The 288,358-nt window shown below is 42.0% G+C and overlaps 1 protein-coding gene and 1 pseudogene across 3 annotated transcripts; both read left to right on the top strand.

The window, feature by feature from the left end:
* The first annotated feature begins 138,726 nt into the window (after positions 1-138,726).
* On the top strand, positions 138,727-139,217 carry LOC309540225 (E3 ubiquitin-protein ligase RBX1 pseudogene; annotated as a pseudogene). Its single transcript has one exon. The product of its transcript is annotated as an E3 ubiquitin-protein ligase RBX1 pseudogene (transcript).
* Positions 139,218-151,339: 12,122 nt separating this feature from the next.
* Positions 151,340-283,748, top strand: SPOCK3 (SPARC (osteonectin), cwcv and kazal like domains proteoglycan 3). Of its 2 annotated transcripts, XM_082237245.1 has the most exons (11): positions 151,340-151,485; positions 151,691-151,885; positions 195,596-195,641; positions 207,627-207,741; positions 239,570-239,696; positions 252,242-252,356; positions 269,523-269,639; positions 277,636-277,857; positions 280,215-280,277; positions 281,556-281,693; positions 282,457-283,748. In XM_082237245.1, the coding sequence occupies exons 2-11, from the start codon at positions 151,691-151,693 to the stop codon at positions 282,615-282,617; spliced, it is 1,299 nt and encodes a 432-aa protein (XP_082093371.1). In that variant the 5' UTR covers positions 151,340-151,485; the 3' UTR covers positions 282,618-283,748. The 2 variants fall into 2 exon arrangements, with proteins under 2 accessions (XP_082093371.1, XP_082093372.1); XM_082237246.1 differs by lacking the exons at positions 151,340-151,485; positions 151,691-151,885; positions 207,627-207,741 and having other exon boundaries at positions 195,620-195,641.
* Positions 283,749-288,358: the final 4,610 nt, after the last annotated feature.

Here is a 288,358-nt window from a genome sequence, read left to right as displayed (position 1 = left end):
GTTATCATTATATACATCTCCAGCAATTACATGCTGGGAAAGGTAGAGTTTCCCTGTTAAATAACACCCAGGCAGAACTCAGTTCTGCATTTTCCTCTGCAAACAGAGTTTATTACATTTTACAAGCACTAGACTGCTAGAAACATTTTATTAAACATTTCAAAAAGTTTGAAACTGGCTTATGAGCATTAGGAAAATCAGTTTTATTAGAAAACAAGGCTTCAGCTATGGCTTCATCACTCAGTTTTTCATACACAAACTCTGGAGTCTTTACTTTGAGAATACTAAAGCTGCTTGATGTATGGTGTGATAAAGCCTTATCTGTAGGGCACCACAGACCTTTTTATCAAATAACGATCCAAGTGAGCAAAGAAAATCTGAGCAACTTTGGAAAAATCTGGTGTTGCCAAGAAGGTCTTCGAAACCTTCAAATGAAAAGAGCAGGAGATAATCACTTTGCAAAAGAAGAGCTATTGCATTATGAAAGATATGTGCATTAAATGTCTGCTTCATGAATGTCTCCCCCCTCCCCGAATTATGGCACAGCTTGCTAGAAGATGTGTGTTAGCTGTCACCATAGTGCCAGATGGAGGTATAAGGTGGTGTGGGAGCAAATAACAACAAAATGGGCTGGAGTAGGATTCAGTGGCCACCCACAGAGTTTGGTGCAGCATAGAGCAAGAATAAAGTCAGTGGGCAACCTTCCTGCTGGCCAATGCCACCATCCCAGTTTGACTGATGGGCAGAATTGATGGGAGTTGCATGTATTTCAGATCCACCGTGACATGGTGAACAAATTCTGGTTTTTCCTGCACCCACTTCTAATGGAACCAACAGTATCTCCAGTAAGCACAAACCCAAAGTTTGAAGGTGGGTGCAAATAAAGTATGTATTTTAAAAGACAATATTTAGCCTTAAGTTCTTTTTAAGGGACATATGCTGAGAGCTGCAGCCAATTAATACACTTCTCGCAATGTATCAATTCCCTTCCCCTTCAGTGAGGGCAATAAGGATAGAGGTAGCTGTATAATTATCCTGCAATTTAACTGCAGTCAAACTAGTCTGTCTATCATCAACTCATGATCTCATCCTTGTGCCTTTGGCTAAGACTAAATGTTATGACAAAATTTGACTATATATCAACAATGGGTTGACTCCCCTCTCTTAAGTGTCAGGCAAGTCTGGAAGCACTTATTATTTTATTTTATTTTATTTTATTTTATTTTATTTTATTTGAGACCCAGAATAAGAGAATTGAACTCTTTGTTGAATCAGACAGTTGGTAGAGCAAGAGATCCTTAATTTCAGGGCCATGGGTCGAGCCCCAAATTGGACAAAGATTCCTGTACTGCAGGAGTGTCAGGAGTGCATGCAGGAACCAGGCCCTGTGACTGGTAGGGCCTCGCAGGACTGGAGCCTTCCTGAGTTTGGCCTGGAAGGGCAAGGCGCGGCCACACAGGTGAGGCTTGACAGAAGACTCGTAGCACCTGGTGCCAAGGGCCAGGAGGGGTATATAAGACCAGCATTTCCCTCTGGCTCTTTGCCACAGCAACACACTACCCACCTAGCTGTGCTTCGGCTTCCTGACTCCTGGTTTCCTGACTCTTGGACCCTTGGCTTCCTGACTCCTGATTTCCTAACTCTTGGACCCTTGGCTTCCTGACTCCTGGTTTCCTGACCCTCAGACTCTTTGCTTCCTGACTCCTGGTTTCCTGATTTGTGGACTCTTGGCTTCCTGACCCCTAGACTGCTGATTCCTGCTTCCTGACCTCTACCCCAGTCCTGACGTACCAAGCTGGGACTCGGACTGCCTGTAACCTGGACCATGACAAGGAGGTTAACCTAGATGTCACCCATAGTCCTTTCCAACTCTACAGTTCTATTATTCTAAGAACATATGAATAGCTTGATGAGTTGGGCCAATGGCCTATCTAGTCCAGCATCCTGTTCTCACAGTGACAATCCAGATGACTGTAGGAAACTTGAAAGCAGAACCCAGGCCGAAGAGCTCCCTCCCAATGCTTTCCAGACACTAACATTAAGAAGCATTACTGCCTCTGACTGTGAAGGCAAAGCATGACCATTGTCATAGGAGCAGGCAGTAAATCGCACCATTCACAATTTGAGTTAACTATTAGCAAAAACAGAATCTCCACAGACTTGATTGAGCGCCAGGTGTAATGAGCAGAGTAGCTCATCCCTGCTAGGTCTGGTCTCATGATTAAATTGTTGAGATTAAAACTCCCTGCCTCCTCACGGCCCTTTAAGTCCCTTCCTCTCCAGGGAAGCCAACCTCTCTGTTGCCCTTTTCATGCCTCTGGTTCTGGGATACCAGAGGAGAGGGGAGCTTCTTGCAGCAGGAAGGGGAGACACCCATGACATTTCACCAGCCTGACTCATCTCTGCTTCTTGGTCTCCCTCCTCCCCTGCTTCATCTTCTACCCCTGTTTGTGGACTTCTCTCTGCCACAGATTCTCCCAGCTCACTAAGCCCTGCTACCTCTTCAGTTTCCAACACCTCCTCTTCCTAGTCTTCTCCCTCTGACCACTCAGGGTTGTTCTCACCACCACTCCTTGGGCCCTGAGCCTTCTTCCTTTGGGGGTTTCCCAGCTAGTTCCTCCACCATTCCTCTCAGTTCAACCAGTCCATGGCAGCCATCATAGCTAGTAGCCATTGATAGCTTTATTCTCCATGAATTCACCCAATTCTCCTTTAAAGACATCCTGGTTATGTTTGAGGCATCCCTTTGAAATGCCTTTGTTCAAATATGGCCACCTTATAATAAGTAATTGACCTTCTGGTAACATGAAATGTGGTTTCTAAAGAGTGCTGTTGATGAAAGCAATTGTTTGTCCTATGTAGAATGCAGGTGGGCATTTTGATAGCATATATCACATTGGAAGGTGAGCAGGTGAATGAATATTTGATTATGTTGAAACATAATTATACCTCAAGTAGAAATAGGGATTTTGTTGGCACCTGGACTGTTGCAATTGAATCTGATTCCCATGTTTATGCCATTACAGTTAATTTTCAGCTCTTTTTGTGTGAATAAGAATAAGTGGGCATGTTCCCTGAATTATTATGATAAAGAACAAACTGTTCAGTATTTTGGTGACCCTCAAAGTGGAAACAGGTATGAGTCAGAAATATACACACATCATATAGCAGCAAACTGATACTTTATCCCAGCTGGGAAGGCAGCAAATACACTCGCAGAATGCTGTCATTCAAGAAATAAACAACATGCTGGAACTGAATACAGTTCAAAGGTAATCACCATTTCACTTGACAAAGAGAACATTTTGTACCAAACATCATTCCCGACCCCGACTCAAAGAGATGTATCTGTCACTTTTGACAGAAACAAATCACAGAGCTAGGGAATAGCAATGTATTTTTTACGGTCAGCAGAAATGAATGTGAGTTAGTTTATATATTTAATACTTTACAGAAGAGTGAATTGTTAATTGTTTTAAAATGTGATGACCACAATCAAAGTCTTATTTACAAATCTGCATAGTAATGCATGACACAAGGCCTTATAGCTTCACAGAATCACAGCAGGAGACAAATGGGGAGGGGCTTGAAGAGCACACACACCCCAAACACCCTTTTGGCATCATAGCCAAAGGACCAGTCAGTAGTCATCCTTATATCAGGGCTGGAGGACCTTTTGTCCTCCAGAAGTTGTTGGGCTATTGCTACCATCATTTCTGAATATTGGCCATGCCTGCTGGGGCCAGTGGCGTAGCGTGGGGGGTGCAGGGGGGGCCGGCCACACCGGGCGCAACATCTGGGGGGGGCGCACGCTCGCACTCGCAGCTCTCTGCCCCTACCTGGCTCACTCACTCTCTCTCACTGCAGTGCTGGCTGTGCAAATCCGATCCAAGTCGCTGGGTCGCCGCCCACTGTGGAGGAGGTGGGTGCCAGGCGTGCGGTGCGGAAAGAGAGTGGGGGACTATCTGGGGGAGGGACAGTGCAGCGGCCACCCAGCGCAGCGCTGAGCGTGGGAGAGAACCACACCAGACCAGACCAGGCAGCAGCAAGAAGAAGCTGGCAGTGGCGGCAGGTTAGGGGTTAGGGGGCGCAAATTACTTGCCTTGCCCCGGGTGCTGACAACCCACGCTACGCCGCTGGCTGGGGCTGATGGGAGGTGGATCCTGGCTGAAGGGTCACAGGTTCAATCCCTGCTTCAAATCCTAGGTAATATAACTGGCAGCATGTTTAACGTTTGTGGGCTGGTTGGTCTGCTTGCTTGAAACTAGTTAAAGACATGTGGTAGGATGCAATCTTCACTTTGAGGAAACTATTCAATTCATAATTTGTGTGCAGAAGCAGACATATGAACCTGAACTAAGCTATCAATGTCACTATTATTCATTTAATGCATAAATAGGTAAAATTAAAAGAAGCATTCTCAAGAAGAAATCATACCAGGGGTGAGAAAAATATGGCCCTCCAGATGGGGTGGGCTCCCATCCTCCCTGAATATTGGTGGCCTTAGCTGCAACCAGAGGACTACAGATTCTTTATCCTTGCCTTATACCAGGCATGGCCAAACTTGGCCCTCCAGTTGTTTTGGGACTACAACTCCCATCATCCCTAGCTAACAGCACCAGTGGTCAGGGATGATGGGAATTGTAGTCCCAAAACACATGGAGGGCCAAGTTTGGCCATGCCTGCCTTATACCATTAGAAAGTGCATAGAAATCACCTTGTAATGACACTGACAAATCCAAAATGGTTCTTAAAGATGAAAAAGGATGAAGAAGCCCAAAAGTTGTAGAACACTTGATCCTTCAAAGTTCAACATTCACTTTATCCCAACTCATTAACGTTACAAGGATAAAAAAAATTACTAGATGAAAAAGAGAGATTATTTGGTTAATAGAAGGCACCATGCTACATCTGCTGTAACACTCAGGACTGAAAAGCTGGTGTTTGTAATCTGGTGTCTCCTGCCAGGATTCCAGATGGCAATCTCACAGCAGACTCAGATCGCTGCTGTGAATGTAACAACAGCCACAGAGAGCTTTAGATAGTAATCAGGATTCCAGCACTTACTACAGTCAATGGATTGATAATCAGCTTGGAAAAAGCCAAGGACAACATATTTGTGTGTGATCTGCAGGTTCATCAAATCCTTACTGTTTTTTGGAAAATGAAGTTTTGCTGGGAAGTGGGGAAGTGATGATGGAGAAGGGACAGGACAAAAATGTGGTTTCTGTATGTCCTAAAACAGGGGAACCATCCTGATGTTGCTGGACTACAACTCACAAAAACCTTGTTCAGTGACCACCGGGACTACCCAGAGACCCAGAGCTTGCTGCAGCTCCCTCCAAAGCAAGGGATCCCCTCTGCATAATTCTGTGTGAAGCAAAATCATGCTTAGATGATTGAATCACTGGTGCACACAGAGCTTGAATTATTTTTACTTCTTTGGCCAAACTTACAATGTAAAATGTAACATGGAGAGGCTGGAAGGGAAGTGCCTGCTAATTAGCTAGGCCTGCATAACTGTAGAATAGCCTGCCTAAAAAGCAATAGGTAAGGCAAAATCTCTATTTATGTCTGGGTAGCAACAGAGATAAAATTGGCCATAGGTAATTTTATGAGTCACCAGGGCCAAGTAGCTCTGGGCACAGGGATTGTTACAAATTTCTGTGGTAGTTACCATAGGGAAAGGCCCAGGAGTGGCGTGAAGCCAGTTAATAATAATAATAATAATAATAATAATAATAATAATAATAATAATTTATTTATACCCCGCCCATCTGGCTGGGTTTCCCCAGCCACTCTGGGCGGCTTCCAAAAGAATATTAAAATACTATAATACATCAAACATTAAAAGCTTCCCGAAACAGGGCTGCCTTCAGATGTCTTCTAAAAGCCTGGTAGTTGTTGTTCTCTTTGACATCTGGTGGGAGGGTGGGAGGGTGTTCCACAGGGAAGGCACCACTACTGAGAAGGCCCTCTGCCTGGTTCCCTGTAACTTGGCTTCTCGCAGTGAGGGAACCACCAGAAGGCCCTCGGTGCTGGACCTCAGTGTCCGGGTAGAACGATGGGGGTGGAGACGCTCCTTCAGATATACTGGACCAAGGCCGTTTAGGGCTTTAAAGGTCAGCACCAACACTTTGAATTGTGCTCGGAAACGTACTGGGAGCCAATGTAGGTCTTTCAAGACCGGTGTTATGTGGTCTCTGCAGCCGCTCCCAGTCACCAGTCTAGCTGACGCGTTCTGGATTAGTTGTAGTTTCTGGGTCACCTTCAAAGGTAGCCCCACGTAGAGCACATTGCAGTAATCCAAGTGGGAGATAACCAGAGCATGCACCACTCTGGCGAGGCAGTCCGCAGGCAGATAGGGTCTCAGCCTGCGTACCAGATGGAGCCGGTAAACAGCTGCCCTGGACACAGATTTGACCTGTGCCTCCATGGACAGCTGTGAGTCCAAAATGACTCCCAGGCTGCGCACCTGGTCTTTCAGGGGCACAGTTACCCCATTCAGGACCAGGGAATCCTCCACACCTGCCCGCCTCCTGTCCCCCAGAAACAGTACTTCTGTCTTGTCAGGATTCAACCTCAATCTGTTAGCCGCCATCCAATCCAACTTTGCAAAGTCATTGCAGGAGATCATGTGGCCCCTACTGGGCCCTGATGGAGCAGGTGGTTCCGCTAAATTGTGAACCACCTGAAAGAGTCTCCTGCTGCTGTTTTCCGCAGATGCAATAGAGGCGGTGAAGAAAGTCTTCTTCGCCGTCGCTATCGCCACTTGGTAGGCTTGACATTGAGCTCTAACCCGTGTCTGGTCAGATTCAGAATGGGTTATCCGCCACTGGCGCTCTAGCAGTCTCAATGATTGTTTCATTGCCCTCAGATCCGTGAAAAACCATGGGGCTGTCCGGACTCCATGCAATCGGAGAGGGCGCTTTGGAGCCAAACAGTCAATAGCCCTGGTTAACTCCACATTCCAGCGGGCCACCAGGGAATCAGCTGAAAGGCCATCAACATGGGATAAAACATCCCCTACCACTCTCTGGAAACCATTTGGATCCATTAAGTGGCGGGGGCGGACCATCTGAATCGGTCCCGCCTCCCTGCAGAGGGGAAGGGTCACGGAGAAGTCCAGTTGCACCAGGAAGTGATCTGACCATGGCACTTCTTTGGTTTCACTTTTACTTAGTGTCAGATCACCAACATCCATAGAGGTGAACACCAGGTCTAAGGCATGCTCATGGCTATGAGTTGGGCCAGACTTATTCAGGGACAGCCCCATGGAGGCCATGCTTTCCACGAAGTCCCGAGCAGCCCCTTGTAAGGTCGTGTCGGCATGGATGTTAAAATCCCCTAGGACAACCAAACTAGGTGTCTCCAGGAGGACATCCGCCACGACCTGAAGCAGCTCGGACAGGGAATCCTTGGTGCAGCGGGGAGGTCGGTACACCAATAGGAATCCTGTACTGCCCCTATTGCCCAACTTCCAGAACATGCACTCAGAGAACTGGGTCTTTCCAATAGGACGCCTGGTGCAAACTAATGACTTCCTAAAAATCACTGCAACCCCCCCTCCCCGCCCACAAGGCCACAAGTTTGGATGCGTTGTGAAAGCCAATAAAAGAGTTGGAAACAGAAAAGGTGATGAAGCAAGTGGTACATTGCTTGCAGGACATAAGGAATGTTCAGATAATAAAAGTGTCACAAAGGACATTGTACTAGACAAATTTGAAAATGGTGGTGCAAGGTGAAGTTGATATAGCATCAGATGAGGCATAAGGGACAAAGCATCTGGTTTCCGGATATGTTCCTGAGTTTCAAAAAATAATATCTAATGATCCAGCCATCCAGAGATATATTCATATGTCGAAATAAGACTGAATTGTGTCCATGGGCCCACCACCCAAACCTGCAAGCTTCCCTCTGATTCCTTCAAATGCTCATTCTATACCTATTTTCTTCAAGACTCTGCCTAATGGTTAGAGGGTGAGAAAAGGGATAGGATCATTTGGAGCCATGAGACAGCTTTCCTTACTCTTCTGTTTTCCGTGCTGTGTTTTCTGAGGTATGAACAAATGATGATGAGTTTGTTGGGTAGTTTGTTAAACTATGAAGAGGGGAAGAGGCTCATCACATATTCCAAAAGGACAGAAACTCTAGCAGTTACGGATTTGTTTTGAAGGGATACATGAGTGTTCCATATATAGCCAGTAAATTAAGAGTATGAACTCCAAATCAAATAATAATTAACCAACTGTGAAAATAAGCAGACTCCTCAAACGTATGAGGAGAGTTTCACAATCATAGCATAATTTATCTACTGCTGTATGATTGTTCCATATGTCAAGTTCTTCATGGTGAGCAGAGCTGGTGCAAACTCCCATGCTGAGTTCAGTACTGTGCTGGATTTTGTTTTAAATGTTCACACAGTGAGGAGTGACTGGAGTTAATTGCACATGTTTTTCTCTATAGCTACGTCTGAGGATCATATTAATGTTGCATAAAATCATTGTGTACACATGTTTTATAGCTCCAACAATGAAAAGAGGTGTAAAAGGCCTCAGCTTTCCAAAGCTGAATGAGAAGTGAGTATTCTGGGTCCAGTTTCTTCAAAAAATTGAATAGAGTTGGCTGATATTTCCTGACAAGTAGAAGCTACAGTGGTACCTCAGGTTACATACGCTTCAGGTTATAGACTCCACTAGCGCAGAAATAGTACCTCGGGTTAAGAACTTTGCTTCAGGATGAGAACAGAAACCGTGCTCCGGTGGTGCGGCGCCAGCAGGAGGCCCCATTAGCTAAAGTAGTGCTTCAGGTTAAGAACAGTTTCAGGTTAAGAATGGACCTCCGGAACAAATTAAGTTCTTAACCTGAGGTACCACTGTAGTGAGGCAGGAGAAGGTTCTAGAACACACATTATTTGCTGCACCTCTGCATGGATATTATCTATCTCTAGGCTACAACTGGAATCATCCAAGAAACCACAATGAAGAGTTCCTGGGCGCTTCTAAAAAGGTTAATCCTACTGTAAGTACAGTTGAGAAGGGAAATTTTTTAAGAAATTTGGCCTCCAAAATGATGAGCAAAAAATTCAGTAGGGGTGTATCAACTGTTCAGGCATTTTGTGGGATCATGACTGAAGGAGACTCCACACTGATTGGAGAAATTCTGCTGAATGGCACTGCACAGACACAATGGTGGTGAAAGTAGTAAGAATGCTTTGCATATCTCTATTTCCTCACATTCAGAAATGCAAGAAGGGCTTTTACTCTTGCTAGAAGCTCAGCCTTGCCCTCACCAGTTCTGGAAGGCTCCTATGGAAGAGTCCCATACGCACAGAGACTTTGCATCTGCCCATTAGGGGAAATAGGAAGCCCCGAACATATGTTTTTTAGATGCCCTTTTTATGCTGAGATTCGAAGAGACACCATTGACCCTTTGCTGAAGAGGCTTGCAGATCTTCCAGACAAGTCTAAACTTAATTCTCTCCTCTTAAGCAAAGATCACAAGACGACCTGGCTGGTAGCCAGATACTGTGCCCAGATTTGTAGGCACAGATCATCCTCTAGAATAAAATAGCTTACTAGGGAAAAGCTGAAGTCTCCCTTTGGGGCGCCACAGGATCAATTTCTATGGTAGCCCAAATCTCAGTTGTATGGGTGTATGTATATATCTCAATTTTAACTCATGAGCTATTGATGCAATCTGCTCTAATTGTATATTTTATCTTTATGAATGCTGTCACTATTGTGTTATGCAAGCATAGCTCAGTTCTGTGTCCAGGACAGCTATCTACCAGCTCCATCTGGTATGCAGGCTGAGACCCTATCACAGATTGTCTCGCCAGAGTGCTACATGCCCTGGTTATCTCCCCCTTGGACTATTGCAATGTACTCTAGGTGGGGCTACCTTTGACAGTGACTCGGAAATTAATCCAGAATGCGGCAGCTAGACTGGTGACTGGGAGTGGCTGCCCAGACCATATAACACCAGTTGTAAAGGATCTTCACTGGCTTCCAGTACATTTCTGAGCACAATTCAAAGTGCTGGTGCTGACCTTTAAAGCCCTAAATGGCCTTTGCTCAGTATACCTGAAGGAGCTTCTCCACCCACCATCAGTCAGCCTGAGGTCTTCCTCTGAGGGTCTTCTGCTTGTTCCCTCACTGTGAAAAGTGAAGTTACAGGGAACCAGACAGAGGTCCTTCTCGGTAGTGGCACCCTTCCGGTGGAACACCCTCCCTTCAGATGTCAAGGAAATAAACAACTCCCTGACTTTTAGAAGACATCTGAAGGCAGCCCTATTTAGGGACTTTTTTAAGGATTGATGTTTTTATTATGTTTTTAGATATGTTGTAAGCCAACCAGCCTGGCTGGGAAAACCCAGCCAGATGGGCGGAGTATAAATAATAAAATTTATTATTATTATTATTATTATTATTATTATTATTATTATTATTATGGTTTACATCACAGCAGCACTTGAACAGAACCATAAGTTCGAGCTGTGTGAAAAGAAGCTAGTACATAGATTAATTTTATGGAAAGTGGAGACATTTACTACAGGGAAGGAGAGGCGTTTTGCATAGGTTTCTGTTTCAATAATATTATGCTCTGATATTTAAAGTTTTTAGACCCATTATGCCTTCATAAGGAATGCTAAATTCAGCTGAACCGCAATGGCAGGTGTAATTTTGCATTACAATAGAACGAGTAGAGAAATTTCTTCCACTATGGTCATCAGTAATGCTGCTGCAATTACCATCAGCGCCGTTACTGTAGTTCTGGAATATCTTCAGAGTACGTGATTTGTAGTTATAGAGGCTATTAACAGCAGCTATTGATTCTGTTCATCATTTTTAAAACAATGATTTCAGTCTGAATACAGCCCATGTAGCTGCAGATTTGCATTACCAGTAAATGCACCTCCTTCTCACTTTTCAAAGGTGCACACTGAATAGTAATTCACTTCTCCCCTACCTTCACATTCATTAGCAGGGCTGTAAGAAAAGAAGGCTTGTTCAAAGTAAACATACCCCCTGAGAAGAGAATAATGTTTCTCTACACAGCACACACAGTTTGAACCATCCTCCCCTTTATCACTCTCACTTTATTTCCTTTTCTCATCAACGCCCAGGATTTCTGCTTTGTTTGCTTGCTCCTACCTCTAACCAAACTCCCTTCTATGATGACTCAGATAATGACTCTGTTGTCAATAAGAGAGTGTGGGCTTCCTTAACACGGTGTGCACTTGCAGCAATCTCTAATGCAACACTTTCCGGTTGTGCTTCTTTCCCACCCTTAATGTAGGCTGCAAATTTCAGAGTGGGCATTGCATCTCTCCTGCACTATGTGTACTTTGTAGCACAAATTCTCACATCCTCCAGTCATAGAATCATAGAATCATAGAGTTGGAAGAGACCACAAGGGCCATCAAGTCCAACCCCCTGCCAAGCAGGAAACACCATCAGAGCACTCCTGACATATGGTTGTCAAGCCTCTGCTTAAAGACCTCCAAAGTAGGAGACTCCACCACACTCCTTGGCAGCAAATTCCACTGTCGAACAGCTCTTACTGTCAGGAAGTTCTTCCTAATCTTTAGGTGGAATCTTCTTTCTTGTAGTTTGGATCCATTGCTCCGTGTCCGCTTCTCTGGAGCAGCAGAAAACAACCTTTCTCCCTCCTCTATGTGACATCCTTTTATATATTTGAACATGGCTATCATATCACCCCTTAACCTCCTCTTCTCCAGGCTAAACATGCCCAGCTCCCTTAGCCGTTCCTCATAAGGCATCGTTTCCAGGCCTTTGACCATTTTGGTTGCCCTCCTCTGGACACGTTCCAGTTTGTCAGTGTCCTTCTGGACACAGTACTCCAGGTGAAGTCTGACCAGAGCAGAATACAGTGGCACTATTACTTCCCTTGATCTAGATGCTATACTCCTATTGATGCAGCCCAGAATTGCATTAGCTTTTTTAGCTGCCGCGTCACACTGTTGGCTCATGTCAAGTTTGTGGTCAACCAAGACTCCTAGATCCTTTTCACATGTACTGCTCTCAAGCCAGGTGTCCCCCATCTTGTATTTGTGCCTCTCATTTTTTTTGCCCAAGTGCAATACTTTACATTTCTCCCTGTTAAAATTCATCTTGTTTGTTTTTGCCCAGTTCTCTAATCTGTCAAGGTTGTTTTCAAGTGTGATCCTGTCCTCTGGGGTGTTAGCCACCCCTCCCAGTTTGGTGTCATCTGCAAATTTGATCAGGATGCCCTTGAGTCCATCATCCAAGTCGTTGATAAAGATGTTGAATAAGACCGGGCCCAAGACAGAACCCTGTGGCACCCCTCTCACTGCCTCTCTTCTCAGACCACCTCTTTCAACAGTGTTTTTGCATGGCTGGAATATGCCTTTTGCCTATCTGGATGGAGGATAGAGAGGGGTGTACGAGTGTGTAGAAGGGAGCCTAATGGTCACTTAAAATTAGCAAGTGTTGCTGTGCGTCCACTTTTGCGTCTATCCTCACTAGGCTTGCCAAGCCAGAAGCAACCCAGACCTCAAGATTTCAGGGCCCAAACCTGAGATCTGGAGGCAGCCCCTGGTGATATCACAGAGGGCAGCCCTTGCTGCAGGTGTGCATGTGCACTCAAGTCTTCCACTTGTGTCCAGCCAGGCTCTTTTTCTTCCTCTGCACTTGCATTCACCACTAAGCACAGGAGAGGGAAGTTAATTGGGAAGAGGGAGGCGGACAGAACTCCCCCACTTGTGAGTCTATGCTAAAATTTGCAGCTGGCTCCTGACGCTGGAAGGTTGACCAGAAGGGAATATGGCTTTCAGGCAAATAAATAAATAAAAAGGTTTCCTGTACCTGTTCTACACACTACACTACACTTGATCTTAGCCAAAAGGCCGAGACCTTTTACCTTTACAAAGGTAAAAGGCAAAGGACCCCTGGACGGTTAAGTCCAGTCAAAGGCGACTGTGGGATAGTGGTGCTCATTTCACTTTTCAGGCCGAGGGAGCCGGCCTTTCCAGGTCATGTGGCCAGCATGGCTAAAATGCTTCTGGTGCAACGGGACACCGTGACAAGTGCCAGAGCGCGTGGAAATGTTTACTTTCCCTACTCACACTGGTATGCTTTCAAACCTTTACACATCAATGCAGCAAGGTTTTAAAGACTGTTGGCCATTCAGGACTCAGGATGGCCATCTTTCTCTTCCTGCAAATTTAATAGCTGTTTGACGACCAAAAATTAAGCAGATGAAAAAAAATATCTATTGCTACATTTCTATGTTTGAATATATAGTTCTAATGGCTTGGTGCTCTTAATCTTAGTGGCCATCAAATGAGAAAATCTGGTTTTAGTGTGTGTTTTTACCGCATTTATTTTTCCATTCCAGGCCTTTATGTAAAACAGAACATGAATGGCTTACCCCCTAAGCCTGCAATATGGGATAGCTCTGATCAGCTCAATCATGGCATTTTTGAAAGCTTTTCTCACTTTCCCTCTTCACGGTGCTTATTGATTTCGATGTTGCAAGCCAATCCCCAAGCATTGTCACTTTTTCTTCGTTGCACATAAAATGTTTACAGCTTCTTCCCGGAAGCACAAGGCATCTATATTTGAAGTCTGAATTGTATCTCAAGTGAACAATAATTCTCTGTGGTTAACGCTGCACAGAATAAAAAGTCAGTTTCAATTTTGGGGGGAGGAGGAAAATGTGCATCCACAATCAGAGTATCACCACATTCATTTTGCCATTCAAAGCAGTTTCTCATCTTCTCTAAAGTAATAAAACCTGTCAGGTTAGGGGGATCACAAATCTGACAGCCACATGCAATATATTTTTCTTAGCTGCTTTTCCTCTTTGATGTAATGATGGTGCATCACATTGTTCTTAGGGTACTAAGACTGTTCCTTGATTCCTGGATAAGAAATGCTCATTCTTTCTAATAATGGATTATGCTACACATTTAAGGATGGAATGTATAGCAGTTGTTGCAACACTACCGGAACACAGTTTTATAAAAGACCCTCTAGTATTCACTTAACAGTTTTATAGTTACAAAATTTTGATGTAGCCCTGAAAATTGGACTCATTACTTGTTTGTTTATTGTTCTATCTTGGTCTTTCACCTGCCAGGACATGAGACACCTAACAACAACAAAACCAATATAATAAAACAGCAATTCAAATTATCAATTTAAACATAATAGCCTTTAATATAAATGTAGCAGACAATAAGCACTCCCTGACAGATCTTAATGCATGAGACAGGAAGGTATCAGGGGAGACACTCCTTCAAGTCCTTGGGCCATAAATTGTATAGGGCCTCATACACTAGTAGAAACATCTTGAATTGGGCTTAGTAACTAACAGACAGCCAACTCAGTGTTCTAAGGAACCATATAATATGATTTATTATCACTGCCCCATGCAACTTGACAAAGGTCAGCCTTGGAGTTGTCTTCTAGGGCATCCCCGAGTAGAATGCACCACAGTAGTCCAGCTAAAAAGTTATTAGAGTACTCAACATTACTGAAGCCAGCTTCAAATTGAGAAGCACTTCCAAGCAATACATCAGCTTCATTGGAGGAGTTCTACTTAATGCAGAACAGGCAATTGCCTTAATTTGCTCATCTATCCACCCCCCCATCTTATCAGAATTAAGCTTCAGTTTGTGAACCGTCAGACAGCCCACCATTGCTGCAACCAGACAGTTGGAAAAACAGAGTGGACAGGAGGGAAATGGTATGCCATATGGGAAAGAAGTAAACAAAATGGAGGGCAGAACTTTATTACTTTGATATTAGGGCTGGGGGATGAATTCATTTGGTCTGCTTTTTGCAATTGACTCACTTGCTTTAGCGCTCCCCAACTTGCTTGTGGATCAGAAAGCAACTCCTAGTTGGGTTACAACACTTCTAGATTTTGCCATGCAAAAAAACAGGCATAAAAATATGCATGTTTGCATAAAAGATGACTACAAAATGCCTATTCTACTGGTGAACACATTGCAAAGGTGTTTGTTTTATATAAAAGTGGCACAGAATGTATATAAAATGCATATAACAAGATGGAACAGCACACAATGGGACATAATGTGATGGAATGACATGAAAAGGAACAGACCTATGGTTGAATGCCAAGCCAAGATGAAATTAGCTACTTTGCAATATTCATATCTAGGGATTGCTAATTTGTCAGTTTCTTTATTCTTCCAATCATTTTCAAATTCAGTTCTCCACAGTTTGCAGGGTTGTCATTTTTTAAAAAAGAAAGCCACTGTGAAAATTATTCAGCATTTTATGAATATATGTTTGTATGCAATTTTGCCTAATGTACATTTTTTGCAAATATGCAGTTTTCTATTTTATTTTTCACTAACATATGCATTTATATGTACACTTTGCAGCAGTATAGGCATATTAGTACATGTTGCATTGCAAATTTGGAGCAATGCAAAATTTTAAATGTTTCAGTTCATGTGTTGCTTTCAAAAGTGTGAATTAGGCAGGTTCACCTTTAAATGCTAACTGACTAGTATTTTTACAGCATTCCTATTTATATCAGATCCTCATAAAAATGTATCTTTTATTAAATGGCAAGACAAAAAGAAAAGATCAGGTGGTGGAGGATTTGTTCCAAGAGGCACTGGCTCCTGACACTTACTGCAAAATCAATACATGCTCCCTGTAAACATGAAACATTTAAGTAAGAGTAGAAAATGGTTTTTGGCCTCTAACAACATTCCTCTCTCAAAAGTGCTGTTATTTGTAAAAGATGCTCCCACACTATTCAAAGGGATCAGATTTATGCTTTAATTTGAGCTCCCTTTCTCAGGAGAATAAAAGCATTCATGACAACTTATGGTTCCAACATACTCAATAACAGGACTGAGTGGCATTAGTTCTATGCCTCCACCATATCCCTTCCCAATGCATTCTTTCTGCTTTCACCAGGTTGCATGCCATGCCTTGGGAAACAGTGCTGGTGATGCTCAGAACGTACGTCCTATCAATTATTTTATGCCCCTAGCAGAAAAATAATGAACGATGCTGCCATTTTGAGGGTGTGATCCTAGGCTTGCTTACTTAGATATGAATTGTATCACAAACATGTATGAAACATGAGCCAAATTGAATACCTGAGTGATTCCAACCAGAGATATTTCAGCACACATGTTCATCTCAGCATTATCTTGGGATTTTAGGTAGTTATTTTGACAAAGGGGTCAATTCGCCCTTCAGAGCTATTGCTTCAATTATTCAGTAAATGTAAACAAGATGAAATGCTAAAATTGAACCAATTTCATAGCCTTTAAGGGATAAAACCAGGTATTTGGTATGTCAAAAAATGAAGTAGAAAATTAGTTATGTTCCATTGACAGTTTTCTCCAAAACGAACTGAAGATATAGATGATGGTGTTGAAATAATAAGCTATCTCTCCCTGTGAACCCCAGAACCAAGGTCTTGTTATGGCAGGCCCTCCATTTCCTTCATCAACCACTCCCTCTTTGTGGTAGTCCACCTGTTGGCTTTCATTGGCACCCAGAATCTGCAGGCTCCGCTGCTGGCAAATAGGGCAATCAGCTTGGGGGGTGGGCTAATGTTTATGTTAACAAACCTTTAGGCAGAAAATTAAGGATGTGAGGGAGTTATGAGCCTAGTAGTAGCTGTGCCATTTCCTGTTTTAGCTGGGGCCTATGTAATTGAATACTCCCCCATCTTTAAAGGTTCAGTCTCTGATAGGGATGAGAGAGTCTCCTGTCTGATACCCTGGAGAGCCATTGCCAGTCAGTGTGGACAGTAAGGTAAAGGGACCCCTGCCCATTAGGCCCAGTCATGACCGACTCTGGGGTTGCGGTGCTCATCTCACTTTATTGGCCAAGGGAGCCGGCATACAGCTTCCGGGTCATGTGGCCAGCATGACTAAGCCGCTTCTGGCGAACCAGAGCAGTGCACGGAAACACCATTTACCTTCCCGCCAGAGCGGTACCTATTTATCTATTTGCACTTTGACGTGCTTTTGAACTGCTAGGTTTGCAGGAGCAGGGACCAAGCAATAGGAGCTCACCCCGTCACAGGGATTCGAACCGCTGACCTTCTGATCAGCAAGTCCTAGGCTCTGTGGTTTAACCCACAGCGCCACCCGCGAGTGTGGACACTACTGAGCTAGATAACCTAATGGTCTAACTTGATATAAGGCAGCTTCCTCTCTTCCTATTTGCATATAGAATGGTAGATGTCAGAGAGATGTCATTTAGCCTAGTCTTTTCCTGATAATTTCAGCTATCTAATGTGTATTACATCTACACTTCCCTAAAAAAGAGCATTCTGTTTTGCAATCCTCGGCCTGCAGCATAAAGTGATAGTCCATGAACCATTGACTACACAACCTGCTGTTTCTGTTATTCTGCTTGAACAGCGTTCTGATTGGAACTTTAGATTAACTTTCCACTCTGAAATCTTCTTCCCTTTTTGTACATGTTCCTCTTTTCTCCTTTTCTTGTGCTCAATAAAATGCTCCAATAATACTCTTCCCCCTGAGCATGGACTGTAGGATATCAACAACCCAAAGGTCAACTGCTTTGAGCTGCTTTTCCCCATATTGGCATGAATCTACTCTAAACCCTACATGATTGCTTTGTTTGCCACATGAGCCATTGCTTTAGATAAATACATGCATTGTCTGAGAGATCCTGTTCTAATATTGGTTGCTTTTCTGCCAAGCCAGAAGGGTGTATTAACCTTTACACTATTGTTCCTTTTGTTCAAAAATGCTTTTGTAAAATTTGGCATTCCAGCGAGGGGAACAGTTTGAAACACGAATAGTGTACAACAGGCGATGTACTAATCAACTGCTCCAATTGGCCATTCTGCCATCTCATCCAATGATTTATTTTCCCCTTCCTTTCTCTTGAGAATATAGATAACCACCAGTAACACTCTTTTACTGCTTGGGAACAGTGATGGACTGAGACTCAATTCAGACACGGCAGAGGTTCTGTGGGTTGGCAGAATGATGCCTAAGAGATCAGACGTGCAGCCTGGGGGTACTTGTTGATCCAGCACTCTCTTTAGAGGCTTAATGTGGCTCCACACATCCCTTATCAGCTTAAGTTGTGACCTTAACTGGAAACAACTGGGCTGCAATTACTCCTGCTCTAGAAATCTCCCATTTAAACTATTGCAGAGTGTAATAAGACAGGTCTGGAAATTGCAGTTAGTGCAGAATATGTATTGCCACAATATTATTAGCTGGTACTGAGCAGTTTGATCATTTTATTAATACCTGGCATCTCCAGGTAGGCCTGGGATTGTCTCCTTCCTGAAACCCTGTAAAACTTCTGTTCGTTAGTGTTTGTCAGGAGCCCAGGCTGCCATTTTGATAACACAGCAAGCAAGTCATAATTAGTTGGAAGATTTATTGCAATACAAACAATTAGCCTCGGATGCCTAACCGCACGTCTAATGCTTATGAATCAGTTGACCCCTCTGAGGAGTGCTTCCGGGTCCGGCAGAATATCCTGAACCTATGACCCTTCCGTTTCCAGCTTTGTTTTCTATCTAAGACGTTTCCCATACGTCTGCTCCTTTGGTTAATTAACTCCCCTTCCGGTGAGGAACTGCTTTCCCTTCCGCCTTCCAAAACTGCCTGTGTTTCCTCTGGCATGCTGTCTGCATTCCCGTCATTCTCAAAGTGAGGGGGAGTTGATATACAACTGTTTGCAGCTGCCTGGGAAGAATGAGAGTCTCTCTCTTGTTGGCTGCTTCTTAACTCTTATTGTGCTCTTATACCTTGGGCAGAAGTGTTCATAACAGTGTTGATAATACTGAGCTAGGTAAGAGATTTTTTTCCTGTTTAGGATGACTACAAAAGCGATTTTTTAATATATACTTCATTGATATTTCTTCATGCCTGAATGTGCATTTCTCTGGTCAAAAAAGTCAATGAGATTCTTCAAGATATATTGTCTATTGAAACGATAGTAAGGCTAGCTAGCTAGCTATTTATTTATTTACACACACACACATACACACACATCAATATGCTACCCAATAACATAAAGTTTTCTGTGCCACCTACAATAATGAAGTACTGTATAAAAAACTATTTAAATGCAAGATAAAAAACATAAAGCCATAAAATCAAAAGCAACATAAATACAACAAGCCAACAAAACTTACCATAACCCCAAAGTTAAAACAATGTTTTCAGAACTGTGAGGACCAGATTACATGGAAAATGTCTGGATGAACAGAATGGTCTTCACAAGGTGCTGGAAAAGACACAAGATGATGGCATCAGCTGAAGCTGTCTGGGAACACTAGTTCTCTTGCATAACCAGGGTGCCACTACTGAAAAGTCCATCTTTCTGGTAGTGACTCTCTTATCGCTTGGTCTCTGAATAGGAAGTTAGAGTCCTAGTAGATTCACTCAGGAGAAGGCCATTTCTTCAGGTAACCTGGTCCCAAGCAGTTTAAGGCTTTAAAGGTTTAAAAAATATTTGGTTCTGGAAATGGGCCAAGAGTTCATGCAGCTTACTTGGTTTTAATTGTCAAGAATCCAGGGGATAGTAGCTATCCAAGGTACCTGAACACAATTATCAGCACTTTCCCGAAGCTGCTGTCCTTAGGAATCCAGAGGGAAAAGTCAGACCAGTTTAACATGCTTTAGAAAACAGTTTAAGGTGGTTAGGTTGATAGTTTCTTAGAAAACAATTACCAGTAAATGGCTCAGTAGTTTGCTTAGTAAAAAAATTCCTTCGCATGCACACGAAAGCATACCAATAACAAACTTAGTTGGTCTCTAAGGAGCTACTGGAAGGAATGTTTTTATTTTGTTTCAACTACAGCAGACCAAATTTTAGACTTTGGTCCGAATGGTTTTATGTTCCCTTTTATATAGTAATGTGTTCAAAATATGGTGAGTTAACTCTGCTCTGTCTGGGGCCCTATTGAATGGGGCCCATAACTTCTGCTCCAAAGTCCTGCTTTGGCTGCATTACTGGAGCAGTTTGCCCAATTTATTCAGATTGACCTTGAGTCTTTCCTCTTTGTATGGGTAATTCAAATTCTACATTCATGGTAGAAGAACTATACAGCACTACAGACTTTTGAACCAGAAGAGACTTAAGAAAATTCATTGTTATCTGTAACTTAAATGGCTTCCTGGGATATTTTTATATTGCATGGCTGCTTTTGAGCACATGGGGAGATAAGCCTCTATTATAAATCATTTGTAATATTTCAAATATTCATATGATACATGTAAAATATTTATGTTATCTCAGTCATTTTCCCTTCCTTTCTTTTTTTATGAAGCTTGCAGCCATTTAATAACCCCCATTTCTGTCAAATAATTAATATATTCTATAAGTCTCAGGAAAAAATGTCTGTATCTGAGCTTTGAAGTTAGAAAGGAATTTATGGAAAATAATAATCTTAACATTGCAATCTTGTGCACATTTGCTTAGAATTAAATCCCATTGAACACAGAGGACCTTCCTTCTGAGTAAACATGCATAGGATAGGGCTGTAAGAAATTCAGTATTATTTTATTTGCACATGCCCCATGGAGATGAATGGAAGCTTCTCCAGTGCCCTTGCACACCTCTTATCCCTTTCAGTTGGAATTATGCCAGATAATTTCTCTGTGGATTGTGTCCTCCCAGTTTAAGTGTTATAAATATGAATGAATATCCGCTGAGTAGCATCTTGAATGGAATATATATAGACATCTCCTAGGAATGCTGGCTTTTATTTAACAAACACTGATAGACCTGACAGTTCTGGCTGTATTTATGGACATTGTTCACACAGTTCTGTTTTCCTATCATTCAGCTTCTATAAAACTTCCTTAATCAGTTAAATTGGACAAGTGCCTTAGCTGCCATAAATATGGTGAAGCAGTAAGTTAAACGAGACACTTCTCAGACTTGTCAGTACATTTGAAGGGCCTCTCAAGAGTGAGAAAGAATTAAAATGGATAGCACTGCCAATATATTGTTGATATGCCAGTCAGGTAAGAAGGGGCCGATGAAAGGTGCAAGAAAGGCTGCCCACTGATGGCAGGACAGGAAGGGTGGGGAACCTCAAGCCCAGGGTCAAATGCAGCCCCCTCTTTGGTCTTTCAGACTCTACTCATGCCACACACCCTACCCAGTCACATCCTCTCACTGCGGGCCATGCGCCAGGCTCCTCATTGACCTTGCTTCACACCTTCCTTGAGTATTCATCCCTGGCTGGAATGTTTCTTTGTGACTTTTGCTTATCTGTTTGGAGAATAGGGATGTGTACAGAAAGTAGTCTTCTGTTCACAGGTAAAATTTAGATTCATTGCTGTTCTGACTGTTGTTTCTGGCTCCACCCACCACTGGCATGTGGCCCTCAGAAGTTTGCCTAGAAAGAAACGTGGCCCTTGGTCTGAAAGGGGTTCAGGAGCCCTAGTCAGGGAATAGTCTTCTCCTGTGTTAAATGAGCATGCAAGAGAGGAGCGTTGAGGTGAGCACTGTCTCCACACTGCCTCACCATCAAGAATTTGATGAGTGAATTTTATTTTATTTCCCAGTGAAGAGAAAAGAATAATTTTCTTTATGAAGGAAATTGCAATAATCTGAAGGAAATTCAGATGCAATAAAAGCATCCTTATTTTCCAACTAAAAATGCATTTGTTTATTAATACACAGTTTGCATCACTGATAATCAGGATCAAAACAATCATTTACACCATATGATGGAAAAAAAATAAATCAAGCAATAAATAGAGAAAAGGGAAAACTGAGATATTTCTGATGATTTCTGCATCAGTTCCAGGAATCAACAAATCTCCGTTCAAAACAGTTGCTGCTAATGCATTTCTAATCTATAGCCAGCTTGTTGAATTTGTTAGCTCTGCCTCCGATATATTCCAAAATTGCCATAGAACTACTTTTTTGTTCAGAGATCTGATGTTTCCCATCTTGCCACAGTCTCTCTTTGCTGTTGTTATTATGCTTATCATTAATTCAGTGTTTTCTTCAGCTGTGAATTACTTCACATAATCCAGCAAAAGAACCGAAAGGTGATAGCCGATGCTGTGCAAGCAGACTTCCTCTTTATCCTGTTCCCCAATTCTCCCAGCCTTGCTCCAGAGGATCCCTCAAACATCTAGAACAGATTTTGCAAGTGGACATTGAGCTGTACTGGGAGAAGTCATGCCACTTAAGTCCTGGGGCAATGCCATTCAACCCTGGGTCCCCTGGTGTCAGGCTACAATTCCCAGCATCTGTCACTACCGGCTAAGTTAACATGGAATGAAGGGAGTTGCAGTACAACAATATCTAGGGACCAAGGTTGAAGAACACTGCTCTGGTAAATGGACACCACTGGACTTCACCCAAAGGATCCAACTGCATATTTTATTCTGTGTTTTCTTTTACTTCCATTGCATTTGTCGATTTAGATTAGATGGTTGTGACAGAGCTGATGCCAGTGCATTAAGTGAGCATAACTGTTTGTGATCAGGGAAGGATGACTATCACAAAGCAGCTTGGAAGTGGGAGGAGAATGTATTTTTAAAATGACAACCTGCTCTGTGGGAATCCATGCATATGCATTTTTGATGCATATTAACATATCGGGAGCAAGACTATTACTAGGTTATGTGTTAATCTACAAGCAGTTTTATTTTGTTGCACATCAAACAGCTCTGTCAAATTGGGGGGGAGGACCCCCTATACAGCACTGAACCACCTTCCATCAAATGAGATAAAAGATATACTCATGCTTGTCTCAGGCAAGCATAAAAACACATGGCAGCAAACTGCCATTTTATGTGATGGACAGTGCTGCTTTTGTTTCATTTGTGTCAGCAAATGTATTTCTTCCCAAGTCACATAATTCGAAACAGAGATGAATTTACCTGGTAGTAGCTGAACTCAAAATCCAATATGCACATATGGTAGCTGTAGTTGCATTCTTTAGATTGAGCCAAATAAGCATGACCCTCAGGCAACAGCATACTAGAGGTAAGCAGTTGACAGAATGAGAACAACCGTGAACGTAGGAAACATAGAGTTCCTTAAAAAAAATAAAAAAATAAAAATAGGGAAACTACAAACCTATGTTCAGCTAACTGGGAGCTAGTCCAATGAAACTGAATAGTTTCAAAGTAAAACAGGACTTGGGTTAGGTTTAGGAGAGAGTAAATTCTCCTTGAATTAACTTGGAAATTATTCACACACTCCATTTAATAACAACATTTGTATACCGCCCAATAACTGGCACTCCCTTCCAGGCAACCTTCTGTTGACCACATGTCAGCAGTGGGTGGGGTTAGAGGGGAAAGGGGGGTGGATCAACAAATTGTACCTCTGTACAGTATACGGTCCTGGGATGCGGGTGGCACTGTGGTCTAAACCACAGAGCCTAGGGCTTGCCGATCGGAAGGTTGGCGGTTCGAATCCCCATGACGCGGTGAGCTCCCGTTGCTTGGTCCCAGCTCCTGCCAAGCTAGTGCAAGTAGTGCAAGTAGATAAATAGTGCAAGTAGGAAAAAAGTGCAAGTGGATAAATAGGTACCACTCCGGCAGGAAGGTAAACGGCATTTCCGGGTGCTGCTCTGGTTTCGCCAGAAGTGGCTTAGTCATGCTGGCCACATGATCTGGAAAAACTGTCTGTGGACAAACATCGGCTCCTTCAGCCAGTAAAGCGAGATGAGTGCCTCAACCCCAGAGTCGTTCGCGACTGGACTTAACTGTCAGGGGTCCTTTACCTTTACCTTTTTACAGTATACTAGTTTTAACACACATTTTCACACTTCTCTCTACCCAGACACAAAGGTGGATTATAAAAGTTCAAGGACAGGCAAAAAAAGAGGGGGGGGGAAGAGAAATTGGAATAAATAAGTTTTAAAACTATAAAAATGATGGGCAAAAAAATTCTGGATGTGGAGTGAGACCAGTGAAGGGTTTTGCCTGGGCAGGGTTCCAAGGGCCAAGTGGAGAGGTCTGCAGGGTTGCATTTTGCCCCTGGACCTGAGGTTTCCCAGGCCAATCTAAAGAGAACTTAATCAGAACATTAAATTCAGAGTCTAAAGTTATGTGATTGTACTGCTGGGTCTCTGGAATGAGCCAGAGTTCCAGCCCTGTTCTTTCTGAATAGGGATGTGCTTTTCAGCATAGAAGAACCTGCCTGCAATTATAACCTCAACATGTACAGAAGGACATTTATGACTTCATAGGTTTCATTTTCATTTTCATTTACTTCATAGGTTTCAGTCTTGGTTCTGGTCCCTGTGAGTTGTATTGCAGCCACTATACAGTTACTGGAGTTTTAATTACGGATCTCCTGTACAGTAAGAGGAGCAGAACTATAGTGCAATTATAGGACAGCATGAGCTGAGTGATGCCTATATTCGAAACTGCATCTCTGCACATGTCACAGCAGAGAAAAGATTGTATTAATATGGATCAGAGAGATGTAGTGACCCAGATTATGTTTCGGTGTAAGGCTCTCATGCCCTTTAATCGAACTTTCTAATAACGACTCATAGAGGTATGATCTTGTGCAAATAATAAGGTGCTTGCTCTGTCTTTGGTCTTAATCCAGCTTTATTAAAACAAATGGGAGTTTGCTATTAGCTTTGAGACACTTGTTAGCAATATGAGCATAAGGTATTTTGAACATTCAGAGAAAAGGACACTCTACATGTATGTTAATGAGAAAGCCCAATAGGGAATGACTTAAAATTAAATATGAGAAAACCCAATAACATCATTCAGAAACTACATGTAGTGAAATATCAAAAGCCATTACAAACTCTCCCCCAATGCTAGATGCAATCTTAGCAAAACAAGCCACTGTTTTAGGAACATAAGGATCACTTGTTCTTGCCAGGCAGTGGCAATTGTGGCAGGGAATGGACCACTGCTGGGCCAGGGCAGCATTCTGGGCCTTGCAAGGCTGGCTGGGGATATCATTTCCTCCTCTGCTGTAGCTTCAGCCAATCACAGGTGGGTTGAGGGGGCGTGGTCAAGGAAGCAGACCAGAGGGGAGACTTCCCCTTCTCTTTTTTCACTCTGGTCCGCTCCCTGGGCATAAAAGGGGCCACCCCCAGTGTTGGCAGCTCAAATGGAGCTGGATCCCCCATGCTGTGTGGCATATCTTGACTCTGTCCAAATATGAGTGTGCAGATCATGCTTAAGGACTTGCTATGTGAATATTGCGTCACCATATTCAGGGCCAGGCAGGAATTGTCCACTAGGCAAATTGGACCTACGTCATGGCAATTGTTATAGCTTGTTGGATGATAAGGTATTGGGATGGATCCTTAGTCAAGGTGGATTGGTGTGGGTTGAAAGCCCCACCTCTTTCTAAAGAATTTGGGGTACCCTGCTAAATGAATCCAGAGGGGAAATGCTTCTGTCTGGATTCCCAGATGGGGGCCAATAGGCCATAGCACTCCTCCAAGGTGGCGATCTTGTGGGGATTGCCCCAATTTGATGCACATCATAGGGTGATCCTTAACCCAGGATTGACCCTGCCAACCAATCAACCATCAGACAGACTGGTTAATGCTGGACAATGCCTATGCCAAAACCTATGGACACCTGTAATCAATAAAGTTGTGGCCTATTTTAATTGCAAATTTTTGTCACGTCTTTATTGCTTCTCTCATACCTCTGCCCTTCCCTGCACCAGACTCACTGAGCCTGTACCTGTAACAATAATGCCAAATCAGATCCCAGCCTCACAAAGCGGTGCAGGGGGTATGAGCAGTATGTGCGCTCCAGGAAAATGCTCCTGGGACAATTGCTCTGGCAGCCCCCCCCCCAATGTTATGCTACTGCTCTGTAAGGATATTTCTAAAAATTCCTCAGAGCTTCCCTAATCCTCTCTTCACTGATTAATATGGCATGTTAGTTCATGTTCTTGGCCTACATCATATAACATGACACAATGCTTCCAGTCAGTACTCTGAGGATTAGCCTACTTTAAAAATCATTTGCACAGTGTGTCATTGCATTGTGGAAAAGAAAAAGGAATGCTCTGATGGAAGTTTACTAATCAATGAAACCTTCCCTGATACTGGATAGGTTGGAGATTGTGCTGGTATAGTCTATTCTTTGAATTACCATGTGACATTATCTGAAAGGACACAAAGAATACGGTGGTGATGATATGATGTGTCTATTATATATGATGATTTTCAGAGTCACATAGCCGAAACAGTCATTTTTCATACCGTTTGATGCACAACACCCAGCCATTAAGTTCTTGAACCACCACTGCTCTGGAGAACCATCCATAGCTAATCTTTGATTATGATTCTATTCACCTTGAACTCTGTGGGTCAGATTCCACCTTTCTGTTTTCACTTCCTTTTGAGTTTCTGTCTGGGATTGAATCTATAGGTTCAGTTTTTGTTCAATTTCAAATGTAACCTGAATATTTATTGCCCAACATTTTATGAGGTGAACAAGATTGCCAGGGAAGAAGCAGCTTGCTAGCTGGGGCAGAGTCACTACATTCGCTTTCTGGCAGGTGGGTTGCTGTTGTTTACTGGGAGGGAGAAGGCAAGGCAATGGAGAGGTGGGCATAGTGCAAAAACACTTGCAGAGCCAATGCAATGCTCCTGCTAGTATCTTTGGTTGCACCAAGCTTGCCACTGCCTCACCCTCTTGGTAAGCAACAGAAGCCCACCTGCCAGAAAACTAGCATAGAGATTTTGCCCCCACCTGCAGCCCTCTTCTGTGTGTGGGCAATTTCAAGCCCTCAGATTATTTCCTAGAACATTTACCTGTAATAATGTCAGACCAAAATGGATTCTATTACAAAGCCATGCTCTGAACTATATTTGGTATTCCCTCTACTCTTCACTCAAAGGAGGAATAAATGATTACAAAAAGTCCAAGCAGCAAAGGGTGGCATCTTCAAAGGAACTGTCCGCTGTGAAAAGCAAGCAGTAGTCTCAGAAAGAAAGAAGAGGGACAGTGACTGCCCCTGAAAATATATAATATTTGTCATAGAGCAATTCAACTGTGAATTGACCAAAGTCAGAATGTGCATAAATTATAAACTAACTTTGAAGTTGAGCTATTTCATCATTTCAAGAGGAAAGTTCTTACATACCACTGGAAGGCATTCTGGAGGGGTAGGCTCTAAACTAAAAATAAATAACACAGAAATATTCAGCACACAAAGATAATGTGAAACGAGTGAGAACAGCACCTGTCTTTAGTGAAATGGTATAGATTTAAGCTGATTCCAGGAGCCAATGTGGAGTAGTGGTTAAGAGCAATAGACTTGTAATCTGGTGAACCGGGTTCACTTCCCCGCTCCTCCACATGCAGCTGCTGGGTGACCTTGGGCTAGTCACACTTCTTTGAAGTCTCTCAGCCTCACTTACCTCACAGAGTGTTTGTTGTAGGGGATGAAGGGAAAGGAGATTGTCAGCAACCTTGAGACTCCTTTGGGTAGTGATAAAGTGGGATATCAAATCCAAACTCTTCTTCAGGGCCAAGCCAGATAGGATGCAAGGAGATTTTTTGTTGGGTCTTCCATGGATTTGTTTTTTTTTAAAAAAAAACAACAACAACCCAGTAGCTGCTGCTGTTTCCCACAAAGACTGCTGTGGGTGTAGAAGCCACCCAAAACCTCCAGCTTGATCAGACAGGATACAGCAATACTATTCATCACAGTAATATGACTCACCATCAGAGTCAAAGCATTCACTTTCATTTTTTGGGATTCAGTTTGAATCTATTCACTCTCATTGACTTCACCACAGCTTCCAGATACTGCTACAGAATGGAGAAAGCAAGCAGAGAAGCAGAGATATCAGTTTGCTATGTATTTATTTGTTAGTTTCTTTACAAAAGCCCTCACAGGAATTGATCAGCTTTTTAGTGTACACTTCTCCTAATATTTCTTTCCATGCATTATAATTTTTGTAACTTTATTTCATCAATATATGCATTTTAATGCACACTTTCCCTTATGATATGCATATTTCTTCACAGTATTTGGCTAGACAACATATCACCACATTCTAAGAGGTTAAACGTTTGGTGGATAACTGTATTTTTGTTCCCATATCATTTCAGGAAGTGCTTATTAGGCAGTTGTGCATTACAGTGCAAACAGGAACATATTTCTCACACATCACAACTGCAAACTTCCTGACACCAATTCCTCTGGGGCTGGTTTAGCATCCTTCAGATGTACAGTCACTCCCAACACTCCCACCATGTTCCTGAAAGATGCAGGAGGAAGGTTTGACCCTTGGAGTCAAAAGGTATCATGAGGTCTAACAGAATCAATGTGCAAATTATTTGGCCGGCTAATATGTATACAAAGACTGGACTGGACAATAACCACAATAGCCAATGTGTGCTCAGCATGAGAGGAGAGGGGCGGAGAGAAACACACACAACTAGAAAATACAAAGGCAGTGGTAAAATTGCAGAGATGCCTACAATGTGAGAGGCATGCCATTGCTAGAACATGATTTGTGCTGAATCCTGAATTTCTCAGCCAGTGGACCTTGAGTATAAGATTGCTCTCCGAATTCCTATGTTTACACCGGATCCACTTCTTTCAGCCTGCCAGATATTGGTAATATGAACCCAGTCTGTCTTCTTTTTTAACTATCAAATTATGGAGGAGAATTTTTATTATTGACCAATCCAGCCTTAAGAATCTTAAAGACAGTTTGCAGAGGATGGAAGGCAGGGACCTCACATATATTGGGATGGGGTAGCAATTAGGGCGGTCAGACTTCTTATGCCTTGTTGCTCGTCTCTAAACACTTGTCTTCTCACACTGACATATCTCTCTTACACATGCACTTTCTAAACATGACAATCACCAGTTCTTACTAGACACATATTGTTCACAGTCCATTGCCCCAACATTTTACAAAGACCCAGTCCTTCCCTTCCATCCTTTAACCTAATATCCACTCCAGAGGGCCATGCTCATATGACAAATAGTCTGGAAATGAAATATAGTTACTCTACACTAAGTCAAGGTAGTATCATAAACATTTAGTTTACTCTTATGATTGTTTTATATTCCTGAATGTATATTGAGTACCTTGTCTTATGGTGCTTACACTGGATATTCTCAATTACAGAAACCTATTTCCCAAGTGAAGGTCATAGTATTAATCTAAGCTAAGTATGCAGGAGATTAGAGCTGTCAGTGATTTAAACAAAGGCAACAGCCAAGAGCGCCTTATTAAGCCAGTTGCCAAGAGGGCCCATCATTGTTATGAATTTAAACAATAAATGCAATGAGATATTAGGGTAATTAATTAAACAGATGAGAGGCACTCCCAGAATGTACAGCTACATCCTTATAAAACGGGGGAATTGATGAAATCATAAAACTGGAGGCAAAGTTGTTGGGCTGGTAACTATAATAGGATTTTCCCATACAGAACCATTTGATATGCCTAGCAGTAGACACATTACATTAAACTTCATTCATAAATCATTAGCCCCTCACAGAACGATATTTATGAATGCATTACCCAGTCATTCGCACACTTTGCTGATATATCCGATCATTTACTTTACTTATTTTGCTTTCAAAGTGAAATGTTTTAAATAATTTGCTTAAAGTTCATAGCCATTTATGATGCTCAAGTCAAATAACAGGATTGTGAGACTGGGGTAAAATTGGAGGTCGCTGGTTGATCTGATCCTCTCTTCCACTCACCCTTTCCCCACCTGTTATACAGGAGGAGAAATGGTTTGTTCAATGCATTCTACTACACATATCTGATGTTTTTAAAGCAATGGTCCATGCAACATTGAACCCCACAATGTAAGATAAGTTTTCCTTGCCATGAATACAGAGGAACTTCCACATCTTCCTGGCAAAGAATACCTGAGGGTTGTTGTTGTTGTTTAGTCGTTTAGTCGTGTCCGACTCTTCGTGACCCCATGGACCAGAGCACGCCAGGCACTTCTGTCCTCCACTGCCTCCCGCAGTTTGATCAAACTCATGCTAGTAGCTTCAAGAACACCATCCAACCATCTCATTCTTTGTCGTCCCCTTCTCCTTGTGCCCTCCATCTTTCCCAACATCAGGGTCTTTTCCAGGGAGTCTTCTCTTCTCATGAGGTGGCCAAAGTATTGGAGCCTCAGCTTCACGATCTGTCCTTCCAGTGAGCGCTCAGGGCTGATTTCCTTCAGAATGGAGAGGTTTGATCTTCTTGCAGTCCATGGGACTCTCAAGAGTCTCCTCCAGCACCATAATTCAAAAGCATCAATTCTTCGGCGATCAGCCTTCTTTATGGTCCAGCTCTCACTTCCATACATCACTACTGGGAAAACCATGGCTTTTACTATACGGACCTTTGTTGGCAAGGTGATGTCTCTGCTTTTTAAGATGTTGTCTAGGTTTGCCATCACCTTTCTCCCAAGGAGCAGGCGTCTTTTAATTTCGTGACTGCTGTCACCATCTGCACTGATCATGGAGCCCAAGAAAGTAAAATCTCTCACTGCCTCCATTTCTTCCCCATCTATTTGCCAGAAGGTGATGGGCCCAGTGGCCATGATCTTCGTTTTTTTGATGTTGAGCTTCAGACCATATTTTGCGCTCTCCTCTTTCACCCTCATTAAAAGGTTCTTTAATTCCTCTTCACTTTCTGCCATCAAGGTTGTGTCATCTGCATATCTGAGGTTGTTGATGTTTCTTCCGGCAATCTTAATTCCGGCTTGGGATTCATCCAGCCCAGCCTTTCGCATGATGAATTCTGCATATAAGTTAAATAAGCAGGGAGACAATATACAGCCTTGCCGTACTCCTTTCCCAATTTGGAACCAATCAGTTGTTCCATATCCAGTTCTAACTGTAGCTTCTTGTCCCACATAGAGATTTCGTAGGAGGCAGATGAGGTGATCAGGCACTCCCATTTCTTTAAGAACTTGCCATAGTTTGCTGTGGTCAACACAGTCAAAGGCTTTTGCATAGTCAATGAAGCAGAAGTAGATGTCTTTCTGGAACTCTCTAGCTTTCTCCATAATCCAGCGCATGTTTGCAATTTGGTCTCTGGTTCCTCTGCCTCTTCTAAATCCAGCTTGCACTTCTGGGAGTTCTCGGTCCACATACTGCTTGAGCCTTCCTTGTAGAATTTTAAGCATAACCTTGCTAGCATGTGAAATGAGTGAAATTGTGCGGTAGTTGGAGCATTCTTTGGCACTGCCTTTCTTTGGGATTGGGATGTAGACTGATCTTCTCCAATCCTCTGGCCACTGCTGAGTTTTCCAAACTTGCTGGCATATTGAGTGTAGCACCTTAACAGCATCATCTTTTAAAATTTTAAACAGTTCAGCTGGAATACCATCACTTCCACTGGCCTTGTTATTTGCAGTGCTTTCTAAGGCCCATTTGACTTCACTCTCCAGGATGTCTGGCTCAAGGTCAGCAACCACACTACCTGGGGTGTACGAGACATCCATATCTTTCTGGTATAATTCCTCTGTGTATTCTTGCCACCTCTTCTTGATGTCTTCTGCTTCAGTTAGATCTTTACCACTTTTGTCCTTTATTATGGTAATCTTTGTACGAAATGTTCCTTTCATATTTCCGATTTTCTTGAACAGATCTCTGGTTCTTCCCATTCTGTTGCTTTCCTCTATTTCTTTGCATTGCTCGTTTAAGAAGGCCTTCTTGTCTCTCCTTGCTATTCTTTGGAAATCTGCATTCAATTTCCTGTATCTTTCACTATCTCCCTCGCATTTTGCTTGCCTTCTCTCCCCCGCTATTTGTAAGGCCTCGTTGGACAGCCACTTTGCTTTCTTGCATTTCTTTTTCATTGGGATGGTTTTAGTTGCTGCCTCCTGTATAATGTTGCGAGCCTCCACCCATAGTTCTTCAGGCACTCTGTCCAGCAAATCTAAATCCTTAAACCTGTTCCTCACTTCCACTGTGTATTCATAAGGGATTTGGTTTAGATTGTATCTTACCTGTCCAGTGGTTTTTCCTACTTTCTTCAGTTTAAGCTTGAATTTTGCTATAAGGAGCTGATGATCTGAGCCACAGTCAGCTCCAGGTCTTGTTTTTGCTGACTATATAGAGCTTCTCCATCTTTGGCTGCAGAGAATATAATCAATCTGATTTCGATGTTGCCCATCTGGGGATGTCCATGTGTAGAGTCGTCTCTTGTGTTGTTGGAAAAGCATGTTTGTGATGACCAGCTTGTTCTCTTGACAGAACTCTATTAGCCTTTGCCCTGCTTCGTTTTGATCTCCAAGGCCAAACTTGCCAGTTGTTCCTTTTATCTCTTGATTCCCTACTTTAGCATTCCAATCCCCTATAATGAGCAGAACATCCTTCTTTGGTGTCACTTCTATAAGGTCTTGTAAGTCTTCATAGAATTGGTCAATTTCAGTTTCTTCAGCACCAGTAAAAAGGTAAAGGTAAAGGTACCCCTGCCCGAACGGGCCAGTCTTGACAGACTCTGGGGTTTGTGCGCCCATCTCACATCTATTGGCCGGGGGCCAGCGCTTTCCGGAGACACTTCCGGGTCACGTGGCCAGCGTGACAACGCTGCTCTGGTGAGCCAGAGCCGCACACGGAACGCCGTTTACCTTCCCGCTGGTAAGCGGTACCTATTTATCTACTTGCCCCCGGGGGTGCTTTCGAACTGCTAGGTTGGCAGGCGCTGGGACCGAGCAGCGGGAGCGCACCCCGCCGCGGGGATTCGAACCGCCGACCTTTCGACCGGCAAGCCCTAGGCGCTGAGGCTTTAGCCCACAGCGCCACCCGCGTCCCTCAGCACCAGTAGTTGGTGCATAAACTTGGATTACTGTAATGTTAAAAGGTCTGCCTTGGATTCGTATCGAGATCATTCTATCATTTTTGAGACTGCATCCCAGTACAGCTTTCGCCACTCTTTTGTTGATTATGAGGGCCACTCCATTTCTCTTACGGGTTTCTTGCCCACAGTAGTAGATATGATAGTCATCCGAACTGAATTCGCCCATTCCCGTCCATTTTAGCTCACTGATGCCCAGGATGTCAATATTTATTCTTGCCATCTCATTTTTGACCACATCCAACTTACCCAGGTTCATGGTTCTTACATTCCAGGTTCCTATGCAATATTTTTCTTTACAGCATTGGACTTTCCTTTCGCTTCCATGCATATCCACAACTGAGCGTCCTTTCGGCTTTGGCCCAGCCGCTTCATCAGCTCTGGATCTACTTGTACTTGTCCTCCGCTCTTCCCCAGTAGCATGTTGGACACCTTCCGACCTGAGGGGCTCATCTTCCAGCGTCATAACTTTTATATGCCTGTTGTCTTTGTCCATGGAGTTTTCTTGGCAGGGATACTGGAGTGGCTTGCCGGTTCCTACTCCAGGTGGATCACGTTTGGTCAAAACTCTCCACTATGACCTGTTCATCTTGGGTGCCCTGCTCGGCGTAGTTCATAGCTTCTCTGAGTTCTTCAAGCCCCTTCGCCACGGCAAGGCAGTGATCCATGAAGGGGTCAGTGATCCATGAAGGATCACTCTACCTGAGGGTAAAGGTAAAGGTAAAGGTACCCCTGCCCGAACGGGCCAGTCTTGACAGACTCTGGGGTTTGTGCGCCCATCTCACATCTAGAGGCCGGGGGCCAGCGCTGTCCGGAGACACTTCCGGGTCACGTGGCCAGCGTGACAACGCTGCTCTGGCGAGCCAGAGCCGCACACGGAACGCCGTTTACCTTCCCGCTGGTAAGCGGTACCTATTTATCTACTTGCCCCCGGGGGTGCTTTCGAACTGCTAGGTGGGCAGGCGCTGGGACCGAGCAGCGGGAGCGCACCCCGCCGCGGGGATTCGAACCGCCGACCTTTCGATCGGCAAGCCCTAGGCGCTGAGGCTTTAGCCCACAGCGCCACCTGAGGGTAGAGAGGTACTAATCCACATTCCAGCTTCTGAGGAAATAGAAACTTCTAAAGCAAGATGGAGATGTATCTCTAATTGGAACTATGCATAACAAGATGCAAATGATTGTATTAAAATCTCAACAGCTGCTTCTGTTAGGAAAACGCAGCTTCAGGAGGAGATGATTTGGAGCTGCGGGTACCTAACCCTACTTCACCTGCTCTGTAACTCATCCAAACTGCTTCCCCCTTTGCCAGGGGCTTCCAGATATGTTCACCCACACCTGGAGTGGGAGAGCAGCAGGAGGAAAGTGATAGATGTGGGAAGAGTCCACCTTCTTGTAGCTTTCCCAAGCACCCTCTTCTGTAGCTGTCTGGTACATGAACACATCTTCATTGTATAACTTTTCTCAAATACTTGTTTTTCCTTCTCCCTTGCACTTTTATCTTTTGGCTTAGACCCTCTCCACCAGCAACTTCTCTACCTCTGGCTCTGCTCCAGGGCTATCTGCCTGTAGTCCCTGAATCTGCCAGATGAGGACTGAGGTTGAACTCCCTACCTAAAGGCCTTCCCCAAGACAACATTACCAGAAGGCACAGACTCTGAATTGGCCAGCCACCAAGCAAAGAACCTTATTCTTTGAGTAGTCTTCAACAGAGATGACAATAGGGACTTTCTGAGCCCATTCAATGGTTCCACAATGTGAACCTGCAAGCCATAACTCCACTCTTTAAGATTCCCTATAGCTTTGCTTTAGGGACAGTGCTCTGACTCCTATCATCCCTGATCACTGGTCAGGCTGGTTGGAGCTGACAGGAGTTGTTGTCCAAAACATCTGGAGAGCAGAAGGCTCATTGCAGAAGGCAGCTCAAATAGGACATGTGCTGATTTTAGCATGCACATTGTGTACGTGTGTACCAAAATTATAATGTATCCAAAGGCAGAAGCATCTGTTTCTAAAGATGTCTGCAAAAGAGCATAAGATAAAAACTATAGTGTGTCCTAATAAGAGAACAATAGGAACAAATGTACACCATGCCAGAGGTGTCTAAAAAACATGCAATGTGTGTAATAAAATGACTGCAAAAGTGAAGTAAGTGTCTGTAACACACTTGTTTTCATTAAAGTGAAGATGATTTCCTGGCTTTTTCCAGACAATTTCCCTTTTCCCCTTGACTGACATTTTCTTCTTATTAAAAGAAAACAGAAAGAGAACAATACATCTCCAGCAAATGTTTACATACAAAGCAATACACAAGCACAGGCTTAGACATGATTCCTTCCAAGATAGCTCTCAATGGTAGATTTTAAAGCCCTCCACATTTCTCTCCAATGCTGTGTTTTAAATAGCTGGGAACATTTCCCCCCATATAAATGTAAATTGGAATGGATGATTTGAGAAACGCATGGCTTATCTATTTTTTGTGGAGGGAACTGGAAGAGAAAAACAATAAAAATACCACGCTTACCCTTAAAATAAAGAATAGAGCCTCCAAAATACACAACAATCCAAGGGTGCATGGAGAAGAGAGGATTGAAATCTCCAAATGATTGTTACAAGACTCAGGATGTGAAATTCTGCGGCCTCAGTCTGGGAAAAGACACTAATATCAATTGCTTTGAACATGCTTAACTGTGCTATGGATCATAATCTGAGAGTTGGTTGAAAAATATTTGAAATGTATTGCTTTATGTTTTTAATTGCATTTGACATATAGTAGTTTTTCTTTTTTTCTTTTTAAGAAGTATTAATGAACAGGATTTTTGATGCTGATGCTTGACTGGCATTTTCCATCATGTCCTGTTTTCAGATTCTTCAGGACCTGGGAGAGCTCCCAGGATCGGTAGATTCAGCAGGATACTTCATAGGCGCCTTCACCAACATGTCACCCCCCAGATGTTTTGGACTGCAACTCCCATCAGCCAATGGGAGCTGTAATCCAAAACATCTGGACGACTTGCGTTCCGTAAGTTGAATTCTTTCAGGAAAGCATTAATAAAAGCCTTATGGTTGATTTCATTCTGGTTTTCCTGCTAATTCTTGTAGTTTGACTTGCTGAAATCTTTTTATTAGCTTTGTTAGCCAACTTGGAATCATTTTAAAGGCAAAACAGCAGGATATAACAAAGATTCCTTTTGGTGGGGGTGCCATTTAGGGAGGACAAAGGAGATGCTTCCTCCCCCCATTTGCCAGACTGCATGCAAGGTGTTTCTCCAGCACCCATATCTGGTTAAATATTACAATTGTTTGCAAGGAACACTGGTGGTTTTTATTTTGCTATTTAACAAATACTCCCAAGATTAGATCTATAACCCTACTTGTAAACCCTTGAAATCCTTTCCCCCCCTGCTGAAATGGCACCCTGATTTTAGACAAAATTAAGTGGTAATTCTAGGCTAATGAATGGATTAACAATTCTTAGAATCTAGGTGGATGACAGTGCAAATCTGGGCATGTCTATTCAAAAGTAAGTGCCACTAAGTTTATTGGGTCTTACTCCCAGATAAGTGTACAGAGGATAGAAGCCTGCATATATTTTCTATCCACTTCCTTGAAGAGAGGTTTTGCCAGTATAGCTCTTTTTAATAATGGTGGTAGGCAGAAGCAGCTTGTCATTTTTGAGCTTCAAGTAATATACAGGTTTTGGTTAATAGTTGTAACGATGCTGATTCACATTAGTGAACTGGTTTTCTATAATTTAATTGTGACATTCAGCTAAGGATGTTTCTTTTGAAGGTGTAAATTTTTGATGATATGTGAATAAACCTTTCAAATTGCAAATATGAAATAATGGATGTTTCCTTCTGACAAAAAATTGTCATCCAATAAATCCTTTTTGTTTGTTGTCATTAATCATTGATCATTGCTTTACTTGTATAAGATGACATGCCATATTTTATACATTTGTTAAAAGTTTTCATTAAAGAAAAACAGCCTGCCTTCCAAAGCAATGCATGTGGTTTTTTTTTTCATTCCCCTTTGTATATATGCCCATATTTACAGCTTCTTGAAATCTCAGTGGTTTTTCCCACCAGCAAGGTTGGTGGAAAGTGAGTGAAGAACTATTGTTGTTTTCTGAGTACTTGCCTTTGAGAATACTCCTGCCACCCTCCTAGCCATGCTTGTGGAGACTTTGACATCCGCCCAGAAAATAGGAGGAGAGAAGAAGAACTGGGAGTTTGATTTTTGCCCTGACTAAAAACAAGGTAACCCCTTCTGGGGATATTCAGAAACTGCTTGAGTTATTTTTATAAAATAAACCTGCAAACTACAGTGTAACTATTTCTTGTTCAGTGAGTTCACCCAACATCACAGTATTGATATTTTATAAGTAAATGAAAATACAATACTGGTAACAGAAAGACATGGATGTGTGATGACACTGGAATGGTACTTCATTGGACTCTTGTGCCTCCCAATACAGATGGGTTACTCTAGAGTTTCTCTTCCGTGTACACAAAGTCAAACCCTTCATAATGTCAATGGCATAAATAGTCTGTTAGGAACAAAAGTGTGTTCTGCTCACATCAACAGTCTAGCTGTCTATCAAAGTGGAAACTCAAATGTTTCCGTCCACATCTCCACAGTGGAGATGTAGTGGAAATAAGGAGGCAGTGTCTTCAGAACAGTGGTGCAATCAAGGCTGGCCTTTGGGGCAGGGCTCCTGGTCCCTACTCAAACAGGAGGTCTCCCACTTGCAGCAGGATTGGCTTACCACAATCTGAAATAGTTGAGGTCTAATTGTCATCTAAAAAAGCAAGGTACTGAAAGGCCATTACATTCAGAGCCTAAAATTATGTCTTACTTACTTACTTAGCCAAACCTTTATCAGACATTACAAGTATAAAGGTAATTCACCATTAGATCCAGTCGCGGACGACTCAGGGTTGCAGTGCTCATCTCGCTTTACTGGCTGAGGGAGCCAGCGTACAGCTTCCAGGTCATGTGGCCAGCATGACTAAGCTGCTTCTGGCGAACCAGAGCAGAGCACGGAAATGCCGTTTACTTTCTTGCTGGAGCGGTACCTTTTTATCTACTTGCACTTCATGCTTTCGAACCGCTAGGTTGGCAGGAACATTACAAGTATAGGCCGTCATAAAAGATCCATATATAAAATTTAAAAATATATACAAATAAACAGTCATGAAAAATATGTAATAACAAGGATTTTCATTGGGATTCCTCCCCCCACCGCTAAATACTGCCATTTGCCACTTTAAGAGATACTATTGACAAAAACCTCGGCACCCTTGCCGTTACGTCTGGGTTAATGTCTGACAAAAAATGTCTACCCAAAAATGGGGATAGCACATGTTTGCATAGCTGGTTTTACAATGTACAGTAGAAAAGAATACAGTGGTACCTCTGGTTATGAATTTAATTTGTTTCGGAGGTCTGTTCTTAACCTGAAACTGTTCTTAACTAGAGGCATGCTTTCGCTAATGGGGCCTCTTGCTGCCACTGTGCTGCCAGCGCACGATTTCTGTTCTCATCCTGGGGCAAAGTTCTCAACTCGAGGTAACTCTTCCAGGTTAGCGGAGTTTGTAACCTGAAGCGTTTGTAACCTGAGGCATTTGTAACTCAAGGTACCACTGTATGTTCTACAGTGTCCAGTACATTCAAAGAACATCCACAATGTCTATCTTTTCTGGGGATGCCCTTGACAGAAGCTGATGGAAAAACATTCAGTCAGGCTAATGTAAAGATCTTGCATTGAACTAGAATTACAGTGGTGCCTCGCAAGACGAAATTAATTCGTTACGCGAGTTTTTTCGTCTTGCAGTTTTTTTCGTCTTGTGAAGCATGGTGTCGGAAAAGTTTTGGAAAAGCTTCAAAAATCACCAAAGTCTTCAAAAACCTCAAAAAACTTCCGGGTTAGCGCGATCGGCTAATGACGGATTCCCTCCGAGCTCCGGAGGGAATCGGCTCCATGGAAGACGGGTCCTGCCGCGGGGACCCTTAGAAACCACAGGCGCGGAAGCCTGTGGACTTGGTGACTCGGTGGGCACCATTTGCGCCCTCCCCGACCCGCGAAGAAGCCTTTTTGAAGGCTTCGGAGCGGGTGACGGAGAGTGGCGTGGTGCTGTGAGTAAACCGCTTCTTCTATGGAGTGAAGCCGCGAGCCATGGCCGGAGAGCGCTGACTTCTTCCTTTGAACATTTGGACTGTAAAAGTAACAACCCGTGAGTAGTACGGAAATTGGACTTAAAAATCCTATTTTTTAAATTCGGCACGACCGGGGAATGCGTTAAAAGGAAGTCCGCCCCCCGTCTTATAGACAACTTAAAGCAAGAATTGATAACTAAGGTCGAAAGACCACCTTTCTCTTTGTGAGACAAAAGTTTTTAATTCCACGATTTGGCACTATAAGTATTCTGCTGGAGGAAAAAATCTGATTTTAAGGAGCTGTTGTGCAACCCCCCGGGATCCGGGAGCGATCCGTGAGAGAGCCTGTTGAGGAGATATAAAGACTTTGACAGCTGTCAAACGAGCTGTCAAAGTTAGAAAAACTTGCTTTTTGTTATTTCTGCTGGTTATTTTTGATACATTTGACTTAAAGTCGCTTGAAAATAAAGAAAAATAAAAACAAAGTAATCAGACTGTTGGAGAAAGAACACTAAGTAACCAGAACCCCTCTAGAGGGGGTTCTGAGACATTACAATGGCTGCGGATGGAAAATTACAGGCTGAGCTGGATAGAATGTTCTTTCTCTTGGGAAAATTGCAAGACCAGAGTGAAGCTCTGGCCACAGATGTTATGACCTTGAATTCTGAAGTAAATAATCTTGTTGATGGTGCTAAGGACTTGACTCAAGAAAATCTTGCAGCTGAACAAGAAGAGATTTGGGTAGACTCAGAGGAGTGGGAAGGAGGAGCTGAAATGTTGCAGGTGAAAAAAGACAACCAGAGGCCTGAAAAAATGGATTACAAAGGAAACAAGACCTGGATGAGGAAAATTTGGCTTGAATTTGAGAATGAAGATTGGAGAGATCTCCCTATGGGGAGATCGGAAGACCTATGGATTACAAATTTGATTAAGGTGAAAGTTGGAGCTTTTGGGACATTTGGGACATTTGGACTTAAAAGGAATAAGAAACATGATTTAGGCTCCACTTTTGAATACGGAGGTCTAGTTGGAAGAAACGTAGACCCCATTGGGACAGAACTTCTCCGAGATTTGATGTTTACTATAAAGGACTACCAACAAAACCGGCAGAGAGGGACTGAAAGAGGTTTAAGGGCCTCGGACGTGTGGGATCTGGGCTGAGAGCTGATGGATTGATGGATATTCTTTGGGGATCGAAACCGGGAAAGGGGGGGGCGAGAGTTTTGGAACCCAAAGGGTTTATAATTATATGTTGTTTTTTGTTATTTTGTTTTGTAAATATTACAAAAACTGGGAAATTTGTGGAAGGGAAACTGGGTCGACCTTAGAAAAGCATGTTTTTGGTTTAATTGAGGTTTATAAGCTAAATTTGATTAATTAAGAAGAAGTAAGTAAAATATTAATAAGGTTAAAGTTGGAGATAAGAACTTGCTGAGTTAATCATTGGAGTTGGGATGCAGGAAGGGGAGGTGTGGGGAAGTCAGGGAAAGTGGTTAAGAAACTAGGGACTTGAAATTATACGTGTTTGTTTTTGTGTTTGTATGTCTGTGTAGTGTATTGTTTGTGTTTGTGTAAATTTCGAAAACCCAATAAAATTTTTATAAAAAAACAAAAACAAAAAAGGCTACCACACCGCGTGCTATGAGTTGCTCCTCGAAGTCAAGTCGCAACTGTATTAACGGTTTTAAGAAAAAGGAAACAAACTTGCAAGACGTTTCCGTCTTGCGAAGCAAGCCCATAGGGAAAATCGTCTTGCGAAGCAACTAAAAAAACCAAAAACCCTTTCGTTTTGCGAGTTTTCCGTCTTGCGAGGTACCACTGTATTAATTTTGAGATATAGGTGACCCTGTTATCTGTTGTATTTAAACCTTAGAATTTGGGGGAGCAAATTTTATTTACAGCTGACTCGATGTTTTGTTTTTCAATGTCCCTTAATCTGGTTTGAATATTGTGATAAATATATTGTTCACTTGAATTACACAAGATTTCCAATTATCTACCTCTACCACTATTTTAGTTCAAGTAGAAATAGTGAGCTGCTGTTATTCCCTCCCATTCCCCCACTTTTCTTTGTTTCAATAATCAATATGCAATAAGTGTCCGCTTCCATGTAGGGCTAGCCAGATGTTTCAAGGAAACCAAGAAATAAAGCATGAAGTCAACAGCCCACTACTATTTCTTCTCTCTCTGAAACTGATACAGAGGCATTTTTCATTATAGCCATGGAGAATCTGCTTAGCTATGAGAGTTCCATTCATTGATTTCTGAATGATCTTGAGTTCTAGTTGTATGAGAGAAGAAGAAAAGATCTACATACCAAATGTAATTGTATCAACTCCTATCTTTTCATTGCTGCTGAGCTTGATGTGTTCAGCCAGAGATCTGGAAGGACCTACAGCACACTTACAATTGCTTGCATATTGGCACTTCCTGCAGTTGTGAACTTGGTGAAATAAGAGATACTAACCACATGTACAAATATCAAAGGGCCATTTCATATCTTTCACTGGGTATGTAGTGGGGCCGGCATGTGTGATCCCATTCTCTCTTCTCTGCATATTTGGGATATATTTGTGGAGAATATCTGAGAAGAGCTAAATTGGAAGGGATTATGTGTATATGCAATCTGAAAAATACATTTATTGGCGTATTTTCAATTCCACACTAGGCACAACAAATACACCCAGCATTATTGTGCCGAAAACCAGGTTGGATTTGAGGAGGATAAAATCAAACAAAATTCATGGTCTTGCCAGCCCCACAGTCAAAGGAACTTTAGTACACACATGAACTTGCCCCTCCCCTAGTAAGAGCTTGTTCTATCCATTGAGCTCCTCAATGCTTGAAATAAAGCAAGGATATTAGATTAAAGATCTGGTCCAGCGTTTAGCTTGGAAGACCATTCAACTATCCACAGCTGTGGGTTGCTGTCCAAACTTGCCAGATGCTACCACCATCCCTACGTCTCAGAGCTAGAAGACTTCCCAGGCTTCCTTATTGTGCTTTACAGAGCTCTACCGATAACGATGGAACATGTTTTCTGGGTGCACCCCTATAAGCATAATTTTGGTCAAGCAGTTTTGAGGTTACTTTTAATTTTTCAGAGTGGAAGGCTCATTGGGACTGTGGCTTGCGCTGGGCTTGCCAGACAAGAAATATACATACTGTGTAATTGGTGGCAATTAATGTAAAGTGCTATTATGTTAAATTACATCATGCAATTTTCTGCACATTATTTGATTGTATTAAGCATTATGAACTAAAAGTGCACCGCACTGGAAATTTTGATTCACTTTCTTGCCTGCTCCCCCAAGACGGGCTTGATGGAAAGTCACAAACGATGAAGAATTTCTTTTGAAAATTGGCAGATTAATATTTGTTACTCTTGGAAAAATGGGTTGTTATAATATTGCAGTAGATTGTACAGCTGAGCAGGGGATAAGGCTAAAACAAATGCTGTTGCAGGATAATATTTTGACAAATCTGTTCAAACATGTACTGATGACAAGGGGATTTTCTAGTATTTTTTCTGGTTTAGTTAAATGTCATCATACCAGTATGTTTCTATCTCTTGGAAGAATAACAAAGAATAACTTCATTCATTGTAAATTGTGCTACCCATTATCTTCCCTGTGAGTGTAAAAACAGAAGAAGAGTTTGGATTTGATATCCCACTTTATCACTACCCAAAGGAGTCTTAAAGCAGCTAACATTCTCCTTTCCCTTCCTCCCCCACAACAAACACTCTGTGAGGTGAATGGGGCTGAGAGACTTCAAAGAAGTGTGACTGGCCCAAGGTCACCCAGCAGCTGCATGTGGAGGAGCGGACACGCAAACCTGGTTCACCAGATTACGAGACTACCGCTCTTAACCACTACACCACACTGGCTCTCAGCAAACAGCAAAAGGAATCCAGATTCGACTGCCCAGTGAGCAAATGCCTACCAAGTTAACATAAGCATAAGACTGTACAATGGGACATTTGTTTTCTACAGAATTCTCTGCCCTAATTTGAGGGAATTGATGGATGTTCTCACTGAATTTCTTCAAGAGGAAGTAAAGTTCTCCATCCATTTCTCAGATGTAGGTCTCACCATCCTTTTTTACTCTAGCTTTTGTTTTCTTTGGGGTGTTATTGCAGATATCAGCAGCAATGGTATTGGTAGCAGGGATACAATTTTGCATCCTCTACAATGCTCAAGATCTAGCATTCTAGGTGTGTGTGTGTGTGTGTGTGTGTGTGCAGACAGCAGACACCACAAAACATGGCAGAGAATATTTTGAGGGAATTCTGCAAAATAGGGATTTTTTTAAAAAGGATAAGAAAAGGAAAGATCTCAGAAAATGCCGTCCAAGAAATTTTTATCTCTAATTAGAAGGTGGAATCTTGCCCTGTCTCCCCCACCTGTAAGAATACAGCATGAAGAGCTTCCGTCTCCCTTATCATTAAACATTGGCCTTTGCTTTAGAAGAGGAGGATTTCAAACTCATTCCTTTTTCTTAACTGCAGGTTAATTGGCCATCACTCGCTTCTGTGACTCTTCTTTCTCATTGCTCTGATAGAGCAACACATTCAAATTTCCTTTTTTTGTGCACCCACTTTACCCATGGATATTTTAACACTTCTGTCAGTTTTGTGCTTTATTATGCAGATTTGGCTCTCCTTTACTTGGAAAATAAATGTGAACAATATTCATTAGCACTGATGATTAATGACTTGTGATGTGTCTCTTTCATTTGAAACTAATGGCCCTAAATAGTTTCAGCAAATTTTCGGAATTGAGTTTTGTGTGGCTACTTTTTATTACCATAGTGTGAGGAGAATATTGCTGATAAGCAGGGACCAGGCAGGGGATGGTGGAACTGGAAGTTAATGACTGCAACCTCCAATCTCAATATGCTGCTTATATAGGGACAGAGGAGATTTTCATTCGGTTCACAATTTAAAGTGAATTAATTAACAGTTCATAGATATATATGCAGGCTGGAATGAGGTTGACAATCAGATTGTGCCCCACACCAAATTTTACAATGCAGTTTTGATTTTAAAAATGCACAGGGGGAATGCATTGAAAATGTATGCATAATGTGTGTTTTAGGGAAATACACACACACACACACACACACACAAACATATGTACAATTTAAATGTGATTTTATTAGGAGGGTGTTAAAAAAAGATCTACAGAAAATGAGAGAAAACAAACTTATGATTGTGGATCTGACATAGAATGGAAGCTAGGCTGTCCATCTCTAGCTGCTTATACTTCTTTCTGTATCACACTTTATTCAATCGATCTGTGATGCTCCAATGATGTCGTTCAGAATTGCTGTTGTGTTGTGATTATAACTCTGTTGTAGAAATATAGAGTTTGCCTTTAAGTGGAAAGTTAAGGCATAAATGCCTCAACATATATAAGCAAAACTGAGCTGTTTTTGCCCTTGCAAGAGAGTCGTATTTGCCTGCATTTATCTGCAAAGTTAGAGAAAAATGCAGAGGAAGCACCAGCTAGATAAGTAAAGGAGTGGACAGTGAAAAGAAAAGATGAAGCAGCATTCAAGGCAATAAAGATCTGACACCAGTGCATTTGGGTAAGCAATATCCTCTTGGTTTCCTTATCATACATGGTGGAAATGATCCACCTTAACTTATTGCTCATTGCTGCAACCTGTCAGCAAAATTATTTATGGCACCTCAGACACAATTTATTTCAATTTCCAAAGAGAGATAATGCTGATATGACAACTGAGAACAGAACAGAGATAACTATAAGGGTGGTTCTACTCCACTGAAGGATGGAGTCCATGACCAATCATATTAAAGAGGAGATCGATATAGTTAAAGACAACTGTACCACCAAATATTCTCCAAACTATTCTTCAGTTTGGTGAAAAATAGCCACCAAACTCATCTTCAGTTTCAATGCAGGGTGGGAGAAAAATTGCAATGCGCTGTTGCATTCAGACATGGGGACTGTTCTGATTCTCCTCACAGACTGTTGCATTAGTTTTCCTGGTTATAAAGCTGTCACTTCTGTCTCAGTTTCTAATGGTGCTTTGCGCTGAATTACCTGCTGCATTATGAAATGGTGGCTTTTTGACCGATATGCTGCCACATCGCACAAAATTTCATTCACACCAGTGGGTGTGGTGTAACACAACAGTGGCCACCATTGGACATATTGTCAACCTTTATGTGCATACGTACTTCTGTCTCCTCTTGATTCACACATGGAAATGGTGGGGGAAAACTGTATGTTAGAATATTACTCCAAACTTCACCCCAAATACACAGTAGTGGTGATTAGGTCTATATCTTGCTGCCCAGTGATTGTTTCTGTGTATCCTTTTCATGCATGGAAGTGGTTGTGTGAATCCACTCTGAAGACTGGCTATTATTACTACATGGTGAAGGGTATTCGGTACATGGCCAGAAATTGTTACCTCAAGTTTCCAGGATTGAGCAGTGGCATCAATATACAGTGGTGCCTCGCAAGACGAAAAGAATCCGTTCTGTGATTCTCTTCGTCTAGCGGTTTTTTCGTCTTGCGAAGCAAGCCCATTGACGGATTAGCGGATTAGCGGATTAGCGCTATTAGCGCTATTAGCGGCTTTTAGCGGCTTTTAGCGGCTTTTAGCGGCTTATAGGCTTATTGGATCAGCTGATAAGCGGCTTAGCGGCTTAGAAAAAGGGAGGGGAAGGAAAAAAACCCTGCAGGAACTCGCAAGACATTTTCGTCTTGCGAAGCAAGCCCATAGGAGATTCGTTTTGCGAAGCACCTCCAAAACGGAAAACTCTTTCGTCTAGCGAGTTTTCCATCTTGCGATGCATTCGTCTTCCTGGGCACCACTGTATGCTGGATCAAGCTAAACCCATATCTTTATCCATGTTGCCCATTTAGTTTTTGATGTAATTTTAAAGAAAAAAGTGGTTAGTATCTTGAGTGGCTGAATGAGGTTGTCACTCTTTATGCGTTCAAGTTGTAAACTTGCACAGAACTGGAAGAAAAAATTCTCTGACAACCTAAGAAAAAAACCCCCTGACATTGTAACTACCTATAATAATACCTTGCAGTGGTATTATCCTTCTAGAATCAAGTAACTTTGGAGAAATACACATTCTTGAAGTCCTCCCAGTCAGGACCTTGAAACGTTTCTGAGGTGTTATCATCTGAGGAAGAGCTTCGAAACAGGACCTTACCATTAGCATGTCTGTTGTCAGATGCTTAGAGCATTCTTCAATATAATAATAATTTGGTACGACATGCTTCTTTGTAATCCTTGCTGAAATGTACATTTTGCAATTGTAATGCTATTTTGTCTACTTTATTGCAAACTTCTTCCCATTATCAATATATTGTTGTTACAGTTATGTGCCTTTCAGCACTTTTTGTGGTGGTTATTGTAAAAGTATTGACACATCTGTTATTTTGATTTTTAAGAATGGCCCTCCATGTGCTCTTCTAAGAAGTGTATTGATTCAAGAATGTGTGGCAAGTGGTGTAGCTTATTTTATAAATAAGATCTATTTGTGCCCAAGTTGCCTTGAGCTCAAGTTTATGCGCTGTTCTTCCTGTTAATGTGTGACTGGTTAATAGTTTATGTTTTTCACTCGGAAGGCTATAGTTTGGGTTGAAAGGATCTGTTGCATTAACAAAAGTCACTCCTCTCCTGCTACTCAACTATGCAACATCCTCTGCCATTCCAGAAGTTTCCCAAGGGAACTGAATTAGGAGAGAAGAGAGGAGAAGAGACAGTCCCATTGTACAAATAGGTTTCTGTTCACATTTACTGGAATCTTTTAGTATTCTGCACATGTTTACACTCCCTTCATTATCACCACTGTACAGGTCCTAGAAAAGAGAAGGGAGTGTTTTTTTTTTTGGGGGGGGGTTCTTTTAATTACAGCTCCATCAACTAATCTCCAATTATCGCCAATACTGATATATGATGGGCTTGAGGCAATAAAACAGAGTAGAAATTACTAAATTTAAATCCATTGTTACAACCTGTGTTGATTTATTTTGATTTATTAATCATGAACAACCAAGGAAAGTGCCCCAAGGCCATTCTGCAACAGCCAAAGATCACATCTAAAATGTGTAATAAAACCTCTGGCTATTTAGACAGAATCGTGAATCAGTGTGTGTCATCTGAGTAGTGGCACAGAGGATGCAAATTTATATTCCCTTCAGAAATGTGACTATGAAGCATTGCATTGTGACATGTTGCTTGCTTGCATTATCAATGACCTCCCCATTCATAATGTGCCCCAAACTGTCAAGTCATTTATATATGCACAAAGTGACTTGCCCTAGAGCAGCATAGCCCTGCGGTGTTAATAAGTTAAATTCCCAGCTCATATTCTGCAAATCCAGCTGATGAGAGCACAGCGAAGGGGGTTTATTGGTGATCACTGGAGCTACAGACAAGCGATCTGTTGGCTTCAGGACCAAACTAGGTATTTCCCAGAGACATGCTAACTTTATCCAAACATCGCAAAGCCACTGTGGAGGAAGTCAGGAGTGAGGCTATAGGGTAGAGAATGCTTAGCCTTTCCCTGCCTGCTATTCACCCCAAATCATGATCCTCTCCAATCATTCACTGCCCACCTCCTCCATGTAGTTCCAAATGCTCATTTTGGTATGGGGAGAAGTGGCTTGGCTTGGGGTTGATTTGGAGTGAGGAAATGGTTACCAAATAAAGGGTTAGGTCTCTCCCTCATCCCTCGTCTAATCCCAGACAAAATAAGGTGACTTTTGGGGAAATTAGAGTTTGGATGTGAGAAGGCTGTGTTACTTGTTGCACAGTCCACTGCAGCAAATAATGTTTTTATTCGCTGGATTGATTTCTGTTCTGGACACGGGATGAATAAGATAACATTGGCAATTTCTGCTTCCATTTCTGTTTTTGTCAGAATCCTCCAGCGTTCCTAATTTGGAGCAAAGCTTAATGTGAGACAGAGGGTTTTAGGTCTGCCTGGAACTGCTTCTGTCTCCATGTTAGAAACCCTAGCCCCTCAGGTGTAGACAGCTGTGGAGGAAGCCGCTTGGGCGCCTGGGGTGGCATGCCCAGGGGCGGGGCGAGCCTCCCATGGGGGGGGGGGTTAAGTGAGCCACCCACAGGGGTAGGGCGCACCACAGGGCCTCCTGTGTCTGCCTGCCTCCTCCCACTCAGTCGCCCTACAGCTGGGGCGGGGGGAGGCAGCAGGTGGAACATTTGGGCAGTGTGGAGCCTGTGCATGCCCAAGCCACCGCGTCTATCCCAGGAGAGACGTGTGGATCGGGCACACTGCAGGCCCCACAGTGAATGCCACCTGGCATTTTGTCACCCCCCTCAGCGGTGACACCCGGGGCCACCCGCACCCACCACACCCCTGTTCCTCCGCCCCTGGGTGTAAAGCTGGTTATAGTTATTCTGAAACGAAGGAGAGACTTGGGTGCTATTCAACTAAGTTTTACTCAGAGTAGACCTATTAAATTTAATGGCCAGAATGTAGTCATATTCATCAATTTTTCAGTGGATTTATTCTGGAAAAAAACACCCACTCTGCACATGTTCAAGAGCAGCTCCTATTCAAAACCAGGTCCTGGAAACAAAAATGGATTTGGGGTTTAAGTCTTAAACTATAAGCTCTGAAACGGTATTTCCCTTCCCCTCCCATACTAAGCCTGATATGGCCTTTCATAGGGAAGGGGGTGTGGTTAGTTCAAAAGAAGAAAGTCATTCTTCAATCTTTCCCCTCATGAGAGCTCTGCGGAATGACTCAAAAAGATTATAGGTTGTGAGGAAAAGCTTTCTTAAATTGAATTATTAAAAGGCCATCCTGCAAGAAGCCAGTTATGAAGAATGTCTCAAGTGTATGCCTAGAGAAAATATATCTAGGCGAATCCAATGGGAATAGCCACACACATGTGATCCCCATTAAGTTAAAGGGAGATGGGCGAGGGCTCAGAGGTACCTGTGTAAATATTAAAATAAAATAAAAAACATGATTTGTGTGGCAACTATACACATCTAAGTTCTTCATTTATTCATCAATGTTAGTATTGTTTAAACAATTTTAGCATGCATGTGGTCAGGAAACTCAATTTTGATAGTCAGGGACCTTGTGTCAAACAATTATTTTGCATGATATAACTTCTCTCTTGTGATTTTGAAATTCTTTCCCTCAAGAGACCAGCATTAAATGTGCCGAGAAATAGTGGTAAAGGAGTCCCCAGCAGTAATCATTATTATGCATTCTCTTTTTACAGGAAACGGGGGGGGGGGGAGAGAGAGAGAGAGAGAGAGAAGAGAGAGAGAGAGCAATTTTCCCCTTTGTAGTTTGCAATTTGCACAAATGTTTTTGGTTTTGGTTTTTCCTTGAGTGAACCTCGCTCTTGTCAGCGTCTGTGCAAAAAGCTCAGCTAAAGTTTAGCTAATTAGGCTTTGCTTTGGTGTGTGGGGGGTGGTGTGCTTTGAGTAGCAGACGGAACTTGAGCATTCAGATCAGGAATGTATAAAATTTCTGTTATCCTTATTAATGAGCTAATCACAAATGTCTCCAGTTCCTGCTTCTTCTATGTGCTCGATTAATCAGTGACAAAATGTTAAGATGTAATGTTGTTATTGTAATTGGTTTTCCTTCATGCGATTTTGCTGCTGTGAGAAGGCCAGCTCCAGAGATGGTCCATATTAATACAGTTAAACTGAAACAAACAAGCATTACTCATTTTGCACCATTTGGCACGCCAAGTACCTCTGTCTCCATGTTGCTGGCTACATTTCAGAAAGCATCATGTCATATTGCATTATGCTAAAGGATATGTTTGAACTGATGTATTGCTGGTTTGTTCGGAGACACCTGGCTGATGAAGTAGAGTCATTTAAATGAATACTTAGAGGCATTTATGTTCATTATCTGCTATTAATCCAGACAGACAGTACTATACCAGTCTGATTACAATGTGTGCAGACAGACTTGCTGTGTGCTTTTGAATCAAGCATTCCATGTACTTTTGACTGAAATCTACAGGTTTTTCATTGCATCTCTAACCAGCTGAAATGAGTGTTGCATCTCTATGGACCTAAAGGGTTAGGGTTAGGGTTGAGCAGAAATTTACATACTCAGCTCCATGGGGCTTTACAGATTTGCGCATCCAGGCTCCTAGAAGCCCCAGTTACATGGCAAAGGTGGTCCTTCTGGTCTAGCTGTGAAAAGGCCTTGGTTATGCATTTCTAGGCAGAATATATATATATAGCAATTTCTACCACCACAACCACCCCATGAATGGTCTAGCCCGAGAGATGCATAGATTTATTTGGATATAATAATATAATAATATTTTTATGAAATAGGTGAAGTAGAGTCTGGAAAATATAACAGGAAAGACTGAGAAATGGTGGTTGGTCTTTTTTTTAAGAGAGCGGAAGAGAAAGAATGGTACGTCAAGGATGTTCACTCTGAGCTATTTAGGCATCAGGCATGTGAATGGTGATAGTTTGGTTAGGCTCTCTCTTTCGTTTTCTTACCACAAGGCAGTTGGTTCACAATAGGGTGACCATGGTGTGGGTTTGAATAACTCATATTGCATTGTGCTTCACGCCCCAAAACCCATCCCGAATGGAAATAAAGACACAGTGGAGACAGAATTTAGTTTAAATGTTAATGGGCAAATTTTGGCCACAACTTTATTAAAATACACAAATGTGACTGGTATTGGCTTAGGCATTGGTATCAAACTATATCTGGCTCCTGCCCCACCATGCAGGAAGCCTGGAAGGGTAAACAACCAGCAGGGGGATCTCCATCAGTGTATATTGACTGGTGCTCACCCCTGGGGTTCCTGGGGGTCCTGGCATGGCCCGAGCCCCTCTCCGGGCTTCGGACGAGATCCAGACCCCTGGATTCCTTTAACTGAATACCCTATTCATTGGAGGGGCAGGTGATGGCCGCACCTCCCTTCCCCACATTCCCCTCAACCAATGCCTAACCACCAAACCTTACAAAGTTGTGATGATTGCTAAGACATAAGCAAAAACCAAGTGGCCAAAGCCAATCTGCCACATTGGAAAAAATTCCTACCTGACCCCTATTCCAAAACAGGTGACCAACCGAAGTCCAAAACAAGACCAAACACGACCTAATTAATGGGTGGGCGGGCGGTTGTTTGGCAGTGCGAAGCAAAAGGAGGTCCCTACGTTGCGCTGCCAAATAGATACCCCGAACCCCCAACCTTGGCACGCTGCTGATTGGCTAAAGGCCATTGGCATAACTGTGGCACCACCGGCTTAGAGTAGGGCAAGCCCTGCCCACAAGCCAGTTAGGGAAGAGTTTCAGGGCTGAGCACAACATGGACCCTCTGTTAGGAGGATCCAACTTGTGAACCTTTGGCCTAACTCTTCATCAGTTAAATATGGTATCAGAGTTTAAAGAATGAAGTGGAGTAGAGACATAATATGTTACTTTTGTGCAACTGGAAAAAATATATGCCAGAAAGGAATGAACTAAAAAGTCAAAGCGGCCCACTCCCCAAAACAAAGAATAACCCAGGCTTCTTGGGAGACCCTATGGTTATGGATCAGGGAGATGAAAGATGAAATGAATATACTATTTCCCACTTCCCCTGATGTCAGTAAGTTATTCATAAAATGCTCTTTTTAAAAAATACAATTCATGCTGTTAGTAGCCTTTTACCATTGCAATGAAGAATAAGAAAGTGAGAGCCTTTTATCATTCATATTGAAAAAGCTTAAACTTTAATCTACTCAGAGCCAGTAACTGTTATTTGATGTTAAAGGATGAGACTCATAAACTACAGAATGACAGTTCCATATTAAAACAGAAGATAAAGCATACTATTTGATGTAAATGTTACAGTACATCTCATATTTACCAAAGGGACCATCATTACACAGATTCATTACGGTAGATCTTAGTATCAAGCAGTGTAATTTAATCCTAGATTAACCTCTTCAAGGCTGATGGTTTGCCACCTCAGAGCTGTTTCCTCCTTTCCTCCTCTCAATTGAATCAGCCCATTTTAGATACCAGTGGCTGGGAATCACAGGTGAGGAGAGCTCAGGGCTTCCCATGGTCATCTGGTTGACCACTGTGAGAATAAAGTGATGGACTAGATAGGAAGGGGTGTGTCAGAAGTAGCACTCTCAAAGTTGGAACATTTTACTCATCCCAGCAGTGGCGTAGCGTGGGTTGTCAGCACCCGGGGCAAGGCAAATAATTTGCACCCCCTAACCCGTGGATTTGCGCCCCCTAACCCTAACCCCCAGATGTTGCGCCCGGTGCGGCCGACCCCCCCTGCACCCCCACGCTACGCCACTGAATCCCAGTAGAGTAGCTAAGCATAGCAAGTCTGCACGGTTACTGTTTATCAGCCTTATTGACAGAAATGACACCTTTTATCAATCCCACATGACCCACACTATGCACTGGGGGGATATCTCTTGGTGAACTATTTTTAATATTGATCTCAGAATTGCATATGCTGCAATTTCCATTTTTATCAAAGCTGGTAATCTTGATCAGAGTGCTCCATCAGTGAGCTGCCATGCGCGATGGAATGTTTTCGTTTGGTTTTCTGAATGTTTCAAAGAAACAATAAAACTTTTTTTGAAACCCTCTCTATCTCATAGATAAAAACTGTCATTACCCCTAAAAATGAGTCCGTATTGGTTAAGAAATTAAGGCTGCAATCCTATGCACATCTGCCTGAGAATAAGTCCCATGGAACTCAGTAGGATGTATAAATAGACATAGGTAGTATTTCATTGTAAGATTGCAATCCTAAACACATTTACTAAGTTGGAGGCCCTATTGGAGACAATGGGATTTGCTTGTGAGTTAACATGAATTAGACTGCAACATAAGTATACACCCTGACCCTATCAAGTTAACTCAAACATAGGTCTAATTTTTTTTTATTGAAGTTGCTCCCAGGATTCAACTCTAAAGTTGTCTTTAGAGTTTAAGCCTTAGGTACACTTAAAGGTAAAGGTAAAGGGACCCCTGACCATTAGGTCCAGCTGTGGACGACTCTGGGGTTGCAGCTCTCATCTCGCTTTACTGGCCGAGGAAGCCGGCGTACAGCTTCCGGGTCAAGTGTCCAGCATGACGAAGCTGCTTCTGGCGAACCAGAGCAGCACACGGAAACGCCGTTAACCTTCCTGCCGAAGCGGTACCTATTTATCTACTTGCACTTTGACGTGCTTTTGAACTGCTAGATTGGCAGGAGCGGGGACCGAACAACAGGAGTTCACCCTGTCGCCAGGATTGGAACCACCGACCTTCTGATCGGCAAGCCCTAGACTCAGTGGTTTAGACCACAGCGCCATCTGCTTACATGGGATTAATGCTGACTAAACACAGTGCATCTTCCTTCTGAGTAATTGTGCATAAGATTCAGCTGTTAGATTAAATCCAATAAAGCTTTGCAGGCCTGGCCCTGAAGTCTTGTAGCCTTAATATTGATACAACAGAGAGGTAGGAGGCAACCTTCAAATATTTCTGCAACCTTCAAGTATTATATGCATTGACTACTACTTATTACAGAAAACTTTTATTATATCAGAACCCAACACAGAATTAAATGTGCTGAAAAACACTGGCATCAGTAGGCATCAGCCTGCACAATCCTATGTTAGATTTTGTTTTTTCACCTAAAATACAAGGAAAGCTAAATATTTGCACAGCAAACTATGTGGTCCAGGAATTAGTTAAAAGTATCTGTTTGATAATAATGTTGCGAAAAAGCTTTCTGCAGTCTTGGCAAGAGAGAGAGAAGTGGCGTTTTCAAGATGATCTTTCCAATAAATATTGAAACGAAAAACCATGTGTACCTAAGCTACCTACTCAGCTCTTATTTCCTTGATGGTCCTGCTTTAATTGGCTCTACCATTTTATAATTTATAAATGCAAAGAGGGAGACTCCCTTTGCTCTTTGGCTACAGGCAATGTTTTGATTTTGCAAGCTCCTGGTCTGGTTTTTTTGGGGTGTGTGTGTGTGCAGAGAGTGGATAAAAGCTTTTGAAGCTGGAAAATAAGCAAACACACCAAAATAGCCCTGCTTCAGCATGCTCGGCTTGGAGGTAGTCTCCAAGGCATCTCACATTTTCTTGGTTTACAAACGGATAGGAACAAATGACCTCCAAAAATGTTGTCAGCTTCAGCATCGAAGAATATCTCATCTCCATGGCACCCACCACCGATGACCAGCTTTAATTTAGGGGTTATTGAAGGAAAGCAAAGGAAAGCAGTGGGTTCTGCAGTAATTTGAGAAAACAGAGCTGGTGTGCTAAGCAGAGGGCTGCCTGCAACTCGAAGCATCACAAGACTACAGTGGGATCAAGTTAATCAGCTGTGGCAGGTAAGGGAAGAAGAAAATTGCAGCACTCAGCAGAGTAAGACAAGACCATTTAAAATGGTAATACAATCGGTTTTCTTCCCACTTCACCACTGGCACCCCTTTGGCATTTGTTCGTGTCAGTCATTTTGGGGAAGATTGTCAGCTGAATATCAAAACAAGCATGACAAGCAAATAAATAGAAGAGGCTGAGCAAATATTCTCCAGCAGGAATTGCAACTGAGTGTGACTGACAGGAATTCAGTGATACTGATGATTGAGGTTGTCCTCGCTTTTCTTTATTTGCCCTGTGTGACTACTTTTCTGAAGTTCAACTCCACCAGACTGTGCATTTTGGATGTTGCTTACAAAAATCCCCAGATGGAAGGAGTGGTTAGGATAAGCTTTCCAATTCCTTGTATCAATACTCTGAAAAAAACACACCCCAAAATGGTTGCCTCAAATACAACAATACACAACAGCTTAAACTGATGACTTACTTAAGAGATATGGAGGATTGGGAACAAAATGTTGTGCGGAGGACAGGGTAAGAGGGTATGACTCCCCATCCCCAATGACCTAAAAAAAAAAAAAAAGTAACGTAAATGTGGGGAAACCCTGGACAATGAAATATTTTACTTTTTGGAATGGGTGAACAGTTTTTTCAGACAAGGTTTTATTCACTCAAAATGCATAATATGATTTTTACATGAGGCAGTCTGAAGCATTGTTGTTGTTTAGTCATGTCCGACTCTTCGTGACCCCATGGACCAGAGCACGCCAGGCACTCCTGTCTTCCACTGCTTCCCGCAGTTTGGTCAGACTCATGCTGGTAGCTTCGAGAACACTGTCCAACCATCTCGTCCTCTGTTGTCCCCTTCTCCTTGTGCCCTCCATCTTTCCCAACATCAGGGTCTGAACCATTAGATAATAATAATTCTGGTGCCCTACAAATGTTTTTCACTATAATTCCCATCAACCCCGCAGGGAACCACATTTTAAGAAGGATATTGACCAGCTGAAACGTGTGCAGAGGGCAACCAAGATGATCAAGGGTCTGGCAACCCAGCCTTATGAAGAATGGTTGAGAAAGCTGGGTATGTTTGGCCTCAATAAGAGAAGACTGAAAGGAGATGTGATAGCCGTCTTCAAATATCTAAAGGGCTGTTTTCTCCTGCTGTAAAGGGTAGGGCCCAATGGAGTCAACCAATGGATTCAAGTTACAAGAAAAGAGATTCTGACAGTAAGAGCTATTTGACAATGGAACGGATTCCCTCGGGAAAGTAGTGGACTCTGCTTCATTGGAGGTTTTATAGCAGAGGTTGGATCACCATCTGTCATGGATGCTTTCGCTGACTTTCCTGCATAGCAGGGGGTTGGACCTGATGACCCTTGGGGTCCCTTCCAATTCTACAATTCTATGATTCTATTATCATATTCCTCACCCAGCTCATAGAAACTTGTCTAAATACACTGGTGAAATGTGCATTCCTTTGTGCTCTATTACCTGTGCTAAATCCCCAGAGTGTGAGAAATGATGCGTCAGTGAGCAGTACTCAGACACACAAACAGTGGTTTATGGACAGTCACACTGACAGATATGAGTACTTTTTTCTACTGGGATACATTACGAAGGCCCAAAGCACTTGACACATTCATTTCTCCAAGAGCTTTAGTGACCTATGTTTTATGTGTTAAAAATCTAACTAAAAATAAGATTGCAAGAAATGTAGCTTGAATATTTATGCTGGAAGCACAATATTTGTCATTTTGGATTTGTCTTGCTTTTGCTCACTAAATGCCATCTGCCTCATCTGCAAGTCACACATACACATATAATGTGTGAAATATGCCAGCGTTTCTCTGAAATAAAAATTCAAATGTTACCATTTTTCTGTGGCTCCTGCCTGTTGTTTAGCAATGAAGAATGAAGAACCAGCACCAAAATTATGCATAGTTAGAGCTGGGGTAGCCAACATGGTGCCCTCCATTTGTTCCTGATCACAGTTCTTGGTAGAACATATTTGTGAAATAACTGGCTCACTATCTATGATATCCTATATCTATATCTATATCTATATCTATATCTATATCTATATCTATATCTATATCTATATCTATATCTATATCTATATCTATATCTATATCTATATCTATATCTATATCATCTATTTTGTGGACTGCCAAATGTTTATTAATCCACTGCAATCCACTTCTGCTTTGATGATGATGATGGTTGTTGTTGTTGTTGTTAATAATAATAATAATAATAATAATAATAATACCCCACCCATCTGATTGGGTTTCCCAGCCACTATGGGTGGCTTCCAGCACATATAAAAATATAATAAAATATCAGATATTAAAATCTTCCCTATACAGGGCTGCCTTCAGATGTTTTCTAAAAGCTGTGTGGTTCTTTATCTCCATGACATCTGATGGGAGGGTGTTCCACAGGCAAGGTGCCACTATCGAGAAGGCCCTCTGCCTGATTCCCTGTAACCTCACTTCTCACAGTGGGAGAACCGCCAGAAGGCCAACAGAGGTGGAGATGCTGCTTCAGATGGCTTCTTTAGAGACTTCCAATTATATTAGACACTTTGGAGACTTCCAATTACAACTTTGCTGCTGTACATATTTGCTCAAAATGGTCTTTCTGCAGGAATCTGGGGTCATTATATTGCAAGCTATGGAGAAGGGTAGCTTTGGGAATTATCTGCCATCTAATGTGAAGCAATTCTGGCAGTTATCAGCAACCATGTTCAAAGATTCCTGTTGGACATTCCTACCAAAGATGAAAATATGAACCATTCTTGGTCACACCACTTCCAACAATACTGATTATCATTTGTACACAGTACAATGATACCTTGCAGGGGTGATGAACCACCTACAGACAACTTTGCACTGTGCTTCCTTTATATTAGTTTTGGTTGACAAAGTTTTACTAGAGCTCTAGATTTTTTATTTTATTTTTTTTAAGAACTGTCATTTGAATCAACAGTTCTGAATTTTGGGTCTCTGTTATGTGGCTAGTGGCCAGCCATTACAATCATCACCTGTTTATTTGTACAGCATGCCACTTTCCCCACAAAAATGACTCAAAACGTATCAAAACATGTCCAAAGTGGCTCAGAGCGTATCAAATAAACAAGTAGAACAACTCAAAAACATTGTCCGTCTTCTTTCTACACATGTGGAACCGAAAACAATCTGTTTTAATTTGTTTGGGATTCTTTCACTTCGACTTTCAATTTTTGGGTGAATATACAGGCACCCAGAATTCGCCTCCTTTCTATGCATATTGACCCACAAACCCTTTTTGGCTGTGTATGGGCTAATTTCACTTTGTTTTGTGATTTTTGGTTGAATATGCATGCGTACCCATATTAACACGAAATCATGTGAAATAAAAAAAACAAATTAAAAAAGCATTAGAAATCATTAGAAATTATAATATCAATGTATATCAAAATGACAAAGAAAAAAAGACTGCAGGTGGCAGGCAGAGACTTTTTCTGTACCCTCCCAATGACCAGGAGCACCCTCCATGCAGTTTATAAGCTTTCTTAATATGATTTGCTTCTTTCTCTTGTGCACACTGACTGGGTTTTCTTTCTGCTGCAAGAATAATGTGTCTTTTGTGCATCTGAGCAACCTTTAAAGGAAAAGCAGAAAAACCTCTTCAAGTGATTGCTCTGCTGTTTAATATGAAGCCATCAGAAATGACTGTGTCTGATTAAAGCCAAACATTCACACATAACCTCCTGAGCAATATCCAGATCAATGCCCGTCCTGATGCTGAGATGGATGGTTTAGTTACTTGACAATTCCATTACAATGGAGAACACCAATCAATTTATATCTACTTTTTAATATAACGTTACTGCAACCCTGCTTCTTGCTGTCATTTGAAAGGACTCCATGTCAACTGTCTGGCAAAAGCCAATAACACACAGTGGAAACAGATTTTAAATACTTTCAAGGAAATCTTTGAACTCCTGAAACATTATATATCTGTTCAAAGCAATATTTTTCTTCTGATAGATATGTAAAAAACTTGAGGTATGCCTAACAAAGAACCTGTGTGCTTAGCATGAGGCTGGAGACAGAGCCAAGTAACCACTGGATTTTATATTTTCAAAAATGGGAGATTGGCCACTGTGTGTTTCTTTGTCACAGCAGTCTTAGATGTAACCTAAAACTAGCACAGCGCCTGATAGGGCCTAATCCAGTTATGTCTGCTATGTCCTTTCATGCTACAGCTTATGACTGTGACTAAATGCAGACTTTGTAGCTTCAACATCAAGACTTTTCACAACATATGAGGCTCCCAGTGTGGTGTAGTGGTTAAGAGTGGTAGTCTTGTAATCTGGGGAACCGGGTTTGCGTCTCCGCTCCTCCACATGCAGCTGCTGGGTGACCTTGGGCCAGTCACACTTCTCTCAAGTCTCTCAGCCCCACTTACCTCACAGGGCGCCTGTTGTGGGGGAGGAAGGGAAAGGAGAATGTTAGCCGCTTTGAGACTCCTTAGGGTAGTGATAAAGCGGGATATCAAATCCAAACTCTTCTTCTTCTTCTTCCCCATTTCAGACTGCTGCCTGCCAAAAATGGAGGGCGATCAGAATGGTGATGGGGGATGGTATTCATCCCTGTGCTTCCCCTTTACTTATATATATTATACATAGGGCTGTGTCTTTACTTGCTTCTATTGCAACTACTCCTACTCCCACCTCGCCAAAACCAGCCCTATGCTGTACACCTCCCTCCCTCCCTTTGCACCTCATCAAAATCACCCCCTTCCTCAGAACTCACACATTCCCTCCCCTTAGACCTCACCAAACCTCAGCGGCTCACCTGGGCAACCTGCTTGTCTCTGTTGCCATCTCCCTCCTCCGATTATCTCCTCTTTGCCCTCCAACACTGCTATGATGGTCCAGTAGTGTGAGACTGCAGCCTGTGAACGTATAGTAATTTGTAGCACCACCTGCTGGCGACCAAGTGAAGTGCTGTGTGACGACACTCTTAAATGTTTATTAAGTGCAGTATTAGTCATGTTCATCAGTTACAATGGGTCTACTCTGAGTAAGCCTAACACTGGTCTTAGACTCTGGGGGGCATTGTTTTGGCTACCCCTGTCCTAGATATATCAGTATTGCTGGAGGCAAAATTCCTGATGGTTTCAGGACTTGCTGAATTCCACTTTGTGGTGCAGGCTTACATAACCGATTTAAATTTTGCATGAGATATTCCAGACACAAGAGACATTTGACAGACATTTATATATTTTTTATTCTGGTTCTTCCGAAATCATTTGCAAATGTAGACGGGTGAGTGTTGTCGCTTTGGCCCCATTTCCAGCATCCTCTTCTATATCTACTAGCGGAATAGGAATTCATAATTTATGAAGCCTCTAGATTTCTCTAGTATGGAGGCAATCAAAATATAAAATATATGATTCTGTCATTTTCTTCAAACTTGGTTGCATTACTTTTATCACATATTCTAGGAGCGGTCCAGGCCATAAATATTAGACATCCTCCATGAGATAAGAACAAAGGTAGTAAAACCTAGTCTACTGAGAATGGCCTTTATGAGTCAGCCCTACCCTGTGCTTCCAATTTCCACAGCAAATGCTTAATAATGCATTATTTTCTGCTTGGCATGGCTATAATATCGGTTTAGCCTGCCGAGGGAAATATCTTAGTTTTTAAAAACTATAATTTGCTTATACAGTGACTCAGAGACTGCAGCATGTGCTTTTGCACTGCAATGACAGGACTCCCTTCCCCATTTCATATTGGCAGGGCTGAGTTGCTCAGTGCGGTTGCAAACTTAACACAGGGTGCAGATGCCCTGAATTCATATTCTCAGGCTGCAATCCTAAATTTGCTAGAGAGTCAGCCCCAGTAGGACATGCTTATGATTGTATTGTTAGGCATCTCCCTCCATTTTTTAAAAAAGGATAAAGGTAAAGGGACCCCTGACCATTAGGTCGAGTTGTGGCCAACTCTGGGGTTGCGGCGCTCATATTGCTTTATTGACCGAGGGAGCCCGCGTACAGCTTCCAGGTCATGTGGCCAGCATGACTAAGCCGCTTCTGGCAAACCAGAGCAGTGCACGGAAACGCCGTTTACCTTCCCGCCAGAGCGGTACCTATTTATCTACTTGCACTTTGATGTGCTTTGGAACTGCTAGGTTGGCAGGAGCAGGGACAGAGCAACGGGAGCTCACCCCATCACAGGGATTCGAACCACCGACCTTCTAATCGGCAAGCCCTAGGCTCTGTGGTTTAACCCATAGTGCCACCCGTGTCCCTTTAAAAGGATAGTATGCTTTAAAATTATTCCACATAGATTAGTTGCTGTTCAACATATTGAGTAGCTACTTACTCCATGCTGCTTGAGGTGAGGTGGGCAGCAACCAGAGAGACGGGACTTTTTAGTGCTAGATAGCACCCCATTCATGGCACTTGCTCCCCAGACTGGCTGTTTTGCTATTTTTCAGGCAGCTCCAACACATCCTACCCATGAGGTGGGGTGAAGCAGCCAACCCGGCCACCTTCACCACGGGCATCAGCGCTGATTTCCAAGAAGATCTCATGAGATTTTGGCAAGATCTCAATGGAAATCAGCACCAATGCCAACACTATTTCTTTGCCAGCTGTGGTGGCAGCACAGCAGCAGGGCAGGGCAGCATTTCCTATTTCTCCTCAAGTGGCAAACAGACTGTGCTGGCCCTTTAGAATATGCAAATAGCAGCTGCTGGGGGCAGGGGAGGAATGGGCTAAGAATAATCAGGATTGCAACTGGCAGGATCTTAACCATTTCCTCCCCTGATGGAAGTCACTCTTTCAAAGTTGCTGTTTGCATTAAGAGGAATCCCCCCCCCATACAACCGGCACCAGTGTAGATTTCTCTTCCATAGCAAATGGCAGCAAATGTCTTACTGGTTTTGTCTCCTTTCATTCCAATTTTTGTATAGATAAAGTAAGCATTTATCTAGCTTACTGCCTTGATTATAGAGCAGTATGCAGTATTGCAAGAGAACAGTTTAATTTAAGAACATGGTACTTAGATCTGAATGGAGTGGGTTCAAGTCTTCCCTGCTGACTTTCTCAGATTAGGAAGTGGGATCTTGCCGAGAAGATTCAATGCTAACTCAGTAGATAGATATAAATTTCTCTAATGTAATAGGAATGTGTTTGATATTTAAATTTCATGCACCTTAAGAGCAACTGAATTACACAAGAAAGCTAGCAATGAATGGATTTTCCCTGAAACTGTTGTTTCAGCTATAGTAAAGTGAGAGATGCTTTGATTTCTGTGTTTGTTGGATGTCGGCAGATTCCATGGGAAAATTATCCTTGGAAAAGTAATATTGTGAAAGAATGCCTGAAACATCTTCAATTCCTTAAGGTAGGAGTCAGGTAGGAAGGAAAAACGGGAGTGTGGAGTGGTTAGGAGAAGAGAACACATTAAAACAGATTAAAAACCAAAGCTAGAAGGAAAGTGATTCTCTTCTGCTTTCATCCCATGCACAAACTGTAAAATTTCTCTCAAAAGAATAATGAAAATTAACTGGTAGATATCTTGCCTCAATAAAAAGAAAAAACTAAGTTGTTTGAGTGCTGTGGAATTGATTATGCAATGAAATTTTGTTCTTAATTGAGTAATATGTGGACTTTCTGAGATTGGTTTACTCTTTCATGTTTGCTCTAAAATAGATGAAATTAAAATGGATCTTTGGATTTGGAAGAAAACTCCATTATTTAACACAAGAGATCCAGCTATTATAATAGATTGAGCCATGAATGCAAATACTGTCCCTGCACTGAAGAAAGATCAAATGTCTGGGATTCTCATATCCTGAACTGTCACCAATTGACAGTGTCTGAGAAACAATGATATTTATAGCAGGAGGAAATCGTTCAGTGTAACTCAGATCCTAGGTGACCTTTAAAATGATCTCTTGAAAGAAAATAACAATTAAAGCAAGACACATACAGCCCACTTCTCCACTGCTACCTGCCCTCCCTATGAGATTATGATGGAAAGCAAATACCTCTTGCAAAAAAAGCCCCTGGATCTATTGGTCTGCAATTTGGCAGGCTTCATTTACTCCAGTGGGGCTCCTGTGCCTATAAATTTCACCCACTTTGACCAACATGCGAAGAATCATAGCAATTTTTGAATTTCACATTATAGTGAATGAAGACCACATAATAGAGAGCAGCTTGGAACCTGAATTATGGGTTGAAGCAGACAGAGCACAGAGAAACTCAGAACCAGACTGGATTTTTTTTACTGTCCAGAAATCAACACAAGGTGAATCTTGGGCCTGTTCACACCTTTAGTATATAAGGGTATAGAACATTTGTTTATTAATTACAACACACAACTATAGCTACTGCTTTGAAAAACAAATGAAAGTAATTCCTTTCTGACTTTAACGGGACACATGTGCAAGCAAGGTAGATGCATAATAGTTCTTACAGACTTTGGGGAAATTATTTTCCCAAAGCCACACAACTGAGGGTAGGGGAAGAAACTATGTTAGTTTCAGAAAAATAGAATGCTACCCCTTCCATTATTCTGAAACTACACAGAAAGAGTTGGAAATGTGGGTGCTGAAAGAAAAAGAGAATTGAAGAGCTAAAGCTTTCTCTCTCTTTTTTGTAGATGAGCTTACACTATTTTATTCTGCAGGATCGCTATGGCTTCCATTCTGTGGCTCTGATGCAAAGAGAGAGAAATATGGGATGACACATCTGAATGTTGATGTGGGTGCCAGCTGGGCAAGTGGTGTTTAGACCACCATGAGTTGGCCTCTGGCAATTTTTGTTTCTGAGGACAGCATATAGATTGTCAGTTAAAGCTGGAACCTAAAACCTTTTGAATTTGTAAGATGAAACCGTTTTTGAGAAAAACAAATTAAGCTAACAATGGCTTGAATAAGTTCTGCAGTGTGTTCTGAGCAATAGACAAGCTTTAAATGGAAAGCAAAACTGCACAAACCTATGGCTTTTGGGGAATGTTCATAAAATCAGTCACCGGGCCAAATGCATTCATTAAAATGAATGAATGCTGTGGACTATGGAGCCAAAGAAAATTTAAGGAGCAGATTGGTATGACTAAACCCAGTATAAAGAATTAGGATGATACAGACTTTCATTTGGAAAGCAACCACCTTCCATTTTCAGAAATGGGAGTCCATTAAATGTTGATTCACTTGTAATTCTTTTACAATGGCATATAAACCAGCTGATCAATACCCATTTTAAAGTCACTGGGGCTACCTAACTGCACCAGCTCTAGGGATTCATTATGACTTTTTGGTTGTTGTAATACTATGTTATAGTGGTCATACAGTTGATAATGGTTAGCATAAAGGTCTCACCATGCTCCACCTAAATTATTGAAGCTGTCAATGCAAAGCCACAGTGAGCGGATCTCCAACTTGTTCAGAATAAGTACAGAAATGACTTTTTATATATATAAAAAAGTTCTATATACATATTCAATGACAGAGCAAACTTAATGGAGGAAGCATACGGCAGATCTACTACCACATCCTTGCATTGGCCAATGCAAAAACTGGAGAGGGCGTTCTGTCTTTAATTTTTGTATGCTCTGGTATAGCAGAGGCCCCCAATACTAGGTTTCTCATGGGATTTGCAATGTCTCATTCTGAAATGCAATCTTTTGGCGTTTTCTGATTGCTGCTGCTGGCGACAGAACCACGGGCATTAAAATTCTTCCCTTCTACTCAAAGTTGGAGCCTCCATCATGGTACAGCCCTCCAACTGACAGGCCAGTCATTTCCTATCAGCCTACTCTACCTCACAGGGTTACTCAGTGAGGGAAGAACCTTGTAAACTACTCAGAGTTTCTCAGAGAAAGAGCACACAATAACTGTGTAACAAATAACCATAACTAGACCAATACAGTGCAGATACCATGAAATAAGTGCATGAGTATTCATTCAGTGAGCCAATAAGGTCTGATGACTTGAGAGTTGCTCTTGGACTTCCCTACCTCAAATCCTACCTTGTCAACCGTGGAAATGTTGGGTGGTCTTTAAAGATAGGAAACATATGGTTCTATATATTTTGGGGGGGAAGGCTAAACCCTATAAACTAATAAAAGGTAGAATTTTGATTATTTGAGATGTGAAGGGACACATACAAGCTGCAAAGGAACTCTTTAGCTAGCCTATGCAAAGCAGCCTGGCCAAGCTAGGGCCACTAAGAAACAAGACAGGGTCATTGAGTGCCTCTGGCAATGCAAGAGAACTGTTCTTCCCCTTGCCCTGAAGTTTGAACACAGATTGGGGGTTGGAAAGTTGCCATGGTAACTGGGTGTGAGGTAACAGGAAAAGAGAGTTTTTAGCAGAGTGTTCTGAAAAGAAGAAGAAAGACTTGGATCTATATTTGGCAGGCTGACTGAGAATGATGTCTTGGACTCCATGGATGCACAGGAGGGAGACAAGCCCCTCTTGAAATGAGCGTGCTGTAAGATCTGGACTCCCTCCATGCAGATAGAAGGTGAATAAACTATATTTCTTAAAAGCTATGGTAGTCTCGGCCTGTCTCAATTATCAAAAGGAACACAGACCCTGGGTAAGTGCCTGGAACCCCCGGAGATCTTGCTTTTGCTTGGCAGAGAGGAGTGTGTGGCACCAAACTTTTGTAACAATATGTATCAGTGCCATACAGTTTCCCATCCTCAAACTAGGAATAATGCCAATTGATCCTGACCCTTCTGTTGTAAAGCTATGATCCTAAACACACTAGAAAGTAAGTTCCATCCGTATTAGTGACACTTGCGTCTAGTAAACATGCTCAGGCTATGACGCGTGACTGAAAACCACTATAAATGCAAAAGTCCTTCCTGCAACTGTAAGCGCTGCCCTAGCCAACTTACATAGGAGGATAATTACTAGATTCAGTTTGTTAACTCATAGTTTCATTTGAATTAGAAACAATTATGAATGAGGCAAACATGAAATGCACATCTCCAGGAAATCTGAAGAAATTCCCAACAGTACGCAGGCATACATTTCCTTGAAATGCCTACTTCTGTACAGAGGGAGTCGTGAATTCCCTTGTGCTCAGATCAGAAGCTTTACTCTTGGCTTGTTTGTATTGCCCATTCACTATTGTCTTTTGTGACTGTTGTAAGAACCAACAGCAGTGGGAAAAGAAACACGTAAATAAAATAAAATCCATGTTTCTCAGCCCCTTTCTCTTCTGAGGCAAATTCTAAGTCTGTCCTGAAGGAAAGGTGCTACGCAGTTACAAATATTGTTTAACAACAAAGGGAATAGTAAATATGTTATACAGTCCACCAAGCATTTATCTCAGGATTTATAGACTTGGAGGCCAATAACAGAGCTGTGAGCAATACAAAATACCCACTTCATATAAGAAAAATGGTTGTTTTTCAGTCACCCCCACCAAACTTCCCAGAAGTCCCCTAAATAAATAAAATAAAATAAATTGAGTGGGGAAGGGAGCCTTTAGAAGTGTGAAGAGGTGCTGTGGGGCCCATGACCACCATCTTGGAGACCCCAGTCCTAGGTCATTTGGGGTTTATGTTTTTCAGTAGCTTGCCATGCTATGTGACCAACGACTTTAAAACAGAAAAGTTTCAAAAGCAATTTGAACTAATGCATACGTGTCCACTCAGTTGGGGAAGAGGGAAGGAGGGAGGAAAATATTACCCTGAACATGTTGATGGCTTTGGGAGCACCTGAAATGGCTTTGTGAACCTTTGGCATCAGAGGCTGAAAATAGCTTTGCTTGAGAGATTCTGACACGATCACACTTCCAGTGAAATACGGAGTAGCTGTTATGTGTATTATCACTTTGGATGGAGGTTGCCAACTTCTTTGGACCAGGAGGCACATTTTTATTTTTGAGAGGGCTGGAGGGCACCGACCACAAAATGGCTACCAGAATGTGTCATAACCCAAAAATGGTTGCCATGGGGGACATGGCAGAACACAAAATTAGGGGGGATACAATCGTGGTAAAGCTCTTCCCATTACTGTATTTGCATATGAGAAAAGGTTTAACCTGTTGAATTTCTGCCTGTAAAATAAGACAGAAGCAGGAAAAAGTGCATTAAAGGGGAGAGGGAAATGGTAGCACTTTCGCTTCCAGGGATTCCTGTTGCCTGGTGTCCAAACAACTTATCAGTTGCAGCTCTGACTTGACTCATTGGCTAAAAGCACTGACAGGCAGGAGAGTCTAGCTTGCTTTTTAACTTTATTTCTAGGAGAACTATGGACTTACTTTAATAATAAAAAAGAAGGCCAAGAGATCCTCTTGGCTGCAAGTACCGGAAGTACCTGCTCCCTGCCTTGCAGGCCTTTTCCCACCTGACCTGGACAGACTCCAGCTATAAAAGCTGAGACTGCTGAACAATCTCTTGGGTCAGGGTTTTGTTTAAGGGGCATTGTTGTTGCTATTTGTATTTTTTAAAAAAATTGTAACTTTATTTTATATCTGGTTCAATTTGGTTGTGTGCTTTTTGGCGTTTTATTTATTATCACTGCTTTTGTTACGTTTGTAGTTACGTAATTTTACTATATTGTAAGCTGTCTTGAGCATGGCTTTTAGCTTTGCAATGGCGGCATACAAATAAAATGATTGATTGACCTGGAACCCCTGCTGCTGGGGGGAGGCACCAATAAAGGTGTTTGTTGGCATCATAGCTCTGATGGGCACTGGGTTGGTGGCCCCCTGACTTTGAGTGTGTCAGTGGAGCAAACTTTTAAATTTTTCACAGGTGTGCATATAACAGAGGCGCAGACCAGTCATGATCATTTGCACTAATATATGGCACAATCCATCGCAAAGTTTTTCTTTGCAAGCTATGCTGATGTAAACAGAAGTTGCACTTTATGCTTGCACAATTTCCTTCCTATTTCAGGGATTTTGGGAAAGGGCTGTTTTCAGTGGATTTTGTCCATATATGGTTGTGCTATGAAACATCATTGCAATGTCACCAGCAAATCATAAACCAAATCTGCAATAAGTGCAGGAAAATGGCACTGGCACGAACCTCCAGTGCAAACTCAGCATCTGTATGACAAGTGTGATTTCATCACTATGTACACTTGTATCATATGTGCTGTCTTTATGCATCAAAATTGGGGAGATGAGAAAGCATGTTCTCCCTCATGGAGAGCACGTGTTGCGGTGGGGGATGACAAGACACCTCACTGTTGCTGGGCAAAAGAGTTTGGCCATCTTTAAGCAGGAGTGGGCTGTTACTGGGGAGGTTTATATGTTGCCATTTATTGATTGACAGCCCTGTTTGTTAAATACACTGCACGCAGTGACGAGCTTCCTCTTTCGCTTCAAATCACCCTCCCTCCCTCCCTAATGTTAGGCTGTTTGCTTGACCTTGCTATGCCTGTCATGGGGTCGTCTGCTATTGGGGCAGGGGCCTGGTAGGAATTTGTCCATTTGGCTGATGCCATTTGGTTTTTGCCTACTGCGTAGCAAATCATCACAACTTGTAAGGTTGCGGTTAGGCATTGGTTTGGGAATTGATTGGTGGAGGTGTATGGATTTGGCTGTGCCTGCTGCACCAAAATGCTGCTGCTGCAAGGGTTTTCTGTTAAAGGAACCCAGGGGCTTGCCATGCTTTTGTATGAACCCCCTGGCAAGGGGCTAGGGCCATGCAAGCCCCTGGGAGCATTCTGGGGAGAGGTGAGGCATGGTTCCCAGTCCCGTCTCTCTCCCCAGGTGACTTACCCTTTCTGACTTCGCGGGGGGTGCGAATGTCAGAGCTGTCCCTGTGCGGGGTCAGTTAGTCGCTACCAATGCCTAAGCAACCACTCACATTGCTGTATTTTTAATAAAGTTGTGGTCAAAATTATGCCAAAAACTTTAAACAAAAATCAAGTGTCATTGTGTTCTTATTTGGGGTGTCTTGGGGACGTCAACGCGCAATAAATATCACGGGTACAGGATGTATACAAGTTGGAACAGAAATATGTTCACCACAGTTAGATGCTCTGTCAAATGTGCAGAGGCATGTTTAGCGTGATGTGCTAAGTTGCTGAATGTGTGAACATGCTTTGATAGGTTTAAAAATGCTTCTCCAAAACACATTGGCACTGGTGTGGCAACAATGGATCAGGCTGCTAATATGTAGCAATTACTTTAGGAAGTCATAGTCAACTGGTGGCTTATTCCTTGCAAAACACCCTTTCCATTCTGAAAAACTAAAGTTAAAAAATCACTTAGCATACATTGTTTTTTGTTTGGCTTTCTGCCATTTGCTCTCTAGCAGAACATTTTAAAGTTTAGCAAGTAAGTATGTAATCGTGGGCCTAGCAGTTAATGTGTCCCCTGCAGGCAGACTCCGTATAAATTAGAAAGAAATTCAATTACTGAACTCCTGATAACTTATCTTGACTGAATGCAAATGGATGAAGATGGTTAAATGTTCATTCTCTGAAAATGTGCCATTTTACTCAAAATCATGTCTCCCCCCCACCAAAGAAAAATAAATAAAGAATATTCAGATAGTTTAAGCATTTAGACTTTATATGCATTTAATCTCAGGTTATTTACAAAGTTAACAGAAGATGGTCCTTGCTAAAGTAAATTGAAATGGAAAAAAACCAATTTGAGCAAATGTGTCCAGCAAATTTGTTGGGTTTTTGCCACAAATGATTCAATGCAAATTATTCCCTTGCTGCTCAAATGGATAGAGCAAGAAGATAAACAAATGTAGATGTGTCAGAAATGTGTGGTAAATGCAAATGCCAGCACTGACTGGGCTGGTTCAGACATAATACTAAGCTATAGTTGAGCATTATTTCTTGATTTGTTAATATGAGCATTATTTCTTGATTTGTTTGTATGATGGCTCATGATGTTTACTGGTAAACATCATGAGCCATCATACAAACAAAGAAGAACCTCCCTGTTCCTTCTCCGGAAAAGTCACAAAACATTTTTGCTTCCATTTGACATAGGTCTGGGCAACATGGCAAGGCCTGGCAGACTGTAAATCGTAGGTTAGTTCCAGCCCTGCAAGGCAAAGGAGAGTTGTGTTACGATATAGAAGCAATGCGGCCGCGAGCTGGTAGCTTGAAAGCAAAACATAATGGGAATGTTTGGACTGTTCCGTGGGAAACAGAGGGACAGTCTATTCACAGTGCGAAGCACCGGAATTAGCTCAGAGTGTAATATGAGCTGTACAGGAAGTACAGGAGGACTTTGTCTCTCGGCTGTTGGAGCTTGAAGAGAGTAGTCATGTTTTTCTGCAAAGACAGAGAGCAGTCATGTATTTCTGCAAAGACAGAAATAAAGGCATGTAAATACGTTTCTGTCTATCTCTTTCCCCTGCCCGGGGGGGGGGGGCAGGAAAGAGGGTGTGTGTTCTTCTCACGCTGAGAAGGATCGCCTATTGCGACCTAGCCTGTATCCTGCCCGGGGAATGCAGACAGGGAGGTCAACCGGAGATCAAGCCGGGTGCCTGAAGAGTGGCCAGTTTCTCCTGATAAAGGCTTAATTCCCAACAAGTTGTGCAGCCACCATAAGGCCAAAGGCTGAACAGGATAGGGAATAGGCTAGGGAATTTTTTAATAACAGCAGTTACATCAGCATCTTCTAGAAAGCAATTGAGAGTTCAAGGAATCATTCCTGGCTGTCCCACCTTTCCTCTGAAGTACTAGTAGGGACCTGCTGTTGTAGATACTTACTGTCATAGCTCATCCAAGAAAGAGTCTGTCATGGAGTACTTCAACTTTGCTGCACTGATGGGCTAAGTTTAAACTTGAGCTCACTATTGTTGCTATTCTTGAGGACCTGATGGTGATTGTGGGGAATCCAGAGTCAGGGGTGTGTCCAGCTGGATCATATTAGGTCCCCTGAGTTCACAAGTAGAGTATTGTTTTTGGGTATGATCTCTAGCCTTCCTGTCTTCCCTGACCCTGATTCATACATGGTGGGGTCCTTTGTACGAGCTATGATATAGGACCTTGCAGGTCCTGAAACAACTCTAGATAAAAAATTATTCCTGCTGAATATGAGAAGGGTGTATACAAATTATTTTTCCTGAAAGAGTTTGTTTGTAGCTTTTAAGTCTGCCCCCTCCTTTTCTTTCACTTCCTTGTTGAAAATTTACAGTAAAGTATAAATATTTTTAATAAGTCAGGTTTGTGGAACCTTTTTCAGCATAATGCTTGCATTCCCTCAAGAGGATCCTTTCGGGGAGAGCTTCATGCCAGTGGTGGGTGGGGCTAGAGGCAAAAGTGGGTGGAAAAATAGACTACACTCCAGCCATACAAACACCAGAAATTTCTACACTCCTACATACTCATGTTTCACCCAGGCAGAAGCATTTGATGAGGGTATAGAGAAGGGCCAGTAAAGGTTGTGGTCTGAGAAGGAGTGAATCCCAGGGCTCCAATGGGTTTAGTGGATGCCATTCAGACTTAAGACCTGAGTTTCTAAATGAAGAGCCTCGATCTCCTTAAGCGGTTCTGCTCAGCGGAACAGTTTGTCTAAACTTTGGGAGTTGCATTGTTATCAACATTCCCAGCAGGCCAAACTGTAACAAAGGTGACTGCTCCAAAGGTGACTTGATGGAGCATGGCAACATGGAGAGAGAACTGGGAAAGATGTGGCATTTATTTTGAATAATGATACCCTGCTGCGAAGATAAAATCCAAACCATGCCAAGCTCAGTTCAATTTGCTTCAGCAGGATCTTCTGAAAACCATCCAAGTGGGTGCATCAACCTCAACTGCCAAGGATGATAAACCTGGCACATTCAATAGCCAAGCAAAGGAATCCATGGATATCATTCCAAAACATGATGTGCTGCTAATTACGGGGGATTTCAAGCATTCCAATTCAGGGAGGGTTTTTGAACAAATTAAAATGGTAAATGTGAACTGGAAGAAATCAATGAACAAGGACAGTGACTCATTGAGTTTTGCTCTGAGAACCAGGTCTCCCTTGACAACCACTAATTTCAGCTTCACGGTAGGAAAAAGTAAAGGACCCTTGAAATTTTCTAGATCAGCTCCGTAAATATTTAGTCAACAACATTGTACAGAAAGAAGTTTCAAGCTTGGTGTCAAAGATTTCAGCTGACAAAGATATTTACTTAAGTAATGCACAAAAGTCATGGCAAGTGGTGAAATGTGATGAATTGTAGAGAATGGAGTTTCACAATCAGTTATGACAGTCTGAGGACTTAATGGAAATTAAAGTGTAAGGGCATTGAAACAATTCTAAATCTATGTGAATTCATATAATATTACACAACTTGTCAACACAAGGAATTGTACGCATATCAGCACACACATATAGATTTTATTTCTTCTTTCCATGTGAACTGGTTATTCTGACAAATTGTGAGTTTGGGATAAATTAAGTAAATGAACCAAGAGCACAAGTTCATTAGAAATATGCAATGGTAGAATATCTTTTTTCCAAGTTTAGAGTCTTTCCCTTCTCTCAGATGTGAGAGTCCATAGAAATTTAGTTTATACCAAGCCAGATCACTGATTTATGTAGTTTGTTCAGATTTGCCACTCACTCTCCAGGGTTTCAGATACAAGTTATTGCCCCCAAAGCTCAACCTGGAGGTTCCAGGGATTTAAAATTGGATCTTTTGCATGTAAATCTCTATCACTGAGCTATGCTCATTCAAAGCCCTTCTTCCCATTCCTTGTTGCTAGGCAAATAATTTGTGGCTCAAGGGATGAAATCATCTAGCCCATCAGAAAAATTGCATGTCTTCAGGTAGTATTGCAGGAAGTTACCCTGAACTATGGTGTGGAAAGGTATGGAATCAGGATAGCTTTTCAGGGAGAACCAAGTAGAAAACATTTTCAGATGACTAATAGTAAATAGTTTTAATTTGGTGTAGAGTGGTACCCTGGGTTAAGTACTTAATTTGTTCCGGAGGTCCGTTCTTAACCTGAAACTGTTCTTCACCTGAAGCACCACTTTAGCTAATGGGGCCTCCTGCTGCTGCCGTGCCGCCGGAGCACAATTTCTGTTCTCATCCTGAAGCAAAGTTCTTAACCCGAGGTACTATTTCTGGGTTAGTGGAGTCTGTAACCTTAAGCATATGTAACCTGAAGCATATGTAACCTGAGATACCACTGTATTTCTTTTTAGCCTTGGTCTTTATCAGGAATAATAAATATTGAGCAAGCCATTCTGTTACATCTGAAATAATGCAAAGGTTGGTCAAATTAGGCTCTTTGCTTGTGTGGGTAGTCATGGGGGTATGTTTGACGCATCTTTGTTCATCAGTTCCCTTAACTAATTTCAGAGACAGCAAGAAAGAAAGCAGTAACCCATTAAATTCCACAACAAACCCTCTTTATTAGAAGTAAGTTATGGCATGCACTTTTAAGAGTCTTTCAGGTACAGACTCCGCTAACCCAGAAATAGTACCTCAGGTTAAGAACTTTGCTTCAGGATGAGAACAGAAATTGTGCAGTGGTGGTGTGGCAGCAGCAGGAGGCCCCATTAGCTAAAGTGGAACCTCAGGTTAAGAACAGTTTCAGGTTAAGAACGGACCTCCGAAATGAATTAAGTTCTTAACCCAAGGTACCACTGTATAGTCATAGATCTCACAGAGAAGGAGCAATCATAGCATCATAGAACTGTAGAGCTGGAAGGGACCATAAGGATCATCTAGTCCAACCCTCTGCAATACAGCAATCTTTTAGGAGAGCACGGACCTTGAACTTGCCCATCAACACTTAGCATATGGACAAAAAATGAGGAAGCACTCATAGCAGCTAGTCACAGTTCCCCCTCTATGGAGTTGTAGCTCTAGTTAAGCTACAGTATTTATTTCTAAATTTCCCTCTGGGAATATAAATCAGTGCATTGACATTTGATGCAAATGTGTCTTCTTTCTTTGGTGATACATTTTCTCCTTTTTAGTGATGTGTAAGTGGTCACCCCATATTTGAAGGTAATGAATTGGGTAAATCTGTGTGTAACAACCAGTGTGGTGTAGTGGTTAAGAGCAATAGACTCATAATCTGGGGAACTGGGTTCGCATCTCCGCTCCTCCACATGCAGCTGCTGGGTGACCTTGGGCCAGTCACACTTCTCTGAAGTCTCTCAGCCCCACTCACCTCACAGAGTGTTTGTTGTGGGGGAGGAAGGGAAAGGAGAATGTTAGCCGCTTTGAGACTCCCTAGGATAGTGATAAAGCGGGATAACAAATCCAAACTCTTAGGGGTCTCCACAGGGAATACCATTACTTTAAGGGTGGGGTGCGAGAGATGCACACACCCTCTCCTCCAACACTAACCAGGGACCTGATAAGACTGTCCTCTCTCAATAGGCGTCTGAAGCAGATCAAAGAGTTATAGCTTGAGAAAAATGCAACCATTTCATCAAAATAAGACTTTGTGACAAAGGCTGCAATCCTACACAGTGTTAAAACCTATTGAAGCCAGTGGGACTTAAGCAAGATTTCAGCCATAAACCAGGTCCAAGACTGTATAGCAATTTGTACTAAGTAGAATTGCAAAGAGTGAACCCTAGGTATATACAGCTTGTGAGTGGCACAACCCATTAATGTTGATTCTCCAAAATGCAGCTACCAAATGGGATCCCACTTATCTCTGTTTTTAAAAAATGGTTCTGTGGTGTCCTACAGTGATATCCTTTTGCAAATAATTGAGAGTGAAGCTAGAAAAGTTGCTCTGTAGGCCAACAAATAATTGGCAAATATCCCTTACTGATTTCCTAAAATTGCAAAATGAGTTACCAGGTGAAACTCCTACTTGGAGCCACAAATCACACACATTTAGAAGACTTTCAGAGAAGGAAGAATCAACACAACACTATGACCCTTGCACATTTTTCGTTTATTTTTGAAGCAATTTGGCTTCTGGGTTGCAATTCATTTTTCGGAGAAACTACAAGATGAAAAATTGATACTTTTTTTTAAAAAAAACCAAACCCTTCCGTTTGGGGAATGATTTTATTTGGCACAAGAAGAATAAAAGCCTAACACTGTACGAGCAAATGTAACCCTTTTACTAATGTTGATGTCCACATTACTTCAAGGCAATTTAAAGGTCAATAAAGGGTTCTGGAAATAAATTGCTGGAGTGGATTATATTTGGAAGCCATTTAAATTAAGACAAAGGGCTATACCTAATGTAAATAAATAATGCATTTCTCCTTTATCTGGAGGCAACAAGCTGAATTTAATTAAGGCTGAGTGTACTTTTTTATAGAAATGCTGATATATCCAAGGAAATGTTCAGGAACAGACCCCTTTTTTGCTCACTAAAGTGTGTTTCTCAGATGCCTTTTGCTAATTACTACTCAAACCCGACAATGGGAGCAGGAGGGCTCCACCGTATTAGCAATAGCAGCCCTATAGATTTCCTGTCTTATTAGCCCACTTTATTCACCCCACACCATTAGATCTGCTGCAGCAGCAGCACCATAGGATTCCTCACTGCTGGCTGCACTGCAACAATAGATTGCAAGGCAGAAGCAGGAAAAGTTTGTGCAGGCTTTGTAGGAAGGAAGTCTATGATGTTCCTTTTACAGGACATTTGTAATGGAGACAAAGCAGCCAATTGGAAGAGCTGCTTTGACCTCTTTACACAATTCTGCTCTAGAGGAACAGCAACAGTTGTTGCGGAAGTGAGGCAAAACTGAAAATCACACTCCATCCCTCATGAGCAAGCAAGGCTGTATACTTCAAACGGCTTTGGAGGCAAGGGGGGGGAGGTGTCCCACGACAGCACATCACCTATAACCATGAATTAACAACTGTTGCATCCATAACGATCCTGGTTCTCCACAAGGATACATCCCTGTGCTTAGAACAGCACTGCAAAAAGACAAAATTTGTCATGGCAAATGGCCCTGAGAAGTTTTATAATCTGTACAAAAGGGACCAGATCCTCCAAGTGTCCCTATTTTCCAGGAATGTGTCTGATTTAGAGAAGCCATCCCAGTTTCTGATTTGATCACGGAATGTCCCGCTTTTTCTTAAGATGTCCTTCCTTTCATTGGAGAAATATTGGAGGGTGTGGAGTTATCTGACCCCTGGGCTGTCTCAAGGCAAATCCTGTAAAGGGAAGATTTTTTAAATGTTTAATGTTTTATTATGTTTTTATATATGTTGGAAGCTGTCTACAGTGGCTGGGGCAACCCAATAAGATGTGTGGGGTATGAATAGTAAAATTATCATTATGGAATGGGACATCCCTATTTTCATCGGACAAATGTTGGAGGGTCTGAGGGACCAGTCTTCCTACTTTAAGGGCCCTTTTGTGAGGCACATCTGACATGTAATTAAAGGGAAGGTTGGGATTTATTCTAATAAATGTTTGACTGATAAATAGCTGTTTGTTTGCTTCCATTTACCTATCTTCAGTTGGAGTTTTTTTACCTCAATTGGTCCAGATTCCACATTCATACATGCTGCCTCTACCACTTCCTCCAAAAGTACCGGAGGTTAAATTTTGCTCATGTTCTCTTCAACAGGAGTGTTTTGTTTAAAAATATATGCAACTGACAACCCTTCAGAATAATGAGAATCATGTATTTTGTGCTTCTCCCAACTGGGCTGAGGTGCAATATTCACTACACCTAGCAGAAGATCCAACTCCTGCTGATAGCATTAATCCATAGTCTGTCATCTATTGGCGACAGTGAAAAGAGAGAAATTCCCACTGCTTTTACACTGTTCACATCACTTAGCTTTTGTTTTGGGGGTTATTAGATATTGTTGAAAACCTTATAAGTAACACAGAGTTGGAAATAATTCCAAAGGCAGGTAGTTAAACCTCTTACAAGCAGGAGAGAGAGAGAGAGAGAGAGAGAGAGAGAGAACTAATAGCCAGGTATAGTGAAATGTGTTAGGGGAGTCCAAGTTAAACATGATTTCTTAAAATGGAGGCAAGGGCAGCAAGCGTGAACATAAATCAAAACACTAGCCAAAACAAGGAAAAATGCTCCCCATATTCTAATGATTTTCAGTCCTAATGTACTATAAAGTGTCAGTTGAAATCATATAGGAAATAATTAGCATTGGGTTCTTAAGCTGTGGGCTTTTGCTAATGTACATGTCGGAACACAGGAAGAATTTTGATTACTTGCTTTTCAAAAAAGAGGCAAAAGCTTCTTAAAAAGTGGGGGGGTAGATAACCTTTAATGCAGAAAACTAATTCTGTGATTTATAAGATGCTAATGCTTGTAAATTAGATGTACTGATCAGGGCACACTTTGAAGTGTGACTTTATCCCAGTATGGGTACCAGGAGCGTGTAGTTTGCTTTGTTGCCGTCACCCACAATGGTTGACAGATGACATGCCTATTGCTTGTAATTTAAGGGTTAGAGGTGTGTGGGCAGCTAAAGTAGTTTAAAGACCATGCATTTACCAACCCATGACCACATTGCTAATTGCTGTGTTTATCAAGTACTTTCTTTAGAGGCTACTTCCTGTAGAAAGTTCTTTCTCATGTCTGGATTATATTTACAGGCATTGTGAATTATATCCAGCAATATCTGATAGTGAAAGTCTAAATCCCTGACACCTAAGAGAAGCCTTGAGAGAGAGCTTTTAAACAAGGAGAAAATTGTACAGGTATTGCATTTGGTGACTGTAGTGGGCTTTGAGGGGGAAGTTCCAGAAAGGTTTCCCTCAGGTGGCAAAACTGGATGTGCTGCCCCTCCTACGTGATGTTCTGCTGCAGTATTGACTATATTACTTTAAAATGGCTTTAGTGTGGTAGAAAAGCAGTTGGGGGGATTAAACAGGTGATGTCACAGGTCATGTACACAGGGTATAGCTTGGACAATGCAGTGCAGTTTGTTAAGGGTGCTGAGAGTTACTAGGAAGCCCCTATTCCCCTCACACGTAGGTGGCGCTGTGGGTTAAACCACAGAGCCTAGGGCTTGCTGATCAGAAGGTCAGCGCTTCGAATCCCCGCGACAGGGTGAGCTCCCATTGCTCGGTCCCTGCTCTTGCCAACCTAGCAGTTCGAAAGCACGTCAAAGTGCAGGTGGATAAATAGGTACCGCTCTGGCGGGAAGGTACGGTAAATGGCGTTTCTGTGCACTGCTCTGGTTCGCCAGAAGCGGCTTAGTCATGCTGGCCACATGACCCAGAAGCTGTACACCGGCTCCCTCGGTGAGATGAGCACCACAACCCCAGAGTTGGTCATGACTGGACCTAGTGGTCAGGGGTTCCCTTTACCTTTACCTTATTCCCCTCACAGAGCTGCAATTCCCACATTTACTTGTGAAGAGGGATTGACTGTTAAATTAGTGTAAGAATTATAGCTCCAGGAGGGAAAAGAGTGCCCCAACAACTCTCAGCACTTAACAAACGGCAGCTCCCAGAATTCTTTTGCTGGGAGCTTTCATAGTGCAGTGCTTTAAATATATGGTGTGAATGTGGTCTAAGTTACTGAATAAATTTGCCAAGATGTGCTATTGCCACTGTCTAAATTTCCTCATTCACAAGACTCATAGAACATTAGCATGTGAAACTGGCGTCTCCTAGGGAGGTTCGGTAAACTGAGGACCTGCGTCAGCGGTGGGTGGCCCTCTGGGTGCTACCACAGAGCTTGTCTTGCAGCTCCTCTGCCTCCATCACCATCTTGTAACAGCAACCAGGCATCAAGTTGTCCTAACCCACAGTGCAGTGACTGCTCAATGAATGTAACACAATCTCCCCAAGGGTGCGATCTCCCCAGCCACCAGTGTTTGAAGGAAATTGAATATAAGTTTTGTGTTAGCAATCCAGACATTTCCCCATTGCCAAGAAGTGGTTTCATAAAAAACAGTCTATGCTCCAAAAAGATCCATGCAACTTCCCAATGACATAATTAAAGTGCTTGTACTTCTGGCTTTTTAATAATAAAGAAATGCAAGCCCTGAAGCACTGAGCCTATTTCCTATGCCCAAGGAATCTAACAGTATCTATTGAAGCATTCGCTTTTCTGTTGTTGCACATAGATGGAATGAAGGTATTGCTGTTGCTGTTCAGATCAGCAAATGTCACCCGCTTATGTTATTTTCCTTTTTTGTGGGTCAGTAATAAATGGTGCAAGAGAAGAAAATGATTGCAATCTTCAATAATATTTCAAGACGAAATGGCATTTAGATCTTCCATTTATCAAATATTTGTTTCTAACAAAGGGGAGGGGAGCCAATTCCTTTTTATTCATTATGCTGTGAATTGATGTGGGCATATTCTGCATCGCAAACCCTGAACTAAGCCTTAGAGTAAAAAGAGACCTACAGTGGTACCTTGGGTTAAGAACTTAATTCGTTGTGGAGGTCCGTTTTTAACCTGAAACTGTTCTTAACCTGAGGCACCACTTTAGCTAATGGGGCCTCCCGCTGCCGCTGTGGCCGCCGTGCGATTTCTGTTCTCATCCTGAAGCAAAGTTCTTAACCCGGGGTACTATTTCTGGGTTAGCGGAGTCTGTAACCTGAAGCATCTGTAACATGAGGTACCACTGTATTTTTTAAGGTTCAGTTGTCTTTGTACAGACTCCCTATCCTATCCCCCAAGTTCTGGATATTTAAGCATGTGGCGAGTGGTGGGGAGGTCTAAGGCAGAAAGAAGATGCCTAGGCTGGGAAAAGCGATTGATGCCAGTGGGTCAATGACTGGCAGTGATTATGTAGGGGCACTGTAAAACACCTAAGACATGTTGTTTAGACTGGGTTTTGTGATGGGAGTTAATCTTGATACACCTTTAATATGTTTGGCAGCTTACAGATGTTTATGAATTTTAATAAAAGTAGATACCAAATCAAGGAGTCATCCTAACCCAATTCTGTGCATGCAATTTCTTATATAAAATATTTGTTTATCTATCAATCAGATTTTATACTGCTCCTCAATGTACAATTATCAGGACAGTTTGCAAAGAAGTAAAAGGAAATAAAATGAAAACACAATAAACATCACATTATGAAACCTTAGATGTGAAGGATAAAAGGCGTCTAGCTTTAATTTAGGTGTGTTCATTTAGGTGAGACCATAGCTCTTGGCTCTCAAACTTAATCTGTTCTGGAAGTCTTTTCCAAAACCAAAGCATTCCAAAACCAAGGCATGGTTTCCGATAGAAAGTAATGCAAAATGAAGTAATCCATTACAGACTTTTAAAAACAACCCCTAAAAAGCAATTTAACATGAATTTTACTATGTACGAGACTACTGATCCATAAAATGAAAGCAATAATCATGTACTGTACTATAAAATAAATGACAGTATTGTAGTTGATAAAAATTGGGGGGGGGGATTCTTCCCTGCACTGATGATAGTCATTGTTTGGGTGGGAGGCTTTTCTTCATTTCCGCAGTCACACAATCAATCAATCAATCAATCAATCAGTAGCTGAACTGGGTTCCACACAGTCACAGTCACAAAAACACAAAATAAATAGCAAAAACAAAAGCGCCAAACTTAATCTGTTCTGGAAGTCCATTTGACTTCAAAAATGTTTGAAAACGAAGGCACAGCTTCTGATTGGTGCAGGCACCCCGGAAACAGTAGCCGACAACCACATCGGATGTTCGGCTTCCAAAAATCATTCGAAAACCGGAGCACTTACTTCCGGGTTTTTGGAGTTTGTGAACCAAAGCGTTTGAGAACCAAGGTGTTTGAGAATCAAGGTACCACTGTATTAGAATCAAATGAGGAGTTGAGAGAAATCCTGGGCTTTTTAGCTCCACCCTTTATGTCACATTCCTATCGTCTGGCTCCTCTTCCTTCCATGTGCTGGATGGAGAAGAATTTCTGAAGTGAAGAACTACCATAAGTCTACAAATGTAGATTCCCTACATGACTTAGAACCCTGTGGAGAGCCTATGAATGTAGAGGAGGCTCCCCTCTTCAGACTGTGTGGAGGACAGCACCCAAGCAGAACTCAAGTTAGCATCTTAATAGCATCTTAGCAGTGACCAGCTTTAAAAGAAAACCATTCTGATGAGTGTTCCCACTCTTCTAGGTCTTCTCACACAAGACTCGCTCACCCAATAGCTAGAGGCCTAAATTTTTGGCCTCTGATGTTTTTACACAGTGAGTTAAAATAGTCACATGTGGGATAAACTTTAACTAAAAGAAGCTGCTGAGTCACTAAATTAAAATGCATCCCATAATAGCATCCATAACTATATCCAGTTTTAACACCTATATTATGTTCTTTGTTCCCCCTACTGTTCTAGGGAGAGTCTTCCTGAATCTTAAACTTTTGCCATTTCAGTGATGTAGTATAAAAGATTACAGGCAAAATATTGCGTGTCTTTATAGCAATAAATGAGGGACCTATTCAATATTTCATTCTTAATCTGTTCAGTCAGCAGCCCTACGACTTACTATACACTAGTCTCTGCTTGTCAGGATCTGTCCATCATCTTATGCCTATAAATCTTCCATCATGAAACTCAAACTTACATCCAATTTGTGTCCAGGGGTGAAATTTTCATTTCCCCTCACCCTTTTCAAGAATATACAATACCTTGTGATCAGTGCTTTTTTCTAGGGGGACACAGGGGGACACATACATCTAAACATTTTGTGAATCTAAGTTTGGCCTCATTGAGGGGAAGTATTTCAATATGAGTAGGAAAATGAGAGTACCCCTAAACATTTTTTAAAAGAAAAAAAGCACTGTTTGTGATAAGTCAGATCACATTGATATTTGGACATTTTCTTTCATAGGTAGATTTCAAAGAAAATGCAGAATGTCCACATTTGGCAATATTATTAATTAGTAGTAGTAGTAGTACTAGTAGTAGCATAAGAAGAAGAAGTAGTATTAAAATAGAAATACACCCTACTTTTTAATTCATCTTTTGATACCATCCAGCTGTCACTGGCTGCAAACAATTTCTAAGACCTTCATAAGGCCTTCAGCAAATTTATATGGCAGGAGTGCAGCAGACCATGAATCCATCTCTCAGTCCTCTTGATCTCTTAGGAAAAGGGTGATTTACCCTGCCTAATATACAATGCTGCAGAATGATTGAGCTTCACGTTTGCTGTTTCTAACAGCTATTCCAAGGCATAAGCTATTTATGGTTTCCTTCTTGTTGGGGGACGGTTAGCCCCATTCTCCCCGCTAATACTTTGCTCCCATTTGGCATTCAAAGGTAGTATTTGAGTATGATTTGAATTTCAAAGGTGTTTTGTACCATTTTAAAACTAGGGCAGAAGTGCTTCTGTGTGTCATTTAATTATTTGCTGCTAGAAGGACTGTTGTAAAGCCAGTCAGAAAATTTCATGAATGAGGTGGCCACCTGTGCTCAGGCTTTCAAAGTTTTACATGGTATTTCACTGTCAAAAAATAAATAAATCCCCAAGGGTATGCACCTGAGAATCTATATGCAACTTACCATTTCTGCTATATGCCATGGGCCAAATTAATTTTCCGTTTAGAAAACTGAAAGACAAGATGGGAGGGATGGAAGGAAGGAAGGTGATATATAAAGGAGCAAAGGATAGTTTGGGGGAAAGGTGTTAGTATTTCTGGAATGTTGGTAATCTTATTGCCAGCCAAAACCAAACACCAAAAATGAGAGGAAATTGTATATCCAACCAGGGTATTAAAATGCCAAAAGAAACAAACGTTTTGGCTTTCCCAAACTATAGAACAGAGCTGCATGAGACTACCAGCTAATGGTCTAAAAATGTTGCCTAAAGATACTGTTGTAAATTTCCTTAAGATAATAATGCCGTATCCCTGTGGGTGAACAGTTACCACAGAATTTTGAAGTATCTAACAACGTGTATGCATGTTATGTGTGTGTGTATATAAGATTTTCTTCCTGCTTCCAATTAGATTGAGTTATCTGGTGGCTAGGAGGAAAGTCTAAGCTGCACATGTCTCCATCTGCTTATTTGCTTATTTTGAATAATTATCTGCCACACTCTCATATGGACCCAGGCTAGATCATCATAATTCTAAATGGACAATATGGTTTCTCAATTTTTAAAGGCTTCTGGCACTCCCGTTCTGTGAATTTCCTTAAGTTGCAGCAGGACAATTACCAGTTCCTGCCATTACAGGCTATGAAATATCCTATCTCCAGTGAGTTGCCAAGTTCTTTCTCTCTCTTTTATGCTTTCTGATAATCACATGACTGCTAGAGGCATATGACTGCTAAAATATGTTTAACAACAATTTTATTATATGTACCCCACCCCTCTGACTGGGTTGCTACTGTCACTCTTGGCTGCTTCCAACATATATAAAAACAGAATAAAATATTATACACTAGAAGCCCCTATACAGGACTGCTTTAAGATATCTTCTAAACCAGGGGTCAGCAACCCGTGGCTCCAGAGCCGCATGTGGCTCTTTTACACCTTTGCCGTGGCTCCGGGGCGGATACTAGCGAGGGGAGGAGGCGCATTGTGCGCCCCGACACTCCCCACTGTGGCGGGCGCTGTACTGGCTGTGACGTCGCATGGGGGCAGTGCGTGCGTTAGTCACGCACCGTCCCGACGTCACCTTCCCGCCCACCCGCCCACTACATTGTAAGGGGCATGTACGCTGGTCACTGCATTGAAAGGAGGCATGTACGCTGGTCACTGTTTTGAAGGGGAGTGAAGAACACACACACACAAAAAGGTAACTTGTTAATTTAACGTTTATTTCTATGAGGCGGAGTAATTCTGAGGGGTCAAACAAAGAAATAATTAAAAAAAGGGACCAAAAACTTATTTTTACAATGACGAGTTTTGCAGCTCCCACGTTGTTTTTCTTCGGAAACGGGTCCAAGTGGCTCTTTTTGTCTTAAAGGTTGCAGACCCCTGTTCTAAATGTTATATAGTTACTCATTTACTATTGCGTGCTGAGGTCCCCCAAAACCCCTACCCCAATAACTCACACATCACACATAATTTTTGTTTAAGGTTTTTGGCATACTTTTGGCCACAACTTTATTTTCATACAAATTGAGAGTGGTTGCTTAGGCATTGGTTATGACTATCTGTCCCCCCCGCCTTGGGGACAGCGCTGACTCCCGTGAGTCAGCGTGTGGAGGAACAAGACCAGGGACAGCTGGGACTGCGACACAGACCCTCAGCTATTCCCTGCTTGTTCCTTGGGAACTTACACGGCCCGCACCCTGCTCCAAGGGTTTGGACGAAGGGATGGTAAGCCCCAGAATTCCTTTAACGGAATTCCCAGCAGCAGCAGCATTGGAGGGGCAGGCACAGACAATCCATACCCCTCCACCAACCAATTTAACCAATGCCTAACCGCCAACCTTACAAGTTGTGACGATTTGCTAAGCAGTAGGCAAAACCCAAAAGGCACACACTAATCAGCCAATTGGAAAAATTCCTACTGGGCCCCCGCACCAAGGCGAACGACCCCATGACAGGCAGAGCAAGGTCAAGGCGCAAGCCCAAGCAAGGGAGGGCGAGCGGGAGATCCGATGTCCACAGCGAAAGAGAAAGAGAAAGCTGTGGACCTTGCTTAAATAACCACTGATCCCACCCCTAAATTGGCAACATCAAATTTACCCCAGTAACACCATCCTCCAATCTGCTCCAGGCCCCTTGAATCTAATACTGCCTGGCAACCAAGTGGAGTTTTGTTCGGCCCCATCCGCAACACGTGCTCTCTTTTAGTGAGAACACGCTTTAACATTAGCCCATTCATATGTTAGCTGAACAAAGGGCTAATGTGTGCATCAGGGGCAACAGAAATGCACATGGTGATAAGCAGATACTCAGACCATAGAAATGCAATTGGTAGAGAGGACTCTCTGTGATGTCATTTCCCATACTCTCCTGGAGAGGAAGGAGCATATAGAACTTCCTGTTCCTCTCCCTCTCTTCCTTTGACCAGCGGTGGATGCAGAAATGCCTCTGTTGCTCCAGCTTTACGCACTTACCTAAGCTGGTTTTACTCTAAATAGAAGTATTTTGCCTGCATGGTATTTGCTGCTGTGAACTAATGCACAATTATAATGTAAATAAATATTGTTATTAAACATACTTTACAAGTTGTCGCCTGATTCTTTGTTAAGCAAAGTAAGAAAGGGGAGCCAGCTTACTTCATAGCTGGCCTTGCTCAAAACAAGGCTTTACAGACTAATTCCTATGCTTTTAATATTGCTCCCAAGGATGGGTTATAAGACTCTTCAGCCCACACACATGGGCATCAGGAGGGATAAATTGCAATTAATATATCCTCTCCTACCCATTAAAACAACCTCTCCTAATTTTGCAGTCTTTAGCTCCTTTGGAGTTGGGGAGACAGGCTTACTATTGGAGACTTGTCTCTAAATTGGAGGAGGGTGGTAGGTCTGTGTCATCTGGCTGGGAAGGTCCTTAAGAAGGTCTGAAGAAGTTCCTGGAAGTTCTTCCCTCGAGGATGGGACTGGAGCCTCCTTCTCCTTCAGGTGATGCATAGTCCTTGGGCTGTGGGTCAAGACACTATGTGAGTACCACTGGCACCTCCTTCAAACCTCCAAATGCAGGTCAGAGAGAAGAAGCTGAGGAGTGGTAGCAAGATTAGGGTCAGAGCCCGGTAGTCCAACGGCTTATTGTGGAAGCCCTATAAATGGAGGCTAATGCTTCCACTTGTGGTAAGCCAGCTGAATGCAGGAACCACAATGCATAAGACCGGACATTTTGTGTGCAACTGCAAACTCTATTCAATGGAAGTTATTGGTGAAATGCGGAAACACAACTCTGTGTGTGGCAGTGCTTTTGTGGGGCCAACTTAGCATGGGCCGAGGAGCCAATATATGTAGCATAAGGCCACCACATGTGTCGATAATGAAATGCCCCACAAATAAAGCTGACCATAGCTATCTATATTGTTTATTCCTCCTGCATTCTACTTACTTTGTGCAAACCGTATTGAATCCATTTGCAGTTTAAAATTATTGTTCTTAGATGTAGTCAGATTTCGTCTTTGATATGGTTATGCCATCTCAGTATTCATATGGAGAATCGCTATGTTGACATAAAACATCAAGTGCACCAACATGAACAGCGACTTCCATGTCAACAATGGCTACACAGAGAGAAGCTAGGCTTCCCTAGTGATTCCTCTCATAACCATCCCTTTTGGTCTCTACCAAGAGAATATGACAATGTGAACATATTAATATTTACAGCTGTTATAATTATTCAGAAAATCAAGCAGCTAGGCTCAGCATGTTTCATATTTGCTTTTTTATTCTTGACACAGAACTGTTTTCATATTCTGCGAGACGTTAAGTAACCCTATAGAGATTGTGCAGGAGAAGTTTGGATTTCCCACTTGGTTCTGGGAGTTTTTTTCAGACACCAACATTCTGGGGAAAATTTATGAGATGCCTGAAGAGCTACACCCCAAGGTGACCCAGAAAGCTGATTGAAAATGCTGTATCTCTGCTTTTAATTTGTGTTTATTAACCTCCTGACAAAAAACACTTCCCTAACAGCTTCTGGTGCAGTCTGGTGGATATGTGCATACCAATATACAATATGTGTATATTAGGAGGCACCACAGTCCCATGATTACTAGTGATTATATAACCTCCAGGTAATAAAAAGGAACCATCATAGCCCCAGTAGAGATAGATGATATTTGTCCATTTGAGATTTCTGGGAAAGCTAACTGTACAGAAGATAGGGAAGAGTCATAAATTTGTAATGTGCAGTCATTGTGGCTTGGGGGATAAATATTCAGTACCTGTTATTACCTGATAAAGTCATACATATGTATGGATCCATTTTATGTGATAATTACTGAATCTAGCATTAGCATCTGCTTTTACCTGATAAACCAACTTTATTATTTTAAATAAAGCAATTGCAATAATTCACAAGTCACTGTGAACTGTGAAGACTGCAAAATAAAGCAATCAAAAAGGGCGGGGAGACAGCAGTTTAAATCCTCAAAACATCAAGGTGTGTTAGCAGGAATTCTAACAACCTGTTTTGCATGTGGTTCTTGTTACAAATATTTCTGTCTGTGTTAGAAGGCTTCTGTCTTTTTTTTTTTAAGTGAGATTGCTTGAATTTCATACATAGTATGGTAGTGGGAGCAAGCTAGGCTGCTATATTGTGAGCCTAAGGGAAATAAACTTTCTGTGTAGGGTATTAAAGGCAAGGGAGTAAACAGAAAGCCTTTGCCTCCTGCCGGAATGGTCAACTACCTGCTGATTAATCAGTAATAGGAAGCGATAATCTGGAATGTTTTTAATTAGAAAGAACAGATAATGTTGAAGAAGGGAACAGATGTCACCACATCCCACTAGTCACAGATACAACACTGCACTCTCTCCCAGAGGCATCGCTGCTGGATGCAGAAACTCTGGAGTCCACAGATATCTTTAATGCCAGATTATGTGTAATTGTGTGCCATCATAGATTGTAAACAAAATATCTAGCTTCCTTTGTGTGTGAGTGTTTGTTTATTTATCAGATGGCTAAAGGCCCAAGATTATATGCCTCTTCAAGAAGGAAGTTGTCCAGAGGAAGAACCAAGAATAGGTGCTTCACCTTTTCCTAGCTGCCTTGCTCCCAAACACTGTACCTATTTTCCTATTTCCTATTATTTCCTATTTCCTATTTCCACTGTGCCAATGTTCCTATTTTCAAGAGCCAATCCCAGATTTACAGAAGCTGTCCCGGTTTCTGATTTGATCCCAGAATGTTCTTCTTTTTCTTAGGACATCCCTATTTTCATCAAGAAATGTTGAAGGGTATGACGTTATGAGAGACCTGATCCAATGAGATATATAAAACCTTTAGAAGACTTTTGAAGGCAGCCCTGTAAAGGGAAGTTTTTTTAAAAAAATGTTTAATGTCTTATTATATTTTTATACATGTTGGAAACTGCCCAGATGGGTAGGGTATAATAATAATTACCACCACCATCATCAAATAGGACATCCCTCTTTTCATTGTAGAAATGTTGGAGGGTATGTGATGCTCCATGCAGTCAAGACCATGGGTAGGCAAACTAAGGCCCGGGGGCTGGATCCAGCCGAAGTGCTTACTAAATCCGGCCCACAGATGGTCTGGGAATCAGTGTGTTTTTACATGAGTAGAATGTGTGCTTTTATTTAAAATGCATCTCTGGGTTATTTGTGGGGCATAGGAATTCATTCTCTTCCCCCAAAAAAATATAGTCCGGTCCCTTACAAGGTCTGAGGGACATTGGACTGGCCCCCTGCTGAAAACGTTTGCTGACCCCTGGTCAAGACCTTTGCTTATGTACAGCCCTAGACATCTACCCAGCCTCTTTGCAGACATGCATTCTAATGTATGGGTGTTAAGTGAGTAGGACCAACCACACAACTCTACTACCACCTTTTTTCCCCCGTATGAAAGAACAGCACATGTGTAAAAATGAACAAGGTTCAGATCCAAGTAAGAATCTTGGCCATATGGAAAAGGAGTACCACCCAGGAAATTTACAGCTGAGCTGGACTTTTATCCTTCTATTCCAATACGTTATCCAGTGGAGGACATTATCCAATGAAAGCTATCACATTTTAAAAAGAAACATCATCAGCAGATATTCTGCAGGATCTCAAAGAGGTGGGAGGGAATTACAGCGGTACCTTGGTTCTCAAACATAATCCATTCCAGAAGACTATTCGGCTTCCGAAACATTCGAAAACCAAGGCGTTGGCTTCCCATTGGCTGCAAGAGCTTCTTGCACTAAGCAGAAGCCATGTTGCGTGTTTGAGTTCTGAAAAACGTTTGAAAGCTGGAGCATTTACTTCTGGGTTTTCAGCATTTGAGAACCAAAACGTACGACAACGGAGGTGTCGGGAACTGAGGTACCACTGTACAGTGGTACCTCGGGTTAAGTACTTAATTCGTTCCAGAGGCCCGTTCTTAACCTGAAACTGTTCTTAACCTGAAGCACCACTTTAGCTAACGGGGCTTCCTGCTGCCACAGCGCCGCAGGAGCACGATTTCTGTTCTCATCCTGAAGCAAAGTTCTTAACCCGAGGTACTATTTCTGAGTTAGCGGAGTCTGTAACCTGAAGCGTCTGTAACCCGAGGTACCACTGTACTATTGATGGCTACCTGACAAGCAAAGAGCTAGAGATAATTTGAGCTTCCGAGGCAGCATTCAATTACAAGATTTTCATTTTAAATTAAGGGAAATAGAAAATGAAACTTGTTATTCCCTGATCAAGAGGAAAGATGCATTCCATTCCTACCCCGTCCAGCTGTTCATACTCTACTTTATGTCATCTGCTCACAAGACGGGACATCCACATGCCATTTTCTTATTTGTAATTCGTAATAAGATTTTTCTCTCCTGTTGGAGACCAAACCTGCTGTGAGTGCTGTTATCTCTAAGGAACCATCCTGCTGTAAAATATTTCCGCAAACTCTATTCCAGATTAACCGTACTCTGTCAGGCATCTGATTTAATAACAATGAATGAATACTACTACCCCCCGCCTTCACACAACCCTGACAATTTTTACATCCTATTCCTACTTAAGGGCTTATAAGAATTGTCAAAAGAATCCAGATTTTGTAGCTACTAGCCACTTTAATAGGGCATACAATACCAGATTTGGAATACCTTTTCTGAATGTGAAATCTGTTTTGGCACAAATCTGATAAAGATTGAGAAATGCTAATTAACATGGCCCAAACTGTGCGTGAAAGAGAGAGATGTAAGGAAATAATTGATGTTTACTGGAGCTCTCTAGTGCTTATGTGTGACATTATAATAATCCTAAACACTTGCATGCATATTTTATCATTTTAAACAGAAGTCTTAAACTAATTATATGAGATGTAATTTCAATTGAATTGAGTAAAGCTGCCTCTGATACTATTTTGAAGTAGATATTTTGGACCTCACAACTGCATCAACTTCCATTTAAGTATTCCATGCTTTTGTTTCACACAATCCTTTATTCTAATTTGGATTTCTTTTACTACTGGAGAAAGAAATAGAGATCTTAACCAGTCAGTTCTGATGGAAAAGTGTACATTGTCTGTACCTTGATGAAGTGAGGATTTATTTATTTTTAGTGGGGGGACATTAGCAAAAAGAAAAGGAGAAACATTTGATCCTGAAACCTTAAGTATTGACACTGGCCATTTTGAGATGAGGGAAGAGGAAATAGAAAGTAGCATACATGAAGTATTCATAGGTCTTTTTGTGCAGGAAATCAAGAGGAAGTCAAATTAACAGGACATGTTCTGCGGGTGTTTTTTTTAAAAAAATATATAACATAATTTTCCATACCAAACAGTGTTGCAAAAGTAAATAGAAATGCATAACTGGTTAGTAGTATGACCACCATGTCTTGATTTTTCTGAATAAGTACAGCTTTGCAACACATCCCTTCTTTAGAAGATTAACAATAGCCCTATTTTATAGATCAGGAACTTAAGCTAAGTGGCATCAGTACCCAAAGAGCACCCAGGAAATTTACAGCTGAGCTGGACTTTTATCCTTCTATTCCAATACGTTATCCAGTGGAGGACATTATCCAATGAAAGCTATCACATTTTAAAAAGAAACATCATCAGCAGATATTCTGCAGGATCTCAAAGAGGTGGGAGGGAATTACAGTGGTACCTTGGTTCTTGAACATAATCCATTCCAGAAGACTATTCGGCTTCCGAAACATTCGAAAACCAAGGTGTGGCTTCCCATTGGTTGCAAGAGCTTCTTGCACTAAGCAGAAGCCATGTTGTTTGAGTTCTGAAAAACGTTTGAAAGCTGAAGCATTTACTTCTGGGTTTTCAGCATTTGAGAACCAAAACGTACGGCAACGGAGGCATCGGGAACTGAGGTACCACTGTACAGTGGTACCTCGGGTTAAGTACTTAATTCGTTCCGGAGGTCCGTTCTTAACCTGAAACTGTTCTTAACCTGAAGCACCACTTTAGCTAATGGGGCCTGCTGCTGCTGCCATGCCGCAGGAGCAAGATTTCTGATCTTATCCTGAAGCAAAGTTCTTAACCTGAAGCACTATTCCTGGATTAGCAGAGTCTGTAACCTGAAGCGTATGTAACCTGAAGTGTATGTAACCCGAGGTACCACTGTAATCCCTTCCTGATTCTTGGATGGGGTTCTCAAAAATGTGGTGGGGGCACACCTATCTCTTCACAGGCAACATTATTTGCATGCCTACTAAGAAATCACGGGCCATTTATTAAAATTAACTCATTCCCTTTTACATGCCAAGCTTTAAGTAATCAAACAAATGACAAATTTGTCAGGAGTTAATGGGAGGATGCTATGTGAGAGGCCCAAATCATGCACCTCGAAAGGCAAACACCAATTTATGTGAATTACTCATACAGCAATAAATGTTTGGAAGCATCTGCCCTTCCTTTTACCTTCATGGTTTTGTGTATCCCATTTCATTCCTGTCTCTCCTTCCCCCAAAATAGAGAGGTCTAGTTCCACTTGCTGGTTCCTTCCACTATATACCTTCTTGATCTATGTAACGTTCATTATATAGCAAGGTGACCCTAATTGAGCAGGGTATTATTATAAAGTGGTGCTGGAGGATCACCAGGCATCACATTCATTACCAACCTGTAATTTTTTTCCTCCACAAATTCTGCTTGCCACCAGGAAAAAGAATGATTGAACTACCAAAGACGTATGTATCCAAGCATTCACAGGGTTTATTTTCAGGGGATTTTATTCCCTGTCTCTGGATTCTATAGTTCATAACTCATCGTCGCTGAAGTGTGAGAAGTTAGGTGAAATTTAATTGCACAAAGTTTCAAAGATGCAAATCAGCCAGGAAAGAGGAGACCACATTAAATCAGTTAAGCTTTCAACAGCACTTGATACTGACATTAAAAGGTCTCCAGTGACAAAAGATGAAGTTCTCCAGAACCAGCTATGTGCCGAATCCTTACAATATGAAGAACATGTTTTTGTGCTGAGGGCTACAGATTAGCACTAGTATTACTATGTAGTAGCGGTGGATTATACTTAGTCACACAGTGGCTAAGAATTTAGCAATATTGCCCACTCCTACATTATATATGTTTAAAAAATATTATTTCACGATAAAGGACAGATCGTGAAGCTTTGGCTCCAATACTTTGGCCACCTCATGAGAAGAGAAGACTCCCTGGAAAAGACCCTGATGTCGGGAAAGATGGAGGGCACAAGGAGAAGGGGACGACAGAGGACGAGATGGTTGGATAGTGTCTTCGAAGCTACAAACATGAGTCTGACCAAACTGTGGGAGGCTGTGGAAGACAGAAGTGCCTGGCGTGCTCTGGTCCATGGGGTCACGAAGAGTCGAACACGACTAAACGACTAAACAACAACAACAACCTGAAATGTATGTAACCCGAGGTACCACTGTAATCCTGTTTTTTTTAAAAAAAATTCAAGAAGACCTTAGAGCTGTAGCACTGGGGAGAGTGGCATAATCCTCAACTCCAGCGCCAGTTTCTTGATTTGAATAACCTCGTGGAGCTGTCACTTGCTCTTCAGGGATGGAAAATCCCATACATGTAGGTACCATACGGGAGTCTGTTTCTCGCCAACATGGTACAAATAGTAAGTCTTGGTGGGGAAGGTGTTGACTGCTGGTGCAAAGAGGTTAAGATAAGCCTATGAAAAGGCATCAACTGCCTTTACCCTTTTGCAACACTACGTCTACTCAGTGCTATTTTCCTAGAAAAAGAGGTACTGGAACTCACCCTGAATATCCCCCCTGTTTTCTTATAATGGTAATGGTGCCCACCTGAGAGGTGCTGGAACTGAGTTCTGGTAAGTTCCGGCTTTTAAAAAACCCCTCTGCTTCTAATACTGTTTTCTGGTGACGTGGTACTCCAGCTCAAACTTAAATCAGAAAAAATAGTGTTTAAAAATACTGATACTAATAATGTTTACAGGGTTATTCTAAGGATTAAAAGATAATGTATGTAAAATACATGGAACATTCAAAGGCACACTAAAAATGCTTATTATTGTTGATTGAATAGAACATGAAACACTTGTCAGGATAGGTGGAAGTATAAGGGAGAAAACAGTGTTCCATTTCAATTCTGATTATCTTTCAATAGTAACAAATATTGATGAGTACAGTAACAAGATTATATACTAGATAATTTGCAGCACATTGTTATGAATTAGTGAGTTGAAGGCACCTGTTGATCAACCATTTGCCTTCCACCAACTTTAGCAGCCTGCACAGAAAGATTTCTGTTATTCCTTTATTTGAACATAGCCCAAAACTAGCATTCATTATTTCCACTGTACTTCAATGTGAATAGTCAGTTGTATAACACATTGGAAGGAGGAAAGAGCAAAAGGGTATCAAACCTGTCAAAAATGAGACAAATAACAGTAGTTCATCAGTGATAAACTGCAATGAGTTGGGAAGCCAAACATTCACTTTAAACTGGGCCTCAGAAGCAACATAGACCCATAGGGCACATGGCAAAAAGGTTGTACTAGATATACTTCACATAAGCCCCCTTCGTGCATAACCCATGATAGCTACCAGAAACACTGTTTTGGTTATAGGTCAGTTGATTCTGGGGGCCTCCTGCTGCTATTGGATTACAGCTCTCAATTTCAAAAAGCACCTTGGAACAGGGATTTTTTGGGAAAATAAAATGGCAGCCTGCCCAATTCTATTCCCCTCCCACCCAAAAATCATCTCACCTCTGAAATATTGCTGATTTTGAAGCAGGTGAAATAATGGAGAAATGGTCACTATCAGTTCAGTCCAGCTCTAGTAGCAACCCTGGTTTGCTCAGTGAGTGTAACTTGAAGTTAGGACCACTCAGTTAGTTAATGCAATGTAGTTTCATGGTTCAGCTGTGACTTAGTTGAGATTTCTGCATTGCAAGGAGTTGGACTAGATAACACTCAGGTTCCCTTCCAACTAACTCTATGAAGGTGAATTTGGATCTAGTCTGGCAGGCGTCCTGTGTTGAGGGCTTGCAGTTGTGATATGCATATGCTTTCATCTACTGCTGTTTTGACAGTCCGGTTACAACATGGGTTCTTCTTCCTCAGTCTGCAGAGCACTTGACAGTATTATTTATCATTCATATTCAAACCCGTTAATTAGTCCTATTCACATAATCCCTCATGACACAATTCATTTACTATGTGTAATTTTTAAAGAAATGAAACAATGGTCTTCCAGGAATAGGCCTGCAATGCAACTTCACAGGTAATGGTTTGTAAAAGAAATGTTATTCCATTATTTTACAATAGCCTTCCACCCCAGCCTTCCACAGAGCACCAAGAAAATAATCTGAAACATTAATGAAGAAAAGGGATGAGGCCTGATCTTTTGTTTGCTTTATTAGTTCTGCTTTTCCCTCAGTAGCAGATGATGTAAATACAATTGTTAGCCTAAGGGTTCTCTCTGAAACTGCTTGTCTATATCAGTTCATATGGTGAAAAAGTGTCAATAACTGTGTTAAAGCACTTCAGGCTCAGTCTGAAAAATGGCATAATAATGATCTGAGTAATGCATGCAAGAGCAAAGCTGTTAAGAGGGGTGACAGGTGGCATAAATGTCCCAAGGCCATGACTCACAGAGGCACAGCAGCACTCAAGACAAGTGTTGTAACAACAATCCTCATCAAACCATTGCTAAATAGCTGCAAACAGTGTGTTATATCTTTGGCCATAGGGTCAACCTATAGATGAGGACATAATAAAAGCCCTGCTGGGTCAGACCAAAGCAGCTATTCCAGGATGCCGTTTCCCACTTTGGCCAACTGCTCTTCCACAGCATCTCCTATTCAGAAGCATGATGCCTCTGATCATAGACACAGCATGTAGCCATTAGGACTAGTGGTCACGGATAGCCTTATCATCCATGAATTTGTATAACCAAGTTTAAAAGCCATGCATGCTGGTGACTACCAGTACTTGTGGCAATTATTCCATAGTTTAACTATGTGCTGCCTAAATGCATATATGACATTTTGTCTGTCCTGAACCCAGGTTTCTTCGATGACCTCCTTACTAATGTTATGAGATAGGGAGAAATTCTATACAGTGGTACCTCTGGTTACATACTTAATTCGTTCCGGAGGTCCGTTCTTAACCTGAAACTGTTCTTAACCTGAAGCACCGCTTTAGCTAATGGGGCCTCCCACTGCTGCTGTGCCGCTGCAGCATGATTTCTGTTCTCATCCTGAAGCAAAGTTCTTAACCCAAGGTACTATTTCTGGGTTAGCAGAGTCTGTAATCTGAAGCGTATGTAACCTGAAGCATATGTAACCCGAGGTATCACTGTACACTTTCTTCACAGCATGCAGAATTTTATATACCTCTGTCATGTCACCTAACTTTTTTTTTCAATACTAAAAAGCCCCAAACCATGTGACCTTTCCTCATAAAAGAGATGGCAGGTGTCAGTGGTTTTACATTATCGGGTGTTTATTATATTGATGCTACTGCTGGCAGTACACAGAATTGCAAACATTAGTTTAGTTTTCATTCTGGCTGCCTGGTGTAGTAGGACCATTTGATCAGCCTGTGGTTAATCCAAGCAGCTTATTGGCCCTCATAAACCCAGGGCCGGATTTAGATGAAGAGAGGCCGTAGGCTACTCTACTTGTGAGGCTCCTCCCCATTCCCCACCCTCACAAGTAGAAGAAAATGGAAGAGTGTTATAAACAAAATTGAGTGAAGCCAAGGATGATGAGAGGTATTTAAAATTCTACAATTCACAATTTCTCCTCGAAAGGACACACAACTAGAAGGATTACTGTTAATAGCACCAGTTTTCCTATAACTTGATATTGCTGGATAGTTTTGATGAACTGCAAAAGTATTTTTAGCTTGCTTTCTGTTGCCACCCTGGAACTTTTTTTTATTAGTGCCAATTTGTTTTGTACGATCCCTTGCAAACCAAGGAAAACAACTTTTCTGCTTGTATATGTTGATAATATAATTTTGGTTACTGAGGACAAACAAGATTGTACACAAACAAGATTGGGTGCAGGCCTGGCCAGGACACAGGTGTCCTGACTGTGACAAAGGTGACCTGTGTGCTTGCTTGCTTGCTTGCTTGCTTGCTTGCTTAACAGCTGTTGGGAACTTCAAGGTCCCTGCTCTCCCTTCTTATGGTCTTTGTACTGGACCTGGAGACTCCAATAGAGAACATGCCATGTAAAGAAGGAGGGCAAATGGGCACCCTATCAAATGACACGGCAGGAGCTACACGGAGCAGGGCCTTTTCACTGGTGGTGCCCATTGTATGCCTCGCTCTTCCCAGACCTGCTCTCTTTTGTATTTTGGAGCTTTATAATTTAGGAAGACTTTGGAAGAACTGGTTGATAAGTCTTATCAGTTGCTGACATATGAGTGAATTTTATTTCCTGCTATTATGTGCTTCTGGTGCACCAGGGTTTACACTAGCATAATAAAGTTGGCCAGGATGCCAGAAGAGATACAATTTACGAGCTTTCTCCATTATCTGCACAGCAGGGGGTGTTCAGTCAACAGTGCAAAGGCTGAGCTGAAGCATTCCCTGCTAGTTACCTGCTTTCAGCAATAGGGGTCACTGTTTGGTAGTACCCAATTGGTTAGCTGTCTCATTCTAGAGCTCCCTGTTGGTGGCTCTTAGGTAATTCACAAAATACAGAGTCCATTCATAAAACACAATGTTCATTCATAAAGCAGTAACATAAATCTCCATTGTTACATATTGGGTGTATATTTCAGTGGTTGAACGTACAAGTTTATGGCCATGCTGTAGTGTAGTGCTTATGCAACTGTGAATAAAAGATGGCTGGGCTCATTGTCTTGGGGTCTGGGGGGGGGAGAGGTGACAAAACTGATTTCCAATAAGTGCCCCCCTTTATTTCCATAACATGTCCTTGAGTCTGTACTCTGAATGGTGACACCAGGGACCTAGAAGGTGCAGGGCTTGTCTGTCCAACCCCTGCACAGTCTCCTCAGGGCTGACCTTAAGGCAATTGGAGCAATTGGGCCAACTTGGGCCCTGCGGGCCGCTCCTAAAGAGCCCCCTGCACCAGGGCAATCTAGATGGATTTTATTTATATCTATAAGATTTTGCAGACTTTGGCTGTGAACTCGGGCCCTACAAAAAATAATAATCAAGTAGCGCCCCACTGCTTCAAATGGGGCATCACTGGCTATCCCTGAGTCTAATAGTTGCTGGAACTGAGTTGCCCTGCCCTTGTATGAAGTCTTGGGTTTACAATTTTGGGAGAGGGGAGACGGCAGCACTGGGGAGCAGTGTTTTCAACAATGTACAAGCGAAACAAGAAGTTCCTGGCCAAGGTCAGTGGATGCCAGTCATCAGGAATATTCATTTGTGCATATATTCTTGATCATATAGTTCAGAATATTGTCCAGGTCATGAGAATATACACTTGCCACTTTCCTAGAACCAGGGGGATCAGCATTTCTTGCCTAAGGAAACACAAATAAGTCCCACACTTAATCCTAAAAAGAATTAAGGTGGTATATGTGCATTCTGCTCCTTTTGAAGAATAAGAACCTAATTCATGCCCTCTAGATTTTTTGTACTATTAGTCCCATCAGCCCCTTCCTGAGTCTAATGGGAACAGTAGTCCAACCATTTCCTGAAGGCACCAGGTGGAGGAAGGCTGATATAGCACAGTTCTTTTCTCTCAGTACGTCATTACCAGCATGTTCAGCATACAGATTTGTTGCATAGTTTCCTCAGAATGATAGCCAATAGCTTTACATTTTTTATTGGATCACCTTTTCTTGGTGAAAAACTCTGGAACCTTTTGAATTGTACAGCAGCTTTATTCAGCACAACAGCTAATCACTCAATTTCCATTCTGCCCAGGGATAATTGTATGTAATTAAAAAGCTTGCTCACCCCTTTGCCAACAGTTGTTGTCCCTCACTCAAAAGCAGCAGCCTTATCTGGTTCTGTCTTTTATTGTGTGTGCTCAGTAGTAAAATAATAGAAGCAGGAAAGAAATGTTGGACAAAAACGTTAATTTTTCAGACCCATTTAAACAAAAATAGATATGTTTGGCTCATTATTCCACACCTATACTTCAGAGCTATTTTGAGTATTAAGGTGAAATTATGTTTTAAAATTAGAACTAATTTAAGGCTGCAACCCTGTACTCATTTACCTGGAAGGAAACCCCATGGAACTCAATGGAAGTTGTTTCTGAAAAGACCTGCATTATGGATTGCACTGTAAATGTGCTTGCTTGTGATGAAAAAGTAATGCTTTGTTTGATGGAAAGCAATGCTGAGCCAAGGAGCTTTGGTAAGTTGTATGCTCATCTATTTACAATTAGGCACAGCTTAATATTCAGTCCATCTGCCTGAAGTTGAAGCTGTCAAAACATCTTGAGTCCAATGATCACCAGTGTGCACGCAAACATTGGTTAAAAACAGGAATTTTAACTGCTGCTATTTGGATGGTGTTTTTGTGCACCTGTTACATCTGCATCTCCTTTGAGCAAAGCATTAAATAATTTGTATGAGAAATTAGGTTAACTCTGACTCTGGTACTGGACCTCTGGAGATTGGTGAATGATGAATAAAAGATTATACCTTTTGTTCAGTAGTGCATGTTCCTGTTTGCTTAATCTTATGCTGATCAGCCAAAGGCAGGCTGCATAGACATTTCAGTGTTATTTTACAAACAAAACCTTTTCTTTTTCCTTTATTTTCCTATGGAAAGTTAGTGATCTCGCATTGCTTTCTTTTTAATCAGGAGGTGGGAGGGAAGAGTCTATTCACTACAATATTAAATAAAGCATATCAGTGTTAAGCAAGTATAGAGTCACAATAAGATTAAAATAAAATTGTAGCGCTCTTTCTACTGCAGGGATGGGGGCCCTGTGGCTTTCCCAATGATGCTGGAGTACAGCTCCCATCATCCCAAATAAGTAGCCATGCTGGCTGATAGGAGTTAGAAACTGGCAGCATATTAGAACCATCCCTGTAGTAGAAAGAATTTGCTTGTGGACCATTTGCGGTAGCCAGGAATGCATGGAATAACAGTATCCTAACAACAAGATACAGTATCCTAATTCAGAGGCAGGAAGAAGGTGGGTCTGAATCTACTATCTCTGAGTGACAGTAGATCAGCAACGATTTAGGTTTAACAATATCAACAACAAAATGAGCCACGGCCTAAATGATTGTGCTAAAATGAAGAAAGCTGCATTTAATTGTGGTAGAATCACAGAATTGTAGAATTGGAAGAGGCCCCAGGGGTCATTAGTCCAACCCCTTGCAATGCAGGAATCTCAGCTGAAGCATTCTTGACAGATGGCCATCCAACCTCTGCTTTAAAATTTCCAAGGAAGGAGAGTCCACCACCTCCTGAGGGAGACAGTTCCACTGTCAAACAGCTCTTACGGTCAGAAAGTTCTTCCTGATGTTTAGTTGGAATCGCTTTTCTTGTAACTATATACCAGCAGAAATGGACAGGCCTAAAACAGAACCTGCAAGATGCTTATGCTGACCCAAAGAAGCAGGCTAGGGAAGATGAAGATGTTTGAAGGAGCAGGAGACCCTCAAATTAGTTGAGTGGTGAAGCTGGAAGAATAAACACCAGGAGCAGCAATATATTAGAAGAGTAGGACACAGTCATGTGGAGAGGCAAAGACATGGAGAGGTATGAAGATAAGGAAAGTGTGTGCTGGATCCAGGAGTGGACAGAAAAAGGATTTTAAGGGGGGGTGTCACATGGTCAGAACAACAAGAAAGGTGAAGCATTTTATGCATAAGGTTTAATAGGGCCAAGATGTGACTATGGCCCAGTTCTGAGCTCACATACTTAAAACAAATTCAGAGTGGGTTTTAGTCTAACTCTAAATGTATATCTTTTGCATGAGGCTGCATGTTTGGGATCTTGGAGTTCTGGAGTATGAAATTTCTACTGAAATATATCCATGCACATATTCTCAGGTGTTAGAGTCACAATATTTCAATAAGTAAAAATCCGGACACCCCCAAAGATGTTGAGCGCGTTTTTTTACCTGTTTACTTGCCAAAGATCCAGGCTGTCAGGAGTGTGTGCAGGAGCCAGGCCCTGTGACTGGTAGGGCCTCGCAGGACTGGGGACTTCCTGAGTTTGGCCTGGCCTGGAAGGGCAAGGCGTGGCCACACAAGTGAGGCTTGACAGAAGACTCCTAGCAGTTGGTGGCAAGGGCCGGGAGGGGTATATAAGACCAGCATTTCCTTCTGGCTCTTTGCCACAGCAACACGCTTCCTGACTCCTGGTTTTCTGATTCGTGGACTCTTGGCTTCCTGACCCCTGGACTGCTGACCCTGGACTGCTGATTCCTGCTTCCCGACCTCTAGCCCGGTCCCGACGTACCAAGCCAGGACTCCGACTGCCTGTAACCCGGACCATGACACAGGCAAACTGCTGGATGTCACTTCTGCCTTTGAAATATCAGTAATGTCTGGGAAATCCTGAGCATACATATGGCAGACCCATCAGGTGTGTCTATATCAAGTTCAGTCATTCATATTTACCACTGAATGACTAAAATATAATTTATTGGCTTGGAGTTAAGAAATTCTGATCAAATGTTAGAGGCGGAGCTTTCACAACACCTGGTATCGCTTCACACAATATCTTTCAATGGAGACAGTTCCTGTTAGATTATGCTCACAGAATAATCTCAGTTACTTGGAAAACAAACTGCAACATAATTTTTTTCAGGCATTTGTGCTCATGTGATCATTTCATAATGTCATGGTGTGAATACCAAAGGGTCTATCAAAGTCAGCCCTTCTGACATTAGTCAAAAAGCAAGCAAATCCCTAAACTCTCAGTTTGAAAGAAGGGTAAGTCATGCTGTAGGGGGAAAAGACCCTCCAGTACCAAGAAGTATCTACCTCAGATCTTCCAGTGAAAAGGCAACACACAGTGAAGGTTGAGCAATGAAGCAGACACTACCAGGAAATAAACAATAAAATGATATCCACATAGAATAGGTTGTCCTTATGAAGTACTCCATAATACCTGTCATCTGTCTAGCTCCTTATTATGCACATGCTATTTTAAGTTAATATTTAAAGTGTCAAATAACCACATATGAAACTTTAAGCCCCCACTTACTCCAGACATAAAAATAGCCCCATCCTGTCTTTCTCCCCAAGTTCTTTACAGCTAGAACTGGTCTTAGAGATCACCCACCAAAGTTTAAGATTAATTAGTCTTTCACAGGATTTAAAGGCATCATCTGTATCCTGAAGGCAATGCATGGTGTTTGGCAGCCTCTTCCATCATTTCAAATTCTGCTTTATACACAGTATAAATAATCTGTGGCCAAATGAGTACATTTTGTGTATGGAAACAGATACAAATGTTCTTGTCTCCTGCAATTCCACAATCTTCAGTTTGTACAGATTACCCCATTTGAGCTTTTTATTTATTTTAACTAAGGTTAATAAATATCCCTCTCACCCACCCACCCACCTCATAATATTGCAGCAAAACAGCCACATCGTTTATTAACATTTGTTCTGTGGTTTGGGTGGACTGTATATTCATTTTATTCTGTCTCATTCCCCAATTGACGCATGTTTATGAAGGATTTGAGAAATATCTATTTCTCTTTTCTAATATAAAGGAATGAATTTTAGCATGTGAAGAAGACATGCATGTGTCAAAAAGGAACAAGCAGAAAACACATTCGGTGATACTTCACAGCGTGTTAACTATGCTATGTCCTGTTAACATCTTTTAACTTTTATCATGCGAGCTCCTAATCCACTTGCTTCATTTCTGTGCTTCAAGTTCTTGCTAATTAGTTCAGTCACTCATGTATTCAAATACTTGCATGCTTGGGAGTTCTGCAGATGTCAAAATAAAGTTACCTGAGGCACTATTTCTGTGAGTTTTCGAACGTTAAATAGGTAGGAAGAATTGTATGTAATTATCTCTTGTTACCCAAGTTAATTTTATGTTTCCTTTTCTGTTTCAATTTCCATTTACCCTACAGAGAACTATGCTTCAGTTCCCATAACAGCCATGAATTTCCAGAAACTTGGTGAACCCTTCGGATGAAACAATTCCAGGGAATGTTATAACTGTGACTTCTGCTGCTTGGAAGTTTAGGTTTGTAGCTACTACCTTCTCCTGTCCAAATGCCTTTGGGGCTTCCAGCCTGCTACCTGAGACTTCTGTGAAGCCCCTCCAAGTGCCCCTATTTTCCAGGGACACTCCTGGATTTACAGAAGCCATCCAGGTTTATGACTGGATCCCAGAATGTCCTGCTTTTCCTTAAGATGTCCCTATTTTCATCAGAAAAATGTAGGAGAGTATGGAGTTATGCCATTCCTGAGCCAAGGAGATAAGTAACTACACAACCATTAGAAGACATCTGAAGGCAGCCCTGTAAAGGGAAGTTTTAAATTTTTTATTATGTTTTTCATATATGTTGGAAGCCGCCCAGAGTAGCTGGGGCAACCCAGTCAGATGGGCAAGGCATTATCATCATCACTATCGTTATTGTTATAATTATCATTATTACTGAATAGGACGTCTCTATTTTCATCCGAAAAACATTGTAGTGTATGTTGTATATATTATCAAAGGTAAGCCACACACTTTGGTGCATCACCCTTAGCAGAATCTGAAGCGTATTCAGGGCACCCCATTAAAAGGGTCTCAATGGAACTTTTTCCATAAGCCAGGTGTGGGGCAGACAGGCCATAGAGCTTCCAGCCATGGCCTGAAGGTGGCCTTCACATTAGATAGGCATCTTACCAAGGCATGACCCTGAAATGTCCTCCACCAAGAGTCTGAGGCAGATATATACCCAGTGCCTGAGCCAAAATCCACCTACATCTGAAATCAATAAAGTTGTGGCCTAGACTATCCCAGATTGTTGTCTGACTGACTTCATTACATACTTGCTATAGTCAATGCATGGGGTGGGGGGTCCCTGCAGCTGGGGTCACAATGAGAGTTCAACAACACTTGGAAGATCAAAGGTAAGTCACTCATGTTTTTGGTTCAGATGGTGTTCGCTTGCATGGCATTTGTGCAGATGTTCAGTGGAATGATCTGGTCTTTGTTCATGACTCCACCATACAGACAGTGTGCTTGGATTCAGACTGCATGACCTCTTAGAAACCTATACCTACTAGCTCCACTTCCTTGCCCCATAACATCCAAATTCCAGTTGAAAATAGGTCTTGGGTTGTTGCCCTGATTTTTCACATGGGTGTAGTGCTGTCTACAGCTGAAGGAACTTGGAGGCTCCAATTCATCATTAAGACTGAAAAAAACAAATTGGATGGCATAGTAAATATCTCTTTATCCTACCTGTGATATCTGTCATTTTCTTCTGTCTGATACACATGTATACTAATGGAGTTTTGTGCTTTGCATTTGCTCCAAGCCTATTTAAGAGAGTGGAGCTGACTTCCCAGAAAGCAAAGTGCGGATTGTGCTGTAAGCCCTTTGAACTCCGAAAAATGAAAACAAAAACCATGGTGACCGGATACTTTACCTTTTAATAAATGGCCATCTAGTGTCTATTGTTACTTTTCCTGTTATATTTTAGTCAGACGCTCTATAGAGATGTGTCCGCCTGATGTAAGTAGGAGCCTTCATTTCATAGAAAATACAGAAAAGGTCATCTTGCTTCACACTGCACACCTTTAGGTTCAGGAAAATATGAAATTCAAGTGCTGAGTGGCTCTGGACCTCTTCCATAAAAGTGTCAAGAGGAAAGCTGTGGCCTTTAATGATCACAGACATCTATGCTCAATTGAGTGTGACTAGATGAAGCTGGAATTCAAACTGAATCTCCTCAGTGAATTGTCTGCTGATTGAGATGTAGCTCAGCGAGAGCAGAGAGAGAGAGAGAGAGATGTTCCCAAGAGAATATATCTGTACTGAGAGAGCAAATGTAAAACCTGATTTGAGGCTAACAGTATTTCTCAGTTAGGTAATTTGAAAAACAGTGGGAAAGAAAGAATGGGGGACTTAACAGGGGGACAGGGGAAAGCTTAGGTACTTGTTTTTAGGCTAATATGTTTTTACTTACTGCCCATGAAAATACACTCAAAGAGAATACATGTGCAAACCAATCCTCTGCATGCGTCCTTGGAAATAACTTCCTCTGAACTGAGTGGAACTTACTCCTGAGCAAGCATTACTGGATTTCAGCCTTTCTGTTTCATCCCATTCAAGAACACATCCATTTAACTAGAAAATCAGCGTTCTAAACTTACCAAGCCTTACAGAGCTCCTCCTCTTCTTTGATCAGCATATCAGCCTTTGAATCCAACTACTTGTGGCTAACTTTTATGTTGTAATGGGGCAGTGGGTTGTTTTTTTTGGCCCATTACTTTTCTACTTTAGTTGGTTTTGGGGGTTATTTTTAGCTTTTAATATTTTATGAACTTTGTGTTGCTATTTCATGTTTTATCATTCTGGTATGCTCTTCTGAGTGCCAATTTGGCAGAAAGGACAACTTATAAATGTCTGGCAAATGTACATGCATAAAGTTAATGGAGACTTCTATGAACTACTATGATGATTTCATCTAGTGACGAAAAACTCCTCTTGGCTCAGTTCAGAATTGTCTTGGCAATTACAAAATTTCTTGATGAGATTTGTGAAGAAAGCACTTCTATTTTACAAGGTGTGTCTCCTGCTGATAATGTTGGTGAAACCTTTCTAGCTTTGTTTTCCTAGAATCATAGAGTTTAATGGGGTCTTGTTATATGCTGTTTATTATGTTCTATGTTGTAAACTGCTCTATGGTCTTTTGATGAAGGGTTGTACATACTTTTTCTTTTCAAAATTCGTCTGTTTTTGATCTACCCCATGCATGGACAATAATCACAATTCAGACTGATACCTACAAGCGAGGCATCTACTGCAGGAATTCATGTACTGATCACTTTTATTCTAAACACACTTACAGGGTCAGCCTGGGGCCAATAGCAAGTGACCACCACATTTTCCTGTCCACTATTGTTCGAAATCTCTCCAAAAACAAGTAACCTACCTATGAAATACTTTGTGATTCACTTCCAAGTTTGGCACTGCAGTAATTGGGATAACAACTGTCTCGAAACACCAAGGACATCCTCTTCTGGCTCTTGGGAGGGTTTCCATGAAAGCCGGAAGGGTAGCAGTGTTTGCTCAGCTAATATTCTGGCAAGTGGTGAGAGATGCTGTACTACCCCACATGTCAGCTGTTAGGCTGTGAGGCTGAGCATCTCAACAATGCCCTGCTGCCCCTCTGGTTCATGAGGAGACCCTCCCCTGGGGTGGATCTCCTCATAAGCCAGGAGGACTCTACAGGGTGTTCCCCATTTCCAGCTACTACTTCTGGGCACTTAGCACCATGCATGTGTATGGTCACAAGCAAATGGATTGCATATAAATGGGGTGTTGCCTATACATAACAAGGATACCAGATACATGTCATGGGGGAGAGAATTAGGAGTTTAGGAGCTGGCTTGCCCCAAACTTACAAGTCTGGTAGAACAATCCATCTAGGATTCTTGTCTTGAGGGAATGTTACTATAAGGTAAAATACATTACAAGAGCAAAATCATGTATGATATAGCTATAAAGAAATAAGAAGACAGAGAGTGGCTGACAGACAACACGTTCATTAGTTCTGTGTCAGTCTACAGGCATATGGATGCTTCAAGCACAACTGTTCATACTTGACTGATGAGATTGATTTTTTTAGCTGTTGTTACCAAACTCGACTTGAAAACTAATACAATAAAATACTGCTGAACTTGGAAGAAAGCAGTAAAGGAAGTACCAATGTATAATCTGATAAAGAATGAGAGAGTTCTCTTTTCACTGGTTTCCATTTGGGCTTGACAGCTGTCTTTTTGTCTCAGCCAAACTAATAAGCAAGCAGCTTATAAAAGAAATAGTGCTGATCCAGTAACATTTTGTGATTTAGTGGCAGCAAGGCTGCCAGGCTGTAGCTTCTTGATTTCAGTTTGTGGCACTTTCTTTGTATTGTGATATGTTAACAACAGTTGCCTCCGGGGTGTTTTTTCAGGGGGAATTCACAGGAACTCAGTTCCAGCACCTCTCAGGTGGGTGCCACTGCCATTCTAAGAGAACGAGGAAAGTGCTCATGGTGAGTTCTCTTTTTCTAGAAAAATAGTGCTGGCTATTACAAGCTTTCCAGCTCCCCCCTCCCCCCCTCCGACCAAAACTGTGTTTTTGACAACTGTGGGGTAGTCAGCAATGCACAGCTGCAGTTTTCACTTCCATGAAGATGCAGTGATAGGCAAATCTGTTCCTTCCCAAAGCCTTATGTTTTTACAAGATAGATTTGCCATCAAACACAATTTGGAATGATGTTATGCTATGATACAGTTCACTGTTGGGAAACACAATTTGGAATGATGTTATGCCATGATACAGTTCACTGTTGATGAAACAGTGGCAGTCCCAATGGCATTGTTTTAAATCAAGAAAGGGACAAATAAACCAGCTGTCACTGCTTTTCCAAGTAAACTCCACATTCTGAAAATATGTAGATTTTCTCTAGTCCTGTTCTTCCCTCAAAGTAGTTGAAATTGTCTCCCATTTTCATGGGTGTTGGAACAACCACACATGCTTAATAGCATTTCATTTTATATCATGGTCCTTTATTAAATTTGTAACCTCTTTAATCCTATCCGTTATTGTCGTCTTTAATTCCTTTCCCTGACATGTTTTACTGCTTTAAAACACAAACTAATAAATCCCATATTTAAGATTGCCTGTGTGTTTTTTCTGCTCACATGACAACTCATTTTTAGTGGAGGTACCTGAATTAAGAGCGCTATAATCACACATCCAGATCATATTGCTGTGGGAGGGTTTTTCTGGGGGAGTGGGGAGAAGCACTAAACTTTGCTATGATTTATTTACTAAGGAATGTCTTTAGAACAACAGAAACCAGGTGACAGTTTTCTCACTTAGGACTCATCCATCATTGCCTTGAACCTGTCAGCCTGTGTAACGCTGTCTTGATTTGCTGTAATTATTCACTCCTTTAAATCCCAGGTTGCTTAAAGATATCATTAAGTCTCTGGAAGGAGATGAATTTAATCCATTTCTGTGAAGCAGAGTTAAAATTATTTTAGTTAAATATGCCTAAGATTCTGAACGTAATTCTTTTTATAACACCACACACACACACAGAGAGAGAGAGAGAGAGAGAGAGAGAAGTTCTTCAGAGAAATAATAGACTGTTGGAAAAGGTGTGGGTTCATTTTACACAAGCACATGCATAAGGAGACTTTTCTTCACTATTAATAAAATGATCGAGGACAATAAATCTCTTTGAGGTGGTTTGCTTGTGCTTTGACAATTTATGCCACCAAATAAAAAGCAATGTAGTAAATTCAAATATGTGGTGTAGCAAATCATGTCTCATGATTCAGCCTAAGGGCTGATCTTAAAATTCTTACCCATGTCTGTGCTCCATATGGCAGACATAATATTTAATAAGTTATCTACCCACGTGCCAGCCCATGGTCATGCCTATGGAGAGAGCAGAAGCCATAGTTAACTGGTAAAGAACATGCCTCACATCCATTCCTTAGCAACTCCAGGTAGACTGAGAAATATCCTGTCTGATAAACTGAAGATGTGCTGCCAGACAGTACTGGCAGTCAGTGGTGTTGTGTTCTTTATTGACACCCGGGGCCCAAATCAGCACTGACTGTTTAGGACATTACAGTGGTGCCCCACAAGACGAATGCCTCGCAAGACGAAAAACTCGCTAGACGAAAGAGTTTTCCGTTTTTGAGCTGCTTCGCAAGACGAATTTCCCTATGGGCTTGCTTCGCAAGACGAAAACGTCTTGCAAGTTTGTTTCCTTTTTCTTAACACCGTTAATACAGTTGCGACTTGACTTTGAGGAGCAATTCATAGAACGCAGTGTACATAATAGCCTTTTTTGAGGTTTTTAAAGACTTTGGTGATTTTTGAAGCTTTTCCAAAAATTCTGGGTTTGAATTTCTGTGAGGTGGGTGGCTGAGGGAACAGTTGGGGAGGGGTTTGCAAGAATCTGGAAGCTTGTGTGTTTTTTTCTGCATTTTTATGATTTTCTGTGACCATTGGGCCACTCTGCTGTTTTTTTTTTTAAAAAAATCTGGGTTTGAATTTCTGTGTGCTGGGTGGCTGGGGGAACAGTTGGGGAGGGGTTTGCAAGAATCTGGAAGCTTGTGTGTTTTTTCTGGCATGGAGAGGCTGCCAGTTCTGATGTTTCTGCGGCTGAAGACTTTGCAGCGGAGTTCCTGGAGGTTGTGAAGACGGAGGGCTACGTTCCACAGCAGGTCTTCAACTGTTTTGGAAGAGGATGCCCAAAAGGACTTTCATCACACAGGAGGAGGCCAAGTTGCCTGGCCACAAGCCCATGAAGGACCGTCTGACCCTGCTCTTCTGTGCCAACGCAAGCGGCAACCTGAAGATCAAGCCCCTGCTGGTGTACCACTCGGAGAACCCACGGGCCTTCAAGAAACACAAGGTCAACAAGGAGCGGCTGAGTGTCATGTGGCGATCCAACAGTAAGGCTTGGGTCACACGTGTGCTGTTTGTGGACTGGGTCAATCATGCTTTTGGCCCTGCTGTCAAACAGTACCTGCTGGACAACGACCTGCCGCTGAAGGCTTTGTTTCTGATGGACAATGCTCCTGCTCATCCTAAAGGCCTTGAGGAGGACTTGTTGGAGGAGTTCAGCTTCATCAGCATCATGTTCCTGCCGCCTAACACCACGCCACTGCTCCAGCCGATGGATCAGCAGCTCATCGCCAATTGCAAAAAACTCTACACCAAGGAGGTGGCTTCGAGGTGGCTGATTGCACCACCATCACCCTGCGGGAATTCTGGAAGGACCACTTCGACATCGTCACCTGCTTGAAGATGATCACCACGGCCTGGAACGGGATCAGCCAGAGAAATTTGAATTGCGCTTGGCGCAGCCTGTGGCCGGACTGTGTGGCACCAAGTGACTCTGATGCACCAGAGTCAACAGTGGTGCAGGACATTGTTGCCTTGGGGAGGACCATGGGCCTGGAGGTCACAGAGGAGGACATCAGCGAGCTGGTGGAGGAGCACGACCACGAGCTGACCACCCAGGAGCTGGTCAAACTGCAGGCAGAGGCTGCGCAGGAGCAGGCCTTGCTGGAAGAGGAGGAAGCAACTGAGGAATGGCTGTCCTCCAAAGAACTGAGGGACATTTGCCTGAAGCGGAAGGATGTGCAGGCTTTTGCACAGCGGCACCACCCGGACAAGCACATGGCACATGACCTTGTGAACACTTTTGATACGAGGGTCATGTCGCCTTTCAGGAAGGTGCTGAAAATGCGGATGAAGCAGCAGACCATGGACAGGTTCTTCAGCAAGAAGCGAAGAGTGGAAGAGGAACCTTCTTCGAGTTGTCCCCCAGAGTCTTAGAAAATGTACTGTACACTTTGTTGATTTTTAAATGTTTTTCTGTCATGTTTAGAAACTTAATTTATTGTTCCTTCAATTTTTGAAATGCTCTTTACAGTATGTGTGACTTTAAAGAGCACTTAATACTCTTGTTGTACCAAATTTGGCTTTGTTTGGACTTTTTTTGACCATAGGAACGCATTAATTGATTTTTAATGCATTCCTATGGGAATTCGTGATTCGCAAGACGAAAAATTCGCTAGATGAAAAAACTCGCGGAACGAATTAATTTCGTCTTGCGAGGCACCACTGTATCTGTGCTACAACATTAGTGACATGGATGAGCAGTAATCTACAGTAGAAAAGAATGAGAGCTGTTAAATGGAGTAGACTTTAAAAAGGTACACTGTATACACATACATGCACATACACATATACTATATACACAGGCATCTCACCAGCTGCATGTGACGAAGGGCAAAGAGGAGCAGCGGTAGAAACAGGGCAACTATCAGCTGAAACAATAAATGAAACTGATAAAGATGGATTCAAGTGATTCAAAGAAAAGCTCGGGTGCTATCATCATCTTGAGAACTAAGAGACAGGCCTTTTCTGGAGTCATCTAAGATTGTTATATATGTCCTCTGTTTGAATTGTGCTATTTCAAGTCTTTTACTTCCCCCAAAATGCTCTTTCAGGAAAAGGTTTTCCATACTGCACCGAGATTGATAACGTCTATGTTATAGATATAAAAATGGCTCAGTTTCGTATAATCTCTTTTACAATCTTGTTAGCCTTGTTTTCAAAGGCAGATAGTTATCTGAGCACTATCTTGAATTCCCTCAACGGAGCCCTGGTTTCTAACTGTACTTCTGGAAAAACCGCTTTTAAAACATCTAAGGGCCAGGTGGAGATTCAAAGGTACCGTTTACCCCTGAAATGTTGGGAAGACATATTTCTATGCTGAGGTAACTTACACCCAGGTGCGCAGGCTTGGCCCTGTGGTTGAGGGGGCCAGTGCCACACAATGTGCTCAGGTCATGCACACATATCCTGCTTTCTAATCCTCAACTATTGAAATGGTGCAGCAAAAATATCACCCATACACTGAAAACTGAATTCTAAAAGCCCAAATGACGTCCCCAATTGCAACAGCTCTACTAAATAGGACAAAATTCAACATTTCCTAAATCATCAGGAGAGGAGCAGCTAAACACTCCCTGGATAGGGAGTTAGAGACCCACATGACCTGAAAGTGTTGCTGTGCAATGCCAGGTCAATGATGAATAAAACCACTGCCATCCACGACTTGATTGTGGATGGAGGATCCTTGCCCATCCTGGCTAATAAAAGCAAGCCGGGAAGGGCTGGGCGATGGGCTCTGCGGGGTGGTGAATGCTTCCCTCTGTGAGGGAACATTCCCAGATCCGCTGAAAGAGGCGGTCATTAAACCGCTTCTTTAAAAACCATCTTTAGACCCGGCCAGTATGGCCAACTATCGCCCAGTCTCAAATCTTCCATTCTTGGGCAAGGTGATTGAGCGCGTGGTTGCTGAACAACTCCAAGCACGCCTGGAGGAAATGGACCATTTGGATCCCTTCCAATCGGGATTCAGGCCTCACCATGGGACTGAAACTGCCTTGGTCACACTGGTTGATGATCTCCAGCGAGCTAGGGACAAAGGTGAGAGTTGTTTCCTGGTTCTGCTGGATCTCTCAGCGGCCTTTGATACAATCAACCATAACATCCTTCTGGACCATCTAGAGGGGCTGGGAGCTGGGGGCACTGTTATACAGTGGTTTCGCTCCTTCCTCCTGGGCCGTGTTCAGAAAGTGGTGGTGGGGGATGCGTGTTCAGACCCCTGGGCCCTCACTTGTGGGGTACCTCAGGGTTCCGTCCTCTCCCCCATGCTATTTAACATCTATATGAAGCCGCTGGGAGAGATCATCAGGGGGTTTGGACTGGGTGTCCATCAATATGCAGATGATACCCAGCTCTACCTCTCTTTCAAATCAGAACCAGTGAAGGCGGTGAAGGTCCTGTGTGAGTGCCTGGAGGCGGTTGGAGGATGGATGGCGGCTAATGGATTGAAGTTGAATCCTGACAAGACAGAAGTACTGTTTTTGGGGGACAGGGGGCGGGCTGGTGTGGAGGACACCCTGGTCCTGAATAGGGTAACTGTGCCCCTGAAGGACCAGGTGCGCAGCCTGGGAGTCATTTTGGACTCACAGCTGTCCATGGAGGTGCAGGTCAATTCTGTATCCAGGGCAGCTGTCTACCAACTCCACCTGGTACGCAGGCTAATACCCTACCTGCCCGCGGACTGTCTCACCAGAGTGGTGAATGCTCTAGTTATCTCCCGCTTGGACTACTGCAATGCGCTCTACGTGGGGCTACCTTTGAAGGTGACTCGGAAACTACAACTAATCCAGAATGCGGCAGCTAGACTGGTGACTGGGGGCGGCCGCCGAGACCACATAACACCGGTCTTGAAAGACCTACATTGGCTCCCAGTACGTTTCTGAGCACAATTCAAAGTGCTGGTGTTGACCTTTAAAGCCCTAAACGGCCTCGGCCCAGTATACCTGAAGGAGCGTCTCCACCCCCATCGTTCTGCCCGGACACTGAGGTCCAGCGCCGAGGGCCTTCTGGCGGTTCCCTCATTGTGAGAAGCAAAGCTACAGGGAACCAGGCAGAGGGCCTTTTCGGTGGTGGCACCCGCCCTGTGGAACGCCCTCCCATCAGATGTCAAAGAGATAAACGACTACCTGACATTCAGAAGACATCTTAAGGCAGCCCTGTTCAGGGAAGTTTTTAATCTGTGATATTTTACTGTATTTTTTGTTTCTATGGAAGCCGCCCAGAGTGGCTGGGGAAACCCAGCCAGATGGGCGGGGTACAAATAATAAATTATTATTATTATTATTATTATTATTATTATTATTATTATTGAGAGGCAGCATGTCAGTACAGAACATGCTTGAGAATGTGCTGCCTCTAAACATGCCCCTTGGGGGGGGGGATGGGAGAGACCATACAGTGATTCCTCTGAGGAACACAGATGGCTACTGTTGAAATTGCTGTAAACCACATGAGCCCATTGGGTAGGCCAGAGTATCACTCTAAAGCAGGGCTGGGGAAATGTTTTCAACCTGCGGGCCACAGCCCCTTCTGGGCAACCTTCTCAGGGCCACATGCGGGTGATTGATGGAGCCAGAGGGAAAAGTTAGGTGAACAATGGGTGGAAAGTATACCATTACACAGGAGACCAATTTCTATGTAGATGCACACACCTTCCATTGTCCTTTATCCAAACAAAAAAGAAACATTACTGGAGTCTAATGACGTATTCTAGTCAGGCAAAAACATTTGGGGGCGCAGCAGGGTCAGTGATCCCCTATACCCATTCCTGAGGGTTCAGATTCTTTGCAGGTAATGGCAGCATGAAGACATGAATATGCCCTTTTATAAAAGGGGATTTTTTCCAATAATAATAAGCAACTGAAATGACTAACTATGACCATTTTTAAAAAATCTTTTCATTGCTACTACTACCTATTTACATAATTGGGCTGTTCCTATCGGAAGAATCATTCAAGCTTTATTCAGTGAATATGCAACATCTGCATTTCTCTTTGCTGGGCTATGCCTTACTACCTCAAACAATCAAAGCTAGACACATTATACATCTGCCATTTTTTATAATCTAAACTGCCTCAAGTAGGAGCAATGCATTTATATTTTATAATGAAGAGAGAGTCGCTGAATGCCAACTAGTAGACACAAAAGATTATCTTCTGGATTTGCCAAGCTTTGATTGTCAGACATAAAATTTTTTAGCAGCCACTTCAAATGAATTATTGATGTTTGCACCATTTGGAAAAAATGGATCACATTACCAGAGTAATTAGCACCCTGCCACTTCTGCCTATAACATTCAATGTGTCACGAGTGAAGCCAGCCTTGAACTTTCAAAATAAACAAATGACTGCCTTCATTTGTCCTCCATTAATATATCAGGGCTCAACAAGGCTATCAACATGGAGGGTACTAACCATGATGGTTGCACTCTACCTTCACTGCTGGAGGCACTATGTCTCTGAATACCAGTTACTAGGAATCACAAGTAGGGAAAGTGCTTTCTTTGCTTATGTCCTGATTGTGGGCTTCTCCTCTGCTTGCCCACTGTCATAGCTGGATGTTGAACTACGCAGAACCAGCCTGACTTTTATTATGTAATGGTTGGGTTCAACTTTACAAGTGCAACTACAGAAAACTAGAGAAACATGAGAGTTTGCCATCAAAGCAGTATTTCCTTCAGGATAGTAATATAATCCAAGTTCTGTGGTGCTCTTCTGTGAAGAGAAAGCATCCTTCTGTTTGGAGGATGTTAACAGAAGGGAAAGAGAGGAAGGTATAAAAAATATATTTTATTTTATTTTATTTTGGCCGGTTAACTACCCCACCTTTGCTCCCTTCTGCAGAGGAAATAGTTGCCAGTAGACTAGTCTCTGAGGTAAGTGGAAACAGCCCTTTGTCAGGTGGGGGAGCTTCCCAGGAAAATCTGGAAGATTAAGTGCAGAGAGGCAGGCAGAGACAAGGTGGATAATTGAGGAGGGAGCTGAAAACCAACCCTACAAGAACAGAGTATGTGGAGAAGATGTGGGCCTGTGTGTGTGTGTGTGTGTGTGTGTGTGTGTGAGAGAGAGAGAGAGAGAGAGAGAGTGAGTAAAATCAGGAGGACTGTTGAGTGAAAATAGGTTGAGAATGTGGCGTTAATGATCATAAGAGCAAAGACAAAATCATTTGTTTAGAAATACATTCATTTTGTTACTTGCATAATTTCCTTGGGAGTGCTTCAAGGGACAATTAAGATTTTTTAAATCCTTTTTGGAAGTCTTGGCAAATAACAAACCTTATTGCAAATGACTTTCACATTTGTTCCTACTTGAGAGCAGACATACAAATGGATGTGTTATGTGAGTGAAAAATCCATAAAGGAAATGCTAAATTCAGATGGTGGAACTAGTTTGCCTTATTTCTAAGCAGCCGCTCTGCCATGATCACAAAGGACAGTAATGTAAGTCCACAGGTCAAGGCAAGAAATCTTCCAATTTTATGTAAATTGTTTTAGTCAGTCAAGGTGTTCTGGCTCATTCTACGTTTCTACTGTAGCTTTTTTTTGGGTGAGCCTCTTGCCTAGTCCTGTTTGAAATTAATATCTGTTGGGCAGATCTCCCATAGAACTTAATGGGAATCATCCCCTTTCATGACAGTGGACCTGCACAGTAGAAGATACCATTATACTATGAACCTTGGTTTCTAAAGGTGGTTATAAAAGCATCCTTGTTCGGACCCCTAGTTTCCCCTGCTGGCCTATGGGATCTAATCTAATTGACCTAGAGTCATAAGTTCATTTATACTCTGCCCTTTATCTAGATAACTTGAATTGATTTCCTCTGCAAGACTCATATAGTCTTTAATTTCCATTCACATCATTATGTAGCGTGATGCTGATATATCCTTTTATGGCTGTTGATGATGTATTGCACTCCTGTCCAACTTAGAAACGGAGGAAAGTGAGCAGCGCTGGCAGCCAACTATCTCACCCACATAAAATAGATGGTGCTGTAAGAAACAAAGAGAGTGTTATGATGAGCTACTGCTTTTATTATTGCCAGAGCTATCCTTGGAGCAATCACCTCTTTCATCATATTCAACTCAATGTATTATTGGCAGAACAAGCTATGCAAGCGTGCTGCCAAAGGACAAAATAGAAATGATTCTCTGACTTCTCATTGTCCCATTGGAGACATTTCAGCATTCATATTTAGAATAATTTTAAATACAGGTGTTGGAGTGCTGAATTTTCTACCATGCATCCTAAAGTGGAAACATGATATAGGAGGAAAGTACCTAAGAACATAAGAGCCTGCAGGATTGGGTCAATGGCCCATCTAGTGCAGCGTTCTTTTCTGACAGTGGCCAACCAAATGCCTATGGGAAGCCTGCAGCAGAACCTGAGAGCAACAGGAGTCTCTTCTCCTGTGGTTTCCAGCAACTGCTATTCAGAAGTATGATGCTTCCAACAATGGAGGTAGAACGTCTCCATTGTGGTTAATAGCCACTGATAGTCTTACTCTCCAAGAAGTTGTCAAATCTTCTTTTGAAGCCATCCAAGTTCATACCTTCCTTAACTCATAGGTCTGAAGAGCATCCAGGGCTATCTGGTTAAACAACTTTTACTAAATCATAACCTACTATGCTACTTCCAGGAAAGCATCCGTAGCAGACAGCTACAACAGAAAAAAAGTGTAACTTATAATAACCTAAATTATGATCTCCCTCAAGCAAGAGAGTGGAAAATCTAGCATTGTCCAAAAATGTCTGCCAGTTTTCATAGCTTGAAAACCATTCATTTTTAAAGGAATCACAGTATTGAAAAATGTACCTGGAACATCCATTTGTGGTCATGTTATGAATAATGATGGGGGGGAAAAGAGTGCTATTTCCTCATCTTCCCTGATCTGATCTCTATCCCAAAGAATTTCCCTCATTTCCACCTTCATTTCCTTCTAGGCACCTGGAAATCCAACCACTGGATTTGGGGCTTTAATAAAGTGTAACTAATCTTCCTAGAGCAATTTCTATTGTTATCTTTGAGGTACTAATGCTGTTTCTTGCAAGGCAAAGTTTCATGTAGGATGGGAATTGCACTATTTATCAACCTCTTCCTTTTAAATCAAGGAAAATAAAGGGCTTGGTAAGTAACACATCACTTTCTCTCCCTCCTCTCTGTGCATTTTGCTGTTCAGCTAATGGAAATGGAACTTGGAGCCTTAGGGCTCAATGCTACAAACTGCTACACTGATCTGAAAATATTTAGGAGGAGTGCAATAAAGAATATAACTTTTGTGACATTTGTTTAGCTCAGCAATTCCCAAAATGTGTGTCACCATGCTTGATGTATCTACCACTCTTAACACATCCAAACAGAGAGTCAGCATGGAACACTGAACTCCTCCATCTTTGAAAATATATAGGCAGTGACAAAATTCTCAAAGGATGGAATAAAGGTGTATCAGGAAGCCCATGGTAAATCCCATTGTCAAGATCTGATCTGATTGACTAGAGAAAGATGCTAAGAATACAATGGGTTGTATTCAAACTAGCTTTTACTCAGAGTAGACCAACTATGGCAGACCAACATGGCTACTGAAATATACTCAGAGTCGCAAAGTGATTTCATGCTCTTTATTCAGCTCATAGTGGTGAGGAGGAATGAATGAATGTCCCCTCACAGTATCTGCTTTATATACATTATTTACACAATGGGCTGCACATGATTGGCTAATTCCGGAATTCTACTGTAAGCCAATCAGGTTGTGGATTCACTTCAATCTGGAGCAGGATTGGGTGGTTCCTGCCAACCAATCATACTGCTGCATTGTTCTAGGACCAATCAGACTGCTGCATTCTGAATCCTATTGTTCTAGGACTAATCAGACTGCTGCAATTTGGATCCTATTGTTCTCAGTACATAACAGCTACCTACCTGTAACTGAAATTACTGTCCTTCAGTTAGTCCTGTCCATTCATTGGAAAAGCTCTACTCTGAGTATAACTGGGCTGTCTCATAGTTGCATGTATATAAAACATTCTGCATTCTGACTGAGAACTTTGGAATTGTTGACATTTGAACAACTGGTAAATAATAGGTAGGAAGTAAGTAAAAAAGATTATTGCCGAAATTTAGTTAATATTCATATTGTGCTATGATCAAAAGTTAACAGTCATAAAAAGAGATGGGAGATGTTTCTGGATATTTTTGTTACATCAGAAATTTGGGTGTCTATACACTCTAAAAGTCCAGCATGGTCACAGTATATTAAGAGAGAACTTTTACAAAATCTTGTACTAATATTACTTGATACCTTGTTAAATTAAGATTTATAGGAAACTTAGAATCATAGAATTGTAGAGTTGGAAAGATCCCAGGGGCCATCTATTCCAACCCGCTGCAATGCTGGAAACTCAACTAAAGCATCCATGACAGATCGCCATCCAACCTCTGCTTAAAAACCTCCAAGGAAGGAGAGTCCACAGCCTTCTGGGGGAAATGGTTCCACTGTCAAATAGTTCTTACTGTCAGAAAGTTCTTCCTGATGTTTAGTCAGAATCTCCTTTATCATCTTGTATGCATCTCCTCTGCACACACACTAGCTTGTCAATATCCTTTTGAATTTGTGGTGCCCAGAACTGGGACAGATTAGAGTAACAGCTAATCTAAGGCAGGTTTCTTACATATGTGGTGGACTTGTCCAAAGATAATAGGGGATGATCATATCCTTTATTTATTCTATCATGTCTAACTATTAAATACTCTTTTTCTCTTGACCCCTTAATTATTTTACAGGGACATACGATCTACTTTAAGATTAATATGGCTGATACAGTGGTACCTCTGGTTACGAACTTAATTCGTTCTGGAGGTCCGTTCTTAACCTGAAACTGTTCTTAACCTGAGGTACCACTTTACCTAATGGGGCCTCCCACCACCACCGCCCTGCAGCCATGCGATTTCTGTTCTCATCCTGAGGTAAAGTTCTTAACCCAAGGTACTACTTCTGGGTTAGCGGAGTCTGTAACCTGAAGTGTTTGTAACCAGAGGTGTTTGTAACCCGGATACCACTGTACATTTACATTTTTTTAAAAAGACAAGCAAAGTTACATATGAACTAAAACTGGTCAACCCTGTTTATTTATTTCCATTACATAATTAAAGATAGCCATCCGCTGATCTATCATGAACGTCTCCCATCTTATTCAGCCTCAATTGATTTTTGTTAACATTCTGTGTTACACTTTTTCTCATCCTCTTCTTTAAATCCCCCACTTAATGACAGCTAACGGCTCTATTGGGCTGTTTCCTGTTCAGGCTCAACTTGGATGAATGTCAATGAATCTATGCATTTTCTTCAAGTGCTTTCCACTTTACTCTGTTAGATTCCCCACCCCCACCGCCGTATAACAAAATTCTGGTCACTTTTCCTCCAGGCGTTCTGTGTCCTTTTAAAGCCAAATGTAGTAACATAAAACAATTTGTTTTGCTTACAATGGTGCTGCTTACACTCGTGAGAATTTCAGTCCTTCACACTGAATGATAATCTTATGCCTAGGTACTCCCCAGTGCTTTGTTTACTGTACCTGCCTAATTTATTTTTTAAGGATCAGTCCCTAGATAGGCCATGTGATCCAAAATACTATTTAACAATTTTTGGTCTTTCTCACTATAGAGCCAATAGCAGTAGGGTGAGAAGAGCCGTTTGTTAGTTAGAGTAGTTCAGAAGACTATTTCTTTGTCTCGATACACACCCTCCCACACCAGTATCAATATCTGAGCAATAATTAAAACCCCAGGAATAAAATGCTAGTGTTCTAAGCAGGCACAGTCTAAATTGCCCACATAGCCAAATAAATTTTATTCAGTAGGATTTCCCATTAAGGCTCAGGAGTGTAGATGACTCCATGTCCTGGTAGGGGTGATATGATAACCATGTTCAAATATATAAAAGGATGTCACATAGAGGAGGGAGAAAGGTTGTTTTCTGCTGCTCCAGAGAAGCGGACACTGAGCAATGGATCCAAACTACAAGAAAGAAGATTCCACCTAAACATTAGGAAGAACTTCCTAACAGTAAGAGCTGTTTGACAGTGGAATTTGCTGCCAAGGAGTGTGGTGGAGTCTCCTACTTTGGAGGTCTTTAAGCAGAGGCTTGACAACCATATGTCAGGAGTGCTCTGATGGTGTTTCCTGCTTGGCAGGGGGTTGGACTCAATGGCCCTTGTGGTCTCTTCCAACTCTATGATTCTATGATTCTATGATTCTATGATTCCATTCACCAATGTTTTAAATATATCTTTTTTTCACCACAGCAATGGATTTTTTCATCATCGTTAATGATTCTTTGATCCATTCATTTTGCTTTCCATACAGCTCTGCTTCTATCATCATAGCTATCTCAGGAAGAAGGAATCTTCAGCTCATGTTTCCATATCACTTTGTGGGGGGGAATTAAGTCTTCATGAAAATGCATCAGCATATTTGGTATGTTGTTTTCAATAATATATGCACCTAGAAGCAAACTTTATCCCAGTTTACACATTGTTGTGCGCACATTAGTTGGTTGGAAAATTGCAAAATTCAGAAAGTTTCAAATTTTGAAGGATGGCTGTGTTTCAATTTGCCTATTCTTTCAGAAAATGTGAACTGAATTGAATTTTCCCCTCATCCCAAGTCTTGTCCCACTGTTAGAAGACCAATGGTACCAGCTATAGAAAGGAATCAGAGCTTTCCCCTACTAGTCATCAAGTAATATCCATATTGCTACAGAATCCAATCCAGTTTACAAGAGTCCAAATGTGTGTGTTTAAAATAATTCTATGCAATAGTGCCCTGTTATTTTTCTACCCCCTCCCTCATTAAAAACAGGCATGCATTTCTCAGCAATCCTTTTGCTAAAAGTGATTTTCATCCTGTATTTTCCCTACCTCCTTCAATTTTCCATCTTTAAGTAGCTTATAATAATAGAGTCAGATAATTTTTTTTTGTCACTTCTGTTATAGTCAGGACTTATGGACCACTTTTACTCATGGCTAGAGATAATGCACAAATGGCTATACTTCATAATTTCTTAGAAACCTTCTGTTTTAATGACAATGTTCCAGCACTGACACACTCTGCAAAAGTTTGAGAGGACTGTGAATAAAGCATAATAATAGTAGAAATAATGAGGCCATTTTTTGTTATTACTGTGTAATAGAACATTAGCACTGGGGACCAAATAAAAGTGTTTGCTTCCTTAGTTGAGGGGTCGGCTCTTTACATGTAACATGATCACCGTAGGAAATCTGTGCCTATAGGATACAAATTTGACTTGGCCCTGGACCATGACGTTCTGTTACTTGTAGTTGCATGTGCTAACATAAAAAAACCTAAGATCATGGCCACTGGTCCCATCACCTCCTGGCAAATAGAAGGGGAAGAAATGGAGGCAGTGAGAGATTTTACTTTCTTGGGTTCCATGATCACTGCAGATGATGACAGCAGTCACGAAATTAAAAGACACCTGCTCCTTGGGAGAAAGGCGATGGCAAACGTAGACAGCATCTTAAAAAGTAGAGACATCACCTTGCCAACAAAGGTCCGTATAGTTAAAGCTATGGTTTTCCCAGTAGTGATGTATGGAAGTGAGAGCTGGACCATAAAGAAGGCTGATCGCCGAAGAATTGATGCTTTTGAATTATGGTGCTGGAGGAGACTCTTGAGAGTCCCATGGACTGCAAGAAGATCAAACCTCTCCATTCTGAAGGAAATCAGCCCTGAGTGCTCACTGGAAGGACAGATCGTGAAGCTGAGGCTCCAATACTTTGGCCACCTCATGAGAAGAGAAGACTCCCTGGAAAAGACCCTGATGCTGGGAAAGATTGAGGGCACAAGGAAAAGGGTATGACAGATGATGAGATGGTTGGACGGTGTTCTCGAAGCTACCAGCATGAGTTTGACCAAAGTGCGGGAGGCAGTGGAAGACAGGAGTGCCTGGCGTGCTCTGGTCCATGGGGTTATGAACAGTCGGACACGACTAAACGACTAAACAACAACAACAAGGTACCTGCTAGCAGTCTGATGGCACTTTCTATAGTTGGGATCCCATGAACTATGTGACTAAGTTCTACATGAGCAATAGAGGTGTGGACTCTTCTTGCTTGAACACCAGCCTTTATGCTACATGGAACAGAGGCCAGGCTATTTGGTCATCTACCCCAGTATTACCTCCTTTCACTGGAGAAGACAGGGATTGAATGTGGACCTTACACCTTCCCAAGACTGTTCTCTGCCACAGGTCTATGGGCCCTTCATACATGGCCATTAGGAAACTGCCTCGTACCAAGTTAGTTTATGTAGCTCAGTATTGTCTACCCTGACTGACTGCAGTCAATGTAGGGTTTCAGACAGGTATCTTTCTTAGCCCTACTAAGATTGAATTTTCTACCATACTACAAAACACTTTTTTTTTGTCTGAATAAAGCTATCTTTCCAACATATAGATTGTTAAATTTTTCATATTCCAATGCAACAGAAAACATTTTATAGATAAACCAATTCACGTATTTATTTTATTTTATTTTTCTAGGCTTCTTCACAGTAAAATGATTTTGTTTCCATTTTTCGGTAAACCTCATTTAATAAGATAAGCTGGCAGTCATTCACTCTTTTTCCAAAAGCAGGCACGAATATTTTCCCCCAGATGCAACACTTCATAATGAAAATCATCTGAATGATGTGTAGAATATATGTGAAGTAGACATTTAGAAACTTCTTCCAGGTGTCCCAAATTTTAGAAGAGAATTGAATGCAAACAGATACTATTTATCATTTAGCTTCATTTTCCCTTTCGTTGTCATGGGGTTGCAGCATTTATCAGAACTAGTCTTCCTTTATCTCTGCACCCCAGTATATTCTCCTCCCCACACTCCCCAATGCTTTAGCCAATGCTTAAACTCTGCACAGGTTGCAATTGCCCTTCTTTCTTAAAAATAAATTAAAAAATCAGATAACATTATACGAGTCACATAAAGAGAGCTGTTGGTCAAAATTAACTGAAGGAAATGTGGGTGATTCCCACAGGATCTTGTGTTTTACAACTGTTTTCACTTCATATGATTTCAGAGTGGATTTTGTAGTTTCCCCCCTGAAACATTTAAAACAAGGCAAACCCCACCCCACCCCACCTACTGAAGGGCAATGAGATGCAAAGCTTTTAAACCCCACTTGCTTTCTCCTGCTGCTAGAAATTCCTGCAATTTTGACAATACAAACATTACATTAGAGATGGAAACAGAAACATATTATCCTTAATTTTGTTTTTTTGCTTTAAAAAAACGAAACAAAAACCAAGGCTTAAGATTTCATACCAAGATGTTTGAAGGATTCTGTTATTCCTTGCATTGATGACAACATTCTTGATTTTCATTTACAGCGCTGCCAGCTCAGGGCAAAGATTTCTCTGAAGCCTGAACTTTACTCTTATTTAAAGGATGAGGCAGATACAATCCTGGAACTGTACCTCCCTCACAATCTGGTCTGAGTTTGTATAAAGCTCATCTGCAGAGCTCACTATGATTTTCTTAGGTGTGAATCAGCAATGTCAACCCACTGCTCCCCCCCCCCAGCGCATGGAATATTCTTAATATGAGACAGTGTACCTTGGGAGAGGCAATCATGCTAATGGAATGAAAGGAGAGACTCAAAAATGAGAACCGGCAGTAGACTTTCAAAAGAATATTAGAAATTCATGCCAGATGGTAATGATACATTTAGTCATTCTTAAATGCACGCCTTTCATCGGCCTTGATAGCAATTCGTTTTGTGCTCTGTAACAGAATTTGAAATCAACAATGTACTGACAACACATCTGAAAGGCAATGCATTTTAGTCTCCCATTGTCATAAGTAAAGTAAGTTGCTTTTGGATTTCAGCTTTGAAAAAAATATTGTCGTATGCTGTAAGATCTGTTCAGTATGAGAAAAAGTCACTCAAATATGTAGAGGAGTTGTTGCTAGGGACATTGTGGCCTGGTTTGCATGTAACTCTAAGCCAAAAGATTGCTAAGCATGAAAGAACATGCATGAGGATACTCCAAGAAAAAAATGTTTCTGTTTCCCTCCTCCCATGGTCCTGCTTCTGCTGAGATGTATGTTGCTAACCCCTAACTAACAGATCTGAATTATCCTGTTAATAATGTCCAGATTTCCCACCCACCCTAAATATCATCTGACCAGTATATAAAGAGTATGTCTGTGCATGTGAAATAAAACACCAATAAAGGAAATAACTGACAATATTTCATTTCTGAACTATTTCTAGTAGAGCAAGCAGTAAAAAGAAACACCCTGACATAACCAGACCAGGCCATATTTTAAATTAATTTCACTGCCAATTCAACTGGAAAACTTTGTAGAAACAAACATGTCTTCAGCTGTTTCCAGGAACTACAAATAGTGGGTGTCTGTCGTATCTCAATAGGGATGCTGTGTGGATCATGCTAGAAAAGCCCAGGTACACAAGTAGTGTCCTACACACAAAAGTGTCCTACACACAAAAAAGTGTCTTAATAATCAGGTAAGGATATAGAGTAGAAATGTGAAATTAAGGCTTCCGGGTCAGCGCCATCATCTAATTGCAGATTCCCTCCGAGCTCCGGAGGGAATCGGCTTCGTAGAAGACAGGTCTTGCCGTGGCGGCGACGCGGGGACCCTCAGAAACCACAGGCGCTGCAGCCTGTGGACTTGGTGACTCGGCGGGCACCATTTGCGCCTCCGACCCACGAAGGAGCCTTTTTAAAGGCTGTGGAGCGGGGGACGGGGTGAGGCGTGGTGCTGAGAGTAGACCACTTCTTCTGTGGAGCGAAGCCGCATGCCATGGCCGGAGAGCGCTGACTTCTTTCTTGGAACATTTGGACTTTAAAAGTAACAAACCGTGAGTAGTACGGAAATTGGAACTAATTTTTTTTTTCTGAATTAGGCATGATCGGGGGAGGCGCTAAAAGGAAGTCCATCTCCCCGTCTTGTAGATACATTAAAGCAAGAAGTAGATAACTAAGGTCGAGAGAACATTCTTCTCTTTATTGGATAAAAGCTACTAATTCCACGACTTGGCAGTATAAGTAATTTTGCTGGAGGATAAGAGCCGATTTTAAGAGCTGAAGTGCAACCCCCCGGGACCCGGGAGCGATCCGCGAGAGAGCCTGTTGAGGAGACGTAAAGAGTTTGACAGCTGTCAAATTAGCTGTCAAAGTTGGGGGGGAAGGAAACTGGGCTTCTGTTATCTTTGCTGGTTATTTTTGTTTCAATTTGACTTTAAACTATTGAAAACAAAGAAGAATAGAAACAAATTAACTTGACTGTTGGACTGGAGTTGGAAGGAATATTAAGTAACCAGAATCCCTCTAGAGGGGGTTCTGAGTCATTACAATGGCTGCAGGTGGAAAAATACAGGCTGAGCTGGACAGAATGTTTTTTCTCTTGGGAAAGTTACAAGGTCAGAGTGAAGCTTTGGCTACAAATGCTACAACTTTGAATCTAAAAGTAAACAAACTTGCTGAATCTGTCAAGGACTTGATTCAAGAAACCTATGCAGCTGAACAAGAAGAGATATGTGCTGTTTCAGAGGAGTGGGAAGGAGGAGCTGAAATGCCGCAGACGACAAAGGAGAGCCAGAGGCCTGCTAAGATGGACACTAAGAAAAATAAGACCTGGATGATGAGAATTTGGTTTGAATCGGAGAATGAAGAATGGAGGGATCTCCCTATGGGGAGATCTGAAGACCTATGGATTACAAATCTGATCAAGGCGAAAGTTGGAGCTTTTGGGACATGTGGGACATTTGGACTTAAAAGGAACAAGAAACAAGATTTGGGCTCCACTTTTGAATATGGAGGACTGGTTGGAAGAAACATAGACCCTATTGGGACAGAGCTTCTCCGAGACTTGATGTCTAATATAAAGGACTACCAAAAAAACCGGCAGAGAGACTGAGAGAGATTTGAGGGCCTCGGACGTGAGATCTCCAGGCTGATAGTTTGATAGACTGAGGGACATTTTTGGGGGATCGAAACCGGGAAAGGGGGGGTGAGAGTTTTGGAATCCAATTATATGTTGTCTTTCTGTTATTTTGTTTTGTAATTAATATAAAAATTGGGAAATTTGTGGAAGGGAATTTGGGTCGACCTTAGAAAAGGGTGTAAAGAATGAGTATTGCTGTTTAAATTGAGGTCTATAAGTTAAAATTGGTTAATTAAGATGAATAATAATAAGGTAAAAGTTGAGGACAAGAACTTGCTGAGCTAACTATTGGAATTGGAATACAAGAAGGGGAGGTGTGGGGAAGTCAGGGAAAGATGTTAAGAAAATAAGGATCCGAAACTATACTTGTTATTTGTGTTGTGCTTGTTTGTGTTTTTGTGTTTGTGTAAAAATTTGTGAAACTTTAATAAAAATGTGTGTGTGTATATATATATATATATATATATATATATATATATATATATATATATATATGTGAAATGTGAAATTAAAATAGATATACAAAAACAGGCAAATCCATCTTGCTTTGCACCCAAAGAAGCAATGAAGATTGCATCTGATACAAGAGGTTACAGATCTCTAAAGTTCTGAAGTCATAGATCAGAAATTGTCTGTTGCTGATCTGTAGTTCCAAGGCACAACATTAAATACACCTAGATGGAAACTGTCTCAGGCAAGAGACCTAATATAGACAAGACCAATACCCTGTTCATATCTTTCTCTCCATGCAGTTAGGGTTACAGGGAGAGAAATAGAGGGACTGCACAGATTCGACACACCTCCTCTGCTATGTCCTAGGCTGGCCCTGCCCCTGTGTTGTCAGCAGGGCCGTCTTTAGCATATGCGCTGCTGGGGTGCAAAGATCCACCCAGCGCCCCCAAATTTAGTGCTTCCCACGTCTACACCCAAGATATACTTCTACATGGTTGCAGGCGAGGCCATGGTGGTGGTGTCAGCGTCCTGCTCTTCCGAGTCTCGCTGCCATCACCCCTCAAGAACCTGGTGAACGAGCTCCACAAAAGCGTGCAGCTTCACAACCAGGTGCTTTTAATGTTCCTCCAGGAAGAGGAAGGAGAAGAAGAGGGATGCAGCAGCCACGATGGTGGCGGGCAAGAGAGCAACATCTCTCCATGCAGGGCAGGGCTCCAGGGAGGAGAAAGCAGCCAGGGTGGAGGTGGCAGTGGTGTCCAGCTTTGAATGTCAGCTTGATCAAAATTATTTCATAACAGGTAGATAGTTAAGAGCTTAGATGGCTTCAGCGGTGGGCGCCTGGTGCCCCCCAGAATTTGGTGCCCGGGTGCCCCGCACCCCTTGCACCCCCTGGTAAAGATGGCCCTGGTTGTCAGTGTGCTGAAGGAAAGTCTAAAAGGGGATTTTTTATTTCCCCCCAGAATATGCAGAGGGTGTTTCCATGCTCTGGAACTCAGTGTTCTATTCACAAGACAGCCTATGGACTTTTAGCAGCCCCCTCCCCTCCAGTACTTTCCCCATTGGAGAGGGTCCTGTGTGTGATGTGACAGCAGGGGCACAAGCCAACTGTCTCCATAACTGGAGAGAAATACCTGAGCTGTGCTCAAGTAGACAAAAGCGTTAGGAATGACAAAAGCATTGGGAATGACAGCTTCCCAGATGCCAGGCAAAGGGGCTGTTCCTCATCATTATATTTACAGAATTTATGCTCTGGAGAGCCAGATGACCTCACAACTCATGCGGTTTCAATGAACACAAGAATATAAAGAGAAGGAAGCTTTAACTGCAACTATTTTTTAAAAAACAGGAGCTACATAACACAGGTAGCCTTGATGTAAGAAAATATATTACAATTTGGTATACAGGTTTTCTTAATGGGAGTATATGTGCTGAAGAGCCTTATGCATTCAAAAAGTTTGACACAAGGTCAGAATTATCGCACTTTCGTACATAATCTGTATGTAAAATAAGAACGTTAAATCCTCACTTGTATGTAACTAGTTACTGTGGAACCTATGAATAATCAATTGGATGTTTCATTTCACCATATTAAATATAGATTTTTTGCTCCCTTGGGATGAAAGCAATTTTTTCCTTATCAGGGTGGTGTTTCATTGAAGATTTCAGAGAGGAATGTGCTGCTAGATTAAAATATGAGTATTCCATGATGAATTATTCATAGGTACCCTTATCTTCATCACCGTAGTCTGGGCTCAGACCACTGCAGATCGGTTGCCAAGAAAACCATCCAAGCCTAAACCCTTGCTCTTCTGCCTAAAAAGAAAAAAAGAAAGGGGGTTAGGTCTCCAAAATTAGGAGATTAATCTTGAGATCCAAATAATGAAAAAACATATCTGGGGAAGGTGGGCCTCCTATGGATATTTAACAGGGGCCAAAATATTTCCTGGTGCTAAGCGTGGGGGGGGGGGCATGGAAAGCTCTATAAGGCCTTTATGAATGTATTACCTATGAGGATGTTGCAAATCTTAGTCGGCTATGAAGGAAAAGTACTGCGTCTAAGTCATGGGTCGGCAACCTGTGGCCCATGGGGGTCGTTGAAACGGCCCATGAGCTGCCCCCAAACTAAGCCGCCCACTAAGCGAGTCCCCACCGGCTAAACTGGCACAGACTTGCTTTCTCAAGGGACTTGCTTTCGCAGCGCCAGAAATCACATCTGCGCAGACGTGATATGGCCCACGAAGCAATCTCAGTGGGAGTGAACTGGCCCAGGCGAGGTAAACCTCGCCGACCCCTGATCTAAGTTGTTGTTGGAGAATTGGCTGAATCAGAATGATATTTCTATAATTTTAATTAGCTATATTACTTTCTTGACTTTCAAAAAGTTGGAAGTAGGAAAGCTGAGAAAATGCTATGCAAATGAATTAAATTTCTTTATGAAGATTGCTTTTATCCTCATCTTGAAAAGATACTTAGTGACCTTTCTGTCCAGTTTAAAACATACAGAAAGAGGGGATATATCAAACTGATATGAGTTAATCTTAGTGAAAATGTGAGATAATCTATGTTTGGGGTTCTGGTCTTCAAGATCTGTTAAGTCAGCTTCAAGTTAGGTGACTGGTGCTGCCACACCACACTGTCTGGGCCTGGTGTTAATGGGAACATGAATGAGTCCCTAGTTTTGTTAAATATGAGAAGAAGACTGAGAAAGGAGTCAGGAGTATGACAGCTTAAAAAGTAGCTTCATCATGAGTTTTAATATTAAATTTCCCACCATCCCATATGGTTTGAAGGGGTAATTTGCTCTTTTAGGAGGTTTTGCCCTGCAAGGTCTTTGAAACTGAGAGTTTGCTAAGAAGCAAATAAGCGCTTGAGCCAAAATGCATTGGGCTAATTTAACAATAAACATTTCCCTCATCTTTGAGATACAGTGGTATCTCGGGTCACAAACACCTTGGGTTACAAACACTTCAGGTTACAGACTCCGCCAACCCGGAAGTAGTACCTCGGGTTAAGAACTTTGCCCCAGGATGAGAACAGAAATCGCGCGGCGGTGGCATGGTGGCAGCTGGAGGCCCCATTAGCTGAAGTGGTACCTCAGGTTAAGAACGGTTTCAGGTTAAGAACGGACCTCCAGAACAAATTAAGTTCATAACCAGAGGTACCACTGTACATTTCTCTTTTACATCTTTGGGTGCTTTCTGTTCTGTGTGTTTCCTTTTCTTAATTTTTTCATAGCCCAGTACGTTTCTGAGCACAATTCAAAGTGTTGGTGTGGACCTTTAAAGCCCTAAACAGTCTCGGCCCAGTATAGTTGAAGGAGCTTCTTCACACGCATCATTCAGCCTGGACACTGAGGTCCAGCTCTGAGGGCCTTCTGGCAGTTCCCTCACTGTGAGAAGTGAGGTTACAGGGAACCAGGCAGAGGGCCTTCTCGGTAGTGGCACATCCCTGTGGAACGCCCTCCATCAGATGTCAAGGAAATAAACAACTATCTGACTTTTAAAACACATCTGAAGGCAGCCCTGTTTAGGGAAGTTTTTAATGTTTGATGTTTTGTCATGTTTTTAATATTATGTAGGGAGCCACTCAGAGTGCCTGGAGAAACCCAGCCAGATGGGCGGGGTATAAATTATCATCATCATCATCATTACAATGGGAATTTTTCACATGAAATGCTTCTGTTCCACTGCAAGATAATCATGAAGAAGACCATCATTAGTATTGAAACTCTCCATGAGATTAGAATATATACATTGTGAGATACAGTAGTTGTTCCCCTCCACTTGAAAACAGATCTTCATAGGGAGGAGTGGCAGTTGGTGTACTTGTGTAATGTTGCGAATATAAAGCGGCCCTGTGTGTGCAGGGCTATTATTTGAACTGTACTCAGAATATTTTGTAAGCATTAAGGAGCAAGTCGATACTGATAAATAATTGAGTAATCTGGGATTTGTTGGCCACACTGAGGGGCAGAGAGCAGAGGGAAGATAATTGCTATCAGTCAAGTCGACTGGCTTGACAGAAAAATAACAAAGGGGACTCAAAAGGTTGGCAGGCCAGATCTCCTGGGTGAGAAAACACCATAATCAAATACTCGTGATGAGTCATTGAGAAAATAATGAAAGGAAGAGAGAAATAGCTGGTGCTGGGGGAAGGATGCTATTTCGCTTCCCTACCCTTAAAAGGTCCCAAACGTCCTAAGCTTAAAGTGTGTAGAATTCTTCATGCACAACTCAATGAAGCCATTGCTTGGCAATGACTTGAGTCTAATATGTGAGTGCCAGAATCCAGACACTTAGTTGTGGATGGGCATTGACTACACTATACTTGCCTGCCTGCCTGCCTGCCATGCTTTTCCTCTACATCTGTATGTGTATAATATGTTGGCCAACTGAGGCAGGTATCAGATACTTTATGTAAAGTGCTTAGTGGTTTTGATGATTAAGTGCACTAGCAAATGGTGTGATGCAGAGGAGGTGCTTACCTGAACTTCTTGCAGGTGAGATGCTGGGAAGGAGAGGGATGAGTGGCGGGGAAGGTGGTGTGGTGCAAAAGCACCCTCAGGTGTACCAGATTTGCTCCACAGGTGCATTTGCACAGCACCACCCTCCCCACTGCCACACCCTTCCTCCTCTCAGTAAGTGTAATGTTTCTGAGTCCAGTCAGGAATAGTTCAATAAGACCCTCTGCTAGAACTGAAACTGCAGGCTCATGGAAAGCTCATACCAAGAACAAACTTAGTTGGTTTCTAAGGTGCTACTGGAAGGAATTTTTTTGTTTATTTCGACTATGGCAGACCAGCACAGCTACCTACCTGTGTCTAGGTTATGTGACTCCAGAGCAAGTCTTTAAATTGCCAAGTCCTTAACACTAAAGGAGTATCAACTAATAGCTTTAAAATAGCAACAGACAAATTCATAAGGATGTCAGTGACTACTGGTTATGATGATGATATGCTTATGTTTTTATATATTTTGGAAACTGCCCAGAGTATCTGGGGCAACCCAATCAGATGGATGGGTAATAATAATAATAATTGCACTCATGTCCTGTATCCAGACTTCCCATTGTGTGAAGCAAGATGCTAAATTATTTAAGTATCTGGTATGATCAAGCAGACACTTCTTGTATTCTTATTACAGTGGTACCTTGGGTTAAGTACTTAATTCGTTCCGGAGGTCCGTACTTAACTTGAAACTGTTCTTAACCTGAAGCACCACTTTAGCTAATGGGGCCTCCTGCTGCTGCTGCGCCACGATTTCTGTTCTCATCCTGAAGCAAAGTTCTTAACCCGAGGTACTATTTCTGGGTTAGTGGAGTTTTTAACCTGAAGCGTATGTAACCTGAAGCATATGTAACCCGAGGTACCACTGTAGTGCCTTTTTTTTTTTTACAATATTCAATTACAGTTTTCTGATTGGAAAGCAAAGTATAAAAAGATGCAAGGCAGCAGAGCCTTGACATTTCTCTAGAATTCCCAAATGCCTCCTTACAACTGAATATATAAAGCTCATTAGAAAGAAACACCTATTTTTAGTGATACCAAATAAAATAGCATCAAGGTGTAGGATCTAAGTTAAATATAGGAAATGGTTGATTACAACTTGTTAATGTCATCTTTGAAATCACAAGGGGGCACTCTTCTCCTGAGTACACTAAGAAATAGGCCGCTCTTGCAGAAATCCTGAGAGGTTTCTCTCCTGTTCACACTATGAATGGAACATTTGGAAAGGCCACAATTTTTTTAAAAAAAGAAAAAAAAATAGCCTGAAATCTGTTTGCACCTGACTTAAGTGGCAGCTTGCCCATGGTAAAATTTTCCAATATGGTCATATAATTTAGCTTTGTAGTGATTTTGTTCCTTTTCTTCACAGAAATTATATTTGGCTTTCGTGAAACCTGGACATATTAATGAATCCTTCTTGATATCTTAGGTGTGAATGAAGATGATTAGAAAATGCCTCATTCCTGTTCCAGGTGTCTTTAGCAAACCGCTCATAAGTCATGTTCTTCCTTTCTAGCCTGTTAATCATTAAGTTGACATTAGTTAATCCTCAGTTGGCTGGTGCATTAGCCATGTACTTTTCAAGAAATACATAATTGAAAACTTTTTTCTTTCTTTTTTTACCGAACACCAGGAGAAATCATCTCACAAATGTTCTACATGAATTCTAACTCTTTTTAAATGCTTCCTAGTGGTTGGATTTCCTTTAAACAAAAACAACACTTTGTGATGTAATGGAAAATGGCCTTCCAGATGTTGCTGAACTCCATCCTTGACCATTGGCCATGCTGGCTGAAGTTAAGAGGAATTTTAGTCCAACAGCTGTGGATGCCCATAGGCTCCCCTTCCCTGTACCACACCCATCCTGGCTTTTAGTTTTCCTGCAAGACTTGCAAGCACAATCCTACACATGTCCTTAGAAATAAGTTCCACTGAGTTCAATAGGTAAATGTTTAAACTTACTCCCAAGTAAATGTGTGCGGCTTGCAACTTTTGAAGCGTTATTATATTACCAGCCACTTAATATCTTGTCTCATGATGTGTTTTTTGGAGAAGATATTTGGTTAGGATCACCAAGAAAGTTATTCTTAATGGGCATTTCCAGGCAGACATAAGCTATCCATGATGACCCATGTTCTGGACTTCTGGTAGGGATGGGGAAATCTGTTGGTTTTGGTTCTCTTAGTTTCTCATTTTTCTAGTCTGTCACCATTCAGTTTGCCACTGTTCCGCAACAATTGGCAATTCTTTTTAAACTTCATGGAAATTTGCCAGTGTGAATTAGCTGCCTTGAGTCCCATCAGGGGGGAAAGACAGGGCATAAATATATTGTTACAAAAGTTGGACACTGCCACCCCCCACTCTCTGCCAAGTGGTAGCAAGATTCCTGGGGTGTACCTTTCAGAATCAAGATGCAGTGGAGACTGTCATAGCTTTAAGAAATGTGATTTATTCACATATTTACACCTGAGGTTAGATGGAGGGAGTCCAGGTCTTACAGCATGGTCATCTCAAGAGGAATTTACTTAAAACTGCAATATGCAATATATGTAATACATAGGACAATGCAGTTTGATTATTACTATTGAAAGAAATATTAACGGCCAAACCAAAATATCTAAATATTTAATAAAATGTTGTGGGGATGAGTATTTCTGTGACTATTTCTTTGCTTTATGAAAAATAGTCTGTGCCCCTCGAAAAACGCACCAATTTGTGGTGAGTTTTTGAAAGGGGGGAGCTCAAAAACAGTCCAAAAAGGTTTGTGGAGGCATTGTGTTGCCACGGCAACTGTACCGTGACACTTACTGTTTTGACACACTGGGCAGAAGCCACCATTGCATGGCATAGCTGCACAATTATCTTTGGTCCTGTTGCCTTGGCAACAAGGATGTGTCCCCTCCTCACCCCTTATTCAGGGGGAGGGTGGGGTATTTGGCTTTGCCTCCACTGAATTCACCACATTCATGTTATTCATTTATTTGTTCACAGAATTTTACCACATGTGATCTCAGGGTGGATCTCAATAGTCAAGTAAACGCCGTCAGTGAGATCCAATTAAAAATCACACTCAACCAGTCCATCTATTCCTCTCACAAAGCTTATAATTCCTCGAGTTCCCTGTGAAAAAGGGATTGGTTGTTAAATCACTCTGGGAATTGGCTTACTGCCCCCTGCTTACCTCTTATAATGCTAGTTTATTGTGTATCTATTGTGTGTGTTTGTGTATCTCTCAGTGTGTCTACTACACTTAAACATGCTAAGATCTTGAGAGTCAATGTAGATTGTTGGACTAGATAGCCTGGGAGACCAGAGTTCAAATCCCCACCAGGCCATGAAGCTTGCTGGGTGATCTTGGGCCAGTCCCAGTCTTTCAGCTCAACCTGCCTTCATAAGGTTGTTGTGGAAGGGAGTGGGAAGAAGCTTAGAAGAAGAAGCGAAGAAGAAGAAGAAGAAGAAGAAGAAGAAGAAGAAGAAGAAGAAGAGTAGTTTGAATTTGATATCCTGCTTTAACACTACCCTAAGGAGTCTAAAAGTGGCTAATAATCTCCTTTCACTTCCTCCCCCACAACAAACTGTGAGGTGAATGAGGCTGAGAGACTTCAAAGAAGTGTGACTAGCCCAAGGTCACCCAGCAGCTGCATGTGGAGGAGCGGAGATGCGAACCCAGTTCACCAGATTACGAGTCCGCTGCTCTTAACCACTACACCACACTGGCTTTCTTCTTCTTTTTCTTTCAGCTCAACCTACTTCATAAGGTTGTTGTGGAAGGGAGCGGGGAGAAGCTTATTGGAAAGAAGGTGGGATATAACTATGGGTGCTTCTCCACCCACTGCTCCTGCTGACTGAATGAGACTATGTCCCAGAGCCTCTGTTGCCAGACCAGCTGTGTATGCTCTTGTTCGCCATGTGTAAGCATGGAGAGATTCTTCCTTTCTTAAGCAAAATGAATCCAGAAATCCCATTAGCCTCTGGGATGAGAGGCAGTAGTTAAGAGTGTTGGGGTAAAATTGAAGATTTAAATTCCCACTCAGCCAGGAAGCTTGTTGGGTTACAATACCTCAGCCTAGCTTACCTCACAGATTTGTTGTGCGGATAAAATGGGGACTGAGCACCTTTGAAGGAAAAGTGGGATAGAAATATAGTGAATGTTAACAGCAATGGTCTACAGTTCATACTGGATGTGATGGGCAGCTTGGAAAGCCTGTGAAAGAAATCTTGTCATGCAACTGTCACCCTACCTACCACACCATGAGAAATTCTGCTCTCTGACTCTCCATGTCCTTCCCTTGGCCTATCCATCCATCCCAGCCCCTAAATACCAGGTCTTAACAATCTTGTTTGCAGCCCCAATCTCTTGTGTCCTTTTCCAGTTTCCCTGAATTTGGGATATCTTGTCTCTTTTAACCATGTTCAGTGTTTGCCCAAAGGCTCTGGATTCTACGGTGTTGGCAAGAGTTTGCTAATGGGCCTACCCCTTTCTTATGATGTATGAACCCCTGTTTTCAAAAGTCCTTTGAAGCAGCATCCCATGTAAATGTTGCTGCAGAAAACTGGCTCTGGACTTGATTTAGAAAACAACGAGACCTGATAAGTACATTTATTCCCTCTAGGTTAAAAGAAGCAAATGAAATTGTTTGCAAAAGTGAGTCCTATTAGGGGTGATAAAAATTGCTACATATTGACTAACGTAGGCTTCCTTTCTGGAATGTTTACAGAATACCTTCCTTTCTTTGAAGATCACAGTTATTTTTAAAAGGCACAATCTGGGTCTAGTTGACAGAGTGTAAGTGCTTTAGAATCTTTATTTTCCATTGTGTCTGTTTAATGTATCTTTTAAACACACGGAGAGATAAAGCTAAAATCACCTTCATGTTTATGGTTGCCAGAGATATTTACCTGAACACTGTCAACTTGAGAGTAAACTGTAGCAGATCCTATAGATCAGAAAACTAGGCTGAACTGGAATATATCTGGAAAATGTGGAGGCCCAAATCAGAACAATGAAAGATGCTGATACAGAGCAGCAGAAGGCAAAGGACAGATTCTGAGCTACAGTTTTTCAAAAACCAATGAACATAACTTTGCATTTCTTCTTGTCTAATTCGCATGTTCCACTGAACAAAGGTGCAAACTTTCTCTACACTTGTACAAATGTTTGTGTGGAAGAGCATCCACTAATTTTTACAGCTCAGCTATTGTGTATCTAGGTAAACAAGTGGACATTTCTTGAATGTATCATGTAATTATGTCAGTAAATTAGCAAATAACCAAAATAACAAAGAAGCATGAATAACAATAATGTGACATAGAAGTTATTAGAAGGAAAGTGATTAGAGGAGAACATTTCTAGAACTCTTGATGCTGAAACTCACTTGAACCATGACTAAATCGTTATTAGACCATTTGGCTCCCCCCCCCAGCTGAGCAGTTTAAGAAAGCCCCCACTCCTTTGGCTCATGCAAGCCAGAGTGGTATGGGGCTTGCTCAGTAGGGCTAGGCAATGTATTTTGATTGCTGTGTTGAATAAGCCCAACTATTTCCCCCTCCAGATGTTTTGAACTACAGCTCCTGTCAGCCCCAGCTAGTACTGGTAATGGCCATGGATTATGGGAGTCATAGTCCAAAATGGCTGGAGGATATCAGGTTGGGCAAAGCTGAATTAGCCCCAGCTCCCTGATGTCATCACAGTACCCGTTCCTCTGCCCTCTTCACCAATGATGTGGGGCAGGAGTGTGAAAATCCACATTACTATGACATCAGGATGGAAAGTAAGCTGAATAGAAGTTCATGAGAAGGACCATAGCTCAAGGAACTGTAGCAGAAGGTCTTGGATTTGATTCCAGGCATCTCCAAGTGAGGCTTGAACTAGATAGACCAGTGCGCTGACTCTATAAGGCAAGCTTCCTTTGTTCCTGTGGGGAGGAAGGGAGAGAGGGAGAGCTTGACTCAGAGCTGCCATTGTAACCGTGTCCTAATTTCACCCGCAAACTGAAATCCCAGTTTCACGTGTTTAGAAACAAGATTAATTTAATTCTACATTTCTTCCAAGTAGTAGTTTGCTAGGACCAGTTTGCTTATTATACTTCAAAGGTTCAACCCATTTTTAAATTGGCTTCTGAAGATTCAGGGCAACAACTCTGAAGAACTACTGATTTAAGCAAATCAGTCCTGATTCCAGTAAGTAGAGAAGGGAAATAAAAGGACATTTTTGAGACAATTTGCATGCAATAGAGATGGAAACCTATTAAAACTAACCACCATAGAAATAAAATGACCGGAGTGGGAATGTAGTGGAATCTACAATATCTTGAACACTGTGACAACAGTAAATACAGGATGATTATTTATCCTCTCACACATTACAGGTCAGGAACTACAGGACATCCAATTACATTAACAGGCAGCATGCTTAAACCAAACAAAGGAAATCTTTTTTTCCCTTTTTTCTTTACCAGACAGCTTGCAAGTAGCTTGTGGAATGCCATGAATATTTATCTAGAGAGTTAGCAATTAGTCACCACACAACAAACAACCTCAAAGGTTAAGTCATGAACAAAGCCATGACCAGAAATCCATTGCCCCTTTATGCTGGGAGTAAATGGCAATACAAACACAATTTGACAAATGTTTTAAAACAGAACACACTATAGGGCTCTGTAGAGCTTGCTTCCAAGCAACTGTGTACAGGAACAGGTCTCTTATTTAAACCCTACATTTCCTCCCCAGAGACATAGTCCCCTCAGTTTTATATTCACAACAGCCCTGTGCAGTAGGATAAGCCAAGCGATCATTGACTGACCAAGGAACATTCACGGCTGCCGAACTGAAAGTGGTGTCACATCCACACCACACTTCTAAAGCACTCTTATACCACTTTAACAGCCATGGCTTCCCCCAAAGAATTGTGCAGTTTCTTAAAGAATTTTGTCTTTGTGAGATCAGAACCCTTAATGAACTACAATTCCCAGGATCCTTGGCCTAGTCTGGTATTCTAAGCACTTGTCATACTAGCAAAACATTAGCCCAGGCATAGGCAAACTCAGCCCTACAGATGTTTTGGGAGTACAACTCCCATCATCCCTGGCTAACAGGACCAGTGGTCAGGGTTGATGGGACTTATAGTCCCAAAAAATCTGGAGGGCCAAGTTTGCCTATGCCTGCATTAGACAAAATAAGTAGTTAGCTGTGTAGATTGAAGCTAAGCTAGTCTTCCTGGATTGGGTCACCTCTGTAATGTAAACTGTTGTAGAGTTCTTGGGGAAATGAGTTCTTTTTTAAGTGACAACCATATCTGAACATAATTACTAGTGTTGGCTCTGTTCATCGAATCCTGAGAAACTTCTTTAGAAGGCTTCTTCACACTTGCATATTGCCCTGACTGACAAATGTGAAACTCAGGTTTATTTGGGAAGCTTCATGTGTTACATAATTATCAGGTACTGGTGTGTAGCTACCAGAACCACAGAGTCTTTCCCCTGTGTACATTCCTTCCCCTCTTCATGCACCCAAATGTTCTAGGACTAGGTAAATGACCTACAGTGGGACTGGACAAAACACTGCAGTGCAAAGTGCTTTTTTCTGTGTTTCAATCAGGCAGCCCTGTCCTTCTCTATGATTACCCTTCCCATATTGTCTCCCACACACCCACATAAGTATTCTGTGACTACTGAACATGCTCATTCCTCACTGGACAGTTTTGGAATCCCCCACTCCACTTATTCCCCCAAAAGATTCTTTGTACTTATGCCAACTTGGGGGTTAGCTTCAACCTAATTATACCTCCCCTCTTGTGGGTGGGTGATACATTTTGATTACATAATAAGAAATGGCCCTCACAGCCTGAACACTGGAAGCAGAGCAAATTATTTATAAGTACCTTTTGTAGAAGTATTTTATATGCATCCCCTGTGATGAGATTGTTGATGACCATATTTATGCAGTTTTTTAAAAGTCGCCCTATCATGTGTGGCTGCATTCACACAACTGCTCCACTTTTAGGATCTATAGGTGTTTTCATAAATAATTGTTAACTTTGGTATGTCACAAATTGCAGAGAGGTAGCTGTTGTAGGAAAAACAATGAAGAGCACCTTATGACACCTTAAAGACCAACAGATTTATTATGACACAAATTTTTGTGGACTACAACTTGTTACCATGATGCTTTGGGAAAGATTTCACTTTGGTCCACAACTGTGTTGGCATGACCAAAGAGTTGCATTTGGGGTAATTACCTCTCAGTGAAACTACAATTTCTATTGGCTTTTTACCTTACCTGTTGGGCAGACATGACAGGAATCACTAGGAAGTTGGGATTGGAATAACTTAATGAAACTATCTGGCTGTCAAAGGATTGCTAAATGCATAGACTTTATGTCTCAGATTTACTGATGCAGAGTCTCTTTAGGCAAACATGGATATCACTTAGGTGTCAATTAAAAGGATGAGCAAAACAATGGAGGCCCATTGCAGGTATCCTGCCCCACCAGGAAAAAATATGCAAAACACTTGTTTACCAGTAGACACTCTATTCAAGAGGGATAATCCTCTCTAAGTAGAGTTGACCACATACAGACAGTCATGACCTTTCAGGCAGAAACCAGATTTTCCTGCCACTATTTTTCCATTAAGGTCACCCACCTATAAACCTCCCTACCCCTCCTTTTATGTCACTTAACCCCTTCTTAGACAAATGCTCACCAACAGAACATGAAAACTTTAAAATCAGTTTTTTGCAATAACCATTTCCTGTATCCATTACATCACCCTATCACCCTCCATTGCTGTAAGATCATCTATTGAGAGCTAGGATATGTAAAACCCTTCTCCTATCACTGTCTTTTTGCCACAAGGTTATGTTCAAACTACCTTGCTTCTTCTTCTAGATTAGAGTTTCTTGTTCTCTTAGGTTAAGTATGCATGAATGTGAGAGTGCATTAGTTATTGTGCACATCGTTTGTATGCTTTTGCTTGTGATAAACTTATGAGTTATATGCACTCTGGACTTCAAAAGGCTGATTTCATAAAGCTTAAGGAACTACCTATCATCAGAAATACTCAAAGAGAAGGGAGTCCAAGATGAATGGGAGTTTCTTAAAGTTGAAATATTGAAGGCATACAATTCCAACAAGAAGGAAAAGTGGGAGGCACCTAAAGAAACTGGTGCTTTCAGATGAGCTGAAATCTAAGAAAGCTAGAAATTGCAAAGGAAGAGTATATAAAACTAGCCCACAGTTGCAGGGAGAAGGTCAGGTAGGCCAAAGCTCAGAGTGAGCTCAGGCTTGTAAGAGAGTTTAAAGTAATAAAAAATGTTTCTTTGGCTATGTTTGAAGCCGGAGGAAGAACAAGCAAATAGTAGTTCACTTGTGTGGAGAAGTTGGAGAAATACTATTGGGTAACAGAGAAGGTGGAACTACTCAACACCTACTTTCCCTCTGTCCCTTCCAACTCTACAATTCAATGATTCAGATAGCATTCTGCTGGGACTGGCTTATCCAAAATGGCTGTTGCGATGGATGTGGACACACTGAGTGGGACCAATAGTGGTGGCGGCAAGAAGCGCTTCAAAGTAAAGAAGTGGATTGCAATTACACTCTGGACTTGGGACATCATGGTTGACAACTGTGCCATTTGCAGAAACCATATTATGGATCTGTGCACAGAATGTCAAGCTAACCAAGAATCAGCTACCTCCAAAGAATGCACCGTTGCATGGGCTGCCTGCAATCGTGCTTTCCACTTCCACTGTATCTCTCGTTGGCTTAAGACTCGGCAGGTGTGTCCATTAGATAATCGAGAATGAGAATTCCAGAAGTATGGGCATGAGTAGGAGAGAGAAGACCACCAAGTTTATTGTTCTATCTTCAGATAAGCCTTTCACCTTGCAAGCAGGTTGATGAAGTCTATGTAACTTAATAGATACTTACCTTGCTTTTTGTTTTCACATTAAAATAGTTATTGTGAATAGTAATAAACATGTTTGTCTCGGGGGGTGGGGACATTCAATGATTCTAAGTTAAGGTCAATATACAACCGGGCTGGGGTCAGATGTGGAGGCAAATATTTTTCTCAGTTTGGTCTTTCAGACTTCTACCCTGGCCACACTTTCCTCATACTTTTGCCTGGGTGAAAGGTGCCCTTGAACTTTAGCAATACCTCTTGCTTGTCTGGATGGAGGGGTGTTATGTGTAGAAACCCTGGACATCTGTATGCCTGGACTGTAGCCAACTGCACAAAGATAAGAGACACATTCATTGTCCCACTCACTACTGGCGTGTGGTCCTGTAATATTTCCTACAAGAAACAAACCCCTAGGGTTAAAAATAGAGGCTTCTCAGCATGATCTTATGAAAGCTTACTTAAAACCTGAATTCTGACTTAAGTTCAATGTCCTCCTTCCTTGTGATATGCTTAGATTTACATATATGAATGACCAAAAGCAAGGGAATTCAAAACCAAATAATCCCCCCCAGCGGATAATATGGCAGCATCAGTTCTCTACAAAAGGGATGGAAGAGTGAGAGTACACCCGCCTGATAATAATGTTAAACATGGGGGAGGTGAAAACAATTGAGTGAAAATTCATGCGTGTAATATTTTGCCGGAAGTACAAGAAAATTAAAACAGTGTTTGCTGAAAACAGTGTATCATTTATTGGCCTTATCATGAGGGCTGTTCTTGTAACTTGCACAAGCAGTCCAAGACATCAGTCTCATTCAGTTAGCTTGAATGAAGGTGACACTGATACCATCAAAACTCTTTTTAAAAAATACCTAGCCAACTCCAAAGACTTCAGTAAAATTCATGGTGTGGAGGTGTTATCTCAGCCTCTGAAGGATCTAATGTTCTTTCCAGCACAGAGTTCATTAGCCAGCGTTCTACCAGCTCTGAGCCTGAAATTCTTTTCAAAACCTGAAAACAACTAGTTATAGGGATGTCAATTTTATTTTGGCAGAATTCCTGTGCTTGTAAACAGCTACATTTTTATTATGCATTTATTTAGAATATTTATGTCCCACTGTATAGCTCTGAAGGGCTCTCTAAGCTGTCTACAAAATTTCAAGGCAAAAAAATATTAAAGAGTATGTGCCATATGTTCAGCATTTTCTTTCCCTTCTTTTCACCACAAATAAATGCTCCACATCTGATTTTTTGGGGGGAGGGGTGTAGACGTGGTTGAATTTCTGCTGCCCGTGTAGCTTTTAAAGGCACAGAGGTTTTTAAGGGGAAAAATAGCAACCTTACTATTGAAGGAGTGAAGCAGTGTACACTTGTGATTCTAGACATGCTTGAGAATAAGTTCCGTTGAATTCAGTGTCACTTAATTCAGAGTGAAAATACAGAAAACTAGGCTGCAGAGCTCAGATGTTACTTTTCAAACCCAGGGTCCATAATGATGGCACAATTTTAATATCAAAATACTTTATAGAAAATCTATTGTAATTTTGAATCTTGAAGTTTAGAGAAATTGGCACTTCCTCTAAATTAAAACCTTCATTAAAATGTTTTGGGCAGAGCAGTCCTTAAATTAGGCAAGGAGAAGGAAAGGTACGTCACTGTTACTCCAAAGGAATACTGTACCATATCTTATAATCGCTCAGCAAAGAAGGGAACGGAACACAATGAAAAGATGGCATAAAAAGACACACCTGCTCTGGCACCACTGCCATAGCCCATCAACCAGGGACTATGCTAGTAATGACACCCATGTACTCTTCATACATGGGGGGGGGGCAAATGGGCACACAACAATGGGAATATGCACCCAGCACACTCACAGCATGCAGATAGGCCACTTTGTGGGTCTTCTACAGTTGAAGAGCAGGATACAAATGTTTTAAATAAAATAAAGGGGACACACAGCAACACTGCAGCTCCACCAGTCCCAGAGGCTTAACCAGAAATAAGGTCACTACCCTTAGTCCCCTTAGGCACTTCTGAAACTCCTCGTAAACACTGTGTTCTGTTGGTATATCTGAGGCATTCCATCAGTGTATTTTTCATGGCAGCAGCATAACTAGCATTCAACTGGTATAGAAAGGCTTTTAACAAGCGCTTTGGCCTCTTAGCCATCATATCCCAAATCTAGGACAGTGTTGTTGATGACAGAAATATGGTTGAAAAATGAGGGAAATGGGGGGGGTGGCAGTTTGTAACACTGTGGAAATGATGGTGAGGCTTCTTCTTAAAGTTCTCTTTTCATTGTGCAGGGCTAAGATTGTTCTCAACAGCAAATTCTCCAAATTATACAAGCCCCATTTCTTTCTTTGAAATGGAAGGCAAAGTAGACAATGACCTGTAGCCAGGGACAGTGCACTTTCTGAACAGATTAATTAGCATCCCAAAGGTCTTCCAGAAACAACAATTCCCTGGTGGGGGAAGAGGCTGTAGTGTGGTTTGGACAGTCCCCAGTTGGTGCTTTCATGAAGAAATATAAGTGACCAGCGACACAAATCTTCTTAATGCATCCAACCCTCCAATCCACTTAACATGAATTGTTTGTATATTTACTAGGGTGCCAATCTGCACTATACATTTAAAGCATTATCACACCACTTTAAACAGTCATGGCTTCCCCCATTAATCATGGGAACTGTAGTTTGGGAAGGATGATGAGAGTTAGTAGGAGACCACCACCCAAAGCTACAATTCCCAAAGCGGCTTAACAATCGATCTGCCTTCCGAAGGACGTCTGGGAATTCAAGCTCTGTGAAGGAAAGAGGGATCTTCTAACACCCTTAACAAACTGTAATTCCCAGGATTCTCTAGTGGAAGCCATGGCTGTTTAAAGTGGTATGATTCTGCTTTAAATGCATAGTGCAGGTGGGATCTAGAAGAGTTGCAATTCTATACATGCTAACTTGGCAGCATACCTGGTCGAATATCAGGGCATTGAGGTTGCTGTCCTTCAGGGTGAATGCTTCCAATCCAACCCATCAATTTTGAAGTTACATGGCACACTATGGGAAGCGCCGTAGCTCACCTGTAGAACACCTGCACTGCATGCATAAGGTCTGGATTTAATCCCAGGCATCTCTAGGTAGGGGTGGGGAAGACCCTGCCTGAAACCCTGGGTAGGTGCTGCCAGTCAGTGGACCACTGGTCTTTCTCAGTATCAAGCCGCTTCCTATGTTTCTATATATATAGTCCTTCCAGGTGTTTGTTTGCTGTGGGACTGGTGCTGTTCATGCATGCAAGCTTTTCTCAGCCTCCACATGACATCACTGGCATCAAAATGTCAGCCTATGCATCCGTCCCCTTTCATCTCGATATACCCTTTAAACCTGATAAGTTACAAGCCCTGCTGTTAATGACCCATTGCCAATATTAAGCCCCCATCTAGAAGCACCCATACAGAATGGCAGACAAGAAGAAGCCTGCAACCATCTGTGTATGAGCCAGAAAACTCTGGCTTCGATTAAGAATAGTGAAAGCCTCAAAAGAAGAAATTGAGAGATGTAAAATACAATTCCAAACTAATCAAACTTATATCCTGGCAAGAAGCCATTATTCAATTAGAGTTACAAGTATAGTCTGTGCAGCTCATGCCAGAAAGAGATATAACGTTATAAGCATTTATTTCTGCTCAGCAAGATATGAACTTTCTCTCCATGTATAGAGGCCCATGTCTTATTCGTAAGACAAATTTATATTTTCACGGTGACTCAACATTAGCCGCAAGTCTTCATCTCTGCAAAACAGCTCAGCATTGTTTTCTTCAACCCCCCCCCCGAACCCTTGCATCTGTTTTGGTTACATCCATCTTTTGTTTTTAATGCGACAACTAGGTAATCCACTCTTCACATGTCCCATTGAATTCAATAAAAAATGGGAATTCTGTTTAATTCAATGGTGCAGCTGGGCAAACTTGTGTCCTCTCATTCTGCACAAATTTGCACAACGGCATTGTGAGAAGAGAGGACTCAAATGCACTCATTTAGGACATCCAGTCCCAATAAGGCATCTGCGTTCAATGACACTGAATCCCTCACCTGCATTTTTGTCTGTATTGCAAATGTAGGAATGAAAATCATGAGGTCAGTGCAGTCAAGGCAGTATACAATCTGCGAGGAATGATGTCAATGCAGGAAGCACCAAACGGTATTAACAAAGCAATCCTATACTTACAGTATGTTACTGCAGGTCTGGAGTTTTGCCCCACTAAACTGGTGAAATGGTCACTGAACCCAATGCCAACTCAGAATGTTTGGATGTTTTCCACTCCTACCAAGGTTAATGGGAGGGAAAGTTCTCCTCCCAGTGTCCTCCTATACTTCTGGTTCCATTAGCAAATACAGGGACTTTTGCTTGTGCAGCTGCTTATGTATTGCTGGTATAGTATCATGCTATGTTAACCTTTGTAACTTTCTTGCAATAAAGTGCTAAACTGGCAGCATGAGAGTTTCCTGTGCAAATGTATCCTAAAAGTAAGGTAAAGGTAAAGGTACCCCTGCCCGAACGGGCCAGTCTTGACAGACTCTGGGGTTTGTGCGCCCATCTCACTCTATAGGCCGGGGGCCAGCGCTGTCCGGAGACACTTCCGGGTCACGTGGCCAGCGTGACAAAGCTGCATCTGGCGAGCCAGCGCAGCACACGGAACGCCGTTTACCTTCCCGCTGGTAAGCGGTACCTATTTATCTACTTGCACCCGGGGGTGCTTTCGAACTGCTAGGTTGGCAGGCGCTGGGACCGAGCAGCGGGAGCGCACCCCGCCGCGGGGATTCGAACCACCGACCTTTCGATCGGCAAGCCCTAGGTGCTGAGGCTTTAACCCACAGCGCCACCCGCGTCCCCATCCTAAAAGTACACATGCACATATTATTTTATTCTGAGTAATAACAGAGAATAACTCCTCTGATAATATCTGTACCTTCCATTTTATTTGTTCTCACATACTTCTAGTCAGATATAATTATTTCCATATTGCATCAGTACAACGTTACGTACACTTCATGGATGGCGATTCCAGATTTCCATGTCATGGTTTTCAGAATAGTCTCTCTTCTCCCTCTTCCATGGTTATTCACTATTTTATCTCCCAACCCTTATGCTTTTCCCTCTACTTATTTATTTTTGTTTATGTCTTTACCATTTATGTGTTCTAATTTCTTACTCCTTGATTTAGTTAAACACATGGAATAATTTTATCACCTAGAACAGGATAATTACTGTGAATGAAGAATAGGAAAGGTGGCAAGTTATTTCAGGGAAACTATTTAGGATATAGAATATGATCTTGTACAGGTGACTCTAGGGGTGAATCTTGGCTAACATACCAATTAAGATGCACTGAAATCTCTGTAGATTATGAAAACTTTAACCTGCTGAATTCATGCCCAGTGTGTTATCCAGCTGTTAAAGACACAGTACCTTTGTCAGGGGAAAAAAGGGATAACTTCAGTGTGCCTCCAGACTGTCAATATTTTGCAGGAGGGATTTGAGCACAAACTGGGAAATTAAGGTTTGCATAATTAAAGTGGATTAGAGTGTTCTGTTGACCTAGCACCACAAATCTACTTTAAAAAAAGAGACTGGCTTTTTGCAGTTAGGAAAGTGACAATGAAACGTATACAAAAGTGTGGAATAAACAATTGATTAACAGGAAGACATATAAACAACACACAAGCAAATCAAGATGAATGCTCATTGTCATATACTCTTCCTACAAACAAACGCCTGATAAAGATCAGTACATTCTTTCTGCTGTGTAAGCTTTGTGCAAGCAAACCAGAATAAATGTTCAATAAAGAGGTAATATGGAGGAACTCTTAGTGAGTCACTGAAGGTACTCTGTGTACCCTTGAGTTTTAATTTATTTCCCTTGGACCAAGCCTACTCACAAAATTCAAACTGAAGGCCATTGTCCTAAAAATCCACACCAAACTAGATTTTTTAAAAAGAAAAACCCAATTACAGTTCCATCACTTTATGATTGATGCCAAAACCCAGGATCTTGAAACAATTTCTTCAAAAGCAGAGTTAAATTGAACAGAACTTAGTACTGCCAAATTCAATATGAATCAAGGATCTTTAATAATTTATATAGGAAGAATGTGGGTGCCAATTCCCTCTTCCATTGTAGTGCTCTTGTGCATTTAATAGCTGCATGTCGGGCAGAAATTCAGATGATGAAGTTTTTCACTTCACTATATGTAGCTCAATGCCAGGAAAACATCAGTGGCTGAACTTTTGTCTGTCATTCAGTTGTTAATGGCCTTGTCAGAACCAAAGTTGGCAACCCTAGTGAATGCAACACTTCGCCAGAATTCAGTTACAGTGAACTTAAACAAGCATTGAGGTAGTGATGTCACAAATATGCCTATCGAATATGCTGTGAAATAAGTTGTGAGTTCTTGCAAAATTTTGCCCTTGGGTAAACTGGATCCCTGTGAATCAGAGGCTGAAGAATATTAGGTCGCTTGTGGGCTCTTTAACCCATTAAATTGCAACAGTTAAGAACCAACATTTGAAAAAGTATTTTTTCACTAAGCTAAACATTTTAATGTATTTTTTTTCCTGAGAAAATGTCTAAGATTTTTCTTATTTTCAACTCTCCCCCAACACCCCAGATGTTGTTGGCATGTGCCTAGCTTGAGGGACAACAAGTACACCTCCAGGGATGAAGTCAAACTGCTGCGTTACCAAAACTGAAGTGATGTCCCTAAGAAACAAGCCTGGGCAGTGTCCTGGGCTGCCCAGACGACTCACTGATGTGGTCCAAAGCAAAGCAGAAAAATGTACTTGACACCCACTTAGCTTCAGGAGTTGCTGGAAGGAGGCATACAAGGCACCATCCAATCGTCCTAGGGACACTACTCTGGATTTGTGTAGGGTTTATTGCTTATCCCTTTCTTCTCCTGTAGATATCCCACAAGGTAACAGAGGTTTAGGATGAGAGATTTCCTTCTCTTAGATGGGCTACCTTCCCAGGTTGACAAGCCCTATCTGCCCCTCACTTCCCTCTGCTCTACAGCATGTGCAGAAACTGCCTTCTTGACCATTGGATCCACTAATGGACTCATTCACTCAATCTGCTGGAGTATGTATTTGCATGCAGGGGAAGCCCCTAACTCACTGAGGGTTAGCTACCCTAACCCAGTTGAGCCGGCCAGTTGAAGTCATTCCCAGGGTGTGGCTGCTGTTGCAAGCTGGTAACCTCTAGGAACCACAGATGAAAGTTGAGGACAGGGTGGGGACTAATGGTGGACAAATTACCCCAGAAGCAGCACAGCATGTTCCCCCACCAGAGGTACTATGCCTCCTCTAACACTCCATACCCCAAATGCACTTTGCAGAATTCCTACCATTTTTGTGGTGGTCACCATCTTCTGCACACCCACCCCACCCCAACAATAGCCCAGAACAACATTAGGTCTGGGACATTGTGGAGGATGGAAAATGGGGTATTTTGGGAAACGTTTTGTTGGGAGTTTTTGCTGTTGTTGATATAATTTTTTTGTATCTATATTTTCATGTGGAAATTGTTCTGTTTGGTTATGTAGTTTTTGTTGTGTTTTATTTATTTTTATGACTACTTTGCTACATTTGTAACAATGTAAATCTTTTCATATTGTAAGCCGCCTTGAGCATTGTTTTAACTGTGGAAAGGTGGCATACAAATAAAATGATGATGATGAAGAAAATGGCTAATGAGACTGCTATTGATACTTGCAGCAGCTGCACCTAAACATTAAGTAAAAAGGAAAGAAGTTGTGTCTAGGCATTCCAGCTTTTAGTTGAGTGGGTGCTGCTTTGCCGTTCTGTGCTGCAGTTTTGTTTTGTTGTTGGCTGGTTTTGTTTTATGATTTTAATATAATTTTTACTTGTTTTAATTGTGCTGTTTTTATAATCCTCCCTTGGACCATTTGCTGAAGGGCAGGTTGTAAGTAGACTAAATAAATGGTCAACCCCAACACTGAGAAACAGTTGGCCAGTTACTCCTTCCCTTGGATAAATTATTTGAAATACCCACTTCTGCCCCATTTATCTGCCTATAAGCATGGCAGAGGATTTCAAGGTGTAATTTGTGGTTGGCTCTAGTATTTTTATATTTTTCTCAAATAATGCAACCTGTAGCATCCTTTTTCGGAATCAGGCTCTTAAACCAATTATGTGTAGACTGATAGACTTACAGATATGAAAAAAGCACTTAAGAGTTATTAAATGTTCAGGAAGCTGAGACAGGCAAAATTAGAGATAATTGATCATTTAGTTTCCATTGTCAAAAGAGTATACACATATATGCAAGATCACTTTTTATAAAAATCAGAGGGAAACTTCTGTAAATCCCATACTACTCTTGTTCCTAAACACATCTCTTTCTCTATGACGTATTTGTGCATGCATACACGCTTACATTTCATCTATCTCTGCTCTTCTCATTACGGAATAATTTACCACGTAAACCCTTTTTACATGTTCAGTGGAGTAAGTCAAGATTATGCTCACTCTGTCCACATTCCAACCCCCACACATTCGCCTGGAGGTGTGAACAGAGTTTACCTGTGTACAAATTGTACATGCATAAACTCTTTCTGTACTGTTGTAAAAACTACAAAAGACAAGATACAGTTATGGCTGAGATCCCGCACCCTCTTCCATTCATTCAGTGTATACGCCATGTGAGAGGGCAGTTTTACTAAAGCGAGCAGTAAAGGCTAGAAAAGTGAAATGCAAGTTTTATAAAAGAGTAATAAGAGAGGACATTAGAATAAACCAAGAGAACGAGATGCAAACCAAGGCAAAAAAATTTTTTTGGTGTATTTGTTTTGTAGATGGGATGGAAGCTTTAAAATAGTTATCAAAATCTCACTTCTGAGAATGATAAAATCAGCTGCTAGAAGATGGATCAGATATGTGGGCTGGGGGAGAGGCATTTCATGAGCTGCATTTACTAAAGGTGTGTGATCACTTTGCCTTAATCATCCCAACCAGAACTGAAGCAGCTCAATTCAGGGAGATTCAGGAGAAGCGGAAGGGCATCGTTCAGTGGCAGAGCACATGCCTTGCATGCAAGTCCCATGTTCCTGGTATATCTCAGCCCTACCTAGACATCATAGAATTGTAGAGTTGGAAGGGGTCTCCAGGGCCATCTAGTCCAACCCCCTGCAATGCAGGAATCTTTCACTCATCATGGGGCTCGAACCCATTCCCTTGGGATTAAGAGTTTCATGCTCCATTGACTGAGCTACCCAGCTCCACTGACTGAGCTACCCAGCCTCATCCTGCCTGAGACCCTAGAGCCACTTTCAGCTGGTACAGTCAATACTGAGCTATATGGACTAGTGATCTAATTTGGTAGAAGGCAGCTCCCTAGGTTCCTGTTTGGTGTGACCTTTGGCCACTCATACCATCTCTCATCCTAACCTACCTTAAAAGGTTGTTGTGAGGACAACTGGAGGGAGGAGAAAACCATATATATAGCATCTTTAACTTCCTGGAGTGAATAAATCCAGGATATAAATGTAATTGTAAACATAATCCTTCTGAAGCACTTCTCCTACTTAAGAAACTCAGCCTTACCTGATGCTTTCCACCAGATCATATCCACACTGTACATTTTAAGCTCACAGCTTCCATCAAAGAATCCTAGGAACTGCGGTTCCCAGTTTAATCCTCATACAGCTACAATTCCCAGCAGTCTTAACAAACTACAGTTCCCAGGGTTCTTTTGGGGAAGCCATGTGCTTTAAATGCGTGTTAGGGTTGTGTATGATTTTAAGTTTATTTCTGAACTATTTTGTATTAAGTATGTTTAGTACTTCCACTTTTATGTTGAAGGAAATGCCAGCCAATCACCAGCTATTGATGGTGAAGGATTCAAATGATAAATAGTGATGCCTCATTCCTACCCTTCCAATAGCAGAAGGTGGGGGAAATGGCATCCAGGAAAGCCCCTTCAGCAGCTCCTCCTCCTCCAAGACATCTGGAGGAAGTCAGGAAGAGTGAAATCAACAAAAGGCAGTGACTACTCCTGCCTTTTATCTGTTACTCACCCTATTTGGGAATCAGCAGCAGGCAGAACTGGCTCCATGGTGACATCTAGAGAGGCAGTGGAAGCAACCACTCCAGTTCAGTCATTTAGCTTAGCCAGTAAAAAAGTAAAGGGACCCCTGACCATTAGGTCCAGTCGTGACCAACTCTGGGGTTTTAATCTCAGGGCTGTGGGTTCAAGCCCCACATTGGGTGAAAGATTCCTGAGCAGTTGGACTAGAAGACCCTTGTGGCCCCTTCCAACTCTACAGTTCTATGATTCATCTCTCCTGCCCACCTGCTGCCAGATGGTGCAGTATAGAGAACATAGGAAGCCTAGAACAGTGTTTCCCAAACGTTTTTGGGCAACGGCACACCTGTTTACCGGAAAAAAATCTCGCGGCACACCACCATTAAAGCCCCGCCCCGTGACGTCAGCGTGCAGCGTCACGCCGGGAGGGACGCACAAAAGTGAACGTTTTTTCCCTTCCCCTTGCCGGGGTGGGAGGAGGCAGCAGAGCGAGGGACTGAGGGACGGCGGCAGCTGAGGCGGCGGCGGCTGTTGTGGTGGTGGCGGCGATAGCGGGCGGAGGAGGAGCCGTCGCCGGGAGTTGCTGCTGCTGCTGTTGCTGCTGCTGCCCGGACATGCCGGCCTCCTCCTCCTCCGCTGTCTCGCGCTCCTCCCTTTTGCACGCGCTGCCCCGCCGCTCGGCACCACCACCGCGGAGCCGCCCCCGGCTCGACGCGGATCCTCGCCGCCGCCGCCTCTCGCCGCCCGACTCGCCCGCCTCCCTCCCACGGCACACCAGCCAGTGTCTCACGGCACACTAGTGTGCCGCGGAACACCGGTTGGGAAACACTGGCCTAGAATACGGCCTATGGGGAGCCCAGAAGCCGAGACTGAGCGCAACAGCCTTCTCCCCTTTTGTGGTTTCTAAGAAGTGGTGTAACTGGGATGGGCATGGAAAGAGCAGTCACACCAGCCTCTCAGCTGCCCTCTGCCTCTGGGTGGCGTAATGGTGGCACTGGGTGTGCTCAGTGAGAGGAGGCAGTGGGTTAGTTACTGGCAGAATGAATTGGGCAAGCGATTGCTGCCGCCTCTCATTGCTTGCACATCCCTAGCAGCGCCACCCAGAGGGAAAGCACAGGTGGGTGAGAGGCAGCTGCTGCTTCCCCCAGTCACCTTCTTGTGCCATGTCTGCTAGAAAGAGTATGAGAGAATGGGCAGAGCTTGGACCATGAAACCATCTTCCCTGCCCAGGGGGGTGAGCGCATGAAAGGCATCAGGAGCAGCCACTCTTTTTCACTTTCTCCTTTCCCCATCCAGAAGTGGCAAGCTCAGATGAAGTGGCAGGAGGCAAGGACAGCCACCAACCTAGATGGCTTTAAGAGAGGATTAGACAAATTCAGAGAGGAGAGGGTTGCGATGGCTATGCCTCTACAATTGGATACCAGCTGTTGGAAAGGACAGGAGGGGACGTTTCCACAGGTATAGGACTCAACGCCTAGCGGCTGAGGTCCCTTCAGCCCCCCTCCCAAAAAAATATCTGAGGGGGCTGGGCCGCCCAAAGTTGATTCAAATGGGGGGGGGCTGCGTCATGTGATCTATTATGCGAGACGGGGCTTACCTGCCCCCCTTCCAATATTTTATTCAAGTTGGCACCGCTGCCCACAGACACCCGGCTGGCCACTGAGACCCGGACGCTGGACTAGCCTAGCCACGGGCCCGATCCAGCACGCTCCTCTCGAGTCCTCAGCCCGTTTCCAGCCTCTGCTACAGCGCAGGAGAGCCTTGCGCTGTCTCCTCCCCGGCAGCAGCTCTTCCTTCAGGAGGCAAAAGAAGCGGCCGCGTAAAGGCGCGCTTGCACCATACGTGCCTCGCCTCACGTGTAGCTCTCGGGCCCTCCCGGACGCCTCCGCCACGCCGAGTCTCTTCGCGCGCGCCCCGTCCGGAAGGGCCCTCCCGCGTCCCCTCGTCAGCCGAGCGCCAGCCAGAGAGCTTCTCCCGCCGCTCGCCAGCAGCTGCCTGCGGAGCGGAGCCGAGCAGCAGAACGAGGGGGGAGGGAGGGCCTGCTGGGCGGGAGGAGGCGGGGGCGGGGGCGGGGAGCGCGCGCTGGGCGCCAGGCGCTGAGTGGACGGCTCGAGACGGCGGCGCGTGCAGCGGCGGCGGCGGCGGCGGCGGCAGCAGCAGCAGCTCCTCCAGCAAGAGGCTCAGTGGGCAGCGTCGCGCTGCGTTTCCACAAGCAAGGAGCGGAGAGTCCGGGGTTGGCGGCAAGGTGACGGAGTGGGCAGCGCGCGCGCTTTCCCCCTTTCGACTCGCGCCTTTTTCTTCCTCTTCTTTTTCTCCCTTTTTTGGCGGAGGGGGACCGGCTTCTCGCCAAGGGAGCCCCCCTTTCTGTTTCGCGAGGGGAGGGTGCGGGTGTGTGTGTGGTGCCTTCGGGGGCTAACCCGCCCTCGCGGTGTCTCTCTTCTCTCCCTCAGATGCTCAAGGTAGCCGCCTTCGCGTGTGTGTGGGCAGCCGCTTGGTGCAGTCAGGCGGTGGTAGCGGCGGCGGCAGCAGCAGCGACGGGCGCCGGGGGCAGGTCAGACAGCGGCAATTTTCTGGATGATAAACAATGGCTTACCACTATCTCCCAGTATGACAAGGAGGTTGGACAGTGGAACAAATTCCGAGACGTAAGTGTGCCGTGCTCGCTTGCTCGTCCGCCTGCCTGCCTGATCCTTCTGCCACTGCTGCTTCTCCTTCCCCTTCCTCTTATCTTATTTCTGCTTACCTGGGTTTGCGCTGCGGGCGCGATCACCTTTCCTCCGCGAAGAAGTTCTCCTGCGCTTTTCTGCTCCTGTTTCGCGAAAACTGGCATGGCTCCCTCCCTCCTCTTCCCCGATGCGAGCAGACTTTTGTTTCCCCTGCAACGATCTTCACTTCCCACTGGCGGCGGGTGCTGTGATGTCTCAACTTTTCTTCCTGGGTGGTGTGGGGAGAGATGTAAAGGGTTTTTTGGGTTCCCCACCCTTCCCTTCCCCGCATCGCCTTGAGTGTAAAAAGTGCATCCCCACTGTGGGGAGCTTTCTCGCTGCTGTTAACTGAGTAGTGTAAGGATCGATCCGGTGGCTTAATGGACCCTTTAAAAGAACTTGAAAGTCAGAGGAGGAGGAGGAGGGAGACACGCAGACAATGCTACTTGGGGAGACTTGGATGTCTGCGAATGAATAAAAGCCCTGATTGATGGTGATGGGCTGCCTTGGGGCGCGGGTGGACTTTCCCACCCCCATGCCACCTCTTTGTGCACGTGCAGGTCAGAAAGATATAATAATGCTGGCCTTAAATGCTGAGAACCAGGGGATGGAAATGGTGATGAAAAGGCAGGCTTTTGCTGGGCGTGGGGGGAAGAGAATAGACATAGAGGAGGTTAAGAGTCGTAACTGGAAAGGAGAGTGGGATTTTTTAGGGCATGTGTTGGTCCTGCCTTTAATCCATAGTTCATGGGAAAGATGCTTCCCTTTTGATGGAAGCAAGCTGAGTTTTCTCTGGGTGGCTGCTGGTGGAGTGTAGCTGCTGCTACATTGTCATCTCCGATCCTGGTGTTTTATCTAGGGATCTGTATTCTCTTAACTGGAAGAGGGGGATGTGCTTGAGTTAGTTGCAGTGCTTTTTCACCCCATGGGAAGCAGCTGAGAGAGTTTGGTGGAACATGCATGAAACCAGGGTCACATTAGAAGCTAGGTAGGGAATGCAACTTCTTTTTCTTTCTCTCCTCCCTCTCCACTGCCCCCCTCACTTTGGGGCCTAATCAAATGGAGCCCAAGCAAGGAATGTGCTAAGTGAGCTCCAAGTCTCACACTCAGGCAGATCCAGTCTGTGCAGAGAATGCTTCTGAATGAATGGCTAAGGGAGAATGCTAGTACTAGGTTGAGAGCATCACCAGTCGCTTTAAATCTCCTTGCTCTATCCTTTTCAAAAAGTTATCATGAGACTAAATATAAATTCTTAAGAAGCAACACATATGTTGCAAGAAGTAATGTGAATGCTTTGCCATACTTTTTGTGAATTTTTCTTAACTTAGGCTGAGACACGTAAAGGTTTGCGGTGGAGACATCTTTGATCTGTGCAGCTTGATGTATGTGGCCTGTGAAACCTGTATAATTGGAAACAAGTCCTATGTCATTCACTAAAACTTAGTTCCAAGTTAGTGTGCATTGGATTGCAGCTTCAGTCTAAATATTTACTAGGGAAGTAAGCCACATTGGAAACAGTGGGACTTGCTTGCATTGTTTAGAATCTTATCTCCTTAGAAGCAGTTGAATGATAATTATCACCATTTATTTAAATCTTACTCCTCTAAAAATATCTAGTTGATGCTTTGGAAACTCTTCTCTACTGTTGAATTTTTTTAATGGGAAAACTTTTTTTTTTAAGTGTCAAAGTTTTCTTGTTAGAGCAAGCATACTGGATTGCCATTGTTTCTTTACTTTGAAGAACAGCAATAGCTGAATGCCGCTTAATTTTTTGTATGTATGTCAATAACTTTGGTTTTAAATTAAACTCCCCCCCCACTGAATTACTAAAAGAGAGAGAGAGAGACTGCATACAGTAATTGGTCGTGGTCTCTACACTTGAGTCACTAATATTATCTTATTATGACAAATTGTCCGTGTTTCATTAGCACTTAATTCTTTACACATTGCTCTGTACTCTATACTATTCTGTTTATCACTTTAAATAAATATTTTTTAAACCTCCAGCAAACTCTTCTCTTCTGCTTAAGTTGCCAGAAAGCTGGCACCCCAATAATAAGAGCAACTTCATCCTCTAAATAAAATGAACATGTTTTGGCTCCTCTTTGGGTTCTAATGGTGTTCATAAAAAATGACAGAAAATGAGAGTGGACAGTATAGGATAGGGTCCTCACTACTGTTTTACTAGTAAAGAGAGAAAACTTAAGTCAAGGGCATGCCATCTTAAGTTGATAAATCATGAACAATGGAATGTCAGAGGTTTTCTGGAAATAAGTTAATTGCAAGCAATAAGGTTCTAACTTCTGGGTTAGAAATGTACCCTGCTTCAAAGTATTCAAGGGGATTGGTCACAGCTTACTAGTTCCTAGGCTGCATCATATTCTTATATGCTGAGCTCCATGAACTCTCTAAGGAAAAAATGCATGGGAATGGTCTTTGGATTAATAATCAGCATCTTTCTGAATTTGTTTATAGTGAAAGATTGATTTTGCTATATAGCCAGTTAAGTAAGAGTATTGAAAGTTGTGTGTGTGATAATTAATTGAGGGTGCTTATTACCAATGCAGTGCAAAGTTGCAAAACTTACAGTGGTGCTGTAGGCTGGTTTTATCTGTAGAAACATTATAGTTAGCAGCTGAATTTTCAGTAAGCCAGTGTGTCTCTTTGAATGAATGAATGAATGAATGAATTGGAAAGGAATTCTAAGTGAACTGTTAATAAGCATCCATACATCATGGTTTCAAACATCTACCACAAATTGCATCACATACACTTTAAACTTTTTTGATTTCCTTGACACTAGAATTTCTAACTACTCCCTCTCAAAAAGAGAGAAAAATATTTGTCTTGAGACTTTCAACTGGTCCCTTCAATAGTTTGTCTGTATCTGTGATTTAATCTGAAATCATAAGTTTTTCATGCTATTCCTTCTGCATTGCCAGTGTACGTATAGAATTTTTTGTCCATGTTGGAAATAGCATAAATGTATGGCGAAAAACAGTTGGGCTAGTAAAGGTGTCCACATGTGTGTGCCTAAATACATTTCAATAGTAGGTTTCAATTTTAATTTTTAGCTTTGATTATTGTATGAAATGTTAAAAAATGCATTCCTCCTTAGTGTAGAACTAGAAGCTTGAGATTTTCCAGTTCAGTACTATGTGATTATGGTAGGATGTGGGACTAGTGTCAAATCATTGTATGATATATCCATGAAGACTGCGATCTTGTGCAAACTTAAGTATAAGAATAATGTAACCTACTGCTGAGATGCATATGATCATACTGCTCTTGTGTTAACTGATACTTTCAATGCATTATCCCATAAAACTGAATAAGTAAATGCATTGTGAAAGATCCTTGTTGGTGTTGCGTGTGGTATTATTGGGATATTAGCCAGTTTTTTTCTGTATCTGAAAGAAACAAACCTATTCTAATTATTAAAGTATTTGGAGAATACTCCCTGTTGAGTCTTCCAATAAAATGACCTGGTGTCGTGTCTGTTTAAAATACAGGTTGCTAACCTGTGGCCTTCCAGAAGATGTTGGTGTGCAGTTCTCATTTTATATCAACCAATTCTACAATTCTTTAATCATTGGCTGCACTAGTGCGGGTTAACGAGAGTTGTAGTCCAATAACATCTGGAGGACCACAGATTACCCATATAAAGAAATTTCAGAGCACTAGTGATTTAATCCTATATCCACTTATTTGGGAGACATCCCCATTGAACATAAGACTCTCTTGTGTTAGCTGGGCACAATTTATGTGGAAGCACTTTGTCCATCACAGCAGATTCATAAGACAAACTCCACCTGTTGAATGTTTTACTGTGCAGCAGTTGTTAAGGGCACAGGAGACTCGGTCATGAAAGGATATAGTAATCCTATCTATGCTTACCGCCAACATCTGGATTTATTGTAAACAGAGTCTGCATATGTTCATTTTTCAAGGAGAGCTTGAGACTCAATACATAAAAGATGGCATGATTCCACAATCCTGAAACAACTAGTTTTGAAGTAGTAGCTGTTGATATCAAAGTGGCTGACTATTTAGGAATATTCTGAAGTAATTTAAGGTTATGGTTACAGCTGCCTGAGCTTTTTAATTCAGCCTCAGCAAATAGGTGGTGAAGGCCTGGGAATACATTTTTAATACCTTAATAATATAAAAAGTCTTCCTTTATTTAATTCCACTTCTGTAGAACTTTGTTCTTTTTTTCGAGTGTAGAAAGGATTTAGAATGTTTAAACAGTTTTAAAGTGTGTGACAAGCAAGCTTTCTGTAAAATAGGAAAAATCCTATCTCTTTCAGAGGTAATTCTGGTGTGAAAAGAAGTATTTAAAGGCTTAACTCAGAGTTAACTGACAGGATTGATTAATGTGTAAGATAATGACCCTGACTTCTGGCTCATTGGCTCAGCTTTCCAGAAGTGATTTAGAACACAATGAAAGAGAATAGAGAGCTGTTCTGAAATAATTGTCCATAATCGGGGAATGTCTTAGGCCAACATTGGCTTTACACCATGTTGTTGCAACTTTGCCTGATGTCTTATAATGTTGGCATTACATTAAATTGGATTTTTCACTAAAATGATATCCATGGAATGGTGTAAATTTCAAATAATCTTTAGTACTTTATATGGAACTTAACATGACATTTCTGCTTCTTAAAAGAAATGAATTCTCTTGTGACAGTCCAGAAGAAAGTTATTCATCAGCTACATTGCAAAAGCCATGTGTTACCCTGAAACAGTAGAAAATTTACGTGTTGGGAGTATGTACTGACTTTGTGCTTAATTCCAGCAGACAGTGGTCATATTACAGGGCAGAGAGGCAATCCTGATGATGTTTAAACTGAAAATTAGCTTGATGACTGGTTGAAGAGGCAGTTTTATTTGGAAGCTTGTTTCCCACAGACATCTGAATCTGGCTTCATGACTGAGCTGAGATGTGAAGCTAGGACATCTAGCTCTTAACCATGTTACTACACCAGCTGTCTACATTAAGTAATATGGGTGATAAAATCTGGAAAGATAATATTCTTGGAAAATGACATGGACACATCTGACTACTGACTGACTCTGGTCTTCTAAGTGTGACTCTTAACTGGAAGGTTCCCACAACACAGCAGGATTCATCAACTGTCAAAAGTAGCCCATCGTCAACTATACAGAAAGCTAATGCAATTTCCCAAGAACTGGAATAGCCTTGATCAACATTACGTTGAAAAGTGCTGATCTTGTCCAATAAGAAAGCCAGATCCCAGCCTAAAATTTCAGATTTTCCTTATCCAGGGGCTTGGTTCTGTGTATACACAAAAATAGCATATCTCCAAATCCTTGGAGCCACCCCGTGGCCAGCAGGTGGTGGTGGGGTGGAGAGAATCCCTGGAGTTCATGTACTGAGCAAGCCTTGTCCAACAAGCAAGTCGGAGCTTAAAAGCTCTTCTCATGCTGAATATAACCCCAAGTGGATCTGGTACAAAAAGAGCTTTTAAGCTCCCTGCCTCGCTTGGATTTGACTTGCAGTTTCTGCCTTCAACCATTTATGGTTGAAATCGTGCAAGTGAAATGCCTTTAGGATGCCGGCATGCAGTACTCTTTTCCTAACTGAGGTTTGCAGAACATCAATCAAGGAAAAGCTACAATCCAGCAAGAAGCTCCCAGTGGTGTTATAATGGCCAGAGTGTCAACAAGGACACACCTATTTTTTGTGGTACTTGACTGCAGAGATTTCAGGATGGCATCCAATAGGATTTATTGCACTATGCTGTGCTGATCTGTTCTTTGTAGGATAAGTGCAGGGTTTTCTTTTTTTGTTTTGACTATAGCCCTATGGCTCTCCCTCAGTCATCTCTCCCAAGTTAAAACCACAGCTACTATGTTTATCAGACTTGTTGCTGAACCATGAAGATCTATAGACTGAAGAAACAATGTATAGCCTCCGGCAAGGAAACAGAGTCCAGGTCTGAAAGTAATTATTGATGAGCCTGTTGATTACATGATTGAAAAGTATCACATGGTAAACATAGTTGGTTTTCATTTAAAAAACACAAACAAACATGGGACATCTCATGGGATTGATAGCTGAGTAGGTTAGCCACCTAACGTGGGAGAGCCTCTCATTTTCTTTTTTATATAGACGGGGGGGGGGGGGAATGTCCCACAACAGAAGTAGTTCTGTAATATTTTATTACTTTGCTTTTCTTTACAAAGTTGCCCTTTATGCTCAGGGCTTTGGCATATGCTATAATATTCCTAGTTTGTTCATCAATAATTCTGTTGCAGATTATAGACAAGAGCAACTAGAGGAGAAATTCTGAGGTGACTGAAATATAAATTAACTTAGAAATCTATCCTGTCTTTATACATTTATCTAGTATTTGTGTCCTGCTAATGAATTCCTATTTATCCCTGATTCCCTGTTTGACCTCAGAGTAGTAAGGGGGAAAGAAACAGTTTAGTCAAATTGCATGTAAATAGATTGGTCTACTTGTAAATGAAATGTAGGGAGGGGGGAATGTTCAGGTTCACTAAGCGTTCTTTTCTTTGGTCTTGGAAAGCATTAGTTGAGAGAAGCTGATTATACTGCTGGATATTTCAGAGTTAGAAGAACATTAATATGCTCTTCTTTAGATTGGCCTTGTAATCTTAGGTAAAGTAGATAACTGTTTCATCTTGTCTTTATCGCCTTTCTCTGAACAAATAATCTTTCTTTTACTTGCTGCAGGTGATTTAGTGGATATGGATATCCACCATTAGTCTTGTCTTATGTCTTTAATCTTATTGGAATTGACTTTTGCCATCTGTGCCTATTATACTGCAGCTATTATAAATAGTTTTGGGATGTATGAATAGGTGCTGCCAGCAGACTTTCTTCTTGTTTTATATATAACTTGAGGTGAAAAATCTGGAGACAGAAATCAAGTACAGCATGGTTTTAATGCTCAGACTGTTCTGTTTCTTCTAAAAAGGGCAAGGCTTTCTCTGTTTTGCTTCTAATATCTGAGCCAGAAGACTATAAACATTGGTATTTGAATACTATGTATTATACTCTTATGTTTTAATGTGTATTTTGTGTAAACCACCTAGAGGTTTTTTACAATTAAGTGGTATACAGATGATGTTAAATCTTTGTCTTCATTTCATGTTGTTGTTGTTGTTTAGTCGTTTAGTCGTGTCCGACTCTTCATAGCTGGTAACATAGATTGCTGCTAAGTGTTTTTTAAGAGGGCTGTTCTATATAGTGGTACATGTACCATGTTTAGCTCACCTTTTCTAAGCTTTCACCTATGAGTCACTTACCTGTTTCTAATCTTGTCACTTGATCTTGTTATCAAATCCTTTCATAACATTTCCTCCTTTATTTCTGCCTTAAGTGTTTAGTTTCATAAATCTGTATTTAGCTTGTAAGCAGTACACCTGTGTAGTAATAGTTTGCATCTATACAGTAATTGTTTTGTGTGAAGTGGCTGTCACTGTGCCCCTGGATTTAAAAAAAGGTTTATCACATGTACACAGTACCTGTCAGTCGAGGTAAGCTTTCCAAATGGTAAGCTTGTTACTTAACTGCCATTTCAACTAATCATGTAAGTTGGCCCTTTGTTAGCATGGATTCCTTATGCTGTTGACAGTGAAGAGATTTGTTTTGAGAATTTTATTCTGTTTATGCAATTCAATTCAATTCAATTCAATTCACTAAGGCTTGTTCACACCATGTGATTGGTGGGTGGAAGAGTTAAAACTCCTGGGCTTTTCCAAACCCTTGTTTATAGCTAACAAGAGCAGTCTGCATGGAAATATGCTTTTGTGCATGGATGTCCATTTTGGCTACAATCCGTGCCATGCAAAAGGTTGCTTCACCCTGCAAGCACCTTGGGGAGTGCATGTGGATGGTTTCTGTACAGTGAAACTCATGGTTGGTGCAACTGTTAGGAGTATCTGTTATGAATGGACTAATTTCAGGTACTCTCACCTTGCAGATGATTAGCAGTAGCAGCACTAACCATCTCTTTGAGGGAACCTCATCTTTGGTAGTGTGCATAGAATAGAGCCTGCTGCTGTCTGCAAGGAGCTGCAGATTGTCTTTGTCTTGTGCAGCACATAGCATACAGTTGATCAACAACTGCCAGCTGGTGTAAGCAGCAGACTTCACTACTGGTGGCACCAGCTAAAGGTTCTTAATAGCTTTTGGGGTGACATTAGCCTGGTCATTTGTGCTCTGTGTGACACACACCCATGGGAACTAATATTCTTATAGCTTTATTGTGTGCTAAAACATTCCTAAATGTCAAATGATACCCTTATCTATCCATCTTAGATGCTTTATGATTTTCATAGCAAATTTACTAGAGACAACATGTTAGACTTACTAGCTGTCATTCCAAAACTCCTCTTAAATTTGGTTCATCCATAATTTAAGGAAGTACTGCAACTTCTTGGCTTTTCTTCTCTTCAGCATTTGCTTCCTGTGAAATCCTACTGAAATACAAGGAATCAATAATTTCCTATTTAGGATTAAACATGCCATGAAAAAGTGAAACTTGGGCTTGATTTTACTCTTGCTATATTTCTAAACTTCTTGCAGTTCTATGAATAATTGCAAATTAGAATATTGAATGTATTAGTTGAGCAGGAATCACATTTTGTTAAACCTCTGTTTAACTCTGATCTTGCCACAGTGCTAAGTGGAAAGCAGGTGTAAATTTGCCTGCAATTTAAGTAAGTCTGGGTCAGGGATATTTTTCTATTGGAGAAAAGTGCTAGCCTTTAAAAAAATAAATTAAATCATGAGACTTGTTTAATGCATTTGTAATTAGTTTTCATATTTATCATTAATAATTAAAATGGCTTACCACCCCTTGTCCAAGGATCATAGGTGGTTTACAATATAAAACACAAAAATACATAAGGTAGTAACAGACAAAAACAATATCCCCCTGTAACAGTAATGCTTTACATGTAATATTAATGCTTTTGGTTGCTATATGCAATATAAATTATTTACAGGATTGTGACCCACATTGATAGGCTGCAAAAGTGTGATAAGTGTCATTGCCCTGCATAACCTAGGTTTTCTTAATGTATATCATATTTGTTGTGGTATACCTGCTCAGCAATTTTTAATGATGCTCAGAGTTATTGTTATGCACCATAGATTCTTAGCTTTAATGGGACCCTTGATAGGACTCGCTTGCAATTCAAAATAGAACCTTTCCTGCCTTTTTATTTTGTTCTCAGTCCACTAATTATTGCTCCCATATGTGCCACACTGAAATAAATGTGAAGCAGCATTGCTTTGTGGATTAGACTATACATCAATAAAATGACGATTGTGCACAGGGTGGCAAGTGGAGCAAATACAATCTCTTTTGACATCTTATTGCTAAATGTTGGGTACCGAGATTTGCAGCTTAGGTTTCCTGACAGCTGAAATAATTTAGGAAGATGTGCCGATTATTATGTTTTGCTCTGTTGTTGTTCTGTAGATGTGCTCATCTGTCCCAAGATGTATAAACGTCACTATCTTTGATGTCGTGCAATTCCTGTATTTGTTCTCAATCCTAAAACAGGCCTGGCATAGAGGATTGTAGGACTGGCTTAAAGATTAGTACGTCCGTAAATGGATAATATTTGCACCAACTTTAATGTAAATATAGGCTAGAATGCAAAGGTTGAACACAAACAGTGAAGCAATGAGGAATGACCTCATCTAATTTTTTATTTGTTACTGTTTAAACTACAGTTTTGTCACTTTAAAAATGTTGCTACCTTTAAAAAAAGGTTTCATAACTTATCACATAGCAAAAGCATTTAGGGTGGTTCTTCCTTTGTGTCTTTCTTACATTCCCAACTTTCTGTCAAGCAATAGCTCTGAGGGAGGGGTTGGCATAGAGGAAATACAGGGTAGTGTGATTGTCCTGAATCTGGCTATTTAGAAAGCACAAAAGAGTCTCAATGGCTTGAGAAATTTGTAGCTAAGATTATGTTGAGTTCTGAATCACAGACAAGATTTGTGAGATATGGGTTCAGTGAGAGTGACTTTTGTATTTTTCGGAGTAGGTAGCTCACTTATCACTGTGTTTACAACTTTGCTATTTGCAACTTTGGACCACTCTTTCAGTAAACCGAGAGTCATGTGATAAATTCTCACATTATTGGAAGAGTGAATTCTGAATCATGAAGCAGGCAGAAGTGTATGACTTTTGATTTAGTTTAGAAGAGATGTAGCTCATGTAATGTAAGCTGAGCAGTCATGGCCTCTATTAATGACTGTAATTTTAGTTGTTGCACTAATAAGCTTGTAAGATGAACAGTTGCTTAATGGCTGGATATATTTTGCAAGCTGAAATTAATGATCTTTGTTATCCAGCTGCTAACATAAATCACTTTCCTCATTGATTCTTAAATGTGATGTATGTTATGAAAATAGAAGATCCTGGAGTGAAAGTCTCCCATACTGCTTACTAAGGCTACTGCCACCATAAATAATTATAAATGAAGAAGAACACTTCAAATAGTCTGTATCTTGCACCTTAGTTTTGTAAGCTTTGCTGATTTTAAGAACGGGATCCTTGTAATATTAGTTCTAATTGTGTTTTGCCTACAAACTCCACAATTCTATGATTCTATGCAGTGGATGATTGGAATCATGTCTGTGTGGCCCTGCCTAAGGTGTGCAGGTTTGATCCATTTGAAATATTTGCAAAGCCTCTCCATAATTGTAAGGCAATAAACAGCAGTATCTTGCATATGTGTCCAGGAATCTGCATGTGCATGTATTCACACTGTTAACGGAAAAATCTGAGGGCTCCCTTGGACAAAAACAAAGACACCAACCAGGATAACTTGGAGCAAAACAGCAGCCTGTAGGCTTGGCCTTTATTGAACTGTTGCAACAGGGTTCCCTTCCCTTGCAAGAGAGAGGAAAGACCCAGAACAATGGCCTGCAAGGCCTTATAAAAACTTTTGAAATTCCCATCCTCCAGGTTAAGCCCACCCCCAGAAACATCATGCATACATTACAGAAAGGAGGGGTTGACATCATGCATACATTACAGAAAGGAGGGGTTGACATCATGCATACATTACAGAAGGGGTTGACATCATGCATACATTACAGAAAGGAGGGGTTGAGGGAGGAGTTGTGGTGGTAACCTGAGTGTCCAGTCACCCAGCTGGTTCCTCCTTTCCCCCTCCCCATGAGTACTTTCCAGGTGACAATGGGGAGTTTGCAGTTTCCTGCCCCCAGAGGGAAGATCTGATCATTGTCCTTTGTTTCAGCCTGTGGTGAATCCACTGTTCTTTGTGATTTTGATGGTCTTCTGTCTGGGATTATCAGGGTTGACATAGCAACTGGGCAGGGCTCCTGTGGATGTGCTGGGATGGTGAAGGGATTATGGCTGACCAGAAACCAAGCACCCCCCTTTGATAGTCCTTGTCACATGGAGTAAAAAATGGAACAGTGCAAATCCGATGTATGGTTGATTTTCTATGAATTTATAACAGAAATGTGGCGTATGTAGTGTGTGAGTGTGAGTGTGTGTGAAGTTTGTGGAAACAGAATGATTGGGGTGGGGGGGTTCCTGCTACAGTTCCCCCCTTCGGAGATAAGATTGCAAAGGTGGCTACTTTGCAATCCTTTTCTCCGCACAATTTAAGGTGGTAAATAATAACCTGGTATTCTCCGTCTCAGATGTGTGTCCATGTGAACCTGAAAGGGACTTGGATATCATGCTACTTTAAGGATATTTGCATGGAAATATAATGGTGTAACAGTGCACTGCTCAGTTACTTGTGGTATTCTAGCACCTTGGAAGAAATATTTTCTCAATAGTGATCTATGCTTTGCATTTAGGCAGGAAGGTCCACTAATGACTGAAAAGTGTAGTTTGCTTCCCCCCCCCCCGGCCATTTGTGTGTTCTCAGGTGTCAAGGTAGCTCTTCTGTGGTCTCACATCGGCACGGTGTCGCAGTAGTGACAATCCCTGATGAATCCACTTAGGGCTTTCATGTAGCCTGGCACCCACCACAGCTGGCACAGGTTTCGGACACGTCCTGAGAGAAATGTCTTCGCCTTGGCCAAAATCCATGGGATTTATTATTATTATTATTACAGGCTCTGGTCTTGTAGTCCTGGGAAGTTGATCACTTGCACTTTAAGGACCAAAAAGCTAATTGCAGCCTGGATACACTTGCCCAATTCAAACTGAGTCCAATTTGAATTTATGTGCCCATGGTTCTCAACCTTTCAAACCAGTCTGTTAAAGGAAAACCGTTCTTAAAAGGGCATTTTGTCCAAATAAGTCAATTTAACTCTATAAGGGATCATTCCTGCTAAACCAAAGCATATCCACCTTCATGTTTCTTAGAAGCTTCTCCTTGGTAAAGCAAGTTTTAGCACATTTTAAAATGGATAGGGAAAGTTGGCAGAGTGCCAGGTGGAACAATGAAATGTGGCTATAAATTGAGCTAAACATTGGACTACACAATAGTGTGAGCTATTAGAAAGTATAAAATGCATGAGAATTCTCCATTGGTGTGTAAGCAATAAGACATTAAACATAAAAAACAGTTACACACAATAAATTGCCCCCCTTTGTGGAAATCACACTGTCAGACACATTTCAACATTCTTACATAATAACACATAATACAAAACAAAATAATTAAATATCTGTTGCATATCTTGACACCATTGTGATCTTTTACGCATGTATCTTTTGAATCCTGGAGCACAGAGGCTTGAGGTTCAAGTGAAAAGATGTCCTTGCAAGTCAACTCCACCCCCCTTTGTCAGGCCCACTCCCCTGGCAGTCTATATCCTTTGAAAGAGATAGCTGTGGGCACTTGAAAACTCTGGTGTCTTGTGATGACGGAAGAACTGAGTTGAGGGGTTGTTGCTGCTTTTCATCATTGCACATCTGTATAGGTGATATCCTGTAAGGGGCAGGGTTTTGGGGCTTAAAGACAGTTAGAAAAGGGAGGGGGCAAAAGGCAAAAAGGATGTCCTTCGGTTTCTGTTGGAAGCTGCAAATAATAAAAATCTTAGCGAATTAAGCGTTTCATTCATTCCAATATTATTATCACATTTTCCTATAACTACTGTTATTATCTGCCAAGTTCGTTTGCTTTCCTTCACTTTGGAGAGAAAGAGAGCTGTAAAAAATACAAAGGTTAAGAAATACAAAAGAAAGCAAAAAAATTAGATTACCAGTCAGATGAAAACAAACTTGACACAAAGACATCAGATTTAGAAAAGAATTATTATTATATATATTATCAAAACCACGCAGATTACTACTAGACTGAAAAAAATGGGAAAACCATGGGGAAAAAACTTTAAATTCACCATGTGCTATTTGATAAAAGAACTTCATGAAACTGACTTTCAACATGTGATGGACATGTCCCCAAAGTAAAACACACACACACAAAATGACCTATGAGGAACCAAATAAATAAATGCTAAAACACACAATTAATAAGTAACCTGAAGTAATCTGTTTTGGCATTCTAACATCCCAAATGAAAATAAAATAGTGTTTCTTGATGTGATAACATCAACTGTAATGTTAATACGGGAAATGAGTTAATACCAAGAAAAATGAATGGCAATTTAAAGTTGTGCAGGTACCTTGCACTAGCCAAAATGACAGAATTAATAAGAAATGCTCAGGCAAAAAGGTAAACAAATACCATTCACCAAACAATGTTTGGTTGTGCTTCGATTAACTTCATAGACATCATGGGGAAACAGATTAAATAAATGAAAACAGATTATTTGTAACTTTAAAAAAAGTGTCAAAGCCATAAAGAGATGGAAATCACTAATATAGCAGGGATTCAGACTTGTTTCACAGAACAGAAAGAAAGTTGCTGTGGGAGGAAAAAGGGACAAACACTTTGTTATCGGGGTTCACATATCCTGTTAAAAGGGAAAATTATTTCATGTGAGAAGCCTGTCAGGAAATGCTGTTCCTAAAATTCCCATTGAGGGGGGGAATGCTTTGATATTTACCTGTGAAAAGAATTTGGCATGTTAAGATTTGGAACTTGGAAAGCTCTTGACTTTTGATGGGCTAGTTGTTGCTTTGTTTTGTTTTGTTTTGTTTTTTTTAGCCTTTTGTCTTAAGTAGCCGCTGGAGCAAAGACAGATTAAGGGTGATTTCCCTCAATGGTTCCTCAATGGTTCCAAGTTTTCTTTTACATTTGGAAGAAACCTCCTCTCCCCCCTTACAGTTCCCCCCTTCCTCTCTCTCTCTTCTTTAGCTGATCTAGCCTCTGTGCATGTGCAGAGTTCATGTCTCAGCAAACCTTTTATACTATTGAAAATGTTGCATCCTTTGGCTAAATTACCATTTGAATAAGGGAAGGGAAGGGTAAGGAGTAGATTTGAAAACAGGGTTTGATTTTAAATAAAAAAGAGAAACTCAGCAATTTAAGTATTCACCAAAGCTAGCAATTTCAGCCCAAGCAAACTGAGACTGCTTCCTTTATTTACAGGAATGGTCAAGGCTAATTCTACTTGATTATTCATTTGTATGTGCTTAAACTTTGAGTAGACTTTTAAATCTAATTTTTAAATAGTAGACAAAATGATAAACACTGTAATCACTCAAATGCTTGATATTACCAGTTGGGCTTCACCTCTCACCTTTTAAAACTAAAGAGCAAAGCTAGGCTGAATTTCAACTCCATTACCACACCAGAATTTAAGAATTACCCTCCAATGCTTGCAGACACATGGTCTTCCACACAGCCACAAATTGGGAGAGTTGAAAGGGACCCTGGGGTCATCTAGTCCAACCCTCCAAAATATAGGGTTCACAGCAAGATTTCGCAGCAAGATTTGTACTACCAAAGAGGCATACACATTTAAGTACAGATTTACAGCTGGGAAAGGAAACATCTATACTCCTGAGAGGATCTCTTATAAAGCACAGTTAAAGCAGCCCTAGATTTGATTTTTTTTTTTTTTTTTTTTTAGGGAATACACAAGTGTTGCCCCCTCCCCTCTTTGCAGTTTCCTTTAAAGGAAGCTTACTCGGGAGTAAATTTACCTGGCACAGAAGTAAGAAGGGAGAAAACAACTGAAAGAGGCAGAGTGAAACAAGGGGGAGGGGGGGCATTTTCTAACAAAAGAGGCCATGAAGTCTTATAGAGACTGATATCAGGAGCCTTACAATAACTCTTCTGTCCAACCAAATCAAAGTTAAAACTGGACTCAAATGTTTTTTCTTAGAATGAACACCATACTTTTATAGGCATACGCTTAATGAAATACATACACTGCATTTTAGCTTGAGAGAGCAGTTGTGCTCAACTAGGCTTTTGCAGCAGAAACATTAGGTTAACTTCTCCTTCCAAAATAGACTGGAGCAAACTCAAAAGTTACAACACAACATCATTTACCATTACACTTAAAATCGCCCTCCTCACTTAAACTAGAGGAAGGAGTGGGGTAATCCCCCTTTCAGAACACAAGTAGCACGTATACAGGATTTCACCACTTGGGAGGGAAACTCTCTTTTAGAGCCTCTCTCAAATAACAAACATTTGCACACTCCATTCTCCATTTTGTTTTGTTTTAAGATCGATAGGCGCAACATGGCTTCCTTAGATTTAAAATTTTGAAGCAAGCTTGCAATTTAAAACTATGTGCATTTAAGAACAGTCTGTGGATGCCAAGGCCAATGTAAATACAAACCCTTGAAATATTTCTAAATCTTTGAATACATCTCTTATTCATTTATTTATTTTTTTGCCTCTGAGCACCATTAAGTTTACAGTTTCATGTTCTAGCTCTAGGCTACAGTTTAACAACACAAACTTGACCATTTCCCCCCCTTTATTATTTTTTTTTATTTCTACTTTTCTCTAATTGGAGATGACAAGCTGGAGGGGCATATTAGAGTCCTCTCTGGGGCAAAAGGCTTCATGGAAGCTTTGTTGCCAGGAGGAGTCCAGCTAGGGTGTTTAGTGAGCTCCCATTCTCTCATATGTTATTATTGGGCTTTTTTTCCCGTTAACGAAGTACGCTAAAGACAGAAAGAGTGGAAACACACACAAGGGAGGAAAGGGGGAAGATCCTTTCAGTACTCAAAGTACCCTTGACTAACACAATTCCTACTTATCTATAAACCACGAATTAATTTCTGAAAATCTCAAACCTGAACCTGAAACAAAACCACGGGTCTCTCAGCCCAGAAACTCAAACCACGGGTCTCTCAGCCCGGAAACTCAAACCACGGGTCTCTCAGCCCGGAAACTCAAACCACGGGTCCCTCTGCCCGGAAACTCAAACCACGGGTCCCTCTGCCCGGAAACTCAAACCACGGGTCCCTCTGCCCGGAAACCTAAACCACGGGTCTCTGCCCGGAAACCTAAACCACGGGTCTCTGCCCGGAAACCTAAACCACGGGTCTCTGCCCGGAAACCTAAACCACGGGTCTCTGCCCGGAAACCTAAACCACAGTACCGTTTCAATGCTAATCCTAGTGTGGGGCCCCAATTGTGAACCTCCCCTCTATCCTCCACAACAGCCCCCTGCCTAGCCTTTAAACTAAATTCGGCTTCCCTACTGGACGCCTGCGTAGTGCAGTGCCAGATCGGGCTCCGAGAAAAACAAAGGTTTGAAAGGAAGCAAATGACCTTGCGTTCTCACGTACCCGAGTCATCCCTAACAAAGGTCGCCGGGCAGGAGGGGCGGCTTCATTTGCACAGGCAGATAAGGTGGAGAGAGATTTGTAAGGGCACCCCTGGACGACTCCGAAAGGGGTGTCAGAGAAATAACAGGCACCACGCTTCCCTGGCCACACTTCCGAAAGGGAAAACGGGGAGAAAAGGCGAGAGAGATTTGTAAGGGACGCCTTTGGCCGACTCCGAAAAAGGACGTCAGAGAAACAATAAGCACCACGTTTTCCTGGCCATACTTCCGAAAGGGAAAACGGGGAGAAAAGGGAAAGGAGGCTCAAGATTTTGCAGATGCAACGTTGGAAATAAAGGAGAAAGATTTGGCTGTTGTGGAGACGTTATTTTCCACCCTCCTCCCAATGTACTTTCTTCAGAACCATACTCACGTCCGTTGATGTCCCTCGCAGATCCCGGGATCCTTTTCCCTTAGCCGGCTTGACCTCGCCTTTGCTCCCCTGGTTGAGCTTTTGGTGACGATTGATTACCGCCCGCAAAGAGGAGGCAGGGAGAGGAAGAAGGATCTCTGGGCTAAGGTTGCCCAGTGGCGCCTGATCCCCTCTATCTCCCCTCTCACCTTTACAGGAGAACCAAGTGTCCCTTCGTGGTCGCCAACTGTTAACGGAAAAATCTGAGGGCTCCCTTGGACAAAAACAAAGACACCAACCAGGATAACTTGGAGCAAAACAGCAGCCTGTAGGCTTGGCCTTTATTGAACTGTTGCAACAGGGTTCCCTTCCCTTGCAAGAGAGAGGAAAGACCCAGAACAATGGCCTGCAAGGCCTTATAAAAACTTTTGAAATTCCCATCCTCCAGGTTAAGCCCACCCCCAGAAACATCATGCATACATTACAGAAAGGAGGGGTTGACATCATGCATACATTACAGAAAGGAGGGGTTGACATCATGCATACATTACAGAAGGGGTTGACATCATGCATACATTACAGAAAGGAGGGGTTGAGGGAGGAGTTGTGGTGGTAACCTGAGTGTCCAGTCACCCAGCTGGTTCCTCCTTTCCCCCTCCCCATGAGTACTTTCCAGGTGACAATGGGGAGTTTGCAGTTTCCTGCCCCCAGAGGGAAGATCTGATCATTGTCCTTTGTTTCAGCCTGTGGTGAATCCACTGTTCTTTGTGATTTTGATGGTCTTCTGTCTGGGATTATCAGGGTTGACATAGCAACTGGGCAGGGCTCCTGTGGATGTGCTGGGATGGTGAAGGGATTATGGCTGACCAGAAACCAAGCACCCCCCTTTGATAGTCCTTGTCACATGGAGTAAAAAATGGAACAGTGCAAATCCGATGTATGGTTGATTTTCTATGAATTTATAACAGAAATGTGGCGTATGTAGTGTGTGAGTGTGAGTGTGTGTGAAGTTTGTGGAAACAGAATGATTGGGGTGGGGGGGTTCCTGCTACAACACACATGACCCTTGAAAGCAAGCTTATGAGAGAGGTATAGTATCTTTGCTGGAGTCAACTGTGCACTGCTCTGAGAAACATTCTGAATTGTGCTATACCCAGAAATGTACTGTTACATAGAATTTTTCCACAAGGCGTGGTGAATGTGTGAGTTTGGGTACCTTGAGTAAATGTAATCAAGAAAGATTACCTCTCCAAGATAGCCTCTTGAATAGATTGAATAGATTTCCTGCCTGCCTGGACACCTAGAGTGAGCTGCTATTATTCTTTTCACCCTAAATTTACATCTTAGTAGCATCTATGTTTACCTAAGGAGTGCCTGCCTCTGGAGTCTCAGATCTTGCAATCTGCATCTGATGACCTTTCAGTTGCCAAATGGCTTCATTGTTACCATCATAGCAACTCATTATTTTCATTGATTTAATCATTACGCTTCCTGCCACAAAGCAACTTGCTAGAAATGGCCAGAAAATAAATGGTATGTGTGAGAGAGAGATTACCCAGAGCATGCTGTTGATTAGTCCAGTCATGAACACAAAATAAAGGTTAACCATGAACCCTTAACAGGTGGGGTGAAGGACAGGGAAGCAAAACAGTATGTAGAGCTAGGGACAGACATCATGAGAGAGCCAGAAGTCAGAATATGCAGAACACATGACACAGACACACAGTTTATATGGTGGTGAGAATAAGAACAAAAATAAGGGATGGGAGGGGGAAGAAATAGAGAAGTTAAGGGATGGAAGCTCAGGTGAAGGGGCAACATCAGAGAGGCTAGGGGAGATTTTGCTGTGGTTCATTGCAGGAAAGGAAATCATTTTCTCCTATAAAAGCACGGGGTCCCAAATTTGTTTGTGCCACATTTCTTATTTGTGGAGGGTGAGTGGACGCAGGGATGTTTGACCAGGAAATTGTTCTTAAGATTCTCCCATATGTCCTTTATGCTACTGTCAGGTGTTGTTCTTCACTCATTTATGAAACATCCTTTTGCACTGCCTACTTCTTTCTTTACTCTCCCTCCTGCCTCTCTGCACTACTAAAACCACCACAGTCATGCTTTCTCTGTGCTGCTAAAAAGAGCAATAGAGACATGGCATTGTGGCTAGAGCATCTGCCACAGTAGCCACTCTAGGCACACAATGCTTTCCCCCTCCCTTCAGCCAAGATAGGATATGGAGGAGGCAGTGTGTCTGCAAAAGAAGAAGCAAGGTATATTTTCACATACTACTAAGTACTCTGCACTAGATTTGATGTAGCTAATCACAGAATGGATCAAAAATCCATGAAGAAATATGCACCATCATTTCTATTCATGCAATGTCTGCTGAAAATACTCATATTTGTTGACAGAGCTGAAACCTAACTCTGCTACTGCAGCAGATGAAATGCTGTGCTACTTTAGGAAGATTAATTGAAGCACCAGCACTGTTGACAGGCCAGTTTATGTCTTTGTATTGTACAAAGAGAAAACCCTGTAAATCGTCAGGCTGCAGGAACAGAGTTAACAATGATGGTGGCTTGAGTGCATCCTTCAAGAACACATTGGGCTTTTCGACATGATCATGAAACATTTTTCAGTCTTCAGCCTTGTAACCAGTTAGATCAATAAGTGTGAAGTACATATCAGAGGGATTTACAGGTGCATAATTAGGCATTAGATCATGGGTAGGTAAACTAAGGCCCAGGGGCTTGATCCGGCCTAATCGCCTTCTAAATCCGGCCCGCGGACGGTCTGGGAATCAGTGTGTTTTTACATGAGTAAAATGTGTCGTTTTATTTAAAAAACATCTCTGGATTATTGGTGGGGCCTGCCTGGTATTTTTACATGAGTAGAATATGTGCTTTTATTTAAAATGCATATCTGGGTTATTTTGTGGGGCATATGAATTCGTTCAACCCCCCCCCCCATATAGTCCAGCCCCCCACAAGGTCTTAGGGACAGTTGACTGGCTGAAAAAGTTTGCTGATCCCCGCATTAGATGTGCTTATAATATACTTACATCTGACAGATTGTACCGCCCCCTTTCAGTGTATCTCTAAAGGTCATAATTGTTCTCCTGCCTTACATCATAACTAATATGCACAAAAGTTTCCAGAGGCTCCTCTGAGTTTTGATCTTGAAAACTTTGCAAAATAGAAAACAAAATTTGTTTTCATGTTTACATGTATGTTCGAGTAAGCATGGTTTCTGAACACAATTTGTGTCCCGAGGGTAGCAAAACCTCTTCCCTTTACAGCAGGGGTCATTAATTTTTGACTCTCCAAATGTTGGATTTTAGCTCCCATCATCTGTGACCATTGTCTACTCTGGCTGGGGCTGAGGCAAGTTCCTGTTAGACAACCAGCTGTCCATCTGTTGGGGAAAGTGGATAGAGATGTTTTTCTCCCTCTCTTAACACTTGAACTATGGGGCACCTGATGCTGGAAAATTCAGGAGAAACAAAGTACCTCTTCACAGATTACAAAATTAAACTATGGAATTGCTCCCACTAGAGGCAGCAATGGCCACAATTTTGGATGGCCTTAAAAGAGGATTACACAAATTCATAGAAGTTAAAGCTATTTTCTACCTCCACTATCAGAGGGTGTATGCATCTGAATTCCAGCTTCTGAAAACCACATGAGGGTAGAGTCCTGTTGTTTGTGCTCAGCTTCTGCTTGCAGGCTGGTCATTGTGTTGGCATCTGGTTGGCTACTGTGAAAACTAAATGTTGGACTGGAAGGGCCACTTCAAGAAAGTTCTTGCATTTTGTGAGTGGCAGGGTGTTGCCTCAGTTGCATTTCAGTGCAAGTAAGGTTGTCTTGGCATGCGCCTTTATAATACACACACTTTCTTTGCTTGCACAACGTGGTCAACCAAGCTGTGGTTTAATATGACCGCATGAATGTGTGGGTTCCTGGAAAGCTGCATGCTGCTGCTTCACTCCTCCCCAGTATTTTTTGATTCCTACACCACATTGAACTATGTAGCAGTTTGACTATGTAGGCATTTTGTCTGAATGTCTTTTGTCTATTTGCTAATTATGAGCTCTAGTCAAGAACAACCTGAGAGTTTTTTTAACCACACACTCCGGTTTGGCCTTCAGCCTATAGGCTTAGGCTATAGCCATAAGACCAAGAGATCAGGAGATTAAAAAATGAAACAAATATATTACTTAAAACCTTTTTAAAAACAATATAATTCTTTAATAGATTTGATAATAAAACTAAGCTTTGGTTGTTGGGTGCTTAAATAGTGATGCTACCTTAAAGAAGTATCTGTTCGCTCAAGCTAGTTTACTTTTGTAATAAAAGCCAATAGTCTGTGTCCTAATTTCCCACCAGTTAGCATTCATTGGATATCTTATTCTTAAGTCTTCGCATAAGAATGCATCACAAAATTCTTTTAGTTGCTTGAAGACTTGCAGCTTCTTGAGATCAGCTGCTTTAGTTTATCATCCGGCTTCAGTTCTCATATAGGGCATTAATGGAGTCTTCCTCTCCCTGCAGACCTTATCAGCAGTTGCATTGTTGTTCTGCTTTTGGGCAGCTGCTGCTTGTTGCCAATCTGTTGCCCCCCCCTAACTATCCCACTCTCAGTCTTGGCTCTTTCTGGCATCTGTCTTCAACTGATGTTCACTGTGTCATCCTGCCCTTTTTATTCTCTCTGGCTCCAACCTTCCAGCCAATCACAAATTACATTTTGGTGTTCTGACAGCTCATTGGTTCCTAACTGAAAACCAGTGAGTGAAGATAGAACGTTCTTCCATGAACCTATCCTTGCCTATCCTTCTGTCCAACCCACCACACACAATTCTGGTCTAAAAGCACTATGCAGTATAAAATAGCAGTAAACTTCTCAATGCAAATAGCCAGTTCCTTGGAACTGTAAAATTACCAAATTTTAACCTGATGATTCTTGGCAGGTTGCCAACAGTAGAGCACATATTCAGTATGTTTTCCAGATTCAATTGTAAGCTTGTAACCTTTTAACCTCATACAGTCAACCATTCACAAACCAAATAGTATATTAGATAACCCCTTTCATTCTGTCCTTACTGATTCTCTACAACTTGAATGATTACAGTGCATGTTGAAGTTCCATCCAGCTGATGTCTCACCTTCTCCTGAATTGTGCCAGATTGTCATTTGGGGAACGTGTTTGGATTATTGTATCTTGCCATATTAAGCTGAGATAGTCTGCAGACTTTTTGGCCAGGCATGCTCCTCCTTCACACAACACTTCGTGCTGCATAGCAATCAGACAAGAAACTGGGAACAATGATTATCCTAGGATAAGCCAGGATATTAAAAAGAAGTCTGAAGTTAGTTTAATAGCCTGGTTTGTTCTGAAGCTGGAAACCCTAGTTTTGCAGTGTTGGTGAAATTGTGGCTAATTGTGGACTTCCTTATTTAATTGTGGCTTATGTATGGGTAAGAGCAAAGGGGCTGTGCATGGAGAGAGAAAACCTCAAGCACACCCTAATGCAATAAGAATGAGATATGAGCATCTGAACTGAGCCAAGTATGTTTCCATGTTTTCATGTGGTGCTTTCTGAATTCTTGGCGTCCTGAAAGACTTCCTAGCAGTATAATATTTGAAACTTTGTCTCTTTATAAAAATTTCAAGAGCACACAGTTGTATCTAAATTTCAATGCCAGGAAGTGGTTTATGTAGCTATTACAATACTACAGTACATCATAGAGTAGAGTTTAGGGCTGCTAAAGCGAGAAATAATTCTGTTCTTACTGCATCACATTTGTAAATAAAACAACAGAGTAAATATTTGGGAAGCGGTATTTCTAGTCCAGAAAACAGAATCTTTCCCAGTAACTGAACACCTAAATCTGAATGTGCAGAGGAAATTGCTTCAGTGATGCGTTAAGAGTTAGCTAATTTGTCTACATTCTGTAGGAGTATATACAGCAATCACATTTATTCAAGCAGAAGGGCACAAACAGTTGCATTCTCATCGTCTTGTAGTATGTATTGCATGTATTACACATCACCTTGTGGGAAGAAAGTCACCTGAGAGGCTGTTGGTACATGAAGAGCTCTCAAAGGTTATTTACTAGGTTCAAGATAGAGCTGTGGCCTGGAAGGAAGAAGGATCTCTAGTGTACAGTGACATACCTTTAAAACAAGCAAACAAACAAAAAACCATGGTGAAAATCTAGTAAGTGAACTGAGACAACATTTCAGTGGTCTTCTGCACCAGATTTCTTATAACTATGTACAGCATGCATTTGATACATCTTTTCAAGATTTTCAGCCTGCAATTGTTTCTGTAAATGGGTTAAATTGTGAAAATAAGGTAAAGGTCTGCTATGGTACAGCTAGGTAATTGTGAAGTTTTGTGAACAGTGGAGGGAGAAAGGAGGACATTCCTTTGCATTCCTCTCACCTTCAAGACCCTGTTCTGTAACTAAGCAGTTTTTGGAGTACTGCTGAGTTACAAAAATGATAATTATTGCAATTGTTTACAAAGTATTGTTTTATCCTTTAACAATTTTTATGGTAGTTGGTATAAATTTGAACACTGTCCCCCGACATCCACATGTACCCTGTGAACATCTGTAGGGAAGGATATAAAGTTGTACATACAAACGCTTCCCTGTTATGGATCCCAATCATTCAGAGTTCCAAGTCCAAGGAAAACCTCCAGCTCAGTTTAAATAATATTTCATTTTCAAATTATGACTCCCAAAACGTTGTATTTGTGTTAACTGAAAGAATTAAAACTTACGAAGGCAAAATGTGAATACCCACAAGTTTATTTTTGTTTATCAATGTACTTTTTTCCTTAAGGAGGTTCTTAAATCCTCCACTCCATTTACAAGATCAAATATACAAAATTCTTCACTGATGTATTTAAAGCCACTGAAGAAAAGCTTATAAAAAGCTGAAGTTGCACAGTTAAATGATTGAATGTATCTAATATTTTATTTGCAAGGCTACAGTTTCCTTGTTTCTTCCTTTGAACATGTTGCAGTCAGGTATCATTTTTGTACTCTGAAACAAATTCTCTCTCTCTCTCTCTCTCTCTCTCTCTCTCTCTCTCTCTCTCTCTCTCAACTCATGCCAGTTCTTACCATCTTTGTCAATTTACTGGTAGGACAGCTCATAGCCATGAACAAAAGACATTCCCTCTACCAATTTCCATTTGATGCTTTCTAAGCTAGAGTGACTCATCAGCTTGTTTTTTAAAAAACAAAGATGACTAACCTGTGGCCCTCTTGATGTTGGACTCCCTGATGATTGTCCATGCTGTCTGGAGCTGATGTGAATAGGGAGGCTGACTTGGATAATCACAAGTTCCTCTGTTTTAAAGGAATGAAGATGAAGATTTTCTGTGAGGTACTTGGTAGAACTTAGGAGGATCGTCTCTTGTTATTTGAAGAAAGAACACAAGAGCTAGAACTCACTGGATGATTTGGATACTTTCTTAACCACAGATAAGATAGATGCTGGCAAAGGAGATGTTCTTCATGTTCTGTGTCACTACATCCTGCTAATGTAGGAATTATGTGGGTAGGATATAACTGTTCCTGTTTCATACAGTTTCTGACTGGAGAGGGAGGAATTTGTGCATAGATGTGTAGGGAAAAGATAGGAAGGATATATATAACACAGTGAAATACTCACACACCACTGGGGCTTTGATGGCTGACATGTCTTTCCCCTTTCGTTTGATAATGAAATCACAGCCATCAGTTATCTATCCATCCTGTGTGTCAACAAATGCTTACAAAAAAATAAATATATGCTGTGCTTCTGTAAGCCTATGGATCTGAACTGCAGCGCCAGTTCCTCTCTGCATTGGAACTAATTTCCAAATCCTAGAGATAGAAATGGATTTTCATTCCCATAGGTGTTTTTCCTGAAAATAATTTGGGTAAATATAGCATGTCCCATTATAACAGTTAATTCTAGTTCTTCGAGATGAAATAATGTTTACTTAATTTGCATTTCACTGGGACTGGAGAACCAATGGCTTTTTTCATACTATTAGGATTTAGCACCTGTTAACCATTTTATAAAGGGACGCGGGTGGCCTAAGCTACTGAGCCTCTTGGGCTTGCCGATCGGAAGGTTGGAGCTTCGAATCTGCACGATGGGGTGAACTCCTTTTGCTCTGTCCCAACTTCTGCCAACCTAGCAGTTCGAAAGCATATAAGTGCAAGTAGATAAATAGGTACCACTGTGCTAGGAAGGTAAACAATGTTTCCGTGCACTCAGGTCCTCCTTGCACCAGTAGCAGTTTAGTCATGCTTGACACATGACCTGGAAAGCTGTCTGAGGACAAATGCCGACTCCCTCGACCTGAAAAGCGAAATGAACGCTGCACCCCATAGTCAACTTTGACTAGACTTAACCATCCAGGACTCCTTTACCTTTTAAACATTTTATAGCAGTTTTCGTATTTATAGCTTAGGATATGAAATTTAGAAGTTCTTAGTTTTATGAGCAACGAAGAGTGAAGTGATATAACCATTAATAAAAACTCCCACAGTGACAGCAGCAGACAAGTAAATGAGATTGTATGATGTTTCAATTATGTGTCATGGAAAAAATGCAAGTTTTGGGGCTTTTAGTGGAAGAATGATGATGAGGTTGGTGGGGAACTAACATAAGGAGAACAAACAGCAACAGTTTAGAACTGGCATGATTTTCTCATTTGTAAAATATTATTCATTTTGATCCTGATATATCTGTGTTATGTGTTTCACCTGGTATAAGCTTGTAGGTTTAAGCAATTTAAATTGCTTAATGACTTTCTTACAGCTGTATTTTGCTTTTGTTTTCCTTCTTTATAAAAAAATACCTTATTCAGTTATTTATGTAATACTCAGAATATGAATAAAAATGATTTGTAATTTATCTCCATGACGCTCTTAACAATATAATTTAGATTTGCCTCAAGAGACAGTGGCTTGCCCAGGGACATATCCGGCTCAACAGGGATTTTCCCACTTTCCATGTCTTCCACTCCATGAATTTTTATATTTCTTGTCTCTCCCACTCCACTGTTAAAATTTGTCCAATCCTTAGAATATGCTAGGAAGAAGAGAAAACCCAAACTGACAGATAAACTTCTTTCAATGAAATTTGATTACGCCTAGACTATTAACTGTTTACAGTGGTACCTCAGGTTACAGACGCTTCAGGTTACAGACTCCGCTAGCCTAGAAATAGTACCTCGGGTTAAGAACTTTGTTTCAGGATGAGAAGAGAAATTGCGTGGCAGCGGTGCGGCAGCAGTGGGAGGCCCCATTAGCTAAAGTGGTGCTTCAGGTTAAGAACAGTTTCAGGTTAAGAACGGACCTCCAGAACGAATTAAGTTCTTAACCTGAGTTACCACTGTATATGCTTCTATGCTGGTCCTTCTCACACCTGCCACACCCCTGAGGAATCATATTGTTCTTAGTTACAATGCACTAGTCTTGTTTCTGGAAGCCCTGTCAAAATTAATGCTCCATTGAGCCCAGTAATAACTTTAACATCAAAATGAATGTTGTTTTTTCAAAAAAATTAACACCATATGTTTGGCAGGTTTTTAATATGAACACTTAAATTGATTTTCAATAACATTTTCCTAAACTTCGTTTCCAATTATTATTAATGCTCATGAAACACTTCATAGAGCAGCAACTTTCTGCATTACATAGACACCTAAGTCTTATGTAGAATGCAGAAGGGCATTTCTGGCAGATAACCACACATATCATATTGGAAGATGTGGATTAATGAGTTCTTGATGTCATAGCTGACATTATTAGGTCCAGCAGTGCTGTTGTCTGAGTAGATATGGGCACAGGGTTGACATCTGGGTTTGTTAACAATATAGGAATAACCCAACTGGCTAAGGGTCTATCCTTTCATAATGTTTGATTCCTGTGCTTGTGTCCCTGCTCTGTGACTTGACGATGTGACTGGCTTTCTATAAGCAAGTACAAATATATCACCCACAGTCTGTGTGGAGGGAAGTATCAATATCCAGGACAACATATTGTTAAATTTCTATGGGGTGGGGGGAGAGAGAGAAACTAAACAATATGAGTAGGCAATAAAGTTGTGTGTCAGTTTTGGTGAGCAATAGAAGTACTAGTTACTACTGTTAACTTTGCAGGCTGTATCCTTCTGAGTAAGATTAGACTATTAATTCTGTTTTATAGGTGGATAACAGGTTGAAAGAGTGTCCAAGGTCAAATCATGGCTCTGTTCAGATACCATACCAAAGAACATGAAAGAGCTCTGGGCTTCTTCATTCCCTGAAGACAAACTGCAGTTTGAGCCAACCTGAACTAGAAACCAAATTTTTTGAACTTTAGTTCTGGTTTGCACAAACTAGTTTGTTCAGCTCTAGTGGGAAACTGCAAAAGTAGTAATATAAGTGGGAAATGCAGACATGGGAAGGTTATGTAAAAGCGAACTATGAGCTGGCATTATGTCTGAACTAAGCCAGTGATCCCACGGTAGATAAGTGTTTAGGATCATTATTATTTGACCACTGTATAATTTTTCTTTAAATCTTCTTCCTTAGATTAATTTTCATTTTCAAGTTATTTATCTTTGTATAATTTACATGAAATGGTTATAACAATGAATATTTGAGGATGCTGTTAATGACCAAAATTAGGACAATCCTAGGGGCAGGGAGAGCACCCAGGTGTAGGAGAAATCACTCTGATATAGGCAAAATGCACTTTCAGAATTTGATGTTAATCTGCTAATTAAATAGGACTTCCATTAGAAGAATGAGTCCACTCTGTTTTCAGATGTTAAGGAAGGCATGAGTCACATGGAGCATATCTCACCAGTTCTGAAACAACTTTATGGCTTCAGGTAGTTCCCAGAAATGGATATGAAGTGATAGTTCTGCCCTTGGCAGTCTTCTGCTTCTTGGGTCTGGGGTATTCTGCTTTTAGAGATAAGATAGGTGGCAAATGAAAAGCAATCTCCTGTCTGGTGATTCTGTGGGATAGAACTTCTTCTACAGGTACACCAGCCACCAACAATGTTGTCATTTTGGTGTCAAGTGGAGTTCAACCTTTGCTGTTTATTCCAGTCTTCTAGGTTTGTAATGGATGATTTGGTTTAGCGTTCTGTGTTCAGCTGTTTATTATTGACTCTGTGCACTGTTTCTTTTCTTTTTAAAGGATCTGTTTTTGGGAGCTCATAGTCCTTCTGTCTAATGCAGGGATGAGGAAGTAGTAGCCCTTCAAACATTGCTAGATTATTGGTCACACTTGCTGGGCTGATTGGAGTTGGAGAACAACAACATCTGGAGAGCCACAGCGTCTTCCTCCCTGGTCTACTGGGTTACTGGAGTGAGAGGACAGGAGGAGCCAGGCTGTCACTGCATTCGGAGCCTATTTGGGAATCTTCCTTTTAGCCAATATATACTATATATATATTCTGGTCCCAAAAGTAGTGTCTGCATCTCTTGATAGGCTGGAATCTGCTGCAGAAATACTCACCCCCCCCTTTTTTGATGAGGAGGGGAATCATTACCAATGTCTGCTGTTTTTCTGCAAGAGGAGTTCTGTATTATGGTCTCCTCCAAATGACTTGTTAGTTGAACACTCATTCTTTTTTGCTTGCACAAAGCTTAAGCAGAAGTTATACAATCACTACTCTTTATTGAACATTCTTTCTTATTTTCTTTGCAGTGATGTCACATATAATCCCATCCATTGATCATTATCCCATACTTTTCCATACATTTCCTTAACTGCAAAAAGTCTGCTGTAGTGGATTTGTTGCCCCAGAGCACTTCAATCATTTTTTCATTATGATTTAACCCTTCCTACATATACTGATGCCTGTCCCTTCCATAAAATACTGACAGTCTGGAAGAGACCACTGTCTTTTATCCTGCAAAACCCCACTCTTAGCTCTTCATTATCTGCATTCCTGTGCTGAAGGTTACAAATATGCAAGACAATGGGCACTTGAGAGATGAAGCCAGGCTATCAATTATAACAGCTGTACCATCATGATAGTAAGATATTTAAAGTACTTAAGAGATTGTTATCAGAGTGTGAAAGTTGCAAAGTTGTTTTTAACCTATGCCTTTTATAAGCTTATTATTACTTATATCTATCTACCTGTGTACTGCCAATGGCTGCTAAGCAATCCAATTCTATATATAGCATTCTTTGAAAAGGAGATGATGGCACAGCTATATTTAAATGCACAGTAGTTTGAAAATAAAATGCCTGCCCTAAGGAATGTTAGATATTTAGTCCCATTTAACTGTTGAAACCTCACTGACTCTGATTAGCTGTCATATGTTCATGTTATAATTATGTTACATATGGTAGCCTGTTAAGAAATGTCAAAGAATTTTTGAATTACTAGATGCTGTGCCACATTTCCTTAAGCTAGCTGTGTGATTCTACAGCTAGAGGGACTATACTGCGCTAATTGCTGCTTTTAGCTGCTAATTGCCAGTGGACAGAGGAGTCTTTGAAAGAGAATATTTGATACTAGAGGCATATGCTTTTGTCTAGACCACCTATTACAAAACACTAAGCAATTTCCACAAACAAAATTGTTAGGGTTAGGAAAGTTTTGGAATGAGTGAGAGTGCATTTCCCACACAGCTGCATACCCCCCTGTGCCAGCCAGCCAATAATTTATACTTCTCTACTGTATTCTAAACTTCTCTTCCTTGCCATATTTGCCATTTTGTGGGGGGCATGCAAATTCTTTGTACGGAATGGGCAACTTTTATGGATCTTAAGAGTAGTGATGGGAGAGGGGGAGCTAACAGCCTTAGGTAGACTACTAATCATCTTTTGCATAGAAGTAGCATATGGCTACTAGGGTACCAGGTGCCCCTGGCTAGTTATTCTGTGGCACTCCCTTAATTGTTGGTATCTTGGACAGTTTTTGTCTGGCTAACTTTCTTGGCACTAATAGCTACAAATCTCCTTTTGAGTATTGGGGGGGGGGATGCTATTTATGTCCTTTAGGTTTTTAGCCTGCCTTTTCTCGAAGGCTTGGGAATAAAAAAATGTAGAAATACCCTCAGTTCTTGCACTAGGATTGCAAATTACCACTGCTGTATGTGGTAATCTCAAATTTAGACTACTGTAAAGCATTGGTAAGGAGCCAGGTGCGTTTTGCAACTGGTGTTGATCCAATTGTATAAGTTCAAAGCTGCAATCTTGCATGTACTGAGACCCAATTGAACATTGCAGAAATATCTGAATAAGTGTGTGTAGGATTACACATGTAAATGTTTTAAAGGGTCTTTGAAAAATACACCTGTGTGCATAGCAAATGGGCTAGTAACAAATTTTATGGGTTGACAATTTTTATGGCCTTGCAAGGCTGGTATTTATGACGATGCTTGTAGCTATATCCAGCAGTTTATAAGCAACAACCACCCTCCCTGATACCTCCTAGTTGCAAATGGCTTGCTTGAATAAAATGCTTCATATCTGGAGGTTGCTCAAACTACCATAATACTTCCTGGCATAGCAGTCTATCTCCACTGCAGCAGAAGAATTCCTATGAATTAGGGAGATTTGTGATGGCTGTAGAAGATGCGTAATTGAACTTATGTTAGTGATGGATATGAGTCTGCAGTTACTTGACACCAAGTCAGAGAAACAGAATAGTGGTGTTTCATAGTCTGACCAGACCATAACACTGATCACTTAGGGGGAAAATAGTAATGTGCTGATCTATAGTGCTTTCTAAATAAAAATGAACATTGATTTAAAAAACAACAACAAAAGAAACAGCTGATGGTCATTTAAGTATGGTAGATATTCTGTTCATATTTAGCAATAGGAGTTAAAGCAAGGATTGGAGAAGAGGTAAAAAATCTAGTTCATGCTGAGTGACATATTCCATTTACAGATCTTAAAAAAGTAGACTTCAAATGTCAAATGGAATAACTCTTTCTTCATCTTCATGTGTATTGGAGATTATATATATATATATATATATAGAGAGAGAGAGAGAGAGTGTGTGTGTTCCACAGCAGCAAGGTTTCATATATAAAGGATATGAGTACAGGAGTTGAATTAATCGTTGTACAAATGTCAGTTTGACCTCTTTCTGAGAGAGGCATTCAGAAACTTTTGGTACTATTCTCTGTTTCAGAATGAAATGGATATAATCCATTTTCTTGAAAAAGTATCATTGTATAAATTATAGGTTGGATTCTGTGCCAATGCTAGGGGTGTGGGTGTGTGCGTGCACATACAAACAGTTCTTTAAAAGAAACATGAGAGCCCTGCTAGTTCAGACCAAAGGCCCATCATAGTCCAACACTCACAATGGCTTATCTGGATGCATATGGGAAGCCTGTATGCAGGACCAGAGTGCAACTGTGCTCTCCCCAACTGTGATTCCTAGCAACTGGTATTCAGAAGTATACTGCCTCCAACAGTGGAGTTAGAACATAGCTGTCATGGCTAGTAGTCATTTATAGCCTTATCCTATATTCATTTGTCAATATGCTTTCTAAAGCTGTCCAAGGTAGTCACCATTATTGAATTTTGTGGGAACAGATTCCATAGTTTAAGTTGGAGCTGTGTGGGGTACTTACCTTTTGTCTGTCTTGAATCTTCCAACATTCAGTTTTATCAGATGGTCCCAGGTTCAAGTAAAAGAAATAGAGAGAGAAAATTTCACCCTATATACTTTCTCCACACTACGCAGAACTTACATATCTTTTACATCGCCCCTTATTCACGCTTTTTCTAGAGTAGAAGGCCTCAAATGTTGCAAGCTTTCCTTATAGGGAAGTTACTCCAGCCATGGAATCATTTTGGTTGTCCTTCTCTTAACATTCCAAGCTAGCCAATATCTTTTTTGAGATGACTGATGGAATGGTAAACAATATTCCAAGTTCTGACTCACCATAGATTTTATGACATGGGCAGTTTTACTTTCTCTCCCTTTCCTGGTAATCCCTAACACAGAATTGGCCTTTTCTCACAGCTGTTGCACACTGGCTCAACATCCACTACAACCTCAGGATCTCATTCTTGGTCGGTTACCGCTAAAACACATTAGTATACATGTGATTATTCGTTCCTATCTGTACCTGGTGATTTGCCAGTTTTAAATTCATCAGTAAGGCCTAGAACAGGGGTCAGCAATCTTTTTCAGCCATGGGCCAGTCCACTGTCCCTCAGACCATGTGGTGGGCTGGACTATATATATATTGGCCTTTGGGGGGAAATGAACAAATTCCTATGCCCCACAAATAAGCCAGAGATGCCTTTTAAATAAAAGGACACATTCTACTCATGTAAAAACACGCTGATTTCCAGACTGTCCGTGGGCCGGATTGAGAAGGCAATTGGGCTGCATCCAGCCCACGGGCCTTAGGTTGCCTACCCCTGGCCTAGAACTTAGTCTGTTCTCGCAACTCAGGCACAAGGTTCTGCCCTATATCTTCTACTGTGAAGAAAGATGCAAAGAATTCATTCAGTTTTTCTGCAACCTCCTTCTGCTCCCTTAGCACACCTTTGAGTCCATTAATACCCAGAGGTATTCCCTAGCTGGTCAACTGCTACTAATGCATTATTATTATTATTTTTATGTTGCTATTCTTCCTATTTTTAGCAATATTCTCCTCAAATGCTTTTTAGCACCCCTTTTAAATTGCTAATCTGAGATTTGTTAAATTTGTTGGGGTTTTTTGGAAAACTTTATAAAAACTTTATAAAAATATTTGCATTTCTTTTGCCAAAGTTTGTGGCATCCTCATTTGGATGACACTAACATGTTCTGAAGGAAGCCTTTTTGCCTACAATAGTTTCCTTGGCTTCTTGTTAACTGTATTGATGTCCTGGTGGCACTTTCTTTTCCCTGAGCTGCATTATATATTTCAACTAAGCTTCTATTATTGTGCCCCAACCCACAGCATTCTTGACAGATTTGATCCTTTCGCCTTTCTTTTTCAACTATCTCCTCATTTGGGGGAACTTTTCTCTTTTGAAGTCAAATGTGACTGTGTTGGACATCAGTTGGCAATTCTCCAATTGAATTTGAAAGCACCATGGTCACTGTTCCCGATCAGTTCAACAACATTTACATTTCACAAAAAGGTCCTGGGTGCCATTAAATCCATCTTCACAGCCCCTCTGGTCAGTTTTTCACTAACTGTTCTAGGGCAGTCATTTAGGTATCTTGAAATTTTACTCTTTGTTGTGACTAGAATATGCATGTATCTAGTCTATGTGAAGGTAATTGAAATCGTTGATTTTATTAAGCAATTTATTCCTGGTTTTAGTATTCCTTTCAAGATTTCTTTGATCAGTTTGAAAAGGAGGATGGTAGTATATCTTCAGTACTAAATTACAGTTGGGGCCTGGTGTTACCACACACAGTGATTTTGTGGAGGAGTCTGCTCCTTTCCAGATTTCAAGGAGCATGAAAGTATCTTACTCATGCAAATGAATATATTCTTACACAATGTAGTCCACTGGCTCTTGTGTCATAAAACTCTATTTATACGTTGAACTCTTTTAAGTGTTTTCTCAAGGGATATAGATCCTTGGAAAGTCAATATTTTAGCCAGCCATATAATAAGAAATCCAATAATTCAATCTGATTGTGGAGCTGAATGAAATGACAAAAATCTGAATACTTATTAAAGAATTCATTTTGTAAAGTCAGATTTCATGCTCAGTAATTTTAATGTATCTATAATGCACCCAGTCATTATTAAAATGTTTAGTCTTTTTTTCACAGCTGTATTGCAATAATAACTACGGACCATATTTTTCTTTATATGGCCAAGTGTAACACTGTACATTGTTAAGTTGTGGCAATCTGCATTTCTGAATCAACACGAATAATTATTTGTTTATTCATTATTATCAAACAAATAGTTTTCCAGAATACTTTTAATTAGTCAGTTACAGTCTGCATTGCATCTTTGTTTCAAGAAAGACAAACAAATTAGAAAAGAAGTAAAAATAGAGGAAGAGAAAAAATGATAAAACTGTTGCTTGTGATAATATTCTTTTCCTTCATACTGTTATAATTTCATGTCTGGCTGCATTTGACTGAGATAATGTATATGCTTTGTGTAGTCCCTTTATTGCTTAAAATAGACAATAGAGCAAGGCTAAAGCTGGGTTTAAGTTTCACAGAATGAAAAATTGTGAAAGGTTTTGCTACTGTTAATACTTGGCCAATGGCAGTTATTTGTTTGTATATTGAATTTCTATGCTACCCTTAAACAAATGGTGTGATAAACTTGTTGTATGATGAACCACTTTACTGTAACATCCATAGCTGCTTTTGTTAAATATGAGTGGGTTTTTGAAGCTCTCTTTGGACGAACTTAGAAATCATATCAGAAAAGCTTGGGTGAGCCAGAGGGCTCAGAAAGTGTATTTGCCAGTGTTCACCCCCCAAATCTTGACAGCCAGTCCTTCACCCCATTTACTCCTCCCCTCCTCCCATTTACCTCACAGGTGACCAGATGAGATAGGACCAACAAGGGGCAGGCATGTGAGGAAAGGAGAGGAGGATTGCTCTTTTTGTCCTGCCCCCTCCAATATCCTGATGTGTTGGGTTGCAGTGGGCTAGGGCACAGAACCTTGGGAGAAGTAGCTCTATGCAGTGAATTAGGGCAACAAAGAGTTATGGCAAGCCTCTGCACCAGGGGTTGCCAACCTGGTCCCTACCGCCCACAAGATTCTAGGTGGGTGGTAGGGGGTTCTACAGCACAAGCTGAATCCTCCTTCCACCAAGCACTGGTGGGCGGTAAGGAAATTTTACCACCAAGAAAGATGAATTAGTGGGTGGTATAAAAAGGTTGACTACCTCTGCTCTACATATTCCACTCACCACATGCCTACTACAGCAGTTCCCTCCCCTTCATTTACCTAGCTAGAAGGAAAAAGTGTACTAGCTGGGAGAAGTTAGTTTCTGCAAGTGGTGTCAGGAATCTCTTGTTTTTGATTTAAACTATATATGGATTTTATTGAAAAATATAAGTCATTTCTGGCTGAAGTGTTCTTTCTATGGCCTGCTGGTGTGTTCAGTAAAATCACTTGCCACAGTCAGGATGTTTTCTGTGAGGTATCTTTTCAAACTGGCAAGAGATAAGCAGCTGTCGCCTGGCTAGCATTTCTTGTGGCATCTCATTATATTCATGAAGGTAAGTAGCCTCATTAGTTTCTTTTTTTCACTTATCACTGATGAGATGACACATGAGTAATTTATTAACTAGAAAGGAAGACACTAGGGGGGGAATTAAATTAGATTCTGTGCTTCAGTATTCATAAAGCAGGGTGCAGGCAAACTCCCTAAATAGGGAGCAATTTTCTCAGGGGATGAATGCAAAACTGCTTAAGGAAATTAAAGTCACGACAGAGTAAGTAATCCAAATATGTGTAGAGGCTGTTGTGCTCATGAGCAGGTCTGGATTTCCCTTCAAAGTACAGTAGTGTTACAGTAATGGAGCATTTCAAGATTATTGGTAGGTGCAGGAAGTAGTTGTGCATTACAGCTAGACAATTGTAGGAACTGTCAGCTGATAGGGTCAAGTCGTGACAACTGCCTGACCCTCCGTTTGTTACAGTACCAAGAGGTTTAGGATCTTTTGCTAGAATTATGATGTGTGTCCGTTTTATGCCCACAAGAAGTTCTTACACAAAAGGAATAAAGAAAGCATGAAATGAAAGTGATAGAATATATAAGTGCTACTTCAGCCAGCAAAATTACAATTTAAGCAGCAGCAAATCCTGCAATACATGCACCACTTGATCTAAAGAGTGAAAGAACCCCAAACTACTCTCCAAAGCTTGCAGAAAGTTAGCATGACAATTCTGCAGCAGAACCCACATTAAGGGCGGGGGAAGGGTATATCTGTCCTTGTGGACATGTGTTTGTTCCTTGAGAGTGTTGACTAAATTTCTTGTTGGACCAAGGAGAGTTGACTAACCATTGGAAATCTAGAGTTTTGGTACTCATTTTAGCCAATTCATTACAGTGAAGAAGAGAGCAGGGCTTTGAGATGAGCAATTCCTATAATTTGAATAGTTCTGTAATTCTATTGAATTTATCCCAGAGTTTCCTGCCTATTTCCCACTTTGTCCATCTTGCTCCATAAACAGTTGGAAGAACATCCTAGTCAACTGGCTATTCTTGTCTGCCTCCTGTCTATATCTGAAGAAGTATGCATGCACACGGAAGCTTACACCCAGAACAAACTTAGTTGGTATCTAAGGTGCTACTGGACAATTTTTTATTTATTTCGACTGCGGCTACCTACGTGAATCCTGTCTCAAAAGTTATCCCACCCATTATCTCCATGGCATCCATTCAGGTGTTAAGTAGATTTCAATGGTAGCTAGATTTACATATGCTGATCTTTATACAAGCTGTGAGGAGCTCAGGAAGTCTCCCGAGTGCCTTCCAGTACAGGTTTTGAGACCAGACTGGTACCTGGGTCAAAAAAGTTGGAGTGTCTCATGTCACATTAATTTGTGCCACCATGATCTACAGTAATAAATCATAGAACGTGTGCTTGCTGCCCTCTTTACTACTTTCTAGGTCTACCAAATACTCCACTACTACTTCAACTTTATATAACACCTTTTCCCCAGAATTAAATATAACACCCACTACTGTTCATGTCAAATTTCTCAGACCTGTCTGCTTCTTCTTCTTTTTTTCTTTTACTCTTAAAATAGTACTATTAATTGCACTTACATAATCTCTCTCCCTGCCCCCCCACCCCATTCCAATGTGTTGCTATGGTATTTGTTTTTCTTTAACAAATGTAATTTGGTGCATGATCTCTTATTGTAGTGATTACAAGATTCACATTTTCAAAACACAAAGGGATGTTTTTGTTTCTTGCCGTTTGCTGCCTATGCCGTTGGTGTTATTTCTATCAATCACATATGAATGACACTCTGCTCTTAATGCAATGCAAAGGAGAGAAAAAGGAATCTATCAAGAAAGGTTGTGGTTTTTTTTTTTTTGCTTTCTAATAATTAGGACTGATTGTTCCTCACTTAATGCATTATAATGAATTTGAGGCTGCTCAAATGATTGCTGTGGAATTACAGAGATGAATGTAATAGTTTCCATTTTTCAAGAGGAGTGGGAGTTTCTAATTAGGCCTGGTTTTAAAATGCATGTGCGTGCACACACACTCAAAGTTTAAAGTTGGTGCAACTGGAAGCCAAGAAGCTGAATACTTCCCTCTTATAGGCCTGTTTAAGACATACCTGACTGTTAAGGTGCAAACCTGTTCTTGTGGGTCTCCATCTCTAAAGTCTGCTAGGTACTCTTATTGTAATCATTCAGAAAGGCAATTAAAACTATACAGTGGTACCTCGGGTTAAGAACTTAATTCCTTCCGGAGGTCCGTTCTTAACCTGAAACTGTTCTTAACCTGAGGTACCACTTTAGCTAATGGGGCCTCCCGCTGCCGCTGCATGATTTCTGTTCCCATCCTGAAGTAATGTTCTTAACCCAAGGTACTATTTCTGGGATATGCGGAGTCTGTAACCTGAAGCGTCTGTAACCCGAGGTACCACTGTACTAGAAACCCAATGGGATGGTGAAAGAGGCTTCCTCTGCGAGCCTGCCATGTTGCTGGCATGCAACATGTATTACAAGACTGCATTTTATTTTGTATGTTCCCAACCAGCCACTCTGATGAGTAAAAAGCAGATGAGTGAACCGTGGGCTAGTAACTTTTGTGGGCTGAATTGTAAGGCTGATTTAACTGATCAAACATGTTTCAGGTGGGCCCAGGGAAACTGAAGTATTCCTTGGGGGAACGTAGCAAAATGTTGTTACCAGTATGCCAGTAAAGGAAACAAGGATACTTATTGATATCAAATGACATCTGAGGAATGAAATTCTGAGCTGTTTGCTTCCATGTAATTTTATTCCTATCCAAAATTTACCAGACTTCATATCCCACTCAGGGTATTCCTTATTTCTCTCTCCCCCCCCCTCTCTCTTTGTGTGTGTGTCCTGTATTGATGGTTGGTTAATGTTCCTAGGGGATGGATACTATCAACAAATTCTGATGATGAGTTTATTGTAGCTGCCAGGCAAAAAGTAGAATGACACAGTGTAGTTGTGTCTTACATAGTTTATTATCTAGGTGATTACTCATCCCCTAGTGACCTGCTCCATGAAACATAACATTCTTTACTAATGGGCTGACCTTGAAGCAGTGGATATGAAATATTTATTTTCTCAGAAATGGAGCATATGCATTTTTAAAAGGAGTCTGAAAATGTAGCTCAAGTGTTTGTTCTACAGTTGCAGCTTAACAAGTCCTCTTTGGAAAGGAATATGGGTCAAAATTATGACAGTTTTATATTTAAAATATTTTAATTGTCTATTAATCATTGATGGGATGGTTGTCTGGATGCAGTGTGCTCTTTATATATGAATGCATTGTTAAAAAGATCCCAAGTGCTCAGTTCCTGTGTGTTGTGTTGGCAATAGATTTCAAATGCTCCTGGTGGCAAATCAAAAGGCTAGCAAACTAGGGCATCAAGTCCCTAATAGTAGGTATATGGAATTTGTAGATATGCTGCTAGGCTTTCAGTACTAGGAAAGAAAGAATGTCAGATGGGACATAGGAAGAAGTTTTATGACATGCCACACAAATATATTCTTTCATATATAATTTTAGTTCTCCTAAGCTCTGCTTTCAGTTGTGTCATTTCTTTTTTCCATAGAGACTCTAGAGATGTTATTTCTGATCAATGATGGTTAAAATTCAACTGAACTAATACAGCATTCTCTCATTTTTTGTTAATCCAATGTGCAAATTGTTGTGGTTATCCATACACTTTTTATAGTGTGTGCTTACTTTAAAATTTACATTTAGATTGTCATTTAGAAAAAAATAATTATGGAAATAAGATTGTGTATGATTGCTGTTTTTATATATCATGTTGGAAACAATCCTCTGATCACTATAATGAAGAGTGGCCTAAAGGTTTTGTAAACAAATAAATGTGCTCTTAAAAAGCAATAAGCATATTTACAATATGAAGAGCACAGTAGTCATGAGATAAGAAAAATCACAATCATTTAATGAATAAAAAAGATTTCCACATAGTGGAATGTTTTGCAATCACTGGTAATTTACCAATTTTTTGTGGGGAGACCACCTTCCCCCTACCACATAATTTACTATTCTGAACTTTGAAGCAGTCACACTGCTTAGTGACCTTTAGCACCAGTAATTCAACTTTTTGGGAAGTGAAATGGAATTTACTGATTTTGGCATGTGCCAAGTAAGAATGTGACCTTTGCCCAGTCAACTTAAGTATGTGCCATTGGTGTGCAGTGGAAGCATATGGAATTTTACATTTCATAACAGCAGAGTTAATCCCTGTGAAACATGTTGTGATGCATTAATATTTGTAACAATGCATAAGAAATAAAGTGAAGCGTGTTAAAATGATTTTTCTTGTGATCTTTCTTCTTGTAGAGATGCAGAACCACTGAGGCAGCACTGTCCAATTTGCTATTGTATTTTAGCAAGTCAAATGTATGGTGGTGGAAAGAAAGAGCAAAGCCAGGGACTGGCATGGGGAGTAATGCTGAGGTTGAAGTGGGGGGTCCATGGGAGAAAGCAAGGCTAGGGGCTGAAAGGGGGCAAAAATCAAGAGAACAAAGGTGAAGCCAAAAAAAGCCTAAAGAGTAGGAAAGAGTTGTTCTGTGTTGCAACAAATGAAACCCCACCTCTACCCTCCCCTGGTATAGCACTAAACCAAAGCAAACTTGTCATGGTCACCTGCTTTAAACTAATGGATCACAATCCAGTTGATCCTTCAGCTAGACCCTGCTCAAATGTGTGTTGGCTAAAATTGATTCAGAAAAAAACCTGAACCAGCACCAAATTGATTGGTTGCGAGCATCATCATTATATTGGAAATATTTTGGAAGTGTTTTCAATGGATTGGTTGTGAGCTTCAGTTTTGCAAACTTTAGCCAATCACTGTGTTGATTAGTTAAGTGTTTCCTGTTTCTAGGAGATAAGCCTTTTTGCAGGATTGGTGGGTCTTGTTACTCTGCCTGAATGAACCCTATTTTTCCCTGTGGAAAATTTCTTTCTTTCTGGTCTCCACTGGTAGAGAGGTGGGTTTCTGTCCTAAGAGGTGGAGAGCTACTAACCGTTTTCTCATGTGTGCCAAGTCCCATAATAGAGCATTTTGGGTGGGGCAGTGGTGTCTTTGTGGATCCTTTGGCCCATCAACTGTGCCAGCCTGGAGGTGGGATAACAAACAAAACAAAACAAGAAAGCATCCTCCCTGGGTGGCATGATCTGGCAGGGCTTGGGATACAGTGTCATATCTTATCATGGCATTCCTCCCTTGCTTCCTCTTAGGATTGCACTGCTCATTCTGATAATTTTCTTTAGCTAGTGACCTATCTATATTGCATACCTATATCAGCCTTCAAAGAAATAATCAAGACTTCTGAAATGCATAAACACTATAGGCTAAAAGTAAAATAAAATGCTACAGAAACCAAAAGAAATGCTGCGATTAGAGAAATGACAATTGCAAATTTCTTAATTTAGACATAGCTGTGATTCATAATTAATACATCAGATGGTCCTAGACTTTATACCAAAGCACATGGATAAATTCTTCTACCTATTTCATCAAGTAAGAAAGCATAAATGAAACACAAACTTCCTCTTCTTCAATAGATCTGCTCTAACTCTTTAAAAAAATAAAATAAAAATATCTTCCACTCATTTTATTTTAATGTGAAACATGGAGACTAGGTGAGGTTAAAAAACTAAACAAATCTTTCTATCCGTTGTTTGTATCTAGCTACTGTCAGCACAGGGAAATGCATGTTAAATTTTCTCTTCTATTAAATGTATAGGTTGAGATCCAGAAAAGTCAATGTGTTTATGTAAAATATTTTTACATACACGAAAGAGATTTTCTTCTTCTTCTGGCAGCTGCTACTTCATTTGTCATGGGATGCTGGTCAATGGTTCCCTCACTTGCAGGGGAAGTCTTCAAGGGCTGCTACTGGAAGGTGATTCTGGAAAGTCTTCTTTAATATGTGGTGCTTTGAATCCACAGAACAAAGCCTTCATTTTCTGATGTTGCCTTAGACAATGAGCCCTGTATTGGTTAAAACTGATAGCTTTAGTTAAGAAATTCTGATCTAGGTCTTTTATGTTGTAATTCATGTAAAGAGCCACATAGTGGCTCTTTACACATTGTCATAATAGAACGGCAACCCAGATCAATACTCTAGTAAATGACCATTATATTATGAAAGTAGGATTTAAAATGAATAGGCAACTGACTTAGAATTCACCTGCAAGAAACAGTTATCCGTGTGACATATGAGAAAGTCCAGTTGACTGACTCCTGTTAGCCACAGTCTGATGGACACAGTCCCCCAAGTATAGAATGCAGTATAGAGGTTACTTTACAAGTAGTTTATTTGTTTTACAGTTTTTCAGAATACTTATATAACAAATAGTTGCCATATAACCCCACTCCTCAAGAAACAATCTATGCATATACAATGTAAATGATATAGTCAAACATTAAGCAGGTTCATACAATAGTGTAGAGTTTATTAAATAAACATGTATCACATAGTTTCAAAATCATCTTTGGTCTTTGTGTTCTTTAGTGCTCTAAGATGCTCTGTTAGTTTCCGTGTAAGACCTAGCATCCATAGTCTATCTCGTCATGCTTTTAGAGTTAAGTTTTTGGCTGCTTTCCAATATTCTGTTAATAAATTTCTAGTTGCAGACATGGAAAAGATTAGTAGCTGCTTAAACAGTAAATTCTTACTGTTTACCTAAAAACAGGTTTAAATAATTGTGCAGGTTTGCATTCTCACCATATATGGAAATATGACTTGACATCTACTACGTAAAGGACTTGAATGAGAGCTTATTCTGTGGCATTTCACAGGTATCTGGTGCCATCTGTGAATTGTATTAAGACTATTTTTGCCTCATTTTAGCCGATAATGACTTAAAAAGCCGCTGCCCCCAAGTTTTTAACAGTCTGTGAGTAGTTTCTTGATGGAACAGAATATACTGCATATTTCTCACTCAAAGAAAAACATGTATTTGAGCATATTGGAAATAAGCAGATCAGGCCAATATTGACATTGGTAGTTCCAAGCAGAGTTTTTCTTAGATAAAATTGTTGGGGGGTGGGAACACACTACTGCAAACCTTTCTTCATAGCCAGCTGCTTGCATATTGCATAATTCTATGTTTATTTTATTAATAGCTTTTTGGAGTAAATCATTGAAAACAGGAAGAAAAATGTGAGCATCACTTCCATCTATTTCATATTCTATGTTATCAACTGTCACTTCACACAAATTATAGCTGTTAATTCTAAACAGTCAGCACACATGCTTATAAAAATTAACGTTGGCACAACGTAGCTTTGGCTTCAGACATTTTTTGTCACAACAAGAAAAGTGTAAATCCATAATCACTGCTAAAACAACTCAAAATATCAAACATCTGTGGACATATTTTTCAGTGGAGCTTATAAGTGAGGTACGAAGCACTCCTCTCTAAACTGGTAGCCTTCCTTGTGTGTAACATGAGACACTTTGGCACTTCTTGCAAGTATAAAAATCATGCCTTTATTGAGATACTTCCTTTTTTAGTAAAACAATAAGAGTCTAATCAGGGTTGATAAAATAAAAAAGTATGCTGTAACTGACCGTATCATTTTTAATTTTTTTAAAAAAATCACGGTTCACTGCTGCATGAGCAAGATTTTTTGTAATGACATTCATTGCAGAGATGACACATTTGCCTTTCCTTGGTCTCTGCAGTGGCAGTTCTGGGAGTGCCTGCTGATGTCCCAAACAAGTTGCTTTGTTTCTAGATTGAACCAGGATTTGATCAACTCTTTAGGTCAGCTAGATAGAGTGGTGTTTTAGACTGATCATCTAAGGCAGAGGTCAGCAAAATTTTTCAGGAGGGGGCCGGTTCACTGTCCCTCAGACCTTGTGAGGGTCCGGACCCACCCTCTCTCAAAAGCACCCCCCCTCCCAAAAGCACCCCACCGCCACTCACGCCACCACCTCCTTGTCTTTGGCAGGTCCTCTGTCTCGGCGGGGTGCAGAGGCCATGCTGCTGGCCTGGGCGGCATCTGGACTTACTGAGCGGGCAGCAAGGTCTGCAAGGTTCGTTTCCCCTTCAAAATATAGTCCGCCCCTTACGAGGTCTGAGGGACAGTGGACCCGGCCCCCTGCTGGAAAAGTTTGCTGACCCCTGCTAAGCATTATGGCTGAATGGAGGTCTGTCAACCCAAGCAGTTTTTCATCAGATTTGTGGATTGGCTGTTAGTTACTTTTAGTTCTTCATTAGCAAAGTTCTTTCTATTCCCTGCAATTGGTATGCCAGTATGATAATTATATCTTTTTCTTGTTTGTGTTCCTTTTTGCTGCGTGCCCTTTGCAGGAAGTCGAGGTTTGTATATTCCTTCTGTATTTCTGTTCTTTTTCTTTCTGCATGTATTTATACTTCTTTCTGCATAATAAACATACACTTTCTTTTTTTCTGCTGCAGGATGATTATTTTCGCACATGGAGTCCAGCCAGACCTTTTGATCAAGGTAAGAAATAATCCTTATATCAATAATATGTAAAGTGTGTGTGTGTGTGTGTGTGTGTGTGTGTGTGTAAGTAAAGAATGTGGTATTTTATTTTTCTCTTTGGGGTATGTGCCAATTATTCCCTCTCCCTTTTGAAAAGTGAATTAAAATCAATTCAAGTATAAAAATATAACTGCCAGGTGACGTCACAGTTAGGGTTAAAAACTAGCTTGAGCTCATAACTTCATTTCTTTAGAGTACTCTACTTAGGGTATCTAAGGAATAGTCACTGAAGTCTGCTTCATACACAGTATTTTTCCAACCCGGGTATTGTAGAAAAGCTCAAGGTACATGGTTACATATAAGGACCACATATGAATCTGTTTTACCACATACATCATGCATTTCTGCCAACTTCATTTTATGATCTACCAACAATTTTTACTTCATCCCTTATAAGGAAAACATGGGTGAAATGGACAGGGCAAGCGTACCAAATTGGAATGTATTTAATACGGGTCAAAAGATTTGTAACATTTAAGGCATGGGAAAAGAAAAAAGGAAGGGACTTTAGGTAGGTGAAAAAAGATTTTGAATTGGGGCTATGCCACCTTCTTCCAAGTCCCAATCATTTTCATGTTCAGTTGAGGCTTTATCAGAGCGTCTTCCTAGCAGCTCCTCTTGGGGTTACTTCCAAGCTTTTGGCTGCAGGAGGCCACAGAGCACAGACCTTAGTCTATAGCAACTCTTACCTGCCTGATTTCCTTCGTATGTTTTGGATTGTAACTTTCAACAGTAACAGTTGGGTATGGTCAATTAGCAGGGGTTACTGGTTTCAATAAAACAATATATTTGCACATAATCTGGTATATTCTGGATGATTTGAATGACCACTCACATCGTCCCTGTCTATGGAATACACTGGAGAATTGTAGTTCAGAAATCTAGAGGGCACTACATTGGGGAAGGCTGGTCCATACAATCATGGCCATCCCCACAGGTGGCAGATTTCAGATGCTGCTACATAGAAATGTGCATGGGAGGGCTTGTAACATTATGTAACCCGTTGTATGTTGTTGCTGTAATAAAGCTCATCTCATATTTGCTTAAACTTTCTTTCAATATAATGGTGTGGGATGATGTAAAAGAGAAGTTAAGTCGGTTAAAGTTTCTTTATAAAGCCCTTAAACGGCTTTGTGACTTCCCTTTGTGGTTTAATAATCCCATGATGTTATTCCCCAAGTTTACTAAGACTAGCAATTCTCTGTTTTCATAAATGATGGCAATCGTAGAAAAGATCTGTGAAGAAACTTCATATGTATGGACTCCACTCCCATTTTTCTAAATAAGATTGGATTTTTTGGGGTTTCCAGGTGTTAAAAATACATGATCTATGATCTTGGTGATGAGGGGCAAAATGTGATTGGTATAGTCAAGCTTGAATGGGAGACTATATATTTGAATCTTGAATAGCTGCTGAGAGATTTTGGTTGGATAATTGTTCAACATTGTATGTGCTAGAGGAATATATTATGGTCTTAAGGGTGGTTCTTGTTTGCTTGCTAACATGCTTGTAGCAAAATTTTTTATTCCAAATTTTGCATTCGATTGAATGCATTTATTTCTCAACTGCAGTGTCAGACTGAGTTTCCATTTTTAATACCACATGGTGTTCATTTGTACTGCCATAAGATGGTTTAGGGTGAGATGAGGAAGCTGGAATTCTGTTTCTTGAGCTAGTAGTTTCTTGGCAGATCATTTGGGAGATTCTGTAGATGTACAGAAGATAATTTTTTTAAATATTTAAAATGCCATATTTGCACCTTTTTTTGGCTTGCTGCTGCCAAATGCCATTCAACTGACAATTTAAGGGGGACATAGATCCTCTCCTAACAGTCATACAACAATTTTTTCCAACTCTCCTAACCACTGTTTGTCCATAGTTAATAATAATAACAACAACAATCTTAGAAAATAAACCATTTCATGTTGTCCTATTTAACATAATAATGAAAAAAAAACGTTAAAGTGATGGTATGAAGCTATTCTCCCCACCACCACTGCAGGTGAACTTTGTATTGCGTCTTGTTTTAACTATGATGATTCTTTGAGAACGTTTTATATGGCCACCTATATTTCTTTTATACTAAAAATGTGTTGCCCCCTTCCAACCCTCACCCTGCCTTCCCAAGGCACTGGGTAAGCTAGGTGCAGGGCTTTGGGAAGGAAGTGCAAGGGCTCTGGCAGAGTCCTAGAGCCCTATTCATCTCCTTTCCAAAGCCAGGCAAGTACTGACTAGGCTTTAGAGAAGGAGGCAGGCAGACATGTTCTCAGCTCAGCACCCTGTGTGGGGGAACAAGTCTCGCTGCCCTAAATCCACCTCTGATTGTAGCAGTCTCACGGTGCAGGAAATTGTTTGAGAGTGTTGGTATACTCATTCCATAGGCTGTGCACACAGGGAAGCTTGTCTCTTGCACTGCTGTACTGTGTTGAAGCTGATAATCAACTCTGAAGCCAAAAGTATATTGTGTCTATCATGAAAATCAGCATGTATTTTTTGTCATATATGTCCTTTCCACATGAAATTGGCAGAATAGGTTCTGGGCTAAGCATCTACAGACGTTAGTAACTAGCATTGTAAACTTTTCCTGGGCGGGGGAAGCGGTTTAACCCTAGCCACCTAGTCTTTCCAATGGGGTAGAATTGATTGGAAAAGCTGTATAAGTAAGCACACCACTAAATTAAAAGGCACCCACCAAACACCATTTGACAATTCACAACACGTGTTTGAGGACTACCTGGAATGTAGAGTTGTGGAAGACCGGCATAAAAGGGATAGATACATAGATGTATATTTCAGTGCTTGACCCCACATGTCATGAAAAAGTTAGAGACGCTAAGTTAGTAACATATATTTATTGAATTTAGATAGTGGTGGAACTTTTTTTTTTAAAAAAAAAAATTCCTTGAAGACTGAAGATGAAAATAATTGAATCCAGGAGCTCTCCGTAGACCGTTCTTGGTACTTATGAACCTAACCAGCTGAACAAAATTAGATTTTAGGAGATTGACGACTTCAACAAATTTACACAATGTGTTTATAGAAATATCATTTTATTTACTTTTCACATGGGATCCAGATGTTCTTTTGGTTTCCATTCTCAGAATGGTAGTGTGGACAGAGTAGCTGAAACACCTTTTTATACACACACACACACACACACACACACACAATTGTTATTTCCGCTCTGCATGTAACATCATGTAAGTGGCATCTGATGGATGTTGCATCAAGTCCAAAGTCAACAGAGGCCTTAAACAGACTTTCATTTGATTGCTGGAAAACCTTCCAACAAGATAGCTTACGTTTATTAGCAAAACAACTAGTGGTATCACAGTTGGCAAAAGATATGAAAACCAGGTTGTGTGTGTACCCTGTAACTCTTTACTCATCATAAATAGGATGAAGAGGACCTTCCCTTTTCCTCTTACTGGGGCCACCAATGCAGGATGTTGATGGTCATAGTATGGGTCTCATTGAGGTAATAGTACCAAAACATCTGATTCAGGGAAGTGAATGTTGACTAAGGAAGCACCTTGTAAAGTTGCATCAATTGCGCGAACCATCAGTTTTAGCATCAGCTTTTGCTATCAGCTGCTTCTTGTGTTCTCTCTTGGTGGATCAGTTGACAATGAGTAGCTGCCACTGTTGTTCACCGTGTTCCAACCAAAAGTCATCTTTTGTCAAACTTGTCAGAGATGTTGTGTGCCAAGTATACTGTTAAACTCTGCTTTTGTCTGCATGTTTGACAGCAACATTTTTGTGAGACATTTCTGATCTCTGTGCTGCATGCAGTTGCCATATAGCCAGACATTTGGTCCGGGTGACACTTCGGCAATGCTGGAAGGCCCTATCTATCAACCAGAACTTCATTATAGGAACCATAATGGGACTGTAATTGCTGCTTAAGGAAATGCTTGGCAAATTCCTGACATGCATGTATGAATGGCGGCTGATCAAAGCTTTGCAGCAATTCAATACTGTTGTAAACTGAAACCAGCATTTGTTACAGAACTTGTGCATTAGTACCTGCTAGTCCACCCACATGAAATTGCAAAAAGGTCACTTATTTGTTGAGATAAGAAGCCCACCATCAGCTTTGACATGCACATTTCTTATGAAATTAACTTGAAGAAGCCATTCATAAATTAACCTGGAATATTCTGGGCATCTTTCCACCTCCATACATTTAGATTATTATTTTTTTGTTACTGCCTATATAAAGCTAATGCAATAAGTGGCAAATGCAGTATAAATTCAGACTGTTAGATGGGTAAAAATGCAAAAGCCAATGAATGATGTGAATTCTTCTTTATGTAGAGGTTTATATTAATATTTAACCACCATTATTTCTAATATTTCTAATATTTAACCATTAGAATAAAAGTTGTTTCACATTCTGTATGGCTACTATTTTCCTAATTCTGCACCGTAACAAAAAAGTATAGCATTCGTTTAGGCAGTGGAGTTTGTTCGTTAACCAGTTTTATGTGAGTGATGTTTGTGAGCTGGAAGGCATTGTTGGTTATGCACTATTTTTCAATATATAGTCATAGAAGATGGGTGAAACATATTTAGATCGATTTTTCTTGTTCATGTGACCATATGTGCAAAATATATTACCCCGGTTTACTCTTAGAAGGTAGAGGCTTTCAAAGCTTAGCGGGAGTGCTATAGTGAATAAAATTACAATACAAAGTCACTGAAGTAATTTCTGAGGTATGGACTCTCCTTTCCTTTGCTCAAGAGAAATACCCCGGAGGATCAGTGAACTATTTTCATGTAACAGATAAGATATGAAATGACATTTCCATGGAGGATGGGTACCCTGCAGGTATTGTTGTGTTAGTAGATACCATTTATAATGCTTTTCATCGGCCACTCTAATCCATAGCACTTGGCTTTTACAGTATATATACTGTTATCTAGGCATTCAACCAAAAATAGGAATGAGGCAATTTCAGTCTCTTGTATGTTATGCTTTCGTGAGCTATTCCTGCTTTTATCAGTTCACTTATGATATAATTCCAGTGCCTACAGATTTGCATTAAAGGTTGCATACACGTTAAGTTCAGTATTCTGTTTGTACCTATTTAATTTTGTGTTCTTACTATATATAATAAAATTAACATACGCTGTGCTAAAAGTACACTTGTGTTTGATGATTAAGATGTATGTTTCTAGAGTGAAATGAGCATCGCTCAGCGGTAGAGCTCATGTTTTGCATACCAAAGTTTCCAGATTCATTCCCCACTATGCCTAGGTAGGATGGGGAAGGTTGAGTGGAACTCTGGAAAGCTGCTGCTACTCAGTGTATATAATATTGAATTAGATGGATCAAAGGTCTGAGTTAGTATAAGGCAGTTTCCTATGTTTCCCAAGGGAAAGGCATGCTTTATGATCTGGTATGGATATCTCATAGATCTCATAGAATCATAGTTGGAAGGGTACCTGGGGATCATCTAGTCCAACCCCCTACAATGCATGAATATGCAGCTGTCCCTTATAGAGATCGAACCTGCAACCATGGCATTGTCAGCACCACACTTTAACCAACTGAGCTATCTCTAAAATGAAGAATTTCTAAAGATACAGTTCATTTTAGTGGTGGTGATGGTAGATCAAAACATTTCTGTGTAATTGTTAAATGTGCTGGTGCTTTTTTCAGCATATACCTGTGTAGCACATCCAGCCTCCTCAAGTGTGGTTGTTTAAAATTAATTTATATGCTTAAGACATTCAATAATTTGATGTGTCTTTCAAGTCAACTTTGTTACCTTTCTAAGCTTACCTATTTAGTTGTTTTTACTAGAAGCTCTGTGAACTTCCTACTTGTATGTAAGTTAAGCTGTGTTTGGGAAGTTGTAGCTTGTTTCAGTAAAGCTGTAGTAGAGTTAATGTAGGACACAGATTTCCCTCTCCCTCTCCCCCCAGCCACATTTTCAAGTTCTGGTGACTTTTTATTATTACTAAAGCAATTAAGTGATTTGCAAGATAAAGATTTATTATTATTTATTGGAAAATCAGAGAAATTATTTTCAGTTGTCCTATTCCATATACTAGCTTGCTTATTTATTATTAATAATAATAATAATAATAATAATAATAATAATAATAATAATAAAATATATAGATAAATAGCATAATCTTAATGTGGAAATGAATAAATCTCCATACAACTAGGAAAGTTACAAGTCATGGACTGGTTTGACTGACCGACTCTTAGCTGTTCTTGATTGATTTCCATTTCTAATATATAACAAATCTTAATAACATGTGTTGTGTTGTGGTTTAAGCTTCCTTTTTCTTGTTGTTCTAGAAGACAAACCAGTTGCTAACTTAGCTGCTATTAGGAAAGTGCACTTACTAGCTAGCAGGTAGACCATTTCTTCTTATTATGACACTGAAATTAGGTAATTCTGCAATGTATCCTGCACCACAAGAACCATATTATCTTCACCCTTCTATCTTGTAAAATATAGTCTTTACATGTTTGAATGATCTTGATAATCAACACTCTGCTGCATTGACTATGTTCATTTCATTAAGTGCTGCCAGACACTCAAAGATTCCTACTAAAGTTTCTCATAGTGAATTATGATCAGTGTCTAAAGCACCATCAAATCATAACATGCACAGTTTCAGAAGCTGCACCATAATTAAAATTCTTCTAGGGCTGCTTCACACTACTAAAGATTCAGCTAGATTGGTAAAGAAAAAGTGTTTTATATGCATTGTATATTCATTATAACACTAGATGGCGCTGTGGAGTTCCATTTTTGCCAACGTGATTTCTCATACAGTGGTACCTCGGGTTAAGTACTTAATTTGTTCCAGAGGTCTGTACTTAACCGGAAACTGCTCTTAACCTGAAGACCACTTTAGCTAATGGGGCCTCCCACTGCCGACGTGCCGCGAGAGCACAATTTCTGTTCTCATCCTGAAGCAAAGTTCTTAACCTGAAGCACTATTTCTGGGTTAGCGGAGTCTGTAACCTGAAATGTATGTAACCCGAGGTACCACTGTACAAAGTTTAACAACGCTTTTTCCTGAAACACTTCTTTGATGTGTCTAGATCCAGCCTAAATTTATCTGCATGAATATGTAAATACTTCGAAGAAGCTTATTGAAAGATGTATTCAGATAAATATTAAGCTGCTGCAGATCTGTAAATACTGGCATGTCTCCAGAGACCAGTTGGGTCTTCCTAGAGTTTCTAGAGTTTGCTGAGAGAGAGAGAGAGAGAGAGAGAGAGAGCGCATGCATGGAAGCTGTAGTTGCTGCACAATTTCCTGGAAGAAAAAACATCAAAACAGATTCATTTGTCTGCAAATATGCTTGTTAAAGAATAGAATATGAGTCAAGCGGCAAAGTATTCCTGAACACTTTGGTAAAGTTTCTCACTTCTAGTTAAAATTAAATATAGGGGAATGCATGTACAAATACAAACACACCATCTCTACTTTGAACAAATGAAGTGCTTATGGAAATAAGATTTCTAGTGGAACAAGCAGTAGACTGGTTCAGATTATGCTGCAACCCATGTGTAGAAGCTAAACATCATAAGTAGGTTGGGTTGTGTCCTGTTCAACAAGCAGGATTTCATTTCCACTGGCCCTGTGGACATTAACTACCGTATTTTTCGCCCCATAGGACGCACCGCCCCATAAGACGCACCTGTGTTTTTTTTTTTTGGGGGGGGGGGTAAATAAAGAAAAAAAATTATTTCCCCCCCCCCAGGCATGGGGCTGGCGCGGGTGAGGCCCGAGCTTGCCCCAACCCCAGCCCCCAGAACAGGCTGTTGCCTGCAAGCCTCGTGCGCCCGGCAGGACCTCCCACCAGGTGCGGGAGGCTTGCAGACACCTTCCCAAACACGGGGCATCCTCCATAGGGCTCCCTGTGCTTCGGGATGCAGGCTGCCACCCCAAGCCTCGTGCGCCCAGCAGGACCTCCCACCGGGCGCGGGAGGCTTGCGAACACCTTCCCGAAGCACGGGGTGTCCTCCGGAGGGCACCCCGCGCTTCGGGATGCAGGTTGCCGCCCCAAACCTCACACGCCCGGCAGAACCTTCCGCCAGGCACGGGAGGCCTACGGACACCTTCCCGAAGCACGGGGCGTCCTCCGGAGGGTGCCCCATGCTCTGGGCTGCAGGCTGCTGCCCGCAAGCCTTGCAAACCCGCGGGAACTCCCCCGGGCTTGCAAGGCTTGCGGATAGCTTCCTGAAGCCTGGAGAGCGAGAGGAGCGCACCGATGCCTCTCACTCTCCAGGCTTCATTTTTGGAGGGGAAAAAGTGCGTCCTATAGGGCGAAAAATACGGTAGTTGCATACAGAGTGTAACACCGCTAGATCTGAAGCACACCGTAGTACCACAAACCTTATGCATTAATGACTAGTATATGTTGTTTAGTTGTTTAGTCGTGTCCGACTCTTCGTGACCCCATGGACCAGAGCACGCCAGGCACTTCTGTCCTCCACTGCCTCCCGCAGTTTGATCAAACTCATGCTGGTAGCTTCAAGAACACCATCCAACCATCTCATTCTCTGTCGTCCCCTTCTCCTTGTGCCCTCCATCTTTCCCAACATCAGGGTCTTTTCCAGGGAGTCTTCTCTTCTCATGAGGTGGCCAAAGTATTGGAGCCTCAGCTTCACGATCTGTCCTTCCAGTGAGCGCTCAGGGCTGATCCCAAATTCTTTCCTCAAGTTGTGCTCTTTCTGGGGTAGTTTGTCCACTGTTGGTCCCCACCCTTCTCCCAGCTCTCACCCATGGCTCCTAGAAGCTCTCAGCATTTGACAGCCAGCAGCCATACCCTGTGAAATAGCTTCAACTGGCTGGCTAAACCAGCTAAGGATAGCCGATGGGTCTCAAACCTTCAGTAAGTTAGGGACTTCCTCTGCAATACAGGCTCCTGTACATTGAGTAGATGAGACCAATGTTGGGTCCAATGGTCAAGAAGGTGGTTTCTGCATGTGCTGTAGACAGAGAGAGATAAGAGGCAGATGGGCTCATTAACCTGGGAGAGTAGCCCATCTAGGAGAAGGTCCTCAGACCCTGGTGGCTTACAGCTATACACATTTGTGAGAGAGAATCCATACCCACCATAATCCATGTCAAAATCATGGCACAGTAGAACTTTTCTTGCTCATAATCCCCATCAGCTGGCGCCCCTCTGATAACATTGATAGCCTGATCTTTCATGAATTTGTCCAATCCCCACTTCAAAGATGGCCATGTTGATGGTCACACATTCTGATCAAAGTTCTGTAGTTTAACTGTGCGAAGAACTAGTTCCTTTTATCTGTCTTAAATCTATGAAAGCTTGACTAGATGACCCCAGTATAATAAAAGATGGAGATGAACTACTGTCTATCCACATTCAACACACAATGCATGCTTTTATATGCTTCTCCCATATTCCCCCACCCCTTACTTTGTTTTTGTGACAGGGACTAGGAAATTTATGGCCTTTAACATAAATTGGGTTTAGAAGCCAGTGTAGATGGACCAGTATACATAATTTTCTTCTATGCGTTCTTCTTCATTCAGTCATGGGTGTCTGTATGAGCTGAAGCTTTAAGTCAGTTCTCAGGGGTAGCCCCACACAAATTAAATACTAGTATACTTTTGCTTAAAACTGTCAAGTCTTTGCCCCAGCTGTAGTCCTTTGATGTATTCAATAGGTGGAGAGGGCTGCAGGGGCGGTGAAGAAAGATAAAAAGGCTATGTCTCATGTGGTGATGGCGATCGAAGCGTCGCAACTCCCTCATTGATGGCTTACGTACTTGTCATCAAATTTGGTCCACTTTGACTAGAATACATCTATTCTATCTTTGAATAAAAACTGCTTTAGTTCTACTATAGAAAAGAGATTGCACTTGCACTGTAAGGTGATCATACGGCAACCCAACCAGTCACTTGTCACCGCAGTCACTTCCTGTTTTTAGTTGAACAAATGGCATTCATGTTCAAAACATTGCCTCCTATTGAAACTGATATCTGCCCATATGATATTATCAAAGCATTGTATACACAGCAAATGGATCACTGAGTATTCTCAGGTTATATAGGCATGAAATCGTACTGATTTTCAATCTTTCACATAGGTTCTCAGGTACTGTTACACTTTTGTAAATGTCCATTCTATATTTATTGAAAGGCAGAGTATTGCTAGAATCTATAAAACACTGGGAATGTCCCCGTTTTTTTTTTTTATTATTTTGAAAATCATATTGTGACAGTGTTTTATCTAGTGAATAAAGTCTTTGTTGTCACACATTTCTGGAGGTGTGAGAAACACAATACAGAGTGAAATAGCCCAGGGCTTCTAAATCTGACAGCTATCTGAGAAAATGTTTGTAATGTTGTTGTTTTTACTTGAATTTAATACAGCCCTGATGCAGTGATTTCTCAGTTGAGTTCAAAGGAATGAAAGCCAAAGCTTATTCAGTGTTTTGTTTCTGTGTAAAACAAAGAACTTCTGACTTTTTTTACTCAATATTTTCTGATTTCCCATTGACCTTGTTTGCATGCCAAGGTAAACTACCATAACTGGCTTACCGTGAATGCAGATTTTTTAAAAAAAATTATTATTATTATTATTATTATCATTATCATCATCATCATCATCTAAACTGCCAGTTCATCCAATGATCACAGGATGATGTACAATATAAAAAGACAAAAATATATGCTGTAGTGACAAAACAGTATTCCACCCCCTGTTTAAAAGGTCACATAATATTTAATTAGCCAAAGGCATGGGAAAAGAAAAATGTATTTTCCTGGAGCCTAAAGATATGTAACAATGGCACCAGGCAAGTCTCCCTGGGGAGAGCATTCCCTCCCTGGAGAGCCACAGCAGAAAATACACATTCTCATGTTGCCTCAGATGATGAGTGTGAGGTCTGAGTGGCTTCATATGGGGAGAGGTGATCCAGGAAGTATTGTAGTCCTGAGCCACTTAAGGATTTTAAGTCAAAACCAGCATTTTGAATTGGGCCCCAAAATTAATTGGCAGCCAGTGCAGTTTGGCCAGGATTGGTGTTAAGTGCTGAAACTGTATTGCCCTGGTGAGCAACCTGTATAACAGAAGCCCCATGTATAACATATTGCAGTAATCTAACCTAAAGGTTATCAGAGCATAGACAAGTTAGGCTATCCATGTCCAGATAGGAGTACAGCTGGGCCACCAGCCAAAGCTAATGGAAGACACACTATGCCAACGAGGCCACCTGAGCCTTTTAAACCCTATGCAGAGAATACTTCTCAACCCACAAAGTGCCACTTGATTCAATCAGATGTTTGAATTTAGAAATTACTGCATTCTAAGGTTATGCATCCCATAATGTGGTAAATCTCACTATATTATGTTGCTTTTAACACAAGTTAGAACAAGGTGGTACAAGTTAGTCCCTGTCTTTTTGAGTTTCTGTCTACTGATAATTTATGCAACCAATTCAAATGTTGATCTTCACATGGTGAAAAATGTGCCCATATACAAGTAGTGCTCCCATCCAATCAAGTTTCTATCCTTGGCAGTCAACAGGTGATGCAAGTGTCAGATGTGATAGCTATGTTTATCACGTGAAAAACAAGTTCCTATGAATCTGTTCCCATGGAAGTTTACGTACTACCTGGGCATCAAAGCAATGACAACAAAGACCAAACTAGAAACCTTAACAGCAAGAAATTAGGATGCAGTTGATTGAGCACACAATCAGCCATACATAGGTGTTATTGTGTGTGCTTGTGTGCTAGACTACACCTTTTATTATAATGCAGGTTTCTTTTTAAAAAAAGTACTGGTTTAATGTAACATGAAATGCATTTAAGAGCCCCCAATAAGGCATTTATAACTCTACAGTTTGCAACAATTGAGTTGGCTTATAATTACTGTACATCTGTAGAAAAGGATTATTTAAAAAATATTCTCCTAATTGTTTTTAGCTTTAGACCCAGCTAAAGATCCATGCTTAAAGATGAAATGTAGTCGTCATAAGGTATGCGTTGCTCAAGACCAACACACAGCTGTTTGCATTAGCCACCGGAGACTTACGCACAGGTAAATATCTCCATATTATTGATTAGTTAACAGTAACAAGGTCTGTAACTATGGAATTTTGCTAACTGCTGCATTTTCATCACATCTCATAGCTGAGGTAAAAATATGTGACAGTGTATATATTCGTGAACTTTCTATGTATAAAGAATCCTTCATGAGCTACAGATCTTAAAAAACTTACTTTGTTATAATGCTGGGGTAAACTGTAGTTAAGCAATGGTGTGTGCATCATCATTTTACTACTCCCTTTCTGGAGCAGGAAAACAAACCATAGAATGCTGTTACATTTGAACCAGTACTTTGGTTTGATACTCCCAAGCAAACCATGATCAGAAGCTAGGAACAAACAAATCTGCTTAACTGTGGTTGGTGGGCAGCATTGCTTCTGAACATGGCCAGTGAATTGCTGTCAAAATGGCCATATTTATGCCAATTATATACCAAGCAGTTCCAAAGTAACTGTCCCTGTCCCAAAAATGCACTTCTGAAAGCGATGCTCCCCCCTTTTTTATTTGCATGCAAACATGCATCTGCGTGCATGAATGCACACATTCCTCTGTAGAAAGTCCAAAGTTTCATGTGGTGGTCTGTTCTGAAAAGTGTACAGGCATATTTCTGAACTGGTCAGACTGTTAATGGTTTAATTTATATTATCATTTCATACAATAGAAAGTGTTAATTGTATCATCAATAGTACAGCTGTTATTCTGTCCTCTGGGGAGTAGCAAAAAATAAAATAAAAAATAAGGAGTACCACACTATGTGGGCGTAAACAAACACAGGGAATTCCTTATTCACATCTCATTTCCAAGGATTTTGTGAAAACAGCAGTGGGCAGGCAGGGTAATCTGAACTGTCATATCTCTCCCAAGATTGTTGGGACAGCTATTCTACCACCACTTGGTACTTACTGTCTTATTCTGATGAATGTTGCCTAGGAGCAAAACAGTGAAAAATCTGACCTGTTGTTGCCTCCCTCCATGCTGCCTAGAGTGAGAAAGATAGCTCAGACAGGTGGTAGTGAGGTATCAAACACAGTTGTCCATGTTCCTCCTGTGGGAATTCCTCCTGATCTTAGTGTGTGTTCCAAAGTGTGTGTTACTCTGAGGGCTCCCTTATTATGTAACAGGTGAGAGCCACCTCAGTGTCGGGATACCATGCAGTAAAATCCTGGGTATATAGGGAGTATTTCATCTTAAGAAGATTAATTGTGGATGGTTGGGGAGAGGAGGAAATACAACAATTGAGTAAAAAAAAGATGAACGCTGTTTATTCATTGTTCCACAGCAAAGCACTAAAGCATATCAGTTTGTCAATTAATCATGCATAATTCAAATAAGCATTTTAATCATTGTTGTTTTTTCTTTATAATTCTGGACACTATGTTCATGTAATGGTGTTTCCTTGCTGTTCAGCCTAGTATACCTACTGAGCAGATTGATAATACGTATAACAGCAAAAGTTGTGAGATGTCAAGTGTAGTTGCATAGCTACTGGAGTTTCTAAAGCTGTGCATTGCATATTGGAGAGAGGACCAGATGCCATTTTTCTACCAGATTCTCTTGAAAAACAGGGTTATACTTGAGGCCACAGAGATGTCTATCAAGTTATGTTAATGGTTCCATTGTTGTTCATAGTAACAATTATGCATTTAAATGTATTCTTGTATTCTGTTGCTTTTCATTTGATAGATTTCCCTCCAGTAATGCAGCTGTTCTATCAAAAATAAAACAACAACAAAAACTCCTTTCAATTTAAGGGAGCACATTTTCTTGCCAAATTCTGAAGTTTATGCTATCATTGGTGGCTGGTATGGTACAGTTCTCAAAATAGATAGTTTTAATTGAGTGCACCTGCACTGCTTAGGAAAGCATACCTTTTTATAATTTTTCCTTACTTCACAAAAATATAGCTTGTGTTGATAAATCAAAGATTTAATAGAATTAAGCACAATTGGTCATCAGGAATCTTTATTCCTAATAAACAGACACCTGGACCATTCAGTACTAAATAGATTGAAATGAGTAAGAGGCAGAACATAGTTTTCCTTATATGGAATGCAAAGTCATGGGACTCTATTGTAGGCCAGTGCACCTGTAACATGTAAGGTGGAAGACATCCCTGTTAGGTTGTTGACATCACTGTTAGATTGCAACAATGGTAGATGGGCGGGGCAGAGCGGGAGAGCTCAGCTATCATGTGCCATTAATATTAAATACTGCATATCGATTAGTGCTTGCCTCTTTTCCAGAAGGGATTTAGGGCAGATGAATTTGGGTGTCAACACACTTGTGCCTTGTGACCCTGCATCTGAATACTTCTGAGGTAGAGCACTTTAAGCATTTGATTGCATTGGCTGATATATTTTTCGAAAATGTATGGCTTGAGTGTTGAAATACTTTGTTTCTTAGGATGGAGTTACAGTTGTAATGTGCTATTTGTGATGTAATTTTAAGGTGAAATACAAACACACAAATACATGTTTTTGAATATGATTATACCAGAGGTTTTCAACCTTTTTGAGTCCATGGCTTCCTTGACCAACTACATTATTTCTGCGGCTCCCCTTTGGAAACACAATCCAAAGCCTCAGAAGCCAATTTATGTCAGCTCGTGATTGCAGCCAGCAGTCATTCACCCCTTTTAGAACACCCTCCCATGTGGAGTGATCCTTCAGCCTCCTCTCCCCTCTCCTTGTGAGTCCTCCGCATAGCTGCCCCGGTCTCTGAGCCTTCTCCCCTCACCCCAAAGAGAGGTGCCTTCTCGAGCCGTCTCACAGGGGCCTGGGAAGAGGATTCCCCCGGTCTTAGTGGCCCAATAGAGACTGGCTGAAGGTGAATGTGTGGCCACCATCTTACTCGCCTTCGGAGGCAGCAGGTGGCAGCAGCAGGCGCCACTGTGTCTACATGGTGGAAAGATTCCCCTTTGGCGCCAGACACTCAGCTCCCAGGCAGGCATTGCACTTAGCAAGCACAAGTAAGGCCAGTGTAGTGCCTGCCTGCCTGCCTGCCTGCCTGGCCTCCCAATTGTTGATCCATTCCCAACAGCAAGGGATGGCTGATTGACTGGATGGGCTCCCTCACCCATCTGCTTGCCACCTCAGCTCCTGGCAAGCAGCACCCCCTGGCCATCCCCAGAGGCACCATTCAGCTGGAGAGGTTGTAGCTGAGCAAGCCTTTAGGAGCCAGAGGTGCAAGAGGGCATCAGAAGAGGGAGGGAAGGAAAGAGGGATGGAGGTCAGTGTTGCCCGCGGCACCCTTGACCATCATTCAAGTCACCCCAGAGTGCCATGGCACACTAGTTGAAAACCACTGGCTTATACTCATCAGGCTTTCATTTATTTTTTAGTTTGATTAGAGATTTTGACAATCTGTGTGCTTTTGCACATACCTGTGAAATATTATGAAATAATAATAATAATAATAATAATAAAATTTATTATTATTTATACCCCACCCATCTGGCTGGGTTTCCCCAGCCACTCTGGGTGGCTTCCAACAAAATATTAAAATACAATAGTCTATTAAACATTAAAAGCTTCCCTAAACAGGGCTGCCTTCAGATGTCTTCTAAAAGTCTGGTAGTTGTTTTTCTCTTTGACATCTGGTGGGAGGGTGTTCTACAGGGCAGGTGCCACTAATGAGAAGGCCCTCTGCCCTGTAACTTGGCTTCTCTCAGCGAGGGAGCCACCAGAAGGCCCTTGGCACTGGACCTCAGTGTCTGGGCAGAACGATGGGGGTGGAGACGCTCTTTCAGGTATACTGGACCAAGGCTATTAAGGGCTTTAAAAGTCATCACCAACACTTTGAATTGTGCTTGGAAACGTACTGGGAGCCAATGTAGCAATGCAATGTATTTAGCAATGCAAGGCTGAGCAATGAAGTTCAGCTTTGGTTAATCCTTTCATGATATTTAACGGGTAGATTTTAGAGAATCCTATCACAGGTTAGGTTTCTTCCCATTGACAAGTACTACTTCAAAGAACAGGCCATTATGTTTTATTTGCAGTCATCATGTGAATAGCACCATTATCTGTAGCCACCTATAATCTCATATCAACACAAACTGAATTGCTTCTTGTTGCAAAAATATTTTTTTTTTGCTTCAAATATCAGTAATTTTTCTCAGCTTACCTGTTATTTACAAATGCCTTTGACATCAAACCCACCAACATATGTAGCAAATTCTAAAAATAGGGCATGCCACATATATCTTATCAAACTGACCTTGCTACCCTTTTGACATTAATAGCAGCCTTCTGATTCAATGTACATGTGGCATTGTAATGAATCAGAATCATGAAGGGGGAGTGCGAGGGAGCCCCGACTGTATATCTTTTAGAAATGATTGCCACACTATGTAAATCCCAGAAAGTTGAGAACTTTTAAATCTTATCTTCATTTATTGCACTTCTTAATTCTGGAACTGAAAGAATTCCTAATATTCCAGAAAGCAGCAAGAATTGCTTTAAAATCGGCTATTGGATCTGCTTCATTTGCTTATCCTATTGACCTTAGCTTTGGATATATAGCTATAGCTAAGGAGTTCTTTTCCACCCTAAAAAATTGTTTAGGGGTATTCTCATTTTCCTACACATATTAAAATACTGCCCCTCAATCAGGCCAAAGTTAGATTCACAAAATGTTTAGGGGTATGCATACCCCTGCATTCCCCCAGAAAAAAGCACTAGCTATAAGGCCTGGTAAGGGGGGGGGATGTAGACAGAATGGAGTGAAAATCCATTAATTTTGTTTTTATGTTTCCCCAATTTCCTCCCTAAGCTATTCCTGATTTGTGTGCTGTAGTAACATGGGGGAAAACATTTCCCTTTCAGCTTTCAGGGGTGATCAGCTCTGTGCCCTGAAGCATGGTATTTGGTTACCCTTGTCTGTGATGGATGATGTGACAGAAGGCTGGAAAAATTCTGAAGTGCTACAGAGCTGCAGTAGTGGCTCCATTATACACAACACACAGAACAATATCACTTATTCAAGCTGTTCTTTGGCACTGCATCTTCAAGACTGAAGTCCCTCTGTGAGTGACATTGTTTCACGTTAGTATTTTCTTTTTCGAGACTTCACTTAAAGCATAGTGCTTTGGAAGATGCTTGATAAAAACAAACAAACCTTATCTCTTGAGTAATTCGTGTTAAGAAATCATATCAGGAAGGCAGTAAATGTGTTGAGATAAGTACCTATGTTGAGATAAGTAGTCTTGGAGTTGGAGTGATATGAAAAATTCACCTAATGAGATGTTTGATAGGTTCATATAGCTTGATTTTCTGTGGAACAATTTATGGGTTAGAGAACAAGGAAGGATACATTTTTTAGTTTGGATAATGGGTGGACCCCCAGTAACAAATTAATATTCTCTCTCTCTCACCCCCCTTCTTTTGCCTTTTAGTAGCATCAGCAACAGAATAAATTAGCACAGAAAAGGAAACATAAAGTAAGCATTGATTTATTGGTTTGCCTATGACAGTCTGACCCTTTGTCACCAAATGCTTAATGTACTGAAAGTGAATTCATAGGGAGCAGATGCTCCCCTAATTGTTTGAGGATGAGACTGTTTTGTTAGTAATGGGAAAGAAAGTTGGGTTGGGAGAAACGAAGAGTGCACTTGCTGAATCTTTGGATGGATCTACACATAGAGAAAAAACCACTATAAACAAGTCATAAATTAAAAGAAAAAATGCTATGTAAAATCGCATAGAAAATATTTGAGCTCTACAGGACCATCTGGTGTTGCATGTTTATAATGCATTAAAAATGCTGGTTTTTTGACTTATGTTACTGAGTCCTTAAGTGCTGAGTAAATGTTGCATAGGATTTCACTGTAAGCTATTTATAGGATATCTAAAGGTTTTCAGATATTCATTGAATACTGAACACAGAGTGCAGTCCAGAAGAGTTTGCATTATATGCATTCATACCAAAAAGATTCTGTAATGGAATAATGTGTTTGTGCTGTACCAAAGGACTATATGGTGTGGATCAGAACACATAGGTAGCTTGCTTAAAATTGCTGCAATGTGAACTCTGAGAAAATATGATTATGCACAGAAAGTATTAAGTTTAAAGAACATTGAAGAGTTTTGAATTGAATTGAATTTATTACGGTCCCAGACCAGACTCACATACCATACTAAACAAATCAAAAACACAATAAAATTAAATTTAAATTAACAATCAATATAATGATAAGCATTACAATTATGGCAGCAGTTAAAATATGGTTTAAGTCTTAATCTCTACAATATTATCTATAATTTGCTTCTAAGGCCTTAGTCTTTATAATAGCACAGCTTGTTCCCTAAGTTTTATGACAACCACACAAAATTTGGCCACCTTTAAGGTGATCTCTGGATCGTCCTCTATCAGAAATTTTAAAGGTTTGGGCCCACTTGGAATTTTCTGTATAACGGGTGATAAAAACCGAGTGTATATCCCTGTAAAAATGGCATCGTATCAGGACGTGAGAAACAGTTTCCACCTCTGTCGCGCCGCCGGGGCGAACTCATTCCACATACGGTTTACCCGCATATCTGCCCTGCAACAAGGCAGACAGCAGTACATTGAATCTAGTGAAGGTAAATGACCGTCTATATTTACCTTAAAGGTAAAGGTAAAGGTACCCCTGCCCGAATGGGCCAGTCTTGACAGACTCTGGGGTTTGTGCGCCCATCTCACATCTATTGGCCGGGGGCCAGCGCTGTCCGGAGACACTTCCGGGTCACGTGGCCAGCGTGACAACGCTGCTCTGGCGAGCCAGAGCCGCACACGGAACGCCGTTTACCTTCCCGCTGGTAAGCGGTACCTATTTATCTACTTGCCCCCGGGGGTGCTTTCGAACTGCTAGGTTGGCAGGCGCTGGGACCGAGCAGCGGGAGCGCACCCCGCCGCGGGGATTCGAACCGCCGACCTTTCGATCGGCAAGCCCTAGGCGCTGAGGCTTTAGCCCACAGCGCCACCCGCGTCCCCATATTTACCTTAGGTATTTGTAATTTTGACAAATATGTCACTGGGGTTAACCCTACCCCATTATCTTTGATTGCTGGATGCTTATTCATCTCGCTCACATGATGCTAAAGCTCTACATCCATCCCAGATTCGTTGGTGAATTGTTACTCAGGCTTTCTCATAGCCGACAGCTATCAGTGCCAGTAGCGAGAACCCCACACCCTTTAACTTTCTGTACAGTGTAGATTTCCATTTGGATTGATAGGAATCCAATAGGGTTAAGGGTGCCGACCCAACAGGGGGGAAAAATGAGTTTTAACCAATAATGGATCTTCAAGATCCATATCAGAGTGCTAACAGGGATTTGACCAAGCTCTAAGCGGATAGCTATATTAGACATGCAAGAGGGGATCCCTATTAGGGAACTATAAAACTTGGTCTGGAATGTTTCTAAGGGATCAAAGTTTTGAAAGCTGCAGATCTGAGAGCCATATGTCATTGAAGATTTTTAAATCTATATGATCAGCTTTACAAGGAAGGCAATTTCTTGAGTTAAGCTGCTTGAAGAAATAGATTCGCAAGTGATGGCTTTCATTTTCTGGATATTGAATTGAACTTGATTTTGTGCTAGGGCTAGAATTTAAAATAATTATTCTGATAGCCTGTGTGTAGGAATTTACATTGTAAAATGAAGGTGAACAGGTTGGCAAACTTTGGGTGCCCCTTTTCTCTTTCTTTTCACTTTGGGATCAGCTTCTACCTTGAGAAGAAGAGAAGTGTTCCCTTATATTTCCACAGGGCCTGCACTCCTGTCAAGTAGGCAGAACCTCAGGCAAGTCAAGGTTTGGAGAAGCAGGCTGACCTCTTACTCTCCCTGAGGAAATTGCCTGAGTGAATGGTAGAATGGTGAAGGGAGAGAAGAGGTAGAGGAAGAGAACACAGGAATGGTGAAACTCTACAGAGCAGCCAGATATCACTGACACATGTGTAGCCAAGGCCTTTTCACCTTTGCCCACATGGGCACTTAATGCAGCACAACTGAAGACTGGAGAGTCAGTGGTGTGTGTGTGTGTTGCCATAGTTCATAGATTTTCTCACTTACCTGGGATACCTCTCCATCTGGGAGCTGGCCTTGAGGGCAAAAGAAATAGACTGGAGATGCTGCTAGGTGGGTTGTATTTGATGTTATTTTCTCTGGTTGTTACTACAGTTTAATTAATGAATCTAATTCAAGTGTTCTCTACCAAAATTAAACTTCTTTGATTATGATACCTTGTTGCGTGCTGAGGTCCCCCAAAACCCCTACCCCAATAACTCACACATCACACATAATTTTTGTTTAAGGTTTTTGGCATACTTTTGGCCACAACTTTATTTTCATACAAATTGAGAGTGGTTGCTTAGGCATTGGTTATGACTATCTGTCCCCCCCGCCTTGGGGACAGCGCTGACTCCCGTGAGTCAGCGTGTGGAGGAACAAGACCAGGGACAGCTGGGACTGCGACACAGACCCTCAGCTATTCCCTGCTTGTTCCTTGGGAACTTACACGGCCCGCACCCTGCTCCAAGGGTTTGGACGAAGGGATGGTAAGCCCCAGAATTCCTTTAACGGAATACCCGTCAGCAGCAGCATTGGAGGGGCAGGCACAGCCAATCCATACCCCTCCACCAACCAATTTAACCAATGCCTAACCGCCAACCTTACAAGTTGTGACGATTTGCTAAGCAGTAGGCAAAACCCAAAAGGCACACACTAATCAGCCAATTGGAAAAATTCCTACTGGGCCCCCGCACCAAGGCGAACGACCCCATGACAGGCAGAGCAAGGTCAAGGCGCAAGCCCAAGCAAGGGAGGGCGGGCGGGAGATCCGATGTCCACAGCGAAAGAGAAAGAGAAAGCTGTGGACCTTGCTTAAATAACCACTGATCCCACCCCTAAATTGGCAACATCAAATTTACCCCAGTAACACCATCCTCCAATCTGCTCCAGGCCCCTTGAATCTAATACTGCCTGGCAACCAAGTGGAGTTTTGTTCGGCCCCATCCGCAACACGTGCTCTCTTTTAGTGAGAACACGCTTTGCGTGCTGAGGTCCCCCAAAACCCCTACCCCAATAACTCACACATCACACATAATTTTTGTTTAAGGTTTTTGGCATACTTTTGGCCACAACTTTATTTTCATACAAATTGAGAGTGGTTGCTTAGGCATTGGTTATGACTATCTGTCCCCCCCGCCTTGGGGACAGCGCTGACTCCCGTGAGTCAGCGTGTGGAGGAACAAGACCAGGGACAGCTGGGACTGCGACACAGACCCTCAGCTATTCCCTGCTTGTTCCTTGGGAACTTACACGGCCCGCACCCTGCTCCAAGGGTTTGGACGAAGGGATGGTAAGCCCCAGAATTCCTTTAACGGAATACCCGTCAGCAGCAGCATTGGAGGGGCAGGCACAGCCAATCCATACCCCTCCACCAACCAATTTAACCAATGCCTAACCGCCACAGAGCCTTAGCTCACCGCCAAACCACTCACAAATGCAACCCTTCCTTCAATCCCAAAGCAACCATAGCCAACCAGGTGTCGTTCCCTATAGGGGAAATATTCACCCTAAAGCTGGCAGCAGCCTTGAAGGTAATCACAGGGTGCAAAATCATGGAACCACCTGAAGCAAAGCCTATTTTACTTTATTATTTTTATTTTATTTTATTTTATTATTATTTTATTTTATTTTACACTTCCTTATTAACATGCTTCCCGGCCTCTTTGGTGGTAGTTTGTCTAGGCACTGGTTCCTGACTAGCTGCACCTGACCTCAGCAGGGCAGCACTGACGACTGGGCCCCACCATATCGTCAGTACCAGCAACATTGTGGGGGAGCAAGGAATCCCAAGGCAATCGCATCCCGCCAGGTGTCGTTCCCCATAGGGGAAAGATGCACCCCCCATCTGCCCCAAAGAGGGGAACAGTCTTGAAGAAAATAGCAGGGTGCAATATCACAGAACCACCTAAAGCAAGGACCTATTTTATTTTATTTGTTATTTTATTTTATATGTTATTTATTTGATTTACTTTATTTATTTTATTTTCCACCGCCATATTAACATGCTTTCTGGCCTGCTCGGTGGTAGTTTGTCTAGGCATTGGTTCCCGACTAGCTGCACCTGACCTCAGCAGGGCAGCACTGACGACTGGGCCCCACCATATCGTCAGTACAAGTAAACAGCGTGGGGGAGCAATGAACCAGGATCAGACTCAAGCTCACCCCAAATGCTCCCAGGGACTCTTGCGTGGCCCTACCCCTCGAAAGGGGTTGACAAAGCATGGCAAATCCTTGGTTTCCTTTAATGGAATATCTTTGCGCATTAGAGGGGACAGGTGCTCCAACCCCCCCTCCAGACCACCTTGAACCAAATGCCTTAAATTATTTTGAGTCCAGGGAGAGCTGCCATCAACTCAATCCAAGCCCTCTTGCATGCAGGAATGCAAACTTATGCTGGAGGAAGACAGCAAATCATTCTTGCCCAGCTGTACCACCAGCCCTGCGGGAGGACCTGCACAGGTCACACTCGACCGCACCAAAGGAAGGACCTCCTCCCAAAGCATTCCCCATCTGGACATCCAGTATATGTCCACATGGGCAGGAAGACTGAGATGGCGCCCCAGTCCAGACTTGTCAGCGCGCTTGCCAGCCCAGTGTACAATGCTATGGCCCAAATGTGCACCGCTGCTCCTATGAGAAAAGGAAATAACAGACAAGCATCAGCACAGACATCATTGTGACACTTCCTGATATAACCCTTGTCAGCGTCAGACTTCCAATGACCCGTATTCACAATCCTGTCTACTGACAGGCCCCCAGTGTGCAGCCTTTGCAGCAGCACCCAATCGTAAGGAATGAGGAGTGTTCAGTGGTAGGCAAGCCGCAGGCCGTAATAACTGGTGCACGGCGTAAGCACATTAATGCCTGGCTAACGGGAACCCATTTTCATGCACTAGGAGTGGGCCAGCCCCCAGGGGAATGAAAAGCCAATTTTTTCTGGTATCCATAACCGTGCAAGGGCCCTCCTCATCTGTAATGGGAAGCCTGATTGTGGCACTCCTGCCCACTAAGTCTGTTTTAGAGTTCCCAACTCTAATGACAAGCTCCAAAGCAGATAAGGAAAAGTCCTGAAGCAATAAGCCTCCAGACTCTCAGCCCTGTGCTGGCTCCAACAACCATTTCCCCAACCTTCAGTGCCCAAAATGCAATGGAATACTGAAAGGAGTCTCGCCTTGATCTTTTACCAGCAGACAAGTTTTAACTTGTTGCAGATCCTGCATAGGTAAAATTGACCGACTTCCTGCCCACTGTCCTATGAGGTTGGAGCCTATTCCAACCTTCCAAGGCCCTGCGCATTACAAACTTTATGCAAGGGTCTCTGAAAAATAAAGCTTCAGTATAACAGACATTGCAGCGGACTGAATTCTTATAGTTATAACAGGACGCCCAATCTGCTGCAGGTGGACCAAATACTGCAGGATCTGCTCAGAGGATGGGGGCCAGTTCATCTGAATGGCCGAGGACTGCCAGCTTAAGGCTAAGAAATCCATCCAGGCCTTCCCATAAGAGCTAAAAGCAGAAGGGGAAATGGAAGCTGCTGCTCTCTGTAATTACTAATTGTTGTCAAAATGCCACAGGTGGTCTGGAAAAGTCTGGCAATAGCTGAGTCTGGAGCCCAGGATCTGAAGCGCTCCATCTGAAAATGGGATAGAGTGTCAGAGACATCATTAGAGGATCCCGTAATCAGGAGAGCAGAAAGCACAATATTAAACCTTAAGCGGTGCAGCTCAAAAGCATGAGCGGAGGGGCGGAGACTCTGCTGGAGCGTGAGAACTGTTTAGCCAAGACGCTCACCACTACCTGGTTATCAGACCAAAAGCAGATCCGATGGTCACTGAACTCCTCGGGCCACATGTGAACTGCTACTACTATGGGGAAAACTCAAACGTTAGGTCACATGATTGCCTCACCATACCGGGCTTGAGGCCATGGCTTTGCACACCAGCAGCCCCTGAAATAAAAAACCAAAGGGCAAAGATCCAGCAGCATCAGCATGAACCTGAAAAATCCCTGTGCAAGTATCCTGCCATGGCCAACTACTATTGCATACATATAGGAATTGCAACCATTGCATGAGATCCCATTGCATGAGAAAGGTAAGGGGACCTCAGGCCGCAGGCAGCCTGGCCTAGTGGGAAGGGAAGGGGCGGCCTGGGGCAACCACTCTGCATGCAAGATTAATTAAGTGACCCAGCAAGATCGGGTCTGATGAAGCATCACTTGCTACAGAGGAAGTATTACAAAATAACTTCCTTCAAGGCAGACAGCTTCTCCATAGGCAAGTGGTATGTTTTAGCAACGATATCCAACTGGATCCCTAAATAAAATGGGAATATGGGCAAAAAGCATTGAGGTATTGCTTGCCAGCTTCCAGCCCCGCTTGGGCAGGGGGCATCTTGTGCTGCCATCATAATACGTAAATTTACAGGGCCGATGCTGGCCAGAACCGCTAAAAAAGTCCCGACAAAACTGCCGCCGAGCCAGCTTCCTTTTCAGACACACACTGTGCAATGCAAAAACACACTCCGTGCAGTGCTCACACAATCCATGCAATGCAACTATACTCCGTGCGATGCAGCTACACACTCCGTTCAATGCAACTACACACTCAGTGCAAAAACGCACTCCGTGCAATGCAAAAACGCACTCCATGCAATGCAACTACCCTCCATGCAATGCAACTACACACTCCATGCAATGCAACTACACACTTCATGCAATGCAACTACACACTCCGTTCAATGCAACTACACACTCCGTGCAATGCAAAAACGCACTCCGTGCAATGCAACTACCCTCCATGCAATGCAACTACACACTCCGTGCACTGCACACACCCTCTGTTCAATGCAACTACACACTCCGTGCAATGCACTCTCTGTGCAATGCAAAAACAAAAACAAAACCACACACACTCTGTGCAAATGCCACTACACCCTCCGTGCAATGCACACACATTCTGTGCAATGCACACACACCCTCTGTGCAATGCACTCACACCCTCTGTGCAATGCGCACAACCTCTGTGCAATGCAAATCTCTCACGCAATGCAATGCAAATGCAGCCCGTGCAGCGCTGTGCCCTGCAACGCACAGAGCAAACTGCAGTGCGGGCACACAAAGGTGCTTTCTCCCGCTTGCATATTGCAAACGTGGCGCCTGTTACATCCCTCGCAGTGAGGGAACCACCAAAAGGCCCTCGACACTGGACCTAAGTGTCCAGGTAGAGCAATGGGGGAGCATGCAGCTGTCCCATATAGGGACCAATCCTGCAACCTAGGCATTACCGGCACTATGCGCTGACCAGCTGAGCTATCCAGGATGATCCCTAAAGACCCGGGACAGCCTCACCCTGACCCCTGTAGAGGTCCAAGGTGATGTCTGAATCATGATCCCTGCTCCTCTTTGCCCTCCTCCTGGATTGCAGCCTTCGAAGATGCTTCCTTCTGGAAGAAGACACCTGGGGCGTCCACAAGTCATCCCCTGCAGGAGAGGCAAGCTCTTGAGGCATTTGCAAAAGCCCAGTCATAGTCCGCAAAAACTAAACAATGTAAGGAACTGGTGAAACCAATGCTTCATGGACCACATGGGGACACTATTCAGGCCGGAAACGCTTCCAGGCCATCGAATTCTAGGGCAAAGCCCTAGGATCACCTGCCAGGCCAGGCATAAATGTTTCCAGTGAAATAGCAGAGTTGAGGCAGCCCACAGCTTGTCCAGGTACCCCTGCTTGCCCTTTTAGAGGGAAGCACCCCTTCAAGAAACCCAAAGTTCTTTTATCACAAATGGGCCGAACTACCCAGCAACAGAATAGCCCCAAAGGAGCAGTTTGTTTTGTTTTGTTATAACAATGGCTAAGAGGGGGATATGAACCCTGTCTCCCAGGTCCTAGTCCTACACTTTAGCCACTAAACCACAATGGCTTGCCTCTAAAATGGCAGTCGCCACTATCAGGGCAAAACAAACTTAAAGAAAATAAACTTGTTCAGAAACAGCATAGTTCAAGAGCATATACAGAGTGCTCATAGTCATTGGAAGCACAGAGAGCCTCTGCCGCCCTCTGTCTGCCTCAGATATACATTAGCAGCAACTGAGCCTGCAAGCAGGTACATTCTTATAGAGAGGTCAGAGACTTAACAATTAACTGCTACCTGTAGCATACTTAGGCTCAGAAGTTATGCCCAGGCCGAATAGGGCTCCATGCCTCTGCTCTTGAGAATCTTAGTCTCATAGCAATATTAAAGGAACTCAAAATAGTGCTCCCGCCCAAGGCTAGATTAAAATTTGGCCAACAGCACTGCACACACTCAAATAAAGCCAACCTTCGGGGGTGCTATAAACGAAAGTGATTCCAGCTAAGCTGGGAACAGCCCTGACTAGCCCCACAATTTACAACAGGATAAATGGGGGAAACCTTTTTGCGAAAGAAAGGCAAGCCACAGATACAGGGAGAATCTTCCCACAGGGCAGGGTAAGGGGTGGGGTGGGAAATTGAACAGGAAAAAGGGGAATTAAATTATTTAAGGGACTAAAGAGGATTAAAAGAAGGGGGAAATAAAGAAATGTAACCAGACAATGAGAAGTTTGCATCACTGTCCTCCAGACAGTCCAAGTGCTCCATGTGATCCGATGTCCACAGCGAAAGAGAAAGAGAAAGCTGTGGACCTTGCTTAAATAACCACTGATCCCACCCCTAAATTGGCAACATCAAATTTACCCCAGTAACACCATCCTCCAATCTGCTCCAGGCCCCTTGAATCTAATACTGCCTGGCAACCAAGTGGAGTTTTGTTCGGCCCCATCCGCAACACGTGCTCTCTTTTAGTGAGAACACGCTTTATACATGGACATTTTTCAAATTATTTCCAAGAATCTGGACAGGATTTTACTGTTTGTTAATCAGTGGAATTGTTATGCAACCAGAAGTTTATAAGCTCCCTTCTAATTTTAAAATGAAAGAACTAAATACAGTAGTGCCCCGCAAGACGAATGCCTCGCAAGACAAAAAACTCGCTAGACGAAAGGTTTTTTCGTCCGCGATTTGCCTCGCAAGACGAATTCCCCTATGGGCTTGCTTCGCAAGACGAAAGCCCATAGGGAAATCTCCGGGGACCTCTTTTAAATGCTAGCGGTGGGGAGCAAAGCCTTTCCCCCCCCTCCGGCCTTCAGAAGAGGTCCAGGAAGGCTGGCGGGGGCCAAAAGGCTTTGCTCCCCAGCGCCAGCATTTTAAAAGCAGTCCGGGATAGCAGGGAAGCGCTTCCTGCTATCCCGGACGGCTTTTGAAGGCAGGAGAGATCCGCGAAGCCTGGGCGCGCTGCGCACAGGCTTTGGCATGCCGGCAAGTCTCCGCCAGCAGCGGCAGAGCTGCCGCTGCTGGCAGAGAGATCCACGAAGCCTGGGCGCACTGCGCGCAGGCTTCGGCATGCCGGCAACTCTCCGCCAGCAGCGGCAGAGCTGCCGCTGCTGGCAGAGAGATCCGCGAAGCCTGGGCGCGCTGCGCGCAGGCTTCGGCATGCCGGCAACTCTCCGCCAGCAGCGGCAGAGCTGCCGCTGCTGGCAGAGAGATCCGCGAAGCCTGGGCGCGCTGCGCGCAGGCTTCGGCATGCCGGCAACTCTCCGCCAGCAGCGGCAGAGAGATCCGCGAAGCCTGGGCGCGCTGCACGCAGGCTTCGGCATGCCGGCAAGTCTCCGCCAGCAGCGGCAGAGCTGCCGCTGCTGGCAGAGAGATCCGCGAAGCCTGGGCGCGCTGCGCACAGGCTTCGGCATGCCGGCAAATCTCCGCCAGCAGCGGCAGAGCTGCCGCTGCTGGCAGAGAGATCCGCGAAGCCTGGGCGCGCTGCGCACAGGCTTCGGCATGCCGGCAAGTCTCCGCCAGCAGCGGCAGCGCTGCCGCTGCTGGCGGAAAGGTCCGGGATGCCTGGGCCGGACAGCTTTTGAAGGCAGGCGGGGGGAGCAAAGACTTTCGCCCCCGCCAGCCTTCAGAAGAGGTCCAGGACCTGTTCCGAAGTGGGGAGGGGGGGCGGGACACCTGGCCCCGCTGCCCCACTTCGGAAAGCTCTTCCGAAGTGGGGAGAGGGGTCGGGGACACCTGGCCCCGCCGCCCCACTTCGGAAAGCTCTTCCGAAGTGGGGAGGGGGGTCGGGGACACCTGGCCCCGCCGCCCCACTTCGGAAAGCTCTTCCGAAGTGGGGAGGGGGGTCGGGGACACCTGGCCCCGCCGCCCCACTTCGGAAAGCTCTTCCGAAGTGGGGAGGGGGGTCGGGGACACCTGGCCCCGCCGCCCCACTTCGGAAAGCTCTTCCGAAGTGGGGAGGGGGGTCGGGGACACCTGGCCCCGCCGCCCCACTTCGGAAAGCTCTTCCGAAGTGGGGAGGGGGGTCGGGAACACCTGGCCCCGCCGCCCCACTTCGGAAAGCTCTTCCGAAGTGGGGAGGGGGGGTCGGGAACACCTGGCCCCACCGCCCCACTTCGGAAAGCTCTTCCGAAGTGGGGAGGGGGGTCGGGAACACCTGGCCCCGCCGTCCCACTTCGGAAAGCTGTTCCGAAGTGGGGCGGGAACACCTTCTGAAGGCGGGCAGGGGGCGAAAGTCTTTGTCCCCCCCGCCTGCCTTCCCAGGGGCTTTTAAATCGCCCCGGACAGCGGAGAAGTACTCCGCTGTCCGGAGCGATTTTAAAATGCCGCCCGCCAGCATTTTAAGATAGCCCCGCACAGCGGAGAAGTCCTCCGCTGTCCCAGGGTTTTTTAAAATGCTGGGGGTGGGAAGAAAAGCCCTTGTCCCCCCCCCAGCCTTCAGAAGAGGTCCGGGGACAGATTGTCCCCGGACCTGGTCTGAAGGTGGTTTCCCTAGGAACGCATTAATTGATTTTCAATGCATTCCTATGGGAAACCGTGCATCGCAAGACGAAAAAACCGCAAGACGAAGAGAATTGCGGAACGAATTAATTTCGTCTTGCGAGGCACCACTGTAGACATTGCCTTGGATCCGGAGTAGATTAGTTATGCTTTTATTCTGATTACAATCAATGTGATTTAAGTTAGTTTTAAGCATCAACTAATACAATTGATTTGTACCATTGATTTGAGTGAAACTAAAACATAAACACAGCCAATCAGAAGGTCAGCAGTTCGAATCCCCACGATGCGGTAGCTCCCATTTTTCGGTCCCTGCTCTTGTTCACCTAGCAGTTTGAAAGCACATCAAAGTGCAAGTAGATAAATAGGTACTGCTCTGTCAGGAAGGCAAATGGTGTTTCCGTGCGCTGCTCTGACTCACCAGAAACTGCTTAGTCATGCTGGCCACATGATCCAGAAGCTGTACGCCAGCTCCCTCTGCCAGTAAAGCGAGATAAGCGCCGCAACCCCAGAGTCATCCATGACTGGACCTAATGGTCTGGGGTCCCTTTACCTTTAAAACATAATTAACTTGTTCTGAATCTAGTCTATTGGCTCTGTAAGAGATTCCACTTCTGGAAGTAATATATACTTCCATTGAAGTATATATTAAGATTAACAGAAGTTCATGGTAAACTTTAACTCCCCACACATACAGGGTGTTAATGGTCTGTGAAAATTAATTTTTATTAATTTGTGTTGTCAGAATTTCAACATGTTCTTCAAGTACTGGAACTTAGAAGCTAAGAAGGAAGAGCTACTGAGTCAGGATTAACTATGTCTATATATAGAATAATACAGTCATACCTGGGGTTACAGACGCTTCGGGTTGTGCGATTTCGGGTTGTGCACAGCGCTGAACCCGAAAGTACTGGAACAGGATACTTCTGGGTTTTGGCGCTTGCACATGCGCAGAAGCGCTAAATTGCAACCTGCGCATGCGCAGATGCGGCACTGTGGGTTGCGAACATGCTTCCCACATGGCTCACGTTCACAACCCGAGCATCCACTGTATTTAATTTTGGAATGTTTCATACCATTACCTGTTTGGCCATCAACTGGAATGGTGGCATGGTTATTCTGCCCTTAACTTAACATAGGCAATAGGTCCTGATCTTTCTTGATAGATTTCCAGGCAAAACCAGGTTTTTCAGCTAGTAGCCTAATTATTCTTCTACTTAAACAAGGTTCATTCTGTTATGTAATGCAAAATATGTAATAAATTTACTGGTGGAACTATCAAAATTATTCTCCCAAGATAATAGGTTTGTATCTTCCTCCTTTCCTCAACTGAAGTGTTATATTTGTTATGTCCGAACAGCAATTTAATTAAATTGCCATAAATTGTGCTGTTTAAATATATTTATATACAAAAACATTGAATGAATTTATAATAGAACTAGAGCAAGGTCTCATATGATATGCCAGGGAAGCAATTAGAAGAGAATATAACTAATTGCAAAGGTAGCAAACACTCTAACCAAATGCTTTAAGCATGTGTGTGTATATGTGAAATTAGTATACAAGTCTCACCATCTTCTGGATTTTGTATCTTGTAGGTGTGTTTCTCAGAGAAAAAAAGACTCAGAAAAGAGTTAGTTGACTGATATGGATGGGATCATTCCCGTCTAGTCATCTCCACTGATATCCCTTCCATTAAAAATATAAAATAGGGGAAGACCTCAGATTCATTGTGTAAATTCACGTAAACTGTAGTTTAATTTGATAATAGATCAACAGGGCAATCGAAGCCCCCAACCTGCCATGCTGCAAGGGGCTTGGATGAGACAGATCCAGCTGTGCATAGATCTATCACTGGCTAGGGGAGCACTCCTGCCCCAATGACAGGCAGGTGGAACCCTAACCTGTAGTAGCCAGCAGAAACTAGTCCTTTTGGCTTTCTCAGTTCCATCAGGTTTCCATTGTTCCCAATATATATCTGCTCTCCTTTGACACCATGCACTCTGGTTTGCCTCCTTAGCTTGAAGACTTCTGTCCTTAGCTTATATATGGCCTATCTCTCCAAATGTGTTTGGAACATGCTGTACGTTTTTCTCTATAGGAAATACAAATTGAATGTGAAAATACATTAAGTCCTTTCAGATTCTGTTCATTCTGCTAGAAGGAACTTTTTCATCTGATCCCACTCAAGTTTCTCAAATGACAAGATTCTCGAGTCTGATATTATTAAAGACTAGGCTCACTCTGAGCCCATACTGTCCAATTTGGTCTTATACCATTTTCATGATTTTCCTAATTCCCTTGTATATTAAGAAATGCTGCTGCTGCTGGTAGGGTCATCTTCAGGTTCCCCCTCAGGGAGCTGTATATTATATGGAGATGTAGAAGAGAACCTTTCCTGTTGTATCTCACTAGTTATAGAACACATTTCCCCTCAGAAGCTTGGGAAGTGCCAACAGTAAATTCTTTAAGCCATGAAATTGTACCCATTTCATAAAAAATATTCATTCATTTTAAACAATACTTCAAAGAGATTTGAATGATTGTTTTGGAGGAATTATTGATAATGAACGCCCGTAGTTACCTTCCTGCTTATTTTTTCAGTACTTCAGCAGGTTAGCCAAAGTAAGAATGTCTGATATGCTACTGTGTCGTTTCTTGATCCTCTTAAGCTGCCATGTGCAAATCAGAACATAATAGCAGAACTGTTCTTGTGGGCAGACTGTTTTTAAATACTTTGTTGTTCCTGTTTGAAATCAGGCCAGTGTATGAAGAAATGAAGAAATAATGCAACTACTAATGAATACTAAGTCTCAGGGTTATGTGACCCTCCCTGACCTTTATTTTTTATTTTTTTAGGGATCCTGATTCTGTTTGCCATTCTGCAGCCAGTCTTTGAATTTAGTTGGCTTAAGCATGTGGGATGATATGTGGGTTAAATCCTCACACAATTACTTTGTGCGTGAACATTTCCCCTAAAATGTGTGGTGTAGTTGTACAGTGGTACCTCGGGTTACAGACGCTTCAGGTTACACTCTGCTAACCCAGAAATAGTACTTCAGGTTAAGAACTTTGCTTCAGGATGAGAATAGAAATCGTTTGGTGGTTGCACAGCGGCAGCGGGAGGCCCCATTAGCTAAAGTAGCACCTTAGGTTAGGAACAGTTTCAGGTTAGGAACGGACCTCCAGAATGAATTAAGTTCTTAACCCAAGGTACCACTGTACAGATTGTAGCTAGGTGTTTTTTTAAAAATAATAAAATCTGATTCGTACCTTCAGTCTTAAAATGCAGACCATCTCTTTCTCAAGGTAATCAAATTAGAATATGCTGGAAAATGGGTCATGTTATGATCCCCTGCTTTAAACTAAATAAAGAAACAAGGATGGGTTTCCCTGTCCTTGACCATTTCCAGTTATATGATAACAGTATTGCTTTTTGAATTGTAGTCCTCTCTTCCTTCCTTTCTTTTAAAGGCATGTCTTAAGACAGATTGCACAGAAGTTGGAAATGAGGCTATTTAGAATGTCATCATTTTGCATTATAACCCTGCTCTCTGAAGAAGCCCAGCTGGTGCAGTTGAGCCCCTTCTTGGAATTTTTTAGTCTGATTCATTATTGTGATGTGTACTTGTGTACAGAAACATTTAATCATTCTTACGCTCCAAGCTCTATTGAATCTAGTGAAAGCTTTCTGTTTCTCTGCATAATTTGCGTTGCCAGTCTGCCAGCTTGGAAAAGTTTCAAGCTTGTTGCATTATCTATGTTTGTTTGCACAGGAAGTGATGCTGCACGTAGGCTTGAATTTACAGTAATTCTTTTGTAATGGGCTAATGAGCAGGACTACTTTATTCACAATGGTAACATTATATAGCTTTGATTAGTCCAATTACTGTGGAACTGTGCAATTGTGATGATTCTTACACTACCCTGCAAAGTACCCCCCTTCAAAAAGCAAAACAAAAAACCAACCCACGGGATTTGCTCTACTGTGCTTTAATTTTGCTTGACAAGAAAGCAGTTGGAAGAAGTAAAAGGCAAAAAGATCTGTGAATGTACTGGAGACTCTATATAGTTCAGCAGCTTATTTTATTTATTTATTTAAAAAACAATATCACAATTAATGTATGGCATTGCTAGTTCTAGCTATTCTTTAGGGAACAAAATACAGTTCTTGGATAAGTATAACTGGTTGTGTAGCCACAATGGGGGACAGAGAGGGTAACTAGCTCTATTCTTTTATAGGCTTGCATGTGGATGATGGAAGTTAGGCATCAAAAGGAAAATAGGACCCCACGGGGGAATTATTTTGTGCTTTTTTCATTAATGATTTTCACTGATACTAATGAAAAATGGGCAGGATTGCATGAGAGAACTGAGATTGCCAACTTTTAGGTTGTGGGAGCTGGCAGGAACTGTTTGTAAGCTCCGTAAGGCTACACTGGTGGTGGCACATGGAAGTGCTTTCAACAGAGGACCACCATTGACTGAAGCAAATTTTGGCTGGCTGCTGTGGCTATCTTAACGTCTATCATTTCTCACCTTGAGCACCTACTTCAAGGGGCCAAGATAGGCTCAAGTGTGAAGTGTCAGTGAGTGTACTTTTAAAAAGTTGGGATTCAAATATGTGTTCATGCAGTGGTGTTAAACAATGGTATTTCAACACTTTAATTTATTTTTTTGAGACAAAGCTTCTACCCCACATGTTTTTCTACTATGAGACATAGAGTGGGGAACACCATGAAATAAGCAAAAGAATATTAATGAGGTTGCGTTGAGTTGGATCTGCTATTTTATACAGGGTGAGTCCTTTAAAAGAGGCCCCGTGGATACAGAGCACACATGTTCCACAGGGCCTCTTTTAAACGACTCATCCTGTACATATTAGTTGTGCACTTTAGCTTGCCTTTAATCTTGTTTTCACACTTGTTAGTAATGTGTTGTTCTTTTTGTAAGTCACTTTGAGTTCACTTTACTGAACAAAAATAACACATAAATAATAGTAAACATAATGAAAAACAGTAATTAAAAAAATTGTTGCCAGAGCAGAGAATAGTGGTCAAGGAAATCTAGATTGTTAGCAGCAAAATTGACCAAATATATCATTGGTTCAGCCTTCTCTACAATTCTCTTTGAAGAGCCCAAGTCTGCATGCATTGCTAAAAGGTGTATTGCAGTGGTTTTCAACCAGTGTGCCATGGCACCCTAGGGTGCATTGAATGATGGTTGGGGTACTGTGGACAACCCTGGCCTCTGGCCTCCTTTTCTTCCCTCCCTCCTCTGATGCTCTCTTGCATCTCTACCTCCCAAAAGCTTGCACAGCTGTTTATTGCAGCAGCCCTGGCTACAAGCTACTCAGGTGAATGGTGACTCTGGGGCTGGCCAGGGGGTGCTTCCCAGGCCCCTGTGAGGCAGTGTGAGAAAGCACCTCTCTTTGGCACAAGGGGGGCAGATCAGAGACTAGGAGTGGCAGCTATGGCTGCCCAGAAGACTCCCAAGGAGAGGGGAATGGGGAGGAGGCTGAGGGAACACTCCACAAGGGAGGGTTCAAAAAGGGGTGAGGCGCTTCCAGCTCTGCAGGCAAGGGGTGACATAACTGGGCTCCTAAGCCCCACAGGAGTGCCACAGAAAGAATGTAGTTGACCAAGGGAGTTGTGGATCCAAAAAGGTTGAAAACCAATGCTCCAAGTCACCCCAAGTTGAAAACCTCTGTTGCATTGTGATGGTTATACAGACCTCCCAGTATCTAGTCCTGATGAGAATCATACCTTGTGGATGCTGGAAGAGGCAGGTTACTCAATGGTCTAGATTAGAGAAGGAGAAGGCTAACAGCCAAGAAGTGTATGTCCACTTGAAGTTCAAGAAATGGCTTAAAGATTTTGCCCCTATCTGAGCTCATTTATACTTCCTGAGCTTGTCTCCCCCAAAGCCCTGTCCCATTGTTGAAGACTGCAGATCCTTAAAGGGGCAGCTCACTACTCTAGAACCTGACACTCTGTGGTCTTTACATTGGTTTGCTAGGCATGCAGTGAATGGTGTCATCACAGGTTTGGCATGTGAGGCCTGTGTTTGTATGTGCATGTGTGTGTGTTGGCTATGTCTGCTTGGTCTGCACTCATGGTTGGCACGTGATCAGCTGTCTTTGTGGTCCTTAAGTCATTCCTGCCATTTATTGTCTTAGAACGTGTTTAAAAGTAAATTCTCCATCCTTTGCTGGAACCGTTGATCTACCCAGGATTTTCTCAAAGGTGCTTTTGTCCCCCACCCCTGCCCCCCAGGCCCAGCCAAGTCCCAGCTTAACACTTCCATTGCTGTTGGAAATAAGTGGAATTCTCTCCCCATGTTACTTCATCAGAAGGCTGCATCCCGGAGAGGTGATATGATAGCAATCGTCAAATATCTAAAGGGCTGTCACATGGAAGATGGAGCAAGCTTGCTTTGTGCTGCCCCACAGGATACGACCCAAACCAATGGATTCAAATTGCAAAAAAGGAGATTCCAACTAAAAGCTCTTTCTGATTGTAAGAGTTGTTTGACAATGGAACAAACTACCTTAGAAGGTGGTGGACTTCGTTGAAGATTTTTAAACAGAGGTTGTGTAGCCATCTCTGAGGGATTATTTAGCAGTAATTCCTGCAATGCTGTAGGTTGGACTAGACAGCCCCAGCCCTTTGGGTCCCAACTCTACAATTCCATGGTCCTATGATATGATTATGACCAAGCTAGTAATCAATCAATGTCTGAGATATATGGGAAATGTTAGCATAATATATGATTCTTGATGTTAAGACAGACGATCTACATCTCGGTAAAATAAGTGACACCCTTATAGAACTGTTTATGAATGAGTAATCAAAACCTGGTACAATGAAGGAGCTATTTGCTTGTCTTGCTCTTTCATCCAAATTTCTTTGGCTGCACTTGGATATTAAGTTTTCCTGATTATAATGCTAGCACGTTCATTTTCTACTGCATTACCTGTTGCATTACACAACTGTTCCCATGCTGTATATTCATGGCAAAGAACTGTATGCCAGAATACTGCCCCAATTTTTGTCATGTGATATTACAATACAAAACTTATTTCCCAGGTTAACAGGATTGCAAATGGATTTTTCTGAATGCAAATAACACAGAAACAAATGCTAAACTTCAGTTACAATTGAGTTTTCAGAAGTGGCTTCTACGTCATGTGAAAGATCACATGAAATGTGGAAATCATCAGCAAGTAACAGAACATCTGGAAATTGGCATAGAATGCTGCCTGAATTGGCATGAAATAAGAAAAGCTGTCCTTTTGTGACTGCTACTTGTTCATTTACCAGTGATCATGATCTTCTAACCATATGCAGTTTTTTTTTCATAATAAGCATTTCCTGCATTTGTGTGAAGCTTAGATTCTCCATCTCAGTGGTTTTTGGAGTTGTTGATATATCGAGACAGGGTAGGCTAACAAGAGAAGGAAATAGACAACATGGTTGAAAAAGGTCTTGAAAGCTCTTTGGTGCCCTCTATAGCTTGGAATTCTAAAAATTATCTATTGTTAATGAGGTTCAGGTAAGATTGCCAGCTGGCCAGAAAAACAGAATGCCTGATATGCCCCCCTCCAACCCACCCACCCACCCACCCACCCACCATCCATCCATATTGGAAATAAATATGATTGCCTACTATTTGTTGTATAACAAACTGCTATTAAAGGGAGGGATACAAAGGCTAATTCAGGAGTTGGCAAGACATGGTTTAGTGTGATAAAACAAAGGCTTGTAAGACTTACTTGTCAATCTAAGAGTTACATTCAAGTATTCTTCATGAATTAAGGAAACTGTAATTTGCCTTGCAACTTGGTCAATTCCTCCCCCCCCCCTGTTAAATGTGTTCAAACAGTTCCCTCCCCACTGTACTCTTATTTGTTTGAAAACCTATTGTCAGGGAACTGACATCAGAGGGAAAGGAGGTGATAGGGCTCCCAGAGACTGGGAGAGACTCAACAGCCAAAGCAGGGACCAGCAGGGGGAGCGCGGGGTCTCTGGAGGAGGATCTCAGGGATACTGAGAGAGATGCAGCAGCGCAGGCAGGAAGCAGGGGGGAGAAAGGGGTGAGAGACACGTCCAGTGAAAATAGTGGGGAGGTGTCAGAAGCAATTGCAGGGAGACCCATGCTTCGTCGGAAGCTGTCACGTCGTGAGTCCAGGAGACGTGTTTCCGTTAAGGAACTTCTTTGTTGGAGGCGTTTCCGCAAACAGCCACTGTCGGACTCTAACAGTGACTAGAGCAGACATGTCTGAGGAGCTCTGTCACACACAGAGGTTTGTGGGGCCGCACAAACTCTGAAGGGGCACCATTTTAAGCACAAGCAGCTAATCATCCCCTAATAGCAGTCCGACAGTCTCTGTACGCTGCCTGTGCAGGAGAAAGCATCATGAGCGACCCAGCCGGAGCCGGAGGAGCAGGGGGAGGAGCTGATCCAAGCTTGGAAGAAAGATGCCGAGCATTGGAGGTCCAACTGGCGCTGCAGACGGCGAGGCTCGAGGAGAGGAGAGCTCAAGATGCAGACAAGAAGGGGAGAACCACTCAGTTCCCCAGAAAGGTACCAGGATTGGTGCAGAAGTTTGGGGGGGACCCCAAGGATTACCATGCCTTTAGGACTGAAATGCAATATGCCCTGAATGTCCAGTTTGATGAGTTCCCTGATGAGGAATCTCGAGTTGCTTTTGTAATTGGGCATCTTGAGAAGGGCGCGCGAGACTGGGTTCGACCCCTGATGGCAACGCACAACGATATCCTAAAGGACACTATGAAATTTTTTCGTGCAATGGATATCATGTTTTCCAGCGACGTTGAGGAAGGGGCGGTGCGCAGACAGTTAATGGCTTGCAAGCAGGGAAGCAGATCTGTCCGTGAGTACTGGACTGAATTTACCATGCTGATTCACAGATTGGGGTGGGATTTATCGGCAGCACCCATTCAGATGCTATTTGAAGAAGGTCTTTCTTCAGCTGTGAAAGACGAGCTGGCCAGGAGCCCCAGGGCGGTGTCTATGGATCAGCTGACCAAATCTGCGCTGACCATTGGAGCGCGTCAGGAGGCAAGAGCCTTGGAGAGGCGGGAAGGGAGAGGGGAACGTTGGAAGGAGTTACGCATTCCAGACATTCCTGAGCCAGCTTTCCCGCCGGCAGAGCCGATGGAAATCGGAACAGCCCGCGCGCGCGCAGTTTCAAAGCCCAGTGAGGGGGCGAAGAAGGAGGGAAAGGGAGCCCGGAAATGCTATCTCTGCCAACAGCCAGGCCACTTTGCCAGAGTCTGCCCCCAGAGGAAGGAATGGCAAGGAATGGTGGGGGCTGTTGAGGGGGAAGAGCAGGGAGAAACGGAGCAGGTAAAAGCCAACGCCTGGTTGCCATCAGGGCACTGCAGCCAGGCCAAAGAGCAGTGAAAGTGCCCCTTCCCCAAGTGCCAGTGCCAGAAGCTCCTCGACCGGCTCTAGTGATTGAAGTGTCGCTAGAGCTGCAAAATGGACACCCCCTAAAAATAAAGGCACTGTTGGACTCAGGCAGCTCCTGCAATTTTATGAGCAAGGAGTTTGCTGCTGAACACCAGATACAGACTATCCCTTTAAGCAACCCCCTGCAGGTGACCACGATCGATGGCAGGGAACTGTTGGGAGGAGGAGTCAGCTTGCAGACCATCCCAATGATAATGAGGGTGGCAAGGCACACAGAACTGATAGCGTTTAATGTGGCCACCTTGGGAGGTGCTCCCATTATTTTGGGAATGAGCTGGCTAGCCCTACATGATCCGCTGGTGGGCTGGCATCAAAGAGTGGTTTCCTTCGGTTCCGCACATTGCTTAGAACACTGCAGGGGGGAAAAGGGGTCAGCAGGGGCCCAAGCCACCCTGGCAGGGACTGAAGTAGTGGAGAAGGGGAAGGTGCCACCACAGTATGCTGATCTCAGCGACGTGTTCAGCGAGAAGGAAGCTGACCAACTACCTCCGCATAGACCCTTTGATTGCCAGATCAATTTACTCCCTGGAGCACAGCTTCCTGTAGGCAAGTTGTATGCCATGTCAGACAGGGAAATGCAGGAGTTGCGAGCGTTCATTGACAAGAACCTGAAGAGGGGCTTCATCAGAGAGTCCAAGGCAGCGGGGGGTAGCCCAGTGTTTTTTGTGGACAAAAAAAACACGGACAAGCCGAGGCTGGTATGTGACTTTCGGGCCCTAAATGCAGTGACAGAGCCGGCGGCTTTTCCTATGCCCAGGATTGATGATATTTTGACCAGCGTGCGGAAGGGAAAGATTTTTACAAAGCTGGACCTAAGGGGGGCGTACAACCTGATACGTATAAGGAAAGGGGATGAATGGAAGACCACCATGTTCACCCCTTTGGGGGCATTTGAATACTTAGTTATGCCTTTTGGATTACAAACAGGCTCCGCGTGTTTTCAAGCTTTCATGAACCACGTACTGGGGCCTTTGCTCTACAAGAATTGCGTGGCCTTCTTAGATGACGTGTTGGTGTATTCGGAGAATGAGGAGCAACATGTGAGAGACGTCAGAGAAGTGTTGAGCAGGCTGCAAGCCAACCGACTGTGGGTGAAACTGGAGAAGTGTCAGTTTCATACCAAGGAGGTGGAATTCCTGGGGTACCGCTTGTCAGACAAAGGGTTGGCCATGGACCCCGGCAAGGTTCAAGCGGTGCTGGAATGGAAAACACCCAAGACCAAGAAGGATGTGCAGAGGTTCCTAGGGTTTGGAAACTTTTATCGTAAGTTCATCCGCAACTTCGCCCACCTGACGGCGCCCATCACGGACTGTCTCAGCAGCAAAAAGAAGTTTGTTTGGACGGGGGAGGCGGAGCGAGCGTTTGAGGAACTGAAAAGGGCCTTCGCCTCTGGCGAACAACTTCTACATGTGGATTTACAAAAAAAGCTGAGGGTCGAAACAGACGCGTCGGACCGAGCCATAGGGGCGGTGCTTCTTCTGCAGCCGGGGAAGGAGGGGTCGGAGTGGCGACCGTGTGCCTTCTTTTCGCGGAAGCTGAACAAGTCTGAGAGGAACTACACGGTGTACGACCGGGAACTTCTTGCAATTTATGAGGCCTTCCGGAGATGGAGGCACCTACTAATTGGTGCACAACAGAAGGTGCAAGTGTGCACGGACCATAAGAATCTAGAGTATTGGAGAACTGCGCGAGTGCTCAACCAACGGCAGTTGAGATGGGCCCAGGAGTTCTCCAAATTTAACTTTGAGATTTGTTACGTACCAGGCCCGGAGAACGTTAGGGCGGACGCTCTCTCACGCAAACCTGAATATTTGGAGGGAGAGGGTGTACCCGAAGAGACCCATGTCATTCCCGAGGACCGCTGGGTGTGTGGGGCGGCATTGGTGGGGCAAAGGGAACTGGTAGAGGGAACGGGGCAGGATGTATACGCCCAGGACAAACTCAGGAGTCTTAGGAGGGAGGGAGACAAACCCGGGGGTTTTGAGGAGAGAAATGGGGCGTTGTACTACAAGGGAGCGTTATACATACCTGAAGGGGAATTGAGGGAAAAGGTACTCAAGCAACTGCACGATAACCCCACAGCAGGGCATTTTGGGCAACACAAAACCATGTGGCTGGTTACCAGGGAATTCTGGTGGCCCAAGGTCAGGGAAGATGTGCGTGAATATGTGAGAGGGTGTGACCGTTGCCAACGAGCCAAGGGGGAGAGGCGGGCACCGGCAGGTTTATTAGAACCACTACCCACGCCGGAAAGACCGTGGGAGGCAGTGGCAATAGATTTTATGACTGATCTGCCCAGGTCCAAAGGGAAAACAGCCATTATGGTGGTGGTAGATCTGTTAACCAAGATGGCACACTTTATAGCCTGCTCACATGCGGTCACAGCAGAAGAAACCGCCAAATTGTTTGTGGAAAATGTGTTTAGGTTGCATGGCGCCCCCTTGAGGGTGGTTTCGGACCGAGGGAAACAATTTACTTCCAGGTTCTGGAGGAAGCTCATGAGCTTACTGCATGTAGAGGTTAATTTCTCTACTGCCCGTCATCCAGAAACCAACGGGCAGGCGGAAAGAGCTAATGGTGTCCTCCAGCAATATTTGAGGTGTTATGTTAATGACAGAGAGAATGATTGGGTGGAGAAGCTGGCGTTGGCAGAATTTGCTTACAACAATGCAGAGAACGTGTCCACGGGAATGAGCCCTTTTTTGGCCAATCACGGGTGTCATCCCCGAGCCTTCCCAGGGGGGGAGGGGGAGAACTGGAGCGTTCCAGCAGCAGAACAGTTCGTTGAAGAAATGGAAGCGATCCATCGCCAACTCCAACTTAATTTAAACCGGGCGAAGGAGGAATATAAGAGGCAGGCAGACAAAACCAGAAGGGAAGGGGAAAGCCTTAGGGTGGGAGACCAGGTGTGGCTGTCCACCCAAGGGTTACCATTTAAAGGAGGTTGTAAGAAGTTAAGACCCAAAAGACTGGGCCCATTTGAAGTCACGCAACAGGTCAACCCAGTGGCTTTCAGACTCCGGTTACCGAACCACATGAAGTTGCACCCAGTGTTCCACAGATCGTTGCTGTCACCGTATATAGGGGACAGAGAGGGGAGGGTCAATAGGGGACCAGCGATGGAGGAAAAAGAACACAGCTACCATGCAGCGGAGATCCTAGATTCCAGGTGGAAAGGAGAGCAAGTAGAGTATTTGGTAATGTGGGAAGGGGAACCGGAGTCGGAAAACACCTGGGTCAGGGCAGAGGATGTAGATGACGAGGTTCTAATTGAAACTTTTCATCAGAGATTCCCTCGAAAACCCCAGCCAGTGGCGAGGTTCCGGAGGGAATACTTCGCCACCACAGACGAAGAAGAGGAGTTGGAGGGGTTCTCTGATTCCGAGGTGGAGGAGGATTCAGCGAGTCGGAACAAAGACCGATGGAGGGAGATGTTCGAGACGTCGGAAGATGAAGAGGATTCGTTTCGGGGTTTCAGCTCCTCACCGCCCAGAGGAGAGGGAGGGGGCGGGGGGGAAGGGGGCCCTGGAGGGGAGGTGGATGTCAGGGAACTGACATCAGAGGGAAAGGAGGTGATAGGGCTCCCAGAGACTGGGAGAGACTCAACAGCCAAAGCAGGGACCAGCAGGGGGAGCGCGGGGTCTCTGGAGGAGGATCTCAGGGATACTGAGAGAGATGCAGCAGCGCAGGCAGGAAGCAGGGGGGAGAAAGGGGTGAGAGACACGTCCAGTGAAAATAGTGGGGAGGTGTCAGAAGCAATTGCAGGGAGACCCATGCTTCGTCGGAAGCTGTCACGTCGTGAGTCCAGGAGACGTGTTTCCGTTAAGGAACTTCTTTGTTGGAGGCGTTTCCGCAAACAGCCACTGTCGGACTCTAACAGTGACTAGAGCAGACATGTCTGAGGAGCTCTGTCACACACAGAGGTTTGTGGGGCCGCACAAACTCTGAAGGGGCACCATTTTAAGCACAAGCAGCTAATCATCCCCTAATACCTATTCATCTCAAAATGCACACTGAATAAATAATAATCTAGTGTCTCTCCTTCATCTCAGTCTTCTGTGGCTTTTACCAAGGAAAATAAAATTGTAGCTTTCAATAATTAACCTTTAAAATGTCCTTTTCAGTTTCCTAGTCCTTAAATTGTCTTTTGTGTTATAGAGGTTTTAACACACTCGATGATATTTTTCAATTACATTTTCAACACCACGTGACATATCTCCCTCGTGCACTCTTGACTTTGTGTCTTCTTGACTTTGACTTCTTTCATGATCCCCCATCTGCTAAGAACAACTTTCTATTTTATGTTTGATTTATATTGTACAGTTTTATATGTTATGGCTCTGGAAAAAGACTTTCTTTTTATCAATGGCTCCATAGAGTCCACTATCTTGAAGTATTATAGAGTGGAATGCAGTTTCCTAATGGTTTAGTCCCATTAATACCAAGTACTATTGGTTTTGTGAGGATGTTATAAATTGCCCACCACTTGCAATTTTGAACTTCTTTGTCTCCCAAGGTTGAATGTTCATCTTTCTTCAGGAGCTCTATGGCACCCTATCTAGCTGTCTGTGACACCTCTTTTAACCACCACTCCAAAAAAAACCCCAGAGCATTTAGCATGTCAGGAATGTTTTGCAGTTATATTTATGTGTGTGTAAAAATCATATGAATTAGAGGATTCCCTACCCATTCACTCCCACATGCCTGAAATTCTGAAGAAAAATGGCATAATGAAAATATACGTAGATTTATGAAGCTCCAAATAAAACTAGACCACCCATTTCTAAACATTGTTTGGTGAATCCTCCTAAGTTTCAAAAAGCACTGAGACTTTCCATCCAGGATATCTGTGTATAAATTGTACAGAAGCTCCCTGCTCTCTTTGACCTTTCCAATCTTAAATAGACAGAATGCAGTGGTGGGAAAGTACAGTGGTACCTCGTGTTACGTACCGTCCCCCTTATGAATGCTTCGGGTTACGCGCTCCACTAACCTGGAAATAGATGCCCCTTGTTGCAAACTTTGTCCTGGTATGTGAGCAGGATTACAAGGAAGTTGTACTCTGGTGGTGTGGCAGCAGAAGGAGACGCCTCATGTTACGAGCGGTTTCCGGTTACGAACAGACAGAATTAAGTTCGTAACCAGAGGTAGCACTGTAGTGCATTAGGACACTGCAACATTTATTCTCTCCATATGTGGGACATATCACTGATACTCTGAGTGCAATTAAATGTCTTACAATTGTCCAGGGAGGCAGTGGGAGAAATTGCACCATCTAATGAGTTTAAATGAGGCCAGTGAAATGTTATTCAGACAGTTTGTATGCTCACACAATTGTCAACTTAAAAAAAAGGTCTTTTCACAGGTTTTGAAAAAGTTTTTATTGCTCACGATGCTACATGCTTTGTTTTCTTTCAGTATGAAGGAGGCTGGCTTAGGCCATAAACAATGGAGAGTTGGTCCCTTGTCATCAAAATGCAAGCAGTGTCCAGTGGTTTATAATAATCCTGTTTGTGGATCAGACGGCCATACGTATTCCTCTCAGGTATGAATAATGGATGGGGTTTGTCCACCATCATTATATGTTATATAACATTCTACTGTCAAATATTATGCTCTGTATATACAAGCTCTTCTAAACTATAAAACACACACAACCCATCCCCATTTCAAAAAATAAATGCCAAGAAATCACAGTATCATTTAATTCAATTAAACAAGTAAAATTGCCATTCAAAATAATGGGTTTTCAATCAAAGAAACCTGTATTAACAATTGGTAGGGGAATTTTTTATATTATACTGATGATGCAGTACAACAGTGTCACTGGGAAAGATAAAAAATACAAATGGTACAAAATGGTTGGAAGTGGTACAAGAAACAAGGTGCATATATGGTAATAGTGTGGTCATGTCATTTTGTACCACAGTTTTGTGGTATGATTACATATCAGACTATATATACTAGGACAGCTTTAGTTCTTTCAATAAATTGGAAGGAAGAAATGAGATAGTGATAACTAAGGAACTAATAATATTTATGTTAATGGTTGCTTGTACGAAAATAAACAAAAAATGCAAATTGCAAAACTTTTGGATTTTAAGATAATAAAAAAATATGCCTAGATGAAAGAAGAAATGTCAAGATTAAGCCTAATAAGATTAAACAGTTTCTAGCTAGATTAGCAAACATTTCCAATTAGTGGCCCAAACAAGTTTTGTAGGGTTTATTAATGCAACCTTTAACTGCCTTTACCCAAGAATATAGATGGCTTGCATGGATACAGGAATCAACACTACAGTCATACCTCGGGTTACAGTCTCTTCAGGTTGCGCGTTTCCGGGTTGCGCACCGTGCCGAACCTGGAAGTACTGGAACGGGTTACTTCCGGCTTTTGGCACTTGCGCATGTGCAGAAGCACTAAATCACGCTTTGTGCATGCGCAGAAGCGCCAAATCGCGACCCGTGCATGCGCATACATGGTGCTCTGGGTTGCGAACGTTGCAGGTTGTGAACGTGCCTCCCGCATGGATCACGTTCGCGACCCGAGCATCCACTCTACATGCAAGCACTCTACATGCAAGCAGGGCAGGACAGGACAACATGGTCATATCGCTTCTAATTATGTTCAGTAATATAACTGAAGGGAACATGTGGAAATTATGGTTATTCTGGGAACTGCATGGAGGACCACAAATCTTATCTGGGAGCTTCTAGTTCATCACCTTACAAAGACAGCTTGAAAGCAGAAGCAAGGCAGATAACAGCAAATTCTTAACCTAAACCCCTCATCACTTCCTGCAGTAATTAATTTGCACGTTAAAGTTCACACCCAAGCTTCCGGTTTGTTTGCCTATCCTGGTAAAGATGTATGCCTTCAAATATCCATTTAAACCTCCTAGTCTTGGTTTATAAACCCAAGGTTATTTTGAAGGGTTGTCAATTTTGAAACTGATATTAAGGACAAATATTTTTGTTCACCCCAGACAAAGCTTATTTTTATTATATTGTAAAGCTTCAGTAAGAGTTTGGCACTGTTGTATGATATACTGTAGTTACTCTCCTTCACTTGCTACAGTATGTGTTTATCAGCAACTTCTGCAAATTGTGCAATACTTTGAATACATGTCACTAAACTGTATCGGTCTTGTAAAAATAATTTCTGCAGCACTATAGAGGTTGCTATGGGATTTCCATGTCATGCTTTCAGACTCACTAAATCCATGGCATTTGGTCAGAATATCATATGATTTATAGCAAATGAATTGTAAGAATGCTAGTTCCAAAAATCTGAGCAAATAATAGAGATTGTTACCTATGAGGCATTATGATGAAAAAAAGCTTTGAATAGCAAATGCTGAAGTTAGGGTTCTTGGGATATTGTCTATTAACAAACAAATATTTGTCAACACACACATCCTCCATTGCAGATCATGCTCAAATCTTTAAATTATCTAGTATTTGTTCCTAATCCCTCTTTCATTCTGCATTCACACTACACAGTATTCTCAGCATCCAATGATAATGTTTTTTGTCTGGAAATTTTTAGGGTAAACTTTCCCCAATTCATGTTTACATGGGCACCTGCAAGAATGTTTCAGGGTGTGGGAAAGGTAGAACAATGAAAGTGTGGAACAAGGTCATTTCTCATCAGAAATGAGAAGAATTGTACCTATACATTTTGTCTTGTATTTGAAAGCCAACAAATGCTGGAAAATAACTCTTTGTAAAAAATGAAAGATGGGAACCTGGGGAATATGGTTCATTGGGAGGGGAGGTAGTAGCCCCCTTTCATATTTGTTTGATTTTCTCTAGTTTTGTTTACTGCATGTATGCTGTTTTAATTTTATACAGTTTATAAACAAATATCTGAACATTTCTTCAGTAGTCCAAATTAGTTTAATGGAAAAACTTGATTAGATTAAAAGAAAAGAAAAGTACATTTGAGTGCAATCCCTTAAATTATCAAGGAACTACACAAACTGATAAGTCTGTGATGATCTCTCAGAGAATTGTGTCCTAGCAATCATGAATGTTTAGGTTCTTTATGCAAACATCCTCCACAATGGTGGACTATAAGACATCGGGGAAATGATCTCTGATGGTGCTATGGTACACCCAACTCTGCCACTTTGTATTCACCTGCAATTGCTTCAACTTGGGGGAGAGCATGTTACTTCAGTGCACTGAATCCACAATAGGTCAACAATTTTTTATCATTATTCTTTATTAAATTTATATACAAAAGCTTATGCCGCAATACATTTCTTGATTAGTAAGGTGCCACAAAACGTTGTTCTCAGTGTGCTGTGAACAATAAATTTATGCGCTAGGAAATATTAGAAAAGGGACTGAAATCAATTATGTCAGGATGCAATGTTCATGCCCAAATCTATGCTGATAAGGGAGGACCATGGCCTTCATCATCACATTGTGGGATTATCAGATGCACCTGGTTACTCGCTGTGGGAAGCAGTTTGCTGTGCTAGAGGGACCTCTGATCTGATCCTTTCCACTTCTAATGTTCACACAGGGACCTTGGCAATATGCCACCCGGTGCAAAGCTATGGACGCCCTCCCCCCCCCCGGCCCTCACAGCGGCTTTGGAAAGGAGGTGCAGGGCTCTGGGGGAGTCCTATAGCTCTTCTGCCTCTTAACCAAACCCTGGTAAGTACTTGCCCAGCTTTGGGAAGGTAGAAGAAGGACTCTAGGTCCCTGTTAGAGTCCTCACGCCTCCTTCCTGAAACTGGGCAAGCTCTTCCCAGGCTTTGAGAAGGCGCCCACCTCGGCTCTTTGCCCAGTGCGACCGCACTGCTCACACTTTCCTAAATCTACATCTGGTTGATGCTTCTTTGTCATGTTGGAACACAGAAGGTATTAAAGCTTGAAGTATGTGAATCCCATTACATGTAGGATTTCTGCTTACAATGTGTGCGAATATTGAGGATTATTTAGTAAATACAGATTAGTTCGTGCCTGCAACAACATATGCCAGTCATGCTTTTTTTAAAAAAAAAAATGGGGGCAACCCATCCTTCTGTTTTCAAAATGTGCAGAACTAAATTTATTGTCACCATGGTGAATGTGATGACAAAAAACCCAGGGCTTGCCAATCAGAAGGTCAGCGGTTTGAATCCCCGTGACAGGGTGAGCTCCCGTTGCTCGGTCCCAGCTCCTGCCAACCGAGCAGTTCGAAAGCTTGTCAAAGTGCAAGTAGATAAATAGGTACTGCTCCGGCGGGAAGGTAAATGGCGTTTCTGTGCGCTGATCTGGTTCGCCAGAAGCTACTTAGTCATGCTGGCCACATAACCTGGAAGCTGTATGCTGGCTCCCTCAGCCAATAAAGTGAGATAAGAGCCACAACCCCAGAGTCATTCGCGACTGGACCTAACAGTCAGGGATCCCTTTACCCTGTACCTAACCCAATAGAAGTATTCATTTCTAATCATATCACACACAGGTGTCATATGAATGCTAAAAATGTATGGGAAATGCTGCATCTTCTGCAGGCGATATTAAGCATGAAGCCTTGCTTAACAAATATTCATAAATCAGAGATAATTGTGAAATTGGTCCAATCAGCAATTCTGCATCATCAACCTGTTTTGTTAGGTAATACATACCCAGTCAGTCATCTATCATGCTTTTGTCACACCCCAAAGTTAGGACTTATGAAACCTAAATGTGTGTGTGTGTGTGTGTGTGTGTGTGTGTGTGTGTGTGTAAGGGAATGAATTACCCATTCTGAAGCCTACATATATCTCCACTGGTTTTAATGGGAATTCTTCAAATGGCCACTGAAACTTTGTAGTTTAGAGAGTTTGAGTCTATGGGTAGTGGTAGATTTTGAGTCTACCTCTACCCATAGCATATTTGTTTTAGTGGCTGTATAATCCATTGGCAAAGGGCTAAACCAAATTTTCTTGGGAAAAAGTCCAATTGAACTTTTAAGCTTTCTTTCAAGAAGACATGAAAGGTATTTCACTGTAATTGCGTCTATACCATTTGTGAGTGGATTAATCATGTCAGTGTTTAATAAAATAACTCTAGAGTGAAATATTGCAGTGTGAAAAGTAAAGGAGTACATACATGACTCTATTTTAGTTTTTAACCCAAGTAAAACAATTTGCTAACCTTTTCTTTTTCAAAGCAGCAAAAAGTAGTGTGTCTGATTATGTGTGTTGTTTTGCATTTTCCTCACAATTAAATACTAATGAGCATGCCCTTTATGTGATATTTTAGTTCACTTATAACTTTATAAATATTTCAACCTTGGATAATTGAGTAAATTGAACTTGATGAATTAGCAATGCAATCAGTGGATGTTGTTTAAGAAAAGAGAATGCATCAAAAAGTCAAATTACAATGCATCTCTTATGGTGCCAGAAGACATTTTAAACAAATTATTTATTTAAAAAAACATGTAGAGTGAGGAGGAAGAAAGTAACATAAATTTTATCACTATATTCCATAAGATAAATTCAACAACCTGAATCGACTGCAATATAGAAAGCAGATAAAAAAAAAATTGCTATACATTTCCCCCTAAATCTAAAATAATCTTTAAAAAACCCTTAAAAAATAAAAATTTAACATTTCCAAGCAGATTTCTCATTCCTCTACTCTCCATGTAGTACTGCATGCTCACTAAAATATTTTCTGGATCATCTCCTGTCAAGGATGATTGGTGGGTGCTAGAAGAGATAAGAGTCTGGGCTTCCAGCCAGATTTACAGGTTTTATTAGGTCCATTCTCCTATTACACACAGAGCTCTCAGCGCACGTCCGGCTCTTTCGGTATCAGTTGCAGAGACTGCCTGTTCCTTTCGTTTTCTCCAGCATAACCACTTCCGGAGCCCTCCCCCTTTCCTTCCTCTGTTACGTGAAGAGCTAAGCCCCGGAAATTGCTCCCTCCTCCCTGATTCATTGCTTCCTGACAACCCTTCATCATCCTTCCCCTCTGATGAGGTGCAACTACTTATGATCGGAGGCTTATCTCTGTATTTCCCCATCGTTTCCCCCTTCTCTGCCCCCAGTTCCCTGACATCTCCCAACCATTTAAAGCAGATTTGGGGGAATATATAGGGGATTGCAAAGGAAAGGAGGAGAAGCCTAAACTGCCTCGGTCCAGTATACCTGAAGGAGCGTCTCCACCTCCATCGTTCAGCCCGGACACGTGAGGTCCAGCACTGAGGGCCTTCTGGCGGTTCCCTCACTGCGAGAAGCCAAGTTACAGGGAACCAGGCAGAGGGCCTTCTCGGTAGTGGCGCCCTCCCTGTGGAACGCCCTCCCACCAGATGTCAAAGAGAACAACAACTACCAGACTTTTAGAAGACATCTGAAGGCAGCCCTGTTTAGGGAAGCTTTTAATGTTTGATGTATCACAGTATTTTAATATCCTTTTGGAAGCCGCCCAGAGTGGCTGGGGAAACCCAGCCAGATGGGCGGGGTATAAATAATAAATTATTATTATTATTATTATTGTTGTTGTTGTTGTTGTTGTTGTTGTTCTTGTTCTTGTTCTTGTTGCACAAATCTGTTCTGCTCACAAACATTCACAATTAGATATTATCCAATATACTTAACATATACAATATGCTTTTAACTGTTAACATTAGCCTGGAAATGAAAGAGTTCTCAAATGCATCACAGTTTAGAACACACTAATGCCGAATGACAGGATAAGAATGCTTTCTGACCACCTTGCTTCCTAAACTTTCCCCTTTCTTGTAGCTAAGAAAGTAAGCTGTGAACTAACAGTTTCAGATTTAATTCTTAGCTCTGCCATGAACCTATTCAGTGACCTTAGGCAAACTACACCTTCTGAGCCCCCAACCCCATCTGCAGTATAGGCTATTGCTGATTGGATGTCAGGGAACTGACATCGGAGGAAAGGGAAGTGGTAAGGCTCCCAGAGACTGGGAGAGAGTCAACAGCCAAAGCAGGGACCAGCAGGGGGAGCGCGGGGTCTCTGGAGGAGGATCTCAGTAATGCTGAGAGAGACGCAGCAGCCCAGGCAGGAAGCAGCAGGGGAGAGAAAGGGGTGAGAGACACTTCGAGCGAAAATAGCGGGGAGGTGTCAGAAGCAACTGCAGGGAGACCCATACTTCGCCGGAAGCTGCCACGTCGTGAGTCCAGGAGACGCGTTTCCGTTAAGGAACTTCTTTGCTGGAAGCGCTTCCGCAGACAGCCACTGTCAGACTCTACTAGTGACTAGAGCAGACATGTCTGAGGAGCTCTGTCACACACAGAGGTTTGTGGGGTCGCACAAACTCTGAAGGGGCACTATTTTAAGCACAAGCAGCTACCCATCCCCTGACAGCAGTCTGACAGTCTCTGTACGCTGCCTGTGCAGGAGAAAGCATCATGAGCAACCCAGTCGGAACCGGAGACGCAGGGGTTGGAGCTGGTCCAAGCTTGGAAGAAAGGTATCAAGCTCTGGAGGTCCAACTTGCGCTGCAGACGGCGAGGCTCGAGGAGAGAAGGGCTCAGGATGCTGACAAAAAGGGGAGAACCACTCAGTTCCCCAGAAAGGTACCAGGATTGGTGCAGAAGTTTGGGGGGGACCCCAAGGATTACCATGCCTTTAGGACTGAGATGCAATATGCTCTGAATGTGCAGTTTGATGAGTTCCCTGATGAGGAATCGCGAGTTGCGTTCGTAATTGGGCATCTTGAGAAGGGGGCGCGGGACTGGGTTCGACCCCTGATGGCAACGCACAACGATATCCTAAAGGACACTATGAAATTCTTTCGTGCAATGGATATCATGTTTTCCAGCGATATTGAGGAAGGGGCGGTACGCAGACAGCTAATGGCTTGCAAGCAGGGAAGCAGATCTGTCCGTGAGTACTGGACTGAATTTACCATGCTGATTCACAGATTGGGGTGGGATTTATCGGCAGCCCCCATTCAGATGTTATTTGAAGAAGGTCTTTCTTCAGCTGTGAAAGACGAGCTGGCCAGGAGCCCCAGGGCGGGGTCAATGGATCAGCTGACCAAATCTGCGCTGACCATTGGAGCGCGCCAGGAGGCAAGAGCCTTGGAGAGGCGGGAAGGGAGAGGGGAACGTTGGAAGGAGTTACGCATTCCAGACATTCCTGAGCCAGCTTTCCCGCCGGCAGAGCCGATGGAAATCGGAACAGCCCGCGCGCGCGCAGTTTCAAAGCCCAGTGAGGGGGCGAAGAAGGAGGGAAAGGGAGCCCGGAAATGCTATCTCTGCCAACAGCCAGGCCACTTTGCCAGAGTCTGCCCCCAGAGGAAGGAATGGCAAGGGATGGTGGGAGCTGTTGAGGGGGAAGAGCAGGGAGAAACGGAGCAGGTAAAAGCCAACGCCTGGTTGCCAGCAGGGCACTGCAGCCAGGCCAAAGAGCAGTGAAAGTGCCCCTTCCCCAAGTGCCAGTGCCAGAAGCTCCTCGACCTGCTCTAGTGATTGAAGTGTCGCTAGAGCTGCAAAATGGACACCCCCTAAAAATAAAGGCGCTGTTGGACTCAGGCAGCTCCTGCAATTTCATGAGCAAGGAGTTTGCTGCTGAGCACCAGATACAGACTATCCCTTTAAGCAACCCCCTGCAGGTGACCACGATTGATGGCAGGGAACTGTTGGGAGGAGGCGTCAGCTTGCAGACCGTCCCAATGATAATGAGGGTGGCAAGGCACACAGAACTGATAGCGTTTAATGTGGCCACCTTGGGAGGCGCTCCCATTATTTTGGGAATGAGCTGGCTAGCCCTACATGATCCGCTGGTGGGCTGGCATCAAAGAGTGGTTTCCTTCGGTTCCGCACACTGCTTAGAACACTGCAGGGCGGAAAAGGGGTCAGCAGGGGCCCAAGCCACCCTAGCAGGGACGGAAGTGATGGAGAAGGGGAAGGTGCCACCACAGTATGCTGATCTCAGCGACGTGTTCAGCGAGAAGGAAGCGGACCAACTACCCCCGCATAGGCCCTTTGATTGCCAGATCAATTTACTCCCTGGAGCACAGCTTCCTGTAGGCAAGTTGTATGCCATGTCAGACAGGGAGATGCAGGAGTTGCGAGCGTTCATTGACAAGAACCTGAAGAGAGGCTTCATCAGAGAGTCCAAGGCAGCGGGGGGTAGCCCAGTGTTTTTTGTGGATAAAAAAAACACGGACAAGCCGAGGCTGGTATGTGACTTTCGGGCCCTAAATGCAGTGACAGAGCCGGCGGCTTTTCCTATGCCCAGGATTGATGATATTTTGACCAGGGTGCGGAAAGGAAAGATTTTTACAAAGCTGGACCTAAGGGGGGCGTACAACCTGATACGTATAAGGAAAGGGGATGAATGGAAGACCACCATGTTCACCCCTTTGGGGGCATTTGAATACCTCGTTATGCCTTTTGGATTACAAACAGGCTCCGCGTGTTTTCAAGCCTTTATGAACCATGTACTGGGGCCTTTGCTCTACAAGAATTGCGTGGCCTTCTTAGATGACGTGTTGGTGTATTCGGAGAATGAGGAGCAACATGTGAGAGACGTCAGAGAAGTGTTGAGCAGGCTGCAAGCCAACAGACTGTGGGTGAAACTGGAAAAGTGTCAGTTTCATACCAAGGAGGTGGAATTCCTGGGGTACCGCTTGTCAGACAAGGGGTTGGCCATGGACCCCGGCAAGGTTCAAGCGGTGCTGGAATGGAAAACACCCAAGACCAAGAAGGATGTGCAGAGGTTCCTAGGGTTTGGAAACTTTTATCGTAAGTTCATCCGAAACTGGGCCCACCTGACGGCGCCCATCACGGACTGTCTCAGCAGCAAAAAGAAGTTTGTTTGGACGGGGGAGGCGGAGCGAGCGTTTGAGGAACTGAAAAGGGCCTTCGCCTCTGACGAACAACTTCTACATGTGGATTTACAAAAAAAGCTGAGGGTCGAAACAGACTCCTCTGACAGAGCCATAGGGGCGGTGCTTCTTCTGCAGCCGGGGAAGGAGGGGTCAGAGTGGCGACCGTGTGCCTTCTTTTCGCGAAAGCTGAACAAATCTGAGAGAAACTACACGGTGCATGACCGGGAACTTCTTGCTATTTATGAGGCCTTCCGGAGATGGAGGCACCTACTAATTGGTGCACAACAGAAGGTGCAAGTGTGCACGGACCATAAGAATCTAGAGTATTGGAGAACTGCGCGAGTGCTCAACCAACGGCAGTTGAGATGGGCCCAGGAGTTCTCCAAATTTAACTTTGAGATTTGTTACGTACCAGGCCCGGAGAACGTTAGGGCGGACGCTCTCTCACGCAAACCTGAATATTTGGAGGGAGAGGGTGCACCCGAAGAGACCCATGTTATTCCCGAGGACCGCTGGGTGTGTGGGGCGGCTTTGGTGGGGCAAAGGGAACTGATAGAGGGAACGGTGCAGGATGAATACGCCCAGGACAAACTCAGGGGTCTCAGGAGGGAGGGAGACAAACCCGGGGGTTTTGAGGAGAGAAACGGGGCGTTGTATTACAAGGGAGCGTTATACATACCGGAAGGGGAATTGAGGGAAAAGGTACTCAAGCAACTGCACGATAGCCCCACAGCAGGGCATTTTGGGCAACACAAAACCATGTGGCTGGTTACCAGGGAATTCTGGTGGCCCAAGGTCAGGGAAGATGTGCGTGAATATGTGAGAGGGTGTGACCGATGTCAACGAGCCAAGGGGGAGAGGCGGGCACCGGCAGGTTTATTAGAACCACTACCCACGCCGGAAAGACCATGGGAGGCAGTGGCAATAGATTTCATGACTGATCTGCCCAGGTCCAAAGGGAAGACAGCCATTATGGTTGTGGTAGACCTGTTAACCAAGATGGCCCACTTTATAGCCTGCTCACATGCGGTCACAGCAGAAGAAACCGCTAGATTGTTTGTGGAAAATGTGTTTAGGTTGCATGGTGCCCCCTTGAGGGTGGTTTCGGACCGAGGGAAACAATTTACTTCCAGGTTCTGGAGGAAGCTCATGAGCTTATTGCATGTAGAGGTGAATTTTTCCACTGCCCGTCATCCAGAAACCAATGGGCAGGCGGAAAGAGCTAATGGTGTCCTCCAGCAATATTTGAGGTGTTATGTGAATGACAGAGAGAATGATTGGGTGGAGAAGCTGGCGTTGGCAGAATTTGCCTATAACAATGCAGAGAACGTGTCCACGGGGATGAGCCCTTTTTTGGCCAATCACGGGTGTCATCCCCGAGCCTTCCCAGGGGGGGAGGGGGAGAACTGGAGCGTTCCTGCCGCAGAACAGTTCGTTGAAGAAATGGAAGCGATCCATCGCCAGCTCCAGCTTAATTTAAACAGGGCGAAGGAGGAATATAAGAGGCAGGCAGACAAAACCAGAAGGGAAGGGGAAAGCATTAGGGTGGGGGACCAGGTGTGGCTGTCCACCCAAGGGTTACCATTTAAAGGAGGTTGTAAGAAGTTAAGACCCAAAAGACTGGGCCCATTTGAAGTCACGCAACAGGTCAACCCAGTGGCTTTCAGACTCCGGTTACCGAACCACATGAAGTTGCACCCAGTGTTCCACAGATCATTGCTGTCACCGTATATAGGGGACAGAGAGGGGAGGGTCAATAGGGGACCAGCTATGGAGGAAAAAGAACACAGCTACCATGTAGCGGAGATTCTCGATTCTAGGTGGAGGGGAGAGCAAGTAGAGTATTTGGTAATGTGGGAAGGGGAGCCGGAGTCGGAAAACACCTGGGTCAGGGCAGAGGATGTAGATGACGAGGTTTTGATTGAAACTTTTCATCAGAGATTCCCTAGAAAACCCCAGCCAGTGGCGAGGTTCCGGAGGGAATACTTCGCCACCACCGACGACGAAGAAGAGTTGGAGGGGTTCGCTGATTCCGAGGTGGAGGAGGATTCAGCGAGTCGGAACGAAGACCGATGGAGGGAATTGTTTGAGACGTCTGAAGATGAAGAGGATTCTTTTAGGGGTTTCAGCTCCTCACCGCCCAGAGGAGAAAGTAGGGGCGGGGGAGAGGGGGGCCCTGGAGGGGAGGTGGATGTCAGGGAACTGACATCGGAGGAAAGGGAAGTGGTAAGGCTCCCAGAGACTGGGAGAGAGTCAACAGCCAAAGCAGGGACCAGCAGGGGGAGCGCGGGGTCTCTGGAGGAGGATCTCAGTAATGCTGAGAGAGACGCAGCAGCCCAGGCAGGAAGCAGCAGGGGAGAGAAAGGGGTGAGAGACACTTCGAGCGAAAATAGCGGGGAGGTGTCAGAAGCAACTGCAGGGAGACCCATACTTCGCCGGAAGCTGCCACGTCGTGAGTCCAGGAGACGCGTTTCCGTTAAGGAACTTCTTTGCTGGAAGCGCTTCCGCAGACAGCCACTGTCAGACTCTACTAGTGACTAGAGCAGACATGTCTGAGGAGCTCTGTCACACACAGAGGTTTGTGGGGTCGCACAAACTCTGAAGGGGCACTATTTTAAGCACAAGCAGCTACCCATCCCCTGACATTTGCCTTACAGGGTTATTGTAGGAATAATTGAGATTACCCATGTGTGGCACTTGTGGGTGCTGGAAAGAACTATTTAAATGCATACTATGGGGTCATAGTAGAAAACAATCAAGTCAGCTGAAGGGTGGCAAGAAATATGCCAAAGCAAATACAAACAGGGTTCATACGCACGGTCCAGTGTGGCATCAGCCATTCTTTGTTTTGTAAAAAAATTAGTTACTAAGGCTGCAGAGTCGTCTTTAGTCAAAGGCACATATTTTTTAGCACCGAGATGGGGAATCTGTGGTCTTCCAGATATTGCTAGACTCCCAAATCTCATCAGCCCCAGTCAACGTTGCCCAATAGGGATGATGAGAGTTGAGGTTCAGCAACATAGAGGGTCACAGGTTCTGCACACCTGCTTTTGTAAAGATGTCCTATTTTTCTACATCATGGCTTTTAATGAATTACAGCACTTATCAACACTATCCATTCAGAGTGTGACCCTACAACATTTTAGGATGGGTGGCTTTTGTAGTCCTTTGTAATCACAAATAGAAAGTGACAAAACGGGTAACCCTAATCTCTTTCAAAATACTCAGTGGACTAGAATTTACAAAAAATGTAAATGATGCTTACACTGAAGATTGTCATTCTCTCTCTATTGCAGTGCAAACTAGAATATCAAGCCTGCGTCTTAGGAAAACAGATCTCAGTGAAATGCGAAGGACATTGCCCTTGCCCTTCAGATAAATCCACAAGTGAAGGCAGAAATAATAGAAGGGGTAAGTACTGGCACTTATATTAGGTCTGTCAATGATGATTTCTTCACTTATACCCATGCATGTGGAAAAGCATTGTGACTCTTTGTTTTAAGGTAGTTTACAAAAAATACATGATAGTACACTGCTGTTTCTTTAATGATTTTGCATACCTTTCTACTAACACTGGGTTTGACATAAAACTGGACATGTTTATAAAGACCAAACCCTGAACACTCCAGGGGTTTTGTATTCAGATTTGATATAGGAGATCTGTGATTGAGGCTTCTGATGATGTTTGTTCTACTAATTAGCCATACTTTGAGGATTGGGGAAATAGTGCTCTGGGAGACAGTACTTGTAGACAATTCTCTGCACAATTACTTACATGAACTGTAGAGCTGAGGTTCATTGTCAACTGGCTCTAAAATAGAGCTTTTTAAAGAATTTCAGCACACTTTGATATTCCTTCAGATGTCAAGGAAATAAACAACTATCTGACTTTTAGAAGACATCTGAAGACAGCCCTATTTACGGAAGTTTTTAATATTTGATGTTTTAATGTTTGATGTTTTTAATATTCTGTTGGGAGCTGCCCAGAGATTATTATTATTCCTTTAAAAATTGCAATTGAAACAAAAGATTTCTATTGTGCACTTAGTGACTGGGTTTGGACATTTCACTTATCTATCAGCCTCCATGCTAATCACCCATATAATATGAATTCTTCTTCTTCTTCTTCTTCTTCTTCTTCTTCTTCTTCTGCCTGCACCATAGCCATTTTGGAGGGTACAGTTTAACAATATTTTGTAGTAACTCAATTTGTGTTTGTATATTCAGGCTATCCCAGCGGGGGTTCAGGGCATGCAATAGATAACTAGCTGCACTCTATATACAGCTGTACCTTGGAAGTTGAACAGAATCCATTCTGGAAGTTTGTTTGACTTCCAAAACCTTTGGAAACCAAAGTGTGGCTCCTGATTGGCTGTAGGAAGCTCCTGCAGCCAATCAGAAGCCACGCCAGATGTTTGGCTTCTGTAAATCATTCAAAAACCAGAACACTCCCTTCCAGTTTTCGATCATTTGGGAGCTGAAATGTACAAGTTCCAAGGTGCTCTGCAACCAAGGTACAACTGTACCACCATTTTGGGTTTTGCTCTAATTTGTAGATCATTCCATGTATATCCTGCAAGTGTGAATATTCCGGAACATAGAATTCTTGCTAGGAAAGTATGGGTAGCATTGAAGGCTAGAAAGTTGGGGATATGCAGTGATGAGTATAGGGACTGATGCCATCTGTTCTGTAAGTGCCTATTTCTATGTGGCAGAGTAGGCTGTACTTCCTCACTGGAAAGGGAACATTTTTATTATACTCAAAATGACTAGAAGAAGTAATTGTTGGCTTTCAAGCTCAGACAAAATTTGTCGACCTCTGGCTGAAACCTATGTTGAGTAGGTCAGCAGTGCAGTCTGAAAAATACAAACCAATATACATGCTGGAGCTTGTAACGTCAGTCCCCCAGTTTGTAGTTTAATTTTATTATCCAAAGTGGTATCTTAATCACCATCTTAACCATTTATGTGTACGACACTGACTGTATTCATTGAAGATTTTACTTCCTATTTTGTCTAATTTATGTTGTTAACACTCATATTTATGCAGATATATTTGTTCCTTAAATTGCATGGAAATTCCTTCTTTTATATATACAATGTAAAAGAAACATACCTGGGCTATTGTGTAATAGTTAGGACTGTGACACACAAACACACCCCTCTGATCCAGCTTACCCAGGCATTGCCCGACCCGGATCCAATCCTGGATCAAATCTGGGATAGGGCCAATGTTTCATTAAGAGTTTTTAGAACCTGGCAGGCACCATCACCTTCAGCTTGTGCATGTTTAGGGTACTGAAATTCTCTCCATCTTCTAGGCTCTTTGGTTTATTGAAGTGGGGTGGGGGTGGAGAATGCATGCTCCTTATTGGTTGAAAAGATGTTTTGCTGTATAGCTGGTAGTCACTGTTTTTTCCCCAATATACTAATATTTCCCTAATTTCCTAAGTACAGAAATTGTAATGTTGCTTTATAAGGAGCGAGGGAGCAATTATATTTATGTGTGCATTTCCATATAAGTTGTGGTTTTCTAGATTGACAGTTCCTTTTTAAAACAAAAACCTTTTAAATGAAGCATTCTGCTACTATATACCTAAAACAGAAAACCAATGTTCAAGCAAAGGCAGAATTTCTGTTCATTGATTACAGTATTTGTTGCTCACTACACAGTAGTTTTTAAACAGTTTTGCAAAGGGATTGGAACTGTAAGATATATGTTTAGCAATGTGTTTGCTTTGCTAAGATGTTATATCCTTTTTCTAAACTGCTGCTTTTTCTAGTTTCTTTCTTTTTCAGAATATCTGAGAGAAAAAGAAACGTGAAGGATGATGCAAACCTTGTCTCTGCTGGCTGTTCAGCTTTGCTCAATAAATGTGACAGCTCTAATTATAGTAGAATTACTTCTGAAAATGTGTCCAACCTGTTCCACAGCCTTATGCCACATTAACCTTTACAATTAACTGCAGTCTTCTTGTCATTTGTAAAGAAATGGTTAGAGATAAATAGCTGATAATTTGCTAAAAAGAAAGAGAATTTAAAAAAACTTTATCCTGAAATGAGCTGCATTCCTCCCTGTTTATTTTCTCACAAATAAACAGTCTTGTCAGGGCAGCTACCGTATTCTTCGCTCTATAAGACGCACCCGACCACAAGACACACCTAGTTTTAGAGGAGGAGAACAGGAGAGAAAAAATTCTCTCCCTCTCTGCACAGTGCCTCTCCAGCAAAGCGGGAGGAGAAATGGAAGGGGCTCCGTTTCTCCTCCCACTTTGCTGAAGGAGCTCTGTGCAGCTCTCCCTCTCTGTGCAGCACCCCTTCAGTGAAGCGGGAGGAGAAACGGGGCCCCTTCTATTTCTCCTCCCGCTTCGCTGAAGGGGCGCTGCTTCCCGGAGCGCCGGGTGCGCTGAAAGCAGAGCGCCAGGCGCTTCAGGAACACATCCGCAGCCTAGGCATAGCAGCCTGCCACCTGGCGCAAGGAGCGTCCTGAAGCAGAGCGCCCCTCGCACCGGGCAGACATCCGCAGTGTGGGGAGCCCTGCAGGAGTTCCCTGCAGGGCTCCCCATGCTGCGGATAGCAGCCTGCCGCCCTGCACGAGGGGCGCCCTAAAGCAGAGTGCCCCTCGCACCGGGCAGACATCCACAGCATGGGGAGCCCTGCAGGAGTTCCCCGCAGGGCTCCCCACGCTGCGGATAGCAGCCTGCCACCCGGCGTGCAGGGCACCCTGAAGCAGAGCGCCCCGCGCGCCGGACAGACATCGGCCATCCCCACAATCTCTGGCCACAGCAGGGAGGCGCAGCGCCGCCATCCCGCTGTTCCTCGACCTGGTTCGGTTTCCCCGACCTGTTTTTTTTTTTTGGGGGGGGGAAATAAAGGAAAAATTTTTTCCCTTTATTTCCCCCCAAAAAAACTAGGTGCATCCTATGGGACGGAGCGTCTTATGGGACGAAAAATACAGTATATAGTTTGTATATATTGTATTATATTGTGTGGTTGTGTAGGTCGATGCTGATTGTTCAATAAAGTACTATTTTTTAAAAAGATTATAGACTGATGTGTCAGTCCAAGTTTAAAAGGTGAATTTCTGGTTCAATCAAACCAGTAAAAAACAACAACAACAACAACAGCAACAACAAAACTAGGTCAGTGTGAAATTTCCACAGAGAGAGCCAGACCTTTGCAATCCTAGTGCACCTATCGGCATCATTTATGTGGCGTTAATACTTTATAGACAAATGAATTCTGACATTTAATTCAAATTGGGCCCTTACAAGTCTCATTGTAAACTATTAGTTCAGGAATGTTGCAATGTGTAGCAGATTTGAAATTATGATTATCTATCTAATACACAATGCAGCTGTGAAGCATACCTTTTCATTAGCATCCAACAAGGGTGAGGAACCCTTCTTCCCTTTCTGGGGTTGCATTCCCACAGCATTAATCCCACTCTCTCCCCCCACCCCTGCACTTTTTGCTCCATGTCACCACATGAAATTAAGCAGAGCGCTGCAGGTTCCCCCCACCCCTTGCCTACAAAATTTTGTTCAATCTCAATTTATGTTGATCAACAGTTGTGTCCCATTGTATTGTCTGGGAGTCTTCTTGCATTGGTGAGAATAAATGTTTTGCATTTAATTATGTTTTATTGTTATTAGTAATTATTATTAATACTAGCAGAATATAAAATACATATAATATTAACAATAGATATTGTGTTTGTGTCAATTTTTGGCACATAAAGTAATTTGTATTCCGTAATACAATTCATTACATTTTCCTGTTTTCAAGTAGTCTGCAAGTTTTTATTTTTATATTGTACTTAATTTTTAATATTGGGGATAAAAGGTGTTTGGCACTGTGACTTTGTACTGATGCAAACTGCACATGAGCTTTTGTTCAGGACTGGTGGCTTTTAATGTATTCATTCCATTACTCTATTTTTAAATTATAGCTTTTCACAGCATCCCACTTCTATGTTTTATGATCTTGATAATCAGATTCTGGACTATAGTAGTAATTAACAATTTCTTATTTCTTAGTAGCTTAACTACCTTGTATCTCATTTTCTGCATGATAATTCTGTAATGGAGAGTGCTATTGTTTTAATTAGCACTTTTATTGGCTTTGTGATTCTTACATCAAACATATAATTTTATTAAGACACTGGGACAATCATTTTAGCAATACCTATTTTTAAAATTTAAATCATTATTGTTTTAAATAGAAGAAATGTAATATGATATATAAAATTAAATTGATTATGCAATAATAGTTTTATTATTACAGTACATCTGTATACAAATGTTGTTTCCCATTCATGCCCAAGATTGCTATACACTGAAAGCTGTAATGGCGTCATGTTTTCTTTTTTCTTATTCCGTATGATCCATGAATTTTTATGATCCTCTTATGAGAGTCAGTGTGGTATAGTGGTTAAGAGCAATAGACTCGTAATCTGGGGAACCGGGTTCGTGTCTCCGCTCCTCCACATGCAGCTGCTGGGTGACCTTGGGCTAGTCACACTTCTTTGAAGTCTCTCAGCCCCACTCACCTCACAGAGTGTTTGTTGTGGGGGAGAAAGGGAAAGGAGAATGTTAGCCGCTTTGAGACTCCCTAGGGTAGTGATAAAGCGGGATATCGAATCCAAACTCTTCTTCTTCTTCTCTTTTAAAACTATCTTGTTTGTTTCCACCACCACATGCTGTGGTCGTGATCCCATTGTTTTACTATGTCCTATGTGAAGAAGTATTTTCTTTTGTATGTATGTCCTGAGTTTTTCAGCATTTTGCTTACGTAGATGACCCTGAGTTCTAAGATTATGAGAAAGGAACAACAACAAACGTCTATTCATTTTTTCTATAAATAACCACACATAATTATATAAACCTCTGTCACGGTACCTTCTTGCATGTCTTTTTTTCTCTCTAAACTCAAATGCCCCAAACAATGTAGCCTTTTCTCACAGAGAAATTGTTCCAACCTTTCTGGTCCCATGATATACTTAGCTAGCTCTGTAAAAAAATTTGAGGTGCAGTATTTCATATAACTGGAATCTTAAATAAATTATAGAATATTAAAACTGTTTGCTTTAACTGCAAATGGTGTAATTGGTTTTATTGTGTTTATTATTGTTGTTTCCATATATTGACTGATGCATACTGATGAAAGATCTTGAAGTGGTTTGAAAGCTCTGTAAATGGTAACTTGAGTTAAAATATTTGTTAAACCACACTTCTTCAAAATATGCCAGACAGTGTAGAAAAGTTGGAATAAAAACTAATTTGCAACATATAAATACAACATAAAGCCAACAAATAAACATAACAAGATACCAAACAAAGACAAATTAAAATCCAAGCAACTAAAGAGCAAACTGAAACAAAGCAAAATAATCTAAAATGATAACATTCCTGGGCAAATATGAAAAACTTCACTGATCCCTAAAAGCTTGCAATGTCTGTATACTTCATCAGTATTTCAAAGTCAAGGCCACTGCAGAAAAGGCTTTCTTCCCTGTAGAAACATGTATATTTACAAAACATAGCACATGTCTGCAGGGTGTCTGCAGAAGAACTGAAGACATGAACAACCTGGTGTAATATGCTCCATAAAATATTCAGATCCCAAGACTTTTTGGATTTTTAAATCCAGTTTAAAGTTCAAATTAGGTTTGGAAGTGAATAGACAACCCGTGTAGATCTTTTGAAATATGTGTGATATGAACAACTTTGGATGTGCCCATCAAAATTCTAGCAGCTAAGTTCTGTACTAATTTGAGGTTACAGGTCATTTTTTGAAGTCCAGACCAGTTGTAACTCAACTGGAAGATGTAGTCAAACTAAAAAGCTACCAGTACAGGGATCACCATACCTAAGCCATCACTACCAAGGTATCACCACAGCTGGCAACCCTTTTGAAGCTGGTAAAGGGCACTTGAAGCCACTGACACCTCCTGGACCTCATGTGCCAGTGCAGTATCAAGAGGAACCCCCAAAAGACATATCCATAAAATCCCACCCAGAGCAGCAGAAACACTATTTCCTGAACCCAGGAGCCGCCTACCCCCTGCTCACCTTGCCAGAATCAGCAGTGATGGGGTCAGCTGCTTTAAATAGATGTCAGTGTAGGTCTGTGGAGATTAAATAGATATGGTTCTGTGGTTTTGGATTTCGGTGTTAAATTTTATGGCAAACCACTGCTATATTTCACTGTCAATGTCTCAGATCCTATATATTTGTAGCAAGCTCTTTCTCCAAACATAGATCATTATGTAGCCAAAATGACAGCAGTCATACACAGTCTTGAGGAAACCCTAAGATTTGCAGAAGTATACAAAATTGTTCTTGAATGGAGGCAGGCAAGCTGGATATGGGCTGAGCATGCTCAGAGGGCATGAAATACTGACTGCTGTAGAGGGAGGGAGGGAGGGAGGAAGGAAATGCATATCCTGGTTACAGGTATGGCTGCCTGGCTGAATATCTGAAATCCCAAACTGGAGGAGGGAGGAAAATGGATTGGAGTATCCTGGATTAAGGGCATGGCTGGCTGGCTGGCTGGAATACTGAGCAGGAGTTCTGTCCTATAAGACTCTTCAGAGCTAGAACCTAATAGTTCAGTTAATCCTTATTTTTTAAAATTGTTTTGCTAGTAATGTCAGGTTTAACTTGGATACTAAGCCAAGGCTACAGCCATAAAACCAAATAACAACTTTTTCCAAAATAGTTTGTTCTTCTCTGAGATTACACTAGAGACTTTTTATACTTTTGCCTTTGTAGCAGGATTAGCCCTTATCTGGATTTAGGGGCAGATGAAAGCTTTTAAGCAGGTTTATGTGCCTGTTATGTTTGTCAGGAAATTTCATTATTTTCACCTATCTTATCCGTTGGAGGTGTTGATCATTCCTAGTAGTTATCCTTATAGAATTCAGGAGGAATGTATTTAAAGGATATCCCAGAGGTCACAATTCATTCTGTTTTGCTCAGTCACTTTATTCCTAAAAGCAGCCTTTCTTCAAATAAAAATGGGGAAACTGCATGCACCTCTTAACAAAGCCCAGGCTGAATTTACAAAGCTTGGAAACAAAAAAGGAAACAGAATAATTTTTCTGTATTCTTTTCTTTTGAAGCAGTTAAAACACTGGAAACATACAACATGAGAAAGCTTCAAAAGAGCAGTGCAGAGGACAGATTTTTCAATAACATTTATGCCTTTGAAAAGTTTTCTACTGAACAGCAGATATAGTTGTCTGAATCCATACGTTTGTTTGGCTCCTTCTCATTTACAAACTATCTCACAACCCAAGTAGCCTTTGCTCTGAAGGAGAGGAGACAACAACACAACTTTTATTTTAATGCAAGTAATCCTGTACATTGATAGAATTAATTCAATGATACAGTTTAGGGTGCTAAGCATCCGGGGATGGGGAGAATGTAATAAGCAACCAGTACTTAGACTGGTTAGACTGACACTTAAATATACTGGATGATCTTACTCACCACATAGTATTCTGGAAGACTGTCATTGCTGTGACATTTGTGCTATTCCCTGGCTAACCTAAAGGCAATGCATGGTGTAAATGCCTCTTGCCATCACCCTATCATCTCTTACAGCATGAGTCCACTGTACTATGGCTGCCACAAGTTAAAAAGAATACTGTAATGTGTATCAGGATAATCACTAGGATCAAAGGCAAATGGGCTATTGAGAATACAATATTCTTTGCTGGCTGATATATATTTTCCAAGTAAATTCAGAAATACATTTTTTGAGGATTGGAAGTTTGTCATGAGAGGCTATCTGGTGGATGAGAATTAGCCTCAGAGCTAAAGATTACACATGAATACACAGCCAGCTGGTGATGAATCTACCTGTTCACTACCAGAGTCATGTCAGGGTTCACTGAACATTTTGTCAAACATAAGACAGTGTTTATAACACCAAATGTTCTATAAACTGGCCAGAGAGACAAATACTTAAAAATACTGAGTGAGAATTCAGATGTTAAACAGCTTCCTGGTTATATCAGGTTATGTTTCACTTTAAATATGTTCTCTGGGTGATAGCCACTGTTTCGCAGTGGAATGCACTGGTGAGATGGAATGTCCCCTGAATCTCCCCTGGAAGAGCACCCATTCACATGGAGCAGACTTTTATCAGGCAAGGGAAGTCCTGATTCACAGAAGTCTGTTCCGATGACACAGTTGGATATTGACCTTTGTCCAATAAGGCATGGTTTCTCAAACCAGGAACAAGTGACGTGCCCTCATGCTCCATTCTTCCCTTGCACACGTGACTTTTCACTACCTGGTTTGGAGGGAGCCTTAAAACATAAGTTCCCCTTGTTCATAATGAGAAACTGCTATTAAATAAAGGAGAATTGTCTTCACAGCAGTACATATTGTGCTTATGGAAAAACTCATCACCTATATGTGCTGAGGGAAGAAGCGGAAGCTGAGGACTATGCAAACGTTTGGTGGACTTTTATATCCCAATAATGGTCCCCATCTCAAAATAATCCCAGCAAAGTACCAATTTATTTGGAAGTACCTTTTAAGTAAGGGACGCGGGTGGCGCTGTGGGTAAAACCTCAGTGCCTAGGACTTGCCGATCATATGGTCGGCGGTTCGAATCCCCGCGGCGGGGTGAGCTCCCGTCTTTTGGTCCCAGCTCCTGCCCACCTAGCAGTTCGAAAGCACCTCTAAGTGCAAGTAGATAAATAGGTACCGCTTTATAGCGGGAAGGTAAACGGCATTTCCGTGTGCTGCGCTGGTGCTGGCTCGCCAGAGCAGCTTCGCCACGCTGGCCACGTGACCCGGAAGTGTCGTCGGACAGCGCTGGCTCCCGGCCTCTTAAGTGAGATGAGTGCACAACCCTAGAGTCAGAGACGACTGGCCCGTACGGGCAGGAGTACCTTTACCTTTACCTTTTAAGTGGTATTTTAAGTGGTATTCTTTTTTGTTTCGTTGTTTCAACTGCAGTTTACCTTGCTAGCTTGATTTCCCAAACCAGAAGTGTTGGTCAGGGTGAGGGAGCAGGACTTTCAATCTTAATAAGTCATCTTTTTCTTTTTCTTTTTAAGTAACCATAGGATGGTGCATGGGTTTTGTGTTTCATTGTGCCTCCTGTATAACTGTACAAGCAGTGTATGATTACTAAGATGTCCATGGCAGTTAGTGGTACAGTCGAACTCATAGACAAGGTGTATGAGACTCTTATAGTTCCTTATTCACTACCTACATGCTTGCTTCCCTCTGTGCTTGCCTCTGTGTCTATGCATTCTTATCATTGTAGTCAAATTTAAAGTACTGTTTATCCATTTCTGAGACTAAATCCCTTTAACTTGTCAAGGGGTCAAGGCATGACAAAATTGTGCAGTGGTGTTGATGCAACATTGCTATAGTAGTGGGTTTGCTTTTTAGAGATTTTCTACACACTATTTTCATAAAGGAGATGAAAGTTGTATGCAATTGGCATTGTGCCACAGTACATCAAAAATGTATGGAGTTATTTGCATGATAGCTGCTGCATTACTTACAAGCTAGCATAACAGGCAACAAGAAATGATTTTTATCATATTAGAATGCAAAACACTACATTATGAAAAAAATCGAGGATATCTTTAGCAGCATTATCAAAATACACTTGGATATTACAGAAAAAAGTTGAAACATGTATTTCTTCAGGCATCAGCTCCTGACAGATTATTTTCAGACTTTTCCTGACAAAGTGCTGATGTCATCATTGACAGTTTAATCAGTCTCAGTTTCATGAATCCTGTAAGTAGTACAGAGTAGTGATGCAGTTATTAGAGGAAATAGATGTTGCTAGTCTAAGATGCAATGGGAAAAGAGGCTCACGGTTGATGACATTTGACAGTTCCTTTCAGCTAAAGGCAATGGAGCTGATAATCAACACATCCAGTTAGTTCAAATATCTTTCATACTTTATGAATAACAAGCAAATTTATGGCTGAATAGATTACTGCCTAGCAGCTCATTGTCCATGTGTGTGTGTTTTCCATGGAAAAATTATTCGTCAATGTGACACTAAAACGGCTTGATATAAAAACGTTTTAACAGGGAAGCCAATAATTTGTTTTCAAATATGTAAGCAGTATAATGGTTTTACTGTCAATCTTATGATTATTAATAGCTGCACTCAGAATACAGTTTTGGATGAAACTATAATTAACAATTCTTGAGGAAACATTAATGGCATGGTCTATGCAATGGTTGCTGGTATTAATGCCATTAGAAAATAGTGTTACCATCCATTACCAATCCCTGAGTACTGATAAGTTTTAGGGATCCTACATGTACCTTAGGTTTCTTTCTGTGGAAGATATAAAACCTTACATTACATAAATTCTCTGTATACAATCTAAGCATGAGATGGACGTTCACAACACCCCCAAGAGCATCTGCTTCACATTTAGGCTTCTAGGGGACCCACAATGCTCTAGCACTGGATTTATCACAGAAAGTAACCCAGGCCTCTTATTTCTTGCTGACTCAGTTTCAGGACTGCCAGTCTTTTGTTCTCTTCCATACATAGACATATTGATGGCAACATCTTTATCCAAGGAATGGGGGAAAGAAAGGCATGCCCCCTTCTAGAAGAATCACCATTTGTTTAGTTTCTGTGGCAGGACATCGGCCCCAGCTTACATAACAAAGTAGATACTTAACAGACCTGGCCAGGGCGACACTTCAGCAGTCTCCCTGTTCTGCAGAAAAGTTACACAAATATAGAATATATTTCCCAAGAGCACATTTAGTCCAGTGTAACACACACACACACACACACACACACACACACACACAGCCCTATTACAATAGCACTAGGTGGTTGACTTTTACTACTTTGGAGAGTTGTTGTGGCTTGGCTCCCTTTGTTCCCTTGTGAGCCAGATTTGAAAGCTTGACAAATCCCATAATGCTTTGTGATGTGTTTGCTATAAGTACTATAAATCCCATAATGCAGTGCAGCTTAAGAAACCATGGAACTGCTGAATTCTGATATCCAGACATTCCAGAGAAACTGATGCTTATGAATGAGTAGGTCTTGAAGCAGTAGTACTCCAGTGTGAAGACATAGTCTTAAATCAGAGTATAACTAAAGCTTCCGTCTTATTTACACTTAAGCGTAAATCCCCTTGATACCAGTGAGACCTGAGAAAACATGTGTAGAATCAGGCTGTATGGTGTGGACAAAGCTGCAAGTCATTGATCCTCAGCAGCAGATATGGCATTTGCGTAAAACCCAGGCAAAAGGCAATACCCGAGGCTAAGGATTTTGGCTTCATGAAGGTGTGTGTGTGCGCACAAACGGGGTTGCCTTTTTTGTCTTAAGTATGTGTTTTGTCACAGAGAGATATGTTAAAAGCAGCAAGTAGTGGAGCATTGGGGGAAATGAAATTAGCTTATAAAATGCACCATTTGCTGAAGAAACTATCTGTCACTATGAGAGGAATTACCAAAATGTGTAGCTTTATTTTGCAGACTAGCTTTATCTTGCAGACTAAGAGTCTGATTCTAGCCTCCTTGATGAGGATATCACTTTAGTATCAGTTTGGTTTGCTGGGTGAAGTGATGTGCTTAAGATGGCAAGATGAGGCAGGGATAAATGAAGAAAGGAATTGATGTCTGAATGTCTTTTAAAGTGTTGGCAATGTGTGCAAAACATTTGGGGTCCACACCTATCAGAACTTTGCACTGCAGCTCAGGCTGATTCTTTCCCTCAGGACCTCTCTATATTATTCAGCCACTTTTTATGAACTGCAAGCACTTTTGCATAATTGCTCAACCACTTGGCACACATTGCAGCACTGTGTGACAGAGTGGAATCATACAAAGTAGACCTAACTTGCTGTCAAATGTGGGTTGAAGTTCTAGAAATAGATTTCACACAAACTCAAGCCAGTGTATGAAAGAAGCAAGTAAAGAAGGGAACTATACTTGGTGAAGGAGTGGCTCATTTCTTTCCTAGTTCATCAGTTCCTCATGTTGTAAATCTTGACAATCTTCTTTGGCCTTGATGGCTGAATGAGGGCTGCCTTGACAATTGTATGGAGACAATAAGACTAGATCTCTCTTATGAATATATAATTAAATTGAAATCATTTTAAATTTTATGATACATTAATCATGGACAGAATGCCTCTATGGAACATTAATTTCAAGCAGTAGGAATAAGCAGCTGTAGTTCCCTGATATATCAGCAGTATTTATATTAATTATCTCATAACATGGAATAACTGGAGTATAAAACCCATTTGCTTAGTTAAGCAACAAAGAAATCAAACTGCATTTATTTGTAAATTTTAAGGTGCATTCCTAAAATCAGACTTTTTTAAAGGTTAGCAGATGGCTAGAAAATGCATACTGTTTATAAAAATGTAGTATTAGATATACTTCTATTGAAAAATGTTTTATCTCTTAATAAAAGATCAGGCCACAAATGAAATTAAGGAATTGATTGCCTTATTTTAGACTTAACCTCCCATCCAAAATTGTTCTAATAAAATATAGCTGCCATGTGCCAATCAAGTTCATTGTATGAAAACATTCTGCTCCATAGTAGAGAGGGACAGAACTTTATCTGAAAATAAATCAGATAAAGTGGGGCACTTGAAAGAAGGGAAAGAGAATATTCTTGGAAACAATGTTTAAGGGGAGTTGAATGCCATCCCAGTTAGTTTCAGACAGACCAATGACCATCCCACTTATTTTCAATTGGATATAATAGTTTTCTGGCATAATTATCCCACTTCGTTTTTCCTATCACTCTGAAACTGTTGGATTGCATGTACCTGGCCTGCAGGGGCAGAGACAGGATGTAGTGAGGTCTGTTCTATAGTTCTATCCCAATACTTACTGTGGGGGGGGGGGCAGACCTACTAAAGCTGCCACCTGCTGTTTCTGCTGTCAGTGATTCCTCTGCTCCCCCCCCCCAAAAAAAAAACTTTAGGGAGCAACCAAATCAATGAAATCCTCTAACTCTCTTCAGGTATTCTCTAACTGTACACTAAACCCAGGGGGAGGGGGCACACTATATTGGGGGGGGGGGAATGAATGGATTCCTATGCCCCACAAATAACCCAGAGATGCATTTTAAATAAAAGGACACATTCCACTCATGTAAAACCACGCTGATTCCCAGACTGTCCGTGGGCCGAATTTAGAAGGCGATTGGGCCAGATCTGGCCTTCGGGCCTTAGTTTGCCTACCCATGTTTTAGACCTTAACCTAGCTCAAGGTTGTCATCTGAACTAGCCAGATGTTTAACTGATAATCAATCACAGCCAGTCCATGATTTGAAAAATAAGATTTTAGGACTGTCTTGCTCCAAAATGGCAACTAGACATTCTGTTTTGGCGACTGTAACTTTAGTTTAAGGAGCCATTTGGTGCCTAGCTTATGTAGCTGAGTTTCTGACATTACTTAAAAACCATCTCATTCCCCTATTCTCCTCCTTCTTATGGCCCTGTTTAGAATAATTTCAAAGAACAGGGGAGTGGGTGGATAGTTAGGACTCTGAGGGTAGCAAGAAGGTTGAGAAGAGATACTGGTCATTGGCCATAATGAAAAGATGAATCGAGCAGAGTGTACTGTTTAACACTAGAGAGATGTTACTGACTAGTATAGGAACAGAAACAGGGGATTAAAAACAAACTGTAAACATACAGGACTTGCTTGAGGCTTATCATGGGCACAAAATAACATTGGGAGCAACTGACAGAAATTATTTAAAGCAGGCATGTCCAAAGTCTGTTTCGGGAGCCTAATCCAGCCCCTTGGCCAGTTTTGCCCAGCCCCAGTGGCAGTTTATTTATTGGGGTCAAATCCTAAAAAAAAGCTCAACAACCTTGATCGGCCCTTACACATGTTCACTTCATCAAATCTGGCCCTCTTTGAAAAAGGTTTGGTCACCGCTGGGGGAAGAATTATCCCTATTGTGGTTTCAGATCTGGAAAACAGTAGGTTATGCTAAAGGAATAATTTAAAAGCAATTGGCTACTAGATTGATTAAAGATGAACGCAAAAGAGTTTGAAATTGTGAAATTAAAATTAGTTAATTAGTAATGAAGGATGATTGCATTTGTATGTTATAAGGTGTACATTTCAGTTTACATTCTACACAGTAGACAATACATAAATAGGTTATGTGTTCAATGGTTCAAGTTCTGAAATCATTTACAGGTTCTTTGTTAATTCGTTCTTGCCTTTTCTGTGGATCACAGTCACCAAGACCATTTTCATCTTAAAAACAATTTGTTAGTCTTCCAACTTAAATGTAATTTACTGGAGAAAATTTTGTAACGATATCCCCTTGCCATTTGCTATTGTCTATCAGAAATGGTGCAGTGTAGAGCGCAAATACAATTACCACTTAATTAGGAGCATGTTTGCCCAGATTCTGGCTCAGACAACCCCTTTTTGTCTGTTGTTAGATGCATATTTTAGCATAAAATCTTAATACATTTTTCATTCCTGCTCTTTTGATTCAATTGTATCAAAGGATACAATTAGCTTCTGCACTGAAAATTAAAGCGGTGAAGGAAAATATGCTGATTAGCATTTCCAGAAACTCTACTTCCAATCAGTAAATTATATTCAAATGCCAACTCCACAAATTGTAGCATTTACTTTATGTGAAAACAAATTCAGCACTTGGTTCCTCTTTGCATTTATATATTATGAAAGTTATTTATGAAGCATGTATGAAGGGGACTTTAAATTCATTCATTTATCCATAGTTAAATATGCTGATTTTTGTAAACCCAGTCAGCTTCTAGCACTTTAAGATGATAGAACAAAATAACCTTTGAGCTAGAGACTTCATTTATCCATACTAATTCTTTTAATGGCTGCTAGAATTGATTGTAAGAGCAAGAGCGCCTGTAGTAGTATTAGACAAAGGGAAAAGCACTTCTTGGCAGGTTCCTGAGTGGATTCATCTGATTTAATATGCATTTTTTTGATTACTGTCTAACCTTCCACAACCTTTACTGTCTGTCTTTTGTCATTAAAGATTCATCTGCCAACCTATTCGGTGAAATAATAGTCTGAATTACCTCATCTTGACCTATTTTAAATCAATGCAGGCCAATATGTCGTGTATAATAGTAGCAGCACGCCTTCATGGGGGAAAAAAGATTTCATTTTAGAGAGATAGATAAATGGTATGATTTATGCCCAAAAGATTTGTTAGCTGGTTAGATTAAATCCTTGGTAACACTGCAACCTTGATCTGGCGTTCTGGCAGCAGTACAACCCAGGAGCTTAATTGAACTGCTATCATGGGGGTTAGCAATCTGCATTGGTGTACTTACGCCACGGGGAGCAGATTGTAATCTCTTATGTGCAATGCTGTAGCTCCCTGTGAGTGCCAGGACTCCAGACATTCATACCTTCTATCCTCGAGCTGTACCAGTTGCATAGGCTGCTGCCCAGCCACCAATCTGTAGCTTACTGCTCTGGACATTTCAACACAGTTTCTCACAGTTCAGTTTGGGCCCAAGACTCAGCTGCTCTTCCAGCCAAACTGGCACCCCAAACAAGCAATGGGGTGCCATGGAATTGGTGGAAAGTAGCACAGCTACTCTTCCTAACCCAAGCCTATCCCCATTTCTCTTGTTAGGGCCTGGATTGGCTGTGCACTCAATGAGCTCTTGATGGGTTTGAGTTTCTTGGAGAAATGCAGCAGGCCTGTGTATGCTCCCAACAACTCAAGCCAAACTAAACCGCTGTCCTTGGTAGCTGGGATCTGCTAGAAGGCATAGATGAGAGTGAGTGGTTTGGGTGCAGCTAGCAGAAAGCGCACAAGGTTGCAGGCATCAGTTAACTTGCCAGTTCATGTGGAAAAGGGGTCATGTGGAAAAGCTGAAAACCATTGTGATATACACACTGCTGTTGATCACCTCTCGAATATTGTCAACTATCAAATGTGTTCAGATACTGTACTAGACTTCAGATAATGAATGTATTTATTTGTTCATTAGACTTGACTTCCTTTTATCATGGTCCTCAAGGTAGTATGCACAGACTTCCCAGATGAATTCCTATCAAGGCACTAAACCAGAGCCAGAGATGTGTGAAACCTTTCCAAGAAAGTTTGAATTTTTAAATTACAAGCCAGTTGCAAATTTCTTCCAGTAGACTGAAGGTTCCAATAGATTTTGAGTAGAAATTTGTCCCATTTCTTCACATTATTTCTAAAGTGCAGATACACATCCAGAAAAATGCCCCACATGCTTACTGAAGAATAATAATAAGAACTCTTACTCTACAATAGAACACAAGATATACCACAACATAGGGAGAGAGAGTCACAGGTATTCCTACCAGCAGGGAAATTGAGAATAGTTTACTTATGAAGAACAATACATTATACATTTTTCAAAAGCACTATGTAAATTGCATCTTTAAAATACCGAGGATTGTAAATAATATTGAAAGAGAAAATAACTCATAGGGAAATTGTTATCTGTTAGTTTTCATTTGTTTACGACAACATGAAAGATTGAATTTATATGCAGCCCGGGAAAATTACAAAGCTTTTCATTTTGTTTTTCAGTGTGCAGTGACCTGGAGTTCAGAGAGGTTGCAAACAGATTGCGAGATTGGTTCAAGGCTCTTCATGAAAGCGGAATTCAGAAGAGGACTAGAATTGTACAAAGACCCGAAAGAAGCAGTAAGCACTTGCATCTTTTGATATCTCTTTGAAAGAATGCATGTTAAGTTTCTGGGGTTTTTTAAATTAAAAAAATCCATTAGTGTTATTTTTCCAGTGAGTCTCAAACTGAGCTTATAACCACTTGCTTCAGAAACATAAACATGCCTTCCACAAGTTAATTTTTTCTCCAACTGTGGTGCCCTCCAGAAAATCGAGCCATGGCTTTGTATTGATGTGCAACAATCTCTTCAGGCTTTCTTCAAATGATCACTTAGTTCAGAACAAGCTAGTGAGTTTTGTGTGGGTTGTCATTCACAAGTCTATTGTTCAGCCAGGTATGCAGTTCTAAGAAATGGTTCGATACAGGCTGATGATTAGTTGCCTTGAAAGGAGAGGATAAAAAATAAGTGCTTCACTTGAGCTGAGTGGCAGATATACAGTCACTGCAGCATGGTAGCCCTTAACCATTAGTGAATGTTTCTACAGTTACACAAAGGAAGATACTGACAAGCCCATTGTATGAATGGAATCGTGTATGAATGATCAAGCTCCAAAGGGGGGGGGCAACAAGTGAATAATGATGAACTATTAACAGGGACCCATCACCTCCTGGCAAACGGAAGGGGAAGAAATGGAGGCAGTGAGAGATTTTACTTTCTTGGGCTCCATGATCACTGCAGATGGTGACAAGAGTCACGAAATTAAAACACGCCTGCTTCTTGGGAGAAAAGCAATGACAAACCTAGACAGCATCTTAAAAAGCAGAGACATCACCTTGCCAACAAAGGTCTGTATAGTTAAAGCTATGGTTTTCCCAGTAGTGATGTATGGAAGTGAGAGCTGGACCTTAAAGAAGGCTGATTGCCGAAGAATTGATGCTTTTGAATTATGGTGCTGGAGGAGACTCTTGAGAGTCCCATGGACTGCAAGAAGATCAAACCTCTCCATTCTGAAGGAAATCAGCCCTGAGTGCTCACTGGAAGGACAGATCGTGAAGCTGAGGCTCCAATACTTTGGCCACCTCATGAGAAGAGAAGACTCCTTGGAAAAGACCCTGATGTTGGGAAAGATTGAGGGCACAAGGAGATGGGGACGACAGAGGACGAGATGGTTGGACAGTGTTCTCGAAGCTACCAGCATGAGTTTGACCAAACTGTGGGAGTCAGTGGAAGACACGAGTGCCTGCGTGCTCTGGTCCATGAAGTCACGAAGAGTCGGACACAACTAAGCAACAACAATTAACAGGGCAAATCCTTTGAAACATTAAAAGATTTTGTTGCTGTTGCATCAAAAACAAGTGGAATATCAGGTTATGTAATTACTGGTAGGATTTGTTTAAAACAGCAATTATTATATGCAGTGATACATTTTGAGAGTGGCTTCCTACTGAGGAGCCAAGGCAAATTAGATTTTGTAAGCGTTGAACTTGGACCCTTCATTAACACAACAGGCCAACTCTGTGAATTTCTCTCATATCTTGTTTAATAGAGCTTGCCTGCTGCTGACTGCCTACCTTGATACCTTCACTATTAGCATTTTTTAGATGTGCTCGATATTTTTTGTATGCTTTTGTTTGATTAGGTCTTCTACTTTCTGCAAATTTGCATTACTAAAAAATCCTATTATGTTACTTAATTGAAAATGTTATTGCTCTGTGTGATTACTCATGCTGAAGCAATAATAGCAAATAGTCAAAATGAAATAAAGATGAATCTGTATTTATGTGTATTCGTTTCTCTACAATAAATAGAGTGGTACAGGATGTGAAAGCTGGGCTGCTACTTACTTCTACATTCTAAAGATTTACAGTAGAGTTGGTGACCATTATTTCACAGTCCAGTCAATGCAAATTGTAAACAAGACAAGCTTAAACATCAGTTGCAATCAAGAAAACAGAGTCTTGTGCACACACAATCCAGGCTTAAGATTCTTCTGTAGGGACCAGAAAGAATTTTTTTAAATAATGCTCTTTTTGGTCTCTCTTGGCCTAGCTTCTTTAGAACCACAGTATGTTATGGGTAAATGGTGAGGTATAGTTCTGGAATAACCAGGGCACACTCTGTAAAAGATACTTAAAATACTAAATATTTTTGATGCATTGAAAGTAATATAAACTAGGAATGCTTGCATTTTTAAAGTACTTTTGTGTTCATTGTAATTTTAATATTCTTGCAGTTCATTTCTGGAATAATGTGCCAAACACCAGCATTTAAAATGGATTCCATACGAAACAAATGCATATAGAGGAACATTAGGAAAATGCAAATTTCATAAAGCATGCCACTCCTTCACCCAACTTTGAGTGTAGTAGCGTTATCACTCAGTGTAGCACTGCTCCACGTGGCAAAATGTTTGTGTGAAGTAGCTTCCAACCCAGTCCTTGCAGCTCCCTTTCGTCCAATTGCGATCACATAGCACATATCACCGGGACCAAATACTGTGTCCGACAAGCAGCTTGTTGTTTTCCATATTTCGATTTTTCTTACAGTGGCCTTTTAAGCTGCATAGGTGACTGGATTCCTTTTACTCCCTTGTTAGTATATATTACCAGATACCTGAAAGATCACCTCACCCCATACACCCTCAATTAATTACTGTGCTCTGTAGGTGAGGAACTCCTGCAGATACCATCATATCAGGACATCTGTTTAGACCTACCTTTTAGACCTACCCTTGAATATTAGTCACACACAGTTTCTGTTGTATTTTTAGTGCCTACTGAAGACCTTCCTCTTTCAAAAAGCTTTTTAAGTGGAGATCTTTCCCAGCCTTCAGATGTGCTGTTTTTCAGGTTTTTTATGGCATTATCACTTATCTGCCACCCTGGGCTCCATTATGAGAAAGGGTAGGGTGTGATTCAATAAATAAGGAACATTTATATTGTAGGGTTTAGGGAACTCAAACCTGTTCCTTTGTGCATATTATATTGCTGAAACCCTGTTGTGTAGGCTAGCATCCCAGTGGCCATCAGAAAAGTGGCTTGTCTAAAGTACCTAGTATTATCCAGCTGAGTTGAGAGATGAACTAGGGACTTTGTAGCTCATGTGCCTAACTATGTGTCGTGTCTCCCAATGGGATCAGGGCATCAAGGTTTATCTTGCACCTAATTTCTGTGTCTCAGTTCATCAACTACAGCATAGAAGTAATAAGTACTTAATCTTCTTCCCCCTGCTTCTCTCTCCCTTAGGAGCCTGGCAACAAATGAAGCTCCTATGTATTGTTAAAGCTTTCCATAAATCTGAACATGTGTACTTTATCTATTTATTCTGGAGGTTTATATCTAGCCCTTCACCATAAATAAAATCATGGTGCCTCTGGCATACTTGCTACATCAGTCCCATAAAGCGTACCGACACAAGTCAGAGGTCTTTTACTGAACTTTAGAAGGGGGGAAAAAAGGGAAATTCTGAGTCATTTTACATGTCATGCTTCTGGTTGTTTCACTCATGTGTAAAATGCCATTTTGAAGAACTGTCACCAGATAGCAAAACTTTGGGAAATTATCTTTAAAATGATATAGATAACGTTTATTATATATGAAAATGAAAAAAGGAGTCTGCAGGTTGAGATTTTCATGGAATTACCCGACTTATTTTAGCTTCCTCCTTATTCACGTGCCAAAGGAAGGGAGGAAAGTTGGCACAGCTTTATTTGTCAAACCTGTATTTTGAAACATTCAGGATTCAACATTTATCCCCAGAGAGAAAACAAAAATATTTGCCGATATACATTCTTTTTCCTATAAGGTTTTGTTGGTGAATTCCTAGTGGAGGAAATGTCGAGCGCTGTGAAGTGCAAAAGACATTTATGGCAATGTGTGGAATTCAGTACTTCCTTTGGAACTCAGCCCAATGGCAGGTTTCCTGGAAGGAGGAAAAGCTTTTAATGACCCTGTATGTGTGCCAAGTTAGTAAATAGCCAAGTGGTGCAACCTAAGCCAAATGAAAGAATATTCTTCTGTGCAGGAGTGAGTAGGGAGAACCCAAATTAACAGTTTAATAGTTGACAAAAACATTTCTGGTTTAAATCTGGTTGGTCTAGGTTCTTTCCAGAGGGGTAAAGCAGACTTCTAATCATATTCACAACTCCTCCTTGCTTCTGTGTGTGCTGGTTGTTAAGTTTGTCTGAATGACATAATGTGAAAGGCTTATATTCTCTGAATTGTCTAAGGGGGAAGTTGCTTTCTCAAATGGTAAGTAGCTCAGTGTGAGGGGGGGGGACTTATCCTGTGCAACCTAGTGCAAAAAAGAGGGGGGGGGGAGTTAGGCAAGTGGAAGAGATGATGTGACTAAAGTACCAGATTGACAAATTTTGCCATAGCGGCCAAAAGTCTAAACTGTTGCCTCTTCTTCCCTGACTATGAATAAACTTTCACATTTGCAGAAGACCACCAAGAATTTCTGATTCTCAGGTGTTTAACAGGAACTCCAAATTAGGCTTCAGACACAAAGAAACCTGAAGGGAAAACAAGAAATGGATTTTTTTATATATTTTTTTGTATAAAAGGACTACAAGATCAATTCTAGGCTGAGATACAAGTCTTCTCATTGTTTTACACATAGATCTTGCTGCTGGATTTCAGGGAAGTATTGGGAAATGGGGAGTAGATCTTATACGTTTGAAGTCCACCTATCCCAGGTGAAGGCAATACTCAGCTCCGTGGGCCAGTGATCTCAATATAAGGCAGCTGCCTGCATTTCTATGTGGTGCAGTGATTAGAACATCATACTAGGACCCAGAAAACTGGGTTCAACCCCCCATGAGCCAGGAAGCTTACTGAGTTACCTCGGGCCGATCACCATCTCTCAGCCTAATCTGTCTCACAGGGCTGTTGTAAGGAGAAGGGAAGAGCTATTTGTGCCAGGCTGAGCTGCTTGGAGGAAAAGCAAGATATTAATTCAATAATAAATAAATAAAAGGGTCCATTTAGTGCCCTGTAGTGTGGGTGAAAAAGACCAACAACTGAATCCACCACATGTGTGAGGTGATCCACACCTTCCACTTCCAGCTGCACACTGTCATTGACTAGGTTTAATTTCAGACACCCCTGGCTCAACTAGGTTTACATACCACAGCTCAGCTCTGCAACATGAAGACAGCCACCCTTTCCTCCCATAACTACAGCTGTTGCACACACCTGGCCCCATCTGGACTGTGCATTTAAAACAGTACCATATGAATTTACAGTCATGGCTTCCCCCAAATAATTCTGGGAACTGTAGTTTGTTAAGGATGCCGAGAGTTGTTGAAAGACCACAGTTTCCTTCACTACGGTTTACATGTGGCAAGGGATTTACTGCCTTTTTGTGCTATTGGATGAAAACATATGTGCATGGTAGGGAGTGTGGCGATCAGAAAACCGAGTGAGAGTATGGAATTGTTACTTTGGAAAGGGTAATTTTATCGGAGGAGCACAATAAAATAATACGGAATGGTTTTGTTTGGTTGAAAGTACCCGCAATTGGACCAGAGGCCATATTTCAGACCAGGTTTACATTTCACTGGCTGCTATTTGCTCCAGAAGTAGCTTTTTTACAATAAACACCACCTTCACACAAATAGTAGCTAAGAGGAGAAATTTCTAGCAGGCAACTGGCACACCTCATATTTTTTCTTTGAAATAAAATTGGCTCATTTAAGCCACATTTTAGAGGAGGCGGAGGGCGGGGGGGGAGTAAGGTAAGTTGTATTTTGACGCTAAGCAGTTCCTCAAACAGAAGAGGGCATACAAGATACTGTAGGTAACTTCTAAACATTTCTGCCAACCTAAACAATAAATAACATAATTTTTTGGTGAAGATTTTTCAGGATTTGAAACCACAAAGAATTTCTTCTTGTTGCTAGCAAATCTATCTGTTTATTCTGAAAATGGGAAAGCATTTGAAAACAGGTCAATATAACTCTTCCCTTAGAGATCCTGCAGCAGATAATGTATATTTTGGTGTGTTTGATGTCTTCAGGCATGGTCAGGAACTCTTAATTTCCTTTAGTTATCTCCAGTCACTGCATCCCTCAGTGCCTTGTCCAGGCTGTGTACAGATCCTACTCTGCATGGTCAAAAATATGTGACTTTGGTATATTTTAACAAGAGATGATAGAGAATTATATGTAGACACTTTTAATAAATATTGAGCCAAGTTACCATACTTTAAAAGTATGTTGCAAGTTGGTTCTCTTAAGCAGATGTAATTGGGTCTGAGTTCAGTGTTCATTAGGTCAATTCATATTGTGTTCTAGCTTGCAGTCCCATACAGGCCATTGGTATTTATTCAGCCTCTTACTTCAGTAGTCTCGATTTTGTTTCTACAGGAACAGCATTCAGTAAGAGTATTTGAGAGTTAATCACTTTGCATCCAAACAATATTTTAAGTTTTATACCTCTTTATACTGTATTTAAATCCTCTGTTGCTGTATATTAAGCAGTTGCGTTTTGCTGCGGTTTTGTATGAATATCTTCTCAGCATTCTCCTTCCTATTGTGACGGGTGCTTGGTAGACAATATGGGCACTGGATGTTAGATTAAAACTGAAGGTGACAAATTCCCTTCTCTCCTTAAGGGAACGCTTTGGGCCATTTGTGCCGTTTGCTTGATTTTCTACAGCATTTTTGAAGTTTCTGTCTTTAGTTCCCAGCCATTACAGGATTTTAGTTCTTCACATCTTTCTGTTTTCAAGGATGGGGCCTTTTAGGATTTTGCCATGTAATAGCTGCACCCCGCACTACAAGCTGCACTGGTGATGCATACAGGGAGCAAGTTCATGCTGAAAACATCCATGGAACTTCGCATGAATTGGCTTTTTGATATGGTCAGGTGTCGGCATGTATAATTCTTGCTTTGCTTGTGACAGCCAATTTCAGCTTGAAAATTGTGTTGTTCTCTGTGATTTCAGTTTCTTTATATTATGGATAAATAATAATAATAATAAAAACATTACCTAGAATATTTGCCTGCCGGTACTGTTAACACAGGACTTCCCAAAATCTTTTATGGCATCTTGTTAGTGATCTCTGGTCTTATGTTAGTGACAGAAAATTCAGACCAAGAACATTTCATGTTCAAAGTAGGCAATCATACTTTGACCGAGCTAGATGAGAGGGTGTAGATGAGTAGACTATCTCTTGCTTTGTTTGTTTTTTTTTTTGTTTGTTTGTTTGACTGAAAGGTAGGCTGCAACTTAATTAGAGCACTGTTCAGGGTGCTTGTCCCAGTTTCCTCCCCACAATGGAAACTCCTCTCCCCTCGGGACTGCTTTACTGGCTGCATGTGAAAAGGCACAGGGTCCTCCTATTTTTTTCACCTATGCAAGAACAGTATGCTTTTTGCAGAACTTACAAACCAGACCTAGCTTATCAATCATAAGGAATCATAAGAATCCAGTTTGAGAGATTTGTCTTCTGTTGTGCCAGAGGGAGCTCTTAAAAAGATGCAATGTTTTTTATCCCCTACCTTCCCACCCATCCCAAAAATACCCAGGGCAACTTAGTCCAAACTAGCTCTCCTCAGTCTGATTTGCTTGAGAGAGAGCAAGAAGGAAGACTGGCATACCTTTCTACAGAGGAAGCCAAAGTAGCAGCACAATGCTTTCTTTATGGTTCCTTGTGCCAGGCTCCACTGTTTTTATCTGGACTTCAGTCTCCATTTCTTACCAATTTTATATAACCATACCAGTCTTCCCAGGTACATACCCAGTCTTACTCAGTTACTTCTCATTTTATGGATGTCAACATTGCTGAAGTCAGGGTGCAATAATTATTTCCCACTATTGCATGCCTTGAATTTTCAAGCAAGCATATGTTTTCAAGTGTCTTGAGATTAAATGCTATGCTAAATAATAGATGCAGATACTCTTGTTTTTATGCAGTTAGCATGTTACTTTTACAAGCTGGTCATCAGCACACACTCTGAACTTATTTTTGACTGGTAAAGATGTTTCCATGACTTCCCTGGCTTTGCCAAGTTGTGAGCTAGCTGAATCTTTCTCTCATTCGATTTCTTTGTATTTCTGCCTCTTAGGATTTGATACCAGCATTTTGCCAATTTGCAAGGACTCTCTTGGCTGGATGTTTAACAGGCTTGATACGAACTACGACCTCCTACTGGACCAGTCAGAGCTTGGAAGCATTTACCTTGACAAGAATGAACAGTGCACCAAGGCATTCTTCAACTCTTGTGACACTTACAAAGACAGTTTGATATCTAACAATGAGTGGTGCTACTGCTTTCAGAGGCAGCAAGGTACAATGCTAGAACAACTTGAAAACCTTGATGTTAGACATTTAACTCTTAGTTGTTTCTCTCTCTCTCTCTCTCTCTCTCTCTCTCTCTCTCTGTGTGTGTGTGAGAGAGAGAGATTAAATCTTATAAAAGGTTATGGAAAAGTAAGAGGTTCTGTGAGAAATCCACTTTTTAAGGGGCTGTGAAAAGTTACAGTGAGCAGGATCCAGAGAACTATAAAAGGAGTTGTGATAATGCAACAGGGCTTCCTTGTCTTCTGCTTCCTAATGCAAATTACTAAAACATGACTCCTGTTGGGCAGTTTCCCCTCTAATACAGGGTGAAATAAGGTGTGTCAGGAAAAACTCTGACACCATCCCTTGCAGAAAGTCGTCTGCTTAAAGAAGGATCACTCTTCAGCAACCCAGTATAAAAAATACACACTAGATAAAAGGTATATAATAGGGTTGTTTTGTAATAAATTTACAAAAGTGCTACTGATAAGCATAGCAATTTGTTTCTAATAGCTGGGTTTGTCTTCTGATTATCTGGCTTGTGTTTGATACTTTGTTTCTCAATTTAGTATCAATAGAATTGGCATATTTCTTGTCACACAGCCACCCCTTTCTAAGGAGGCTGTTTCGAAACAGAATCTCCATAACCCATTCAAGCATTTTGTTTATCTTTCTATTTTCCCCCAAGGTAAAATTCAAAATCGAAAATGAAGGGTAAATACAGACTGATCTGCATGAATAGTCAGTTTGTATTTCAATCTGTATTGATTCTCTCATTTGCATGACTAATGCACTAAAGGTCTATTGATGTTTGAAGTCTTCTGCAACAGATATATTAAAAAATCATAAAAATTGTGTGTGTGTGTGTGTGTGTGTATACACACACACTGAACAGATTTTATGATTGTGTATTCCATTAAAAACTGCAGAATTTGCAACAATCAGTAGCATTTCAGCATTGTTTAGACTAAACAAGCAGTAACACAATTTTAGTCCATTGTAACCTTGGTATATAATAAAACAAAATCAAAAGTAATATGGACTTAGCCTTAAATTTAGCTCAGTAGCAAAGCTATTGACAATAGAGGAAATCAGTGAAAGTGATGCAGCTGTTGAACACACACACACAGAGAGAGAGAGAGAGAGAGAGAGCTCAATCCAGCCAGTATTAAGAACTTTTCAATTTCAATGCAAAAGATTTAAGTGTGTGCTTAACTCTTCTATTGAAATACACGGGACTTGAAAGTATTCAACCTTGTACTGTGCTCCAGGAAATTCAGATTTGTGAAATATGCTTACATTGTAGAGTTACTCTAAAGACACAGCATTCTAAAGTACTTGTCTTTTAAGACTTTTCTTCTGCTTGTGACCCAGATAATAGTTATTAAAGCAAACACATGTATGCACATGCATAAATAAATAAAATTGTTTCAGGATTCACTCATCCAATATTATTTTAGTAGAATTCTGCTGATCAGTGACTACTAAGAGTTATACAGCCAAGATTGCACAGAGTTAAAAAACATTTTAAATATTTTCCCATCTACTAAGTGCAAGGATGCTAATAATGAGGGGGGGAAACCTTAGATGGATAAAGATAATTGTTTCTCCTCATAATACTAGGATTCACGGTGAGAGTAGGTTCACAAAATATTATTTCACACTTCACAATATTTAATTTGTGAGTTCCATTACTTACGATACCCTGGAAAAAGACCTGGAAATAGACTGGGAACCAGTGCAGATTTAAAAGTGCAGACTTCCTATGGTCAAACTGTTTATTGCAGTTAATTATCATCTGGCAGTTTTCAGACTGTTTTTTAAAGAAAATACTACGATAGCCTTAAAGAATATCAGACAAGATCTGGTTAGTAGGTCTATCAGATGGTGATTATCAACAGTCTAGGTCAAAAGCCAAGGGTGGTATTCAACGAAGTTTAAAACAGAGCAGACCCACTGAAACTTGTAAACATAACTAACTTGGGTCCATTAATTTCAGTGGGTCCACTTTCAGTAAAACTTTAATACCATCCCATGTATCCTCTTTTTAACAGATGTTAGTTGTGAAAGATTGCTGATGCTATCATGCTTTGCTTACAAGTGTCATAGAGGTATCTGGAGGAAGACCTCTGATGAAGTCAGAATTCTAGGCTGAATATGTGTTTTTTCTAAAACAGCAAAACTGTTCTTACATTCTGTCTGTAGAAGAACCGGCTTCCAGTTCACATCTGTTAATAATAACAATGTCAGTGAGAGTAAGCCATTTTTAAATCCTATACTTGAAGTTAAATCGTAAGCAGAGCAAGCCATTCCTAAATTCTCACACATAACTGAAGTTTAACTTATCTGATGTCATCATTCTAGATCCACCTTGCCAGACAGAGCTCAGCAACATTCAGAAACAGCAAGGGGGAAGGAAGCTCCTAGGTAAGTCATAGATCATTCTTTTGAAGCTTTTATTGCTTACATAAATAACTCTAGCGAAACTGCAACAGAAAATCAATATGAATCCTAAAATGATGGACCAAACTAAATTCCAGTAACAGAATTTATAAAGTCTTTGAAAACCATTAAACTTAGTTTTATTACCTTATCAGTTCCAAGATATTACATATGTTTTATTACAGTACTATAATGTCAATTTTTTTCACTTTATAAAACCTACTGCGAAAAGAAGGGTTAGATGATTCAGTCGTAAAATAACATATGGTTTTAAATGTTCTGTTTAATATTTCCTTCAAATCTCTTACGTGAATAATTGTTCATTGAATCTAAAAGTTTGCATAATTATACTCAGAGTTAAAGACTTCGTATTTTAAATTGAAGCAATTTCCTCCAAATTTGTTGCATATGTTACAGTGTTTAAAATAAATTGTATTCTTATTCTGATATACTTAATAAACTTAAGTAGAATTTAGGTAGCAATCCTGTACATACTTACCTGAGAGTAAGTCCCATTGAACTCAGTGACTTTTGAATTCAGTTGGGCTTTGCCACTGTTACTCTTCCATGGCAACCAACATGAAATACACATCCCTTGCAGAGTATCTTAACCCTATTCAAACATATGAAAAAATACAATATGAATTAGGTATCAGTAGAACAAGGAAAAGGCAATGTAGACATTCCTTTTCGGGTAGAACAGAGACCTTTTATGGCAAGCAATTGGGAAACATGCTTTGATATTTATTGAAACCTTTAAACACACAGTGGTACCTCGGGTTACAGACGCTTCAGGTTACAGACTCTGCTAACCCAGAAATTGTACCTCGGGTTAAGAACTTTGCTTCAGGATGATAACAGAAATCGTGTGGTGGCAGCGGGAGGTCCCATTAGCTGAAGTGGTAACTCAGGTTAAGAACAGTTTCAGGTTAAGAACAGACCTCCAGAATGAATTAAGTTTTTAACCCGAGGTACCATTGTATCAGTACTTAACCTGAGAATGAAATAGGAGATATAACAGATAAATTCTGCATATTCACAAGTTTCATAGAATCATAGCGTTAGAAGGGATCACAAGGGTAATATAGTTCTTGCAAGGCAGGAATCTTTTGCCCAATGTGGGGCTTGAACCCACAACCTTGAGAGATTAAGAGTCTTGTGCTCTACCGACTGAGCTATTCAGGCATTGCTTGGTTGAAGCCAGGACATTTATGCTGCAAGAGTGACTGCACGTCCCTGGTAATGTTTTTGTGTATTGCACAGGGCAGTATATACCTTTATGTGATGAAGATGGTTACTACAAGCCAACTCAGTGCCATGGAAGTGCAGGACAGTGCTGGTGCGTGGACAGATATGGCAATGAGGTAACAGGATCCAGAACACATGGAGCTGCAGACTGTGGTAAATCACATAATTCCATTTCCAGTTGTTTGGATGAGAAAAGTTTGTCAGGTCCTGTGCCCCCCCCCCCCCGCAGCTGATCTTTGAGGTCTGAATTTACCACCTAGAGTATGCCCTGTTATCTGATTTCCTTGATAGAGAGAATTGGAATCTCTCTTAATCCATAGATGATACTTGCTTTTAAAGCAACTGTATTAAAAACTGATCATTCAAGGCTGCCTCAAACCCAATTTTTCTGTTGGTTAGGCAAATTTCCAAGTAAAGTATTTGCTGATACAGGACTGTTGTGTGCAGAATCAGCCCCCACCCCACCCCCTGTAGATTGTGATCTACACCTTCACAGTTATAAGCCTTTTACATAATAAAACACAGCACAACTCAGAACATCATCTCACACTTTTGGGGGGGGGGGGTTCTTAATTAGAAACTGTTACTTTCTGCTTGTTTCTTGTAATAATTAAAATTAGTTTTGACAAGCCCATTTTGTATTTATACATAATGACAATATATATATATCTCATCTTGAGTTATCAGTATTCCTTACCAGTGTTTTTACTAGTCTTTTTCAAAATGCATTTTGTAGTAGATGGTTAAATTTGTGCCTTGGAGTCAGACAATGAATGAAAGCAACTTTAGGATGCAGCGGAGGGACAGAAGGTCTTTGAGTAGTTGGATTCTGAACTCCCTTGGGCCACAAATATATTTAAAAAAATAGCTTTAAATAATACTTGACACAAAGTAATGCAGCTATATTCTCCTTTAGCTATTGATCTGGAAACATCAGGTGATTTTGCCAGCGGTGATTTCCATGAATGGACGGACGATGAGGATGACGATATGATGAATGACGAAGATGAAATTGAAGATGACGATGAGGATGAAGGGGACGATGATGATGACGATGACCACGAAGGATATATTTGATGCTTTTAGCTGTGACTAAATTGTCTCTTTCTACAAGATGACGCCCCAGAAAATTCCTATACCTTCGAAGGTCAAAAGGATTCTAAACAACATGTATATTTTGTATGATTATTTGAAATATTGAAGCTGGAGTCATAGACTTCCTTTGTTTAAATGAAAAGCATTATATTATGTGTTGTTTTTATATGCCGTTGAGCAGAAGAAAACACACTGGAGTCTAGCCTGAAGAAAGAAACATATGTGTGCTACTAAAAAAATAATAATATGTGCAGATAATCATAAGGACAACCAAACTTAAAACCTTCCATGAAAAAGACATCTTCTGTTTGGAATTGTGTGTGTGTATGGCCGCTTCCAGCAGGTGCTCTGTGATAAGTAAAGCAACTTAAACTTTAGCAGTGATTTAGGCCATGTGGACTTCTTTGCATGGGCACAATAAGGAAAGTTTGATTAAGGAAATAACCTGTCGCCAGCCTATAATTTACCAGAGGAGTGGAGAAACTGTGACTATAGAAGAAGGTGTCAGGTCCTCCTTTGTGTTTGCAACTGTTATGTTTTTGACTCTGAAATTACTACCATCTTGAAATGACATTTTAAATGCAGTAAACCAGGAAAAGTATAGATTCTGCAAATCTAAAGTTTTGTTGTCCTTTTGTTCTTTTATTTCTTCCTTGTTCATGTCAAAATCATGTAAGCTTGTTACGCGTGCAGGCGGCCTGATGATTTTACTTTTATTTCTATAGTATTCTAACCATAAATTTTAGTTTAACATATTTTAACGGGAAAACTTTGCATAAAGAGTGTGTTTTTATAATACTGTGTTGGAGAATGACACGTGCCCTAAGAAATGCTTTTGAACCCTAACTGTGACTTTTTAGTTTCCAGGCTCAAACTAATTTTGCATCTCTCTCCTAATTCATGCCCTGTTTGGATATTAGTTCGATTTTTTAGAGGAGTTATTGTAAGGTGCCTTGCAAAATAGAAATAGAAAGATTTATAGCATGCATACCAATATAAGATTATTAGGCATTAGCCAAGCATTTCCAAATTCCAAATTTAATATCAATATAGGTACTGCTGCTGGAATGGAGAAATACGTTATTTCCCACCCACCACCCACCCCATTGTTATGTAATTACCATGTAGAATACATTATAATTCTTAAGTAGGGTTGCATTCAAAATTGACTGTAGAGAAAATTATTTTAATCACTATATTTATGTTAGCATGTTAATTAATTGTGTAGACGTTCTAAAACTCCACTACCTTCATTCATATCAGACCTGTGGCTTTGTGCCATAATAAAATTGAAAGAACCTGTGTAATATTATGCAAGCAGTTGTTTAATTTCAACTGTGTGTTAACTGTTTTCCCTGATTTTTATCTGCAGTTAATTGCAAGAAAAAAATGGTTTCTTCTTTGCATTTAATTTCAATAGGTTTAATAACTAAATTTAATGATTATCTTATGTAACATTAAAGTATACTGCAGTTTTCTTTTTTATGTTTATGTATAGGTTGCAAAATAAAGACTCTCATAACCAACTTTTACCCTGAATGCTGTAATGATTCTTATGGGTACAGCTGCCTTCAAACCCTTGGCAACATTTTTCTTTTGAGACAAATAAAAAACTATACCCAAGTTAGGTGAGAAATGCACGCCACCAAGCAGCAATTTTGGGCAACAATCCATATAGTTTTTGGTAATTTCAGCAAAAGCATTATTTCTATGGAATGCATACAAGCCATAACCAACTCCCCTGTCTCAGACTCACTTGGTGAATAGGAGCAGTACTCTTAGAGTAGTCTATAGGGATACAGACTTCTTCTGGATCCTTCATCCATTTGCTCTAAGAGCTGTATATGAGGTTTGTGTACAATGAGTCACTTCTCCTTCTCTTTGTCATCTTTGTCTGCAAGTTTGCTCCACCACAAGTATGTTGGATATTGATCACTTACTGGTGTCCGTATGCAACAGAGCAGCTTCACTTGGCTCTATCAAACAAGTGCAAGAGCTCAGGGGTGATAATGTCAAGAGCTGGCGCTATTAGCATATTCCACAAATCAGCTAGGGCTTCAACAATCAGAAAATCAATCAGAAAATCCACCAGAACTGTCTGGAAACCAGTTGAATCCATCAGCCTCTGAGTTGCGGAAAGCCTAAATCTCAGCAGAAGGTGATCCGACCATCACAAGGAGCTGACATTAATACCTCCCCTTCTCTTAGATCACATTATTCCTGCCTGTCAAGAAAAGCAGATCAAGAGTGTGGTCCGTCAAATGGGTTGTGCATAAAATGTGTTGGGACAGCCCCGTGGTTGTCATGGTGACCATGAAGTCCTAAAATGCCTCAGAATAAATGAATGTTGAAGTCCTCAAGAACCAGCAGTCTAGGAGTCTTCAATGCTTCCTCAGAGACCATCTCTGTTAACTCAGGCAGGGAGACTTCTAGGAAGCAAGGCAGGTGATAAACCAGCAGAATCCCCCATCTGTCCTGATTACCCAATGCCAAGTATAGTTGCTCTAGATCCCCAATGAAGCAAACAGGAAGCCTGAGGAGAGACAGAATTCCCAGAGACTGCTACAGCTTCTCCTTCATGACCCTTAAACCTTAATGGCTTCGGTGTACATGATGATAAAGACTCCGATTAGCTGTGATGATGTGGTAGGGGATGATTCCATAAGTTCAGCAACTTGTGCAGTCAGATAACTAACGTCATCTGCTGTGATTATTGATACAAGATGCTTATGGTTAACATTTAACCCTTCAAATGATGGCAGTCCTCCATGGTGTAATTCTTAAATTAATGCACTGCTATTTTCACACAATTTACCAATGAACAGTGCTGCGGCTAAGGTCAGACCTTGAGACAATTGTCCCGGACCCCATAGCCCAGGAGTACCTGGATGACCATCTCATGTGCTGCATGTGATGGGGGCAGCAGCAAACAAGTTCACCTCAGCACTGGGTAGGTCTAGGCATGGCAGGACCTATCAAGACTGCCAGTGATCACATCACTATCCTTATTTTTAAAGACCCTTTATATTCTGGGTAGCTGACTGGGCATGTACATAGTCACAGGTGTTCTTTTTATTTACAAATATATTATGTATTTTGCTAAGTGAATGTGCTTAGTGCCAGGGCAGCAGAAGCAAGGTCCATTTTATTTCTGTAGTGCTGCTGGCACTGTGGTTTATTTTTTTATTAATGTGAAACTGCTTGTGCTCAAGAGAATTGTTCTCCTAACATATGAGGGGCATAGAAGCAGCTATAAAGCCTGGACTACAGATGGCAACTGGAGAAATAGATGTTAATTGTGTGCCTCACAACTAAAGATCTGCACGTGGCCAGCTAATGCTGCCTGCTCTCATGTGTAAGACCATTAAGCCCAGGGTCTAAAATTGCCTAGTTGCACCTCTGGCAGTAAATGGGTAGGCCTCGGGGTAAATGAATTGGTAAAACAGATGACGAGTGTTCCATTTTGTTCTAAGACTCCATCATGAAAGAGCTCATGGGTTTAGTCAGCCCTGTTTCCAAATTCATAAAGCTTGTTGCAGAAAGTCCCAATTGCAGCAGGCTTCAGCTACAAGAACATCCAAACAATGATCTATCCATTCACTAACCTCAGAAGCTTTTGCCTCTGGTGTTCCATAAAGAAAATGTATTGAGAAGGATGGAAGAAAACAACCAGGATTGCGTGTGTGAAATAGCTCCCCAAGCAGCTATAATAACAAAGCATTTTAAGCTATGCTTGTGCAACCCTCACTTTTCCAAAGGGCTGGGCAGATATGGTTGAAATTGTCATGAAAACATAGGATGCTGTTGATAAAAGTTCCCTTGTGGAACAACACCAACATAGTTTTCCCCCACCCCCCAAAAAACCCTCACAAATCTTTCCCTATTGAAAACAGATTCCCTGAGAGATGCTGTGCCTTGTGCTAGAGTGCTACATGAGGAAGCAATGAGCTTTAAATACATGGTGTGTAGGCACCCTCATCCTCAAGTAACTGAAAGACCACATCCTTCCTTGCAACCCTCTTGGGTGTTCAGCAGAGAGGAGCCTCTTGGTTGCTCCACTTTCCTCCAAAATTTGGTGGGGAGGAGATAACATTCTCTGGCTCATCCCTTAAGTTCAGAGCTCAAGGTGGCATACATATTTCTCCCCCTTCTCACTTAATCTCCACAACAACGCTGTGAGGTAGGTTAGGCTGAGAGACAGCGACTTGTCCAAGGTCACTCAGTGAGCTTCATGGCCAAGTTGGGATTTGAACCCTAGTCTCCCAGGTGTTAGTCCTGCACACTAAGCCCTACACCCCATTGGCCAGAGGGACTGCATGCAAGTGAAGGTTTAAATACACACCGATGCATGCATAAACCTGGATTAATCGAGGTTTAATGTACAGAAAGCTCTACAGCCGACTTCCTTACACCATGGCTTCTTTCAGACGACCTCCGTATTCAGCATTTACCCTGATCTACTTGCACAAAGCACATTTGAAACACATAATTTCCCTCAAAGAATTCTGGGCACTGTAGTTGACCCATCACAGAGTTACAATTCTGAGCAAAGTACAGTGACCGGGATTATTTGAGGTAAAGAATGTGCTTCCAATGTGCTTTAAAGGTATAGTGTGTACACAGCCTGGGTCTGGTTTTTATTGAGCATTCACTGTATTTTTCGCTCTATAAGACGCACCAGACCACAAGACTCACCTAGTTTTTGGAGGAGGAAAACAAGAAAAAAAATATTCTGAATCTCAGATGCCAGAACAGCAAGAGGGATTGCTGTGCAGCGAAGCAGCAATCCCTCTTGCTGTTCTGGCTTCTGGGATAGCTGTGCAGCCTGCATTCGCTCCATAAGACGCACACATATTTCCCCTTACTTTTTAGGAGGGAAAAAGTGAGTCTTATAGAGCAAAAAATATGGTATTCTGATTTTTTTACAGGGTTGTTCATCCTGCTTCTCTTGTGAACTGTTTTACACCTCTTCCCCGTAACCATTTGTTCATCTCACAGTTTTCAGCGCATTTCACCTTCACTTTCCTCAATTGCAATATAGTCTCTTTTTTTTTAAGAGTTGGGAGGAGGTAACAGAACATTTTTACAGGGACGCGGGTGGCGCTGTGGGCTAAAGCCTCAACGCCTAGGGCTTGCCGATCGAAAGGTCGGCGGTTCGAATCCCCGCGGCGGGGTGCGCTCCCGCTGTTCGGTCCCAGCGCCTGCCCACCTAGCAGTTCGAAAGCACCCCCGGGTGCAAGTAGATAAATAGGTACCGCTTACCAGCGGGAAGGTAAACGGCGTTCCGTGTGCGGCTCTGGCTCGCCAGAGCAGCGATGTCACGCTGGCCACGTGACCCGGAAGTGTCCCCGGACAGCGCTGGCCCCCGGCCAATAAATGTGAGATGGGCGCACAAACCCCACAGTCTGTCAAGACTGGCCCGTTCGGGCAGGGGTACCTTTACCTTTACCTTTAACAGAACATTTTAATTGCACAGTCATAAGCTTTCGATACGTTCTTGATTCCCTCCTGCAAAAACAGTGAAATTCCGGAGGTACCCAATAATTTGTGTGTGTTAAAAGCCTGCATGTTTCTGTGCAACTCAATGTGCTATATCTCTTTGTGTGCAACAGATCGGAAGCTACTCTTCAAAATTACTCTAGCTCCTTGCATGAAAAGATATGTGCAATATTCTGGGGTGGGAGTGGGGAATGCATTTTGTTGAGGCTGAAGAACCAAAAGAG

The sequence above is a fragment of the Podarcis vaucheri genome (assembly GCF_965113315.1).
Source record: "Podarcis vaucheri genome assembly, chromosome: 9".
Taxonomy (NCBI): Eukaryota; Metazoa; Chordata; class Lepidosauria; order Squamata; family Lacertidae; genus Podarcis; species Podarcis vaucheri.
This window is presented reverse-complemented; position numbering and strand designations above follow the sequence as displayed.

Excerpts from the sequence above, each read along its gene's own strand:
- SPOCK3 (XM_082237245.1), top strand. The coding sequence starts at position 151,691 with ATGCTCAAGGTAGCCGCCTTCGCGTGTGTGTGGGCAGCCGCTTGGTGC. Across the intron at positions 239,697-252,241 it reads GCCATACGTATTCCTCTCAG|TGCAAACTAGAATATCAAGC; the intron begins GTATGAATAATG and ends TCTCTATTGCAG. Across the intron at positions 280,278-281,555 it reads AGGGGGAAGGAAGCTCCTAG|GGCAGTATATACCTTTATGT; the intron begins GTAAGTCATAGA and ends TGTATTGCACAG.